General features: G+C 45.8%; 1 protein-coding gene across 3 annotated transcripts; it reads left to right on the top strand.

Moving 5' to 3' along the window:
* Nucleotides 1-76710: 76710 nt before the first annotated feature.
* On the top strand, nucleotides 76711-214447 carry LOC147107082 (potassium voltage-gated channel subfamily A member 4-like). Of its 3 annotated transcripts, none has more exons than XR_015081022.1 (4): nucleotides 76711-77281; nucleotides 85428-85699; nucleotides 181656-181718; nucleotides 207870-214307. XR_015081022.1 is itself a non-coding variant. In XM_086008124.1 (4 exons), the coding sequence occupies exon 1, from the start codon at nucleotides 78775-78777 to the stop codon at nucleotides 80269-80271; it is 1497 nt and encodes a 498-aa protein (XP_085864250.1). In that variant the 5' UTR covers nucleotides 78502-78774; the 3' UTR covers nucleotides 80272-82057; nucleotides 85428-85699; nucleotides 181656-181718; nucleotides 207870-214447. The 3 variants fall into 3 exon arrangements, 2 of the variants coding, with proteins under 2 accessions (XP_085864250.1, XP_085864251.1); XM_086008124.1 differs by lacking the exon at nucleotides 76711-77281 and adding an exon at nucleotides 78502-82057 and having other exon boundaries at nucleotides 207870-214447; XM_086008125.1 differs by lacking the exons at nucleotides 76711-77281; nucleotides 207870-214307 and adding exons at nucleotides 78502-82057; nucleotides 190562-190734.
* Nucleotides 214448-288358: the final 73911 nt, after the last annotated feature.

Here is a 288358-nt window from a genome sequence, read left to right as displayed (position 1 = left end):
CGCTCGTAGGCTGCTGGTGATGCACCTTTAGGATGTCGCAGGCAGCCGGGTACGTGTCAGCGTCTTGGATGAGGGGGTAAACCCGGTGGCTTACCCAATTCCGCAGGATTCCGAGTTTCATACTTTCAGCGTCCGTAGCGTCTGTGATGGCTGCGGAATTGCCCAGGAAGAATTCCATACACTTAAACCAGTGTCCGAATCATGCCGATGCGTCCGAAGCATGCGGGTCCAAATCCAAACGTTTGGGTTTCAAGAGTTGATCCATTGCGTTGAAAATTGAGTTAATAAAATTGATGTGCCTCAATGAATCCGAGACTCAACGTTAACAGAGCAAACCAAGGCTTTTATTAACTCAGAAAGTAATACACAGTGGAGAAGTGTCTCTCATCCAGAGATCTGCTGTACTGCCTGTGAGACACGCTGGGGCCTGCTTAAGTAGGGGCCAGGTATGGGCAGAGCCCTACACACAATACAATACAGGTAAGGAAATGAAACTGAAACTAAACTCCCCTGCTTGTCACAGTCACAGGCACAATCAAACACAGAGAATACAGAGTGCCTGATGAATGGCATATTTCATCACACTGATGTCACGCTAAATGGTCTGTAGTTCCTCGATTTCTCTCACCCCCCTTTCTTAAATAGTGGGCTTACATATGCTACCTTCCAATCCACGGGAACCGTTCCAGAATCAATGGAATTTTGGAAAATTACAACCAATGCATCCATTATCTCTACAGCCACATCTTTCAAAACCCTAGGATGTAGACCATCAGGTCCAGGGGATTTATTGGCTTTCAGCCCCATTCATTTCTCCAGTGAAAAAGGAAGTGTATAAAAGGTTGCACTTCCATTGATGAAAAGGGAGATTAGAGAAATTTGTACTTATAAAGGAAGCATTTAATGTTTTTGTGTTAGCTGCGTTCATTTTGTAACACTTGTCTCTATATTAGAATGCTATGGATTCGAGCTTTACTCTTAGATTAGAGTATATAATCTGGACTGACACTGTAGGATTTGCTGTCATTTAGATAAGCAGTCAAACTGAAGCCCTGCTGACCTCTTTAGGTAAGCATAAAAGACCCAATTGTATTATTTGAAGAGCAGAGTTCTTGAGACCACCCATTAGTTATCCCTGCTGCTTTTTCTCCTTCCTTGCCAACCAAGTTAAACCTCCTACACCAGCCCTGAATTATGCCTTTATCGAATTTTGCCCTAATATCCTTTCCAAGCTCATCTTGTCCATGAGACCCACTTCTGCTCCCTTGACCCCATTCCCACTAAACTGCTGACCAGCCAACTTCCCTTTCTGGACCCCATGCTAGCTGTAATTATAAATGGATCCCTCTCCTTGGGTACTGTTCATCTACCTTTCAAAACTGCCGTAATCACTTCCCTGCAAAAAACCCACACTGGACCCCTTTGTGCTTGCAACCTAACTCCCCATTTCCAACTTTTCTTTCCTCTCCAAAGTCCTTGAATCTGCTGTCACCTCCCAAACCTGTGCCCATCTTTCCCACCATTCCATGTTTTAATCTCTCCATTCAGGTTTCCGCCCCACCACAGCACTGAAACAGCACTAACCAAATTTGCAAATGACATCCTCTGACTGGTGCATTAATTCCCCTGGACCTCTTTGACTTCTCTGTCACCTTTGACACGATCGCCCACACCATATCCTCCTCCAACACTTCTACTACATTATCCAGCGAAGTGGAACTTCCCTTGCTTGGCTTCACTATTACCTATCTAAGTGTAAGTTGTTTATTGTTTATTGTTGTTATATCTGAACATAGCCAGAGCATCTCTAGCAATGGCTTCTCTTCCCATATCCACACACCGTTACCTCCATAGTCCCTCAAGGTCCAAGACCCCCATCTCGTTATCATCTACATACTGCCCCTTGTCATCATCATCAGCAGGCAAAGGGTCACTTTTCACATATACGCTCTACCTCTCCACCAGCTCTCTCAACCGCTCTACTGCCTATGTGTTGTCAGAGTGCTTGTCCGACAGCCAGTCTTGGATGAGCCACAGTTTCCTGCAGTTAAATATTGGGAAGTCCAAAGCCATTGTCCTCATCTCCCATGACAAACTCTGTGCCCTAGCCACCAACTCCAACCCCTTCTCAGGCCATTGTCTCAGGCTGAACCAGACTGGTCAAAAACTCAATGGCCTGTTTAACGCAGTTTCCAACCTCATATTCTCTCCATCACGAAGACTGCTTGCTTCCACCTCTGTACATCGCCCATCTCCAGCCTCTGTCCCATTCCATCTGCTGCTGAATCTCTCATGCATGCCAATTATTCCAATGCTCTCCTGGCGGCTTCCCATCCTACAATCTCCATAAACTTCCGTTTATACAAAATGTTGCTGCCCGTGCCCTACCTGCACCAAAGCCTGCTCACCCACCATGCCTTTCCTTACTGACCTACATTGAAGACTGGTTTCCCTAACACCTCAAATTTAAAAGTTCTCATCCAGCCCTGCACCCACCTGCCACCCCCACCCCCCCGATCCCAAACTCCCCATTCCTCTAACTTTTGTGCAATCTCCCCTTCCTTCACCCAACTTGATGTAAAAAGACTACTGAGCACTTGGTTTGAGTATAAAACAAGGCTTTAATCAACTGTTTCACAACCATAAGATTCTAGTTACATCACTAGTTCCTGGTTACAGAAACATCCTGAGCAAGCTGGGCCCACGCCCGAGTATTTATACTCCTTGGACAGCGCCACCAGCTGGCTGCACAGTGTTATTTCATGAGTCATTTCTCCATGAATGATAAGATTCATGACACAACTATTAATAGGTGTGTCTTCAGCCATCTAGGCCCCACACTTGTGAATTTACTCCCTGAACTCCTCTGCTTCTCCACCCACCACTCCCCTTTAATACTCTCCTTAATAATCACTTAACATTTGACAAGGTGCCACACAAAAGATTATTGCTTAAGATAAAAAATCACGGGATTGGGGGTAATATTCTGGCATGGATAGAGGATTGGCTATCTAACAGAAGGCAGAGAGTTGGGATAAATGGTTTATTCTCAGACTGGCAATCAGTGACTAGTGGTGTTCCGCAGGGGTCAGTGCTGGGTCCCCAACTCTTTACAATCTATATTAACAATTTGGAGGAGGGGACCGAGTGTAACATATCAAAGTTTGCAGATGATACTAAGATGGGAGGGAAAGTAGTGAGTGAGGAGGACATAAAAAACCTGCAAGGGGACATAGACAGGCTAAGTAAGTGGGCAGAGATTTGGCAGATGGAATACAATACTGGAAAGTGTGAGGTTATGCACTTTGGCAGGAAAAATCGTAGAGCAAGTTATTATCTTAATGGCAAGAAACTGGAAAGTACTGAAGTACAAAGGGATCTGGGGGTCCTGGTGCACGAAACTCAAAAGGTTAGTATGCAGGTGCAGCAAGTGATTAAGAATGCCAATGGAATGTTGGCTTTCATTGCTAGGGGGATAGAATATAAAAATAGGGAGGTATTGCTTCAGTTGTACAAGGTATTGGTGAGACCGCACCTGGAATACTGCGTACAATTTTGGTGTCCATACTTAAGAAAGGACATACTTGCTCTCGAGTCAGTACAAAGAAGGTTCACTCGGTTAATCCCGGGGATGAGGGGATGGACATATGAGGAGAGGTTGAGTAGATTGGGACTCTACTCATTGGAGTTCAGAAGAATGAGAGGCGATCTTATTGAAACATATAAGATTGTGAAGGGGCTGGATCGGGTGGATGCGGGGAGGATGTTCCCGATGATGGGTGAAACTAGAACTAGGGGGCATAGTCTTAGAATAAGGGGCTGCTCTTTCAAAACTGAGATGAGGAGGAACTACTTCACTCAGAGGGTGGTAGGTCCATGGAATACGCTGCCCCAAAAAGCTGTAGAAGCTACATCATTACATAAATTTAAAACAGAAATAGACAGTTTCCTAGAAGTAAAGGGAATTAAGGGTTACGGGGAGCGGGCAGGAATTTGGACATGAGTCTAGGTTCGGATCGGTCATGGCCCTGTGGGTAGTGGAGCGGGCCCAGGGGCCGTGTAGCCTGATCCTACTCCTATTTCGTGTGTCTAATTCTGTTAGATTCAGGAGATGGTTCTGTGATAGTGGATTGGCGGTTAGGATCAGATCAGCCATGATCTTATTGAATGGCGGAGCAGGCTCGAGGAGCCGATTGGCCTACTCCTGCTCCTATTTCTTATGTTCTTATGTTCTTAACTTTTGGTCAGCCCTCCTAATATATCCTTCTTTGACTCAGTATCCGTTTTTTTTGACCATGCTTCTGTGAAGCTATTGGGATGTTTTTCTATGATCAAGGTACTATATAAACACAAGTTGTTGTCATTGTTGTTCCTTCAACCAAAAACAGATTAACAATCATTCATGTCATTTATTGTTTGTGGGACCTTGCTGTGTACTGCTTGGCTGCCATGTTAGCCTAAACATAGCAGTGAAACAACTTCAAATGTAATTCAATAGTTTTGAACTGCTTTGGGACATCCCAAGGATGTCATAAGAAGTTATATAAATGTAAGTGTAGATGAACCAGTTGGTCTTTTCCTGTCCATCATTTATTGTATGTTCATAAGTTCTTTCTCTCTTTACAGAGTAAAGAATAAAAATGAATTACAAAGAGTATAAAGAAAATAGGAATGCTACAAAAAGGGAGATTAATGCTGGGATTTTCTATTTCTATGCTTCTCAGCCCATGTTTTCCATCTATTCCTTTGAAGTTGGAACTCCCCTTGAAATTCCAATGGAGATTATGAGAGAAAATTAACCAAAAATATAAAGGGCAATGGAAAAGCTTTTTATGATACATTAGGAGAAATAGTCAAGTACAGATAGCATGTTAAGAAAAGACTGAGGCTTGGTTGTAGTGGAGGGTGAGGGAATGGCAGAGGTACTAAGGCCGCGATTTCCCCCTACCTCGGCGGGTCCGGTGCGGCAGGAGTTGTTGGTAGTTTTTTTTAAATTCATTTATGGGATATGGGCATCATTGGCAAGGCCAGCATTTGTTACACATCCCTAATTGCCCTCGAGAAGCAGTCTGATGACATCACTTGATGACGCACCATCAGCCGGTTTCCTTAAAGGGACCATGTACAAATTGATTTTGACATTTGTGCTGTCAGTGTTCTATAGCATTGAGGTGCTGCAAACACTGACAAGCACAGCACAAAGGTGCATGGCTGCAACCAGGCTCTCCCATGACTCCCTCCATATGCTTATAGAGGGAGTCACAGCACGCAGGGAGGCTCTCTTCCCTTCCAATGGGCAGAAGAGACTTCCCCAGGAGACCAACGCAGCCTGGTTGTACATTGCACAGGAGGACACAAGCAGAGATGTCGTCAGGAGGACCTGGGTGCAGTGGCGCAAACATTTCAATGATCTCAGTAGATCACAAAACGTTAGTACAAAGCCGCACTCAACCTAATCCTGCTGTGCCACTCATCACATCCCCATCACTCTGCCTTCCCTACCCTACTCCTGCACATCCTTACTCACACCAACTCACTTACCTCCTCCCATCCCTTTCTATCTACATTATCACTTCCCCATCTCACTAGCCACCCCTCACACTCACCCTCATCCTAGTCCAATCATATCAACTAACAACACACAAGGGTAGGCACTTGGGTGTTTTTAGCCAATGTTCAAGAGAAGTTTCTGTTAATGTGTTGTCAAACATTGCAATTTTTATTTTCTACACTTTACTTCCTTGGATAGATTTCTCTGCACCTTTGGAAGTGGCTTATTGAGTTAAAGTGAACACTGAGACATAACTGTACCCCGCGCAATGGCGATGCATGTGAAAGGAATGTCTCGGGCATTGTAGGGATGCTTTATGGTGCTGGTGTGGGGTGGTGCCAACCTGGCACATCATGGGGTCAATTTTCCTGGAGCCGTCAGGCGGGGTTTCAGGCGTGTGGGGGGGGGGGGAAATTGCAAAAATAGGGGGTTGCGACCCCCCCACTGCCTGATTTCCCGCCCCGTCCGACTTTCACCCCAGCATTTCAATCCGACCTAAATCAGTCCCACCCGCAGCTGGCGGAACTGGTCGTCGGGAGCCTAATCACCAATAATTGGCATCTATAACGCCATTTTAAGGGGCCCTTGCTATTTTCAGCCTTTTCCCACATTAAACACGCCTGGTGGGAACCCCGCTGATGAAACCTGGCATAAACAATATCGGCTTGCTTACTTTCAGCTACAGGTCAATCAGGAAAGCAGAGATTTAATCAGACAGCATTTGTAGGTTGCAGGACCTTGTTGCTTCAGGCTTGGGGCAACTTGTTCAAGGCTTAGGCACAGCTGTGGAAGGTTGGAGCCTCACACACTTCTCCAGTGTGAGCTCCTGGGAAGCCCCTCTCACCACCCTCACTCAGCACTTCCTCAACTGAGGCACCTGCCAGAAGCATGGGAGGCCTTTTTTTCTTCCCCTCTTGGCATTAGAGGACCTCCAGCCCCATTTGCAAAATGACACACGCCACAACTGCAGAAGTTGCCATCGGAAATTTTATTTACAATAACCAACTGATGGCATTTTAAAAATAAACACAACATTTCACCCAAGTGACTACCCTTGTGATTAGTGGTACTTTATTTTTCTCTTACGTGTGCTCCTACGTAGTGGTTCCCCTGTGGCTTCAGCAGATGTGGAGGCCCCTTGCTCACTTTCCTGCTGCTCCTGTCTTGACATCTTTGGCGGGCGTCCTCTGGGGTGGTGAGCCTGTGAGGGCTCGCCAGCAGTCTGCTGCTCCTGCAGCTGTGCAGGGGTTGAGACCTCTATCTCCGTTGGGTGTGGACTCCAGCAGGGCTCTGGCCGAGGGCTCTGCAGTGGCATGGAAGTGTGAGCGCTTGGAGAGGAGCCCCCACTTCCTTGAAGTCTGCCACCAACCTCCCTCTCATGGGTCAGGTCCCCCTCTTGCTGCACATCAGGGGGGCCATGGGAACCCGTTTCTACAATGGCAGTCCTACTCAGAGGGCCTGCCATGAAGGTCTGGTTTCTCTGCTCAATAGCTCCTCCAGAGATGTCAGTCTATTCTGAACACTCACCATGTTTTCAACACTTTGGCGACTTAGCTCCTCCATGGCCGTAGCCATCCTCTCCTCTACTGTAGCCATCCTTTCCACGAAGGTTGCCATCCTTTCCGTGGTGATGCGTTCATGCGCCAATGACTCCACAAAGGCTCTGCTCATGTTCTCTATGGACTCCTCCATTCGCTCCACACTCGCAGCGACCCTGGAGACAAAACCTGCCAGAGACTCCTGCATCTGTGCATGGAGATCCATCACCTCTTCTCTTGTGGATGGACCCAGAGGCAGAGGGTCGACATGCAGCAGAGCTGAGCTGGCAGGGTCCTGCGCCCTCCAACGAGGACTCTACACTGCTGTCCCTGTCTCCACCATCTGCTGATGCTCACTTGTGAGCTGTGATATACCAGGTGACAACACTACTCTATCTCGTGAAGGTCCCACCAAGGTGTGAGTGTCTGCGCTGGTGCTGGGTGCACTGAATTCTGCTGACGCTGCGCCCTCAGAGGTTGGAGCTTCCTCTGAGGCGTCTGGCTGCTCAGCCTCTTCCTCCTCCGCAGTGGGGACGGGGGCTTCGGATGGTCCTCGGGGGGAGTAAAGGAAAGAGTTAGAGATGTGATGCCAAGGTTACATGCACATTGGATTTTGCAGATGCTCATAAGTCTAAATGATGTTGCTTCAGAATCATAACAGCGACGCATGCTATGCCAATGAGAGAGATGGAAAACTATTCTGTCACCAGCTTGCGGGCCTGCCCCTGTCTCTTCTTCCCCAGCTTCCGCAGCCACATCAGCCCCGACAATTTCCAGCACTCCTTCCTCCCAGGGGGTCAGGTGGGCTATTGAGGGTGGGCCTCCTCCAGCCCTGGCTCGCTCTCTGTTGTTGTGAGCTCTCTTTTCCTGCAATGAGGGAGACAAGTGGAGTTTGAGTGAGAATGAAGGAGTGAGTGTTGAGATTGCATAGCATAGATACTTAGAGGGAGACAAAGATGGTGTGAGGCTGCAAGACCAAGGGCCCTCCCTGTGTGTTATCAGTTGTGCTCAAAGTATCAGAGTGATAGGGAGTGTGAGGGCTGTATGGTGGAATAGTTATGTGAACGTGAGCATAGAGAGAGAGGGAATGGGTAAGGATGCATGGATGTGACTGTGAAGTGGGATGTGGAGGAAGAGAGTGCTAAAGCTGAGTGCTGGTGGGGAAAGGCAATGGGGATCAGTTTGAGGGTGATGGAAACTTCATACTTACTTTTCCTGTACAGTGAAGGTCATGGAATCGCTTCCGACGCTGTTTCCAGGTTCTTCTGGTGACCCCCAGCGAGTTGACATCTGCTGCCACCTGCATCCATGCAGCCTTGGTCTCAGTGGGAGGCCTCTTCCTCCATGACCTAGGGAAGAGGACCTCCCTGTGGGCCCTCACCCCATCCAATAATGCCTGCAGTGAAGCCTCGTCGAATTTGCAGGCAGCTCGGGATCTGGCACTGGCCACAGCTGCTGCAGGTTCCTCTGCCATCCTGTGTGGTTTGTATGGAAGCCTGCAGAGGTTGCAATGCTTGCTATAGACTTTAAAAGCACCACGAATGATGACATCATACTGTGGGGCTTTCTGACTGGAAATAGTCAATTAGCAAGGGTTCCCACACGCTGGAAATGAATTGGCCAATTGAAGAAAAATTGCATCAATCTGGCAGACCCATTTACATTCGTGTGGGAACCCCGACATTCGGGGAACCCGACAATTCCCCACACCTGCGGGAAAATCGGCCCAAATGTGTCAACCAGGGTGTATAGCATCAAGTAAAGTAAATCTGAGTATGGTGAGGCCATCCCTGGCATCCTAGGCAGCAATGTGCTTGGGTGCTGATGCCCTGTGTCCTGTGCAGCATCAGTTGATTGCGGAGAAGATTGGTGTTATTGGTGCTGCTGGTGTGCCTGGTGCTGCTGGTATTGGGGCTGATCTGAGGGTCAAGTTGAGTAGTTTCAAGGGCACCGATGCTGACAGAATAGATGGCATGTGAAGTTGAGATGAAAAAAGTGATCTGTCAATGATGAGAAAGGCTGTTCCAATGAGGTGACACTGGATAGAGAGTTTGTTCCAAACACTTGAAGCTGCATAAAGCTCAATCTGTCTTCCAATTTAGTAAGCAACAGCTTCTGATCTTGGAAAGTGAACAGCTATGAAATGGGAGCTTTTATAGACCATTTGCAGCTGTCAAGTTAAGAAATGATCCCATGCTGACACAACTCCTGACCTGCTTACCTGACGTGATCCCCGAGTAGCGGGGAACCTGTAGGTGAACTCTAAAAATCTAAAGGTGAGCTTATAATAGTTTTTAAGTATCTGTTAACAAGCTCTTAATCATCTAAATTGCTTCCCCCACCACTTGGTCTCGGGTGTGTTCAGCGATGACATACCCGACATCTGGGAAACTATCAAGGCGGCGGGTTAACAGTGGGCTCCCTACCTGCTGTCCAAAACATTTTCCCCACCTGACCCATCACCAAACGTGCCCATTGACCCTCCAAAAATTCCCCCATAGTAAGTACTTTGCCTCAGTTTTCATAGAGGAGCTAAATATTGGGATTCTAGATGCACCAGAGCTGAGTGGAGAACTGTTTGTGGAGATTACTATTCAAAGATAAATGGGAATAAAGTTGTTAAGTCTGTGGGTTGTATTATAAATAATCACAGACTCCACTGTTAACAAAATAAAACACGTCTTTACTATTCAGAGGCTCGGGCGATTCTGCCCTAGTTAACGTATCACAACCCTTATATACTGGTGTGGTCACTATCGGTATTACAGTATACATGAGCCAATAGATAGTGCCACCCTAAAGTAGTGCTCTTAAAGGCGAACGGTTACATTCTATAGTTCCCTTAAAGGTAAACGGTTACATACACAACACTCCTCCCTTCCTAGCTTATTACTTACAGAATCCCGTTAAACATACAATCTTCAACTTTATATAAACAGTTTGCAGATATACTCTCGATGGAGTCAACGTCATATAACAATTTACAAACATACTCTCAGTGGAATCAGTTTACAGGTTCAGTCTCTGTGGGAACAGTTCATAAATTCAGTCTCTGGTATTAATTCGTTCCAGACAGCATCCTCCATAGCCTTTTTTTTTTTTTTTTTAACCGCTTGTACTTTCGTCCTGTTGAACCAGCAGTGCGGACTTATACAACCCACTGGCTGTCTTGATAATGTCCCTGGATTTTTTTTACAAATTTAGCACCTTTCGTAGTGTTCGGACTGAGGTAGTAGAAGTAATAATATTTTAAACAGTTATTATTTTCTGCTTCTTCTTTTTCTTTTCTGCCTTTTTGAAACTCTCCGAGCTCTTTTCCCGGCTGCCATCTGTAGCGCCACCAACTCTCTATGTTCCTTAGACCTTAAGTGCTTCCTCAGGATTTCAGCACTTTGGGAGTTCCCATCACAATTTGGGCAGACCACATCCTCATAACATTTGGTGTCACTCAACAGGTCAAAACCCTTCTTCAAGCAATCATATTCATCCTGCTCTTCCTCGGATGTCTGCCCTTCCTTCCCTCCTGGCCTCATTTGTGCGTTCAATCCTTTCCCTTCCTTCAGGGATTTCGTTATCAGGCTATTTAATCCTTCTACTGAAGTAGCTGTTTCCCCATTCTCCTGTTCCCCTGGACGTAATTCAGCGTACTCCTCCATTTCATCCATCATTTTCTCCAATGCTTTCATCTTCTCTTCCTCTTGTACTTTGGCTTCCAGTGCTTGGAGAAGTTGCGCCTCGATGCTCTCTAGCTCATGTTCAGGGCCCATTCCCAGTTGAAACTGTTCTTCAAGTCGGTCAACCTCGGTAATTGCCGCCTCATATTTGTCTTGGGCTTCCTTCCATATTTTTATGAGTTCTGCCATGTCTTTCACCTCTACATCCTCATCTATGTATGGAACTTCTACCGATGAGTCTGTCTTGGCCCTGAGCTCCTCAAGAATTTCCTGCAGCCTTTGGACTTCTTGCTCATGTTCAACCTTTAGTTGCTCATATACTTCCAACGAAACTAGCTTTTCGGAGGTTGCTGAGTTAACCCCCTCCAGAATTGTAGTCTGGGCCTGTTCATACTGTTTTTTCAACTTCTCACACTCTGCTTGTAAGGAGTCGTAGAGAAGAACTGGAATAAAATCCTGGCTTCCTGAAGATTCCTCTTCATTTGTTTCTTTCGCAATTTCCTGTTGGAGTTCAGCCAAGGCTGCTATGCTATCTGCCTCTCGAAGTCTCACTGCCATCAACTCTTCTTTCTTCTTGCAGTCCATCTCAGCCATTTCCCGTTTACTTTCATTTAACTGAGTGAGTAGTCCCTTATTTTGGGCTGAGAGATATTGCACCTTCTCATGTAGACCCTTGCACTCCTTCTCTGCTTGACATAGCTGATTACCACTGATTTGGTTCTGCGTTTCAAGTTCCAACATCCTTTGCTTAGCTTCTTTCAGTTTCGCCCCTATAAGCTCCTCTTGCAACATGGCCACATTATTCTCATCAGGTAAAGAAGCGTTTCTCTTTTCCATGTCCAAGATTTGTTTCTGCATCTCCTTAAGAGCACCCTGTGATTCAACTTCTCTTAACTTTGCCTGCACTAGCTCCGTCTCTAATTGCAGAACAAAATCCTCAGTGCAGCGTGATTTGCCCTTCTGCTGTATCTCTAGATCATGCAAATATTCTAACCCCTGAACATCATCAGGGAGATGTGATCGGTAATTGGTCACGATGGCTCTATGGTCGCTCTCTGCTTGAGCCAGTAGGTTCTGTTGTCTTTCCAGACTCTCCCATTCGGTGTCATAGAACTTTTTCATTGTTTTCATCTCTTGTACGAGGCGGTAACTTAATTGTTCTAATTGTTGTTGTACTTTGAAATAGCGTTGAGTTCGAGCCCGGTGTTCCTCCGTAATGCATATGTCTGTAGCTTGAACAGACTCAGAATTCTCTGTCTTTATGCACACCATCGATTTTCCAACCTTAGTCTGTGAGTTAATGTTAACCTTGTTTTTCATACATAAGCTGGACTTATCGTCTTCCGGCTCAGAGTCTGAGCTGCTTGTCTGCACCGAGTCCTCACTCGTCATTGCTTGTCGGTAGTGCCATTCCATGTCTATTTTCTTGATCCACTCCCGTCCTAGAAGTGGTGGTCCTCCCTCAGGTAGTACGTACAAATTCATTCTTGGGTGTACTTTACCCCTATCTCTCACCTTGACTCTTATTTTCCCCATGGGGTATACGCGATGCCCCGTGTATGTCTGTAATACGAACTTGGTATTTCTTAAGGGTATGTGAGAGAATAGTCGGTGGTAGTCCTTTTGGTTGATGACTGATACAGCTGATCCCGTGTCCAGCTCCATTCGTACTTGGACTCCAGCTATTTTTAGTGTGACCCAGATCGTCTGTAGATCAGTTACTTTACCCACATTGTGGATTCTCAGACTATCCAACTCCTGGCTGTTTGGGTCTGAGTCTGAATTTTGTTCGTCTGAACTCTTTTCAGCCACCTGATGCACCTTGTTGTACTTTTCTTGTGGTGGTGGCTTCCTTTGTTTGTTGGTCTTCTTTCTGGACCTGCATACCTTCGCGATGTGACCCAGTTTGCCACATTTCCTGCACTCTTGATTCTTACACCAGCACTGATTCTGGTCGTGCGTTGTCTTTCCACAACGGTAGCATTTGGAAATGCTTGCAGTCATTTGGTCCACCCCGAGTGCCGCCGCCTTTAGCTGCATTTCCGCCGTTCCTTTCACTGCGGCTTCGTGCGATGAAGCTATGAGGACAGCCCTGTCCAGTGTGAGGTCGTTTTCCTCCAGAAGTCGCTTCTGCGTTCCTTCTTTGGCCAAGCCGCATACGAACTTGTCCCGCAGCGCCTCTGTCAAATTCCTTCCAAACTGGCAGTATTTCGCTAGCTTACGCAGTTCGACTAAGTATTCCGCATTGCTTTCATCTTGCCTCTGGGTTCTGGCGTAAAATTTAAATCGTTCAGCCAGCATCAACGGTGTGGGGTTCAAGTGATCCTTCAACACTGTTCCGATCTCTTCGAAGGTCTGGTCCACTGGTTTAACTGGTGCTATTAGATGTTTCAAAAGCCCGTATGTTTTTGCTCCCATCGAATTTAACAAAGTTATTGCCTTGTCGTCATCCTCAATGTCGTTGGCTACGCAATATATTTCTATGCGTTCCACATACGTGGCCCAGTCTTCTATTTCCGCATTAAAGTCATTAATATATCCTCGCTTAGGCATCTTCTTCTCTTTTCGAGTACAGTACAAGTATTACTTTACTTATTATTAATTTTCTTCTCTCTTCTTGAGAACACCACAAGTATTGCTGTACTTATACTTATTTTCCCTCTCTTCTTGAGAACACACCAGCCTTTCTGAAAAATCTTATTACTTTCCTGAAATTCTTAATAATTTCCAAGATGGCGGTTTCCCGCTTCTTCCTTCTTCTTCAGCGGTTTTCCCGTGAAAAATGGCGGCTTTCCCGCGCTTCTCGCTCTCCCCGCCCACTTCAATGGTGGTTTTCCCGCGCTTGACGGTCTTCGCCCGTCCCCCGACGCTGTCTTTCAGCCCGAGTGCGGCTCTTATCAGCGGATGCGATCGATGGCCCGGCTGCGCCTCGCACTTGAAAGCGGCCCCCGGCCTCTGGCTCACCCGCTCGCGCGGATCTTGCTCGCTCCCTCCCGGGCTCTGGCTTACCCGCTCGCGCGTTTCACCGCGGCTCTTATCAGGGATTGCGATCGCCCTTATCTCCCGATCGGTGGCACTGTCTTTGCAGCCAACGCTGTGGCTTACCCACGAGGTTATGGAGGCTTCAGGGTCCTAATGCCTGTCGCTTCCAGCCTGTCGGTTCCAGACTGGTGAGGATTGAAACCTCTCTTCAACGTCCTGTCTTCGGACGAAGCCGCCGTGGAACAACTGCCGCAGGGTTCGAATCCTGACTCGTCGCCAATGTTAAGTCTGTGGGTTGTATTATAAATAATCACAGACTCCACTGTTAACAAAATAAAACACGTCTTTACTATTCAGAGGCTCGGGCGATTCTGCCCTAGTTAACGTATCACAACCCTTATATACTGGTGTGGTCACTATCAGTATTACAGTATACATGAGCCAATAGATAGTGCCACCCTAAAGTAGTGCTCTTAAAGGCGAACGGTTACATTCTATAGTTCCCTTAAAGGTAAACGGTTACATACACAACAAAAGTCACTAAACTTTAAGGTAGAGAAATCACCAGGACTAGATGGTTTACATCGAGAATCCTGAGGGAAGCTCGGAAAGAAATAGTGCAGGCTCTGGCTACATTTTCCCCAATTCTGTGGAAAAGAAAACCATGCCAGAGGACTGGATGGTGACAAATATGACTCTCCTCTTCGATAACAGAGACAAGGATATGCCAGGAGATTCTAGGCCAATTAAGGGGGAATTTTAACTCAGGCGGAAAGCCAGTGGGATGCCTACCCAGGATCTGCAATGGAGGCCCAGTCCATTTTAATGGCCGGGCTGATTAACATTCTGCCAGTCAGTTGACTGTCCAAAATGAGAATCCAGCGGCAGCTCGCCGGCTTTGGGCCTGTGAGGATCAGGTGGTCTGCAGGCTGCCAGGCTGGCGGTGGGGTGGGGATTGGGAGAATTTTACAGGTTGGATGTGAGGCTACAGTGGACCAAACTTTCTTTGTGGGCCGGGAGGAGCACGCTTGCTTATCCTAGCCCCACAGAAATAATTATTAAACTTACCTCTGCTGGGTGTCCACCAGACTTTACTAAGTGAAGCGTTGTGGCAAATGCTGCACACCGTAGGCTTCAACCGCCCAAGAAAACAGCGGCGTTAAAATAGCTGTGGGGCAGGAGAAGAGCAGTAAGTCCGCCGCTTGAATTTTAACTCATGTCAAACACTGACAATCTGTACTCCTCTCAGGCTGATTTAGAGATTTCTTCAGAACAGAAAGCTGAATGCTGCAACTTTTGACAGCTTGCGGCCATTCTGCTTTCTGTGCCGGTGAGATGAGGGACTCCTGAGACCTGAAGGAAGGAAGGCTGTAAAGGTAAGTAAAACTTCTTTAAACACTTTGGCCTAGAAATTCAGTCGTTTGCGCCAGCCGCTAGCACCTTAGGAGGAGGAGAAGTAGGGCGCTAAGCGGCTAGCGCCCTGGCGCGGCGCGATCTGCACCTCTCACAAAATTCAGTTAAGATTTAGTGGCGGCGCAAAACCTTTGCACGCGCTCAGCTGCGCGCGCAGATCCTGACGTCATTTCATGGTGCAATGCCCTTTGTGCGCCCCGAACCGGAAATTCAGTGGCGCCGGCCTATTGTGCGCCTGGCGCCCCCCGCGACTGGTAGAGGGGAATGGTTCCCAGTCGCTGCGGGGCACGGGGGGTGCTAATTAAAGGGGACTCCTCCTGCAGTATAAATGACAGCCATTTTGCTCCACTCCTTCTTTGTGAGAGATGGATATTTGGAGAGAGACAAAGGTAGAGAGCTTTCTGGTTTGGCTCAACACTCGCACAGGTACTTGTGGCTTCAGGCCAGAGCTTTGCACTTGTCTTTAACTTCAGTGTCATAGCATTGATTGGAAACATATAATGGGGGCTGCAATAGGTGGAAACATTGGGCTTCTCCATTGCATTCAAAGGGCTCAGAGACGCCGTGAGAGAGTGCCAGTCATGGCCAGACGGAGAAGGGCCAACAGGCATCAGCAAAGGAGGCCTTACCCACCCAGGGTATACTGCCAGCAGTTCTCATATCTGAACATGTCTGAGGAGCAGTGCGTTCGGAGGCTGCGATTCAGAAGGGCGGTGGTCACTGAGATCTGCCACCTGCTTCACGGAGATCTGCAGCCACAGCTGAGGAGCAGGACGTCTCTGTCGGTGGCAGTGAAGGTGACGGTGGCTCTCAACTTCTATGCCACCGGCCCCTTCCAATCCGCTACTGGGGACATTTCCAACATCTCCCAGTTCGCGGTACATTGCTGCATCCGCCAGGTGAACAATGCCCTTTTCAGAAGGAGACGTCAGTTCATCTCCTTCCCCATGACTGTGGACAAGCAGCAAGAGCGTGCAATGTGCTTTGCAGTATTAGCGGGCTTCCCCATGGTGCAGGGCGCCATTGACTGCACGCATGTGGCTTTGCGGGCACCTCTAGAGAATGCTGAGGATTACCGCAACCGGAAGGGCTACCATTCGCTCAACGTGCAGTTGGTGTGTGACCACAGGCAGCTCATCCTAGCTGTCAATGCCCGCTTTCCAGGCAGCAGCCACGATGCCTTCATCCTGCGCCAGACTTCTGTGGCAGACATGTTCGAGGCCCAGCCTCACCCACGAGGATGGCTTCTCGGGGACAAAGGCTATCCTTTGTGCACCTGGCTGATGACCCCGCTCCGTGCGCCCAGCACCCCTGCTGAAGAGCGATACAATGACAGCCATCAAGCAACCAGGAACATCATTGAGCAAACAGTCGGCATGCTCAAGCAACGGTTCCGCTGTCTGGATCGTTCCGGGGCAGCCCTATAGTACTCGCCTGAGCGAGTCTCCCATTTCGTTGTCGTGTGCTGCATGCTGCACAACCTGGCTATCCGCAGGACTCAGCCACTGCCAGCAGACATTGGAGGACCACCAGAGGAGGAGGAGGAGGAGGAGGAGGACCAGCACGGGACGGAGGCAGAAAGTGCAAGGGCCGCCTGTCGGCGGCTTATTGCAACTCGGTTCTAGGCCCCCTCTCAGGGAATGGCTTGTGCCAATGGCAGAAGATGAATGTAGCCACTTCACAAGCCCTCAGCCGACCAGGGCAACCAGGACTTCCAAAAGAAAACATGGACAGTGCGATTTAAGAACATTTTTTACTGTGATACCTCTGTGCCCTTTCCACATGACAAACTAATGGAGAGAACCCCCCCCAAAAACACAAATACACTAGTCTCAGCCTTTTATATATACAAGAAATACACCAGTCTCGGCCTTTATAAATAAAACAGATATACCAGTCTCGGCCTTTAAATATAAAACAAATATACCAGTCTCGGCCTTTAAATATAAAAGAAATATACCAGTCTCGGCCTTTATATCTAAAACAAATACAGCAGTCTCGGCCTTTATAAATAAAACAAAACATTTGGCCACACCTTCTACTTTTTCCCCTGCGAGGGTGATCCGTCTCGTTTCCGTGACTGGCCCCTACCCGCCCTGCAGCACCTCCTCAATGGGACCCCAGTGGCTGCAGCAAGGCTGGGGGAAGGCTGCTGAGGATCAGATGGTGAGACAGCAGATGCCATTGGGGGTCGGCCTGGACCAGCTCTGGGCCTGGAGTGGCCGGCTGCTGACTGCTCCAACTCTGCTTGGGCGGCATCAGTCTGTCCAACGGCTGGTGGCAGCTGCAATGGAGGAGTGACAGTGTTGGCTGCAGGAATGCTGCCAACCTGACAGATCACAGGCACTCCCTGGTCAGCTGATACATTGGCACTCGCACGGGCCAGCACTGCAGCATGCGCAGCAATTTGCTGAAGCATAGACTGCTGGGCTGCTGCGGCGCGGTGAGTGCCTCGGCGATGCCTGGCCGATCCAGTGAGGGTGGCAGCAGTTAGTGCCCGTGTGGCCCTGGTCTGTGTCTGTATGACACCAGCCAGTGAATGCACGGCATGACTGAGCACTTGGTTAGAAGCCGCCTGTGATGCAGCGAAGTCCTGCTGACTCCTAGCCTGTGCTGCCGCGAAGTCCTGTAGACTCATGGCCTATGCTGCACTGAATTGTTGCAGACTCCTGGCCTGTGCTGCCCCCGAATTCCTGCACACTCCTTGCCAGTGACTCTATGGAGTCAGGCATCCTTGCCACTGCAGCCATGAGCTCAGTGTGCCTGCGCTCAGCCTGGGCGCCCATTTCTGCTAGGAGCCGCACCTCCTCTACGCTCACCGTAGCAGGACTGGAGGCCGCACTCACCCTCCAGGGAGAAGGCTGCCGAGCTTCCCCACCCCTCCTGCGTTGCTGCAGCCCACTGGTCCCCGGAGCTTCACTCTCCTCCGACCCTTCCCCCCTGCTCCCCTCCAGGGAAGACGTGTCACCATCATGGCCATGGGCTGCCTCGGCTGAGGGTGTCCCTGATGGGCCGGCTTCCTCTTCCTCCTCCTCTATGTCTGACTCGGACACAGTGCCAGCTTGAGGGGCCGCCTCCTCACCTGGCGAGTCACCATCTGAAAGCAGGGAGGCACAAGAGTTGCTTTAGAGTGAGGACAGGGCGGCAGCGAGGGAGGCATGAGTGCTGCTGTGCACTGCATTGGTTCAATAGTGGCAAAGGATGCTGGTGTGAGACGCAAGTGGAAAGAGAGAGGTCAAAAAGGTGATGACCTTACCATTGGTGCCCAGAACAGGGTCAGCATCTCCAGTGGCGACGGGGCCACTCAGCCGGCCTGCCATGATCCGCTCCACTCGCTGCTTGCGGTCGCTCAGCTGTTTCAGGTCAGGATGGCCTTCCCCGGTCTGTCGCTGCTGTCTTCTGTTATGCGCCAGCTTGCCCTGCAAGAGAAAGGATGGCCTCTAAGTACAGTGCCAAGCCCTGATCTTGCCCGCACTGACTCCCATGGTTGAATAGCCCTGACAGTTTCAAGCCCTGATCTCGCCTGCACTGCCTCCCATGGTTGAATAGCCCTGACAGTGTCAAGCACTGATCTCGCCTGCACTGCCTCCCATGGTCGAATAGCCCTGACAGTGTCAAGCCCTGATCTCGCTTGCACTGCCTCCCATGGTCGAATAGCCCTGAAAGTGTCAAGCCCTGATCTTGCCTGCACTGCCTCCCATGGTCGAATAGCCCTGACAGTGTCAAGCCCTGATCTCGCCTGCACTGCCTCCCATGGTCGAATAGCCCTGACAGTGTCTAAAGTCCTGAATGTGCAAGTGCTTTTCATGACAGTCCCATAGCTGCTGGATGAGGGCTGGCCATTAGGGCTTTCAGGCCCCTTTGGCCATAAAGTGAGGTGCACATGCAGGGATGAGGAGGATACTGGAAAGGGTACTCACCCTGACAACCCAAGTGAGGTCGTTGAATTTTTTCCGGCATTGGGTTGGTGTCCTGCCAACCACGCTGTTGGACGTGACCCTGTTTGCCACCTCCCTCCATGCTTTCCGATATTCGGCGGGCAGCGGCCTCTTGCCACCCTCAGGGAAGAGGATATGGCGCCTGCGGTCCACTGCGCCAACCAGCAGCCTCAGGCCACCCTCGCCGAAGCGCTGCGCTCTCTCCCTGGCCTTCTCCATTCTCTTGGGCGTGGAGCAGTTCCAGAAGCAGTGTTCAGGCCTTGCCTTAGGGCTGCAGTGTGCAGGGCGTGGCAGCCAAACAATTCCATCATCCCCCTTTAAGTGCTGACCGGCGCTTGACTGTCTGCCCTCAATGAGCAACTCGCCGCACCTGCGCTGCGCCCGCCTTGGGTGTTTGCGCCCCGGATCGCCAGCTTAGCGCCTAATGATAGTCGTGCATTGCCTGCTTTAGCGCAGCAGCAACCTCTTGCGGAGATGCAACTGAATATCGGCGAAGGTGGCGCTAAGTTGCGCCGGGCGCAAAAGTTAGCGAACGCCATGCTGTAGCGCCCCAAACGTGGCTATACTGAATTTCTAGGCCTTTACACACACCAAACACACTTACCTCTGCACTCATGCACACATCACTCACCTGAACACCGGACATCTCGAACCCTCCAAGGCAGGTTGGGGGCGGGATGGGTTCTTTCCCCCCGATTTTGAGATTTTAACCCCCCACACACCTCCAATCCCACCTCCACGGCCCAATGAAAATCCTGCCCTAGAGTCTATAATACAGATGAAATTACCAAGTAATTGGAGTTAAAATACCCTGGGCCTCTTTTTGGTTGCAACAGGTAAGTTTTATAATTGCCACCATAACTCACCCTCCCAAAATAGGCCCAATGTTAAAATCAGGGACACACACAAATATATACACACACACGCACACACACATACATACATCACCTACACATACCTTCTTCTTCTTCTTAGGCAGTCCCTCGGAACCAAGGATGACTTACTTCCACATTAAGAATGAGTTCTCAGGTGACTGATGAGTCCAATGTGGGACCGACAGTCTCTGTCACAGGCGGGGCAGACGGTGGTTGAAGGGGCAGATGGGTGGGGTGCTTGGGTTGATGTGCGCTCCTTGCGCAGCCTGCGCTTGGCTTCCGCTTGCTCCCGGCTGTTAAGTCTGTGTGTTATAGTGAGAATTACTACACAGACCACAAGAGTAAATTCAACAGGTCTTTACTGGTTGGAGGTCGGACTATACTGAATACAATATTATTACACTGTGCTTATATACCGGTGTGGTCACCACCGGTATTACGTATACAGCAGCCAAAGAAAGTAGTACCTTTCTTAAGGTGGACCAGGCTTAAGTTCTCTTAAGGTGGAACAGGTTACATACACCACAATCCTCCCTTTTTAGCTTAACAGTCATATCCCCAAATAAACATAACATATATACATATATAACTTCAGGTATAACAGTTCAAAGGTTCAGTCTCTCAGGAGGCTTTCTGATTCGGCTTGGATAACGCCTTTCAGTGGTCTCTGATTCTTGTTGTTGAGGTGCCTCCTCTAGTTGGTTGCCAATGTATTGGGTGTCATCATCATCAAATACATTCTCGGCCGAGGTAGATGCTTTAGGTTCATGAACGTCTTCCACAGCTGTCTCTGTCACAACCATGGGTTCGACCCTTGCTCTCGACTCTACCAGTTGATCCGCATGACGCCTTATCACATTATGACCAATATCTACGGTGTACATCAGAGGTCCTTGTCTGGCCCGGATTGTTCCGGACTGCCATTTGTCATTTCCATAGCCCCTTGCCATTACTGGTTGTCCTACGTCAAAAGTTCGAGTGGTCTTGCTGTTAATATGCCGAAACTGTTTGTTTTCCACTTCCCTCCGCACATTTGGTTTTAACAAGTCCAACTTGGACCGCAACCTCCTGTTATAAAACATCATAGCAGGACTTTGGTTAGTCATGGCATGATCGGCGTTTCTATATGACATCAGGAACTTATCGACCTTGTGTTGCAGCAGAATCTGATCATCATTCATGGCCTTAATAGCCTTTTTGAATGCCTGGACAAATCTTTCAGCCAACCCGTTTGTCGCCGGATGATATGGGGCAGAGGTATAATGTTTAACTCCATTCTTCTTTAAGAATTGTTGGAATTCTTCCGATACAAACTGTGGTCCGTTGTCCAAACAGATCTGTTCTGGCAATCCGTTCCTTGCGAATATTGTTCTTAACACTGCAATTGTCTTTTCTGAAGTAGTGGTATTCATCTTGATGACTTCTGGCCATTTGGAATGTGCGTCCACCGCGATTAGGAACATGGAGTCCATGAATGGACCAGCAAAGTCAATGTGTACGCGTTGCCATGGGGCTGAAGGCCATTCCCATGGGTGTAGCGGTGCTATCGGAGGTGCATTTTGCACTCGTTAACTCCTCAATCTGTTGGTCAATACCCGGCCACCATACGTAAGCCCTAGCAAGACTTTTCATTTTAACTCCCCCCAGATGACCTTCATGTAGTTATTTTAAAACTCTTTCCCTTAACTTGGGAGGAATAATCACTCTTGTCCCGTACATCAAAGTACCATGGCAGACGGACAGCTGGTCTCGCCTTGCCGAGAATGCCGGTAACAGAGGATCACCCCGTGTTGGCCATCCTTTCACTGTCACCTCGTAGACTCTGGACAGTGTCGGGTCGTTCCTGGTTTCTCTTTCAATACTTGCGTTGGTGACAGGTAAACACTCGATAATGGTCGAATGAAATAACTCAACAGGGTCAACTTCCGTCGTGTCTTCATCGTCAGGTAGTGGCAGGCGCGACAGGCCATCAGCATTGCCATGCTGTTTCGTACCTTTGAATTCTATCTGATATTGATGTGCCCCTAAGAAAAGAGACCATCTCTGGAGACGCTGTGCTGTCATCACCGAAACACCCTTCTTAGGGTTAAAAATGGACACCAACGGTTGATGGTCCGTCAGAAGTGTGAATTTTTGGCCCTGTAGGTAATGATTAAACTTCTTCACTCCCCATACAAGGCTAAGGGCCTCCCTATCGATCTGCACATAGTTGCGCTCAGCGGAGGTCAATGATCTGGATGCAAACGCGACTGGCCTTTCCGTGCCATTTGGCAATTTATGTGAGAGTACTGCCCCAATACCATATGGAGAAGCATCACAAGCCAACCGAATAGGCAGTGTCGGGTTGAAGTGAGCCAACACTTCCTCTGAGGTGATCAATTCTTTGCTTTTGCGAAATGCCTTCTTACAGTTTTCGCCCCAGTCCCATGGTACCCCTTTCTGTAAAAGAGTGTTCAACGGATGCAGCACCGTGGATAGATTTGGCAGAAATTTATGGTAGTAGTTAATTAATCCTAGAAACGACCTCAACTGAGAGACATTCTCCGGAGCGGGAGCCTTTACAACTGCCGCTATCTTGTCAGGAGACTTATGAAGCCCCTCCCGGTCAATTACATGACCACAGTACGAGATCCGCTTCTGGAAGAACTCACATTTCTGCCGATTTACCCTAAGTCCATACTCTTTCAGTCTGTTGAGCACCAGTTCCAAGTTAGCGAGATGCTGTTCATCACCATCACCTGTGATCAGAATGTCGTCCAGGTAACATTGTGTGCCTGGAATTCCCTGTAATACCTGCTCCATGGCCCTCTGCCAAATTGCTGGAGCCGATGCCACTCCAAAAGCCAGCCTATTGTACCGGTACAACCCTCGATGCGTGTTGATCGTGAGGTATTGGCGTGACTCTTCTTCAACCTCCATCTGCAAGTACGCCTGCGCCAGGTCTATCTTGGTGAAATGTTTCCCGCCAGACAGTGAAGCGAAAATATCCTCAATCCGTGGAAGCGGATACTGCACCGTGTGAAGCACCGGATTAACGGTGATCTTGAAATCTCCACAGATGCGAACCTTCCCTGGATCTCCTGGCTTATTGTTCGCAGGACGTTTCATAACGGGAACAATGGGAGTAGCCCACTCACTCCAATCTACTTTAGACAGTACCCCTGAACGTTCTAGTGCTTCCAGCTCCGCTTCAACCGCAGGTCGTATTGCATAGGGTACCGGTCTGGCTTTAAAAAATTTTGGTTGTGCATGTTCATCAATCTTGATGTTTGCCGTAATTCCTCTCAGTGTTCCCAGTCCCGGCTGGAACACCTCTTTAGCCTCATCCAATATTCTGGACAACCGTTTAGGTTTGACAGCTGTTTCCCCGGAATCTATCGTTAGTGCTTTCAAGGAGTGCCAGTCCATATTCATTTTCCTAATCCACTCCCGTCCTAGTAGTGGTGGACCTCCTTCAGGTAGCACATATAAGTCCATTACTTGGCTTCCTTCGCCCTTGTGGACCACTTCTACCTCTATTTTTCCGATGGGGTACACTCTTTGCCCCGTGTACGTTTTCAATATAATCTCCGTATCCTGTAAGGGAATATGTTGGAATAACCTTCTGTAATCTTTCTTATTCATGACCATCAATGCCGATCCAGTGTCCAATTCCATTTTTACTTGGACTCCTGCTATCTTAAGAGTGACCCAAATTGTCTGGAGGTCTGTATCCTTACCAACGTTGTGTATTCTTAAGCTATTCAGTTCATTACTGCTAGCGTCTGAATCTGACTTCTGTTCGGTCAAACTGTTCTTTGTCACCTTGTGTACCTTTGCATATTTTCCTTGCGGTGACTTTTTATTGCTGGTCTTCTTTCCTGACCGGCATACTTTAGCTATGTGGCCAAACCTGCCACACGTTCTGCATTCTTGGTTTTTAAACCAACACTGGTTCTGATCGTGCGTTGTCTTTCCACAATGATAACATTTGACAGAACTCAAGCCCAATTTGTTTGTACCGAGTTCCGGTGGCTGTAGCTGCATTACTGCCGTGCCTCTCGCTGCGGCCTTGTGTGCTGCTGCCATAGTGACCGCCTTCTCGAGAGACAGCTCATTCTCCTCGAGCAGTCGCCTTTGTGTATCCTGTTTAAATAAACCACACACAAATCTATCTCGAAGTGCCTCTGTCAGTCCCGTTCCAAACTGACAATATTTTGCTAGCTTACGTAATTCCATCAAATATTCAGCATTGCTTTCATTTTGCCGCTGTCTTCTATCGTAAAATTTAAATCGTTCCGCTAGCATCAGCGGCGTGGGGCTAAGATGATTTTTTAGGACAGTAACAATCTGTTCGAACGTCTTATCCGCCGGTTCATCTGGTGATAACAGGTGTTTCAATTGCCCGTATGTCTTCGCACCCATTAAGTTTAGTAATGTTAGTGCTTTATCTGTCTCAGGAATTTTATTTGCCTTACAATAGTTTTGTATGCGTTCTACATACATAGCCCAGTCATCTATATCACTGTCGACGGCATTAATGTTCCCATGTTTAGGCATCGTAGCAATTTATCGTATTTTTAATGTTATCTAAGATGGTGGCTTCCCGCTCTTGCCGTCGTCCTCCGCCCACAAAATGGCGGTTTTCCCGCGCTTGGCGGTCTTCACCCGTCCCCCGACGCTGTCTCCGCTTCACCGCGTCTCTCGCGCCTTCAGTTTCCCCAGACGCTGCGCCTTTAGCCCGAATGCGGCCCTTATCTCCGGTCGCGATCGATGTCCTGCGCTGCGCCTCTCGCTCGAAAGCGGCCAAGAGTAAATTCAACAGGTCTTTACTGGTTGGAGGTCGGACTATACTGAATACAATATTATTACACTGTGCTTATATAACACCACCGGTATTACGTATACAGCAGCCAAAGAAAGTAGTACCTTTCTTAAGGTGGACCAGGCTTAAGTTCTCTTAAGGTGGAACAGGTTACATACACCACACCGGCGAAGAGACTCAAGGTGTTCGGCGCCTTCCTGGATGCTTCTCCTTTACTTTGTGCAGTCTTGGGCCAGGGATTCCCAGGTGTCGGTGGGGATGTTACACTTTTTCAAGGAGGCTTTGAGGGTGTCTTTGAAGCATTTCCGCTGCCCACCTGGGGCTCTCTTGCCGTGCCGGAGCTCCGAGTAGAGCGCTTGTTTTGGGAGTCTCGTATCGGGCATGCGGACAATGTGACCCATCCATCGGAGTTGATCGAGTGTGGTCAGAGCTTCGATGCTGGGGGTGTTGGCCTGAGCAAGAACACTGACGTTGGTGTGCCTATGGCTGGTGCCAATGGATTTGCAGGATCTTGCGGAGGCAGCATTGGTGGTACCTCTCCAGTGCTTTGAGGTGCCTGCTATACATGGTCCATGTCTCTGAGGCATACAGCAGGGCGGGTATCACTGCTGCTCTGTAGACCATGAGCTTAGTGCCGGGTTTGAGGTCCTGGTCTTCAAACACTCTCTTCCTCAGGCGACCGAAGGCTGCACCACATGTCAATTACAAAAGAAATGCAGGGAACAGCACCAACCGCTGTACATGGCCTTTTTTGATCTCACAAAGGCCTTCGACACTGTCAACCGTGAGGGATTATGCCCTCAAAATTTTGTCACCATCCTCCGCCTGCTTCACGGTGACATGCAAGCCATGATCCTGACCAACGGTTCCACCACAGACCCAATTCACGTACAAACCGCGGTCAAGCAAGGCTGTGTCATCGCACCAACGCTCTTCTCGATCTTCCTTGCTGCAATGCTCCATCTCACTCTCAGTAAGCTCCCCGCTGGAGTGGAGCTAATTTACAGAACAAACGGGAAACTGTTCAACCTCCGTCGCCTCCAGTCCAGATCCAAGGTCGTCCCATCCTCTGTCGTCGAATTACAGTATGCAAAACAGAATTCCAAACCATCACCAACACCTTCACCGAAGCGTACGAGAGCATGGGCCTTACACTAAACATCCGTAAGAAAAAGGTCCTCTACCAACCTGCCCCCGCCACACAGTACTGCCCCCCGATTATCAAAATCCACAACTAGGCCTTGGACAATGTGGACCACTTTCCATAACTCGGGAGCGTACTGTCAACAAGGGCAGACGCTGATGACGAAGTCCAACACTGCCTACACATACCACTTACACATACCACATACACATATTTAGGTATTGGATTTAATGAGGTTAATTGCTCTTTATTCAGGCACAGAGGTGATTCATCAAAGCCAAGACAACACTGCCATCTACAATATCAAAAAAGATTTTCGAAAATGGGTATTTTCTTAAAAAAACAGAAGTAACAGATGCTATTATTATTTTTCTCTCTCTCTCTCTCTCTCTCTCTCTATCTATCTATCTATCTATCTATCTATTACTAACTGGAGTGCCCGGCGGTGCCGAGGCTTTTTCGAGGGCATGTTGTTGTTGGAAGAGAGAGAGAGAGAGTGCGCGACTGGGGGGGAAGAGAGAGCGCGACTGGGGGAAGAGAGAGAGTGACTGGGGGGAAGAGAGACAGCGACTGGGGGGAAGGGGGGAGGGAGGGGGGAAGGGGGGAGGGAGGGGGGAAGGAGGGGGGGAGGGGGGAGGGAGGGGGGAAGGGGGGAAGGGAGGGGGGAGGGAGGGGGGAGGGGTGGAGGGGGAAGGGGGGAGGGGGAAGGGGGGAGGGGGAAGGGGGGGAGGGGGGAAGGGGGATGGAGGGGGGGAGGGAGAGGGGAGGGGGAGGGGGGAGGGGATGGGGGAGGGGAGGGGAGGGGAGGGGGAGGGGGGAGGAGGGGGAGGGGGGAGGGGGAGGGGAGGAAGAGGGGAGGAGGGGGGAGGAAGAGGGGGGAGGGAGGGGGAGGGGGAAGAAGGGGAGGGGGAGGGGGGAGGAAGGGGAGGGGGAGGGGAGGAAGGGGGGGCGGAGGGGGGAGGAAGGGGAGGGGGAGGGGGGAGGAAGGGGAGGGGGAGGGGGGAGGAAGGGGAGGGGGGAGGAAGGGGAGGGGGGAGGGGGAGGGGGGAGGGGGAGGGGGGGAGGAAGGGGAGGGGGGAAGATGGGGAGGGGGAGGGGAGGGGGGAGGAAGGGGAGGAGGAGGGGGGAGGAAGGGGAGGAGGAGGGGGGAGAGGGGGAGTCCCCGAGCCCCGCCCCCGATCTCCCGCCCCCCGATGTCCCGCCCCCCCGATCTCCCGCCCCCCGATGTCCCGCCCCCCGATCTCCCGATGTCCCGCCCCCGATCTCCTGTCCCTGATCTCCCGATGTCCCGCCCCCGATCTCCCGATGTCCCGCCCCCCGATCTCCCGATGTCCCACCCCCCGATCTCCCGATGTCCCGCCCCCCGATCTCCCGATGTCCCGACCCCGATCTCCCGATGTCCCGCCCCCGGATCTCCCGATGTCCCGCCCCCGTGATCTCCCAATGTCCCCGCCCGAGCTGGCTTCAAGACCAGAGAGACGCCGCTGCGCAACCTACCGCGTGAGGCCCGGCCGGACTCAAGTCGCGCTCCGGGCAGAAGATGACGCGGACGCTGACTCCCGCCCCGCCCGCCTTTACTAAGATGGCGGCGGTGGCGACGCTCGGCTCAGGCCCGCCCCCTCCAGCCTTCACCAAGATATATATATAGAGAGAGAGAGAGAGAGCAAGAGAGAGAGAATGCGAGAGAGAAATATAACTATCTATCTGTATATACATATAGTAGAGTTCCTCATTTCTTTATACTCCTGAACCAGGTTGCACTCCCTGCCTTAATCAATATGTTCTTTCAATTCTAAACATGGCTTCAGAAAGAAACAGTCAGTACTAACCTGTAGTTCCCATAAATGTGTTGCCACTTCACACAGCTGCTGCTGAGTCAGGTTCACAGAAGGAGCAGCAGGAATTTGGCAAGTGTACCTGTCATGAGAGCTGAATTGATAATCCTATTCATGAATAAAACAATGCATGAAATGGAACTCTGAAGTGTTATTATATCAAATCATGTAACAATTAGAAGTAACGCTCTTTTATGTTTAGTGAAGTGGAGTTTCAAGTTCCAACTTAAAAAAATCATTTGAACTCCAGTGGGCAAAGTTGACAATATATATTACTTTGTATTGCAGACCAGCACTTAATTTATAGAAAACAAGCCACATTTGGCAATTGTTACTCAAACTCCCTGTAATTTAAGTGTTTTGCACGTGAAAAACTATAATCTATCAATAAACAGAACACTAACCAATTTTGCATTTGGGCATAATTGTTATTATGGATAAGTTAAGAATCTGGTTGCAGTACAGTATTAAGAAATAGTCTGCCTAATCACAATCTGCAGTAAGAAAGCACTTGTATTTTTGCAGCAACCGTCATGTCCTCAAGATATTCCAAAGTGCTTTACAATTAATGAATTATTTTTGATGTGCGGGCAAACATAAAGAAATTTGAAGACATTGCGGTCTCACAAACAGCAAATGAATGAATGATCAAATAATTGGCTAGAAATTTGACAGCACCCATTTTTCAGGCACTAAGTGGCCTCCATATCCTCCAATATAAGAACATAAGAAATAGGAACAGGAGTAGGCCAATCGGCCCCTCGAGCCTGCTCCGCCATTCAATAAGATCATGGCTGATCTGATCCTAACCGCCAATCTACTGTCACAGAACCATCTCCTGAATCTAACAGAATTAGACACACGAAATAGGAGCAGGATCGGGCTACACGGCCCCTGGGCCCACTCCGCTACCCACAGGGCCATGACCGATCCAAACCTAGACTCATGTCCAAATTCCTGCCCGCTCCCCGTAACCCTTAATTCCCTTTACTTCTCGGAAACTGTCTATTTCTGTTTTAAATTTATGTAATGATGTAGCTTCTACAGCTTTTTGGGGCAGCATATTCCATGGACCTACCACCCTCTGAGTGAAGTAGTTCCTCCTCATCTCAGTTTTGAAAGAGCAGCCCCTTATTCTAAGACTATGCCCCCTAGTTCTAGTTTCACCCATCATCGGGAACATCCTCCCCGCATCCACCCGATCCAACCCCTTCACAATCTTATATGTTTCAATAAGATCGCCTCTCATTCTTCTGAACTCCAATGAGTAGAGTCCCAATCTACTCAACCTCTCCTCATATGTCCATCCCCTCATCCCCGGGATTAACCGAGTGAACCTTCTTTGTACTGACTCGAGAGCAAGTATGTCTTTTCTTAAGTATGGACACCAAAACTGTATGCAGTATTCCAGGTGCGGTCTCACCAATACCTTGTACAACTGAAGCAATACCTCCCTATTATTTATATTCTATCCCCCTAGCAATGAAAGCCAACATTCCATTGGCCTTCTTAATCACTTGCTGCACCTGCATACTAACCTTTTGAGTTTCATGCATCAGGACCCCCAGATCCCTTTGTACTTCAGTACTTTCAAGTTTCTTGCCATTAAGATAATAACTTGCTCTACGATTTTTCCTGCCAAAGTGCATAACCTCACACTTTCCAGTATTGTATTCCATCTGCCAAATCTCTGCCCACTTACTTAGCCTGTCTATGTCCCCTTGCAGGTTTTTTATGTCCTCCTCACTCACTACTTTCCCTCCCATCTTAGTATCATCTGCAAACTTTGATATGTTACACTCGGTCCCCTCCTCCAAATCGTTAATATAGATTGTAAAGAGTTGGGGACCCAGCACTGACCCCTGCGGAACACCACTAGTTACTGATTGCCAGTCTGAGAATGAACCATTTATCCCAACTCTCTGCCTTCTGATAGATAGCCAATCCACTATCCATGCCAGAATATTACCCCCAATCCCATGATTTTTTATCTTAAGCAATAATCTTTTGTGTGGCATCTTGTCAAATGCCTTTTGGAAGTCTAAATACACTACGTCCACTGGTTCCCCTTTTTCCACCCTATATGTTACTTCCTCAAAGAACTCCAGCAAATTTGTCAAACATGACTTCCCCTTCATAAAACCATGCTGACTTTGTCCTATTAAATTATGATTATCCAAATGTCCTGTTACTGTCTCCTTAATAATGGACTCCAATATTTTACCTACCACAGATGTTAGGCTAACCGGTCTATAGTTTCCAGCCTTCTGTCTACTCCCCTTTTTAAATAAGGGCGTTACATTAGCAGTTTTCCAGTCTGCCGGGACCTTTGCTGAGTCCACGGAGTTTTGGAAAATTATTACCAATGCATCCACAATCCCTACCGCCACTTCCCTCAAGACCCTAGGATGTAAGCCATCAGGTCCAGGTGATTTATCCGCCTTGAGTCCCATTATTTTACCGAGTACCACTTCCTTAGTGATTTTGATCATGTTTAGCTCCTCCCCCCCTATAGTCCCCTGTTTGTCCAGTGTTGGGATATTCTTAGTGTCCTCTACTGTAAAGACTGATACAAAATATTCATTCAGTGTTTTTGCCATCTCCATATTTCCCACCATTAATTTCCCGGTCTCATCCTCTAAGGGACCAACATTTACTTTAGCCACCCGTTTTCTTTTTATATAACTATAAAAACTCTTACTATCTGTTTTTATATTTGTTGCTAATTTACTTTCATAATCTATCTTCCCTTTCTTAATCAATCTTTTTGTTATTTTTTGCTGTCTTTTAAAGTTTTCCCAATCCTCTATCCTCCCACTAGATTTGGCTACCTTATATGCCCTTGTTTTTAGTTGAATACTATCCTTAATTTCTTTACTTAGCCACGGATGGCTGTCTTTTCTTTTACACCCTTTTCTTCTCAGTGGAATATTTTTTTTTTGGAAGTTGTGAAATAACTCCTTAAATGTACACCACTGATCATGTATCGTCTTACCCTTTAATCTATTTTCCCAATCCACTCTACTCAATTCCGCTCTCATACCTTCATAGTCTCCTTTATTCAAGCTTAGCACGCTTGTTTGAGATCCAACCTTCTCACCCTCTAATTGAATATGGAATTCAACCATGTTATGGTCACTCATTCCAAGGGGATCCTTTACTAGGACATTTTAAATTAATCCTGTCTTGTTACACAGGACCAGATCTAAGGTTTCTTGCCCCCTGGTCGGTTCAGTTACATACTGCTCAAGAAACCCATCCCTAATACACTCAATGAACTCATCCTCAAGGCAGCCCTGCCCAATTTGATTTGTCCAATTAATATGATAGTTAAAATCCCCCATAATTATAGATACTCCCTTATTACTAGCCTCAACTATTTCCTGATTGATACTCCGTCCAACAGAGTTGCAACTGTTCGGAGGCCTATAGACTACGCCCATTAGTGTTTTTTTCCCCTTATTATTCCTTACCTCCACCAAAACTATTTCATTATCCTGATCTTTTGACCCAATATCATTTCTCTGTATTACAGTGATTCCTTCCTTTATTAACATAGCCACCCCACCTCCCCTTCCTTCCTGCCTGTCCTTCCTGATCGTTAAATAACCTGGTATGTTTAATTCCCAGGCATTGTCACCCTGCAGCCATGTTTCTGTAATGGCCACAAGATCATACCCATATGTAGTTATTTGTGCCATTAACTCGTCTATTTTGTTACGAATGCTACGTGCATTCAGATAGAGAACTTTCAAATATGTTTTGTGACACTTAATTCCTGCTTTTGCCCTTTTTATTACTTTACCTTTTACTCCATACCTTCTGCCCCTTCCTGACACGCTCTGGTTTTTAATTTCCCCACTGCTACCTAAGTCTATGACCTTCTCTGTTGTCATTTTTATTATTTGCTCTCTCGGAACCTCCCCCCCACTAGTTAGTTTAAAGCCCTCTCTACAGCCCTAGTTATATGATCCGCCAGGACTCTAGTCCCAGCACTGGCCAAGTGAAGCCCGTCCCAACGGAACAGCTCCCTCCTGCCCCAGTATTGGTGGCAGTGTCCCAGGAAGCAAAACCCATTTCTCCCACACCAGTCTTTGAGCCACGCATTTAACTCTCTAATTTTATTTGTCCTAGCCAAATTCGCTCGTGGCTCAGGTAATAATCCAGAGATTATAACCCTTGAGGTTCTGTTTTTTAATTTGACCCCTAGCTGCTCATACTCCTTTAACAGAACCGGCTTCCTAGTCCTATCTACGTCGTTTGTACCAACATGGACCATGACAACTGGATCCACCCCCTCCCACTGCAAGTTTCTTTCCAGCCCAGAGGAGATGTCCTTAACCCTAGCACCGGGTAGGCAACACAGCCTTCAGGACTCTCGCTCTCGGCTGCAGAGAACTCTATCTATCCCCCTAATAATACTATCCCCTACCACTACAACATTTCTATTTACTCCCCCTCTTGAATGGCCCCCCGTTCCACAGTGCTGTGGCCAGGTTGCTCATCCTCCCTGCAGTCCCTGCTCCTGTCCCCACAGGGAGTAAGAACCTCAAACCTGTTGGTCAAGAGCAAGGGCTGCGGCTCCTCCAGCTCTACCTCCTGGATCCCCGTACGTGCCTCACTCGTAGTCACACCGTCCTGTCCCTGACCATGGGCTACATCTGAATTACTTAACTTCATAGGTGTGACCACCTCCTGATACACAGAGTCCAGGTACTTCTCCCGCTCCCTGATGTGTCGCAGTGTCTGAAGCTCAGACTCCAGCTCATCAACACGGAGCTGGAGTTCCTGTAGCAGCAGACACTTTTCACAGGCGTAATCACCGTGAGCCTCAATGGGGTTCACCGGCTCCCACATCTCGCAACAGTAGCACATCACCTGCTCCATTCTATGTAATTAATTAAATTTTTTATTGTTAGTTATGGACACCCTCTGCCCGATTTTAGATGCTAGTATCCCCTTTAATTAATTGGATTTAAATTAAATCAATCACTCTAGTTACACCAGTTAAATGGTTTACCAACAGTCACTCTGTACCAGAAAGGCCTTATTAACTACAACCCACAGAGTTAAAGTTTGAAAAGAGCACCTAACACCCCACTTACCCTAACGCACAGCACTCTTTGATGACTCGCACTCAGTGCTTGCTTACACTAGGACTGGTCTTTTTATACTGTTTGTTTGTTTACAGCCAAATGAGTCACCCCTGCTGATTGGTTAGAAAACTGGTTTCCACTGCCTGCTGTGCCAATTTACTCCTACTGCAGTGTAACCTTGTTTTACTCTTAAACCAACAGAATCCCAAATATTTAACTTTTTCCCTTTACTTAAACTGCTTAAAGTAATCTTATCAAGAATGATTTAAAGAGAAATAACAATTAAAGAACTCTCACTCTTACCCAAACTCACAGCACTCTTTGATGACTCGCACTTACCCTTTAACTAATTAATTAAAATTAAATGAATCCCACCAATTTCACTGCAGTTAAATGATATATTTAAGGGCCCTGGTTTACAAACTGTCCCTGGTACACCACAGCAACCTTAAAAACTATAAACCACAGACTTAAAATTTTTAAAATGAGAGAAATACTCCAACCAATCACCTACCTGTTTTGTGGTGACGTCACACCTTGAATACTTTTTACCTCTCTCCTTGCCTGAGATTGGAGATTGGTACACCAACCTGAGCCTCTGGGGCCTCTTGTAGTCGCTCTGCCGCGCTGCTCCGCCTCCACCCGCTGCCGATGCCGCACTGAGGCCTACCTGAGCCTCTGGGGCCTCTTGTAGTCGCTCTGCCATGCTGCTCCGCCTCCACCCGCTGCCGATGCCGCACTGAGGCCCACCTGAGCCTCTGGGGCCTCTTGTAGTCGCTCTGCCGCGCTGCTCTGCCTCCACCCGCTGCCGATGCCGCACTGAGGCCCACCTGAGCCTCTGGGGCCTCTTGTAGTCGCTCTGCCGCGCTGCTCCACCTCCACCCGCTGCCGATGCCGCACTGAGGCCCACCTGAGCCTTTGGGGCCTCTTGTAGTCGCTCTGCCGCGCTGCTCCACCTCCACCCGCTGCCGATGCCGCACTGAGGCCCACCTGAGCCTCTGGGGCCTCTTGTAGTCGCTCTGCCACACTGCTCCGCCTCCACCCACTGCCGATGCCGCACTGAGACCCACCTGAGCCTCTGGGGCCTCTTGTAGTCGCTCTGCCGCGCTGCTCCGCCTCCACCCGCTGCCGATGCCACACTGAGGCCCACCTGAGCCTCTGGGGCCTCTTGTAGTCGCTCTGCCGCACTGCTCCACCTCCACCCGCTGCCGATGCCGCACTGAGGCCCACCTGAGCCTCTGGGGCCTCTTGTAGTCGCTCTGCCGCGCTGCTCCGCCTCCACCCGCTGCCGATGCCGCACTGAGGCCCACCTGAGCCTCTGGGGCCTCTTGTAGTCGCTCTGCCGCGCTGCTCCGCCTCCACCTGCTGCCGATGGTGGGCAGGAAGGGAATGCTCATTATGGCCTGGAAGTGTAGTGCCCGCCACATTGGTGGAGGCAAAAACAATCGGTGTCCAGGAGCCAAGCCTGAAACGGGCGTTAGGCCACCTTGTCTACTCAAATAAGAGGCCTAACGCCTGTTTGAAGCCCTCTCTGCAATAATGGGCCAGGAATCCGGGTCCCCACGGGTGAGTATGCACTGGGTACTCATGCGTAGGCCCAACGAAAGTGCCGGTTTCATGCATGCACTGCGCATGCGCGGGAAACCGGAACTTCCGTTCCCTTAAAGGAAGGGGTTCACAGGTCGAACGCATGCACCGGAGAGGCAGCGCGTACGCCTGGAACTTCCAGTTTTTTCTCCGGGAGGGTAAGTCTCCAGCAGTTACACTTTTAAAAAGCAGTCGCAAGGCCTGCTTTTAACAAGGTAAGTGGTGAATTAAGTAAAATTAAAACATCTTTTCCACAGGTTTATTATTTTTAAATACTTTAAAGAAAGCTAACTTTATTTTTAGCCCCGTTAGAAACTGTAATTAATTTTTTCAAACATTTAAATTATTGTTTAAAATAGTTATTTTATGTAATTTATAGTTATTTTAAAAATGTGATCTTTTAAAAAATTTATTTCAAGTTTGATGTGCCTCAATAATTCCGAGACTCGATGTTAGCGAAACAAAACAAGGCTTTTATTAACTTAGAACGTAACACGTAAGAGAGAGAGATATCTTCCTTCTGGAGACTGAGGCCAGACTGAGCTAGCTTACAAAAGGGGCCAGGTATGGGCGGAGCCCTACACACACAACACATTCCAGCACATTCCAATAAACAATACAATGAGGACTGGGGGAAGGGAAATGACAGTGAAACCGACCACAGTCACAGGCAGTGATGAATGGAATATTTCATCACATTCACCCCTTCTATAGATTTAGTCTGTTCGGGGGTTTGATAGTCCTCTGCGACCGACGTGGCTGTTGTGGTGCCGCGGGTGTCGGCTGGGTGTCCCCGGTAGTCTCCTGGGTCTCTGCCGGGGGTGCCGCCAGGGTTGTTGAAGGGGTAGTTGGTGGGGGTGCCGTTGGTCGATGTTCTTCCGGGGGTGATGAAAGAGTAGTGGGTGGGTAAGAGTTGCTGTGATCGTTGTTGCTGCTATTGCCGTGGTTGTTGTCAATGCTGGCTGGGGCGACGTCTTTTATGGACACGGTGTCCTCCCTTCCGTCGGCGTGCCGGACATATGCGTATTGGGGGTTGGCGTGGAGTAGGTGTACTGGCTCCACGAGAGGGTCCGTCTTGTGGCCCCTCACATGCCTTCGCACGAGTACCGGACCTGGGGTGGAGAGCCATGACGGCATGGATACGCCTGAGGTGGATTTCCGGGGAAAGACAAACATTCGTTCATGAGGCGTGGCATTAGTGGCCATACACAATAGCGACCGTATCGAATGGAGCACATCCGAGAGGACTTCCTGCCAGCGGGAGATAGGGAGGCCCTTGGTCCTTAGAGCTAGAGTGACTGCTTTCCATACTGTCCCGCTCTCTCGCTCCACTTGGCCGTTACCCCGGGGGTTGTAGCTGGTGGTACGGCTCGTGGCGATCCCCTTGGACAGCATGTACTGGCGTAGCTCTTCACTCATGAAGGACGCCCCCCTATCCGTATGGATGTAGCTCGGCATACCGAACAGGCAGAACAGGCTGTTGAGGCATTTAATGACCGTGGCGCTGGTCATGTCTGGGCAGGGGAAGGCGAATGGGAACCGGGAGTATTCGTCCACAATGTTCAGGAAGTAAACATTGCGGTCGACGGACGGGAGGGGGCCCTTGAAATCTAAGCTGAGCCGCTCAAAGGGCCGTGTAGCTTTGATTAAGTGGGCTCTATCTGGGCGGTAGAACCGAGGCTTGCACTCAGCGCAAGTGCGGCAGTTCCTGGTCAGAGACCGAACTTCCTCAATCGAGTAGGGTAAGTTACGGGACTTTATGAAGTGGAACAGCCGCGTGACCCCTGGGTGGCAGAGGTCATTGTGGAGGGTCTGTAGCCGATCCCCGGTGGCGCTGGCACACATCCCTCGTGAGGGGGCATCAGGGGATTCGTTAAGGGCCCCTGGCCGGTAAATGATGTCGTACTCGAAGGTGGAGAGCTCGATCCGCCACCTAAGAATCTTATCATTTTTAATCTTCCCCCTCTGTTTATTATTGAACATAAACGCTACCGACCGCTGGTTGGTAAGTAGGGTGAAGCGTTTGCCAGCTAGGTAGTGGCGCCAGTGGCGCACTGCCTCCACGATGGCTTGGGCCTCCTTTTCCACGGAGGAGTGTCTGATCTCGGGCCCTTGGAGGGTCCTCGAGAAGAAAGCTACAGGCCGCCCCGCCTGGTTGAGGGTGGCCGCCAAGGAGAAGTCAGACGCATCACTTTCCACTTGAAATGGAGTGTTCTCGTCCACTGCCTGTAGCGTGGCCCGCTCAATATCCTGCTTAATGCTTTTGAAGGTGGCGTGGGCCTCAGCAGAGAGCGGAAAAGAGGATGCTTTCAAGAGGGGGCGGGCTTTGTCGGAGTAGTTGGGGACCCATTGGGAATACTAAGAAAATAACCCCAGGCACCTTTTCAGGGCTTTGGGAGTGTTGGGCAGGGGCAGCTCCCGTCGGGGGCGCAATCGGTCGGGGTCTGGTCCGATTTCCCCATTCTCCACCACGCTGCCTCGTATGCAGAGGCGCGTGGTGTTGAAAACGCACTTGTCCTCGTTGTAGGTGAGGTTGAGTTTTTGTGCGGTTTCCAGGAACCTCTTGAGGTTTGAGTCGTGATCCTGCTGATTGTGGCCGCAGATGGTGACGTTGTCGAGGTAGGGGAAGGTTGCCTGCAAGTGGTGGTCATCGACCATGCGGTCCATCTCCCTCTGAAAAACCGAGACCCCATTCGTCACCCCAAAGGGGACTCTGAGGAATTGGTAGAGGCGTCCGTTCGCCTCGAAGGCGGTGTACGGGCGGTCCTCTGGTCTGATAGGGAGCTGGTGGTACGCTGACTTGAGGTCGATGGTGGAGAACACCCGGTATTGGGCGATTTGGTTCACCATTTCTGATATGCGGGGTAGCGGGTAGGCGTCTAGTTGGGTGTACCTGTTGATCGTTTGACTATAGTCGATCACCATCCGTTTCTTCTCGCTACCCCTTACCACTACCACTTGGGCGCGCCACGGGCTGTTGCTGCGTTCAATAATGCGCTCTTTCAGGAGCCTGTCTACCTCGGTCGCGATAAACCGCCTGTCCTCCCAGCTGTACCTCCTGCTTTTGGTCGCTATTGGCCGGCAGTTAGGGGTAAGGTTCGCGAATAGCGAAGGCGGCTTTACCTTCAGGGTAGCCAGACCGCACACTGTGAGGGGCTGCTGGGACCCACCGTGCTTGAGCGTGATGCTTTGGTGGTTGCACTGGAAATCCAGGCCCAAGATCACGCTCGCACATAGGTTCTTCATGATTAATACTTTAAAATTATCGTATACAGTTCCGTTAACGCCCAATTGTACCGTGCAGTAACCCAGAATGGTCGATGTCTGGGTTTTATCAGCCATAGAGATGGTACCCTGAGCAGGGACCACCTTTAGGGAGAGTTGCTGTGCCAGTTCAGGGTGGATAAAACTCTCCGTGCTTCCACTGTCAATTAAACATTTAACCCGGCACCCGTTTACCTCGATGTCCACCATTGATTTGGATAGCGGGTGCGGCCTGGTCTGGTCCACTGTGACCGATGCCACTGTAGGGCTCTGATCGATACAAGATGGCGTCCACGCTGTCTGCTCATAAGATGGCGGACCCCACGAGGTCGGGCAAGATGGCGTCCAAGATGGCCGCTCCCACGGCGCACACGCGGCGGTGGCGGGTTTTCCGGCGGTTGGTTTTCCGGCGGGGTTCCCTCTGCACACCTTCCCGAAGTGCCCCTTCTTACCGCACTTAAAGCAGGTGGTGCCTTTCGCCGGGCACAGGTTTCTGGTGTGTTTTGGCTGCCCGCAGAAGTAGCAGTTGGGTCCCTGACGCGTCGCGGCTGTCGTAGGGCTTCTGGGGGGAGAGCGGGGCCCCGCCGGTGTCGGGCTGCCGGGCGGGGAAGATGCCTTCCAAGATGGCGGCGCCCTCGGTGCACACGTGGCGGCGTGGACGGCGCAGGCTGAAGAGTAGGCGTCCGAGTTTCTCTGGGCCACATCCAGGGATCGCGTGGTGTCCGCAGCCTGTTTCAGGTCCAACCCCGTTTTTTCCAGCAGTCTTTGCCGGATGTAAGTGGAGCTGAGGCCTGTGATAAAGGCATCGCGAAGAAGCTCGTCAGTGTACACTGCGGATTTTACATCTCGGCACTTGCAGTCTTTGCCAAGCATTTTCAGGGTGCTTAGGAACTCCTCCACCGATTCCCCAGGTCGCTGTGCGCGAGTAGCGAGCAGATGCCTAGCATACACCTCATTCGTAGGCTGCTGGTAATGCGCCTTTAAGATGTCGCAGGCGGCCAGGTACGTATCGGCGTCTTGGATGAGGGGGTAAACCCGGTGGCTTACCCAATTCCGCAGAATTCCGAGTCTCATCCTCGCAGCGTCCGTAGCGTCTTTGACGGCTGCGGAATTGTCCAGGAAGAATTCCATACACTCAAACCAGTGTCCGAAGTGTGCTGATGCGTCCGGAGCATGTTGATCCAAATCCAAACGTTCGGGTTTCAGGAGTTGATCCATAGTGTTGAAAAATAAGTTAATAAAATTGATGTGCCTCAATAATTCCGAGACTCGATGTTAGCGAAACAAAACAAGGCTTTTATTAACTTAGAACGTAACACGTAAGAGAGAGAGATATCTTCCTTCTGGAGACTGAGGCCAGACTGAGCTAGCTTACAAAAGGGGCCAGGTATGGGCGGAGCCCTACACACACAACACATTCCAGCACATTCCAATAAACAATACAATGAGGACTGGGGGAAGGGAAATGACACTGAAACCGACCACAGTCACAGGCAGTGATGAATGGAATATTTCATCACAAAGTTTTAGTGATGTTTTGGGGCTGAATTATATTCATAGATGAATACAGGTTCCCTGCTACGATTGGCTCTCCATGGCCCATGTGATCCCAGGGGACGCTTCGAACTAACTGCGCCCCGGGATACGCAAGCACTGCGCACCGGCAGTTGGAGGAGGCCCAGGATCGGAATCCCACGCGGGCCCACAGCACAATGGCCGGCGCACTAGGAAAGTGCAGGTCGGAGGCTTGCACCCGCGGGAAGCCCCCGACCCGAATTTCTGGGCCAATGGGTTATCCTGAACGCAGTCGATGCCGGGTCTTACATGCGGCCTAACAGGTGGTCCTTAAAGGGACAGCTACAGGCTGCAGCCAACAGGGTAAGTGTTTAAAATGTACTTATCTAAATGTGGAGCTCCCACCCAACCCCACATTAAAACCACAAGGGATGCTGCCAGCCACTGTGCCCTCCCATCGCAACCTCGACCCCATCCTGATTGCCACCATTACATCCCCACACCCCCCGATCCCGGAATCTGTCCCCGACCTGAAAACAGATTTTGCCCTCCCATCCCCGATCAGCACTACCCCCTGCCCCGCGGACCGCCACCGCTACACCCCCCCTCCCCACCCCCCGATTCCAGCCTCTGCCCATTCCTTCCGATTACCGCTACTCACCCCCCACCCCGATTCCAGCCTCTGCCTTCTCCTTCCTGATTACCGCTACCCCCCCACTCCGATCATTGCTATCCTCCTCCCGGCTACATTCATCCAGCTCAATGATAATGAGGCCCAAAGTCCAACATCATATTGAGGTATGGAGATTGATCCCTGTGCCCCCTCCTCATCTCTTTTTGGGCACAATCAGATTTCTAGGCCAATCTGTTTATAGTGGTGTTGGTTGAGATAGGAATGTTGAGCATGAAGTGCGTCAGCCATGACTCAGTTGGTAGCACTCTCACCTCTGAGTCAGAAGGCCGTGGGTTCAAAGTCCCGCTTCAGAGTCCTGAATCTCTGGGTTTTCTGCCCAAACAGACAGATGGGAACTTGATTTAATGTCTCATTCAAGGTACATCCAGTAATTCTGCAATCACAATTCACAATTCAAATCGCTTTATTGGCATGATAAGTTACATCTTATGTTGCCAAAGCATCAAAATACATTTATGGTTGAACACATAAACGCAGTTCTATTCATACAGTGTATAAACAGGTATATCCCTGAGTGTATAAATATACATTCGCATTGTTTATATATATTCTTTTCTTAGTTTACTGGTTGTCCCTCTGTTCAATCCCTCAGTACTCCATTAGCTTGTCAGCCTAAATAATGTGTTCAAATCCATAGGGAAACTTGACCCACAACCTTCTGACTCAAGGGATGAGATATGCTAACAACTGAGCCAAGGTTGTTGCCATGACTGGAGAATTTTAGTTATGAGTCAAGATTGAATAGGCTGGGGTTGTTTTCTTTGAAACAGAGGAGGCTGAGGGGCAATTTAATTGAGGTGTATGAAATTATGAGGGGGCTAGATAGAGTGGATAGGGGGAACCTATTTCCCCTAGCAAAGAGGTCAATAACCAGGGGACATAGATTTAAAGTAATTGGTAGAAGGATTAAAGGGGAGTTGAGGAAAACTTTTTTCACCCAGAGGGTGGTGGGTGTCTGGAACTCACTGCCTGAAAGGGTGATAGAGGCAGAAATGCTCATTGTATTTTAAAAGTACTTGGATATGCACTTGAAGTGTCATAACCTACAAGTCTACGGACCAAGAGCTGGCAAGTGGAATTAGGCTGGATAGCTGTTTTTCATCTGGCACATATGCGATGGGCTGAATGGCCTTCTTCTGTGCCGTAAATTGCTATGATTCTATGATTCTATAAGGTGAGACTGAATACATAATACAGTAAGACAGTACATGAAACTGAGATCCAACCACAATATTTCACAGTATTCTATTTTAGCACTTTTGACCAGAAATTTCTATCGTAGCACATTTAAGAATATTTAAAGAGTGATTATTAAGGGCTGAACTATTATCCACTGAATTATTCCCACCATATTACGTGGAATATTGATTATAAAGCTAATATATATAATGTGACTCAGTAAAGTTACATGGGTTTTTGAACCATCAGCAAATGCTTACTTCATGTTATGGACATTTTAATATGTTCATAAATCATGGGCATATGTAAACAATTTATAGTGTATTGAAAATATAGAAATTGTGAAGAGAAAGTCGTGAACTGGGAATACTGCCCATAGCTCTTGAACTCCATTTATGATGACACAAACTATTCTCATCAAAAACTTCTGTTCCCAAGCTACTACTGACCAGTAGCTTTAAAGAAATAAAACATAGATAGAAAGCAAGTTTGAGGTTCCTTCGCCCCACTATTGGCAGCCATGCTTTCAGCTGTCTAGGCCCTAAGATCTGGAATACCCTCCCTAAACCTCTCCCTTCTCTCTCCTCTTTTAAGATGCTCCTTAAAACCTACCTCTTTGACTAAGCTGTCAACTTCATTACCTCGCTGTCAGTTTTTGTCAGATTATGCTCCTGTGAAGCACCTTCAGATTTTTACTACGTTTAAGAACATAAGAACATAAGAAATAGGAGTAGGAGTAGGCCATTCAGCCCCTCGAGCCTGCTCCGCCATTCAATGATATCATGGCTGATCTGATCTTTGCCTGAACTTCACTTTCCTGCCTGTTCCCTGTAACCTTTGACTCCCCTGTAGCTCAAATATCTGTTTATCTCCGCCTTGAATATATTCACTGACTCAGCCTCTACAATTCTCTGGGGTAGAGAATTCCAAAGATTCACAACCCTCTGAGAGAAGAAATTCCTCCTCATCTCCATTTTAAATGGGCGACCCCTTATCCTGAATCTATGCCCCCTAGTTCTAGATTCTCCCACGAGGGGAAACATCCGCTCTGCATCTACCCTGTCAAGCCCCCTCAGATTCTTAGATGTTTCAATAAGATCACCTCTCATTCTTCTAAACTCCAATGAGTATAGGCCCGACCTGCTCAACCATTCCTCATAAGACAACCCTTACATCTCAGGAATCAACCTAGTGAACCCTGCCTCCAATGCAAGTATATCCCTCCTTAAATAAGGAGACCAAAACTGTACGCATTACTCCAGGTGTGCTTTCACCAATGCCCTGTACAGTTGTAGCAAGACTTCCCTACTTTTATACTCCATCCCCCTTGCAATAAAGGCTAACATTCCATTTACCTTCCTAATTACTTGCTGTACCTGCATGCTAACTTTTTGTGTTTCATGTATGAGGACACCCAGATCCATCTATACCGCAGCATTTGTAGCCTCTCTCCATTTAAATAATATTTTTCTTTTCTATTCTTCCTACCAAAGTGGATAACCTCACATTTTCCCACATTATGCTCCATTTGCCAAATATTTGCCCAATCATTTAACCTATCTATATCGCTTTACAGACTCCTTGGGCTCAATTTTCCAAGCCCCGAGGAGGCAGGTTTGGAGGCAGGAGTGGTGGGAAAATTGCAGAATCATAGAGTCATAGAGTCATAGAGTTATACAGACCAGAAAGAGGCCCTTCGGCCCATCACGTCCGCGCCGGCCATCAAGCCCTGTCTAATCTAATCCCATTTTCCAGCATTTAGTCCGTAGCCTTGTATGCTATGGCACTCCAAGTGCTCATCCAAATGCTTCTTGAATGTTGTGAGGGTTCCTGCCTCTACTACCCTTTCAGGCAGTGAGTTCCAGATTCCAACCACCGTCTGGGTGAAAAAGTTTTTCCTCAAATCCCCTCTAAACCTCCTGCCCCTTACCTTGAATCTATGCCCCCTTGTTATTGACCCCTCTACTAAGGGGAAATGTTCCTTTCTATCTACCCTATCTATGCCCCTCATAATTTTGTACACCTCAATCAGTGCCCCCTCAGCCTTCTCTGCTCCTAGGAAAGCAACCCAGCCTGTCCAGTCTATCTTCATAGCTGAAGTGCTCCAGCCCAGGTAACATCCTGGTAAATCTCCTCTGCACCCTCTCCAAAGCAATCACATCCTTCCTATAGTGTGGCGACCAGAACTGCACACAGTACTCCAGCTGTGGCCTTACCAGCGTTTTGTACAGCTCCATCATAACCTCCCTGCTCTTATATTCTATGCCTTGGCTAATGAAGGCAAGTATCCCATATGCCTTTTTAACCACCTTATCCACCTGTTCTGCTGCCTTCAGGGATCTATGTACATGCACACCAAGGTCCCTCTGATCCTCTGTCTTTCATAGGGTCTTACCATTCATTGTGTATTCCCTTGCCTTGTTAGTCCGTCCAAAATGCATCACCTCACACTTTTCAGGGTTAAATTCCATTTGCCACTGTTCCGCCCATCTGGCCAACCCATCTATATCGTCCTGTAGCCTAAGGCTTCCCTCCTCACTATTTACCACCCCACCAATTTTCATGTCATCTGCGAACTTACTGATCATACCTTTTACATTCACATCCAAATCATTAATGTAGACCACAAACAGCAAGGGACCCAGCACCGATCCCTGCGGTACCCCACTGGACACAGGCTTCCAGTCACAAAAACAACCTTCCACCATCACCCTCTGCCTCCTGCCGCTAAGCCAGTTTTGGATCCAATGTGCCAAGGCACCCTGGATCCCATGGGCTCTTACCTTCCTGACCAGTCTCCTATGTGGGACTTTATCAAAAGCCTTACTGAAATCCATGTAAACCACATCCACTGCACTACCCTCATCCACACACCTAGTCACCCCCTCGAAAAATTCAATCAAATTGGTCAGACATGATCTTCCCTTGACAAAGCCATGCTGGCTATCCCTAATTAATCCTTGCCTCTCTAAGTGGAGACTAATTCTGTCCCTCAGAATTTTTTCCAATAATTTCCCTACCACTGTTGTTAGGCTCACTGGCCTGTAATTCCCTGGTTTATCCCTACTACCCTGCTTGAATAATGGTACTACTTTAGCTGTTCTCCAGTCCTCTGGCACATCCCCTGTGGTCAGAGAGGTTCTGAAAATTTGTGTCAGAGCCCCTGCAATCTCCTCCTTTGCCTCATATAGTAGCCTGGGATACATCCCGTCCGGGCCTGGGGATTTATCCACTTTTAAGCCTGCTAAAACTGCTAGTACCTCCTCCCTCTCAATGCTAATATGTTCAAGTATATCACAGTCCCCCTGCCCAATTTCTATGTCCACATCGTCCTTCTCCATAGTGAACACAGATGCAAAAAATTCATTTAAAACCCCACCTACACACAGCTTGCCACTTTGGTCCCTAATGGGCCCTACTCTTTCCCTAGTTATCCTCTTGCCCTTAATATACTTATAAAACACCTTAGGATTTTCCTTAATATTGTTCACCAGTGTTATTTCATGGCCCCTCCTCGCTCTCCTAATTTCTTTTTTAAGTATCCCCCTGCACTTTTTATACTCCTCTAGGGCTTCCTCTGTCTTTAGTCCTTTGTATCTGTCAAAAGCCCCCCTTTTTTTCCTAATCCATTCTCGTATATCCCTTGACATCCAAGGTTCCCTGGGCTTGTTGGTCCCACCCTTGACCTTTATGGGAACATGTTGCCATTGTACTCTCTCAATTTCCTTTCTGAAAGACTCCCATTGCTCCGATGTGGATTTTCCTTCAAGTAGCTGATCCCAGTCCACATTGGCCAGATCCTGCCTTATCATATTAAAATCAGCCTTCCCCCAATTTAGAACCTTTATTTCCGGTCCATCCTTGTCCTTTTCCATGACTACCTTAAATCTCACTGAATTATGGTCACTGTCACCAAAGTGCTCACCTACTAACACATCTACCACTTGCCCGGCCACATTCCCTAGAATTAGGTCCAGTACCGCCCCCTCTCTTGTAGGACTTTCTACATGCTGGCTCAAAAAGCTCTCCTGGATGCACTTTAAGAATTCTGCACCCTCTAAGCCTTTCACACTCTGACTAGCCCAGTTAATATTGGGGAAGTTGAAATCCCCCACTATTATTACCCTATTATTTGCACACTTCTCTGAGATTTACCTACATATCTGCTCCTCTATCTCCCCCTGACTGTTTGGGGGCCTATAGTACACTCCCAGCAAAGTGTTTGCCCCCTTTTTGATTTTAAGTTCAACCCATATGGCCTCATTAGAGGAACCTGTTAATATATCATCCCTCCTTACAGCAGTAATTGACTCCTTAATTAATATTGCAACACCCCCTCCTCTTTTACCCCCCCCCCCCTCTGTCTCGCCTGAAGATTCTATACCCCGGAATATTGAGCTGCCAGTCTTGAGAACCCATCCCGCCCCCAACCCGCCTCTGTGCCAATCTCCCAGGAGGTGGGTACCCGACCTGTGCTGGGAGCCACCTCCCCAAGGCGGGAATGGGATTAGTGCCAATTAACTGCCTGTTTACAGGTAGTTAACAGGCAGTTTTTTGCCTAATCCCTATTGTTAGCCCTGAAGTGTGGGCTGTCCGACGGCTCCGAACCACACCAAGTTAGCGAGGCGGACCGTCGGTCTGCAGGGGTTGGAGGGGTCGAGATGTCCGTTGTGCAGGTGAGTGATGGGTGCATGTGTGCAGAGGTAAGTGTGTGAGGTAAGTGTAAAGTGTTTTAATAAGTTTTACTTACCTTTACTTTCTCCTGCAGGCTTCCTTCCTTCAGTTCTCGGGAGTCCCTCAGCTCACCAGCACAGAAAGCAGAATGGTCGCTGAACTGTCAAAAGCTGCAGCCTCTGCTTTCTGGTCTGGAGAGCTCTCTAACTGAGTCTGAGTAGAAGGACTCAAGTTAGAAGACAGATTGTCAGTGATTGACAGCTTCACAGAGCTGTCAAACACTGATTTTTCATCTGTCAAAAGCTCTCGACAGATGAAATGTCAATCGCTGACGTCGCCAGTAACCAGGTGTCCCTTAATTGGCCTGCTAAGTCCACTGGGTGGGCTTAACAAGGTCATTCAAGGGAAAATAGCGTGGGTTGGCCACAAGTCGACTTTCCCACCTATCTTTGTATCCTCAGCAAATTTGGCTACAATACACTCGGTCCCTTCATCCATGTCATTAATATAGATTGTAAATAGTTGAGGCCCCAGCACTGATCCCTGTGGCACCCCACTAGCTACAGTTTGCCAACCTGAAAATGACCCATTTATCCCGACTCTCTGTTTTCTGTTAGTTAGCCAATCCTCTATCTATGCTAATATAATAACCCCAACACTGTGAGCTCTTATCTTTTGCAATAACCTTTTATGTGGCGCCTTATCAAATGCCTTTTGGAAATCCAAATACACGACATCTACTGGTTCCCCTTGATCCATGCTACTCGTTATTTCCTCAAAGAACTCTAATAAATTTGTCAAACACAATTTCCCTTTCATAAAACCATGTTGACTCTGCTTGATTGCATTATGATTTTCTAAATGTCCTGCTACTACTCCCTTAATAATGGATTGCAGCATTTTCCCAATGACAGATGTTAGGCTAATTGGCCTATAGTTTCCTGCTTTCTGTCTCCCTCCTTTCTTGAATAGTAGTGTTACATTTGCAGTTTTCCAATCCGCTGGGACCCTTCCAGAATCTAGGGAATTTTGGAAGATTACAACCAATGCATCCACTATCTCTGCAGCCACTTCTTTTAAGACCCTAGGATGCAGGCCATCAGGTCTAGGGGACTTTTCAGCCTTTAGTCCCATTAGTTTGCCTAGTAATTTTTCTCTAGTGATAGTTATTGTTTTAAGTTGCTCCCTCCCTTTTGCCCCTTGATTATCTACTATTATTGGGATGCTTTTAGTGTCTTCTACCGTGAAGACAGATACAAAATATTTGTTCAAAGTCTCTGTCATTTCCTTGTTTCCCATTATTAATACCCCAGTCTCATCCTCTAAGGGGCCAACGTTTACTTTAGCTACTCTCTTCCTTTTTATATACTTGTAGAAGCTCTTACTATCTGTTTTAATATTTCTTGTTAGCTTACTCTCATAATCTATTTTCTCCCACTTTATTAATTTTTTAGTCATCCTTTGCTGGTTTCTAAAAATTTCCCAATCTTCTGTCCTGCCACTAATCTTTGCAACATTGTATGCCTTTTCTTTCAAGTTGATACCATCCTTAACTTCGTTAGTTAGCCATGGATAGTTCATCCTTCTCTTAGGGGGCAATTTTCTGAGCCCCAAGGAGGTGGGTATGTAGGTGGGAAAGGCGGAAAAATCGGAAACAATGGGGGTGATTTTCTGACGTTGGAGGAGGCGGGTTTGGAGGTGGGAAAGGCGGGAAAATCAGATTCAAAGAGGTCAGGTTCAGAACCCGCCTCCAACCCGCCTCCGTGGGATTTTGCTGGTTCCAGTTTTGGAGGTCGGGAAATGCTCCCGCCTCCAGCTGGTCATTGTGCTATTTAACATCCTTAAATGCTCATTAAGGGCATTTCTAAGCCTATTTTGAGAGGCCCTCATGATTTTTCCAGCTTTTCGGTGTGATCCACGCACCTCCTAAACCACGTCAGGTTAACCTGGTGGGTTGACTCATGGGTGGCCTCCTCACTGCTGCAGGTCTAACAAGACATTGTTTATTGCAGCAAGGATTACTTGCAGGTGCCAGACCTTGGCTTTAAAAGGTCTCTGAGCACTTTTAGAAGGCGGAGGTGCTGCAGCTTGACTCCATCAGCTGTGGGACCTCCTTGGAAGACCCTCTCCTCACTTGCAATGAGCGCTTCCACAAAGGAGGCATCTACAAGCAGCATGGGAACCATTCATTTTCTTTCTACATGGACCTCAGATGAGGATGATGAGAAGGAGGAGGATCTGGAGGAGGAGGGGGAGGTGGTCAGAGCCCGGGATGCAAGGGATGAACTTATCATGGCCAGATTTGCATAGGTTGCCCAAGTTCGCACATGTCCTTTGCTCCATTCTAGGACATCAGTGACAATGGACATGACTCGCTGGCCTCCTTTCACTCAGGCCACCAACCTGACAATGCAAGTGTGGTGGTGCCTGCAATGTGGAGCTGCCGAAGGCAAAAGAACAGATGGCATAACGCCAATATTTTGGCTTCAAATCATTTTAATGCTTTCCAACAGGGATGGTATTTCATCAATACACAGAAACAGGTTTCCAATCTGCTCACAGATCTGGAGGTTATGGCCTAGAAATTCGGTGGGCTGCGCCACCAGTTAACGCCCAAAGAGGGCACTTAGTGGGTTTAGCACCACTGGCCACGCCTCCCGCGAAATTTAGCGGGGTGCTAATGGCGGCGTTAGCCGGTAGCGCTGCGCTGCCACCGATGATGTCATCGGTGTGCGCAGTGCCCTGCTACCACCCCGATCGCCAAATTTGCGACCGATTCAGGGGGGCCTACCTGCAGCAGTAGAGGCGCGGAGGTGCGTGAGGAAATCTACATGATATAAGGGGTTAATTTCGGGTGCTTGCTGGGTAAAAGTTTTCAGACTTGACACAGGTAAAGAGTCGATGTGTAACTAGAGCTATTGCATGTACCTGGATTACAGCCAAGAACAGGTGTCTGCCCACCTAATGAGAATGTAGAAGTGAAACAATGGGTTCCGTTTGAAGTACCCAGTGACCTAATAACTTGTTAGACCTAGTCTCCAGATACATGATTAAGATTAAGGAAGACCTCCGGTTACATGATTCATATCCTGTTATATCTTAACCATTGACTTATGTGTCCAGGATCCTTCTGTCAATATGTCATAAGACCTAATGATTAATCTAAAATGTATCCTGATTGAGGAACAAAGGAATGTCAATTAAACTTGTTTGTTACACTGTATAAATATGGAACGCTTACGCTGTATCATTGGAATAGTAGCCTCACCCTTTGAGTGGAGGTACTGATTCCCCTTGCAAGTGAAATAAAAGGCCTGTCCGTCTGACGAATCCAAGAGTGTATTGAGTCATTACCCAGAGCTAAGAAAAAGGCACTTCAACAATTTGGAGGTTCCACCGAGATGGCTTGCTGTACCAATTGGTGGGTTAACAGACGCCGAGTACGTTGCTCGGTTAGGAAAATCCCATCGGCCGAAGGTGGTGTTTTGCCACATTTTTGGGACTTTCCCTGCCAGAAGCATAGCTGCGCATAGTCTGTTTATTCCATTGGACAGTACTGCCATCGGGTAATTGACTCACAAGGTTCGGAGGCTAAACTGCCGTTGTGACTGCTTCCCTTTCAGAAACGGAACAGAGGATCAGCCATGAGGCGCTGACGCCCTGCGAACAGGATCATGCAGAAAAGGACGGTAGGAAGCGCTGAAATAAAGGTACCAGAGAGAGAAGGTTAAGTCACAAATTTGATTAACTAAGGAGCTAGCGATTTACTGGAAATTGAACTAGCAAGGTTCCAGCTTGCTGAGAGAGAAGGTTAAGTCACGAATTTGATTTAACTAAGGAGCTAGCGATTTATTGGAAATTGAACTAGCAAGGTTCCAGCTTGAAGTTAGTTGGGACAAATTGAAGGCCCTTTTTGCCAACGATTTGGCTAAAGGGAGTAGGGTAGAAGGAGAGAGAGTGGGTGAAGTTAGTTGGGACAAATTGAAGGCCCTTTTTGCTAAAGATTTGGCTAAAGGGAGTAGGGTAGAGGGAGAGAAGAGTGGGTGATTGTCTGAAACACAATGGCCCAGTAATTCCTGTCACAACGCGTGAGTAAGGACGGGGTACTCACGCGTGTGCCAGGAGGAATTGTCGGTTTTCAGCATGCACAGCGCATGCGCTGAAAACCGGCATTTCCTGTCCTCTGACCCAAGGGGTTAAGAGGCTAAACGCATGCGCGGTATCGGGCAGCGCGTGCGTCTTGGATTTCCTGTATTTTTACAGATTTGCGCATGTGTAAAGGCCTCCGGTTTTTACGCATGGAAAAACCAGACGTAAGTACTTAGTTTTACAGGTAAGTGGTCTTTTAGTACAATTTAGAATTTTTTTTTCCACAGGTTTATTATTTTTAAAGAATCTACAGTAAGGTAAGTTTAGTTTTAGACCCTATTTTTTAAAAATGGATTTTTTTCAAAAATTTGATTAATTGTTTAAAATAGTTTTTTAAAGTTATTCATAGTTAATTTAATTATTGGGATGCTTTTTAAAATTTTATTTAAAGTTTAAGTAGTGTTTTGGGGTGCAGTACTTTTCATGAGTTTGACAGTCTTTACTATCAAACTTATGAATGAAGTTTCCCCTCCCCTGATTGGCTGAACAGTGCTCACCTGACCCCAGCCGGCACATCGCACTAACTACACCGCTGGGTCAGGTTAGCACAGCGCGCCGACATCAGAACCTGGCCACTGACAGGAAATCCACTGCGGGCCAGATTTCAGATGTCGGCGCGCAGGGTGAGCGCACATCGGGGGCTTGCACGCGCGGCAAGCCCCCGACAGGAATTACTGGGCCAATGTCAATGTTTAATGTTTATGAGAGTGAGTATTTAACTACTTGTTATTATCAATCAACTTCATCCAGTAAGGCTGCATAGGTTGGGGATTTAGTAACACTTTGGTTGTTGTTTAACAAGTGTATTGTTTATTGTTTATTGTCATATGTATTAATGTTTAGTCATGTCTGATCTGTAGAGGCGTCCCACGCAGATCATAGAGTGTTACGGAATTGTTGTATGTTTTAACTAAAATATTTAAGCTGGAAAAAAAAACTGCAGAAGGGGTTGGAAAAGACCCAAGCCGGGGAAGTGAGTCCCGCGGCGGAAAGTGTTGTTGAGAAAATAGTGATGTCTTTTACATGATCCACTAAGCTATTGTGGATTCAGTATTTTCCCAGTTAGAAATGCCTTCCACGAGGGTTGAGAACCCTCGAGTTTAAAAGCATAAGGATATGTCTTAATGTGTTGTAAATATTTGAAAAAAAAACCTTGTTGCAGTCAGTTGACTAAATTCAGTCGGGAAGTGCTGAGTTTCAGTCGCCTGGCCTCAGGCCGGTTATTAAGAGGGCAAATGCCCCACGTGAAGGCCGGGACCATAAAGTAGGCGCCGAAACTCTAAAGGCACTCGGAGTGACAAATGGTCAAGGACTTTGTGACACTGATTTGAAGTAAAGACCAAGAAGATTGGATGTGACTGTAATTTTGATACATATGTACAGTTTATTAATCTGATCTGTAGGGGCGTACAACGCAGATCACGGATTGTCACAGGAGTTTAGATTGTTTTAAGTGAACCATTTAAGCTGCTAAAATGGGTGCTAGCACCAGTAAGCCACCCGAGAAAGGCACGCCAGCAGCCTTTATGTTAAAGAACTGTGGTCAATCATCCATTGATCACCCAGCAAATTGGTCCAAATGGACTGTAAATAAGACTAGACCCTTTCCCTCAGATGGTTCATTTAACATAGAAAGAATTACTTGTCTCGAGGAATGTTTAATGGACAAGAGAGAAATAGAGAACAGCCAGATAAAAAGACTGCCTCTATGTTTGTTGAGTCAGAAGAAAAAAAAAATTACCCCGAAGAAACACCTTTCTCCTCTATTATGGTAGGATAACAAGGTAACTATAGAAGGATGAATAGAGGGGAATATAGAGGAAGACGTGGTAGAGTAAGAGGGTATGGACGATCTGGTAATTGTTACAATTGCGGACAACCCGGACATTGGGCAATGACCTGCGAAAAATCGTCAGAACCAAACCTCCAATAATGGACCTCCGTTAGAGAATAAAGGTCCTAATTTCACTGTCCATAACCCTTTTTCGGACTAGTCAGGAGGTTACCCTACAAACGGACAGGGATTTAGGAGAAATAGAGATCAGAATTACTGACTGACACCAGCAGCCCCAGGCACCACAGACCACCAAATGCCCGTTGTTTACGAAGGCACTCTACAAGGTAAATGATGCCGATCCTCACTGCACTCTTGCAGTAGCCAAATTTCACCATTCTAAAGATTTAGGACCTATGGTAAAGCGTATGGGCTCTTTGCCCACCTCGAAAACTTGGTGTAGGGGTGGCGCCACACTTACAGAATACGGAGATAAGGGATTTTCCGTTAGATTAAATCAGAAAATAACTTTCAACGGACTCCTGACAAGAGAAGAAAAATTGGAAGCAAGAACGTGGCTATGCCAAGAGGCTGAAACGCTTTTAAAACAATTACCCAATATTTTGTGGGCAAAACACCCAAATGAGGCAGGAAAGATGTATACTGCACAGCCCTATAAAGTTACAATTAATCCAGCTGCACCATTACCCAAAAGGTCACAGTATCCATTGTCAGAGAAAGCAGAAAAAGGAATTGAGCCAGTGATGGAATCATTGTTAAAACAGGGAGTTAACGCCGGATAGAATAAAGGTCGTTTGCAACACATCGTTGCCAAAAACTAAAAGAGAAATGAAGCATTTCCTAGGAATGACTGGCTATTGTAGACAATGGATATTGAACTATTCAGAAATAACCAGACCACTATTGGACATGAGCATGACAAATTTGGAAAATTCGCGGTTACCTGACTTCCTCGGGAACCCAGATTAAAAATGCACAAGAAGTGCAAAATCTTTTACTAGCTATTCAGAGACATAAACAGATTGCAATTATTAAGTGCCAAGCGCACACGGGGCATTTGGACAAGGTTGCGCTTGGAAACGCTGCTGCAGATAGCGCTGCTAAGTCAGTAGCTATATCAAGTACTGAACGATAAGTTTCAGCCTTCCCTGTTAGGGAAAAGCCAGAGATACCGCAGCTCCCATCCTTAGATGATGTGCTGACCCATCAAGATAGGGCCAGTTCTGATGAAGTAAAGGAATGGGTTGTTAATCATTGTTTTAAAAACACTGACGGCTTATGGGTCCATCATGACGGCCGCATGGTGGCACCCAAATCATTACTATCACCAATTGCCCGATGTGTTCATAAATTCACCCATGCGGGCAAAGGGGGGATGGCGGACTATATCCTTAAGACCTGGTATGCACCAGGAATCTCAAAATTGGCAAAACAAATTTGTGAAAATTGTATTATCTGCCAGACCATGAATGCAGGAAAAAAATAAAGAAGGTACAGCCCGCATCCCATCCAAACCCCATGGGTCCTTTTGTACACTTGCAAATGGATTTTATTGAACTACCTGTATGTATGAGCTTTAAATATGTATTAGTTATTATTGATATGTTTTCAAGATGGATTGAAGCTTTTCCTTGCAGAAAGAAGGACGCTACCACTGTTGCTAAATGTTTATTGAAGGACATTGTGCCTCGTTTTGGGATACCAGCAAAACTGTCAAGTGACAGAGGGTCCCATTTTACAGGAACAGTGATTAAGGAACTATGCAAAGCCTTACAGATTAATCAACACCTCCATTGCAGTTATCATCCACAGTCGGCTGGACTAGTGGAAAGATACAACGGGATGCTGAAAAATAAGCTTGCAAAACTGTGTAAAGAAACTGGACTTAAATGGGTTGAATTGTTGCCCATAGCTTTAATGACAATGCGGTCTGCTACCAACAGAACTACAGGATTGTCGCCTCACGAGATCGTCATGGGAAGACCACAAAGATTGCCCTTTTCGGCACCTTTAACAGCTAAACAAATGGGCATTCATAAAATGGAGGAAGATATGTTGAGTTATTGTATTGCACTAACCAAATGCATTTCTAGTTTCCATCAACAGGTAAAAGAAGCCCAGGTCGATCCCGCTGAAGGAAAGTGCCATACTTTTGAGCCAGGAGATAACGTCTACATAAAAATCTTTAAGCGAAAGAATAGCCTTTAACCCAGATTTGAGAGACCCTTCCAGGTACTCCTGACCACAAACACCGCTGTAAAAGTAAAGGAGCGACCAACATGGATACACGCGTCCCATTGTAAGAAGGCATCAGTTGAAGACGATACACTGTCAAGATGAACTGGATTTGGACTCTAATAAGACTGTTCCTTTTGTTAACGATAATTGAAACTGCCATATGGATTTACCCAGATCCCCTGAAAGGCAAACCATGCACAAAAGAATGTGTACTTTTAACCAAAAATCTCTTTTATATTATATGCTATAATGAGACCATGAAAGTTCAGCTTCAGGATAACACTATGCAGGTACCCCCGTATCAACCCCTGAGTCTTAGGATTAGGCAGAATAAGATAGTAGAAGAAGATAGTGGACAGAAGCTTGATAAGCTATGGGTTACATGCCCCGATACTGTGTCACCAAGTGAAAGAATTGCGAATGAAGGAGTTATCTGTAGTGGTAATCCAAAGGGAGGACTGGCCCTGATGGCCAGGCCAATGTTTAGTAACAATCCAGTTACACAGCCCTTTATTTCAACATTAGCCACTCAGAAAAGAAAACTTAATAGGACAGATAAGAAACAGGGAAGAAGAGGAAGAAGGCTGTTAAACAAGCATGGCTATACATGAGTTATTTGTATGCCAAAAGACAGAACCTTACTAAATGCTGGATATGCAGTCACACCCCTATACATGCAGAGGGTGGAATACCCCTATGGCCCATTCCCTTTGGAATGGAGGAGATGGTAGGGTGGTTATTACAATCTAATACTACCTGGAACAATGAGGATGCCCCTGGTACAGTGTCCCAAAATAGTTTGAATCCAGAACAACTAGAAGATGAGTGGAAGGGAGCAGGATATAACCTAACGAAATTCAAAGGATGGTTTCATCCCCAATATGATAATCAAAGGAATCCAGAAAGTTTATTAGTCACCTCAATGGGGACGTTAAACAATACAAAAGGAGAGGTCTGCCTGGTCAAGGGAAGGAGGCACGTGTGCAATCATAGGAACTGAATGTTGCACCTATATTCCAGATAGCTCAGAAAATATCACCAATTTGGTAAACCACATAAAGGAGGCCGTAAAGAAACTACACCAACCTGAACAATGGTCCATTTGGGATTGGATTTCAGGATGGGGAGGAGCACTAGGAAAACAAATACTGGAAGTCCTGATTGCAATAATTACTAATTGGTTGTTTAAAATTATTGTGTACAAAAGTCCTTTCCTCATTAACATCAACTCCTCCAGTACCAATGATGTCTGAATATGAGGATATTAAGGGTGAGACCTTTGATGTGGAATTTTTTAAACTTAGCGAAATAGATTGTCCTTAGAAAGAACAAAAGGGGGGAATGAGGAAATCTACATGATATAAGGGGTTAATTTCAGGTGCTTGCTGGGTAAAAGTTTTCAGACTTGACACAGGTAAAGAGTCGATGTGTAACTAGAGCTATTGCACATACCTGGATTACAGCCAAGGACAGATGTCTGCCCACCTAATGAGAATGTAGAAGTGAAACAATGGGTTCCGTTTGAAGTACCCAGTGACCTAATAACTTGTTAGACCTAGTCTCCAGATACATGATTAAGATTAAGGAGGACCTCCGGTTACACGATTCATATCCTGTTATATCTTAACCGTTGACTTATGTGTCCAGGATCCTTCTGTCAATATGTCATAAGACCTAATGATTAATCTAAAATGTATCCTGATTGAGGAACAAAGGAATGTCAATTAAACTTGTTTGTTACACTGTATAAATATGGAACGCTTACGCTGTATCATTGGAATAGTAGCCTCACCCCTTGAGTGGAGGTACTGATTCCCCTTGCAAGTGAAATAAAAGGCCTGTCCGTCTGACGAATCCAAGAGTGTATTGAGTCATTACCCAGAGCTAAGAAGTAAGGCACTTCAACATGCGGGGCGGCCATTTTTTTTGCTGGCAGCCTGCCTGCACCTCTCCATGCCGCCGTCCCCGGCCTCCTGAGACCCCCACTGCGTTGTGCCGGCTGTCTCCCAAGAGCCCGGCACTTCTCCTCGGTGCTGGGCTCTTTTGCCGGAACTCGCGATTGCCGATCGCGCTGCAGCAGGCCCCTCCCCTTTAAGAAGGGGAGGAAGGCCTGCAGTACCGCAGCGCGCTGTGCCGCAGCGTGTGGTGCTGCGGCACGTTGCGCTGCGATTTTCAGTTGCAGCACCCCAAGAGGGATGCAGGGCGCCTTGAGTAGCGCTGTGCTTCCGCCTGGGGCGCTGAAACTGAATTTCCGGTGGGCATTTGCGACTCCTTCCAGGGCGGTACTTCCAGCGCCCTGGCGAGCCGAATTTCTAGGCCTATATCCCTTGGAAGCTGTACCCACACAGCCTTGGTTTCTTCGGCAGGCCTCTTCCTCCGAGATGAGTGGAAGAGCACCTCCATGCTAGCTGTCACCCCCTCCAACAACATTTGCAGCGCCTCATCCGAGAGCTTCGGGTAGGCCCTTGCCTTGGAATTGGACATAGTTGTTTCTCAAAAGATGTTGGAGGTGGTACAGGAGATGCAGAAATGCTGTGGAGTGAGCCAAGGGAGCAAGAAGCCATAAAATCAGACTGGAAAAGTGCTGTCAACAGAGGCGAGATTCAGTCCCAAAACACTAATTGAGCAAGGGCATCCCACACCTCTGAAATCAAGTGGCCAATCATGGGAAAATTCCAATTTTTGAAACCTATCAGTGGAGGCGAGTTTCAAACCCACCCAAACTGAAACCCGCCTCCATCTCGCCTCCAGTGGGAAAATCGCCCCCAATGAGTGCGGGTTCGGAACCTGCCTCCAACCCGCCTCGGCAGGATTTTGCCGGTGCCGGTTTTGCAGGTGGAAAATGGTCCCGCTGAAGGGATATTTACTAGTCCCGGATCAGGCGTATTTCTCAGATGTTCATTTTCAACTAAAGTTTGAGGTAGCCAAATCCTAAAGACGCTTAGCTGGGTCTAAAGGTCTGGGCTATCTCTCCTTAAAGGAAAGGAACAACCCGGGAATGTTACCGCCCCCCAGATAGCGCTTTTAATAATTTAGCTAGACTGTAACATCCCGGATATTATGAGGGTCTGGAAAACTCCCCTCAGACATGTACCTCTCCACCAAAGAGTGTGCAGAGATTGAGTTTGCGAGTTATTGATACAGAAGACTTATGTGAGACAATTCTAAAAATATATAGAGATTTATTAAAAGAACTGACATGCAATTTACAGTTGGTGAATCAGTCAATCACAAAGAAAAAGAGAAAAAATATGATCTTATTATTAACAGAAAATCTTACTTTTAAATCTTAACTCCGCTACAGTATTGCAATTCTTAAAGTTTTCTATACAGGATATCCATCAATATCAAATACCTTTGATCCCCGAGGTACAAAGGGTGGAAGACCACAGAGCCGCCCCTTTAGTCAAGAATCGCTTTGCCCGATTAAAGCGAGTCTGCTATCTCATTTGAGACTTCAATATTTATACCCTTTTTCAGTTGTATTTCCTTTAAAGTTTCTGCTGATGCAAGTTAATTATCCCTATTCATCTTTCTGCTGACCTCTTCAATTCTTTTACTGATACATCAGCTTGTAATATTCCAGAATCTTGACTCATCTCCAGGCGTTCTGGATTCACCATATAAAACGGTGTGCAGGGCAGGTGTCCCTTATTTTATGTCATCTTTATGAGGGCAGATGTTCCTTATCTTATGTGCCATCTTTACGAAGTTTAAATTAAAACACCTTATCCAGGGTGGACCATTGATTTTGTTCCCAAAAGTCAGCCTCGCGGAGCCATGGCACCTTCTGTTTCAATAAGGTTATTTATTCAGGGTCAACAACTCCTCCTGTTTCAATAAGGTTATTTATTCAGGGTCAACAACTTCTCGGCCTAGAAATTGAGTGGGCTTAGCGCCCATTTTGCGGCGCTAGAGGGCATTGCGCTGGACTTACAGCCGGTTTTGAAATTGACTAGGGCCCAACATCGGCGTTACACCGGTAGCGCTGCGCCGGCACCGATGACGTCATCAGTGTGCGCAGCGTCCCGGTTGCCGTGGTGACGGGCCCCAGTGCCGAAATTCAGTTGCGGCCGCCTCGCCCGTGGCAGCCGCAACTAAGACTCTGGCAACAGAGTCTTACACGACTTTGCGCCGGCGCATAAAGGTGGAGCGGCGGCCGGCCGCTTTCCCGCCGGCCGCCTGCCCGCACCTCCCTCCCCGGACTCCCCCACCCCACCCCCCGCGGAACAGATGCTTCTCGGCTGCGAGCCCGGCACTTCCCCGAGGTGCCGGGCTCAATTTTGTGGCGATTTAACCGGCCAGCGGGCGGGTGCAGGCAGCTCCTCCTTAACTGAAGGAGGAGGCCTGCACTTCCCGAGCCTGCCGCACCGCATCGGGCGCCGCAGCGCCGGAATAGCGCCGCAATGCGGCGCGTAGCACCAGTTTTCAGGCGCAAACAGCCTTCAGTAGCGCCGGCAGCCGTTTGGGCGCGGCGCTACTGAATTTTTGGCGCGCACAGCGCGACTTAGCACCGGCGCTAAATTTCCAGCGTTAAGCCCCGGCGCAGCGCAAACTCAATTTCTAGGCCCTCCTGTTTCAATAAGGCCAGAATTATTTCATAAGATCGTGTATTTTTCAAAATAGGTTATATAGCTTAATCCTTCACACCACCTCCAGCTGGTCAGAGAGCTTGTTAAGAGGCGTGAATGGTCATTAAGGGCCTCTCTAAGCTTATTTTGAGAGGCCCTCGTGATTTTACGACCATTTCGGCATGTTCCATGACCCTCCTGAACCACGGCAGCTAAACCTGGTGGGTTGACAAGTGGGTGGTCTCCTCACAGCTGCAGGTCCAACATTAAATTGTTTATTTCATCAGGGATTAGTTGCAGGTGGCAGAACTTTGCTTTAAAAGGTCTTTGAGCACTTTTAGAAGGCCTTCCAAAGTCGGAAGTGCTGCAGCTTGAATCTATCAACTGTGGGACTTCCTTGGAAGATCCTCTCCCTGCTTGCAATGAGCGCTTCCCCAACAGAGGCATCTGCAAGCAGCATGGGAACCATTCATTTTCTTTCACCATGGACCTCAGATTTGGATGAGGAGCAGGCTGAGGAGGAGGAGGCTGAGGAGGAGGCAGATCTGGAGGAGGAGGAGGAGCAGGAGGAGGAGGAGGAGCAGGAGGAGGAGAAGCAGGAGGAGGTCAGAGCACCGGTGTATCGACAAGGAGCAGCAGCAGCACACGAGTACATGGCTGCCTGGGATGCAAGGGATGAACTTATCCTGGCCAGATTTTTTATAGGTTGCCCAAGTTGGCACATGTCCTTGGCTCCATCCTAAGACATCATTGACAATGGACATGACTCGCTGGTCTCCTTTCACTCAGGCACCAACCTGACAACGCAAGTGTGGTGGTGCCTGCAATGTGGAGCTGCCTAAGGCAAAAGAACAGATGGCATAACGCCAACATTTTGGCATCAAATCATTTTAATGCTTTCTAACAGGGATGGCATTTCATCAATACACAGAAACATTCACCCAATCTGCACACAGATCTGGAGGTTATACCCGTTACCAGCTGTACGCACACAGCCTTGGTTTCTTTGGGAGGCCTCTTCCTCCCAGATGAGTGGAAGAGCACCTCCCTGCTAGCTGTCACCCCCTCAAACAACATTTGCAGCGCCTCATCCGGGAGCTTCGGGTAGGCCCTTGCCTTGGAATTGGACATAATGGTTTCTCAGAAGATGTTGCAGGTAGTGCAGCATAGGCAGAAATCCTGTGGAATGATCCAAGGCAGCAAGAAGCCATAAAATCAGGCTGGAAAAGTGATGTCAGCAGAGGCGGGTTTCAATCCCAAAACAGTAATTGACCAAGGGGATCCCACACCTCTGAAATCAAGTGGCCAATCAGGGGAAAATTGCAATTTTTTGAAAAATTTTAGTGGAGGTGGGGTAACATAGAAACATAGAAGATAGGAGCAGGAGTAGGCCATTCGGCCCCTCGAGACTGCTCCGCCATTTAATGAGATCATGGTTGATCATCCAAATTCAGTACCCTGTCCCTGCTTTCTCCCCATACCCCTTGATGCCTTTAGCCTTAAGAAATATATCTAATTCCTTCTTGAATATATTTAATGAATTGGCCTCAACTGCCTTTTGTGGTAGAGAATTCCACAGGTTCACCAGTCTCTGGGTGAAGAAATTCCTCCTCATCTCAGTCCTAAATGGCTTACCCCTTATCTTTAGACTGTGACCCCTGGTTCTGGAGTCCTCCGCCATCGGGAACATCCTTCCTGCAACTAGTCTGCCTAGTTTCAATGAGATCCCCTCTCATTCTTCTAAACTCCAGCGAATATAAGCCCAATCGATCCAATCTCTCCTCAGACGTCGTTCCTGCCATTCCAGGTATCAGTCTGGTGAATCTTCGCTGCACTCCCTCCATGGCAAGAACATCCATCCTCAGATAAGACAACCAAAACTGCACACAATACTCAAGGTGTGGTCTCACCAAGGCCCTGTACAGCTGCAGCAAGACATCCATGCTCCTGTACTCAAACCCTCTCACTATGAAGGCCAACATACCATTTGCTTTCTTAACCGCCTGCTACACCTGCAGGCTTACCTTCAGCAACTGGTGCACAAGGACACGCAGGTCTCGTTGCACTTTGCCTTCTCCCAATCTATTGCCATTCAGATAATAATCTGCCTTCCTGTTTTTGCCACCAAAGTGGATAACCTCGCATTTATCCACATTATACTGCATCTGCCATGCATCTGCCCAATCACCCAACCTGTCCAAATCATACTGGAGTTTCTCGGCATCCTCCTCACAGCACACACGCCCACCCAGCTTTGTGTCACCTGCAAACTTGGAGATATTACATCTAGTTTCCTCGTCTAGATCATTAATATATATTGTGAATAGCTGGTGTCCTAGGACCGATCCCTGCGGTACCCCATTAGTCACTGCCTGCCACTCGGAAAAAGACCCGTTTATTCCAACTCTTTGCTTCCTGTCTGCCAACCAGTTCTCTTTCCAAGTCAGTACCTTACCCCCAATCCAATGTGCTTTTACTTTACATGCTAATCTCTTATGCGGGACCTTATCGAAAGCTTTCTGAAAGTCCAAATACACCACATCCACTGGTTCTCCCTTATCTAGATTAGTCAAGCACGATTTACCTTTTGTAAATCCATGTTGACTTTGTCGGATCCTGTCACTGTTTTCCAAGTGCTCTGCTATTACATCTTTTATAATGGACTCTAGCATTTTCCCCACTACCGATGTCAGACTTGCCAGTCTATAATTCCACGTTTTCTCTCTACCACCTTTTTTGAATAGTCGGGTTACATTAGCTACCCTCCAATCCATGGGAACTGTTCCAGAGTCTCTAGAATTTTGGAAGATGACCAGCAATGCATCTACTATTTCTAGGGCCACTTCCTTAAGTACCCTAGGATGTAGATTATCAGGCCCTGGGGATTTATTGGCCTTCAATCCCGTCAATTTCCCTAACACCATTTCCCTACAAATATTGATTTCATTCAGTTCCTCCCTCTCATTAGACCCTATGTTCCCCGACATCTCTGGGAGGTTATTTGTGTCCTCCTTTGTGAAGACAGAACCAAAGTATGTATTTAATTGGTCTGCCGTTTCTTTGTTCCCCGTTATAAATTCCCCTGATTCTGACTGCAAGGGACCTACACTTGATTTCACCAATCTTTTTCTCTTCACATATCTATAGAAGCATTTACAGTCAGTTTTTATTTTCCCTGGGAGCTTGCTCTCATACTCTATTTTCCCCCTCTCATTTAATCCTTTGTCCTCCTTTGATGAATTCTAAACTGCTCCCAATCCACAGGTTTGCTGCGTTTTCTGGCCAATTTATATGTCCTCTCCTTGGATCTTATGCTTTCCTAATTTCCCTTGTTAGCCACGGTTGAGTCACCTTTTTTGTTTTATTTTTATGCCAAACAGGGATGAACAAATTCTGTATTTCAACCATGTGATCTTTAAATGTTTGCCATTGCCTATCCACCATCAACCCTTTAAGTAACGTTCCCCAATCCATCCTAGCCAACTCGCGCCTCATACCATCGTAGTTTCCTCTATTTAAATTCAGGACCCTAGTCTCTGAGTCAAAACTTCACTCTCCATCTTAATGAAGAATTCTCTCATATTATGATTGCTCCGCCCCAAGGGGCCTCGCACAACAAGATTGCTAATTAATCCTTTCTCATTACATAATACCCAGTCTAAGATGGCCTGATCTCTAGTTGGTTCCTCGACATATTGGTCCAGGAAACCATCCCGAATACACTCCAGGAATTCCTCCTCCACAGTATTGTTACTAATTTGGTTAGCCCAATCTATATGTAGATTAAAGTCACCCATGATAACTGCTGTGCCCTTATTGCACGCTTCTCTAATTTCCCGTTTATGCCATCCCCAACCTCAGCATTACTGTTTGGGGGTATGTATACAACTCCCACTAATGTTTTCTGGCCCTTGGTATTTCTCAGCTCTACCCATACAGATTCCACATCATCAGAGCTAATATCCTTCCTTACTATTGTGTTAATCCCCTCTTAATCAGCAATGCTACCCTCCTCCTTTTCTTTTTTGCCTGTCTTTCCTGAATATTGAATACCCCTGGATGTTGAATTCCCAGCCTTGGTCACCCTGGAGCCATGTCTCCGTAATCCCAATTATATCATATCCGTTTACATCTATTTGCGCAGCTAATTCATCCACCTTATTACGAATGCTCCTCGCATTAAGACACAAAGCCTTCAGGCTTGTTTTTTTAACACTCTTAGACCTATTAGAATTATTACTTACTGTGGCCATGTTTGCTTTAAACCCTTGATTTCTCTGACTGCCACATTTGCTTTTCTCCTTCTCTTTTGCTTCTATCCTTGCTTCCCTTTCCTCTGTCTCCCTGTACAGGTTCCCAACCCCCTGCCATTTTAGTTTAAACCCTCCCCAACAGCACTAGCAAACACTCCCCCTAGGACATCAGTCCCAGCCCTGCCCAGGTGCAAACCATCCAGTTTGTACTGGTCCCACCTCCCCCTGAACCAGTTCCAATGTCCCAGGAATTTGAATCGCTCCCCCTTGCACCATTCCTCTAGCTACATATTCATCTGAAATATCCTTCTACTTCTACTCTGACTAGCATGTAGCACTGGTAGCAATCCTGAGATTACTACCTTTGAGGTCCTATTTTTTAATTTACCTCCTAACTCCCTATATTCAGCTTTTAGGACCTCATCCTGGTTTTTACCCATATCGTTGGTACCTATATGCATCATGACAACTGGCTGTTCACCCTCCCCCTCCAGAATGCCCTGCAGCCACTCCGAGACATCCTTGACCCTTGCACCAGGGAGGCAACATACCATCCTGGAGTCTCGTTTGCGGCTGCAGAAATGCCTATCTATTCCCCTTACAATAGAACCCCCTATCACTATAGCTCTCCCGCTCTTTTTCCTCCCGTCCTGTTTCAAACCCACCCAAACTGAAACCCGCCTCTATCTTGCCTCCAGTGGGAAAAGCACCCCCATTGAGTCCTTTTTTCTCACTGGAATATATCTTTGTTTTCTGCCACTGCTTACCTACCGTCTTACCTTTTAATCTATTTTCCCAGTCCACTTTAGCTAACTCTGTCTTCATACCTTTGTAATTTCCTTTATTTAAGTTTAAGACACTAGTTTCAGACCTAGATTTCTCACCCTCAAACTGAATGTGAAATTCTACCATGTTATGATCACTGTTCCCTAGAGGATTTGTTACTATGAGATCATTAATTAATCCTGTCTCATTACACATTACCAGATCTAAAATAGTCTGTTCCCTGGTTGGTTCTAAGAAACCGTCCTGAATACACTATGAACTCATTCTCAAGGCTACCTTTGTCAATTTGATTTGTCCAATCTATATGAAGATTAAAATCGCCCGTGATTATTGCAGTACCTTTCTTACAAGCCCCCATTATTACTTGATTTATACTCTGTCCTACAGTGTAGCTACTGTTAGGGGGTCTATAGAATACTTCCACCAGTGACTTCTTTCCCTTACTATTTCTTATCTCCATACAAACTGATTCTACATCTTGATCTTCCGAGCCAAGATCATTTCTCACTACTGCACTGATCTCTTCCTTTATTAACAGAGCTACCCCACCTCTTTTTCCTTGCTGCCTATCCTTCCAAAATGTCAAATACACCTTGTCATGAATCTTATCATTCATGAAGAAATGACTCATGAAATAACACTGGGCGGCCAGCTGGTGGCGCCGTCCAAGGAGTATAAATACTCGGGCGTGGGCCCAGATTGCCCAGGACGTTTTTGTAACCAGGACCTAGTGATGTAACGAGAATCTCATGGTTGTGAAACAGTTGATTAAAGCCTTGTTTTATACTCAACCAAGTGCTTAGTGAGTTTTCTTACGTCACCCCTGACTATTAGTTCCCAGCACTCTTATATTAATACGCTCTGTCCCTTCCTGTCACACTCTGGTTACCATTACCTCTATCACTGCCCTGCACTATTGCCTTATCCTTTCTCTTTAACTTTCTAAATTTCCCCTCACCTGAACCCTCCCGCCCACTATTTAGTTTAAGATGCTATATCAATGCAAGTTGTTGTTGTACGCAGATTGCTCCCATATATAAAATGTAAGATTTTATGGTAAGTTTGATGAATGTAGTTTCCTTTTAAATCTAAGTAAAATTTGAAACATTATAATAGTTGCTCCTGTTTAGTAGTTACCAGATAGGCTATGTATGTATTCAAAGCTGAAATAGACTGTGTAGCAATCATTGAACAATCCTGATAAGCTAAAATAAAACCACATGACAGACTGTGAATAAAAGAAATGCATACAGTTCAAATTAATACGCTTCCCTTTTAAGAAGCAATCATAATAAATGCTTTGTGGTTTTCAGAGTATATAGCTACAGCATTTAACGTGTAAATGTTTTAAAAACCCATGATTAGGATATCATCATACCATTGTTTGCCTTCTGGATGCACTATGTACTTCAGGCTAAATCTTGTCATTCCATCGTCAGTTCTTACATTTCAGAAACAATGCCACTGAACGATTTAGAATGACTCCTGTAATGTGATATTTTCAGTGTAAGGTACTGTTGTGGAGTATTTTAAACCAACACTCGACACAAGGTTTTAGATCGATAGTCAAGTTGTCTTTATTGCACCGGTGGGGAAGCAGTCTGCTCTGTCTTAGCCAGACCTTTCCAAATTGGTACAGCAAACACTACGGCCTCGATTTTAACTGACCCGTGGAGTCGGGATTGAAGGCATGTGGGGGGTTAAAGTCCCGAATTCGGGGGTCCCAACACCATCCCGCTCCAAACCCGCCTCCATGTAAGTTTCAAAGGAGGCGGGTACCCACCCCCCCCCCGCACTGGGACCCGCCTACCCGAGGCGGGAAGAGATTAGTGACAATTAACTGCCTGTTAACAGGTGGTTAACAGGCAGTTTTTAGCCTAATCCCTATTTTAAAACTTGAAGCGTGGGATTCCCGACGGCTCCAAACCACACCAAGTTGGAGGAGTCGGGCCGTCGGGTTGAAGGACTTGGAGGGGTCGAGATGTTGGTGTTCAGGTGAGTGATGGGTGCATGAGTGCAAAGGTAAGTGTGTTTGATGTGTCTAAAGTGTGTGAAGAAGTTTAAATTACCTGTACTTACCTTTTTAGCCTTCCTTCCTCTAGGTTTCGGGAGTCCATCATCTAACCGGCACAGAAAGCAGAACGGCTGTGAACTGTCAAAAGTGACAGCCTGCAGCTTTCTGTGCCAGAGAGATTGCTAGCTGAGTCTGTGTAGAAGGACTCAGGTTAGAAGTAAGACTGTCAGTGTTTGACAGCTTCAAACAGCTGTGAAACACTGATATTTCATCTGTCAAAATGTCTTGACAGATGAAATTTCAGTCTGTGACGTCACCTGTTGCCGGGTGGCCCTTAATTGGCCTGCTGAGCCCGCTGGCCGGGCTCAAGAAGGTCAATCAAGTTAAAATTGCGTGGATTGTTGTAGTCCCGCCTCCTTCCCGACTTCTGAGTGAAAATCACCCCCTACATTTTTATACATTATAATACACATGTCAAAATTAATTCCTGCCATCTTCACTGATTGGTTGCCTATGCTGCGTTACATTAAAGTACCGCCTTTATTATCGGCCATTATCCCCCAAGCTGTTGTTGCACCTATGACCTTTGTTTATGCCAGATGGGATACACATTTCCTCCTTTCCTGCCTCTCTAGGCCTCTTTCATTGTTTTACTTTCCTGCCAGAACAGAACTTACATCCTCTTAGGCCTCTTATGATTCCATGTCCGGCTATGTTATCTCCACTGCCAATTCAGCAACTTGGAAAAAGGCTTACTACTGCAAAAGGCCTATTAGATTATTGTCTTTATTATATTACGCCATTCAGTGAAACTGCCAGCAATGTCAGTTTAACTCTTTCCCCACTGCAGTACTTAGCCAACTAATTTGCTTTATAGTAGCATTAACTTAACTTAAACACACAAGGTAATAAATACCGCAAACATTTTTGTTTTCTTTGGAACAGAGGAGGCTGAGGGGAGATTTCATTGAGGTGCATACAATTATGAGAGGTCGAGATAGAGTGGATAGGAAGGACCTATTTCCCTTAGCAGAGAGGTCAATAACCAGGTGGCCTAGATTGAAAGTAAATGGTGGAAGGATTAGAGGGGATTTGAGGAGAACTTTTTTCACCCAAAGGGTGGTGGAGGTCTGGAACTTACTGCCTAAAAGGGTGGTAGAGGCAGAAACCCTCATCGCATTTAAAAAGTACTTGAATATGCAAGGCTTGTGCATGAAGCATTTATGCACATTCTTTTTATGCACATTCGCAGTCAATGGGAGTTACACAAACATGTTTTCAGACATCGTTTTTTGAGTACATAGCTAGGCCAAAACAAAAAAATCACCTGTAGACCTGGGAATGCTGTATGGCACAGGTGGGAACTAAAGGTGGTTGGAAAAAATAGCCAAATATGAGGAAAATACGCAGGTAAAATAAATTTGCATTGTACCACCAAAGTTGATGTTAGTGTTAGTGCTCATAGTTTAGAAAACAGGGTTTGAGGAAATATGTTATTTACATTTATTAAATAAAACCAACCTTCTGTATATTAAAAGGAATGCAATTTTGAATCTCATCCTGTAAATTTTAGATAAATTATATTCCAGATGCTGTCTGGTCTTGTCCTACTAGTCTGACTATAACAGTTAGATAGGGCTTGAAAATCAGTTTCACTTAAATTAGTGGCTTATTTACAGCCACTTAACAATGCTTTTTTCCCCAGCTTTTTGATTTGACAGGTTGCCCACTGGTTTCCCGTTGTGTCTAGACCTCATCAGTGAAGCTGAGGCGGGAGGTGATTTGCCATTCTTTCAGCTGATGACTTGACAGCTTCAAATGCCAAGTCAAAGCTCCCAGCTGAATCAGATATCTTCCCTTCGCCACTAGCTTCTCTAAACTGCATTTCCACTACAGATTCAGGATGCTGCAAGTCTTTACACAAGTCTCCATCCAGTCTGACCTCATTACCTCTCTCACCATTGACAGATCACTTCAGTCATCTCTACTTCACCTGCCATCTATTCCATCAACATCGGTGCCCTTGAAACTATCTCAGAAACCCACCACGGTCAGCCCCAACACTAGCAGCACCGGGCACACCAGCAGCACCAACAACACCACCAACCTACTCCACAATCAACTGCTGCTGCACAGGACAGAGGGCATCAGCATCTGACCACATTGCTACCCGGGAGGCCAGGGATAGCCTCACCATGGCTAGATTTACTTCGCTTGCCGCTGTACACCCTGGCTGCCACATGATGCTCCAGGTTGACACCACCCCACACCAACACCATAAAGCATCCCTACAATGCCTAAGCCGTTCCTTTCATAAGAACATAAGAACATAAGAAGTAGGAGCAGGAGTAGGCCATACGGCCCCTTGGGCCTGCTCTGCCATTCAATAGGATCATGGCTGATCCGAACCTAGACTCACGTCCACTTCCCTGCCCGCTCCCCGTAACCCCTAATTCCCTTATCAGCTAGGAAATTGTCTATCTCCATTTTAAATTTATTTAATGTTGCTAATCACACTCATCACCATTGCGGGGGGTACTGTTATGTCTCACCATTCACTGTAACTCACTAAGCCACTTCCAAAGGTGCACACAAATTTGTCCCAAGAACGCAAAGTGTTCAAAATAAAGGTTTCAATGTTTGACACCATATTAACAGAAACTTTACATGAACATTGCATAAAATACCCAAGCTTTACAATTACAATTCAATTTTATTTGTCATATATGCAGCAGACGTGTGTACTGCACAATGAAATGTTGATTTTTATGAGTCCTCCCAACATTGGAATAAATATGGCATAACAATGATAAAAATGATAAAATACTAATAGAAGTGCCCACCCTTGTGTGTTGTTAGTTCGTATGATTGCACTAGGATGAGGGTGAGTGTGAGAGGTGTTTAGTGAGATGGGGAAGTGATAATGTAGATAGAGAGGGATGGGTGGAGGTGCAAGGTAAGTTGGTGTGAGTAAGGATGTGCAGGAGTAGGGTAGGAAAGGCAAAGTGATGGGGATGTGATGAGTGGCACAGCAGGATGCGGTTGAGTGTGGCTTTGTACTAACGTTTCGTGATCTACTGAGAACATTGAAACGTTTGTGCCACTACAGTCTGGTCTTCCTGACAACATCCCTGCTTGTGTCCTCCTGTGCAACGTGCAACCAGGCTGCGTTGGTGTCCTGGGGAGGTGTCTTCCACCCATTGGAAGGGAAGAGAACCTCCCTGTGTGCTGTGACTCCCTCCATAAGCATATGGAGGGAGTCATGGGAGAGCCTGGGTGCAGCCGTGCACCTCTGTGCAGTGCTTGCCTCTGTTTGCAGCACCTCAATGCTGCAGAACATTGACAGCATAAATGTTAAGATCAATTTGCGCATGGTCCCTTTAAGGAAACCAGCTGATGACGTGTCAGCAAGTGACGTCATCAGACCTGCTTCCTTCAATTGGCCAGCAAATGCGCTGGGCAGGCTCAACAAGCCCAATCAGGGGAAAACCACTTTGGACAGTGGCCTGGACCCGCCACCGACGTCGCCTGCCATGGACCCGCCAAGGTTGGTAAAATCCAGCCCGATGTATCTGGGCTGCTTTATATTTCATTACATTGAAAGGGACAAACAGAACCATAAGAAATTAAGGGTTGAATTTTAATCCCCAAGAATGGGTGGGTTGGAAGCAGGTGGAGGGTTAAATTTTTTGAATTTTCGATTGAGAGCACAACCCAGCTCCAACACGCCACTTCCGGTTTAATGGTAGCTCATTCGGATGCTGGCGGGAAACCTGCTCACCAAAGTCAAGCATTTAATTATTGCAGGCGGGTGGGTAGTTATTGGCACAATTAACGTCATTAGGAGACACTAATGAGGTCTTTTCAAACTGGTTTTAACTTCACTCCGAATTTAACTTGTGCAGCACGGGTTTCCCGGGGCCAGGAAGCTGACCAGGGAAACGGAGGCAAGTTTGAACAGCAGTTCAGGTGAGTATTTAACTTGTCATTTTCCCATCTGAATAAAAGCTCACTTATTGCAGCTGGTGCTTCAGTTCCCTCTGGCAAATATTTGGCAGAGAGTGATTGTGTGGATACAGCTTTTTCAAACCTTGGAGGCTTTCAGACTCAGAAGATCTGGATGGGAGGCACGTTGGATGTGTTTAACAACACATCAGAAGAGGAAGACCATCCATGGCAACGATGACATGCTGTGGTGGGAGCAGCATGTCCACAGGAGGGAGGTTCGCAGGAGGGAGATTCACAGGAGGGAGGTTCACAGGAGGGAGGTTCACAGGAGGGAGGTTCACAGGAGGGAGGTGCACAGGAGAGAGGTGCACAGGAGGGAGGTGCACAGGAGGGAGGTTCACAGGAGGGAGGTGCACAGGAGGGAGGTGCACAGGAGAGAGGTGTAGAGGAGGGAGATGCACAGGACGGAGGTTCACAGGAAAGAGGTGCACAGGAGGGAGGTGCATAGGAGGGAAGTTCACAGGAGGGAGGTGCACAGGAGAGAGGTGCAGAGGAGGGAGGTGCACAGGAGAGAGGTGCACAGGAGGGAGGTGCATAGGAGGGAAGTTCACAGGAGGGAGGTGCACAGGAGAGAGGTGCACAGGAGGGAGGTGCACAGGAGAGAGGTGCAGAGGAGAGAGGTACACAGGAGAGAGGTGCACAGGAGAGAGGTGCAGAGGAGGGAGGTGCACAGGAGGGAGGTGCACAGGATGGAGGTGCACAGGATGGAGGTGCACAGGAGAGAGGTGCACAGGAGAGAGGTGCAGAGGAGGGAGGTGCACAGCACGGAGGTGCACAGGTGGGAGATGCACAGGCGGGAGGTGCACAGGAAAGGGGCTGAGGTCATACGAGGTACTACCTATGTCACAGGGTTTACAGTCAGAGCCTCAGCTTCATTGACCTCTCAGAACAGCAGTGCTTCCGCAGGCTGTGGTTGTCACATCAGATGATGGCAGATATCTGCAGCCTCCTAGAGGAAGACCTGCTCCCTGCTGGACCTGGTGGTACCTCACGATCCTTCCAGGGCACTACCGGAGATATATCCCGGATCTCACATAAATACATAAGACAGGACATTGATGGATTTTTGCCAGGGCCAACAATTGTGTAAATTTCCTCTGTGACAAAATAGCCAGAATGAGTGGGCAGTCAGATTTGCCACTCTGGCTGGATTCCTGCAGGTACAGGGTGCCATCGACTGCACATACATGGCAATCCGAGCACTGCTGCAGCAACCAGGAGCTTTTAGAAACTGCAAGGGATATTTGTCCATCAATGCACAGCTGGTGTGCAAAGAGAAGAGGTTCATGCAGGTCTGAGCCAGACCCCCTGGGAACTGCTATGGTGCCTTCATACTGTGGCAGTCCAGCATTCCAAACTTTTTTGTTTCCGGAAGCAGACTTAAGGGCTGGCTAGTAGGAGATGGGGGATACCCCCTTCAAGCTTGGCTCATGGCAGCTGTGAGGAATCTCAGCAATAAGGTGCAGGAGCACTACAATGAGAACCATGTGACCACCAGTTGTGTCATCGAGCAAGCCATTGGAATGTTGAAGGTGCGTTTCAGGTCCCTAGATAGGTCTGGAGGCACCCTTCAGTACTCGCCAGCAAGGGTGTCCAGAATAATGGTGGTGTGCTGCGTCCTGCACAGCATTGCGCAGTATAAAGGATTGCAGGTGGAGGAGGCTCAGTTCACTTCCAGCTTTCGCCCACACAATTCTACCCACCCCCTTGGCTCAGAAGCCACCCTCTCTTAATATCGGGGCCTAAATAGCTGGGGAAAAGAATTCACTTGTATTTCTTAAAGTCTGTATACTCATGAAGTTTTGTTTTGATTCTCATTTGATTGCATATTTTAGTGAGTGATCATAATTTTACACAATTGTATACTGCACCTATTCCTTCATTACACCATAGAATCACAGAATAGTACAGCACAGAATGAGACCATATGGCCCATCGAGTCTGCACCGGCTCTTTCGAAGAACAATCTAGTTAGTCCTTCAGCATTAATAGTCCTTGAAGAGTCACCCATCCAACCAGTGGCAGCCCCTGCAAATTTTGGAGTTAGGATGATATGACATTATCAATCCCAAATTCCATTACTTACACCTTCCCATCTTCCCTTGAGAAAGTGAGCCATTATTTAAAAGGTGCAGTTTTCCAGGATGTATTCATCAAGTCAGAAGTACTTGATTAAAGGGACACTGTTTAATTGAGATTTCTTGTGGAGACTTTGGCCTAGACATTCGGTGGGCTGTGCCACCAGTTAGCGCCTAAAGAGGGCACTCAGTGGCTTTAGCGCCACTGGCCACGCCTCCCGCGATATTTAGCTGGGGCGCTAATGGCAGTGTTAGCCTGTTGCGCTGCGCCGCCACCGATGACGTCATCGGTGTGCGCAGTGCCCCGCCTCCGCCCCGATCTCGATATTCGGTAGCGCCCGCCTCTGTTACGCCATTCGCAAATCGCGCCCGGTTCACGGGGCCTTCCTGTGGCGGCAGTGGCGCAAATTAAGGTGGAGGTGCGGGGCGGCCGTTTTTTTTGGCGGCCACCTGCCAGCACCTCTGTCCCCGGCCTCCTGATCTCCCCCCGCGGCAGTGCCGGCTGTTTTCCGAGAGCCCGGCATTTCTCCTCAGTGCCGGGCTCTTTTGCCGGCACTCATGATCTCCGATCGTGCTGGTGCAGGCCCCTCCCCCTTAAGAATGGGAGGAAGGCCTGTAGTACCGCATTGCGCCATGCCGCAGTGTGTGGCGCTGCGGCACGTTGCGCTGCGATATTCAGTTTCAGCACCCTAAGAGGGACGCAGAGCGCCTCGAGCCTCGCCCCGTGTCCCTCTTGGGGCGTTCAAGCTGAATTTCCGGCGGTCGCAACTGCTCCGATCGCTGCGCTAATTCCGGCGCCCAGGCGAGCTTGGCACCTCGTTTGCGGCTCCACCGAATTTCTCCCCCTTTTGGCCATATCTTGGGAGTCACTCCAAGTATTGGCAAAATCTTTTGCACCATTATACTCAAGAAGTCTTCCTCTATATTCTGCATTACCCTTGGAACGCATGTACATCAAGAGGATTAATGAGCTATGATCCAATGGCTGCACAATAGGCTTCCCAATGGAATCCCATTTTGCATGATTTATATGCTGAAGGAAGAGGAAGAAGATGAGCAGCAGGAGACCTTCCATAGGAGCTCTGACTCAGCAGGCTGTCCTTCTTTCACAAAGCTTTGCAGGAGCTCAGTTCATTGCTGCGGCCAGAGGTCTGCAGCATGCCTAGCTCTAACTAATGCAGAGAAAGTGACCACAGCTCTCAACTTTTACCACAGACTCAGTACAAGGAGCCACGGGGGACTTTACCCAATCAGCCAATTTGCTGTACATACCCTGGAAGGCAAGTCACCAATGGCCCCTTTGCCAGTGCAGCTCAATTTGTGCAATTGAATAGTGCTTGTAAGCAGATGATTGAGAGGGTCATCAAATTTTTCAGTAGTACATGCAAAGTTTATTGATTGCACCTGTGGCATTGCATGCCCCAAATGTAAGTCCCCATATTTATATGAGGTGCAAAGGTTTCTATTCGCTAAATGTGCAGCTCATTAGCAATAACAAGCACTGCTTCTTGCACATAAATTCACAACATGCTGGAAGCTGTCAGGATGCTTTTATACTTTGTCAGTCCAGTGTCTCAGTTCTATTTTAAAAACAAGACCACGAGGCTGGATGGTTGCTGGGTGACAAGGGATACTCATTATTCTCATGGCTCATGTCACCTCTTTATGGTCTTTGACAGCCCAGGAGACAGCTCGCTGCAGGACGTGATACTTTCCCAGCTCTACTAAAAAGGACAGAGATGTGGACTTCAGGGACCCAGCAATGAAAAGAAAACTGCATGCATCACACAAGTGACCATATTAGGCCTGCCAAGGAATTTCACCATAATGGCTAAAAGTGTGGAGGGGTCCGCTTCCAGCCTGTATGCTGTCATCTCCATGGGCATCAGCTCTCTGCAGTCTAACATGCAGAGTATAGCCACCTCCGAGGACACTGCAGCCAGGCCCTCATAACAGGAGTCAATGCTGACAGCCTTTCTAGCTTTGCTGGAGGTTCAAACAGCTACCATGCAGATTCTGGGCTCCAACCTTTGCTCTACTTTGAAGAAGCAGACATCCTCCAACGAGAGGCACATGTCTGCTTCGAGAGGCAGATGTCCACCTTGGAGAGATTGATGGAGCAAATAGATAGGAGCTTTTAAGGCATCACTCATCTTCTGCAGTCTGCTGTCCCACAGGTGAGTGCTGATCGCCAACCGCATGGGACTAGCAGTGAGGCAGTGGGAGCGGCAAATGTTGCCCACTCACAGGTTGTCAGCATGTTTGCTTTCTCCCCACTCCCTCAACCAATACCAACTATGGTGCCAGACAGCTAACCGAGCCAGACAGCCCCAGCAGTCTGCAAAGTGGCCGACCGTAAGCATCTCAAGAGTACCCACTTGAGCAGCAGTAGCTTCCCACCAGCTCTACTGAAGCTACTGGAGAGCAGCTCATAGCAATAGTAGAGTTAGTAAACCTTCTTTTAAGAAAAGCACTATGGGTTGATCATTTGGTTGACCTCAGAATTCACTACATTATTGTATTTAGAATTAAAATCAACACCTTTATTACATTTGCAACTTTGGTCTATACTTTCTTTTCAGTACAGCTTCTTAGTCTACATTGTCAGGAAGTCATTGGCATACAGGTTGGCTGGATGGCTTAAATGTTCTTCAATGCAAAATCAACTGAGTAGAATCTATGCTGGGGCACTTCTGCAAAGGCCTAATTGCTGAGTTACACGCTTTGACCTGCAGTCACCCTTCACCATAGAAATGGCACTGCTAGTGGCAGTCGAGGATGACCACAGCCCCTAATATTTATGCGTCCAATGCCTGGCAAGGAAACATCAGCAGAATCAGCAAATTCACTGTCTACATATGTATCTGACGAAAGGTCATCGGCCTGAAAACATTAACTCTGTTTCTCTCTCCACAGATGCTGCCTGACCTGCTGCGTAGTTCCAGCATTTTCTGTTTTTATTTCAGATTTCCAGCATCCACAGTATTTTGCTTTTGTATCAAATAGGTGACTGATGCACTGTTCAGCAGGGGCAACAATTTCATTTAACATCTTTCATTAACATGATAAAAATGATAAATTTGAAATAAGCACTTAATTTTCAAAGAAATCGTTAGCTTTAGTTATGTTAAATTTATAGACCTTCTGATGTGGAAAATCTCTGCAAATGTTGTTAATCTTTAAAGACCATTTTCTTGGCATCATATGGTAATGAACAATGACCGTTTATATTGCATCTTAGCTTTTTGATTGTCAGCAATCTTGATTCCTATCCTTCTCATGTTTGTTTACAGCCTTCCATACCCAGAACATTCCGATCTTGCTCCTGCCTCAAGGTTTTCAGCTTTAAGATAGCCCTCTGCATCTTTCTCCATTTTGAGGTTGAATGAGACTTTTTAATGTTGAAAATAACCTCTTTTCTTTCTGAAACATTATAAACAAAATGACGCTGCCTCCATGATCATGTCATTAAAAGGGTACTTATGCTATTAATTATGAGTCCTAACTTTCTCCCGGTGAGTTTAATGTGCAAATCCGGCAAGTTCTTAAAAATAACGGGGAGGCTAAGGGCAAGATGCCGTTTATGCGCAGCAAATGGCAGAGTGGCGTAAATTGACCAGCAAGTTCTCGAGATTCGCAACACATGGCATTCCTCTTCAACTCCTAAACTTGCTGGATGGTTTATGCACTAACAACACCATGTGTCATTAGGACGCTGTTATTTTTCCAGGAAGATTTGGCCCATTAACTGCCAGAATCTAAACTTCAAATTCTTTCATATCAAATTAGAATATTTATTAATGTGCGGCCTTTATAATAGCTTCACTTATAATAAAAATAAATTTCAAGGGGACAAATGGTAAAGAGCTGAGTTCCTTTCACAAAGTGTTACAGCTTCATGACCCAGTCATGCATATTTATTTTCAGATTCCAACAATGACATCTTCAAAGATGTAAAAAAAAGTCTGTTTAGTTTTAAAAAGATGTGTTTTAAAAGATATTTAATTATTATCAATTTTTTAATGATTTATTTGATTGAACACATACTGGCTATATGTAAGAAAGCTATTATACTACACTACACTGCAGTTATACTACAAATACTGGTTTCAGTGTGATGTTCACCTGACAGATCTAAGTTATACTGCCATCACACTGAATTTTATGACAAGGAGTTCTGTATATTCAAATCTTTGCTTTCCCTATCCTATGTTTTGCTGTAACTTCAAATTCATTAGTGTAGTTCAGGCATTGTGCAGTTGATGAATGCACTGTCTATCTGTTGTTTAACATGTTAACACAAGCTGAGGCAAGCCATCTCTATCCGCGAGAGCAATACATATTAGTGCTGTGTAGGTATAGTTTTGCTTAATATTTCAACCTGATGGGAAATCACGTTATTCTTATTTTTTATTTTATGCCACTCTAAAACTATTATTTTCTTTTTTCGAATCAGTTTAATGATGGTATACTTTAATGTCTTATCCACCACTAAGTGATGGTCATTATATTTATTTCAACTGAATGGGGTAATTAATCGGATATTTTTTTGTGAAGAAGACAGCATTTTGATTTTAAAAATAAAGTTAACTCTCTATATATTAGAATTGATGTTCCTTTAACATTTACGTATTTACACTTCAAATACTATACCGTAAGCACCCCATTTCCTTTTTAGTCCGCTTGACCATTTGATGTTGTGCACTGCATATTAAAAATCTGTTGCTGTAACTTCAATTATTAAAGACGCAAAATTTAGGACACATACGGTTTGGACAAAGTTTGCGCAAACACTACAAAAGCATCAATTGGATTTGTTATTGGGGGAACCGAACGTTATATGTGTATTGTTTGGTTTTACACTTAGAATTACATGTAGACACACACGTATATATGTATTCCCAGAACACTTCGTTATGCAAGTGCTGTGGCTAATTTTAAGTTATACTACCGAGATTTCAAATAACCTGCAATTTCTGTTCCAGCCACTAAGGGAGGATATAAGGCTGTTATGTACGAGGTGACTCGCTAAAAAGCACTTTGTTTTGCCCTTCACAATACACAGCACAATTGGAGTTGAAAGCAGCAACAGTAAGACGTGTATATATATAGATAAATAATAATATATATAGTAATAACTAATGTCTGGTTCTGCGTATTATTAAATATAGGTGTTTCGGCTTAAAACGGATCAATTTAGAAAGAAAATACTTGTTTTGCAGAAAAAGTCAATTTGCTTCCGGAAAGCTTCATCTGAATGATTGTATCAGCAGTTGCAGTTTTACCGCGATTTGAGGGGAATTATCAACAACTGCCACCGTTTTAATAACATATTAGGCTAGAAACGCACGGATTATGTTCCTCCATTTGTTTTCCACGACTGTGTGCACAGAAATACAACTCTTCGCTTCTCTTTACAGAAATCTTCTTGTCTTTTGATATTTCATTGGGGCAGCGCAAAATCGGTTAGGACGCACTTGATCACAGCTGTAACGGCGAGTCCTGGTCCTGTTAATCGTGCTACAGTAATCCTGTCACAAACAAAGCAGACTGACTAACAGAATCTACAAACGCCATGGGATGCAGACACAACTTGAATCTTCATTCTATTTATCAAGGATAAATCGTGAGTATTATTATTGCGTTGGCCTCATTCCTTAAGTTCATTATATATTCGAATGCACCTGCATAAAGGTATTATTTTGGATGAGAAGGTGTTTGTGTTACAACGGTTGGGCTATGTTAATAAAGCAAGCACATCTGCGGCAGAAAGATAATTGAGGTTACGAGACAGTCTCCAATTGCCCAGTTCTTTGCCGTGTAACATACAGACCGATCAATCTCGTTCGTGTCCTCTATTTCACATGCACATCGAATCACATTTGGCCCGTTGGTTTGTTTGAAATAAGTAATTAAAAATGTTTCTAGTGAAAATAAATATTGGTTGATATCCATGTTGTCTGCCTGATGAGGTTGCCGCCCGGGTTAAGTTTTTTTGCATCGCTTTATTGGCAGCGCCCTGGCAGCGTAAATAACGGTGCCCCCTCTTTCCAGCAGACGAGTCCCCACCCAGCATTGCCTCTCGCTTAGACCCTGCAGTGTTAAATGCCTGTTGTGGTCAAAACCCGAGGTGGGTTTCTACAAGAGCAACATTCTACTAGTTGGCGGATGATGGGGACACGAAATTACTTTGTATCAACGCCCTGCAGAAACAGCCGTGGAACAGCTAAATCTGCACTTTAATTCTTCCCCTTAATAACCAGTCCATAGAAAATGAAGTGGGAGCTTCAGAAGGAAAAAATGTTTTTCCAGGCTATAATCAATTTGGAGGTGTTTTGTCTTAGTTGCATTAATGTGTTAATATTATTCATCAATGTATTTCTGTATATATATAGAATTCAATGCAAGGATCATTGATGGTTGCATTTGGATGGCGAGGTTGACGCACGCCTACCCATATGCATATTTGAACCAGTGTAAATATATACTAGACGTGGCAGAATGTAATAATTAGTGGCAACTTTTCTTTTCTTGTTGTTGTTGTTGTTTTTGCAGAGCCGGTGCATATATGGGGCGTCCTAGAAGGTGCCGCGCCAGCGGTAAATGAAGAGCTCGCTCCCAAGAGTGTGAGGCTGGCCTAGGTCCATTGAGAGGGAGAAGATGGAAGCGGCAATGGTGAGCGTGGAAAGCGGCGGCGCCGGCGGCAACAGCCACCCGCCTTACGGCTACGCCCAGCGGAGGGAACGCCTGGCCAACTCGCGCGCGGCGGCGGCCGTCGCCCACAGCAACCAGCAGCACGCGGCGGCGGCGGGCGGCGGGGAGAGGAGGAGGAGGAGGAGCGGTCGCCATGGTAACCCGGCGGCTGCTGGAGAAGGAGGAGGTGGTGGGAGTGGGAGCTCATCGCGCGCCAATGCCAGTCAGGACGGACAGCAGCGGCGGCGGGGCAAAAACGGAGTTGGTCGGAGCCGGCGTGCGCCGGGCGGCAGGCGGGGTCGCCAGGGCAACGGCGGCTCGCACCTCTTCTGGCGCTCTCCCGAGGAGGAGGAGGAGGAAGAGGAGGGAAAGGCGGAGGAGGAGGAGGAGGAAGAGGGCTGCCACCGCTATCAGCAGCGCCGCGACATGGACGGCGAGGACACCCCTTGCCTGGCCGGGCAGCCGCCGCGGGACGGCTGCGAGTCGGTGTACAGCAGCAGCGGCGACAGCAGCAGCAGCAGCAGCGGCGGCGGCTACTACGAGGGCGGCTGCGAGCGGGTGGTCATCAACGTGTCGGGCCTGAGGTTCGAGACGCAGGCCAAGACCCTGGAGCAGTTCCCCGACACGCTGCTGGGCGACGCCGGCAAGAGGATGCGCTACTTCGACCCGCTGAGGAACGAGTACTTCTTCGACCGCAACCGCCCCAGCTTCGACGCCATCCTCTACTATTACCAGTCGGGCGGCCGCCTCAAGCGGCCCGTCAACGTGCCCTTCGACATCTTCGCCGAGGAGATCAAGTTCTACGAGCTGGGCGACGAGGCCATGCTGAAGTTCCGCGAGGAGGAAGGCTTCGTCAAGGAAGAGGACAAGCCCCTGCCCGAGGACGAGTTCAAGCGCCAGGTCTGGCTGCTCTTTGAGTACCCCGAGAGCTCCAGCCCGGCCCGGGGCATCGCCATCGTCTCGGTTTTGGTCATCCTGATCTCCATCGTCATCTTCTGCTTGGAGACCCTGCCCGAGTTCCGCGACGACCACAAGGACCTGTCGCCGGGCTCGGCTAACGGCACCCAGCCCTCGCAGCTGGCCAGCACCTTCGGCGACCCCTTCTTCATCGTGGAGACGGTGTGCATCGTCTGGTTCTCCTTCGAGCTGCTGGTGCGCTTCTTCGCCTGCCCCAGCAAGCCCGGCTTCTTCAAGAACGTCATGAACATGATCGACATCGTCTCCATCCTGCCTTACTTCATCACCCTGGGCACCGACCTGGCCCAGGCGCAGGGCAACGGCCAGCAGGCCATGTCGTTTGCCATCCTGCGGACAATCCGCCTGGTGCGGGTCTTCCGCATCTTCAAGCTGTCGCGCCACTCCAAGGGGCTGCAGATCCTGGGGCACACCCTGCGGGCCAGCATGCGGGAGCTGGGCCTGCTCATGTTCTTCCTCTTCATCGGGGTCATTCTGTTCTCCAGCGCCGTGTACTTCGCCGAGGCGGACGACCCCAAGACTCAGTTCGCCAGCATCCCCGACGCTTTCTGGTGGGCCGTGGTCACCATGACCACGGTGGGCTACGGCGACATGAAGCCCATCACGGTGGGCGGCAAAATCGTCGGCTCCCTCTGCGCCATCGCCGGGGTGCTGACCATCGCCCTGCCCGTTCCCGTCATCGTCTCCAACTTCAACTACTTCTACCACCGGGAGACTGAAAACGAGGAGCAGCCTCAGGTGGCCCAGACCAGCAGCTGCCCTTACCTCCCCACAAACCTCCTGAAAAAGTTCCGCAGCTCTTCGTCCTTGGGCAACAAATCGGACTATTTGGAGATGGAGGAGGGGCTGAAAGAATCCCTGTGCTTGAAGCAGCAATCCAAAGGCAACGGCACCGAAACTCTCAAACACAATTCCGTGAATCTCAAAGCAGTGGAGACCGATGTGTGACGGGGGGCAACTTGTACACTTTCAGGAGTGTTAACACCGCTATTGTGTTCGCCCGTTAAGTGCTCAGCCAGCATTAACCGGCACGCAGAACATACAGTGAACTAAAAAAAATAACGGGAGAAGTTCAGCTCTTAATAAAAAAATAAAAGCAAAACAACAAAGAAAATCACGTATGCGAACGGGAGAGATTCTAAAACGACGGCAGTGCTCGTGAATAGAAAAGTCTTGCACTGTATACACTTTTGAGACAAGGACAGAAAAACTTTTGCAGTTTCTGGTGAACCAAGGGTGCGTGTAGCAGCCAGATTCTTGAACTCAAACGCAGTACACAAACTAATACTTCCTAATTTTTTGGGGAATGTTGCTCATTTTGCACTGTACTTTCTTAGTTAGATATCGAAATTAAATATCATTAGTACTGCCCTTTTTAGATATCCAAGTGGATCTATACATTATGGTGATCCCCGAAATACTGCTTCATAGTTCGAACCAATGGTTTAATCAGGCCTATGCATTTTTTTCATTTGGAATATTTAACCTATGATGTTTTTACTCCAATGTGACTGTTGGTGTTTACCCCCTAAAATGATCATAATACGGAATTTATTTAAAAGCAGCCAAAGCTGAAATATATTTATTATGGCAGGTTTATTTAGGTATTTTGAATTAATCTGGAATCAGCTTTACTAAGTACTCCAAAACAACACATCTGTTAATAAAAGTAACGAGTTTCTACATAAAGACTTTAATAATGAACAGCCAACACCAGTATCTACTGACAACAGGTGGAATCCGTTACACATATTCTTGAAAGCACCACGAAATTGAGTTGACTGCTTCAACAAAGGTGTCGACCTGGAATATTAATAGGGCCTTTAACTGATGCGAGAGCGAATGAAGCTCAGCTTCTGCATAGCACCGTTGACAAGATCATCCGAACTTAGTCTCAAGCTTTCTTGAAATCATACATGTCGAACTCCGATAAAGTTACATTCAGAGCTCCCATGTTAACCCTAGTTTCGTGGAAAAAATCATTTAATCTAGGAATAACATTTACCGATTATAAATGGGAAGATTACTGTTTAAACAAAATACCTAAACAACTAAGCTGTTTGACATGTGGCTGTGGCTTCTAGCGGAAGAACCCTGAATACATACTTGCTTTTGCACTCTATTCTGCCTGTCAAAAACTGCAAACTGTGAACTTTTGGAAACTTTTGCTGCGGTTTGTCCACTTTTTAACTACTGTGAAAGATTGTCAAGGACACGATTGCTCGACAATCATCGGAGACGACTTAACGCCACATTTACAGAATAAATCACAAACTAGTCAGCCGAAGAATGAAGGAAACACAACGAGGTCATAGCTAAACTTGAACTTGCACTTTCTGAAAACGTGTTTTGCGGCATGGAATATCAACCTAAATTCAGCCGGATGTACAGACTTTCCTTCTGTTAAGGAAAGAAAAGGAGTCAAGGGGGAGTAAACAGTGAATTATGGTTACATTTTCGTGTTTAAACGAACTCAATTAATTCAATTGCACTTTGAGAACATAGATAGTAGTCGATGAAATGGAAACGCATGTATGCACATATATTGAACGATGGCTATAAGCGTTTTTTCTTTCCTGGAATGCAAGATATTTAAAGTAACGTGAGCACACGAATACAATCCCTCGTCCTGAAAGGCGTATGTTGTGGAAAATGTACTGTGAATTAACGATCCTCCTCAAAACTAGACGTCCCAACATGATGGAGCAACGCAGTAGTGATGAACTTTAAAAAGGTATGAAAGGGTTTTCTTGTTCATCATAGGTCTGACGAATAGCGGAACGTGGCGGTTCAGTTCCGTGCGAACACGTTACTAGTGGATGATGGACGTGGATTTCAAACTACCAGCTGTTGTGTGGAACATTTCCTGAATGACGTGCACTCACTCGGCATACTGTGCTCATGAGACACCCGCGGTCAGAATCGCAGTCAGCTCCTGTCAGGTAGATATCAGATCAGTCAACTTCAGTGACTCGAGAATAGCTTTCCCTTTCGGACAGACCAGCTTGAAACTCGTATATATGGCCAAAGGACTGTTTGATGTTACAGTTTTCGGCAACTCTATCGATCGATCTGTTTGAACTGACCGCTTTTGAGAATCGGAGAGTTCAAATGAAAATTATACATTTGCAAATAATTTTCCCGTGACCATGTTAACCGATCCACTGACTATCGTACTAATCCGACAGTGTAGTAAGTGAGAATTGCAGGAGATCATTACAGCGAGCATTCGTTGCTGGTCTAAATACGATTCCTAGTTGTGTAGCAGTTAATTTTCAGCTGCAAACGTAACGTATCAAGTCACGAGCTATTACCCACGTGGTAGGGAAATTATTTCCGTTTTCTATTAGACTTTATCCACATCTGGAACATTGCTGAGATGCTGTTTCCCATTGGTCAGATATGACACTGCAATCGGTTAAAAAAACAATCCTGTTGGTCAGAAAGAGCTTGTGGAATGCATTACCTGCTATAGGAAAGCATAAACTCGTCCAGTTTAAGGAGATGGTGCTTCTGTTGTACTTTTTAATCTGTTCTAAACTTCCTGCAAAGTTCAAGCTGTAGTCATGTGAAATTTAAGTGAAAAGAAGACTAAATTGCACAATTCCGAACATAGGTCAGCCCCATAGGAATGTTTTTGGAAAACTATGAATTAACTGCCTTTGAATAGTTTGGTAACTCATCTGTAATTACATTTGATAGGGTATGGCACTATACAGTTCACAAAAAAGTTATCATGGCATGCTACTAGAGATATGTATATGGCTACTTAGTTTTCTCTTAAATCGCTCTCTCTGTGCTGTTGTTATTGCCCACCTCTAACTTTTGTTCAATTAACTTAGGTTCCACAGGACTCTGTTTTTCTTCATATCATACCGATATGTTCATCATTCAATCCTGCCTATGCTTTTGCTGATGATTAAACTCAACAATTATCAACTTCCTTCAGATCATACACCTTCAGTGCTCACCTCCAGTCCCCTCACAAAACAATGGTCGAATTACTACATCATATTTTACATGCTTTTCAGTTCAGCAATGAAAATGTTGGAGCGTAAATTCTGGGGAAGGTTTTTTGGGGAGAACTGGTGGGGCTGAAATTTTGCCTGCCCCACGGATCATCCCAAATCCCAGGATCAAAGAGATTTGCTCGTTGTCGGTAGCTCTTGTAACATTCTCAGCAAAACTGGAATGCCCAGGTTTTTTTTTTAAGATTGCAGTGTTGTATCTGTCCAATAGGAAGCAGCATTTCAGCAATGTTCTGGCTGTGAATAAAGCCGAGTGGGGCAGCGGAATTTCACTGCCATATTTTTCTGCAGCGTAAGTTGGCCCACACGGCTGTGGCAGCACAATAAAAAAAATGTATTAAACTGAGCACTTACTAGTTTTGCCATTTTTGAAATGCAGTCATGGGCATTGCATTGCTGAAATTGACCTTTTAAAGGTTAAACCCTCTCTGATGGCCCAGCAATGCTGGATGCCAGAGATCCTCTGGAGTCCTTTGCACCCATTTCTGCTAGTGCACAAATGGAGGAAAATATGTTGTGTGACTTATTTTGCTCATTTGCATGGTGCTACAATACACCCATGAGCAGGTCACCATAGTCAGAATTTCTGAAGGGAGGAAAAAAGGTCCTGTACCAAATTCCACTTCAGCTCACCTGTTCTATATTTATGGTGCCAGGGTTGTAAATTTTGGGGTCATTGTTTCTTCAAAGGCACAGTTTATTCATGTGGCTCACAAGTGTAACTAATTATGATAGTTCGAATCTTACTCTTCCACTTTCTCCTTTGACCACAAATGGAACTCTTACATCTTTTCCTTTTCTAACACTGCCTCCAAGAAGCTCAGTTTTATTTCTTACGCCAAACATTTCCCCTCAACAAGATTTAACTTTCAATAAAGCCCAAGTCTGTCCAAGACTTACATACTATTCTCATATCAGGGGAAGATATTCAAGAACTTTTCTTGTACTGCTTGGACAATGTACAGGAGGAAAGCCTGTTGTCCGATACATGATGCTTTTCTCATCTTTAGCCTCCAACCTCTCTTTCTCCATTGCAGCCTTTCTTGTCTTTATTTTATCAATACTATTATGTTCAATGACCTCTGAAAATTCCTCTCTTCCTTCTAAACTGTAAATATGCGCTTTTACACACTTTAATATTAAGACTCAACTGAGTTTGAAGATACAGGGCGCGGAATTCGGTAGCACCTGACGCTACCTTTTAACTTTGTGAAAAGTTAGCGCCCGGCGAAATCCATTGAAAAATGTTGCAAAATTGGGCGTTTTCACCCCAGGAGTGAAGCGGGGCAGTAAATGAGGCGCTAATGGTCTCAGTGGAGCGCTGCAGGGCGCTATTGCCAGAGCGCTACCCAATTTCCGCAGACTTGCGTTCAGTAATCGGCCGTCAAGCCTTGACTCTAGCTTATTCCAGCTCTTAAAGGGGAGGTCATTTCAAGCTGCAGCTGCTCATTGTCAGCATTGCTGCACTTGAGTGCGACTTCTCAGCTACTGAGACAGATTTGTGCCATGGCTGCTGCAAAGGAGAAGGAGAGGGCTACTCGATTCAGCGATGTGGAATTGGATATGTTCAGCAGCTTGTCTGACAATGTCTCAGCAGAGTTATGGCCGACAAAAAAGTTTCCCCAAGATGGCGCCTTTAAATAGCGTGCGCGGAGCCGACTCCCGACTGCAACTCGACAGCTGGTGCTGTTGTTGTTAGTGCCAGGCAGTAAGCGAGGGGGTGTGGCCGAATTTTGCATCCGGGGCGCTGCGCACGCCGATGACATCATCGTCGAGTGGGGTGGTACCTACAGGAGCGGGGCACTAACTCTTAGCGCCTCTGCAAAAATCCGGCTCAAATTAACGCGGTGCGCTAATATCGCCGCGCCCGGGCAAAAACCGATTTGCACCCCGTTAGCGCCAAATTTCGTGACCCAAATGTTTTTAGTACTTTACTCCAATATCATTGCCTATCAGTCTTAATTTTGCTGGTCATGCTCCAATACAATAATGTATTTTATTGTGAAAAAGTTGAAGTAACCATACTTCTTTTTAATAACATTTATTTGATTGTGGTCTTTCACTTTTTGTTCACAGTGAACAAGACAATAGGCATTGCGTGTACATATAGTACTCAAACACACCAATGTGACTCAAGAAGGTTCATAGCCATTCCTTGGACTCCACATGACAAGACTTTTGCTGCACCAGTTTGAAAAACAATTTACACAGATTTTTTTTATATATATACTGGATTCTAATCAATGTCTTAATAAGAAAACACAAGGGATAGAAGACAAAATTGCAAGACTAAACATCAGTGAAAATCCAACTGGGTAGTGATACAAATGGATTCTATAGGAACCAAGGTAAGGATGATTGCTTTACACTTCTTACTATGTTTTAATCATGTTATTTTTAGCAGTTGTCTTGTCTGAACTTGGAATTGGCAACCCTGTAATATCTGGCTACAAGTGGAGATTTATATATGCATATTTATTTGATGATACTGTGCTAAACATTTACTGTGTAATTTAGTAAGTTGAAATATATTTGGCAGAGGAGTAAATTACATTTCAAAGCTACACCGTGAAAGATATTTTCATGTTACATGCTTTCTTTTATGTTAGGTCTACTTCAAATGGGAAAAGATTTTTTTTATTATTACACATCAAATATATTTATAAAAGACAATCTAGCTAAGGATACAATTAGCAAGATAACAGAATAATCATGATAGACAAATGCAAACAACAAAGTAGGTCAATTTTATGATACAAATGGATTCTATAGGAACCAAGGTAGGGATGTTTACATGGAAAATGTAATTTTAACATGATTGAACTATCTATGCTTCAAAACTAAATTTCACAAGTGTGGAACGATGAGAAAAAAATAATTTGATGGTAGAGTTTCTGTAATGTGATTTAGTTGATTTTTTCTGTTATAATGTGGTATGTCAATTTATCTAGCATCAATTGATATGTATGTTACAGTTCAAAGTTCTGAGATTCCTTTAGGGTTCCACTGGTCTCCCACTATATTTCTGACAGGAGACAGGTGGAACCCCCAGAGATGTGGTTGAATCATCATTTCCTGGAGTTTCTTCCTTCCCTTGTAAGAGCCTTTACTTCAATTTCCCCATTATAAGGCAAATGATGGCAAGGAGTCTGAGTCAGTTGATGGGCCTCCCTACACTAGGAGTTCCTGCTCCTTAGACTCACTCAGGACCCAGTGTATCAGTGGAGGCTGGTACCCCAAGTGAGCTGAAGCATTCTAGCTTCCATAAATGCACAAGTGGGCCCCACTGGCTGGGGTCTAAGCCATGCAAGCAGATGATTTTTTAAAACATTTATGGACAGGTTGACTCCTTTACCACGGTTGAGAGAGGGGATGGGCACCCTTTCGCTTCCCATGGGCAGACCAACATCAGAGCTTCTGGCAGGCAGGTGCCGGAGACGCACCTGATATGGCACCTACGTCTGCCTGTGCCATGGTAATTAGATCCAAACTCTGGTGGGGGAAGTTTATCATTTATCTTCATAACAACAGCCACTGTACTTTAAAGCAGTTTATTCTACATGGAGAGCTTTGAGTTTTTCTGAGAAATTTATTAAGAGTCTACATATAAGCCATTCTTTATATTTTGACATTGTCTACCACCATATATGTTTTTTTGCTAGAGAGAAAGTATCGATGCAGTTAATGTATCAACACATGAAAATTATTTTACAGAGTTGGGGAATGGGTGGCACAATAGTTGACACACTAGGGATAAATTTTCTTGTTTACTTCTCCCGGTGCAGAACTTTGCACATTCGGAGTATATATTGAGAATTCAAACCCATTCAATTCGCAGATCCTTCATTTTCCACCTATTAAAATTAATGGATAGAAAATTGTGTGTATGTGAATTGGGCATATGATCAAATTCCCAATATGTGGTTCTGACATATGAAGCTCTGCATTGGGAATATTAAAAATGAAAAATGACCCTCAATATTTTTTATCATCTAGAATCTGAGTTCAAATCTAACTAGATTCTGGAATATAAGCCTCCTCGCTTTATGGGCTGTAAAAATACTACATGTAGTGTCAACCCAGCTGCTACAGATACACCGCACAAAACGGCTCACAATTCAGCTCTAAACGGACAATCTGACTGATACCCCACTTAAACTATGGAAGTGCCTCCAATGACACTCTTGCTGTCAAAGGCACTTTCATAGGATAAATAAATGGCAAAGTTTCCTCTGAAGGCACAAAACACCACTTGTGAGGTAACTTAACTCTGTGTCTCCACAGACAAAATGCAGCCAATAACAAATACCATTGGCTACCAGTGTCCATGCAATTCATCACAACTGCCATTTTGTTAAGCCCAGAGGCTGATATCACAACTCATTTGCAAAAATCAGCAATATGAGTTCCAATATTGAGCCAGTGAATTAAACCTGCAAACGCAGCTTGAAAACAACTGCACATGCGCAATCACATGTACGCATAATTATTTCTCAGTTGCCGCAAATGTTCTAAATTTGGGCACATTGTGTAAAGCACTTTGGAGCCAAAGTCCACGGATTGGATTAGGGCAGCTACACCAGGATTGCATCTGCCGCTGCCCTCCCGTCCTGACCCCATGGGAATTTGCATAGTTTGGATCTAATTACTGTGGGACAGACAGACATAAGTGCCACATCAGGTGCATTTCTGGCACCTGCCTGCCTGTGTTTGCCGGAAGCTCCGGTGCCGGTTTAGGGAAGGAGTTCAGCACAGGGGTGATGGGTGAGTGGGACTTGGTGTAGGACAGGATACAGCAGCAGAGCTTTGGATGAGCTGAAGCTTATGGAGGGTGGGGGATGGGAGGCTGACCAGCATTGAAATAATCAAGTCCTCCAGTGACAAAGGCATGGATGAGGATTTCAGCAGCAGATGGGCTGTGGCACGGGCAGGGACGAGTGATGTAATGGAGGTGGAAGCAGCCTTCGTGATGGAAAGGATATGAGATCAAAAGTTCAGATCAGGGTCAAATAGCCCTGAGGTTGCGAATAGTCTGATTCAACCTGAGACAATGTCCAGCGAGGGGGAAAGAATCGGTGACAAGGATACAAAGTTTGTGGTGAAGGTCAAAGACGATGGCTTCAGTCTTCCCAGTGTTTAACTGGGGGAAATTGTGGCTCATCCAAGAGAAGCAATCTGACAACAATGAAGCAGTGGAATTTAGTTATATAACAGAGAAGAGCACTGGTGAAAAAAATTGTTTCTGCCAGTGTTAAAGTACTTTTAGACCCAGTGCTGGAGCAAATTGAGGCGTTTGATCACTAAAGGCCAAATAGGCCTAGATTTTAACTGTGAACAGGATTCCTCCCGAGGCAGAATGAGGCCCGGCCGAGTTTAAACCTTGCCAGCCAACTTCCCACCTGTTCTGGACAGGAAGTCAGCAGGAAGTGGTGGAAAATTGCATGGTCCAAACGGTGACACCAGCTAGGTGGTAGGATTGGCTGCCGGTGGTCTTGTGATCTGGAAGGGCATGGTGAGTTCGCATCAAGGGAGGCATAAGCTTATGGGGCCCGGTAAAGCACTCCTGCTCCTCTTGGGCCCACAAAGAAAGTAAAAAAGCTACCTATTTGGGCCTCATCTGGCCCCAACCCTGTTCCCCACTCTCTTCACCTGGTTGAAAAGCCACTGCAGCTTCCCTCTCAGGCCATCCAGTTAAAATTGTAGCCGGGTCCCAATGCCATAATTGCCAGATGTTAGAAAAGTCCCTGCCAGCTTTGGGTGGGTGTTGTTGTCGCCTGCTCGGTAGAGCAGGTTAAATTGGGAATGGTCAGCTACCAGCGCCTCCAAGGCGGGTAACTAACCTGGATGATTTTAGCTGGTCACACTCTCTCCATTTTCATAAGGTGGGTAGGGTTGACATTGCCCTCATAGTTTTTAATTCCTGATAGCAGAAACACTAGACATCTAGTGGCTGCATTATGCAAGGGGACTTAATCATTCTAGTGCTATAACTGAAAAATGCCAATGAAATAAAACCTTTCTTTACACAAAAACAATCCAGGATTATCTTTTTCCTCTTTAATATTATTTGAAGAAACCATGTATATTTGCAAACATATGAAGCTAGATTTTCTGAGTAAAATACATTTTAAAACTGCAAATGCTGGAAATATGAAATAAAACCAAAAATGACAGAAATATTTAGCAGGTCAGTTAGCATCTGTAAAGATAAAAAGACATGATACGTTGTTTTGGGTTAAAGGTGGATACCCGAAATACCAGAACTTGTCTTTTCTCTCCCTAGATTATCTGAATCTTTGCATGACACGAGGTATCTTGCCTCTCCATTAGGACTTGGAAAATCTACTCTGTATTCTTACCTACTAATGTCTTGTTTTCAACTGGTACTAACTTCAGTGGGGAGACTCTTCCTTTGTGCAGCTGTTATATTAACATATACATTAAACTGCTGCTGAAAGTTTACATTTCAACACCAATCAATTGTTCCCTCCTCTACCATAGCTGCTGTATCTTCATATGCTCCTTCAGCCAAGAGAGCAGTTGCATTTGCTATGGTTGCTGGTTCCTGGTTTTTATTCCAACTGACTAGCAGGAGGTGGGAGGGGGATCTTTTCTGCATTTTGGAATGTTAAATTTAATTGCTAAATTATATTTAATCCGATTTAATTTGGAACTTTTGTAAACCATTTTTCTTGCATTCACAGGAATGTGAATTGACTACCTTAACTTCTCCATTAAACAAAATAACTATACATTATATTTTGGAAAAATGTTGGGGTGTGGATAGTATGAAAGGTACATTTTATTTCTCTTTTTTTCTCACCTTTTATTTTTGTAAACTGTTCTATTTTCTCCTATTTTTTGGGTCTCTTTCACTACATCATAGCCTGTTCAAGAGAGCAAGTTGCTTACAGACCATTGGCAATACTACTTTGTAATCTTTAATTAGAAGGTGAATAAAAGTAGCCCAGTGTGACTTAGTCACTGAATTTCCATTTTTCCTTTTGAGGAGTCCCTTGGAGGTTTTTCAACATGCTGGCCGCCTTCACAAAAACACGCCAGGTGAATCGAGCCGGGTTGAGCTAGGACCTGAATTGTTGCCAGCTGCTCGAACAGCTTAAAAGCGGGCTTGCAATCTCTCATTCTTTCACATGCCACAACTTAGTGGTTTGAGGTTTGGGAGACATTTTGCAGCTCAACTAACCTTGTGAGTGCTGAGTTTGAAATCCATCTGGTGTGTGGCCTCCTTGGAAGACCCTCTGGTCACTTTGTCTGAGCGCACACAACCTCCATTCCTTGACTGAGATATATACCAGCAGTATGGGAACCATTTATATCCTCTTATCCTGGTCATCAGATTTAGAGGAACAGCAGCTGTGGCAGCAATGCAACCAGGCATAGCAGCAGCATCAACAGCAGGAGCGCCAACCTTCTCCCCAGCCTCCTGATGCTGCACAGGGCAGAGGGCATCTTTGCAGGCCTGCACCTCGCCGCAGGAGATACCCCAACACAGGGTTTACAGACAGAGGGTGAACTTCCTCAACATGAGTGAGCAGTATAAAGAAGGCTGAGACTTCTGCGAGAGGTAGTCGCTGACATCTGCGCAATGCTGCAGCAATACCTGGAGCCCACAGGAGCATCTGGACACTCCTCACCAGTGGCTGTCAAAGTCACCACTGCACTCAACTTCTTTGCTTCGGGCTCCTTCCAGGGATCATCTGCAGACATCAGCGGCATCTCTCAGTCAGCTGCAGACGCCTGCATTACGTAGGCCACCGATGCCCTCTTTGCAAAGGCGCCCAATTACATCCACTCTCCACAGATGAAGCAACTGTAACCATGTGTGCGGTTGGCTTTGCAAATGTGGCAGGCTTCCCAAGGGTGCAGGGCGTCATAGACTGCACACATGTGGCCATTAGGGCACCCCATCATAACCCAGCTGATTTTGTAAACCGCAAGGGCTTCCACTCCCTTCACGTCCAGCTGGTGAGTAACCACAGGAACATCATCATGCGTATCTGCACCAAGTACCCTGGCAGTTACCATGACTCCTTCATCTTGCGGCAGTCTACTGTGCCTCAGCTCTTCAATCCGCCAACCTAACTTTCCGGATGGCTACTTGGTGACAAGGGCTATCCCCTGAAAAAGTGGCACATGACACTGATGAGGAGGCCATCAAACGAGGCTGAGGAGCGGTACAATGTGAGCCACATTTCCACCAGAAGCATCATAGAGCAAACTATCAGTTTTCTCAAAAAGCTGTTCCGATGCCTCGACAGATCTGGTGGAGCTCTGCAGTATGCACCAGCCATGGTGTCCAGAATAATCGTCGTCTGTTGTCGCACAGCAGTGTAGCTTAGCGCTCCTTGAGGAACAAGTGGCTCAGCGCAGAGCATCCTTGGAAGAAGAGGAGGAGGATGAGGAGGAGGCGCGCCTTGCGGGTCCGGATGTGACCAATGCAGCAGCCCTCGAGCTCATTGCTGGCCATCATGAAAGGGATGCATTCATCCATGCCAGATTCACGTAAGCTTACTCTTCAACCATAGGTGGCTACCATATGGCTATGAATGTATAGGCGACATTCCTACAACGCCATATATCATCTCTGCAATAAACGGTTGTTTCCTATCACTTTCACCATCATCATTACAAATGCAAGTCGCCCTGAGCCCTCAATGTGCAACTTCCATTTTCCAGAACACATAGGCCAGATCTTCAACAGTTTGTCATCACTTTTGTTTACTACATTCACAAAAGCATGACAATGCAAAATATTAAACAGAACCAAAAACAACAGAACAAAACACCCAAGTGATTCCCCTTCTGACTATTTTTGCTTTATCTTCCTCTTACGCATGCTTCTAAGTGGTGCTTCCCCTGTGGCTTCAGCAGATGTAGCGACACCTTGCTGACTTTGATGCTGCGCCTGCTTCGACGCCTTTGGTGGGCGTCCTCTGGGTTTGGGAATCTGGGAGGGCTCTGCAACAGTCTGCTCTTCCTGCAGCTGTGCAGGGGCTGAAACGGCCATCTCAGTTGGGTGTGCAATGTGGGTCTCTGAGCGAGGGTTCCGCAGTGGCATGGTCGTGTGAGCGCTTGGAGTGGAACCCATTCTTCCGTGTTGCCTGCCACCAACATCCCTCTCATGGGTCAGCTGCACTTCAGTGCTAGCAAATGGCTGGAGAGCACCTTGTTGCACATCAGGGGGGCCATGAGGACCTGTATCTGTACTGGCAGTCCTCATAACAAGGACGTCCATGAAGCTCTGGTGTCTCGCCTCAATAGATGCCCATCTCTCCTCCATAGCTGACAATCTATTTTGAAGAGTCACCATGTTTTCATTAATCTGGCGACTTATGTCCTCCATGGCGGTTGCCACCCTCTCCGTGGCGGAACATTCACGCGTCATTGCCTCCACAAAGGCAGTGCTCATGTTAGAGATGGACTCCTCCATTCTCGCCACACTCGCAGTTACCCTGGATGCAAACCCTGTCAGAGACACCTGCACTTGTTCCTGAAGTTCCAGAACTGCTCTCCTTCTGGATGGCCCCAGAGGCATAGCATCTGCATGCAGCTGAGCAGAGCTAGGAGAGTCCTGCGACCTCCGACGAGGACTCTCCACTGCTGTCGCTGTTTCTACCATCTGCTGATGCTCAGTTGTGAGCTGTAATACACCAGGTGACAACACTAAATGTCGTGAACGCCCCACCGAGGTATGCGTATCTGCGCTGGTGCTGGGTGCGATGACTAATGGTGATGCTGCTCCCTCAGAGGCTACAGGCTCCTCTGAGGAGCCGTCTGGCTCTTCCTCCTGGACAGTGTGGAGGGGGGTGTTCGATGGTCCTGTGGGAGAGTAAAGGCATGATTAGACATCTGATTTTGACGCAGCAGACACATCATTTGTGCAGATGATACAAAGCGAATCTCTATGAACTTCATATGCCATTGCAGTCAATCATTAAATCTAAATGAGAGGGATGAAACTCTATTCTGATAGTCACCAGCTTCGTCTAGTGCCCCCGTCTCTCTGTCCCCCACTTCCAGCTCCTCGCCACCTCTAACGATGTCATGTGCAGCCTCCTCAGCACTTGTCAATGTCGCGAGGGATGGTATGCCTCCTCCTATCTGTGCTCTCCCCCTCTTATTGTGGGCTATCTTTACCTGCAAGGAGGGACACAAGTGGAGTTTCAGCGAGAATGATGGAGTGACTGTGAAGAATCCATAACAGAAGGTTAGAGGGAGAAGAGGATGGAGTGAGGTGCCAAGAGGAAACTAGCTCCCCGTGCGTTGTTAGTTGTTGTCAATGCATAACAGTGAGAGCGAGTCTAAGGGGTGCATAGGCAGGATGGTGAAGTGATTCAGTACAGAGAGAGAGATGGATAGGTAAGGGTGCAAGAGAAGTAAGGGCAAGGTGGGATGTGGAGGAGCAGGCTTACAAAGCAGAGTGCTGGTGATGAGAAGAGAAGGGAAAGGTAAGTGTGATGTGATACTCACTTTTGCTGATCGCAGGAGATCATTAAACCATTTCCGGCACTGGATCCAGGTGCGTGAACAAATGGAGCTTGCGCTGACCTCTTCAGCAATGCGCAGCCAGGCTGCCTTGGTTTGCTGAGGAGGCTTCCTCCGGCCATCGGGAGGGAACAGAATCTCCCTGCTCCCTCCACAAGAGCTTGGAGGGAGTCCTCATTGAAGCTTGGTGAAGCCTTAGGTTTGGAAGCACTCATGGTGGCCTTGCCACATTCACACACCAGCAGAATCAAGAAATGAAAGGCTGTGGCTGCATGGAACCCTTAAAATGATCTGCACCAATGACGTCATCAGAGGTGACAAACAGACCCGATCCCAGTCATTGGACCAGCCAGCACACACCGCTGCACTTAAGGGGCCAATTAAATTAAATTTGCAACTTGGGAGCGGATGCAGCTGGCAGCGGGTCAGGGCCCCGCCCACCAGGCAACCCGACTCCAAGCCGCCTCCTCAATTAAATTCGCGGCCCACATGTGCAACCCATTTTTTGTATTTGAACATTCTCTGAAGTCATCAGCTTAGAGTTCTGGGAAATTGGTTATGTGTTCTCATAAGATTACCTTCTAGTTTGTTCATATGAAATTCCTGTGCTCACTGTTTTAAATAGGTTAACATCTGAATGAAAGGAACAGTCAACTGAGTTTCATACAGATGTGTTAAAATGTTTGCTAGTGTGATTTTAAACAATAGAAGCCGATTTTAACCCTGCCTACCGGGCAGGTGGGTAGTTAAAATCTCCTGTGGGACTTACATGCCGAGGTCCGACTGTCTTCCCGTGGGTTCCAATTTTAACCGGCTCTTCTGAGCAGATGAGAGGGACAACCGCCAGAAGCCAGCGGGATCCTTTTTCGATGATGTTAGCGAGGCTTGACTGCAATTTTAACTGAAGGCTTCCATGGGGAAGCTGCTGTGGCTTTCCCGCCAGGCCAACATAGTGGGAAGAGGAGCCAGGGCCAAAAGAAGCTCAAAAACGCAAGTGGTTTTGTTTTATTTTACTTTCCTTGCGGGAACAGAAGGATCAGGAGTGCTCCTCCAGGCCCCACAAGAAAAATGTAGGCCTTCCCTCCACTGGGCATCACCCCCTCCTCTGACCCAAACCCTCTCCAACCACTTACCTGAGTGCCGGGGACTGTTTCCTTGGTCCCAGGTGGCTTCCACCCGTCGACCAGCTGCTGCTACCTGGGCCTCATGCTGCTGAGATTGGGACTGTTTACCGTCCACCTCACCCCCCATCCTCATATGCTCCTGCCCCAAGTTAAAATCGGGGCTTATGCTTTTAGGCTAATAAAAAAAGTGAATTGTTATGAATATATCATTTAAACCAATGTTTTGTTACAAACTAGCTGGGCAAGGCATTGTCTAATGAGCTTTGTCTGTGTGCCTTTTTCTCCTTGTGTCTCTACAATTTAGTGCTTCTTTGAAACTCTCCCTCTCTTTTTGTTTGTGTCTAGCAAATTCATTTGCTAAACTGTCATTCATCTTGTGTTTTTGTCTTTCTCTGATCAGCCTACCAAGACACAATTTTAACAAAAGTCAATTTGTATAAAATAGTATTAGACAGACAATAAAAAGTTTGCATTCAAAATCTATTTTGATTCCTCTGCTTGAAACACAAAGTGCCAGCTAATGGACATTCACAGAACGCAGTATTAATACTCAAGTCACCCAAAGGAACTGTTTTATAATATGCTAAACAAGGTACAAACATTTGGCAACATTTAAAGAAACTTTAAAACTGCCTACCCACTTTCATTAATCTGATTATATGTATCTCAGTTCTTACATTTCCGTGAAATTGTTTGTTCTTCCAACCATCCATTTATTTTTGCATTTCTGTTTTATAAGAGCTGGTCTATTCACACATTCATACACCCAGCAATCATTTAAGTTAGCTTCACTTATTGGAATCTTATAGAAAATAGGAAGCTTTTGAAAATGGCAGTTTATCTTGCTAAAATTGAAAAATTCAGCTCATTTTTCCCTTTTTGTAGAGGTGCAACAGAGTTTGCATTTATATAGCACTTTAGTGTCTCTAGGAATTATCCCAAAGTGCTTTATATATCACTAGCTGGGGGGGCCCGGCATTGCCAGGGCCATTTTGGGCCGTACGGTTTACGGCCGGGCGCTGCCGCTCCCCCGCTCTGTGTCACTCTTTCTGTCCCTGACCCCCTCTCTCTCCCTCCCCCTCTCTCTCCCTGCCCCTCTCTCTGTCCCCTCTCTCTCTCCCCCCCTCTCTCCCTGCCCCTGTCTGTCCCCTCTCTCTGTCCCTCCCTCTCTCTCCCTCTCCCCCCTCCTCTCCCTCCCTCCCTCCCTCCCTCCCCCTCTCCTCTCCCTCCCTCCCCCTCTCCTCTCCCTCCCTCCCCCTCTCCTCTCCCTCCCTCCCTCCCCTCTCCCTCCCCCTCTCCTCTCCCTCCCTCGCCCTCTCCTCTCCCTCACTCCCCCTCTCTTCCTCTCCGTGTCTCTCCCTCCTTTGATTTCTCTCAGTGCCTCACCTGTTGCTCGCTAGCCTCAGGCCCGGCCGGACTCACCTCGGTAGCAGAACGGAGTCAGTCCGACAACGGGAGGCCGGGTGCCCAGCGCTCCGAAGCGAGCCTGGGGTTGCTGATGGTTAACGCGGTGGGCGGTTGGACCTGGTTGGCCGGGCAGCAGAGGAACGCTTTTCGCTGCAGACTCCAGTGTCCGATTGCGGTCGGGGACGGCTGGTTGGAAAGCCCCGGTTTTGCCGGTCCCGCACTCACGGCAAGAGAGAGAGGGGGAAGGAGAGAGAGGCAGTTTGAGGGGAAAAAATGGTGGCAAAGTTTCGGGAGGCTGGAGGATTAGGTCCCGCCCGTGACGCACCAATTGGTCAGCCATCAGGTCACTGAACTGTAGGATTGGTCAACCAGCACGTCACTCAACGCTAATGAGCGGTAGGATTGGTCAACCGCTAATGAGCGGATTTTTGAGGATTTTTGAACGTTTTTTGTATACTGTCCGAGCAATTTTTGTCTGACCAAAAAGTAAATATGCCTATTAGACTCTCCTAATAAGCTTTCTTTTGATATAACATGCGTGTAGGTACGCTCTCTAACTTTTGAGTGTATAGCGGACAGACAGACAGACAAACAGACAGACAAACCAACTCTTTTATATTATAAAATCATGTTGTGATATAAATCTCTGCACGCAGGTTTTAAGTGAAATGAATGGCCAGTTATTTATTCTTGCAATAATACTTTAAAAAAAAATCACTTTAGGTAGACTCTCATAACTTATATGATCATTTTATGTTTATGCATGTAGGTCCACCAGCTTAGCTAACATAATGTAAAAAGAAAATGATGGATAGAAGAACAAAATGCTTAATAGAGATAAAAGATTCTGGACGTAAATTATCATATTCAATTCAGATAAGCATTTTTGGAGGTTCTGAAGTGTCTTAAAATATTGCCAAATATTTTCCTTTTGGAAAAAGAGGCTCTTGAACTTGGTAAGCTTTAAATAGATAAGAGTATTGTAATCGTCCATTATCTGGTACTTTATATTAAGCAGAGGGAAGAAAGTCAGATCCTATAGTAAACTTTTTAACGTCTAACTGCTAGCTTTTTATTTTGCATTTTACAGACTGATTATGCATACAACAATAAAGACATACATAGGTATTTGGTGGGAGAACATTAAAATCCTAGTTACATTACATTTAACTCAGCACCATTTCAGTAGTTGATTAGACATAAAAGTATGACAGAAGGTGCTGAGTAGCAAGAAATTTATTTCTCATATGTATATGTTGTTCTTTCTTATGCTTGCATTAGCAGAAATAACAAGAATAATGTGCATGATTTTATTAAAGCAGCTATATATAAGTAGCTGTATGATGACTAAGAGTATTTATATTATATGCAATGCTCATTTTAGATGTATGTCATAGTGAATTAAAATGGCAATTGTGCTTGTGACTGTTGGATAGATAATTATCAATGAGCAAAAAACTTTGAAAATCATAAAATAAAAAGGGTGTGGAATGAATAAGTTGTCCGACCAACAGTACTCCCATTGTGCTGTTTTACAGCTTTGGAGTATCTCTCACTCTCTTGTCCCTGTTCACAACCACTAAATCTTGTTCAGCTGGATAAACCAGACTTATTTTTTTTGATGCAATATCTTGGAATGTCAACTAAAGTCAACAAAAATATAAAATGACAGGGAACAATTCAAAGGTGGTTTGTTTTAGATGGCAGTGTTAAGTAGATATTATCCATTAACTTAAACAAATTAATCAAATAGCTGTTATTGCAAAATAATGTTAGTTTTTCTCGTAATAAGTTTTTATATTTAAATGTCTGGCAGTGTAATAATTATTTGGCTTTTTAGAAAAAGCTTAGTTTTTTGAGTCTATAATGAACATTGGTTTTTATGTGCCAAAATAATCAAAACCCCTGTCCAAAGTTTTTTCTAAGAAAATGTGTAACAAATGTTGAAGCAGGATTACATTTCAGCGAAATTGCTATTCTATGTATAAATATTTTGAAACCATTAGGACCTAATGTTTTCTCCATGTTTTTGCCAACTATGACAGGAAAAAGAAAGTACTTGGCAACAATGCTTCTCAAATATTTGGTAGAGTGCAAAAATAGAGCCCTTTTTATGCATGTTGTTGCTGTTAGTAGCAGCAAGAAAAGTTCACTCAGAAGTCACACAAGGTCAGTATATGCCTCTCACTGACAAAAAGGTACAAATACTATTGAACTGAAGAACAAACTGGCAAATTGGTGTCAGAATGGCAATAGAAATATTTCAAACTGCCGCAGGCAATTTTGAAGAAATCGATGCTTGAAGTATGTATATTATGCATTTGGTGATGCACATTATTTTTAGCACCTTGTGTCTTAAGGCAACCAATTTCAACAAGATTGGTACGTTTTACTAGCCATAGTCTGTCTTAGAACTGTTGGTAGTGCCACTCGATTGCAACCAACTTGAAGGCACTTGTTTGGTGATGGGAATAGAAAATGTTGATTCTTCCTCAGTGTTGGGAATTCTATACTGTTGAAAGTAACTGCACAGATTGGACTCCTCCCTGGCAATCAGATTTGAGGAACAGGCAGCACTCATGCTGGAATTGGTTGAGAAGCCAGTATTGTTAGCTCATTGTCACATTTAATTAGGAAGACAAGTGATATACGCTCACTTTAAAAATACGTAATCATGATTATGAAATATGGTTCTATACAGGGCTACATGGAGAGAGCTTAATAGTGCAATTATTTTTGGGGATTGCTCTAGCAAAAAGCTGGCAGAGACATGATGGCCTCCTTCTGTGCAGTAAACCTCTGGATTTGTCCTGTATTGGTAGTTTATTTTTACAATTTTAGTGGGAGCTACTTCAATGTATTTTTAATTCTGTTTTTGAAATGATCCGATCATTTGTTTTAAATGCTTCCAGGTACAGGTATATTACGCTATATATTCTTTGTGCCCAATTGTGACTATTATTTGCAGCTTTCGAAAAGCTACCTCTGCTTCAAGGTCAACTTCAACCCACCCAGCCCAGCGGGGCTGATATAAAATGGACCACTTTGACTTGCCACTCGGTTTCCACTGTAATAACGCTGGCCGCCATTTTTAACTGCTCACTGCATTTAGGTGGTTGAGGCACTTGCCGCAAGCAGGCGGCACCTCTTGAATGCCTGCAAATCGGAATCCTATGAGGTAATTAGGATGCCAATGTGATTTTATTGGATGGGCCAGAAGCTTAGACTGAATAAAACCTCACAGGATTGGCTTCTCATACTGACTGACACATTGGAAACGCTACTTAACCCAACTGCAGGCACCCAGGTCATAGGGATCTGTGTGCTATTGTGCTGGGTTGATTTTCAAAGAATTGGAGATTACTTGTTTCCTTCTTTTTTGCCTTCCTCACCCAGATTAAGCTCTCACATAAGCTCATTAGACATTTTTGCTTCATTGCTTTGGATGGAGGAACAGTTTGAGGAAGGCGAACAACAGTAGCAGTCTCAATAACCAGGACGAGGAGCAGGTGAGCCTGTTAGAAGGGGCTGCTCGCAGAAGGACTTACCCAGCCCACAGTGTCTATATACCGAGTCATTTTCCTTGGTATTACTGAAACACTGGATCAAGAGGCTCCATTTCACCTAGTAGGCCATCGCGGATCTATGCAACCTCCTGCTGCCTGTGGCTGAGGTGGCCATGCTCTGCCAACTTTTTTTTCCTCAGGCTCCGTCCAGGCTGTTACAGGAGTCGTCACCCATATCTACTGGCCTGCAGTACACAGCTGCATCAAAATGGTCACCAATGTCTTATTTGCTAGGGCCAACCAATGCATCAGCTTCCCCATGGATGTCAACATTCAAAATGAGAGAGCTCTGGGATTTACAGCAGGGGCTGGCTTTCCTTGTGTCTAGGTCATTATAAGCTGCGCTCATGTAGCCATCAAGGCATCAGAAGCTGACACAGCAGCTTTCGTCAACAGGAAGGGCTATCATTCAATTAATGTCCAGCTGGTGTGCGTTCACCACAGAAGGATCATGCAAGTCTGTGCCAGTTTCAAAGCAGCAGTCATAATGCCTTCATCCTGTGACACTCATCCATCCTCCTGCAATTCCACCCTTCCAGAAATCTAAGAGGATGGCTGCTTGGGGAAAAGTGATACCCTCTGCACACATGGCTGATGACACTTCTCTGCAACCGCACCACGCCTGAACAGCTCATGTATAATCACAGCCATGGGAGCACCAGGAACATCACTTACCATACTATTGGGCTAATGAAGTAAAGCGTCAGGTGCCTGGATAGATCTAGGGGCTCCCTATAGTATGCTGCACACAACCTCTGTCGCCTCTTTGTAGTATGTAGAATGTAGCAGCCTACTCCTCCTCCTATTTCTTATGTTTTTATGTTCTTATGTTGCACAATATGGCAATACAGAGAGGAATGCATTTGGAGGAGACAGTGCAACAGGAAGAGTCATCATCTGATGAGGAAAAGTTGGATGAAGGAGAAGCAGAAGCATGAGGGTGAGCACCACTCATTATAGCCAGAATCCAGGAATCAGCGAATAGATCGAGTGACCTGCTTATTCCCCTCCTGTGAAAAGTTACACAAATCACCATAGCAATTAGAGTTCTTGTTATCCCCTTCACCATTCCCTCAAAGCTGCATTAAAGAACATTTAAACCCTTCAGCCAACTTTTATATGAATGACATATTGACAATGCAGGCGTAGAAGCTCCTATGAAAAGACACTGCAGACCAAAGTCCCATATGTGATTAATTTAATGCCAAATTCAATAACTGGCTTGAATTCACGGCCTGAATTTGCGGTCAGCAATTGCGACGGCAATTGCTGCTGACCTCGCAGAAAGCTGCCCACAGAGATCTCGCGATTTCTGTGCCGAAAGCGTTAGGTTTCTCGATGTGTAATTGATTGTAGTGCTGTCAAAAGGGGATTCCTAGCGCAATACAGCAGTGATGTCATCAAGCTGTCTAAACAGCCAATCACATTGAAGAATTCTCACAGACAGCAAATCAGGAAATGAAAAGTACTGATTATCTGCACTTTTTAAAAATATTATGGAGGGCGAAACAAAGATTGGGACAAACACATGGGATTAAGGTACAAGATGAAATATCATGAACAAACTTTTAAAAACATATATATTTTTTAAAAATTGTAATTTTTATCATTTGACAGTCCACAAATCTAAAAATTAGTTTTTCAGGGCCAGAACAGTTATTTAGCAGTCAACACGCTGTTAAAACCCAGTTACACCTATTCCAACAAGGATTAACATTTAATGGGGTGTTTAACAGCGCTATTAATGCAGAAAACCTCAAGTTTTCGTCAGTTCCACTGATTTCACTGATTGCAGGCTATGGGGGACCCACAGCGCAGCCTATGTCAGAGCAGTGAATGACTGACCGCAACTTCAAGATTTCCGCATTTAGATGCATGTGCGCTCAATCCTGCGGTTACGATCAGTTTCAGAGGGGTAATGACGACAAACGCTGACAGTTCGCCGATATTACCCACCGCAAAATCCGTGCCAACCTCTCGCCCAAATGCCAACCCATCACGGCTTTCTTAAAAGAAAGTTTACTAACTCGACTACTCCTACATGGTGCTCTCCCACTGGCTTCTGCAAAGCTAGTGGAAAGCTGCTGGAGCTTATGTTGGGACCCTTGAGATGCTCGTGGCTGGTGACTTCTGGGTGCTTGAATCTGTGAGGATCCAGCTGCAGATCTCTGCACTTTGGCTACTACTAGAGCAGTCTGGCCCAGCTAGTTTTCTGGCACCATGGTGGGTACTGGTTGTGTGGGTGGCGAGGCAGCAGACGTGCTGGCATCCTAAGAGATGGCAACACGTGCTGCTTCAATTGCGCCACTGCCACTCCCATGGGCTAAGGCTGATCAGTCCCACTGATGTGCAGGAGAGCAGACTGCAGAAGATGAGTGATGTCTTGAAAATCCTTATGTATTTGCTCCATCAGTCTCTCCAAGGTGGACATCTGCTCCTCTAAACATATGTCTGCCTCTTTAAGACAGATTTGAGCCCAGACTCTCCATGGCAGCTGTTTGATCTTCCACCAAAGCTGCAAAGGTTGTGATTATTGACTCCTGTTAGAAACATAGAAAAATAGGAGCAGGAGTAGGCCATTCGGCCCTTCGAGTCTGCTCCACCATTCAATATGATCATGGCTGATCCTGTATCTCAATACCATATTCCTGCTCTTTCCCCATACCCTTGATGCCTTTTGTGTCTAGAAATCTATCTATCTCCTTCTTAAATATATTCAGTGACTTGGCCTCCACAGCCTTCTGTGGTAGAAAATTCCACAGGTTCACCACCCTCGTGAGTGAAGAAATTTCTCCTCATCTCTGTCCTAAATGTCCTACCACGTATCCTGGGACTGTGACCCCTCGTTCTAGACCCTCCAGCCAGGGGAAACATCCTCCCTGCATCCAGTCTGTCTAGCCCTGTCAGAATTTTATACGTTTCAATGAGATCCCCTCTCATTCTTCTAAACTCTAATGAATACAGGCTCAGTCGACCCAATCTCTCCTCATACGACAGTCCTGCCATCCCAAGAATCAGTCTGGTGAACCTTTGCTGCACTCCCTCGATGGCAAGCATATCCTTTCTTAGGTAAGGAGACCAAAACTGCACACAGTACGCCAGGTGTGGTCTCACCAAGGCCCTGTACAACTGTAGTAAGACATCCTTGCTCCTGTACTCAAATCCTCTTGCAATGAAGGCAAACATACCATTTGCCTTCCTAACTGCTTGCTGCACCTGCATGTTTGCTTTCAGTGACTGGTGTACAAGGACATCCAGGTCCCTTTGTACATCAGCATTTCCCAATCTATCACCATTTAAATAATACTCTACCTTTCTGTTTTTCCTACCGAAGTGGATAATTTCACATTTATCCATGTTATACTGCATCTGCCATGTATTTGCCCACTCACTCAACTTGTCTAAATCTCCTTGAAACCTCTTTGCATCCTCCTCACAACTCACAATCCCACGTAGTTTTGTGTCGTCAGCAAGCTTGGAAATATTACATTTGGTTCCTTCATCCAAATCATTGATATATATTGTGAATAATTGGGGCCCAAATACTGATCCCTGCGGTACCCCACTGCCACCCCGAAAAAGACCCATTTATTCCGACTCTGTTTCCTGTCTGTTAACCAATTTTCAATCCATGCCAGTATATTACCCCCAATCCTATGTGCTTTAATTTTGCACACTAACCTCTTATGTGGGACTTTATCAAAGGCCTTCTGAAAATCCAAATACACCACATCCACTGGTTCTCCCTTATCTATTCTACCAGTTACATCCTCAAAAAACTCCAGTAGGTTTGTCAAACACAATTTCCCTTTCATAAATTCATGTTGACTTTGTGTAATCCCGTTGATATTTTCTAAGTGCCATGTTATCACATCCTTTATAGCATTTTCCCTACTACTGATGTTAGGCTAACCGGTCTGAAGTTCCCTGTTTTCTCTCTCTCTCCTTTTTTAAATAGTGGTCCCGGCTGCAGCGTCCCTGAATGTGGACTGAAGAAGGTATGTGCTTTGGGAATCTACACCACACAGGTTGAAAGCAGATTCCTCCAAACTTTCAGTCATGGTGATGAAACTCCTCGGCAGGCTTTCCAATACCTGATATAGCTGCTCCTGTGAATCAAGTAGTTTTCTTCTGGTTACTAGGTCCCTGAAGTCCACATCCCTGTCCTCCTCTTCAGAGCTAGGAGAGGACCTCGCCCTCTGTTTTTTTTAATTCGTTCTTGGGATGTGGGCATCGCTGGCAAGGCCAGCATTTATTGCCCATCCCTAATTGCCCTTGAGAAGGTCGCGGTGAGCCACCTTCTTGAACCACTACAGTCCGTGTGGTGAAGGTACTCCCACAGTGCTGTTAGGGAGAGAGTTCCAGGATTATTATTGTGTTTCATAGCGGTTTGTTACAACTGAGTGGCTTGCTAGGCCATTTCAGAGGGCAGTTAAGAGTCAACCCCATTGCTGTGGGTCTGGAGTCATATATAGGCCAGACCCGGTAAGGACGGCAGATTTCCTTCCCTAAAGATGAGCTGTCTTTTGGTCTGTCCATGCCACCTGTACTTGCTGCTGTTGCTCACTAGTGTTGGGTGTTCCACCATGTGCAGACTCCTCCACCCCATTCTCTAACACAGCAGGGGTGTCAGTCTCAGTGCTGGTGTTCGGGAGTGATGAATCGCGAGAAGATGCCTCCTCTGATGAATTCTCCTCCTTCTTCCAATCCAGGAGAGTAGACATATGAGTGATGACTTGGAAGGCCCTATCTACTTGGTCCACCAGTCTCTGCAAGGTGGAACCCAGAGTCTGGATAACAGCCGTTTGAGTTTTCAGAAAATATGCAAAGGCTGATAACATTGAAGCCTGTTGTAAGGGTCCGCCTTAGTGCTGGTCACAGGCTCCAAGGTAGACTGCAGAGTGGTAATGCTACATGTGATGACACTGCACAAGCCAGAAGTGCCCTCTCTACTTTCAGCCATGGCGCTGAAGCTCCTTGGCAGGCCTTCCAATACATTGTATAGCTGTTTGTGTGATACAAGCAGGTTTCTTTTCATAGCTGGGCCCCTGAAGCCTACATCTCTGTTGTCCTTAGCTGAACTGGGAGAGTACCTCACCCTCCGGCAAACCGTTTTCTGGGCTGTCGCTCCTGTCACTGCCTGTTCCTGCTCTCTTGTACTGAGCGTATCACCACACGCATACCTTGTAACTCATTACCTAACCCACCCAGGGTACCAATCTCTGTGCTGAGCGTATCACCACACGCATACCTTGTAACTCATTACCTACCCCACCCATGGTACCAATCTCTGGGCTGAGCGCATCACCACACGCATACCTTGTAACTCATTACCTAACCCACCCAGGGTACCAATCTCTGGGCTGAGCGCATCACCACACGCATACCTTGTAACTCATTACCTAACCCACCCAGGGTACCAATCTCTGTGCTGAGCGCATCACCACACGCATACCTTGTAACTCATTACCTAACCCACCCAGGGTACCAATCTCTGGGCTGAGCGCATCACCACACGCATACCTTGTAACTCATTACCTAACCCACCCATGGTACCAATCTCTGGGCTGAGCGCATCACCACACGCATACCTTGTAACTCATTACCTAACCCACCCAGGGTACCAATCTCTGGGCTGAGCGCATCACCACACGCATACCTTGTAACTCATTACCTAACCCACCCAGGGTACCAATCTCTGTGCTGAGCGCATCACCACACGCATACCTTGTAACTCATTACCTAACCCACCCAGGGTACCAATCTCTGGGCTGAGCGCATCACCACACGCATACCTTGTAACTCATTACCTAACCCACCCAGGGTACCAATCTCTGTGCTGAGCGCATCACCACACGCATACCTTGTAACTCATTACCTAACCCACCCAGGGTACCAATCTCTGTGCTGAGCGCATCACCACACGCATACCTTGTAACTCATTACCTAACCCACCCAGGGTACCAATCTCTGTGCTGAGCGCATCACCACACGCATACCTTGTAACTCATTACCTAACCCACCCAGGGTACCAATCTCTGTGCTGAGCGCATCACCACACGCATACCTTGTAACTCATTACCTAACCCACCCAGGGTACCAATCTCTGGGCTGAGCGCATCACCACACGCATACCTTGTAACTCATTGCCTAACCCACCCAGGGTACCAATCTCTGGACTGAGCGCATCACCACACGCATACCTTGTAACTCATTACCTAACCCACCCAGGGTACCAATCTCTGGACTGAGCGCATCACCACACGCATACCTTGTAACTCATTACCTAACCCACCCAGGGTACCAATCTCTGTGCTGAGCGCATCACCACACGCATACCTTGTAACTCATTACCAAACCCACCCAGGGTACCAATCTCTAGGCTGAGCGTATCACCACATGCATACCTTGTAACTCATTACCTAACCCACCCAGGGTATCAATCTCTGGACTGAGTGCATCACCACACGCATACCTTGTAACTCATTACCTAACCCACCCATGGTACCAATCTCTGGGCTGAGCGCATCACCACACGCATACCTTGTAACTCATTACCTAACCCACCCAGGGTACCAATCTCTGGGCTGAGCGCATCACCACACGCATACCTTGTAACTCATTACCTAACCCACCCAGGGTACCAACCTCTGTGCTGAGCGCATCACCACACGCATACCTTGTAACTCATTACCTAACCCACCCAGGGTACCAATCTCTGTGCTGAGCGCATCACCACACGCATACCTTGTAACTCATTACCTAACCCACCCAGGGTACCAATCTCTGTGCTGAGCGTATCACCACACACATACCTTGTAACTCATTACCTAACCCACCCAGGGTACCAATCTCTGGGCTGAGCGCATCACCACACACTTACCTTGTAACTCACTACCCAACCCACCCAGGGTACCAATCTCTGTGCTGAGCGCATCACCACACGCATACCTTGTAGCTCATTACCTAACCCACCCAGGGTACCAATCTCTGGGCTGAGCGTATCACCACACGCATACCTTGTAACTCATTGCCTAACCCACCCAGGGTACCAATCTCTGGGCTGAGCGTATCACCACACGCATATCTTGTAACTCATTGCCTAACCCACCCAGGGTACCAATCTCTGGGCTGAGCGTATCACCACACGCATACCTTGTAACTCATTACCTAACCCACCCAGGGTACCAATCTCTGGGCTGAGCGCATCACCACACGCATACCTTGTAACTCATTACCTAACCCACCCAGGGTACCAATCTCTGGGCTGTGCACATCACCACACGCATACCTTGTAACTCATTACCTAACCCACCCAGGGTACCAATCTCTGGGCTGAGCGCATCGTCACACGCATACCTTGTAACTCATTACCTAACCCACCCAGGGTACCAATCTCTGGGCTGCTGCTTAGACAGATGGAGCACATGATGGTGCCCTCTTTGAAGGATTGTCCTCCTTTGAGTTCTGTTCTTCTGCAGGGCCTTGCTACTGAGAAAGACGTAGGGAAAAGGCACTGACAGGCTACATAGTAGCAGATGACAGGCTTCACAATACAGCTATATGTTGTCCAATCATACTGGAGTTTCTCGGCATCCTCCTCACAGCACACACGCCCACCCAACTTTGTGTCATCTGCAAACTTGCAGATATTATATCCAGTTCCCTCGTCTAGATCATTAATATATATTGTGAATAGCTGGGGTCCCAGCACTGATCCCTGCAGTACCCTACTAGTCACTGACTGCCACTCGGAGGTACATGAAGGGGTACAAGTAATAGTCAGACCCTGCTCAGATAAGCTCCCAGCTTCAAAATCTCCAATGCAGACAGCTCTTGAGGGGCCTTTATGTTGAGAACTTGCTACTCCAGCTTGGAGAGGGCCTGATAATCTACATCCTAGGGTACTTAAGGAAGTGGCCCGAGAAATAGTAGATGCATTGTTGGTCATCTTCCAAAATTCTATAGACTCTGGCACAGTTCCCATGGATTGGAGGGTAGCTAATGTAACCCCACTATTTAAAAAAGGTGGTAGAGAGAAAACGGGGAATTATAGACCGGTAAGCCTGATATCGGTAGAGTCCATTATAAAAGATGTAATAGCAGAGCACTTGGAAAACAATGACAGGATCGGACAAAGTCAACATGGATTTACAAAAGGTAAATCATGCTTGACTAATCTACTGGAATTTTTTGAGGATGTAACTGGTAGAATAGATAAGGGAGAACCAGTGGATGTGGTGTATTTGGACTTTCAGAAGGCTTTTGATAAGGTCCCGCATAAGAGATTAGCGTGTAAAGCTAAAGCACTTGGGTTTGGGGGTAAGGTACTGACTTGGATAGAGAACTGGTTGGCAGACAAGAAGCAAAGAGTTGGAATAAACGGGTCTTTTTCCGAGTGGCAGGCAGTGACTAGTGGGGTACCGCAGAGATTGGTGCTGGGACCCCAGCTATTCACAATATATATTAATGATCTAGACGAGGGAACTAGATGTAATATCTCCAAGTTTGCAGACGACACAAAGCTGGGTGGGCGTGTGTGCTGTGAGGAGGATGCCGAGAAACTCCAGTATGATTTGGACAGGTTGGGTGATTGGGCAGATGCATGGCAGATGCAGTATAATGTGGATAAATGCGAGGTTATCCACTTTGGTGGCAAAAACAGGAAGGCAGATTATTATCTGAACAGCAATAGATTGGGAGAAGGGGAAGTGCAACGAGACCTGGGTGTCCTTGTGCACCAGTCGCTGATGGTAAGCATGCAGGTGCAGCAGGCAATTAAGAAGGCAAATGGTATGTTGGCCTTCATAGCGAGAGGGTTCGAGTACAGGAACAAGGATGTCTTGCTGCAGTTGTACAGGGCCTTGGTGAGACCATACCTTGAGCATTGTGTGCAGTTTTGGTCGCCTTATCTGAGGAAGGATGTTCTTGCCATGGAGTGAGTGCAGCGAAGATTCACCAGACTGATACCTGGGATGGCAGGAATGACATATGAGGAGAGATTGGATCGATTGGGCTTATATTCGCTGGAGTTTAGAAGAATGAGAGGGGATCTCATTGAAACTTATAAAATTCTAACAGGACTAGACGGACTAGATGCAGGAAGGATGAAGGATGATCCCAATGGCGGGGGAGTCCAGAACCAGGGGTCACAGTCTAAAGATAAGGAATAAGCCATTTAGGACAGAGATGAGGAGGAATTTCTTCACCCAGAGAGTGGTGAACCCTTGGAATTCTCTACCACAAAAGGCAGTTGAGGCCAATTCATTAAGTATATTCAAGAAGGAGTTAGATATATTTCTTAAGGCTAAAGGGATCAAGGGATATGGGGAGAAAGCAGGGACAGGGTACTGAATTTAGATGATCAGCCATGATCTCATTAAATGGCCGAGCAGGTTTGAGGGGCCGAATGGCCTACTCCTGCTCCTATCTTCGATGTCTCTATGGTGCTGGATGTTCCTTACCAGTCTTCCTCTTCTTCCTTGTATTGTGAATTATTTTCTCCTGCAGAAAGAGAAGGCAAGACATGAGTGTCCAGTGAAAAGGAGACTGTATATGTGTGGAGCTTCTGCTTGTTGTGCATATGTTGAGAGGAAGAAAAAGCAAGATGGAAGCCGGATGAGGAGGTGTTGAATGGAAAGCAGCTGGCTTGAGTGCAAAGTGAGGAAGGAGTCATGAGAGGAGTTCCTTGTTCCGCAGTAGCTACCATGTGATAAGATAATGTTGTTAGTGGCTACTGTGAAGGCAACGAACAAGAAGTCAGTTTGTGTTTGGACTGAGAATGAGAGGTGGTCTAGTGTGCCCAGGTGATGCGTGGTGAAGAATGAGATGCAGGGGAGGGAATTCTTCAGCGTGCTGGGAGATGGGGGAAGGACAGTTGCCAGGTGGTGCTGAGCAATGTGGATAACTGAACAGATGCACTTTCTCCATTGCCGCTCTTGTCAGGTCATTGAAACATTTCCTACATTGCACTCAAGATCTGGGGATGATGCTCCTGGAGCTGAAAATCTCAGCAACTTCTCTCCAGGCCTGGTGAATACATTTTGGGTTTCTTCCTTCCATTGGTGGGAAAGAAAACTTCCCTCCCCATGCTCATCTCTTCCACCAGTATCTCCAGGAAGGCTTCAGAGAACGTGGGGTCTTGCTTCCGACTCATCTTGCACTTTGCAGCAGCAAAAGACAGCAACGTCAGTAAAGAGAATGTAATCTCCCTTTTAAGAGGTGCATTCCTGCTTTAAATTGGCCTCTACAAGCAAGGCGGAAATTATGCCCAGAAAGTGGGCGGGCTTCCTGTTCCCGACATGATCAGGTGAGAAACCCGCCAGATAAATTTAAACTAAGCCCAGGACCTAAAATACCCTGGAATTAAATGTAGACCCGCAAGTACTTTTTGCATTTGCCTGCATGCTCCGGGTTAAAATCAACCCCACTGTAACATTTTCTCATTTCCATTTGCTTGTCCAGTGATCTTTCAGAGTTCAGTTGATGTTGAATTTAAGCTATTTTGTGCTGTGAATAATGTCAATTATATCTGGACAGAGATCTCCATTTACTGAACTTTTCTGGATATGTAAAATTACATTTCCAGCGAGAGCTGGAATAAATTATTTCAAGAGCCATTGCAGAGATGTTTTACTTGCAAAGTGTTCAAATAATGCAGAAACCAGATATTGCTGCTGACTTTAATTTAAATGGAAACGTACATTTAGAAAGTGTGTTGAATATCAATATTTGCAATGCTTCCATTTCTACCAATATACAAACTCGCCAGGGAAAATTAAGAAAACTGTTACAGGGTTATGATGCAGAGATAGAGAAGGGGTTAGATAGTTGTCTCACCAATAAGTTGCAGTGATTTTAAAGCTGGGACATACAGCATATGAAACATACAGGATATGTGCATGTTCCATAGGGATGTAATTAAGAATCAGAAAATTAAGAGTTTTAACATTGTATTCTACCTGGTGTGCCTATTGTATTTCATTGCAGCTTAGGAATGTACCATTGCGTTTCTTTGCTTTTCATATTGTATTTTCACTCTAGAGAATATGCAGAAAAATCGTCAAAAATGTAGAAAAAATGTGCACAATATGTATATATATATATGTGTGTAGTAAAAGCGTGACCTTGATCTGGGAGCATTGCATTCAGATGGAGAGGGCTTGACCTGGATATTATTCCTACACTATTAGCTAATGCTTGCTTTTTTGAAAGTAACATTTCATAAGGAATCAAACTGCAGCAAATTTATCTTTGTGTTTTTGGCCTAAACATTCTGTAAGAACATAAGAACATAAGAAGTAGGAGCAGGAGTAGGCCATACGGCCCCTCGGGCCTGCTCCGCAATTCAATAGGATCATGGCTGATCCGAACCTAGACTCACGTCCACTTCCCTGCCCGCTCCCCATAACCCTTAATTCCCTTATCAGCTAGGAAACTTTCTATCTCCGTTTTAAATTTATTTAATGTCGCAGCTTCCACAGCTCTCTGAGGTAGCAAATTCCATAGATTTACTACCCTCTGAGTGAAGAAGTTTCTCCTCATCTCAGTTTTGAAACGGCAGCCCCTTATTCTAAGATTATGCCCCCTAGTTCTAGTCTCACCCATCAGTGGAAACATCCCCCCCGCATCCACCCGATCAAGCCCCCTCACAATCTTATATGTTTCGATAAGATCGCCTCTCATTCTTCTGAATTCCAATGAGTAGAGGCCCAACGTACTCAACCTTTCCTCATAAGTCAACCCCCTCATCTCCGGAATCAACCGAGTGAACCTTCTCTGAACTGCCTCGAGAGCAAGTATATCTTTTCTTAAATATGGAAACCAAAACTGTACGCAGTATTCCAGGTGTGGCCTCACCAGTACCCTGTATAACTGAAGCAAGACTTCCCTGCTTTTATACTCCATCCCCCTTGCAATAAAAGCCAAGATTCCATTGGCCTTCCTGATCACCTGCTGTACCTGCATACTAACCTTCTGTGTTTCATGCACCAGGACCCCCAGATCCCTTTGTACTGTAGCACTTTGCAGTTTCTTTCCATTTAGATAATAACTTGCTCTTTGATTTTTTCTGCCAAAGTGCATAACCTCACACTTTCCAACATTATATTCCATCTGCCAAATTTCTGCCCACTCACTTAGCCTGTCTATGTCCTTTTGCAGGTGTTTTATGTCCTCCTCACTCACTGCTTTCCCTCCCATCTTTGTATCGTCGGCAAACTTGGATACGTTGCACTTGGTCCCCTCCTCCAAATCGTTAATATAGATTGTAAAGAGTTGGGGTTCTAGCACTGACCCCTGCGGAACACCACTAGTTACTGATTGCCAACCCGAGAATGAACCATTTATCCCAACTGTTTTCTGTTAGTTAGCCAATCTTCCACCCATGCCAGTATATTACCCCCAATCCCGTGATTTTTTATCTTGTGCAGTAATCTTTTATGTGGCACCTTGTCAAATACCTTTTGGAAGTCCAAATACACCACATCCACTGGTTCCCCTTTATCCACCCTGTTTGTCAAGCATGATTTCCCCTTCATAAAACCATGCTGACTCTGTCCGATTAAATTATGCTTATCCAAATGTCCTGTTACTGCTTCCTTAATAATGGACTCCAACATTTTACCAACCACAGATGTTAGGCTAACTGGTCTATAGTTTCCAGCCTTTTGTCCACCTCCCTTTTTAAATAAGGGCGTTACATTAGCAGTTTTCCAATCTGCTGGGACCTTTCCTGAATCCAAGGAGTTTTAGAAAATTACCACCAATGCATCTGCAATCCCTACCGCTACTTCTCTCAAGACCCTAGGATGTAAGCCATCAGGTCCAGGGGATTTATCCGCCTTACGTCCCATTGTCTTACCGAGTACCATCTCCTTAGTGATTTTAATCGTGTTTAGCTCTTCCCCCCGCCCCCCCCCCCCCATAGCCCCCTGTTTGTCCAGTGTTGGGATATTTTTAGTGTCCTCTACTGTAAAGACTGATACAAAATATTTGTTCAGCGTATTTGCCATCTCCATGTTCCCCACTACTAATTTCCCGGTCTCGTCCTCTAAGGGACCAACATTCACTTTAGCCACCCTTTTTCTTTTTATAGAACTGTGAAAACTCTTGCTATCTGTTTTTATATTTTTGGCTAGTTTACTTTCATAATCTATCTTCCCTTTCTTAATTAATCTTTTAGTTATTCTTTGCTGGCTTTTAAATGCTTCCCAATCTTCTATCCTCCCACTAGATTTGGCTACTTTATATGCCCTTGTTTTCAGTCGGATACTATCCTTTATTACTTTACTTAGCCACGGATGGCTGTCTTTTCTTTTACGCCACTTTTTCCTCAGTGGAATATATTTTTCTTGAAAGTTGTGAAATATCTCCTTGAATGTACACCACTGCTCCTGTACCATCTTACACCTTAATCGATTTTCCCAGTCCACTTCAGTCAACTCTGCTCTCATACCTTCATAGTCTCCTTTATTTAAGCTTAGTACGCTGGTTTGAGATCCAACTCTCTCACCCTCCAACTGAATTTGGAATTCAACCATGTTATGGTCACTCATTCCAAGGGGATCCTTTACTAGGACAATTTTTATTAATCCTGTCTTATTACACAGGACCAGATCTAAGATTGCCTGCCCCCTGGTTGGTTCAGTAACATACTGCTCAAGGAACCCGTCCCTAATGCACTCTATGAACTCTTCCTCAAGGCTGCCCTGCCCAATTTGATTTGTCCAGTCAATATGAAAGTTAAAATCTCCCATGATTATAGCTGTTCCCTTATTACAAGCCCCAACTATTTCCTGATTTATACTCCGACCAATAGAGTTGCAACTGTTAGGAGGCCTATAGACTACGCCCACTAGTGACTTTTTCCCCTTATTATTCCTTATCTCCACCCAAACTGTTTCACTATCCTGATCCTTTGACCCAATATCATTTCTCAATATTGCAGTGATTCCATCCTTTATTAACATAGCCACCCCACCTCCCTTTCCTTCCTGTCTGTCCTTCCTAATTGTCAAATACCCCTGGATGTTTAGTTCCCAGTCATGGTCACCTCGCAGCCATGTTTCTGTAATGGCCACCAGATCATACCCATGTGTAGTTATTTGTACCGTCAACTCGTCTATTCTGTTACGAATGCTGCGTGCATTCAGATAAAGAACTTTAAAATATGTTTTGTGACAATTTATTCCTGCTTTTACCCCCTTTACTACTTTACCTTTATCTTTATATATTCTGTCCCTTCCTGACACGCTCTGGTTTTTAATTTCCCCACTGCTACTTTGCTCTATTGCCTTCTCCACTGACATTTTTATTTTTCGCTCTCTTGAAACCTCCCCCCCACTAATTAAGTTAAAGCCCTCTCTACAGCCCTAGTTATTCGATTTGCCTGGATTCTAGTCCCAGCACTGGCCAAGTGAAGTCCGTCCCAACGGAACAGCTCTCTCCTGTCCCAGTACTGGTGCCAGTGTCCCAAGAAGCAAAACCCATTTCTCCCACACCAGTCTTTGAGCCACACATTTAACTCTCTGATTTTATTTACCCTAGCCAAATTTGGTCGTGGCTCAGGTAGTAATCTAGAGATTATTACCCTTGTGGTTCTGCTTTTTAATTTGGCCCCTAGCTGCTCATACTCCCTCAGCAGAACCTCTTTCCTTGTCCTATCTATGTCATTGGTACCAACATGGACCACGACAGCTGGATCCTCCCCCTCCCACTCCAAGTTTCTCTCCAGCCCAGAGGAGATGTCCTTAACCCTGGCACCGGGCAGGCAACACAACCTTCGGGACTCTCGCTCTCGGCTGCAAAGAACCCTATCTATCCCCCTTATGATACTGTTCCCTACCACTACAACATTTCTTTTTACTCCCCCCACTTGAATGGCCCCCGTTCCACGGTGCTGTGGCCAGGTTGCTCATCCTCCCTGCAGTCCCTGCTCCTGTCCTCACAGGGAGTAAGAGCCTCGAACCTGTTGGACAAGTGCAAGGGCTGCGGCTCCTCCAACACTACCTCCTGGATCCCCGTACCTGCCTCACTCATAGTCACACCCTCCTGTCCCTGACCACGGACTACATCTGAATTAGTTAATCTAATTGGTGTGACTACTTCCTGGAACACAGAGTGCAGGTAACTCTCCCCCTCCCTGATGTGTCACAGTGTTTGAAGCTCGGGCTCCAGCTCATCAACATGGAGCCGGAATTCCTCGAGCAGTAGGAATGCAGTAGAACTGTAAGCACAGTATTATATTGTTACTAATTTTATTTCTTAAAACATGTCTTTATTTTTGTTAATAACCACATGACATGAAGGCAGCAAACAATGTTACACCATTCTTCAAACAGATTGTTCCACCCCTGGCATTTCTCCAGGATCAGTTGAACATCCAAATCTTTAGGAGTTAGAGACTTATTTGAGCATGCTCTGATATTTTGGGTACGTGTGCCAACAATAGCAGCTTAAATACAACTTCTAATAAATAAAAGATTTTCAAAATGTTCTGAATTCAATCAATTATACATATATTTCTTTCATATTTCTGATTATAAAGAGTAAATCTTATGAAAAATGGTGCCATGCCACGAACACAAGTTTTTTTATCCGTTCATGGGATGTGGGCGTCGTTGTCAAGACCAACATTTATTGTCCATCCATAATTGCCCTTGAGAAGGTGGTGGTGAGCCGCCTTCTTGAACCGCTGCAGTCAATGTGGTGAAGGTACTTCCATAATGCTGTTAGGGAGGGAGTTCCAGGATTTTGACCCAGTGACGTTGAAGGAACGGCAATATACAGGAAACTTTGTGCTATCCGGCACCGACGGGACCGAGCTGTTGCCGTTCCCTCAAAACTGCCGGACACACCAGCATTAATGTTGAAGCATACGGAGCTTTTCATCTCCGTATCTGACAACAAACACTGTTGCTTAGCAACAGCTTCTAAACAGTGGGCCCATACCTTGGAAGCGCCTCTCTGAAGCTGTTGCTAAGCTACAGAGACTTTGCAGAGCCTGACTGTTGAAAAAAAAGCCACGAGAAGAAAAAAAACCTAACAAAATGGCTCCTGATTTTTGCCGGTGGCTCGAGCTTGCAGGACATTTAGCTTCCGGATAACACAAAGTTTCCTGTATTTCCAAGTCAGGATGGTGTGTGACTTGGAGGGGAACTTGGAGGTGATGGTGTTCCTATGCACCTGCGGCCCATGTCCTTCAAGGTGGTAGAGGTTGAGGGTTTGGGAGGTGCTGTCAAAGAAGCCTTGGCAAGTTGCTGCAGTGCACCTTGTAGATGGTACACCCTGCAGCCACAGTGCACCAGTGGTGGAGGGAGTGAATGTTTAAGGTGGAGGATGGGGTGCCAATCAAGCGGGCTGTTTTGTCCTAGATGGTGTCGAGCTTCTTGAGTGTTATTGGAGCTGCACTAATCCAGGCAAGTGGAGAGTATTCCATCACGCTCCTGACTTGTGCCTTGTAGATGGTGGAAAGGCTTTGGGGAGTCAGGAGGTGAGACACTCTTCGCAGAATACCCAGCCTCTGACCTGCTCTTGTAGCCACATTATTTATGTGGCTGGTCCAGTTAAGTTTCTGGTCAATGGTGACCCCCAGGATGTTGATGGTGGGGGATTCGGCGATGGTAATGCCGTTGAATGTCAAGGGGCGGTGGTTAGACTCTCTCTTGTTGGAGATAGTCATTACCTTGCACTTCTGTGGCGCGACAGTTACTTGCCACTTATCAGCCCAAGCCTGAATGTCGTCTAGGTCTTGCTACATGCGGGCATGGACTGCTTCATTTTCTGCGAAGTTGTGAATGGAACTGAACACTGTGCAATCATCAGTGTACATCCCCACTTCTGACTTTATGATGGAGGGAAGGTCATTGAAGCAGCTGAAGATGGTTGGGCCTAAGATACTGCCCTGAGGAACTCCTGCAACGATGTCATGGGGCTGAAATGATTGGCCTCCAACAACCACAACCATCTTCCTTTGTGCTATATATGACTCTAGCCAGTGGAGAGTTTTCCTCCTGATTCCCATTGATTTCAATTTTTCTAGGGCTCCTTGATGCCACAGTTGGTCACATGCTGCCTTGATGTCAAGGGCAATCACTCTCACCTCATCTCTGGAATTCAGCTCTTTTGCCCATGATTGGAGCAAGGCTGTAATGAGGTCTGTAGCTGAGTGGTTCTGGCAGAACCCAAACAGTGCATTAGTGAGCAGGTTACTGGAGTGTAAGTGCCACTTAATGGCACTGTCAATTTGATGATTGAGAGTGGACTGATGGGGCAATAATTGGCCAGATTGGATTTGTCCTGCTTTTTGTGGACAGGACATACCTGGGCAGTTTTCCACATTGTCGGGTAGATGCCAGTGTTGTAGCTGTACTGGAGCAGCTTGGCTAGAGACGCGGCAAGTTCTGGAGCACAAGTCTTCAGCACGACAGCTGGGATATTGTCAGGGCCCATAGCCTTTGCTGTACCTAGTGCGCTCAGCTGTTTCTTGATATCACGTGGAGTGAATCGAATTGGCTGAAGATTGGCTTCTGTGGTGGTGGGGACCACAGGAGGAGGCCGAGATGGATCATCCACTCGGCACTTCTGGCTGAAGATGGTTGCAAACACTTCAGCCTTGTCTTTTGCACTCGCGTGCTGGGCTCCGCCATCTTTGAGGATGGGGATATTTATGCACCCTCCTTCTCCCGTTAGTTGTTTAATTGTCCACCACCATTCATGATTGGATATGGCAGGACTGCAGAGCTTTGATCTGATCAGTTGGTTGTAGGATCGCTTAGCTCTGCCTATACCATGCTGCTTCTGCTGTTTAGCATACATGTAGTCCTGTGTTGCAGCTTCCCCAGGTTGGCACCTCATTTTTAGGTACGCCTGGTGCTTCTCCTGGCATGCTCTTCTGCACTCCTCGTTGAATCAGGGTTAGTTCCCTGGATTAATGGTAATGGTAGCGTGAGGGATATGCCAGGCCATGAGGTTACAGATTGTGTTGGAATACAATTCTGCTGCTGCTGATGGTCTACAGTGCCTCATGAATGCCCAGTTTTGAGCCCAGTTCTGAATCTATCCCATTTAGCACGGTAGTAGCGCCACACAATGGAGGGTGTCATCAGTGTGAAGACGGGACTTCATCTCCACAAGGACTGTTCGGTAATCACTGCTACCAATACTGTCATGGAGAGATGCAGCTGCGACAGGTAGACTGGTGAGGCTGAGGTCAAGTAGGTTTTTCCCTTGCGTTGGTTCTCTCACCACCTGCCGCAGGCCCAGTCTGGTAGCTATGTCATTCAGGACTCAGCCAGCTCGGTCAATAGTGATGCTACCGAGCCACTCTTGGCAATGGACATTGAAGTCCCCCACCCAGAGTAGGTTACGAGCCCTTGCTACGCTCAGTGCTCCTTCCAAGTGGTGTTCAACATGGAGAAGTACTGATTCATCAGCTAAGGGAGGGCAGAAGGTAGTAATCAGCAGGAGGTTTCCTCTGGTCCAAAGTGGTCTTTGTTTCCATGGGCCAACATTATTGTTCCAAGCCTATTTTATGAGTTAATATACATGATCTATTGTTGCCTCAGCGTCTGAGAAAATAGCTCTCTAATGATGCAGAACTGTTTACTAACTTTTCCTTTATAAAATACTTCAGTTTGTACCAGATTTGTTTGGTGTTTGTGATGATCATTTTTGGTGTGAGAGCTCACGTTGACTTCTGGATAGATCCACCGTTTAATTTTGTAGCAGTTTCCTGGAGGAGCCATTGCAAAGATGCATGCCAGAGATTTAATACTGGTGACTATTTATAATTTTGATTCTCTTTTATCCCAAAAATTATTAAATACACAAACTCCTTCAGTGGCTAATGGAGAAAGGCATACAAGCTAGAAGATCCCAGGATTGATTCACCCTGGCTATGTTGAGTTAGCTGATCATAACCGGACTGCAGTTGGGGTACTACAGTTATTTTTAGCATAGTAGACAGAGAAAAAATCAACCAGGGTTCCCCTTCTGATTACTGTCCAGTGAACCTGTATTGGAAAGTGAACACTGGTGGATACTGGGCATGGACAGATTCTGACTTTATTGTGTTGGTTTCCACTGTCAATTAACCTGCCAACAGTAATTTTCTTGGGTTTACACATGAAGAGTGCAACAGCTGGATTATGGTGCTGCTCCATATTTTTTGGGGAATAATTTGAATATTTTTCAGGTGCCTAATGAGAGTTATAGGCCCCTTTAAGCCATTCCACCAGTGAGTCTTTCTGGTGGTGTGTGCAGGATAAAATTGCAGGGGCGACTTCACACACCTTATGCACTGTGTGTCAAATGTTGTAGGCACAATTTCAGGGATGGCACAATGAGACTGCCACAGACTGCTTGTCCGACATCCATTAATTCTCCAAATTTCATGACTTGTGGGTAACTCCATCACCAGCATGCACCTCACCCAAGTAAGATTACTAAACAGGCTGGACCTGTTATTTCAGTTGCTGTTGAAGTATAGTTTATTTTGCTGGGAGTATTTTTCTACTTCTGTATTTAATATCATAAATACTTTTATTTGCTTCCACATTTCTGCCTTTCTGCTAAAGCTTTCAGGTTGTAAAGTCTGCCTCTGCCACTATCATAACCACATCTCCTGTTGCAACCTTCATCCATGCATTTGTCACCTCCAGATTCGTATATTCCAATACTCTCCAAGCCCGCCTCCCATCCTTCACTCTCTGTAAACTTCAGCTCATACAAAACTCTGCTGCCTCCAATGTTGCCATTAAACTACGTGGCCTTGCAGCGGTCTGGAGGTCCCGCGCAGGCCGCTCAGCGGCTTTTAAATGGAAAAACCGCGCATGCGTGGAAACTTGAGCAGCCTGTTAAAGGGGCTGTGCACCCAAAAAAAATTAGCAGGAACATTGATGCTCTCCCACACCAAGTCCCGCTCACCTTGTCCTTGCTGACCTATGTTGGCTCCCAGTCACCCAGTGCCTCCATTTGAAATTCTCATCCTCCTGTTTAAATCCCTTCATGGCTTCACCCTTCTCTATCTATGTAACCTTTTCCAACTCTACACCTCCCCAGAACTCTCCGTTTGTCTTACACTGACCTTTTGTGCATCCCCCCTTCCTTCACCCCAACATTGGCAGCCATGCCGTCAGCCGCCTAGGTCACACACTCTGGAATCTCCTGCCTAATCCCATACGGCTCTCCACCTCTATCCTTTCCTTTTAGATCCATCGTAAAACCCATCTCTTTGTCCATGCTTTTGGTCACCCTTGCTAATATTTACTTCTTTGTGCCTCTGTGAAGCGCGTTAGGGTGTTTTTCTATATTAGAGGTACTATAGAAATGCAAGTTGTTATTGTTCGGCTGGCATTGCACTGCCTAGGTGGTGTAATTCCAATGGAAAATCTAGGTCTAAATGTTAAACACACCATCTATCTTAGTTCTTAATAGAGAAGAAGAATTCCATGTACTTTGAGCTAATATGATTATTATACAGAAAAATGAAGAGCGAAAATAATGAATTCAAATGCTGCTACGGAGAGCTATAAAAAGAGACAACAATCAGAAATGAACAGTATACAGAGTGAAAACAATTTTGTTTTGGCCTGCTAAGTGTCTGTCACAAGTGAAAACCTATCATCATGTGCAAAGTCTCCAAACCAATCAATAATTTATATAAATAATGTTTCATGATAAGGAATTCACACTATCCATAGGTCTACCACTTTCACCTAGGTCTGCAGAACTAAGGGCCGACTTCCTGACTCCCTACATTACAACAGTGACTACACTTCAAAAGTACTTCATTGGCTGTAAAGTTCTTTGGGACATCATCAACCCAAGCCTGAGTGTTGTCCAGGTCTTGCTGTGTGCTGGCGCGGACTGCTTCATTATCTGAGGAGTTGCGAATGGAACTGAACACTGTGCAGTCATCAGCAAACATCCTCACTTCTGACCTTATGATGGAGGGAAGGTCATTGATGAAGCAATGGAAGATGGTTGGGCCAGGACACTGCCCTGAGCCATGCTGGTTGGTCAATCATCAACAACATTGTGCAGCACTGCAGAGGTGCCTGACTCAGCTATCAGATTACTGATATTGCCATAGATGACTGACTCAGTTCCAGTCTCCCATTGCCAGGCGTGTCATCTTGAAGCCACTTGAATCCAAAGGGATGCCGCTTAACTCCCTCCCAAGAAGGATAGTCACTAGTTGTTGATCCCTATCTTGAGGAGCACCAAGATAGGAAAAGAGATAAGGAAATAATGACACATTTAGGGAGAGAAATAAAGAAATATGATAATTCAGTGGCCAGAAAAGGCAGAAGAAAGAGGATGAGGAATGAGAGACATGAAGGAGGAATGGGAAGAAAGAATGAATAGGAACTAAAGAGGAAAAAAGAGACTGAAAGAAATGAAGAGAAGATAGAGAAAGAGAAACAAAAACTAAGAAAGAAAGCTCCTCCCCCATGGTTTAGTCCATCTTATACCTTTAAGGACCTGGTTTTCCTGAATGCAGCTGTTGACGGCGCTGGCTGCATTTAGGGAAAACCAATAATGCAGAGGAGGCCTCAAACTGGCGTTAGATCCCTTGTTTCATATGCTGTTTGCATAGGCAACTGTTACCCTGAGCAACAGTTTATTCCCCAATTAAATGGCAAAGTAACTAGAAAGACTTTGTCACCATCTATGAGACACCTCAAGACATACCTTAGTAATTACAATACCAATGACTTGGTTGAACAGCAATACAGTGTACTCTTTTTGTTTGGACCCCCAAAAAACCCAATTGAACTGTAAATAAACAAAAGTTCAACTAAAACTTAACAAATCAAATTAAAATTTGGTTTTCCGGGTTGATAATGCACTCCAGTAGCAATACAGTGTAACAGGAAAGGAATATGCGATGACAAAAATAAAGCGTTATAGTGATCTTGTTAGTGCTACAGAAAAGGAGCTCATTAGTGAGGAATTCAGCTTATTAACTGAGTGATTGATAAGGTATAGGTTTCTTATTAGTTTGTCCTATATGAGTTTTTAATTTTTGCTTAAAAATCATGTAATGTAGAAGAATGCTGATTGTAACAATGATTTGGATTGGAAGGTTCATTCAACCTGAATACTGAGCTCGGAACTGTACTGCCTTCCAATAATCATTCCCCAATCATCATCCCCGGTGTAGTTGAACTTGGGGAATAAACTGTTTCTCAGGGTAAAATCTTTGGAACTTTCAAAAGAAAACCTGTACTGCTTCAGGTAGGATTCATTCTGTGGTATAAATTTTTAGGATAAACAGATTTAGTGAGATATTTTTAGATAATAGCAGTGGATGAGAGCTGGTTGTAGGACTGTTCACTCAACTGAAAATGCTTACTTTGTCAAGTTTTCTTTTACTATTACACTGATTGTTGTGCTCTTATGGACTCTGATGCTTATGAATGTGGGTGGGGAGGGGTGTAAGGGGTCGTTTTAACGAGCTTATGGTGTGCTAAATCGGTTTTGAATTTCGCACTACTCGTGAGCGGTTTCGAAGCGCTCCCCCCTCACGGTTCTAGACACTGGGCTTATTGCCAGACAACCTTTGTGTGTTGGCCCAACTCGTGACTCGGAAGACAAATGGTCAGATGAGACAGATTGAGTTTTAAATCAAAACGATCTTTATTTTTGAAAGAGAATGTACACAGAGAAAAATGGCAAGAATAAATGCAGACGAAAAATAACGTTTCTCACAGAGGACTAAATTATACACTGAGAAAAATAACTTTAAAGCATATAAACAGTTCTAAAATAGCGATAAGCTAAAAGCGGGGGTGAGGGAAGCGCACGGACACATTGAGGGATAAATCACACTCCTGACTTACAAATACCCTTAACGTTACAAACCCTCCCGTTACTGAATATACCTCAATTATGTCAGTTAGGTAGAGTTGGGCCTTTATGCTCACCAGAATTTCAAAACCCTTCTGGACCTTGGTACTTCTTGTTACATCTGGAATTTCCGATCTTCCTTATGGGACCGGCTCCTGGACCCTGTTACTTGGTGTCGTCCGGGACCTCTGACCTTCCTTATGGGACCGGCTCCTGGACTCGCTCTCCTGTACAAACTTTGGAAGTCCTCCGAAATCCTCGAGCCGTTTTCTGTTCCGCACGGTCCTCGAACTCCTGATGGTAACTGAACTTGGACTTCACGGTGTGAACCGTCTCCGGAGGAGTCTTCCTTACTCTGGTCGAATCTTAGGCTGACTTGCTGACGATTTACCTGAACGGTTATACTCTTTTCTGGCCCTAATCTTGGCGCCAAATCAACCGTTTTCCTTTGTTAAGGTTGCTTTAACAAAAGCAAGCACATTAATTTTAACTGCTCGCAAATCGAACTAATGGGAATCCGATTAGTGTCCCTTCGTTTGTGTGTGTGCTCAGCAGTTTCTGAGATCGGTTACCGCTCTGCCAGCGATTAGCGCACCTCCAGGTGCTAATAGTTTTGTTTACTGTTGTAACCACATTACAATATCAAAAACAGTAAGGTTCTGGATTCTTCTAATCGATGATGACTCAGACTGCTGTTAGGTACTGTGTGTGTGTCCTTTTGAACTGGGCCATGAGAACTGCCAACTCCATTCTGTGTTCTCACAATGTGGCCACTTCAGGGGCCCTACCCGTACACTGTATTTCATGGATTTTTGCGAATCCTACAGGGGGGTGGGGAACGATTCCGCTAGTTTTGCATTCGGATTCCAGTGCAATCTGGCCTGACTGCACTGGTTCATGGAAGATTTTATGTTTGTGATTATACAAATTAATTTTAGCGGAAACTTGAAGCGTAACCTAAACAGTGCAATTTCAAGCGCAAAGCAGAACTTCCACCCCTTGATGTTTGATTGTCATTGGATTGCTTGAATGTTGGAAGAAATTAGAAATATACTATTTCTTGCATTGTATCATGAAATTTTCACTGCAGTAGCGTTTATGTCCTTAAACTTTGCTTATAAGTAAATTAACTTCTAATACTTATCTTCATTACTCTTGCTTATTGCTGGCTTTGATGTGGCATTTTACAAAGATGGTGTTCTTTTTGGGGTTCTGAATGTGTTTCAGAATTGAATTTAGTAGGGACCAACAAATAGGTACGATGACTCCTGAGATGCTCTGTCTATGCCATCATTACCTCGGGCCTGTGTTGCCTCTGCTACACAAGATAGACTGACACAGAGTTCTTCTCTCTGTTGCATTATGATCTTCACACAGAACCTAGATCAGAGTCAGCTCATTTCATAGAAGTGAAGTTTTTCATAGTAGTTTTCATAGAAGCTTTCATGGTAACCCATCCTTCCAGGCTACCCCCAGAGGACATCTGCTGCATCTGGCAGTCTGCAGTGTGCACAACTGACAACTGTTAGGTTTGCAAGAGTTACTGCATCCATCACTTTTCCAGCAGAAAGAAAGCATCAGCTTTCACCAGGTGACATGGCTCCCACAGGGCATCAGTGGTCTTCATATGAGTCCCATGGCTTTCACCAAGAGAAAAGGTTTGCACTCAAATATTCAGGTAGTATCTGTCAACCAAAACATCATGCATATTAGTCCCCTTTCTCTAGGAAACAGCCATGATCCTTCATTGTGCAGCATTTCACAGTGCCTGAATTATTTGAAGAAGAAGAAACACTATGTGGATGGCTCTTAGGAGAACACTGATATTCTCTGCATCCACGGATGCTGAACACCCTCAGAAACCCCTCAGCAGGGAAATGCTTTGACATGGCTGCCTCAGAATTTACTTGCTGACCTTTGGCTGCTACTTACACTCTATAAAACTGTGCCTTACCATTAGGCACAATGAAAGAGTAAGTGCAAAAGGACAATGGTTTTGAACAGTGTTTGAAATGGTACATTACAAGACGAGGTGAGAATCCCCAATTTAGGGTGTGCTATGTTAGATGGGCCCCACAAGAAATGGAAACAAATTGTAGAGTACAGTCCATTTACCTTCCTCCCTGATACCAGCAAATTACTTCCTCATTTGCAGCTAGGTGACTGTATTGACTTTGTTGTCAAGCTCTTTCCATGCAGCCAGTACCTGTGCTTTTTATTGGAGCGTTGACCAAATAGGACCATCTTTCTTGGGCGCATTTCCTACAAAAGGGCCTCCAATTCTTCAGCATCAAAGAGGGCAGTGTTAACTACATTTCCCTACTGTGCCATTATTATTAGTCAATCTTTCTGCCACCACCACAATTTCTCCCTTTATGGAGAGCTTCAGCCTTTTAAGAGCTGCTCCCTCGCTGGATTTTTTGATCCTCCCGCCCCCCCCACCCCAGCCAGTGTGCTACACATCAATGTCTCTGAGCATGCTCATCGTACCTGTATGCTATTCAAAATAGGAGTAGACTTGCATTGCAAAATGTGATTAAACCTGCTGCTCTATGCTGCAGACATCAGTATACCTGTGTCAAAATGCAAAATTTTCAAGATTCCAAAATTGGGGCTTTAAGGGGGAAAAATTGGGTGGTGCACATTTTGGCAGCGCTAACGTCACCGGGGCGCTAATTTTACCGCCCAAAAAAAGTTAGCGCCCCTCCCCCGTAAATTCAGTGGTAGCGCCTCAAGAAGGAGGTGGAGCGCTACTGGAAGCGCTCCACCTCCTTGGGGCACTACTACTCAATGTCACAGCGTTATGTGCAGCAGTGCCATGTGCGTCAGTATCTAGCACCACGTCATTGCAGGCCTCCTCCCCTGATTAAAGGGGCGGGGCCTAGCGCTGCGCGCACCGGGGCCCTGCCGGACCACCGGGGAGCGGGGTGCCGTGAAAACAGCCCGGCACCCAAGAGGAGTGCTGGGCTGAGCGATCGCGGCCAGCACCCCACATACAAAGGCGAAAGGGGGCAGGTGCTGGCAGTTGGTCAAGATAAAAATGGCCGCCTGACACTTGCCCTTTAAATTGCGCCGCCGCCGCTGCGAAACCACACCCTGATCCTGTTGCACATATCGTCCAGTGATAGGCCAGGGGGCGCAAGGGAAGTTTGTGGCTGGGGTGCAAGTGGGGCGCTGCGCATGGCGATGAATTTCACGGGAATTTCGCGGGAGGTGTTAGCGGCGCCGCGCCCGGCTCTAGGGGATTTGCGCCCCGTTAGTGCCCCCCGGAGGCGTTAATGAGAGGTGCAAAGCAACCCAATTTCTCCTCCTTAGTCTCCAAGAAGAACTGACCAATTGTCAAAATGTAAATGAATTATTCAGCAAGACTCATCTTGAGGCTATAAATTCAGAACTTGATACTGAGCTAGATGGAAATATGCCACAGTTCTTCCTGAGGTCCCAACCATGCCAGGATTTCCAGGATTGTTTGGAATAAGCCAGCAGTGTACTACTTGATCTGTTGAAAAATGCCTTGAAATTTGCAATGGGAGTAATCTGTATTCCTTACATTCTTTGTGGCAAACCTAGCTAAGTAACATTTTAATTTCTAGGTGCTTTTCTGAAGGAATGTAATTTTCTGTATAAAACTTTCTACTGCAAATTTTGTGGTAGTTATACAGACATGAAATTCTTAAGACAATCTAATCGTTGCCGTTCGATTTGCCAAGATGACCTAGTTTCTACTTCAACATCTGCAAAATTCAGTTATCAGCTCATTTTAAAACTGATTTCTCAGTTTGAAATTTACAGTTCTAATGCACAAAATGTTGTATTCATCACTGAACTCACTTATAAACTATTTATACCACCCACTTTGCCTCGCATCATCGTACAATTTCTCTTATCCCCATTTACATTATATTTCACAGCTGGGCCACATGTATCAGTGAATAAACCATAAAATGAAGTTGCACAATGTCAGCGGGTGTGGGACCATGAAATGTAAGGAATGTGCATACAGTGATAATAGTGATAAATATTGATCATTATTTATTTTTTCTTACCAGAGAGCAGATGTTTCTTCTGAGTAATATATGCAATCAAATTTTGCTTGTGATGAATCCAGGCATAATGTAGGTTTTAACATGAAAGATATAATGTACTACATGGTCTCAAAAGGAAGTTACTTTGAAAATGTTAAATTAATATAAAAATAATGAGTATAATCCTATTGTTTAAACTCTTGTTGAAAGGCAAAGTCACTAGATAATACCAATTTATCTTCTCAACAAAGTACTGTGACATATTTCCAAAAGCTGCTGATTATTGTCAGTTGATTATAAGACTTTTGGGATACCTTGGGATAGAAATTTTTCTTGGGCGATGGCGTAAAACGAGTGGTGTTGGATCGACCGCCTGTTATATGCAGCACCTGATATTCAGTTCTATCGCAGCCAATGGAATTAAATATTCAGTTCTATCGCAGTCAATGGAATTAAGGGGGAGAAATTCGGTTGTTAGCGCCACCGATTAACGCCTAAAGAGGCCGAGAAGTGGGGCGCTAGCCAATTTCCGGGCGGGCGCAGGGCGCCTAGCGCCTCGCCCCATATTGAGCATGCATTTAGCACCGGCACTAAATCTTAGCGCCTGCTCATGGGCGCAGGCTGATTATGATGTCATTTGAGTGTGCAACGCCTTTTGGGCGCCCCGGACCGGAAATTCAGTGGCGCCCCCCTCCGTAGCGCCTGGCGCTAATAGTGACAGCTTACCTGGAACCTTACCAAGTCGCTCTCAGGCTGGAGGAGCGTTATTTAAAGGGGACTGGTGTGGCTTAAAAGCGGCAGCCATTTTTGGAGCACAACTTCCTCAAGAGTTGCTGAGCTGCACACTGAGAGCCATTTGACCACTGAGCCAGCGCAGGCAGACGATCTTCAGCCTTCTGACCATCACCTTGCTGTTGGTGAGCCTTGACAACGGGGAACCTTCCTGTGGGCACTTATTATGGGGGCTGCATTGGAGGGGAACGTCCTGCTGCTGAATCATCTGGAAAGGGCACTGAGACGCTGGGAGAGGGGGGCGGGCATGGCCAGACGGAGGAGGGCCAACAGACGTCGCCACAGCAGACCTTACGCTGGCAGGGTTTTCCGACAGCAGTTTTCCTACATGAACATGCCGGAGGAGCAGTGTGTCAGAAGGCTGCGATTTAGAAAGGAGGTGGTGACTGAGCTGCTTCAGCCAGATCTGCAGCCTCAGATAAGGTGCAGGACATCTCTGTCAGTGGCTGAGAAGATGCCTGCTGGCCTGAACTTCTACGCGAGCGGCTCTTCTCAGGCTGCGCGTCAGAGGCTGATCAGAAGTAGCTTCTAGGCCCCTCTCACGGAATGCTTGCTGCCATTCCAAGAAGAGGAATGGAACCGGTCTGATACCCGAAAGCCTGTGAAGGGCAAGATGCATGTAAATAGCAGGCATGGCCATTGTAAATGAAGAAAGTGTTTCATTACACAAAATGTGGTTCCTTCAAACATGAGAAAGCTATGGCAACAGAAAGCAAAACTAATACACTGACACATAACTGCTTCTCACACCCGGGAGACTGTCCAAAACATAAATCACATTCCGACCATCTTCCTTGGCCTTGATTCCACTGCGCCAACCAAAGCATCCAATGCCCCATCAGTGAGGCGTTCCGCCCTCTGTCTCACCCTTTCCATGTCTTGCTAGGCTGGTGCGCCACAGGTAGGCTCCCACCGCTTTGAAGGCCTACAAGGCAGTGAGTGTGTCTGGTGATGCCAATTGACCTGCCCCTTTAAGAGCTGGCCGGCGCCAGTGTGTCTCAGGGAAAGTGATTATTGACAGCACCTTCGCTGCGCCCCGCCCCCGCGAAATTGGGTTGCGCCGCCGGGTTAGCGCCTTAAGAGTAGCGTGCAGCGCCTGATTTAGCGCCGCAATCACCTTTAGGGACGCTGCAACCCAATATCGTGCTAGGTGGCGCTAAATTGCGCCTGGCGCTAAACTTTGCGCATCGCCAGGACTAGCGCCCCAAACGCGGCTATACCGAATTTCTAGGCCTAAATCTCTGGGATTATTCTGGAGAGCAAAGATAGCACCTGGCTTCTTTTCTCTACTATCAATTTTGAATGGACTGTGCAGCCCCTTAAAGGGGCCGCGCACCCAAAAAAAATTAAAGAGTACATTTCCTTCAACCCCTTTCTCCTGCCCCCTCCACCTTCACCTCCAACAACAAGTGGGAGAAGCTCATGGACTTCTTTATCAGTAAGACTGAGATCCTTTTAGCTGCCTCTTCTGCTCACCCCATCCTTTGCCCAGCAAGGCAGATCTCCCCCCAGATCCCCTCATGCCCTAGCTATGAACCCATCTCTCTCTCTCTAGTTTCTCTCCCATCTCTTAGCATGCCTTCTTCAAGCTCATTTCATCCATGAGATCCACCTCCTGCTTCCTTTACCACATTCCCACTAAACTATTGATTATCCAACGTTCTGTCGCTCTCCCTTTCAAAACTGCTGTCATCAACCGTGTCTTAAAAAAAAACATCGTCGACCCCTCTGCCCTTACCGTTCCATCTCAAGCCTCACATTCTTCTCTAAACTTCTTGAAATGTGGTGTTGTTTCCCAAATCCTTGCCCATCTTTCCCTCAACTCCTATTTGAATCTCTACAATCAGGTTTCTGCCCCAACCACAACACAGAAACAACCCTAACCAAATTCACAAATTATATCCTCTTTGACTGTGACCTTGGTGAATTGTCCCTTCTCATTGTTCTCACCTTCTCTTTTGACATGAAGGGCCACACCATCCTCCTCCAACGCTTCTCCTCTGTTGTCCAGCTCAGTGTAACTATCCTCATCATTCCATTCTTAGCTATCCAATCATAGCCAGAACATCTTCAGCACTGACTTCTCTTCCCACCCCGCACAGTTACCATTGGAGACTCCAATGATCTACCCTTGGCCTCCTTCTCTTTCTCATCTACGTGCTGCCCCGTGAGAACATAATTTGTAGACATGGGCTCAGCTTCCACATGTTCACCGACAACACCCACCTCTACCTCTCTCAACCCTAAAGACCCCTATGTTTTCTGACTGCTTGTCTGACATCCAGTCATGATTGAGCCACAATTAAATAATATTAACAATCAGGAAGGCCAAAGCTACTGTCTTTGGCCCCCACCAAAAACTTCATAACCCTTGCCACTGATTCTGTCATCCTCTCTGGCCACTGCCTCAACCTCAGCATCTTATTGAACCTGAGCTGAACTTCCAACGCCATATCCTTTCTATCACAAATACCACCAACTTCCATCTCTATAATATCGCTCGTTAACCACCCCTGCCTTAGTCCATCTGCAGCCGTAACCGTCATCCATGCCTTTGTCACCTCCAGACTCAACAGCCCTGAATTTAACTCCAGGTGAATTCCTCGCACAGGCCAGAGTTAAAATTACAGTCGGCTCTCAATTATGTCATCAGGCCGCAACATGCACGTGTAAAGAAGGACCCTGTTGGCTCCAGGTGTGTGTCCTTGCTGCCTGCTAAAGAGAGCACGTTAAAATTGCAGATGTTGCGATCATGGCGGCTTTCAGACAGGTAAAAGCCAGGGCGATTTTAACTGCCCACCGCCAGGTTTCTGCTGAACGAGTAGGATTAAAATCCCCCCCCCTCACCCCTCCCTGCTTGTCGACCTGCTATCTTCCGCCCTCTGTAAACTTCAGCTCATGCAAAACTCTGCTGCTAGCATCCTAACCTGCACCAAGTCCTGCTCACTTGCTTCTCCCCTCCCTTTCTCTAACCACCTCCAGTCCTGCACCCCCACCCCCTCTCCAAAACACGGCATTGCTCTGACTCTGGCCTTTTATGCATTACTCCCTGCCCCATCACTGGCAGCTGTGTCTTCAGCCACCTAGGCCCCACGCTCTGGAATTCCATCTGTAAATTCCTCCACCTTACCTTCTCCTTTAACATCCTCCTTAAAAAACACTTCTTTGCCCAAGCTGTTGGTCACTCCTTTTAATATCTCTTTCTTTGGTTCAGCATCCATTTTAAATTACACCTCTATGAAGTGCCTTGGGATGTTTTTCTACATTAAATGCACTATGTAAATTGTTGTACTTGTAGATTGGCCCTATTTCCTAAGGTATCAATCAAAAAAATGGTAACACATTCTTCACTGTCAGCATATTTATCACAAAACCCTTTCCCAATCCAAAGTCTGCTTGCCATCTCTTATCTTTTATGTATAATATTCACTGAGCTTTGGAATTCAAACCATGGTCAGTGAGAAGATTATGCAGGTTGGCGCTATCCGGCCTCATGCAAATAAACAACTTATGCATGTATAAAGTATTGGCCCAGATTTTGCGGTCAGCGGCGAAGTGATGGCGCTCGCCGCTGATCTCAAAGAAAGCTGCACACAAAGATCTAGCGATTTCTGTGGCGTCGATTTCACCTCTCCTGTCATTAATTTGATTCCGGTGCCAAGTCTAAGGGATCTCCAGCACCCAGCAACAGTGATGTCATCAAGCTGGCTAAACAGCCAATCACATTAAAGAATTGGGAGCAGTTTAGGATTCAGCAAAGGAGGACAAAGGGATTAATTAAGAGGGGGAAAATAGAATATGAGAGTAAGCTTTCAGGGAACATAAAAACTGACTGTAAAAGCTTCTATAGATGTGTGAAGAGAAAAAGATTGGTGAAGTCAAGCATAGGTCCCTTGCAGTCAGAATCAGGGGAATTTATAATGGGGAACAAAGAAATGGCTGACCAATTAAATACATACTTTGGTTCTGTCTTCACAAAGGAGGACACAAATAACCTCCCAGAGATGTTGGGGAACATAGGGTCTAATGAGAGGGAGGAACTGAATGAAATCAGTGTTTGTCGGAAAATGGTGTTAGGGAAATTGACGGGATTGAAGGCCGATAAATCCCCAGGGCCTGATAATCTACATCCTAGGGTACTTAAGGAAGTGGCCCTAGAAATAGTAGATGCATTGCTGGTCATCTTCCAAAATTCTATAGACTCGGGCACAGTTCCCATGGATTGGAGGGTAGCTAATGTAACCCCACTATTTAAAAAAGGTGGTAGAGAGAAAATGGGGAATTATAGACCAGTAAGCCTGACATCGGTAGTGGGGAAAATGCGAGAGTCCATTATAAAAAATGTAATAGCAGCGCACTTGGAAATCAGTGACAGGATCGGACAAAGTCAACATGGAATTACAAAAGGTAAATCGTGCTTGACTAATCTACTGGAATTTTTTGAGGATGTAACTGGTAGAATAGATAAGGGAGAACCAGTGGATGTGGTGTATTTGGAATTTCAGAAGGCTTTTGATAAGGCCCCGCATAAGAGATTAACGTGCAAAGTTAAAGCACATGGGATTGGGGGTAAGGCACTGACTTGGATAGAGAACTGGTTGGCAGACAGGAAGCAAAGAGTTGGAATAAACGGGTCTTTTTCCGAGTGGCAGGCAGTGATCGGTGCTAGGACCCCAGCTATTCACAATATATATTAATGATCTAGATGAGGGAACTAGATGCAATATCTCCAAGTTTGCAGACGACACAAAGCTGGGTGGGCGTGTGTGCTGTGAGGAGGATGCAGAGAATCTCCAGTATGATTTGGACAGGTTGGATGATTGGGCAGATGCATGGCAGATGCAGTATAATGTGGATAAATGCGAGGTTATCCACTTTGGTGGTAAAAACAGGAAGGCAGATTATTATCTGAACGGCAATAGATTGGGAGAAGGGGAAATGCAATGAGACCTGGGTGTCCTTGTGCACCAGTCGCTGAAGGTAAGCATGCAGGTGCAACAGGCGGTTAAGAAGGCATATGGTATGTTGGCCTTCATAGCGAGAGGATTCAAGTACAGGAGCAAGGATGTCTTGCTGCAGTTGTACAGGGCCTTGGTGAGACCACACCTTGAGTATTGTGTGCAGTTTTGGTCGCCTCATCTGAGGAACGATGTTTTTGCCATGGAGGGAGTGCAGCAAAGATTCACCAGACTGATACCTGGGATGGCAGGAATGACGTATGAGGAGAGATTGGGTCGATTAGGCTTATATTCACTGGAGTTCCGAAGAATGAGAGGGGATCTCATTGAAACTTATAAAACTCTAACAGGACTAGACAGACTAGATGCAGGACGGATGTTCCCGATGGGAGTTCAGAACCAGGGGGCCACAGTCTAAAGATAAGGGCTAAACCATTTAAGACTGAGATGAGGAGGAATTTCTTCACCCAGAGAGTGGTGAACCTGTGGAATTCTCTACCACAGAAGGCAGATGAGGCCAATTCATTAATTATATTCAAGAAGGAGTTAGATATATTTCTTACGGCTAAAGGGATCAAGGGATATGGGGAGAAAGCAGGGACAGGGTACTGAATTTGGATGATCAGCCATGATCTCATTGAATGGCGGAACAGGCTCGAGGGGCCGAATGGCCTACTCCTGCTCCTATCTTCTATGAAATCTATCTATGAAATTCTCACAGACAGCAAACCAGGAATTAAAGTGTACGGATTATCCTTCACTTTTTAATCATTTGACAGAGAGCGAAATAAAGATTGGGACATACACATGCAATTAAGGTAGAAGCTGAAATATCATAAACAAACTTGAAAAACAAATTATTATATTAAAAACCATGGAATTTTTAATCATTGAAAAATTTGACATTCCACAAATATAAAATTAGTTTTTCAGGGCCAGAATGGTTGTTCAGCAGTAGTTATGACTGAGTACACTGTTAAAAACCCAATTACAGCTCATTGAACAAGGCTTATCTTTACGGAGGTTTTTAACAGCGATATTACAGCGTAAAAGGGGAAGTTCTCGTCAGTTCAATGATTTCAATTGATTGCCGTCTGTGGGGTCTTCAGCAGCGCACCCTGTGGAGGAGCAGGGAATGACTGACAGCAACTTCTGCATTTCCGCATTTAACTGCGCATGTGCGGACGCGAGAAGTCGCAGTCAGTTTTACCATTGTAATGACGGCGCACGCTGACAGTTTCGCCGTCATTACAATCACAAATTTTGGGCCATTAAATTAAGAAAGCTATGTCCATAAAGAACACAATGAACTGTAAGAGGTTAGTTCGGGAAAAAGTTGGGCATATTAAGGACCCAAAGGGAAATCATGTAGAGACAGAGGACATGGCTAAATATTAAATGAGTACTTTGCATGTGCTTTCACAAAGGGAGCAAAGGTTACACCAAAAGAGGAGAGGGAAGTTATTGACAGGATAGTAATAGATAGAGAAGATGCACGAAAGAAGATTAGCATTACTGAAAGTTGGTAAGTTTCCTGGTCCGGATGGAATACAGCCTAGCTTGCTGAAAGTAGCAAAGGTAGAAATAGCAGAGGCATTGGTCACAGTCTTTCAATCCTCATTGGATACTGGAATAGTACAGGAGGACTGGAGGGTTGCTAATGTCCAAGAGGAATAAACCAGGAAACTACAGGCCAATTAACCTAACATCAGTAGTGGAGAAGTTATTGGAAACCATTATCAGGGACAAAATAAACTTTCATTTAGGTTAATCAAAGAGAGCCAGCATGGATTTGTTAAAGGCAAATCGTGTCTGACTAACTTGATTGAATTCTTTGATGAGGTAACAGAGAAGGTTGATCAAGGTAGCGCAATAGATATGGACTTTTGGAAGGCATTCAACACAGGAAGCTTGTTAAGAAGATGCAAATCCATGGAATGAAGGGGAAAGTGGTGGTATGGATATGGAATTGGCTCAGTGACAGGAAGCAGAGGGTGGTGGCGGATGGATGTCTTTCAGACTGGGAGGTGGTTTGCAGTGATGTTTCCCAAGGGCCAGTTTTAGGTACATTACCCTTTTCAATTTTTATAAACAACCTAGACTCGGGTGTAGGGCGCAGCATTATAAAGTTTGCAGATGATACAAAACTTGGCAATGTAGTAGATAGTGATGAGGATAGTTGCAGACTTCAGAATGACATGGACAGGATGGTTAAATGGGCAGAGCATGGCAGATGGAGTTCAATGTGGAGAAATGTGAAGTGATGCACTTTGGGAGGACTAATATGGAAAGACAGTATACATAGAATTACATAGGATATACAGCACAGAAACAGACCATTCAGCCCAACCAGTCCATGCCAGCATTTATGCTTCACTTGAGCCTCCTCCCGTTTTTCCCCTTCTAACTTTATCAGCATAACCCTCTATTCCCTTCTCCCTCAGATGTTTATCTAGCCTCCCCTTAAATGCATCTATACTATTCGCTTCAACCACTCCCTGTGGTAGCGAGTTCCACATTCTCACCACTCTCTGGATAAAGAAGTTTCTTCTGAATTCCCTATTTGATTTCTTGGTGACTATCTTATATTGATGGCCTCAACTTTTGCTCTTCCCCACAAGTGGAAACACTCTCTCTGTATCCACTCTATCAAAACCTTTCATAATTTTAAAGACCTCTATTCGGTCACCCCTTAGCCTTCACTTTCAAGAGAAAAGAGACCCAGCCTGTTTATCTTTTCCTGATAGGTATAACCTCGCATTTCTGGTATCATCCTTGTAAATCTTTTTTGCACCCTCTACAGTGTCTCTATATCCTTTTTATAATATGGCAACCAGAATTGTACGCAATACTCCAAGTGTGGTCTAACGAAGGTTCGATACAGGTTTAGCATAATTTCTCTACATTTCAATTCTATCCCTCTAGAAATATACCCTAGTGCTTGGTTTGCTTTTTTATGGCCTAATTAACCTGCGTCACTACTTTTAGTGATTTGTGTATTTGTACTCCAAGATCCCTATGCACTTCTTACTCCATTGAGATTCTTATTTTCCAAGTAAATGTGACCTCCTTATTTTTCTTACCAAAATGTAATACCTCACATTTATCTGTGTTGAAAATCATTTGCCAATTATATGCCCATTCTGCAAGTTTATTAATGTCTTCTTGTAATTTGTTGCTGTCCTCCTCGGTATTGACTATCCCCCCCAATTTGGTGTCATCCGCCAATTTAGAAACTGTGTTTTTGATTCCGAAGTCTAAATCATTAATATAAATTGTGAACAACAGTGGCCCCAGCACTGACCCTCGTGGAACACCACTTTCCACGTTCTGCCACTCTGAAAAGCTACCCTTCACCCCTACTCTCTGTTTTCTGTCTTGAAGCCAGCTAGATATCCATTCTGCTACTTGTCTGCTGACCTTATTCATTAGCCTATTATGTGGTATCCTATCGAAGGCCTTTTGGAAATCTAGATAAATTACATCTTGTCTATTCTCTCTGTTACCTCGTCAAAGAATTCAATGAGGTTGGTCAAGCAAGTCTTTCCCTTTTCAAATATATGCTGACTTCATTATTATATTTTTGGTTTCTAGATATTCTATACTATAAAAGGCACAATTTTAAAAGTGTAGATGAGCAGAGAGACCTTGGGGTCCATATATACAAATCCTTAAAATTGGCAGAGCAGGTTGATAAGGTGGTTAAAAAAGCATATGGGTTACTTGGGCTTATAAATAGAGGCATAGAATATAAAAGCAAAGAGATCATGCTAGAACTTTATAAATCACTGGTTAGACCTCAGCTGGAGTATTGAGGACAATTCTGGGCATCACACTTCAGGAAAGATGTAAAGGCCTTAGAAAGGGTACAGAGGAAGTTTGCCAGGATGTTACATGGGATGAGGGACTTCAATTATGAAGAGAGGTTAGAAAAGTTAGGACTTTCTCCTTGGAACAGAGAAGGTTAAGAGGTGACCTAATAAAGGTTTTCAAGATGATGAGAGGTTTCGATAGAGTAGAGAGAGAAAAACGATTCCCTCTGGCGAGTGGGTCAATAACCAGAGGTCAGAGATTTAAACTCATTGGCAAAAGATCCAGAGGGGTGATGAGAATTTTTTTCACTCAGAGAGTTGTCGGGATCTGGAATACTGCCTGAAAAGGCGGTGGAAGCTGATTCCATAAATAATTTTAAAAGGGAGTTGCACACATACTTGAGGCTGAGGAACTTGCAGGGTTATGAACAAAAAGCGGGGGGGTGGGGGGGGCAGAGGGGGAAACTAAGCGCGACTGCTCTTTCAAAGAGCCAGCACAGGCATGACAGGCTGAATGGCCTCTTTCTGTGCTATACGTTTCTGTGATTCTATGAATGAGAAAAGATGGAGACCTTGAACTTTTCTGCTGTTAAACAAATGGCATAATTAAATTTTGTGCAATTTAGTAGCAGAATACTGAAGTCTTATTTAAATTAGAGACCTTATTGTGCTCCACTGGTATAATTATATAATTTTTCTATCTCCTGCACAAAATTCATCCTAGTCTGTATCAATTTTCCACTAGTATGTCATGATCTGGAATGAACTGCCTAAAAGGACGGTGGAAACAGATTCAGTAGTAACTTTCAAAACAGATTTGGATATATACTTGAAAAGGAAATATTTGCAGGGCTATGGTGAAAGAGCAGGGGCATGGTACTAATTGGATAGCACAGGCACATGGGATGAATGGCCTCCTTCTGTGCTGTATGATTTAATGATTCTAGTACGTGTGTATGTCTCCGTCCTGGTACAATTTGCCAGAAGTCGCTGGGTCAAAATCCTGGAACTCCCTCCCTAATAGTACTGTGGGAGTACCTTCACCACACGGACTGCAGCAGTTCAAGAAGGGGGATCACCACGACCTTCTCAAGGGCAATTAGGGATGGGCAATAAATGCTGGCCTTGCCAGCGACACCCACATCCCATGAACGAATAAATAAAAGATACTGCTGGGTTTACTTTAGTTGCTGTGTGCTGTAGTATAAAAGAAGATGCTTTAATGCACTCTTTCTAGTATCAGGAGCAATTTAAAATGGAGCACCATAGGTAACAGAATAAATGGGTTGACCAATTGGCCTGGATTTTCCTGGGCCTGCCGGACACATAGCTAAATGGGACTTCTGCCTGTGGTGAATTGCCCCGCAACACGTCGCTAAACGGCTGGATGGACCCCTCACCAGCTATTTAAAGATGTCATGCAGAAATTATAGGTTGGTTGCTGGTTTGTCATTTCAGGCTGCTGGTTAACTTCTGACCATTTCTGGTGTGTTTTATCACACTGTAATGTTCACTTTGGCTAAAGAGAACAAGATTTCGCTGGAGTTGCACTGTTGTTGGCTGCCTGATGGATAGTTTGACTGCACTCATGGGTGGTCTCACAGAGCTGCCTTCAGGCCAGAGGACGAGGGGTAACAGCAATAAAGACAACAGAGAAGCAGGTGCAGCTGTCATAAGAAGGAGGAGGAAGATGGCACTGTGTAGGAGGTGATACCCATAGTGGATATTCAGAGAGCACTTCTCCTACATGACCTTCATTGAGAAGCAATGTATGAGGGGCCTTCGCTTCATAAAGGAGGCTGTCACCGAGCTATGTCACCTGCTGCAGCCATAACTTGAGCCTTGTTCCAGGGCATGGACAGCACTGTCTGTGGCTATCAAAGTCATTATGACCCTTAACTTTTATGTCATGGGCTCATTTCAAGCTCCAGCAGGTGACATCAACAACATCTCACAGTTCGCAGTCCACCGCTGTATCAGAGAGGTCACCGAGGCTCTCTACACCAGGGGAAACACCTAAATATTCTTCTCTATGGAGAGAGCGAAGCAGGAGAAGAGAGCACTAGGCTTTACCCGCATAGTGGAGTTGATATGGATGATCAGCCATGATCTTATTGAATGGCGGAGCAGGCTCGATGGGCCATATGGCCTACTCCTGCTCTTATTTCTTATGTTCTTACATAGAAACATAGAAGATAGGAGCAGGAGTAGACCATTCGACCCCTCGAGCCTGCCCCGCCATTTAATGAGATCATGGCTGATCATCCAAATTCAGTACCCTGTCCCTGTTTTCTCCCCATATCCCTTGATCCCTTTAGCCTTAAGAAATATATCTAACTCTTTCTTGAATATATTTAATGAATTGGCCTCAACTGCCTTCTGTGGCAGAGAATTCCACAGGTTCACCACTCTCTGGGTGAAGAAATTCCTCCTCATCTCTGTCCTAAATGGCTTATCCCTTATCTTTAGACTGTGACCCCTGGTTCTGGACTCCCCCGCCATCGGGAACATCCTTCCTGCATCTAGTCTGTCTAGTCCTGTTAGAATTTTATAAGTTTCAATGAGATCCCCTCTCATTCTTCTAAACTCCAGCGAGTATAAGCCCAATCAACCCAATCTCTCCTCATACATCATTCCTGCCATCCCAGGTATCAGTCTGGTGAATCTTCGCTGCACTCCCTCCATGGCAAGAACATCCTTCCTCAGGTAAGGCGACCAAAACTGCACACAGTACTCAAGGTGTGGTCTCACCAAGGCCCTGTACAACTGCAGCAAGACATCCTTGTTCCTGTACTCGAATCCTCTCGCTACGAAGGCCAACATACCATTTGCCTTCTTAACCGCCTGCTGCACCTGCATGCTTACCTTCAGTGACTGGTGCACAAGGACACCCAGGTCTCGTTGCACTTCCCCTTCTCGCAATCTATTGCCGTTCAGATAATAATCTGCCTTCCTGTTTTTGCCACCAAAGTGGATAACCTCACATTTATCCACATTATACTGCATCTGCCATGCATCTGCCCAATCACCCAACCTGTCCAAATCATACTGGAGTTTCTCTGCATCCTCCTCACAGCACACATGCCCACCCAGCTTTGTGTCGTCTGCAAACTTGGAGATATTGCATCGAGTTCCCTCATCTAGATCATTAATATATATTGTGAATAGCTGGGGTCCTAGCACCGATCACTGCCTGCCACTCGGAAAAAGACCCGTTTATTCCAACTTCTTGCTTCCTGTCTGCCAACCAGTTCTCTATCCAAGTCAGTACCTTGCCCCTAATCCCATGTGCTTTAACTTTACACGCTAATCTCTTATGCGGGACCTTATCGAAAGCCTTCTGAAAGTCCAAATACACCACATCCACTGGTTCTCCCTTATCTATTCTACCAGTTACATCCTCAAAAAATTATGTTCTTATAGTAGGCTTACCCAGGGTGCAAAGTGAAACAGAGTGCACCAATATTGCCTTATATGCTCCCTATTACCGGCTTGGCATCTTTATCAACCTTAAGGAATTCCATTCACAAAAAGTACAGGTGGTTTGTGACCACAGACAGCTCATCATGCAGGTTTGTGCCTAGTATCCTAGCAGAAGACATGACTCTTTCATCCTGCGCCAGTCCTCTAGGCTGCCTGTATTCCAACCAAGCTATCAAGTTACAGTCTGGCTACTGGGTGAGAAGCGATATCTCCTCCAGACATTGCTTACGACTCCTGTCAGGATCTATGGGCGCGATCTTGCCAGCCCTGGGGAGGCGGGTATGGAGGCAGGACTGCTGGAAAAATGGCAGAATTTGGGGGCGGGAGCCCAACCCGCCCCCAACCCGCCTCCATGCATCTTGCCAGGGGGCGGGTAGCCTACCCGCGCCGGGTCCTGTCTCCTTGGAGGCAGGAAGGGATTACAGCCACTTAACTGCCTGTTAACAGGTAGTTAACAGGCAGATAAGAGGATTATCCCTATTTTACCCACAAAAGTGCAGGCTTCCCGAAGGCTGCGAACTCCGCCAGGGTCACCAAGGCAAGTAGTGGGTCTGCGGGGGTCGGAGGGGTGCAAAAGTGCGGTGTGAAGCTAAGTGATGGGTGCAAGTGTGGAGAGGTGAGTATGTGAGGTAAGTGGAAAGTGTTAGAAAAAGTTTACTTACCTTTGTTTCTTCCTGCAGGCTTCAAGGGTTGGGTATGCGGAGAGTCTCGCACCTCTGTGGCAGAGATGACAGATGGCTGTTTCATTCTCAGATGCAACAACCATCTAATTTCTGCAAAAGAAAGAGGTTTGATGAGTCTTGAATTCAAGAACTCATCAAACTACAAAGAATTTCAGTGTTTGACAGCTTTACAGAGCTGTCAAACGATGACAATTCAGACGTTCTCTGTAACCGGCTTTCCCTTAATTGGCTTGCCAAGCCCGCTTAACAAGGTCAATCAAGGGAAAATAACGTGGGTTGGCCACAAATTGATAGAGGCGGGACATCGACCCGACAAGCAGCAGTCCCACCTCCAATGCGCCCCCATTGGCAAGATCGCACCCTATGTCACGTGAAGTAGCAAGGAAACATCCATTGGCATAAAAATTGAGAGCTGTTTTTACCTTTACAGCAATTGACAAGACTGATTTCTGGTAGAAAGAGGCTTCAGATATGGTGTCAACAGCTGGCATAATTCATTGACTGCTTTTGCAGAAAACTACAGCCTTCTCACATACTGTCTTGGGAGAAATCCATATATGATATTCTTGGTCTGTAGAGCCTCTGGTGTGGGTACCTGTGTTTTAGGTGGTATCTATGCAGATAATGCCGGGTTCTCGGAGCTTCTCTCCTCTCCTTCTCACTGTCTTGTTCATAGCATAGAAACAGTGGAATTCTAAGCGGGAAATCCATTATTTGTTTACAAGATTATTCAGACTTTTTCTTTGGAAATGGCAGCAACTACCGGCAAATCCTGATAACTCAGTGTTGTAGTGTAATGTAAATTACATCTAGTCTTCAAAGTTCTGCATGAGCAATGTATTCAGTGACCTATGGCCTTCATAATCCTTTCCCTCCTCTGGGACACCATGTTGTCCCAACACTGCACAAACACAGAGAAATAGTGGGGACTACTAAGGCATGCCTCTCCACCTTCATCTACATGTGGTGTGCCAGGCTTAAAGTGGGCAGCTCTGGCTTCCAACAGGGTGAGTGAAGGAAAATCGGAGCAGCCATTTTGGAGTCATGAATTATGGAAGGCCCCCCCACCCCATTTCCCTTGCCAGGCAGCCTGAATTTGGGCGGGTCTGTCTAGTAAAATCCAGGTCTATGTGTTTCTTTAGCAATACTGATAATTAGTTCCAATATTTGGGTTTTTGCATTTCATAAAATGGTTGTGAACATGTTTAATCAATTATAGAATATGCTAGTAACTTTGAAAATGAATAGTTATTATTAGCAGTGGAAAGGAAAGTACATGTGTATTCTGTTGGGCTGTAATACGATGTTAAGCGCCTTGATCACAGATACTTACTAATCTGTCATCGATACCATTATTAATAAGGCATTAGTTGTAAATTTGATCCAAATCCACTGTAATTTAAATGTGAAGGTAGTTTAGCTTACAACAAGAACCTGAAATGTACAACAACGTAATTTTAGCAAAGGGCAGGTGACGCTGCATGCACTTAATCATGATTAGCGTTAAGCCTTTAGAATCACATTACAAGGCTGCAGATGTTGTCCTTAAACTAATTATACAGTGCAATTCCATTGAATCCCTTCAAAAATATATAAAACTTAGTGAGCATTGTGTGAACTGGATTGAAAATTAGATTAGTTACTGGCTTTTAACATAACTGCATGCATACTGACAAGGAAAAATAGGTCAGAATTTAATTAGCAGTTATTTCTGCATGAATTATATTATGATAGATTTGCATATTATAATAAGTAATTTTATTAAGAATACCTAAAGTTATGGTAAACTAATTTAAAAAAACTATTTTTGGGGAAGGATTCAGGGGGGGGATTTTTACCGAATACTTTATGTGCTAAAGCGGTAAAGAGGTGGCTAAGGTGGGGTCTTAAGCTAAAATGCCGGTTTAGCGCAAGAGGCCATCTTGGTAAAGGAGTTGAAGCCAGCATTAGGAACGGCTGCCCGGAGGCTAATTAAACAGCTGATTGCCACTTAAAATACCTGCTAGCGCTTATTAAAAAGACTTCACGGCATTTTGGTGGCTAGCGCTTTAGCGCTAACACTGGCCAGCTGTTTCGGAGCAAACACGGCCTTGATGTTGATTTCAAGCGCTACTTAAAAGGATATTCACCACTTAAAGAGATACTTACCATTTCATGGTCGTTGCTGCTGGGGCTATGAAGAGGACCTTTGAAACACATCAGGAGACTTTCTGGAACACTTTATCAAGACTTCACCAACACTCGAGCAACATTTATTCTGGAAATTCTCTGAGGACTTCACCTAAAAAGAGTAAGTGCTGTGCTACTCCACCTTATCGGACACATTATATGAGTCACCAGGAGAAAGGGAGTGCTTGGTCATCGGCATCTTGCTAGGGGCTTCCCCCTTGGTATGGACAAGGAATGGAAGGACAACATAAGGCTTGGCAGAGCAACACCAGCTGCTGCAGGACCGAGGGGCAGGAAGGTGAGGTGGCATCCTTCCCCCCTGCAGGTAGAGGACATCCCTCCTCCTCCACCAGGACCTTCAGTGCCACATCCAATAACCTGTGTGCCCTCTCCATCGGTCCCTAAGTCATCCTGCAATGTGCCCTGTGTGCCAGCCAGAGCACTCCACACCCTCAGTGGAAGTGGGTGTGAGGAGCCCACATACACTGATCCACAGAAATTGTATCTAATCAGCACTTGAGTGCTAAACCTGCAGGTTTCTGGTTAGTGCTTGCAGGCACGTTCAAATCATGATAATCATCAATTAGCCCAGAAATTGTGTACAAAATCCAGACTTTCAAGCAGGCGTTTCTTATTAGCACAGCACCCATTTCGCACCTGTTTTATCTCTTTGGCCAAAATAACCCCCCTGAAAATCTTTGTAGAAAATACAGAATTTACTTAGTTCAATAATTTACCCATATTTTTGCAACTATAGGCCATAGCTTACATGAAATTGTTTCCAATCAAAAGCAGCTGGTGTGGGCAGTACCCGTATGGCCAATATTAATGTTTTTCACTGCTTTAGGAAATCCTCAAGATGATTCAGATAGTTCTCTATCATTTCATCAGAGGAGCCTTTGAAACTCCATCAGTTTTCATGATGCTAATGTGCCATTGCTGATTTGTTCAAGATGCACCCAGTTTCTCCCATGTTGTGGGCTGTGCTGAGGAGTTATTTTGCTGCACGTTGTGTATTCTTTAGAAGTAGCTTCCAGCTGCAGTAGAATGTGGAACTTTACTCAGCTTTGCTGTGCCTGCCTTGTTCACTTCCCATCACATAGGAAGAAGAATAAGCCATTTGGCCCATTGAGGCTGCTCTATCATTTTACTGCACTAGCTAAGACAGCTGACTCTTTTTAAATCCAATTTCCTGCTTTCTCTCCCTATCCCTTAGCTATTTATTTTGAAAAGGGAGCATGATTTTTCTTTTAAACACCTCAGTTGACTTTCCACCTGTAGGCTTTCTGGGGTAATGTTTTCCAAAGTCTTGCAAACCTTGCTTTTCCTTCTTCATTCACGTCCTCGATGTTTTGTTCTTTTTTCTGTTATATTTTCATTTTCTCCTTTGCTCCCTTTATTGCTCTTCTTCATACGATCATAGAATATTACAGCACAGTAACAGGCCATTTGGCCCATCAAATCTGTGCTGGTGTTTTTCTCCATATGAGCTGTCTAGCGAGTATCACATCATGTGGTCTGTTTACCAATTGAGCCATCTGGGAGTCCATTTGAATCATCTCTATCTGTACATAACCTATATAACCCTCAATCGTGTTCCTCATCAGATAGCGATCCAGTACTTTTTGGAAGCTGTTAATCAACATAACATTAACTGCATTTCCTGGGAGTTAATTCCACTTACTCACTGCTTTGAAGAAAGTGGGAGAGAGAGATCTTTCTCATCTAAAGCCTCGTTAATTTTATGCTTATGTCTTCATTGTTACGTCGTTTGACAAATCAAAATGAAAGGTAGGATAGTGTAGGATACAATTGAGGTTAAAAAGAGTAAAGGAGAAGACAAATTAAAATAGGATATGGTGATTAGTTGACATCAGTGTTGGATTTTTAAAAAGGTTGATTTTAAGAGAATAAAAAGGCTGTGTAAAGTAAGGAGTTCCACAGGTTTATATTACTTGGAAAGCATGAGTAGCACAGATCAGAGTAAAGATAGAGGGATTGAGGGTGTTTTTTTGAGGAGGGGTTGCTGACGGAGGCTTTGAAAGGAACGGGGACAGTACCTGAGGAGAAAGAACTGTTTGCAATGCCAGTTAGAGTAGGGGCCAGAAAGGCAAGTTGGGTGGTCAGCGGTGTAGTTGAAATGGGATCGAGAGAGCAACAGGTGGGTCTCATGGACAAGGTGAGCTTGGAGAGGGGATGAGAGGAGATAGGAGAGTAACTACAGAAAGCCCCAGGACTAGGGCAGGGGGGAACCTTGGGTCATTTGGCTTTGTGGGTAATGGGAAGTGGTGGAGAAAGCGAGAGGGCAAGTAAGACGGCAAGATCGAGGGAATGGCTGTGATTATGGATAAGAGAGTTTATATGGTGGGAAAGGCTAAGGGAGGACAGGAGGGCAGTGGAATTGGAGAAGAGGTGGCAAGATGAATTGAGCTGGTAATTGAAATGATTGAGTGTGAGGAACCGTTCAGTTCAGAGCCTAAGCAAGAAAAGGAGTGAGGCTTCGGGGGTGGTAGAGAACGAAGATTTTAAAGGAAGGGTGAGAGGCTCAAAAAAATGGGACTCATGAATGAATTAGAGTGTTGGCAACTCTTAAGAATAGTTTATGTAATAATTTGGCACTCTAAAGTAGAAAGTGAAATGAAATGAGTATCTCATGACGTCTGCTGGCTGCAGACAGGCCAACATCTCGTTAGCTGCATGAGACATCATAGTGAGAAAAAGAAAAGGTTTCCTAGTGAAAGAAATAGTTCTCCAATAAATCTGAAAAAAATTATTTTGAAAATTAATTGTTGGGGGGACTATTTAATTTTGATCTTGTCTAATCCAAAAACGATTTAATTATGAGGCCAATTCATTAGTGTGGGATGTGGAACCTTCCCCATAATGTGAGATATTCTTCCTTAATGCTGCTTCACAAAGTAGTTGGGTATTTCCTTAAAATAAGATATAGGGCTGGATTCTCCCGGGTCCCACCTGCATGGTGCGGGGGAACCCGGGAGACAGCGGGAAACCCGGAAGGTCGGATTTACTGGCAAGCTGTGGAGTTTTAAGTTTAACTCCACAGCATGCGTGCGACATCAGGGGCAGGTTCCCCGCCCGGAAGTCAGCCTGATTGACAGACTGGCTTCCAGTCATGCGGGGAACTCGGACAAGGAGGCCACAGCAACAGGTAAGTGCTGGGCCCAGGATAGTGAGGGTTCAAGCCCAGGGGGCAGGGTCCAATCCCCTGGAAGGGGGGAGGAATCCGATCCCTGGGGGGGTGGGGGTCTGATCCTTGTCCCCAGGTTGGGGAGGGAGTTGCGATCCCCAGGGGGGTTGTCTAAATCCTGACCCCTGGGGAGGGCCAGGCTGACAGTGTAGAAGCTTGAGGTCTGGGAGGAAGCACTCCTGCCCCTCCCGGCCCACAAGCATTGCTCCCGAGGCTGAGGCCACCTTGTTGCAGCCACGGGAATCCCAAACCTCAGGATCCCCGGCCGCCTGCAGTTAAACCTGCAAAGCAGGTTAAAGTAGAGGCTTCAGGACTTATATTATAATATGTAAATTGCTAACCCATCACTTGGCAGTGGGTTGGCAGCCCGCACCCCCGTCTCGCCTGAGTAAAAAGTGAAAGTGGGCAGTGTAATGATCAATAACATGTCATTCTATAGTGGACACTAGGTGGAGTCGTAGAGCTGTATATAGCTGTATGTATAAGACTACACTACCCAGCTGTATGTATATTAAGACTACTTTACCCATGAGGCACTAGGCTACCCACAAGGCGGCAGTCAAGATGGAAGCCTCTACAGATACTGTACCTAGTCCACATGTGCTCAATAAAAGTGTCTAGCAAAAGCTAGCTGTGTTCATAATAAGAATGTCTATTTATTAATGAACATAAGATGGTACCAGGATGGTGACGATCTGCTGAAAATTGTGAAAAGCGACACGGAGAATTTGAAGCCACCAGAGCGTTTGAAACTCACAGGAAACATCGACTACAATTGGCAGACTCTTAAACAACAATTCGAACTCTACATTGCAGCCATCGGATTCGGTACGAAGCCAGACGCAAGGAAGATAGCGTTGCTGCTTATGGTTGCAGGCCCACAGGTGATAGAGGTATTTAATACATTTGTATTTAATCCAGAGGAGAACAGAGAAAAATTAGAAGATGTGCTAAAAAATTTGATGCACATTGCTCTCCCAAAAAGAATGAGACCTATGAAAGATACATCTTCTGTTCTCAGACACAGCAGCAAAATGAGACTTTTGATAGCTTTATAACTGATCTGAAACTGAAAGCACAGACATGTAATTTCTCTGAGCTCAAAGCATCCATGATTCATGACCAGATTGTGTTTGGTATTCATGATAAAAAAGTCAGGGAACGTCTCTTGAGAGAATCCGAACTAAATTTGGAAAATGCGGTGAAAATATGCCAAGCCAGCGAGCTAGCTCGAAAGCACGTGAAGACTTTCAGTGAAATCAATAATGATGCGATTGTAATGAGTGATAATGCTGCTGTCGGTGCTGTGTCCTACAAGGGGAAGAAACGTGGGCAGAACAGAAATGCAAAGCAATCAGAGGATGAAATTTTTAATTCTAAACGCTGTGGTTACAAACACCAGTTAAGACAATGCCCAGCGTTTGGAAAAATGTGCACAAAGTGTAATGGAAATAATCACTTTGCCAAACAATGCTTTTCAAAAGTAAAAACTAAGAAAGGGCAACGAGTTAATGTAATTGAGGACACTGATTTAAGTGAGACATTTTTTGTAGGAATGGTGTCGTGACAATATCAAAAAGGATACAGAAAATGTGCAGCCCTCAGAAATGGACAATGCTGAACATAAAGTTAATGCAGTAAAAGAGGACAAATGGATGATCCCACTGCAGGTAAATGGAGCATTAGTTACCTTGAAACTAGACACTGGGGCAAAAGCAAACTTAATCAGTATGAGTGACATTAACAATATGAAAGAAAAGCCCAAAATACAGAAAAAGTCAGTACTACTGAAGGACTATAATGGACAGAAAATAGATAGCTTAGGTGTATGCAGACTTAAAGTGACAGTCAAAGACAAAGTACATCATCTCATGTTTTCTGTTGTGGCTGAAAGACTTGATTCGATACTAGGTGACAAAGCTTGTGAGGACTTAGAACTGGTCAAGAGAGTCTACCGTATAAACTGTGCCATAAGCAGACCAGATGACTCGGTGGATTCTGTAGTGAATAATTTCCAGGATGTGTTCAAAGGATTTGGAGTTCTACCATTCACTTACAAGATCCAGCTAAAGGAGGATGCTCAGCCAGTGGTACATGCTCCACGAAGAGTTCCAGCACCCCTGTGTGACCGGCTCAAGAATGAACTGGACAGAATGACCACACTAGGAGTCATCAGGAAAGTCAAAGAGCCAACAGACTGGGTTAACTCCATGGTATGTGTAAAGAAAAAGAACAATGATCTAAGAATATGCATGGATCCAAAGAACTTAAATGCAAACATAAAACGTGAACACTACCAGATTCCCAAGCGAGAAGAAATCACGAGTGAAATGTCAGGTGCCAGATACTTTACAAAGCTCGATGCCTCACAAGGATTTTGGCAACTAAAACTGGATAAAGAGAGCACCAAATACTGTACCTTCAACACACCATTTGGCAGGTATTGTTTCCTCAGAATGCCTTTCGGGATAATATCTGCATCTGAAATCTTTCATAGAGCGATGGAACACATAATTGAAGGTCTGGAAGGTGTTCGGGTCTATGTTGATGACATCATCATCTGGGGCTCCACACTGAAAGAACACAATGAGAGACTGACTAAAGTGCTACAGAGCATACGCCGGAATGGACTGAAGCTCAACAAAGCCAAGTGTCAGTTTGGCGTCCAGGAAGTCACTTTCCTAGGAGATAATCTATCTGGTAAAGGAATAGAACCAGATATGGAAAAAGTAAACGCCATACTCAAAATGCCCCGACCCACTGACAAAAAAGGAGTGCTACGCATCATGGCGATGATAAACTTCATTGGAAACTTCATTCCTAACTTGTCAGCCAAGACAGCCTGTCTGCGAGACCTGCTACATAAAACAAATGAGTTCGCATGGACAGAAAGACATGAACAAGAGTGGATAAACCTCAAAACAGTGCTGACAACCACACCTGTACTCACCTTCTTTGACCCAACAAAAAGAATCAAAGTGTCAACGGATGCATCAAAAGACGGCCTAGGTGCGGTCTTGCTGCAAGCAGAGGGTGAAGATTGGAAGCCTGTTGCCTATGTCTCCAGGTCTATGACTGATACTGAGTGTTGATACGTCCAGATTGAAAAGGAATGTCTAGGCTTGGTAGTTGGACTAGAAAAGTTTCATGGCTACATATATGGACTTCCCACCTTCACAGTTGAGACAGACCACAGCCCTCTGGTTGCCATCATAAAAAAAAACCTGAATGAGATGTCTCCAAGGATTCAACGACTCATGATGAAGCTGCAAAGATATGACTTTGAACTGATCTACACACCAGGCAAATACATAGTGTTAGCAGATACACTATCCCGAGCACCCACAATGAGTCATGTGAGCTCTACTGAAGAAGACGTGGATGTTCATGTGAGTATGGTCACTGCTGCGCTGCCCATGTCAGACACAAAATCAAAGCAAATAGCAGAAGAAACAGTAAAAGATACAGTATTACAAACAGTAATAGAGAACATTCATCATGGTTGGCCAAAAGGTTCCTGTCCAAAATATTTTCACATAAGGCCAGAATTGAGTGTCGCAAGTGGACTATTACTAAAACAGAACAGAATAGTCATTCCACAGGCTCTACGTCAAGACATGCTCAAAAGGATTCATGAGGGACACCTCGGAATTGAAAAATGCAAAAGGAGGGCAAGAGACACTGTTTATTGGCCTGGCATAAATAAGGACATTGAGAACATGATAGGCAAATGTGAGACATGTCCGAAACACCAAAACAAACAAGCAAAGGAACCAATGATAGTAGCTGACATACCAACAGCACCATGGCAAAAGGTTGGTATGGACCTTTTTCATTTAAATGGTAAAGACTATCTAATAGTGATTGACTACTATTCTAACTATCCTGAGATGGCGCTGCTCTCAAGCACCACAGCAAGCAGTGTCATAATGCATGTGAAATCCATCTTCGCCAGACATGGAATTCCCAGGATTGCCGTTAGCGACAATGGTCCGTGCTTCAACTGTAAGGAGTGGCAACAGTTTGCAGCACATTATGACTTTCAGCACATCATATCCAGTCCTTTGTATGCTCAGTCAAATGGTAAGGCAGAGAAAGGTGTTCAAGTTCTCAAGCAGCTACTGAAGAAAGCGACAGAAAGCAAGTCTGATCCTTATCTCGCCTTGCTGAGCTACCGTGCCTCACCTTTAGACTGTGGTTCTTCACCTGCTGAACTACTAATGGGTCGCAAGTTGCGCACCATGCTACCCTGCTGTGCAAAAGAACAGCAAAGTGAGGAACTGAGACAGAGACTTCAACTGTTAAAGCTGAAACAGAAATCATACTATGACAAGTCATCCAAAACTCTAAAACCATTGACAAGGGATGATGTTGTCAGGATTGAGGATCCAGATGCATGGAACAGGAAAGCTACAGTTCTTGAGGAAGTAGGACCAAGGTCATACACTGTTAGAACTGAGGAAGGACAGATTCTCGGGAGGAACCGCCGTTCCCTCCTAAAAACACAAGAGACTATTCAAGACCAGATTGATGACAATGCCGCAACTGCATCTTGTCATTCACTGCCAGAACAATCTCATGAAGACACATCAGACTTACCCGTGTTGAGAAGATCCACACGTGAAGTAAAAAAGCCTGATAGACTTAACCTTTGAGTACAATGTAAAGCTTTGAAAATGTGTTGACTGTTTTGAAAATGTTTATGTTTATAGAGCACTAACAAAAGTGTTACTGATATTATCTTTATTGTTGTCTTGAAAGTTGATTGATATTGATTTTGTTAAACCTCAAAGAAAGGGGGATGTAATGATCAATAACATGTCATTCTATAGTGGACACTAGGTGGAGCCGTAGAGCTGTGTAGAGCTGTATATAGCTGTATGTATAAGACTACACTACCCAGCTGTATGTATATTAAGACTACATTACCCATGGGGCACTAGGCTACCCACAAAGCGGCAGTCAAGATGGAAGCCTCTACAGATACTGTACCTAGTCCACATGTGCTCAATAAAAGTGTCTAGCAAAAGCTAGCTGTGTTCATAATAAGAATGTCTATTTATTAATAAACATAAAAGGCAGGTTGGGGCCGGGTTTAACATTTTTTCAACTTTCACTTCCTCCCACGCCTCCAACCCACCTGTTCTTGCCTCGGAAAATTCTGGCCATAGTGTAAATTTTGCCATGATAGGTTCTCTCTAGGTAATGGCTCAACCTAAAAAAAAGACAATACTACACAAGCACAGAAGAAACTAAATTAAAGTTCAAGCCTGTTATAGCTTACACCTATGAACACGGATGCATATAACACAAGTAATTCTGTCAGGCTGTTCCTGCATATTATTTTAGGATATGAACTTTAAGCAGCAAAGCATTCTATTTTGCAGGTATTATTTAACTCTGCAAGTATTTTGCACGTTATAATTTAAGAAATAATTAATTGTTGATACAGCAAATTATTGAGAAACATAATATAGGTTTTGAGTGCCATCAATGCAAATCTGATCCTTAATTAAGTGAAAACCAGTCATAAATCATGCTAATTTAATATTCATCTTTAGAAGAACAATTTTCACACACATATTTCAGTGTGGCAGACCATCTAACTGCGTCTGCTGGGAGTGGGTACTTTGCCGCTGGTGCATAAAATATTTTGTAGTTATCCTGCAAACTGTTGTTTATTGGCTTTGTTTAAGGAGCATAACTATTTAGCACTTAAGGAATTTATTAAATCATAAGATGTGCGGGTTAGGTTGATTTGGCTATGATAAATTGACCCTTAGTGTTAGGGGATTAAATACGTGGGGTTACGGGGATAGGGTGGGATATGTGTCGGTGCAGGCTCGATGGGCCGAAATGGCCTCTATCTGCACTGTGGGGGATTCTGATTCTGATTCTGATTCTGATAAATAGGGTAAATTTTCATCTTTAGCAGTCCTGATGCAGAGTTTTGCATGATGGGAGCACATTTTAGGGGCTGGATTTTCTGCCTGGAGATGGGATGGTGGCGGGTCTGCTGTTTGGCGGGTTCCAGTCACGCTGCCAGTTGCAGCCACCCTGCAATAAGGATTTTCCTCAGATTGACCTCATTAAGGACGCCATGCGCGTTACCTGGCCCAATCGGTGGGTGCAGGTCGGGTGATCGCGCTTGATGATGCACTGGAGGCCTCTATATTTAAGGGGGCCATGTCCCCTTTGATTATTACTTTCTTTTTTCTGCACCTGAACGCTGGTTGCTGCAGGCATGGCAGCGCAACAAACCAAGGTTGCTCCCCGGTTTGATGATGACTCCCTCCATGCTCTTGTGGGGGGAGTAAGAGGACGCAAGGAGGTCCTCTTCCCTTCAGGTAAAAGGAGGAAGCCTCCTCAGCACACCAAGGCAGCCTGGCTGCAAGTTGCTGAGGAGGTCAGTGCAAGGTCGGTCTGTACACGCTCCTGGGTGCAGTGTAGGAAAAGGTTTAATGATCTGCTGCGCTCAGCAAAAGTGAGTGGAACATCACGCTTACCTTCAATCTGCTTCCCATCTCTTCTCATTCCCATCACTCTGTATTGGCAACCTACTCCTGCAAATCCCAACTCACCCTTGCAAGCTCACCTATCCCTCTCTCTCTATGTACAGAATCACTTCGCCATCTTACTATGCACCCCTCACACTGGATCTCACTGTTATGCAATGACAACAACTAACAATGCACAGGGAGGGACCTTGGTATTGGCACCTCACTCCATCTTTTTCTCCCTCTAAACATCTATGTTATTCATTCTTTATACTCAGTCCATCAATCTCTCTGAAACTCCACTTGTGTCTCTCATTACAGGAAAAGAGAGCCCACAATAAGAGGGAGAGTGGGAGGACAGGAGGAGGCCCACCATCCATGGTGCATCCAATGCACGCTGAGGAAGCAGCTCTGGAGATCGATGGAGGTGCAGAGGAGCTGGAAGTGGGGGACAGAGAGATGGGGTACAGCAAGCTGGTGACAGAATTAATTTCTAAACCTCTGATTTTGCATTCATGAGTGACTCATATGGGACCTGATGTTCATAGAAATTGAGTTCTGTTCATCTGCACAATGGGATGTGTCTGCAACCTGCATATCACATGTCTAACTCATGCCTTTACTCCCCCACGGAACCACCGAGAGCCCCCCCTCCCCACTGTCCAGGAGGAAGAGCAGGAGGACTCAGAAGAAGAACCTCCAGCCTCTGAGGGAGCAGCGTCAGCAGAAATGAGCGCAGCCAGCACCAGCGCAGAGACGCACACCTCGGTGGGTCATTTGCGAGATAGATTAGTGTTGTCACCTGGTGTATCACAGCTCACAAGTGAGCATGAGCAGATGGTGGAGACAGCGACAGCAGTGGAGAGTCTTCGGCGGAGGCCACAGGGCGCTCCTAGCTCTGCTCAGCTGCATGTGGACCCTGTGCCTCTGGGGCCATCCAGAAAGAAAGCGGTGCTAGAGCTTCAGGAACAAGTGCAGGAGGCTCTGACTGGGTTTGCAACCACGGTAACTGCGAGTGTGCAGAGAATGGAGGAGTCCATGTCAAACATGAGCAATGTTGTGGTGCATGCAATGGCGAATGTATGTGCCGCCATGGAAAGGATGGCAACCTCCATGGAGGACATAAATCGTCAGACACAGGAGAACATGGTGACTCTTCTAGATAGATGGTCAGCTATGGAGGATAGATGGGCATCTATCATGGAGAGGAACCAGAGGTACATGGACATCCCCATTATGAGGACTGTCAGTACAGAGACAGGTCCACATGGCCTCACTGATGTGCAGCAAGGTGCCCTCCAGCTACTTGCTAGCAGTGAAGTGCAGGTGACCCATGAGAGAGATGGTGGTGGTCGACAACAAGGAAGTGGGGGCTCCTCGCCAAGCGCTCACACTCCCATGCCACTGCGGAGCCCTCGGTCAGAGCCCCAGATGCCTCACCCAACAGAGATGGCTGTCTCTGCCCATGCACAGCCGCAGGAGGAGCAGACTTTAGCGGAGCCCTCCAAGGCTCCCAAACCCAGAGGATGACCGCCAAAGGTGTCTAAGCAGGCGCAGCAGGGAAGTGAGCAGGCTGCCTCTACATCTGCTGAAGCCACAGGGGAAGCGCCACGTAGAAGCACAGGTAAGAGAAAGCTAAAACACAAATAGTCACAAGGGTAGTCACTTGGGTGTTTTCATATAATCCAAAGTTATGTTTGTGATCTTTATTTCTTATTGTATTAAAGTAATGTAATGTGAATGATTCAATACGTTGCACTATGTGTGCTCAGAATTGGAAGTGGCACAGTGAGGGGTGAGGGCGCCTTTCATCTGCAGTGATGGTGTGGAGAGTGATAGGAATGCACAGTTCATTGTACAGATGCTGTATGGTGAAGAATGGAGGTCCTGCCAACCTTCATGTGCATGTGCCAGCCACATGTCTGTGCTGCGTAAAGTTACGCAAATCTGGCATGGATAAGTCCATCCCTTGACTCACGGCAGCACTGGGACAGCCGCCTCCGTCAGGTGTTCCTAAACTGCAGCCTCATTCGGTTTTTCCTTCTCCTCTGAGGAGGCTGTGCGCTCTGCCACTTGTTCCTCAGGCAGCGGTAAGCCACGCTGCAGTGCAATGTTGTGCAGGGCACAGCAGATCACAATGATTCTGGGCACCCTGGCTGGTGCATACTGTACGGCTCCACCAGATCTGCCCAGGCATCTGAAGCACATTTTGAGCAAGCCTATGGTTTGCTCTATGATGCTTCTGGTGGCAATGTGGCTCACATTGTAGCGCTCCTCAGCTTTGTTTGATGGCCTCCTCATCTGTGTCATTAGCCACGTCTTCAGGGGATAGCCCTCGTCTCCAAGTAGCCATCCGGAAAGTTGGGTTGGCAGATTGAAGAGCTGAGGCACAGTGGACTGCCGCAGGATGTACGAGTCATGGCAGCTGCCAGGGAACTTTGCGCACACATGCATAATGTTCTTCCTGTGGTTACACACCAGCTGCACGTTAAGGGAGTGGAAGCCCTTGCAGTTCACAAATACAGCTGGGTGATGAGGTGCCCTGATGGCCACATGTATGCAGTCGATGATGCCCTGCACCTTTGGGAAGCCTGCCATATTGGCAAACCCAACCGCCAACGACCTCTGGCTATTCACCCTCCCCCCTCAGCGTGTCCTGCAGCCGCTCAGTGACATCCTTGACCCTGGCACCCGGAAGGCAACATACCATCCTGGAGTCACGTCCGCGGCCGCAGAAACACCTGTTTGCTCCCCTAACTATCGAATCCCTACCACTATTGCTCTTCCACTCTTTTTCCTCCCCACTGTGCAGCTGAGCCACCAGTGGTCCACTTATTTACCCTGATATGCTTTAGTTAATACAATGCTTGAGCTAAAAATAGCCAGACAGATCAGTGACGGAAAGCTCTGCAGTTGTCAGGATCTGGAGCACTCTACCTGAAAAGGTGGTGAAAATTGATCCTTTAAATAATTTTAAAAGGGAGTTGGACAGGCACTTGAGAATGAGGAACTTACAGAGTTATGGACAAAAAGCAGGGGGGTGGGGGGTGCGGACTAAGCATGACTGCTCTTTCAAAGAGCCAGCACAGGCACAACTGGCCGAACAGCCTCCTTCTGTGATGTAAGTTTTTATCATTTCTAGTGACATTTGTCCTATCATCCTTACATAGATACTCCAAAGTTTCTCACAGTATGGTTTGCATGTGGTCAACATGCCGATACAACTGTCTGAAAACAGTCTTGATTGCATCTTTAATCGCTGATAATTGATGATTGTAATTGTTATCTAAGATCAACAAGTCTTTCCCTCTGAATTAACCCTTTGAACATCATGGCTAGTCATTGCTGATTCTTCTATTATTATTCATGATAGTCTACAGTGTACCCATTTTGCATTGCTTTCATAGAGCTTTCTATTATTTGATCATAGTGCTGTGGAATTGTTTCTTAGAGTCCCTTGTAGATATCCTGGGGTAGAGTTTTTGTTTGTGCTGGCTTTTTCAGTACAATTCACCCGAGTTTCCATGATCTTTTGCGCTAGTTTAAAAAACATCGTGCTAGAAGATGGCCCGCCCGCCCACAAAACTGGCCACGCCCCCAGGGTGAATTAATCACCATTGGGAGTTTCCGCTAATTGCGCTCGTTTGCAGCCCTTCGAGGAGGCTCTAAAAATTATGCGTGAACGCTAACAGGCACATTTTAAAAGCTTTTGAATGTAATTTTTTAATTAATTTACTAAGAAACTGATCCCAATATAAAAAGTAAATGGTTCTGTGTATTTTTTACTCATTTTCTGAAATTTAATATCGGGTTACTCACAGGTGGTGGATTAACACTGATCAAAAAATGCTTATATTTTGTGATAAACCCATTTGCCGCTGTATTAATCAAACTGCACCATTACCTGACATGAATCTGTCATTCATGTGGAAATGACTTATGAAGTAATACTGGGCGGCCTGCTGGTGGCGCTGTCCAGGGAGAGTATAAATATTCGGGCATGGCCCCAGCTTGCTCAGGACATTCTTTAACAGGAACTAGTGAAGGACACAACTAGATCTCCATGTTGAAAAACAGTTGATTAAAACCTTGTTTAATACTCAGGCCAAGTGCCTCGTAGTTTTCTTACGTCATTACCACTCTTAATTTTTTTTTTATTCGTTCACGGGATGTGGGCATCATAGGCAAGGCTGGCATTCATTGCCCATCCCTAATTGCTCTCGAAAAGGTGGTGGTGAGCCGCCTTCTTGAACTGCTGGAGTCTGTTACTTCTTTGTAGCAGTTGTTTGGAACACCTGAGTGGTTTGCTAGGCCATTTCAGAGAGCAGTTAAGAGTCAAAACACATTGCTGTGGATCTGGCGTCACTGTAGGCCAGACCGGGTAAGGATGGCAGATTTCCTTCCCTAAAGGACATTAGTGAACCAGATGGGTTTTTACGACAATCCGATAGTTTCATGGTCACCATTACTGACACTAGCTTTTTATTCCAGATTTATTTAATTAACTGAATTTAAATTCCCCAGCTGGGATTTGAACTCATGCCTCCAGATTATTACTCCAGGCCTCGGGATTACTAGTCCAGTAACATTCCTACCGTGCTACCGTTCCCAGAAATATATCAAGGAACATTTTTTAAAGCAAAGTTTTTTTTAAAATTATGTTTACAAATGTTGCCCGATTGTGCTGGTTCATGGCTGATTTTGCGCTCGGCAGGGTCTCCAACTGAAAGTTTAATGGGGTAGTGCTCAGGCAGTTTTTCTCTCAGTCACACAGTGAGGGAAATTTTAATCTGGAGGAGCGCATGGGTTTGGGTGCAGGTGGGGGAAAAAAAACAGTAAAAATATCAGCGCGTCACCGGCTCCGACCCGCCGACTTCCGCATTAAGCTGCTTGCTCACAACCCCCTCAGGAGAAGCGAGTTGCCTATGTTAATCGCTCAATTAGAGCGATATTTCAACTCACATTCAAATTTAGCAGCGCATCCACGGGTTTCCCGGGCTTCCTGAAAGACGCCAGTGAAAGCATGGCGAGAGCACAGCAGCAATTGAGGGGGGCTGAATGAAACTCAATGGAATATTGCAATAAATTCTCAGTACTTACAACTGTTTTCTTATCTGTTCATGGGAAAGTGTTTGTTCACAGTACTTTTGCTGAAAGGTTACCTTCTACACTTTGGAGGTTTTCTTAATCACATCAGGATGGGTGGCACTATGGCTGCCTTAGCTTAAACCTCGGACGAAGACCAATATGACCACCACCAGCACCAGTCTACTGTTCAGAGACCTGTAGCTAGACAGCAGAGAGGGGTGAGCTGCAGAGGGGGGAGCTGCAGAGAGGTGAGCAGCAGAGGGGGGAGCTGCAGAGGGGGGAGCTGCAGAGGGGGGAGCGCAGCAGAGGGGGGAGCTGCAGAGAGGGGAGCTGCAGAGGGGTGAGCAGCAGAGGGGGGAGCTGCAGAGTGGGGTGCTACTCTCAAGAGGCACTACCTGCGAAACAGGCTCTACAGGAAGAGGCTGAGTTTCCTTGACATGTCTGAATAGAGGTGGCTCAGGAGGCTCAGGTTGATGCGTCAGGTGGTGGCAGACATCTGCAGCCTCCTAGAAGAAGACCTGTTTCCTGCTGGATCATCACTCATCAGTACTTCTCTGCCTGTGACTGTGGTTGGTTTCAGTTTCATTACCAGTGGCTGTCAAAGTCACCACCGCCCTCAACTTTCTTTCCTTAGGATCCTTCCAGGGCTCTGCCAGAGACATATCCAGGTTCTCCCAGTTGGCAGCCCACAAATGCATAAGACAGGTAACCGATGGCTTGTTTGCCAGGGCCGGCAATTATGTCAGCTTTGCCTACGATGATGCCAATCAGAATGAGCGGGCACTCAGGTTTGCAGCTCTGACTGGCTTCCCACAGGTGTACGGCATCATCGACTGTACACACGTGGCAATCAGGGCACCCCCAAATCACCTAGGAGTATTCTTCAACCACAAGGGCTTCCTCTCCATCAATGTGCAGCTGGTGTGCAACCATAAAAAGATATTTCTGCAGGTGTGCGCCAGATTCCCTGGGAGCTGCCATGATGCTTTTGTCCTGCGGCAGTCCAAGCTCCCTGACACCTTTGGACCTGCAAGCAAACTTAAGGGGTGGCTGCTAGGAGACAAAGGATATCCACTTCAAACTTGGCTGATGACCCCCATTGGAAACCCGAACAATGAAGCACAACAGTGCTACAGTGAATGCCATATGACCACCAGATGTGTCATCAAACAAGCCATCAGCATGCTGAAGATACGCTTCAGGTGCCTAGACAGATCTGGAGGCACCCTTCAGTACACACCATCCAGGGTGTCCAGAATGGTCGTGGTGTGCTGCGCTCTGCACAACATTGCGCAGCAGCGAGGTTTGGACCTACAGGTGGAACAAGCTGAAGAGCTCAGATCTTCCTTGGACGATTTGGAGAGGAGGAAGAAGAAGACAAGGAGGAGGAAGGTGATGATGGCAATGCACCCCCAGCTGCTCACATTGCTCGGGATTCCAGGCTTGCCTTTATTAAAGCAAGGTTCACTTAGGTTGCACCAGTGGACCCATGTCACAAGCACATGTAACAGCTGTGATGAAATATTCCATTCATCACTCATCAGTACTTCTCTGCCTGTGACTGTGGTTGGTTTCAGTTTCATTTCCATTGTATTGTACTGTGTGTAGGGCTCCGCCCATACCTGGCTCCTATGTAAGCTGGCCCAGCCTGCAGCACATCCAGTACGGCAGACCTCTGGATGGAAGATACATTCTCCTCTGTGTGTTACCTTCTAAGTCAATAAAAGCCTTGTTTTGTTTCGCTAACATCGAGTCTCGGATTTATTGAGGCACATCAATTTTATTGACTTAATTTTCAACACAATGGATCAACTCTTGAAACCCGAACGTTTGGATTTGGACCAGCATGCTTCGGACGCATCGGCACGCTTCGGACACTGGTTTATGTGTATGGAATTCTTCCTGGACAATTCCGCAGCCGTCAAAGACGCTACGGACGCTGCGAGTATGAAACTCGGAATTCTGCGGAATTGGGTAAGCCACCGGGTTTACCCCCTCATCCAAGACGGCGACACGTACCCGGCCGCCTGCGACATCTTAAAGGCGCATTACCAGCAGCCTACGAATGAGGTGTATGCTAGGCATCTGCTCGCTACTCGCGCACAGCGACCTGGGGAATCGGTGGAGGAGTTCCTAGGCACCCTGAAAACGCTTGGCAAAGACTGCAAGTGCCAAGATGTAAAAGCCGCAGTGTACACTGACGAGCTTGTTCGCGATGCCTTTATCACAGGCCTCAGCTCCACTTACATCCGGCAGAGACTGCTGGAAAAAATGGGATTGGACCTGAAACAGGCTGCGGACACAGCACGATCCCTGGATGTGGCCCAGAGAAACTCGGACGCCTACTCTTCAGCCCGCACCGTCCACGCCGCCACGTGCGCACCAAGAGCGCCGCCATCTTGGAAGGCATCTTCCCCGCCCGGCAGCCCGACACCGTCGGGGCCCCGCTCTCCCCCCAGAAGCCCTACGACAGCCGCGACGCGTCGGGGACCCAACTGCTACTTCTGCGGGCAGCCGAAGCACACCAGAAACCTGTGCCCGGCGAAAGGCACCACCTGCTTTAAGTGCGGTAAGAAGGGGCACTTCGGGAAGGTGTGCAGAAGGAACCCCGCCAGAAAACCTGCCACCGCCGCGTGTGCGCCGTGGGAGCGGCCATCTTGGACGCCATCTTGCCCGACCTCGTGGGGTCAGCCATCTTGTGAGCAGACAGCGTGGACGCCATCTTGTCTCGATCAGGGCCCTACAGTGGCATCGGTCACAGTGGACCAGACCAGGCCGCACCCGCTATCCAAATCAATGGTGGACATCGAGGTAAACGGTTGCAGGGTTAAATGTTTAATTGACAGTGGAAGCACGGAGAGTTTTATCCACCCTGAACTGGTACAACAACTCTCCCTAAAGGTGGTCCCTACTCGGGGTACCATCTCTATGGCTGATAAAACCCAGACATCGACCATTATGGGTTACTGCACGGTACAATTGTCCGTTAACGGAACTGTATACGATAATTTTAAAGTATTAATCATGAAGAATCTATGTGCGAGCGTGATCTTGGGCCTGGATTTCCAGTGCTACCACCAAAGCATCACGCTCAATTACGGTGGGTCCCAGCCGCCCCTCACAGTGTGCGGTCTGGCTACCCTGGAGGTAAAGCCGCCTTCGCTATTCGCGAACCTTACCCCTAACTGCCGGCCAATAGCGACCAAAAGCAGGAGGTACAGCTGGGAGGACAGGCGGTTTATCGCGACCGAGGTAGACAGGCTCCTGAAAGAGCGCATTATTGAATGCAGCAATAGCCCGTGGCGCGCCCAAGTGGTGGTGGTAAGGGGTAGCGAGAAGAAACGGATGGTGATCGACTATAGCCAAACGATCAACAGGTACACCCAACTAGACGCCTACCCGCTACCCCGCATATCAGAAATGGTGAACCAAATCGCCCAATACCGGGTGTTCTCCACCATCAACCTCAAGTCAGCATACCACCAGCTCCCTATCAGACCAGAGGACCGCCCGTACACCGCCTTCAAGGCGAACGGACGCCTCTACCAATTCCTCAGAGTCCCCTTTGGGGTGACGAATTGGGTCTCGGTCTTCCAGAGGGAGATGGACCGCATGGTCGATGACTACCACTTGCAGGCAACCTTCCCCTACCTCGACAACGTCACCATCTGTGGTCACAACCAGCAGGATCACGACTCGAACCTCGAGAGGTTCCTGAAAACCGCACAAAAACTTAACCTCACCTACAACGAGGACAAGTGCGTTTACAACACCACGCGCCTCTGCATACTAGGCAGCGTGGTGGAGAATGGGGAAATCGGACCAGACCCCGACCGATTGCGCCCCCTACGGGAGCTGCCCCTGCCCAACACTCCCAAAGCCCTGAAAAGGTGCCTGGGGTTATTTTCTTATTATTCCCAATGGGTCCCCAACTACTCCGACAAAGCCCGCCCCCTCTTGAAAGCATCCTCTTTTCCGCTCTCTGCTGAGGCCCATGCCGCCTTCAAAAGCATTAAGCAGGATATTGAGCGGGCCACGCTACAGGCAGTGGACGAGAACACTCCCTTTCAAGTGGAAAGTGATGCGTCTGACTTTGCCTTGGCGGCCACCCTCAACCAGGCGGGGCGGCCCGTAGCTTTCTTCTCGAGGACCCTCCAAGGGCCCGAGATCAGACACTCCTCCGTAGAAAAGGAGGCCCAAGCCATCGTGGAGGCAGTGCGCCACTGGCGCCACTACCTAGCCGGCAAACGCTTCACCCTACTTACCGACCAGTGGTCGGTAGCGTTTATGTTCAATAATAAACAGAGGGGGAAGATTAAAAATGATAAGATTCTTAGGTGGCAGATCGAGCTCTCCACCTTCGATTATGACATCATTTACCGGCCAGGGGCCCTTAACGAATCCCCCGACGCCCTCTCACGAGGGATGTGTGCCAGCGCCACCGGGGATCGGCCACAGACCCTCCACAATGACCTCTGCCACCCAGGGGTCACGCGGCTGTTCCACTTCATAAAGTCCCGCAACTTACCCTACTCGATTGAGGAAGTTCGGTCCCTGACCAGGAACTGTCGCACTTGCGCTGAGTGCAAGCCTCGGTTCTACCGCCCAGATAGAGCCCACTTAATCAAAGCTACACGGCCCTTTGAGCGGCTCAGCTTAGATTTCAAGGGCCCCCTCCCGTCCGTCGACCGCAATGTTTACTTCCTGAACATTGTGGACGAATACTCTCGTTTCCCATTCGCCTTCCCCTGCCCAGACATGACCAGCGCCACGGTCATTAAATGCCTCAACAGCCTGTTCTGCCTGTTCGGTATGCCGAGCTACATCCATACGGATAGGGGGGCGTCCTTCATGAGTGAAGAGCTACGCCAGTACATGCTGTCCAGGGGGATCGCCACGAGCCGTACCACCAGCTACAACCCCCGGGGTAACGGTCAAGTGGAGCGAGAGAACGGGACAGTATGGAAAGCAGTCACTCTAGCTCTAAGGACCAAAGGCCTCCCTATCTCCCGCTGGCAGGAAGTCCTCCCAGATGTGCTCCATTCGATACGGTCGCTATTGTGTACTGCCACTAATGCCACGCCTCACGAGCGAATGTTTGTCTTTCCCCGGAAATCCACCTCAGGCGTATCCATGCCGTCATGGCTCTCCACCCCAGGTCCGGTATTCGTGCGAAGGCATGTGAGGGGCCACAAGACGGACCCTCCCGTGGAGTCAGTGCACCTACTCCATGCCAACCCCCAATATGCGTATGTCCGGCACGCCGACGGAAGGGAGGACACCGTGTCCGTAAAAGACGTCGCCCCAGCCGGTAACGACAACAACCACGACAACAGCAGCAACAACGACCACAGCAACTCTTACCCACCCACTACTCTTTCATCACCCCCGGAAGAACATTGACCAACGGTACCCCCACCAACTACCCCTTCAACAACCCTGGCGGCACCCCCGGCAGAGACCCAGGAGGCCACCGGGGACACCCAGCCGACACCCGCGGCACCACAACAGCCACGTCGGTCGCAGAGGACTATCAAACCCCCGAACAGACTAAATCTATAGAAGGGGTGAATGTGATGAAATATTCCATTCATCACTCATCAGTACTTCTCTGCCTGTGACTGTGGTTGGTTTCAGTTTCATTTCCATTGTATTGTACTGTGTGTAGGGCTCCGCCCATACCTGGCTCCTATGTAAGCTGGCCCAGCCTGCAGCACATCCAGTACGGCAGACCTCTGGATGGAAGATACATTCTCCTCTGTGTGTTACCTTCTAAGTCAATAAAAGCCTTGTTTTGTTTCGCTAACATCGAGTCTCGGATTTATTGAGGCACATCAACAGCCACTCTCCCTGCTCCCTGTAAGGGGTTTTCAGATTGCAGAGGTTTCTCTCCCGAGAGGCCTCTCTCTCTCTTGCACAGTAAAACCTTGAGTGGTTCGACCCACTCGCCCCTTAGGTTCTATACACTGGACTTTGAGGCAGGAACTACAATGCAGAGAATACTCTATAGACCAAGTTTAATGAAAACGAAATGAAATTTTATTGCACAAAGGAACAAAATTGAATGTAAGCCAATAAGGTACATGGGAGGGAAAAACAAATCATAATACAGTACTAACCAACATATATACAGGCATGTTATACTTTACAAAAGTCATCTCGAAATGGGGAAACACACGGAACATCGAGGGATAACAGCTCATAATTAATTATACCCAAAATGCCCACCCCCTAAGCCTAGCTAGATCAGATTATGAGGGGCCAGAAACATGCTCACCAATCCAATGAGAAAGTATAAGATTTTGAAAGGTCTGCGTTTTGATCCTCTCAGGCGTCCTGTCTCCACGTGGTCAACGCTGCGGGCTGCGACTCTCTCTCTTCTTCCTCGAGGTGAAGGTCACGGACAGGCTGGATTCTGGCAGGCCTGGACGGCGGCGTGGACGGAGACCACCTATTTGATCAAGTTAAAATAGGCTTCTTCGCAGAGCCCAGCTGGTTTACCATTTTCAGATAGGTTTCTTCTGAAGGGCTGCTGTCCTTCATCTCGTCAACGGCCCGGGGTTTGTCGAAGATCTCCCGATGGTTATCCCGGGGCGGGACGCAGACTTGAATCACCTTCTTGGCTGTTCTCCGGATCGACGTTCCTCCACGGCTCTCGAAAAAGCAAGCTAGCTCAAAGGCTACCAGCTACAAGCTCCAGGCTGAAAAAGCTACCGATGGCTACCCCGGGACTCCGGTTATACTTTTCCGTGGAGGCCCTTATCTCCCGCCAAATCAAGGTTAGTCTTTGTTTAACTTTTGGCGGGCTTGCAGCACAGCGGGGTAGTCTTTGTTTTTAAAGTATCTTCAAATGGCCGGTAACGGCCATCTCTGGTCTGGAACGACCCTGTATTGTCTTTAATGTCCTTCTGATGTCTTAAACGGTGCTTGATGTTCCCCCTATGAATATGAAACTGTTTCCCTTTGTCTGGGTAAACATTTTGATGGCCTTTATCTACAGGCTGATCTGATTGGATCTGCATCCAATCTATATGTATGGGGCTCTGTCTGGTTTCGTTTTTCCTGAAACTGCCTTCCAGAACCTACTGTGGGCTGAATGCACAAAAGCTGTCTGAGGACTGCAGGAACCATTTTAAAGTGTCCCAAAAGCTGATCACGGGTCTGGCGGCCATTTTGTGTGTCCCTTTTTCTGGGCTTCTTTTAAAACAGCCTTTAAAAGTTAAGGCCTTTTCTGCCAATAGACCCTTATAGGACAATGTTCAATTTTGCGAATCTTCCCACCGCCGCCAATGCCACTGACAGAAAGCAGTCCTGCAAACAACCAACCACCCATTGAACGTGCCCCCATTGGTCCCCGTCAATTCATGTCTTCCCATTCATCATCAAACAAGTTAAAAAGCGACTTGCCACCCAGCACCCAGGAATGGACAAGATGGGAAAGTGGTGCAAAATAATAATATTTATGTGACCTAACTAAACAACAGAAACTTAACAACACAACATTTTCTCATATAGCCATGTGCATACCCTTGTGCAACTACAAAGCCTTAATCTTCCTTTTCCTACTACTGTACTCTTACGCGGTGCAACCCCTGTGGCTTGAGCAGAGGTAGAGGCAGGCAGCTCAGATCCCTGCTCTTGGCCGATGTCCTCTGGATTTTGGAGCCTGTGAGGGCCTGACCAAAGACTGCTACACCTGCACATTTGCAAAGGCAGACTCGACCATCGGGAGACGAGGCTACATGTGGGCTACAGACTGGGGGTCGGAGAGGGGGGGTGGGGGGGGGTCGGTGGGTGGTGCCACAGGTGAGAAGTGGAAGCGCTTTGAGTGGAGTCCACACACTTCCATATCCCCTGTCACCATCATCCTACTCATGGTCCAGCCGCAATTCACTGCTATCACTGTGGTGGTGAGCACTTTGGTGCAGATCAGGGCAGTATTGTAAGACCAAGGCTAAGGTATCTGCCATCCTTTTTAAGGTGGCAGACATGTTGGCATCCAGAGTTTGCACAGCCCTGGTCAAGGCGTGCATGGCCTCAGTTGATAGCCGCGTTTGATGTTCCACGGAGTTGGTCACTTTATCCATGCAAGAAGACATCATCGCAATGCCCTGCGACATTAACCTACTCATGCTTGAGGCGGACTCGTTCATTCTCTCTGCAATCGTAAGTCAGTGTGCTTGGAAGGCCTGTCACTGCATCGCACGTTGCTGCTGCTCAATGATTCTCCTTTTCATCGACTGCCCCCGAGGTACAGCATCTGTGTCCGGCAGAGTAGAGCTTGGAGAGGGCCGCGCCCTCTGATGAGTACTCTCCACTGCTGTCCCTGTCGCCACCATCTGCTCTTGCTCACTTGTGAAGTGTGAGTCACCAGGTGAAAACCCAACTATCTGCCTGCTTGGTCACACCGAAGTGCGAGCATCTGAGCTGGTGCATGGTATGCATGAGTCCAGTGACGGTGCATCCTCAGCTCCTTTGAGGAATTGTTGGCGGCACCCTCCACCGCCTTCTGTTGCACACGTGAAGGCCCTGTAGGAGATAAAAGATATGAATTAGTCCTGGCAAGGTACGAATATGTTTCAAGTTATCATTATGAAGATGATCATATTTCACTCGCTGCTGAAATCAAATCAACATGACTGCGTGACATGTGGATCTCTAATATTTAATTGTGTCACCAGAGAGCTGGGAGCTCCTCGTCTCCCCATCTGTGATGGCCAGGGATGCCAAAACTCCACTGATTTCCAGTGCCTCCTCCTCTGCGCTTGTCAGGTGCAAGATGTTTGGAGGACCACTTCCTCTCCCTCTTGTTCTGTGCTCTCTTCTCCTGCAATGAGGGAAAGAACAGACCTGAGGGTTAGTGTAATGGCATGTGTTCACCCAATCGATGGAGTGCATTTGGTGAGGGTGAGTAACGAGGACATGCATGACACTGCATAACGATGAGGGTGAGTGGCTGGTGGATGGATAGATGGAGATGTGAGGAAGTGCATAGACAGACATTGATGGGTGCACCTGCAAGTTAAGTGGGTGTGAGGAATGATGTGATGGAGTAGGCTTGGGAAGGCAGAGTGAGGGAGTTGGGGTGATTCGCACAGCAGGATGTAGATGAATGTGCAAATGTACTCACCTTTCCTGACCTGGTTAGGTCATTAAACCACTTCCTGCACTGCATCCAGGAGTGTGGTACAGTGCTCCTGCTGCTCACCTCTTGGGTAACCTCCAACCACGCCTTCTTCGTTTCTGCTGCAGGTTTTCTCCTCCCATTGCCGGGGAATAGTATGTCCCTCCGGCTTCTCACAACCTCCAGCAGCACATCAGTGGAGGCAGCAATGATCGGGGCGCAACCTTTGAATGTTTCGAATCCATTGTTGAAGTTACTCCTCTCTTCTCAACTCTAACTCCTCCAAATTGTATCCTTGGATTAGCCCTTTAAATACTGGAGTTGAGATTGCGTCATATGAGTCCTCTTCACGCCCACTGCCTCGGATTGGATGGTAAATCCAGAAGTAAAATTATAATGAGGTGGCAGAGTTTAAAAGCCACTGACAGACGTGCTGAACATACGTCAAGGTTACCCACGTGATATTGGAAATATTTGCCCCCCCCCCCACCCCCACTCCCAGCGTTTCTCCCAACTAATATCGGGGCCAGTCTCCCTGATTTTCACAGCCCAGCCAACAGAGAAGGGCTGTCTGTATTTTAAGGTTTGAACCAGCTTAGCTTCAAAGGGTTAAGGTAGAGAAAGTCGTTTTTTTTTGTCTGAGAGGCCATGTTTAGAGAGAAAGCAAGTTGGTTCATTGTTGTTTTCATAACCCAAGGGCATCAGAGAATATGTGTTCTCATTCTGTCAATCTGTATACTGTCCGTTCATGTCTTTTATGTAAATAAACCAGCTATTTGTTCAAAACCTTGCTTGGTCTGAGTAGAGTGCTTATTCAGTCCGCCTTCCGCAAAGAGGAGAATTCACGTGGCAGCCTGTATTATATTTCAACAGCTGGTGTATGGAGTAAGGGTTCTCTGTTACAATCCTTGGATCATGCTCTTTTCTAACTAGATATTGGGCAGAAAAACGTGCACAACAGATCATAGGAAAAATTAAGTCCTCTTAGGGGAGTGAATGGTGATGCTGTACGTTAGGAAATATCTAGTATAAAAATGCAAAAAAGGTGACCGTGAGATTACTGTAACTCCTGATGTTGGAGGTGCAGGTTTTCAATTCATAGTTGAAACACTATAAAGTAAATAAATTGTGTTTATGTCTATATATGCATTTTGGCTGTCGCATTGGAAGTAAGCTCCTCTACCAGCAGCCTTTTTGTTCCACTCTGTTCCCTCTTCACCTCCTGTCTCCCTCAGCCTCTGCTACAAACACTCCCATTTCCTATTTTATCTTCTGTTACATGTCCCTCTGGTTCTGGAAATATTTATCTGCAGATCCCTCACTAACATACTTTCTAATTCTCAATTCTCCTTCCTCCAGCCTTCCACCTGTAATGACACTGCTGTCCCTATTGACTAATGTGCTTTTGATGCCCTCAGCTCTGCTAAGTTACTAATAGCCTCCGACCCCTGCCTTTCCAACTGGTACAGTTTCCATTTCCATACCCTCAAATCTGATGGTGCAGACTTTAATGTACCTGCCACATCACTATTTTGGTTGTCCACTGCCAAATCTAACATGACCTTCTCAAGCAATACTGTATCTCTCTCCATCACCATATCCTCCAATTACTCCAGGATCATCCTAGAGGGTAATGAAAATCCCATGCTCCCCATCTCTATGACGGAGCATCTCCTCTGACCCCCTACCCTTGCCTCCTCCAACCTAAGCTGCAACCACAAATACAGGGAGTACATGCACTAATTCAGCTAAAAAATGCTTGAGACTATCCACTCAGCAGCTTCCTCCTCCTCCTCTTCCCACATTTCAAACCTCTAATAACCATTTGCTCATTCCTGTCCTGATTTTGTATCACACTGTGTAGCTTCTTTCTCCCCACCCAGCCCTCACCTGACTCATATACACTATGGAGACCCTGCTCTTGCTTCCTTGATTCCATATCCACCCATCTCCTGACCGCTCAACAGGCACAATTCCCCATTGCTTTTAAACTACCATTGTCACCTCTTCTCAAAAGGCCTACTCTCAGTCCCTCCCTCCTTTGTAACTATTGTCTTGTATTTAATATTTCTTTCCTCCCTAAGATCCTCAAACCATTCAGTTCCATGCTCAACTCTCAAACAATTCCATGCTCAAATACCTTCACTCTGGCTTCTGCCCAGTCCACAACACAGTCTGGTCAAAGTAACCAATGAGGTCCTCTGTGACTGCAACCACTTAATCCTGACTTCTCTGCAGTTTTTGACATGATGAACCATTCCCTCCTCTACCATCACTCCTTTGTGATCCACTGCCACTGGGCCAACCTTGCTTGGTTCCACTCCTACCTGTCTCAGCAAAGCCAACACAGTGCCAGAATTGACATCACCTCCTGCAGCCACATGCCACGTCCAGAATATCCCAATGTTTCATCCTTGGCGCTCCTTTTACCATGTTTACATGTTTCCCCTCATCTGCAGTATCTAGCAGATTGGGGTCAGTTTCCACATGTACATTGCTGACATCTGGCTCTGGCCCTCTAGCATTATCTTGGACTAAGTCTGCAATGTCAAATTATTTTTCTGATATCAAATCGGCGATGAGAAAAAAAGAAAGAACTTGGACTTACATAGCACCTCTAACATAGTAAAACTCCCGAAGGCGCTTCAGGAGCATAATCAGATAAAAATTGACACCGAGCCAAATGAGACATGACAAGTTAGCAAATGCTTGGTCAATGAGGTAGGTTTTAAGGAGTGTCTTGATGGAGGACAGAAAGATGGAGAGGCAAAGAGGCTTAGGGAGGGAATTCTAGAGCTTAGGGCCGAAATGGCTGTTTAGCCAAGCTTTTGGGCATCTCTCCTAATACTGCTGTATGCCTGCTTCTGTTCTATGAAGCACCTTGAAACCTTTTCTATGGTAAAGATAGTGGCAGCAAAATTGGGAGGTTAAGGCCGGTTTTAGAATCATAGAATCATAGAAATTTATGGCACAGAAGGAGGCCATTCAGCCCATTGTGTCTGTGCCTGCCGAAAAAGAGCGATCCTGCCTAATCCCACTTTCCAGCTCTTGGTGCATAGCCTTGTAGCATGCAGCATTTCAAGTGCATATTTAAGTACTTTTTAAAAGTGATTAGGGTTTCTGCATCTACCACCCTTTCAGACAGTGAGTTTCAGACCCCCACCATCCTCTGGGTGAAAAAAATTCTCCTCAACTCCCCTCTGAACCTGCTATCAATTACTTTAAATCTGTGCCCCCTGGTTATTGACCTCTCTGCTAAGGGAAATAGGTCCTTCCTTTCCACTCATCTAGGCCCTCATAATTTTATACACCTCATTGTACCACAAAAAGCAAGGGACCTAGAACTGAGCCCTGCGGGACCCCACTGTAATTGCTCAATCTATCCCTTTCTCCCTTTTTAAACAACGGTACAATGTTAGCAGTCCTCCGGCACCACACCTGTAGCCAGAGAGGATTAGAAAATGATGGTCAGAGCCTCCGCTATTTCCTCCCTTGCTTCTCTTAAAAGCCTGGGATACATTTTATCTGGGCCTGGCGATTTATCTACTTTACTGAAAAAATGTCGGCTGCCTTGCTTATGCCTGCTTCCAGTGTGAAACATGGCAGCTGCCATTTTGGGTAGGTCGGCAGCGCTGCAGTTGCCGGCGCTCACTGCCCACATTTAAATGATGCAGATTGTGATGTCAATCGGTGTGCAATGTCTGAATTGAAGTACAATCTGTGATTTTGAATGTCGCCGCTCTTGATACCGCCCTCTCCAAACCATACAAGAAAGAACATGTGTGCAGCAGTACAACAGAGACGCTGCCAGCGCTTCTTAAAGGGACACACACATCTTTCAGGTAAGTTTAGATTTTTGCTTTTGGACTGTTTTTTTCACATTTTATTGGAGTTGTGGCTTGGTGCAATACATTAAAAAAGTTGTTAAAGGGTGCAGGGAGTGCTGCGGAATGTTTGCAAGGCATTGGCTCTTGAAGAAAGGCCTTTGAGAACACCACTTGCTCCCCTTGGGCTGCAACATCACATGGAGATGGAGCAGAGGCAGCAAAGGGGACAAGCTGCTCACAGAGGGAGGAGAAAGCAGAAGAGGAAAAAGCAGAAGAGGTGGAAGTGGATGGAAGGAGGCAACCCAGACAGCCTCTTTCTGGCCGGGATATCCGGAATCGAATCATCCATCTGCAGTACCAGTGAACACAACCCCAATTCCCCTTTAAACATTTGTCCCACACCGTACCTTCCCTCTGTTACTGACTATCGCAACGTCCTCTTGGCCACAATGCTGAAATAAAAGCCACCACAAAGCAAACTTTCCAATCCAACTTTATCCATATATGCATCCAATATTACATCAAAAAGCAAGTAATCACCCTTGTCATTTCCTTAGTGACTGTCTTGTGTGTGCCTTTGCCTACCATAGTGATGTTATGCAGTGCTATCCCAGTGGCTGCAGTATGGAAAAAGCAGAAGAGGAGGAAGCAGACGGAAGGAGGCAACCCAGACAGCCTCTTTCTGGCCGGGATCTCCGGGATCAAATCATCCACTTGCGGTCTCTCTTCTGCTTTAGGAAAGCAAAGAGAGAGCATGAAAAAATTTGGGCAAGTAAAATCAAGGAAAACCCAAAGATGTTTTATAAATACATTAAGAGCAAGAGGATAACTAAAGAAAGAGTAGGGCCTATTTTTTTTTAATTCGTTTTTATGGGATGTGGTCATCGCTGGCAAGGCCAGCATTTATTGCCCATCCCTAATTGCCCTCGAGAAGGTGGTGGTGAGCCGCCTTCTTGAACCGCTGAAGTCCGTGTGGGGAAGGTACTCCCACAATGCTGTTAAGGAGGGAGTTCTAGGATTTTGACCCAGCAACGATGAAGGATCGGCGATATACTTCTAAGTCAGGATGGTGTGTGACTTGGAGGGGAACATAAAGAGCATAAAGGTAATCTGTGTGTGGAGGCGGAAGACGTGGGTATGGTTCTTAATGAATACTTTGCGTCTGTTTTCACAAAAGAGGGGCGATGCAGACATTGCAATCAGGGAGGAGGAGTGTGAAATATTAGATGAAATAAACATAGTGAGAGAGGAAGTATTAAGGGGCTTAGCAGCTTTGAAAGTGGATAAATCCCCAGGCCTGGATGAAATGTATCCCAGGCTGTTAAGAGAAGCAAAAGAGGAAATAGCAGAGGCTCTGAGCATCATTTTCCAATCCTCTTTGGCTACAGGTGTGGTGCCGGAGGGCTGGAGGATTGCTAACATTGTACCTTCGTTTAAAAAGGGAGAAAAGGATAGACTGAGTAATTACAGGCCAGTCAGCCTAACCTTGGTGGTAGGAAAATTATTGGAAAAAATTCTGAGAGACAGGATAAATCTTCATTTAGAAAGACACGGATTAATCAAGGACAGTCAGCACGGATTTGTTAAGGGAAGGTCATGCTTGACTAACTTAATTGAATTTTTTGAGGAGTTAACAAGGTGGGTTGATGAGGGTAGTGCATTTGATGTAGTGTATATGGATTTTAGCAAGGCTTTTGATAAGGTCCCACATGGCAGACTGGTTACGAAAGTAAAAGCCCATGGGATCCAAGGCAAAGTGGCAAGTTGGATCTAAAATTGGCTCAGAGGCAGGAAGTGTTGTAACCTACAGGACTACGGATCAAAAGCTGGAAAGTGTGATTAGGCTGAATAGCTCTCTGTCGGCCGGCACGGACACGATGGGCCGAAATGGCCTCCTTCCGTGCTGTAAATTTCTATGATTCTATGGCTTGTGGAAGGCTGCTGACTTTCGGTGGGGTACATCGCAGATGGCCTTGCAGGACGAACTGGAAGAGGTGGTGGCTGCGAGTGATGGTGTACCTTCATCTTCATTCTCCTCTCCCTCTTATTGGTCACCCACTGGCTGGGCAGGCTGGATTTCTTGGGTGTCTGAAATGAGGAAGGCACAAGGGTTGGCTTGTGGTGAGGGGAGTGGGGTAAAGCAAGAGGTGCATGCTTACCATGTGCAGCTTGTAAATCAGAAGAGATTGTGGGATGAGGGGATAGCGGGATGTGAGAAGGAGGATAACGTATGAGGATACTGGCAACTTGTATTCTTTCAGCCCCACCACTGGCCAAGGGTCCTGCCATACCCCTGCCAAGAATGGCCAGCACCATCTACTCCAACGGGGTGAGGTGAAGCTAGGAATGTGAGGTGGTAGAGATTGTGTTTGGTAGAGATTGTTGAGTGATGAGGTGGGGGCGTCATGCATTGAGCAGTGTGTGAGGCTAGTGGTGCAGTTGGTAGGAGACGGCTTTTGAAGATGCATTCACTGACCTTGACCACTTGTCTGAGGTCATGAAACTTCTTCACTGGAGCCAGGTTCTGGGGGTGAAACTGCTGGCAGTGACTGCCTCAGCAATCTGGTCCCACATCCTTCTTTCTGGAAGGCCCCCTGGCCCCCTGTGGGTAGAGGACCTGTCCTCCAGTGTTGACCCCCTGCACAAGGCTCGAGTGCTGCATCTGAGATCCTGGGTGCCCTTTCCCTCGCCTGTTAAGCCATTTGTGTTAGTGATGAAGCACTTTAGCATTTTTTATGTGCAGAAGGCAGGTCAACTTTAAGAGCTGCAGACTGCCTAGTTCTGAAGGATTTAAAAATGTTTTTGCAGAAGGCAGTTCAGCTTTAAGTGCTAGAGACTGCTTTGAAAAGGAGCAGGCTAGCTTTAAGTAAAGCCAGCCTTGCTCCAACGACACGAACTTGGGCCCCCTGCTGAGCGCACAGCCTGTCGGCAGTGCGTTAATTGCTGGGCTGTGTGCTACAATCATGTTAATTAGCAGGCAGCACCAAATTGGTGTGCTGTCTTCACTTTCTGAACGTGCGCAGGCATATCTCGCATCACCGTGCCCACCCCCATTTTCGGGCCTTATCGAATTTCACCCCGTATGTAAATGTAAGTTGTTGTTTAAATGACAACTGAAAAAAAGTACATCAGTAATAACTTTGGTAAATGTGAACATGGGGGTTGTGGATCTAATTTTATATTCACCACCATTATATTCATTCATTACTAGTGAATACACTAATAGATCATTCAATACATTAAAGTGCAAAAGTCCTATTTTATAAATGTAAGTCCACATCATTTAAAATGTGATGTAAATATGCATGATGTAAAGAGACACAAGTCAAAAAATTCAAGTAATGCTGGAAACTGGCATGAAATAAATGTTGCGTTCTGAATGCGCCCGATGCCATAAGCAAGAGGCACACGAGAAATAACAGTGCGTGCCTCATTTGTTTAAGATTAGCAAGCTGCTAGCGCTATTCTCACTGTTTATTGGCAGCTCGTCAATTGGGGGGGGGGGGTGGAAAATCGAGTGTCAGTGACACCATTTAAAGGCAGCATGTATATCTTACATGGAATGGTGCACTATAGCTGCTGTCAACTGAATTTCAATTGAACAGTGGAAATGGCAAGCAGAAATGGTGCAGCAAGTGCTCCCGGTTTTCCAAAGCAGTGCTGTAAATCCTTGTGGAAGAGGTCACCAAGAGGCTGGAGCTGCTATTTCCTCCTGATGGCAGAGGGGTTCACAGACAAGTTGCGAGGTACCAGTGGACAGAGGTGGTGGTGAAGGTTAATGTAAGGATCATCACACCCAGGACTCTGGCTGCAATAACAGTAAAAATTTGATCCCACAAGAGCCGCTGAGGTAAGACTCCTATTCAAATCTCTCTTACTGCCTGCTTAGCGCGACACCACTTGTAGCTCCAGTACTCACAGGCCTTCCCACCCCCACTTCTCACCACCCTCCTCCAATCACAACAGTACACTAAACTTAACTTCTTTCTGCTGCTACTGGCACATTCTGTACCTGCTACTGTCCTCATGATAACTCCCTTCGTTGGATGAGACCACCATGGATATTATGGACAGGGGGCATGTCTGGAGTGTTGCAACTGGTGAGGCTAGAGAACCCACTCTGCAGGGTGTTTATCCATCATTCTCTCTTTTTCTCTTCTCACTGAAATAGCTTCCCATACACACTCTGAATGTCAAAGTGGTGCTACTTTGAGTTGACACTCATTTGTCTCTGCTTACCCTTGGCACGAACTGCTAACCCTTGTCCCTCGCTTTCCTTTCCAAGTCCAGCAGAGATGGAGGGCCCTGTTGAAGCTGTGGAAGAGAAGAGAATTCTAGAACACACACTGTTGATCACCCTTACTCACATCCTGCTCCTGATACAGAAGGCGCCGATGCTGACCAAAGGTCCAGAATAAAGATGAAGACTGATGGCTGTGCATGTAAAACTACTTAGTGCACTGTACTGCCTGCCAACAAGCCTGAGCACAATGTCAGACAGCATTGGAGTCCAGATCCTACTTGTGTGGGATATTCCAGAGGGGCATAGAGCCAATACAGTTAACCATGGAGAATGTGGTCAGTTTTATGAATACTGCAGTAAGGCCCACATTGTTGGGGCCTCTGATGCCAGCATCGGTAGAAGCTCAGGTTGCTGCCATCTTTGCTCTTGATTCCAGCATCTCTTTTGGCTTCCAAATAATGAAAGAGACTATGGAATGGGCCTTCCAAAGCATCATCTTACTACTGGAGTCTGTTCTCGTGCAGATCAGTGCGAGTGCCAAGGTGCAGCCACATGATAGTGGCATTGGCACCATAGGAGAGGCAGATGCTGTTCTCTCAGGATGACAGCATGTCTGAACCCCGCCAGTCGCTGAATCAGTACCAGTGTTGGTGCCAGACAGCCAGCTGGGACAGAGTGCCCTGGCCATTGCTGATATGTGGCAGTCTGCAGCCGGGCTTTCTAACACCAAAGCTTCTTGAGGTCAGCCATCACGGCCATTACAAGATGGCGCAGTGGAAGTTCCACAGTCTTCCACCTCCTATGCTGTTGTCACTGGGGAAGCACTTCATAGGAGCACCAAAATAGGCAAACAACCACAGCAGACAGGCACTAGGGGTTTACACAAGAATGACGTTTCAAATTGCCCTGTAAAGAATCATGAAATAAACCATTTTCAAACAGTCTGTTGTGCAGCAGTTTCTTTGCATTGGTGTTGGTGGTCAAGATGAGGACATTAACCAACTGTGTATACGGAGCGGTTGTCAAGATAGGAGGGACTGTTGGTGCATTATGGGGAGGGATGATTCAACAAAGCCTATCATTGACTAATTGCTGATGCAAAGCTGTGGCAGCTGGCAGCATTGCTACCCGTTGCGCTACCTGTTCTCTGCTTCATGGTCATCTTCTTCCTCCTGAGGTGCCTGCAAGGGTTGCTCACTTTGCAGAACAAAGTTGTGGAGAATGCAGCAGACAACAACAATTCTGTACATAGGCCTGCACTGAAGGACCTTTCCAGACCTGTCCAGGCAGTGCAACCTCTGTTTTAGAGCACCAATGGTTTGCCCTATGAGAACTCTGATTGTGGCATGGCTTTGATTGTAGTGTTATTCAGCGTCTGTGCTTGGGCTCCTGTTCATGAGCCAAGTGGTCAGGATATAGCCTTTGTCTCCAATCAGCCAGCCTCTGACCCGATGATCTGGGTGGGAAAAAGGGGGGATTGATGACTGGCTCAGGACAAAGACATAATGACAACTGCCAGGAAACTGAGCACAAACCTGCATGATCTGATGCCTGTGGTCATATACCAGCTGCACATTAAGAGAGTGGAAGCCCTTTCTGTTAAATACTCTGGGGTCTTCTTATGCAGCGCTAATGTACTTCACCTTGACTACAAAAGGTGTCCAAACATTATGGTAACATCTAGCTTTAATGTATAATGGGTAATACGAAAGGAATTAAGTTTAGAAAGTCCACGAAAGAAAAGTGCTTGATTAGAATGAGCATTTATATATTGGTTGATTTGAATAAAATTGTTATCTAGTCATCTGACATCATGCCAGATATCTCACACCATGGTCCATATTATACTCCATAAATTCTGCAAAACGGTTTTTCACAGCTGTGAATTAAAAAATTAACACATAAAAAGGCTAGAATGGAGTTTATTTTAATTGAATAAAATATGGATTCAGCTTATTAATCTTCCAGAACTTATTTATACAGTAAATTTCCCAAATATCATCAATCGGATCAAATTCTAAGGATACGAATGTTCACAAAAACGTTAAAATAAGTGATTTGTGAACTGTATCTTTTTCAAAATTATGTCTTCTTCTAAAGTATTATTAACTTTCTAGTATAGTAATTGCAAAAAGATGACTATTTTTCATTATAGTTACTTAAAAATAAAACTTACTGAAGAATAACAGTACTAATTCAAAATAGGATTTTATGACAGTGCACTCTCTCATTATAACATGGTCCTCAGGAACCAATCATTTTATGTGTTACACTGTGAACTAGAATAAATGTCTTGCATTAATATGGAATATACATTGAAAATCAAATTCCATATGCCTTATATAACAGAAGCATCTTTTTAACTGTGATTGTTTGTATTTCCAAGCAAATATCCAAAAAGAATAAATGAGTAATTGTACAAAATGATCTCTCTAGGTCATAATTCTTAATTGAAGCTTTTCTTTGTAATTAAGTCCATTGAGATTGTTGTACTCAACTGGGCACATACTCCATGCATGAAATGTGACTTCTAATTCTGGTTTTATGATGTCAGACTTTATATCATGAGATTAGAATGTAAACTCTAATTAGTTCAAGCTCCTCATGGGACCAGTACGTGGCTGCTGCACTCAGGGTTCATCTTGCATCTGCTTAATAAGAACATAAGAAATAGGAGCAGGAGTAATCTTACCCATCAGAAGTAACTTTGTAAATTACATATTCTGTTACCAGAAACCGCTTTCCTGTATTTTCATGATAGAAAATCTTAAAATTGAATCAGAAATTGTAGTTTTCAATTCGGATTTGATTGTTCAAATAAATCATTTAAGTAGGAAAATGTATTCCGCCCTGATCCAGTTTCTCCAGGGCTTCTAAGATATTGTAGCTAAATCTCTGTATGTTCACTGGACAGGAAGATCCATCTATCATGTTTCATTTAATTTGCATTTGTTAGAGACTTTATGGAACAGCCATCATCATACATGATTAGTGCAAAATGTAAATATGAATGCATTAAATATGAAAATGAAATGTAAATACATGTCGCGAAACAATAAAACAATATGCTTGGGCAGATAAATAAAGTATTAAAATGTTACTTTTTTGCATAACTGCTGAAATTGAATCATTTAATGAAGAGAATTGTTTTACACTTACTGTTATCCTCATGGAGCAGCATTAATACTGAAACAGCTAGATAGATATTGGACATATCCAATTACTTCAGTAGATATACATATCCAATGACTAGATTAGAAATAAAAATCTGGAGAGATGTAAAATGGGCTACCAATTCACCACCACCCATTTTACGTCTGCCCTTGTTGACAGTAGGCTCCCGAGATATGGAAAGTGGTCCACGTTGTCCAAGGCCTTGTCGTGGATTTTGATAATCGGGGGGCAGCACTCTGTGGTGGGGGCAGGTTGGTAGAGGACCTTTGTCTTACGGATGTTTAGTGTAAGGCCCATGCTCTCGTACGCTTCGGTGAAAGTGTTGACGATGGTTTGGAGTTCGATCTCCGAGTGAGCGCAGACGCAAGCGTCGTCTGCATACTGTAATTCGATGACAGAGGATGGGGCGACCTTGGATCTGGACTGGAGGCGACGGATATTGAACAGTTTCCCGTTTGTTCTGTTTGTTGTCGACGACGAAGTCCAACACCGCCTTCAGTGTGCCAGTGCAGCCTTCGGTCACCTGAGGAAGAGAGTGTTTGAAGACCAGGACCTCAAACCCGGCACTAAGCTCATGGTCTACAGAGCAGTAGTGATACCCGCCCTCCTGTATGCTTCAGAGACATGGACCATGTACAGCAGGCACCTCAAAGCACTGGAGAGGTACCACCAATGCTGCCTCCGCAAGATCCTGCAAATCCATTGGCAGGATAGGCGCACCAACGTCAGTGTTCTTGCTCAGGCCAACATCCCCAGCATCGAAGCTCTGACCACGCTCAATCAGCTCCGATGGATGGGTCACATTGTCCACATGCTCGATACGAGGCTTCCAAAACAAGCGCTCTACTCGGAGCTCCGGCACGGCAAGAGAGCCCCAGGTGGGCAGAGGAAACGCTTCAAGGACACCCTCAAAGCCTCCTTGAAAAAGTGTAACATCCCCATTGACACCTGGGAATCCCTGGCCCAAGACCGCACAAAGCGGAGGAGAAGCATCTGGGAAGGCGCCGAACACCTCGAGTCTCTTCGCCGGGAGCAAGCGGAAGCCAAGTGCAAGCAGCGGAAGGAGCGCACGTCAACCCAAGCACGCCACGCACCCACCCCTTCAACTACCGTCTGCCCAACCTGTGACAGAGTATGTAGGTCCCGCATTGGATTCATCAGTCACCTGCGAACTCATTTTTAATGTGGAAGCAAGTCATCCTCGGTCTCGAGGGACTGCCTAAGAAGAAGAACCCATTTTACGCTATCGCACAAAGTCAAAATGACCCTCATTGAGATTTTGCTACAATACTTTTTAAGCAGTGTACTCTCATACATAAATAGGGGACCTTCCTGGTCCAAATGGTTCAGTGGTGCATCAGACTGCACATTTACCCACATGGTAGGATTGTGACCTAATTGTTTTGAAGCAGAAAGTGCAAGGATGTAGGTGGATCAAGATTTGAGAAAATGGAAAGTTTAAAGATGGGAAATAAATGTTTTTAGTGGTAGTTTTATAGTGGCTATAATACTAAAGGATAGACTACGAAAAATGTTGTTTTACTTGAATAATAATTGACAAATTAACTCAGAGGTTATAATCTGAAATTAACACAACATATATGTAAATTAATGTCCTTGTTTCTCAGTTAACTGATTGACATATCAGTCAGTTGAATTAATTTTCTTGGGAAAGAATTGAATGCCAAGGGATTGAATTTGTTGGAAGGGTCATCAATGTGGGAGATTAATAAGACAACTTTCTAGAAATAAATATTTACAGAGGAAATTTTGTGAATGTTGGAAACAGTAATTATTTGATTGGGTTGCAGGCAGGAAGTGTATAATTTTTTTGTGAAATCCTCAACAAAAATAACAACTTGCATTTATAAGGAGCTTTAACGTAGAAAAATGTCTCAAAATGCAGAGGCATAATTTAAAAATTTACTAGAGAAGGATGGATTAACAAGAGTGACCAAAAACTAGGAGGAGAGGGAGGTGGCGGAGTTTATGGAGGGAATTCCAGAGTGTGGGACATATGTGCCTGAAGGTCATCCATCAATGGTAAGGCAAAGGGACAGATGGGTGCACAAAAATCCCAACAGAAAAATGGAGAGTTCAGGGGACGATGGTTGTGGGGCTTGAAGAGGTTACAAAGTTAGGAATGGGTGAGACCATACAGGATTTCAACGCAAAAATTAGTGGGCGAGCATGATGGTGTAGTACAAGAGGTGCGCATTGAGATTTGAATGAGCTGAAGCTTATAGAATGTGGAGAACGGAAGGCTGGCCAGGAGAGCATTAGAATACTCGAGGTGACAAAAGCACGGATATGCTAAGGTGGGGACAAAGGCAGGCAATGTTATGGAGGTGGAAGTGTGATGGAGAGGATATGGAGTTGGAAATTCAGCTTGTGGGTCTAATCGGAAGCCATGATTGCAAACAGTCTGGTTCAGCCTGAGACAGTGGCTGGGGAGAGAAATGGAAATGGTGGCAAGGGTACAGATTTTGTGGCGGGAGCTGAAGTCGATAGCTTTGGTCTTCCCAATGCTTAGCTGGATATTGGACAAGCAAAATTAATCCCGATAGTGCCAGAAGGCGTTTCACCTCCATTTCAAAAAACTAACGATGACATTGTACTTCCTCCCGGCCCCCCAAGCTACACCACAAGCAGACCCCCCCAACACGGACCATCAGCAGCACCGCCCCCCCGGGGGTCAGGGATCAGATCACCCCCCCCCCCCCGCGGTGTTAGGGATCGGACCGCCGCTGGGGTTGGAGATCGGACCGCCCCTGGTCCTACGGCCTCTTCTAGAGAGTTCCCCTCCCAACTGGATGCCAAACCTGCCAATCAGGCTGACTTACGAGCGGTGAACATGTCAATGACGAAAGACGCATGCTGTAGAGTTAAATCTCCACAGCATGCAGGGAAACACTGACTTCCGGGTTTCCCTCACGCTACCGGACACCACCCCCGTCCCCGCTCCCAGCGCTTCAGGAAGTAAAGATTTCCTCCATTTCTCTGTCCTTAGAAAATGGCTCCCTGCTGGATACTCAGGATCACTGAATTTAGCTTTATATTATAGATAAATATACAGCAAGTATCTAACTTCAGTACTGACAACAAAATGCAAACATGTGAGCAGGTGACCTTTGCTTTGTAACTTGATGTACTCAGACTCTCACATTTTATAGGTGCAACCCCAAACTCATCCAGGTGAATGGAGCTTTTGCAAATTTCCGATCTATGATGAAACCCTCTAGGGTGCAGTTGTATCGGTTGCTTCCATAAGAGGTCTGAGCATTTAACTTTTACACCTTCTGACCTGGACCAGATAATCATAAGAAAGAAAGAAAGACTTGCATTTATATAGTGCCTTTCACGATCTGAGGACGTCCCAAAGTGATTTACAGCCAATGAAGTACTCTTAAAGTGTAGTCACTGTTGTAATGTAGGAAATATCTTTTGTTTCTGTACTTCTTCAATCTCTCCAAAGCTCGACTGAGCAAAAACTGTGACAAGACTTGATATAAATTGTTAAGTTGTTTTATTTCACTAATTGTTCAATTAGTACAACTAGTCTTGACATAAAAATACAAAAATAATGAATATACTATGCCTTCCATGGGTTGTCTAGCTTGACTTCAAAATAATTTCCAGCTGCTCTTCCTGCATTTCAACCTTCTTGCAAACGTTTGTTGTCTGACTATCTGTGCAACATTGTGTTTCAAAACCTGACTGCCTGCCTATGTCTGTCTTGATGTTGTATCTCTCACTATTCACAGCCAGAAAGAGAAGGCCTGCCAGACTTCCTGCCAAGTGCCTGGGACCAGTGACTTCCCACTTCAGTGAGTGTGACATGTTTATCAATTACCAAGACAAGCTAATGAATTGATTGTTGTTACAGTCTGTGCTGAAACAAAATAAAGCTAGCGGTATCAACTCACACAATCAAACGTCGATATAGCAACCCCAGAGATGAAACTCACCATGCCTTTAATTTCTATGTTTTGGGTCCTTCCAGCAGATCACTGGTGATAAATTCAGTGTAAGCCAGTTTTCTGTCACAACTTCATTACTTTTACTGCTGACCAGCATCATTAGCATGAAAGTAAAGCTAAGTTCTACAGTGCTGCATGTATGTTGCCACTTGGACCTTTGTGTACCATGAAGTGCTCTATATGAATCATAAGGGCTGTATTCCTTCATTGTACATGCTGGTATCCAACCCCAATGAAGAATAATGTGGGTGAATGTCTGCTTCCATGGGAGCCTCCATGATGTCTTCATTTTAAGGGGAAGAAAGTGCAGAAGGAAAACTCCTGGGAGATGGTTGGAATTTTCCCCTAAAAAAACTGATGGGTTTGGAGCATGGGGCAGTTAAAGTGTTAAAAATGGGATTCTCGACCTGATCCCACCTCCAACCTGCCCACTTCCAGTTTTATCGGAGGCGGGGCGGGCGACCAACCCACTCCCAGGGGGCCGTACCTCAACTTAAATATTGGAATGAAGCTGGAAGCCTCTTTTTTTCCCCTCCATTTTGTGTTTAACTGCATGTGGACACATTTCACACAATTCGTGAAACCCAGCAGTTAAACTAAGGCGGGGACTGCAGCATCCAGGAGGTAAGTGGCTTTGTACCTACCTCCTGGATCCAGGGTCCTGACCGTACCCACCCCCCATGATCGGAGACCCTCCCACGAGGCCTCCGATCACCTTCCCATGCCCACCCCAGGCCTCCCCACACCCCCCAACTATGATGATGAGGCTGGCCACGATCCTCCCTTCCCTCCCTCCCTCCCCCGCGCGATCTCCGACCGATCCCCCCACCACCCCCGATCCCTAGCCGACCCCACCACCCCGCGATCCCTGGCCGACCCCCTTCCCCCCACCCGCGATCACCAACTCCCCCCGCCCCCCCCCCCCACAGCCGTCCCCTGACGAAGCTCTCTCCCCACTTCCAATCCCCGATGCCTGCCGATTGCCGATCCTCCTCCCGCAATCCCACCCCCGGAGCTTCTCAAGCTAGCTGACCGCAGGCGGGAATCCAAGGCCTCACATTCAAATCAGGCCCTACCTTTAAAGTAGGCAGGGCCTGCGGAAAACCTGGGTTTCCCGCCCGCCTCGGAGGCACCCCCCCCCCACCCATACAACCCGCCTACCCGGGTGAAATTCTGGCCTAAGATACCCTTTGCAGCTATGCCGCATGACAAACAAAATGATTAACAAGCATTCCATTGGGATCTTGAATTAGTGCTTCAGATGTCAACCATCTTTTTACAGTAGAACCGCTCCCCCCCCCTCCCCCAGGGTCTTATGAGTAATCATCGTATTCTGCATAATTGTATTTTGCAAAGAGGTCATGACAGAGCTGGAGGATGAAAGTGAAATGAAAATGAGGAATTAGCTGTCAAATCACCATTGTAGCAAGTAGGAAGGGTGCATTGGACATTAGAGCAACAAATTGCATTTATGTAGCATCTTGCAAGACACTTTACAGAGGGGAAAGAGAGTTACACTAATCCAAGCTACCTTTCAATAAGTGTCAGAGCTGCATCATTTGTCAAACCTGTAATTCACATATGCAAAGTAATCTTTTCAAAATTACCTTCTCCCGCATTTTACTCAACAGTTTAAACATACAATCATAGAATCGTTATAGCACAGAAGGAGGCCATTCGGCCTGTCGAGCCCGTGCCGGCTCTCCGCAAGAGCACTTCAGCTAGTCCCACTCCCCCACCCTTTCCCCGTAGCCCTGCAATTTTTTTTCCTTCAGGTACTTATCCAATTATCCAATTCCCTTTTGAAAGCCATGATTGAACCTACCTCCACCGCCCTCTCAGACAGTGCATTTCAGATCCTAACCACTCGCTGCGTAAAAAAGTTTTTCCTTATATCACCTTTGGTTCTTCTGCTGATTACCTTAAATCTGTGTCCACTGGTTCTCGACTCTTCCGCCAATAGAAACAGTTTCTCTCTATCTACTCTGTCTAGACCCCTCATGATTTTGAACACCTCTATGAAATCTCCTCTCACTCTTTTCTGCCCTAAGGAGAACAACCCCAGCTTCTCCAGTCTATCCACGTAACTGAAGTCCCTCATCCCTGGAAACATTCTTGTAAATCTTTTCTGTACCCTCTCTAAGGTCTTCACAACCTTCCTAAAGTGCGGTGCCCAAAATTGGACACAACACTCCAGTTGAGGGTGAACCAGTGTTTTATAAAGGTTCATCATAACTTCCTTGCTTTTGTACTCTATGGGCTGGATTTTCATTGAGGAGGCGTGTAGGAGACGGGACTACAACTTTCGGGGTTGTAGTCCCGCCTCCATCGAGTTGTGGCCAACCCACGCGATTTTCACTTGATTGACCTTGTTGAGCCCGCCCAGCGGGCTCAGCAGGCCAATTAAGGGCCACCCGGCAACAGGTGACATCACAGATTGACATTTCATCTGTCAAAAGCTTTTGACAGATGAAATATCAGCATTTGACAGCTGTTTGAAGCTGTCAAACACTGACAACCTGTACTCCAAGTTAATTCCTTCCTCTCAGGCTGATTTAGAGATCTCTCCGGAACAGAAAGCTGAATGCTGGAACTTTTGACAGCTCGCGGCCATTCTGCTTTCTGTGCCGGTGAGATGAGGGACTCCCGAGACCTGAAGGAAGGAAGGCTGTAAAGGTAAGTAAATGTAAGTAAAACTTCTTTAAACACTTTACACACACCAAACACACTTACCTCTGCACTCATGCACCCATCACTCACCTGAACACCGGACATCTTGAACCCTCCAAGCCCTTCAGCCCGACAGCCCACCTCGCTAACTTGGCGTGGTTTGGAGCCGTCAGGAATCCCACACTTCAGGGATAAAAATAGGGATTAGGCTAAAAACTGCCTGTTAACTACCTGTTAACAGGCAATTAATTGGCACTAATCCCCTTCCCACCTCGGGGAGGCGGGTCCCAGCACAGGTCGAGTATCCGCCTCCTTTGAAACTGGCATGGAGGCGGGTTGGGGGCGGGATGAGTTCGTGCCCCCCGATTTCGAGATTTTAACCCCCCACACACCTCCAATCTCGCCTTCACGGCCCAATAAAAATCCTGCCCCATGCCTCTATTTATAAAGCCCAGGATCCCACAAGCTTTTTTAATAATTTATATTGCCTCTTTTCGTTCTTCCTATCAAAATGTATCACTTCGCACTTTTCTGCGTTAAATTTCATCTGCCACATGTCCGCCCATTCAACTAGCCTGTCTATGTCCTCTTGAAGTCTATCACTATCCTCCGCATTATTCACTATACGTCCAAGCTTTGTATCATATACAAATTTTGAAATTGTGCCCTGTACGCCTAAGTCCAAGTCATTAATATGATCAAGAAAAGCAATGGTCCTAGTACCGATCCCTGGGGAACACCAGTGTATACCTTCCTCTAGTCCGAAAAATAACCATTTCCCACTACTCTCTGTTTCCTGTCTCTTAGTCAATTCCGTATCCATGCTGCCACTGTCCCTTTTATTCCATGGGCTTCAACTTTGCTGGCAAGCCTATTATGTGGCACTTTATCAAACGCCTTTTGGAATTCCATGTATACCACATCAACCACATTACCTCATCAAAAAACTCAATCACGTGAGTTAAACACGATTTGCCTTCAACAAATCTGTGCTGGCGTTCCTTAATTAATTCACACTTGTCCAAGTGACTGTTAATTTTGTCCCGGATTATCGTTTCTAAAAGCTTCCCCACCACCGAGGTTAAACTGAGTGGCCTGTAGTTGCTGGGTTTATCCTTACACCCTTTTTTCGAACAAGGGTGTAACATTTGCAATTCTCCAGTCCTCTGGCACCACCCCTGTATCTAAGGAGGATTGGAAGATTATGGCGAGTACCTCCGCAATTTCCACCTTTAATCCCCTCAGCATCCTTGGATGCATCCCATCTGGTCCTGGTGACTTATCTACTTTAAGTACAGCTAGTCTTTCTAGTACCTCTTTATCAATTTTTAGCCCATCCAGTATCTCAACTACCTCCTCTTTCACTATGACTTTGACAGCATTTTCTTCCTTAGTAAAGGTAGTTGCAAAGTACTTCAGCCATGCCCTCTGCCTCCATGTGTAGGTCTCCTTTTTGGTCCCTAATCGGCCCCACCCCTCCTCTTACTACCCATTTATTATTTATATGCCTGTAGAAGACTTTTGGATTCCCTTTTATGTTAGCTACCAGTCTATTCTCATACTCTCTCTTTGCCCCTCTTATTTCCTTTATCACTTCCCTTCTGAACGTTTTATATTCAGCCTAGTTCTCACTTGCATTCTCAACCTTTTTCAGCTTCATCTTACTCTCTCTATCCCTTTCATCATCCAGGGAGCTCTGGCTTTGGTTGCCCTACTTTCCCCGTCGTGTGAATGTACCTCGACTGTACCCGAGCCATCTCCTCTTTAAAGGTTGCCCATTGTTTGTTTACAGTTCGTTTACAATTTACCCATGTCAGATCCGTTCTCAACCCACTGAAATTGGCCCTCCTCCCATTAAGTATTTTTACTCTAGATTGCTCCTTGTCCTTTTCCATAGCTAATCTAAACCTTAGGACACTATGATCACTGTTTCCTAAATGTTCCCCTTGACCCACCTCATTCCAGCAATGCCTTCTTTTCTCCTTGTGCCAGAAACATACTGATCAAGAAAGTTCTCCTGAACACACGTATGCTTCCTGCTCTCTGCCATTTACACTATTACTATCCCAGTCTATATTAGGATAATTTAAGTCCCCCATTATCACTACCCTATAGTTCTTGCACCTCTCTGTAATTTCCCTACAAATTTGCTCTTCTATATTCTTCCCACTACTTGGTGGCCTCTAGAATACATCTAGTAGTGTAATGGCACCTCTATTGTTTCTTAACTCTAACCAAATAGATTCTGTCCTTGACCCCTCCAGGACATCTTCTCTCTCCAGCACTGTAACATTCTCCTTAATCAATACTGCCACCCCACCTCCTTTCTTTCCTTCCCTGTCTTTCCTGAACACCTTATATCCAGGAATATTTAGTACCCAATCCTGCGTTTTTTTGAGCCAGGTCTCCGTTATCGCCACGACATCATGTGGCCATTTGCGCCTGCAGCTCACCAATCGTATTTACCACGCTTCGTACATTTACACACATGCACTGTAAACCTATCTTAGACCTTCTTGTATTCTCTCTTAGTCTGACTCCACTTAATACCATGCTCCACTTACTCTAGTGCTATCTGTCTCTCCAAATCCTCTGTGCACCTTGTTTCTCCTTTCTAATGCTACATCCTGGTGCCCATTCCCCAGCCAAATTAGTTTAAACCCTCCCCAACAGCACTAGCAACCCCCCCCGCCCCCCCCGCCACCGCGAGGATATTTGTCCCGCCTCTGTTGAGGTGCAACCCATCCGGCCTGTACAGGTCCCACCTCCCGCAGAATCAGTCCCAATATCCCAGGAATCTAAAGCCCTCCTTCCTGCACCATCTCTCCAGCCACACATTCATCTGCTCTCTCCTCCTATTTCTATACTCACTAGCTCGTGGCACCAGGAGCAATCCTAAGATTATTACCTTTGAGGTCCTGCTTATTAATCTCTTTCCTAGCTCCTCCCTCATTCTACCTATGTCATATGGTTGTTCACCCTCCCCCCTCAGAATGTTCTGCAGCTGCTCAGTGACATCCTTGACCCTGGCACCAGGGAGGCAACATACTATCCTGGAATCATGTCTGCGGCTGCAGAAACGCCTTTCTGTTCCCCATACTATTGAATCTCCTATCACTATTGCTTTCCTGATCTTCCTCCTGCTCCCCCCCCCCTCCCCCGTACAGCTGAGCCATCCGTGGTGCCATGGATTTGGCTCTGGCTATACTCTCTAGAGGAACCATTGCTCTCACCAGGATTTAGAACTGAATACTGGTTAGAGAGTGAGATGCACTCTGGACTTCTGCACTACCTGTCTGGTCCTCCTCGTCTGTCTGGCAGTCACCCACTCTGCCTGCACACTCTTAAGCTGTGGGGTGACCACCTCCTGAAACATGCTATCCACATAGCTCTCAGACTCACGGATGCACCACAGTGACGCCAGCTGCTGCTCAAGCTCTGAAACCCGGAGCGCGAGCTCCTCCAGCTGACGACACTTCCTGCACATGTGGTTGCCCAGGACACAGGAAACGTCCTGAAGTTCCTACATGGCACAAGTTGTGCATTCCACGGGACTGAGGTGCCCTGCCATGCCTCTATTTAATAGACCACCAACAAACTTAACAAAAATAAACTCAAGACTTAAAAAAAATCACCAACTACTCACCAGTCAGCTCCTTCCCTTGTGCAGTCGTCACTTTAGAATTTTTTTTACCTTGCTCCCTGACGCTCGTGCTCCCTCCAGCCGCTCCTCTCGCTTTCCTGCAGGTCTGCTCTCGGGCCTACCTTTAGCTCCGGCCGCTCCTCTCGCTCTCCTGCAGGTCTGCTCTCGGGCCTACCTTTATCTCCGGCCACTCCTCTCGCTCTCCTGCAGGTCTGCTTACAGGCCTACCTTTATCTCCAGCCGCTCCTCTCGCTCTCCTGTCAAATCTATTCCCATGTTTTGCTGTTCTGCTTTAGTCAAACCAAAGACACATAAATACTTATCACAGTATACAAATGAAGTATAGTGCATTTATTCCATCCATTGTGCCTTCTGTGAATGGTGTCAGTGGTATTTGTCAAGTTGCTTCCCCATTCAGCTTGTGCATTGTTTGCCATGTTTGACACCCAACCTACTACTTTTCAGTGAATCAGTATTGGAAGGAGTAACTGCTGGCTGCCTGATCTCGCGATCTCTGTGGCAAAAACTTTAGGTTTCTCAATGTGTAATTCATTGTAGTGCTGTCAATAAGGGATTCCTAGCGAGATTTTGTAGTGACGTCAGCAAGCTGTCTAAGCTGCCAATCACATTGAAGTATTCTCACAGACAGCAAACCAGGAAATGAAAGGCAATGATTATCTGCACTTTTTTAAAAATGTTACAGAGAGCAAAACAAAGATTGGAACATACACATGGGGTTAAGGTAGAAGCTGAAATATCATGAAAAGACTTTTTTTTTTTTTTAATCTAGTAATTTTTATCATAATAGAGAAATTTGACATTTCATAAATTAAAATATTATCTTTTCAGGGCCAGAGCGGTTGTTTAGCGGTCAATACGCTGTTAAAACCACATCTACAACAAGGCTTAACATTTAATGGGGCGTTTAACAGTGATATTAACGTGAAAATGCTTACGTTTTTGTCAGTTCCACTGATTTCACTGATTGCAGGCTATGGGGAGTCCACAGCACAGCCTGTGTCAGAGCAGTGAATGACTAACCACAACTTCAGGATTTCCGTCTTTTGATGCACATGCACTAAATCCTGAAGTTATGGTCAATTTCAAAGGGGTAATGAGGGCAAACGCTGACAGTTCACCGTCATTACCCACTGCAAAATCCAGGCCATTATTACTCCCTAACCCCAGGGAATCTAAGGCCAATTATAGCAGCCTTACCACTACTTGACTGAGATAAGCTAACTCAACACAGACTGGGAATCAAATCTGGGATGTTTCTGGCCTGTATAGCTCAGTCACTTAAACTCATTGGGGTAATTTTCCAACTTCAAGATTCTGGCAGGGAACCTTACCTTTCAGCGGCATGTTATAATTTCACATGCATGCAGATCCAAATTTCCAATGTATACACTTGCTGGTTGAGGTTTTCTATTGGGAGCACAAAGTCAGAAAGTTACCTCTGCCATTATAACCTTTAATTGTAGTTTCAAGCCAATGTGGTATAAGTAAGATATTGGATGGGGCTTGGTGTTTTACAAATATAATAAACTGGAAAGTCTTGACTACCTAATCCCCTCACCTTTTTGGCATGTGAATTATGTAAACCACTGTTACTCTTATTTATTTTTCAATGAATGACCAAGTCCCTATATGTATATAATGTATTGAGATTACTGATGCCAGTGGAAAATATTATGTGCTCGTGCTACTTGATCCATATCAGTTTTCATTGTTGTAATTGTTGTACCTTGTTGTTGAGAGCAGTTATTTTGAAAGGTGTTGTCTGATCAGTTCAGTGCAAAAGGTCATGCTATTTAGGACATATTATACAACACATGTGTAGCACCCATCATTTACCAAATTCTGATTTTGACATGTGCCGAAACCAGAGTCCACAGTATCCTTAGTCTAATCTAGAAAAACAGGGGCAGAAATTAGGTGTCAGCCCATTTTTCCCAGGCTTATAAAGAATAACAAACTATTCTACAAATATATCAGTAAAAAAATAATGTGACATGGGATCCCTGAGAGGAGAGGATAGTGAGTTAGTAGAGGAAAAGTAGAAATTGCCAGGGTACAAGTACTTTGATTCAGTATTTACAAAAGAGATGGATATTGGGAAGGAGGTAACTCCTGAGTTGGTTAAAAGCTAGATGAGAAATATTATAATAGATATAAGGAAAGTATTAGAGAAGTTAATGCAGCTAAAGGAGGATCAATTGCCTAGACCTGACAGGTTACATTCAAGGACCTTGAGGAAAGTGAAGGAAGAAATAGCTGAGGCCTGAGGGTAGATTTTCACCTTCACCACCTGGGCGGTAATCTGGATGTGTTGATTGCATGACCTTTACAGAGTTTCATTCATTTATTTCAACAGCAAAACCATAACACAAACTGCAGTTCCATAATAGTGGTACTCATAATACAGTCGAGGGGCCACTTCATCCACATCTGTGGCTTTCCTACATTACAACAGTGACTACACTTTGGAAAGTACTGAATTGGCTGTAAAGCGCTTTGGGACATCCAGTGGTCGTGAAAGGCGCTATATAAATGCAAGTCTTTCTTTTCTTTTCCTGTGGACCTGTTGCACCATTTGCCTCTGGGCTTCTGCTCACCTGTGGGATATCACTATCACTCTCCTTTTATTGCTCTACAGTGACAGAAAGCAAAGCAACATTGTTTGGAGATGGAGATGGGGTGGGAACTTTTTCAGTATTCAGTTTTCACTGCACACGTAGAAAGACCAGTTGGCAACTCTACATGTAGGAACTCACCATATGATTTGGACACAGACCCATATCCCATTCCTCCATAATATACTAGCAAAATACTGCGGATGCTGGAAATCTGAAATAACAACAGAAAGTGCTGGAAACACTCAGCAGGTCAGGCAGCATCGAGGAGAGAGAAACAGAGTCACATTTCGGGTCGAATCCTTTGTCAGAACTGGAAAAGGTTAGGGAAGAGAGATTTTAAGCAGGGGCAGGGGAGGAAAGAACAAAGGGAAGGTCTGTGACAGGATGGAAGGCAGGAGAGATTGACTGACAAAAGGGATGATGGTGCAAGGCAAAAGGAGAGGTAATGGGACAAGTTAAGAAACTAAAATGGCTCTAGATGAAGTGTGGATGATGAGGGCAGCAACATTGACAGCTACCATGTGAGGGAACAAGAGAGAAAAAAAAGGAAATACAGATGCCAATTTATAGTCTGAAATTGTTGAACTCGATGTTAAGTCCAGAAGGCTGTAAAGTGCCTAATAGAAAGATGAGGTGCTGTTGCTTGAGCTTACGTTGAGCTTCATTGGAACAGTGCAAGAGGCCGAGGATAGAGAGATCAGAGTGGGAGTGGAGGGCAGAATTAAAGTGACAGGTGACCAGAAGCTCAGGGTCACGCTTGCGGACTGAACGGAGGTGTTCCACAAAGTGATCACCCAATCTGCGTTTGGTCTCCCCAATGTAGAGGAGACCGTATCGTAAGCAGCGATTACAGTATACTAAATTGTAAGAAGTACAAGTAAATCGCTGTTTCACCTGGAAGGGGTGTTTGGGGCCCTGGACGATGGGAAGGGAGGAGGTAAAAGGGCAGGTGTTGCATCTCCTGCGCCTGCATGGGAAGGTGCCGGGCGAAGGGGAAGGGGTGTTGGGGGTGATAGAGGAGTGGACCAGGGTGTCGCGGAGGGAGCGGTCCCTTCGGAATGCTGATGGGGGGGGGGAGGGGAAGATGTGTTTGGTGGTGGGATCACGCTGGAGGTGGCAGAAATGGTGTAGCTTATTGGTGTAGCTCTATAATGTAGTTTGCTAGAGCATTGTAGAGATTGGCCCTCATGCAAGACACTACCTGGGACTGTGGCTCTTTGCAAAAAAATTAATGCGCAACATTTTTAGTAATAATGGACTCTATCTGTATGTTATTGGTGAAAAATATTTAGTTGAGTTATTTATTAACCTGGGATGCTTAGTTTTTTTGTTTTTTTGTTTTGTTCCTTTGTTCACACTTTGGGGTGGATTGTAACTCAGAGTAGGTTTCTGGCAGGAAACCGCTCCGGCGAGTTGATTTCCTGCCAGGAAGAGGCAGCAAGAGGCCATGGCGATTTTAACTGCCAGGCCTCAATTAAATTCTACCAGTTCACTTACTGCCCGGAACAGACGTGAAGAGGACGCAGAGCTGCTGCTCACCCTCTGGCTTCCTGGTAAATGGCAGGGAGGGTTTTTCTGGAGGGTCTCGCGGGAGGGAAGGGACGAGGGGGAGAGTCCGGGGCAGGGGAGGCTGTGACATCCTTTTCTTTGTGAGGCCCGTAGGCATCTTCTGTCTCCGGATAAGCTGATTGCATAAATTTATGAGGCTCCCACCTGTTTTAGGCAGGTGCCTCATCCGCCTGCTAACCCTGCACGGGAAATCATCGGGATTTGAGCAGGTAGGTAGCAGGTTTCTTTTTAACTGCCCGCCTGCGTAGTTTCCGTTGGACAGGTAGGGTTAAAATCAACCCATTGCATTAAATTGTTTCCATGGCAAGTTTTATGACATAAATGATATTTAGTGGTATTTTATATATGTTTCTTTGTGCCAGAACCTCGAGGAAGCTGAACTACATAGTAATGATTGCAGAGCTTTTTTGCCCCCCAACTTGCTTTCCTGCACCTTTCCTGGAGGAGTTAGTTCCACAGGAACTAGTTACCCTCAAGAACTAATTGTGATGTGTGAACTTAGACAGTGGGTGTTGGTAGGATATTCAACTCACTAAGAAAAAATGTCTTCATCTTTTTTTAAATGATTTTTAAAAAGTAAAGTTTGATGGCACAGAACTCATTACAACATAAAAATTCTGGTTTTATATGTTTTACTGGAAAAATCATGTCATGATGATAATTCAAAATTTATTAACTTGACCCTGCCCTCACCCGATGTCTACACTTGCACACTTCCCAGCAGATCTCACTGAACAGCATTCAGGAGCAGAAAACTTGACTGCATTTTTCTTCTGCCTAGGCCAAGAGTGCTGAGGCCAATTGTAGCACACCTGATACCCTGCCTAAGAACAGCTAATGCAGCACAGACTGCGAATCAAACTTTCTGGCTTAGGTACACACTTCCTTCACCAGCTGATCAATTGGAAGAAAGACAATCATGGTGCTTTCCAATATATTTAATTCTGATTGTCATGACATGATTCTTCCAGCAAAATATATCAATCTAGTTTTTATTTTGTAGTGAATATCCTAAGCTATCAAACCTCAATTTCTTGAAATCACTTTTAAAAGAAATAAAATAACGCTTGTTTTCAATTAGACAGGTGTCTTAAATAACGAGACCTTTTTAATGTGTATTTAAAAAGTGAGGTACCAGGTGAAAATATGCCAGATTCAACATATATTTCTGCTTGAAACTACAGCAGGATTGAAATTATCAATTAATTTACATTTTCAAAACATCACATCTCATATTGATGTAAAATACATAGGGGGAGAAATTCCCCTCCCTTTAATGGGGCGCAAAGGCCTTTTCGACCGGGTGCGGCACTGGCCACGCCTCCCACCAAATTCCGCAGGAGGTTAACTGCGGCGCTACCAGATTGCACCCGGTCTCAAGCGCCCGGAGATCGTGACATCATCTCCGGGCGCATCGTCCCGGTAGCGCCCCGGCACAAAAATTCCCGTTGGCCCCTGCAGCAACGCCGGGCGATGGCAGCGACTGCTGCAGGGGAGGCGAGCAGGACAGCTGGCCGCTAGCGGGGCGGAAGTTAAAGGTGAAGCGGCCGGCCGCCCTGAAAAAAAGTCAGATTTTTAAAAAACATTTTTTTTGTGCCTCCGGACGCGCGGTCCATGCCGCGATTGGTCAGCCCTGCACTCTGCTTGAGTGCCAGGCTCATCGCACGATACCCCCGCTCCCTGGTGATCCAGGTAAGTTTAATAGAAACTGCAGAGTTCGCAGCGTGGGGGCCTTCCCTTTAATTCAGGGAAGAGCCCCTGCAACACGGCAGTGCCACGCTTGGCCACTCGTGATGCTGCTGAGCACATCGCCCCGGGTCATGAACTTCCCCTCCTCTTGCGCTCCAAGAAGGAAGTGGAGTGCTTGATTTAGCGCTCCACTTCCCTCTTGGAGCAAAAAATGGGAATTTCAGAGAGGCTGGAAAAGGTTAGTGCCTGGCACTAACTTTTCCAGCTTTTCTGATTTAGCGCCCTGAACGGGGCTTGAGGGGAATTTCTCCCCCATAGTTAATCAATTCTTAGTTAACATTGTTAATCTTCATACTAATAAATATGAATTTGGATCTAGAATTTATTAAGACTTTTTATAGACTTTAGAAAGCTGGCAATTTGGCATTACTCCAATCTGTTTATGCTCCCTATTGTAATTTAAACATGACTACAGGAAACTTTGGTTTATCCGGAGGTTAACTGTCCGGAATGCTCGATCCACCGGCAAAAATCAGGAGCCGTTTCGTTAGGTTTTTTTTCTTTTTGTTGCTTTTTTTTCACCAGTCTGGCTCTGCAAGGTCTCGCTGAAGCTGTTGCTAAGCTACAGAGACGCTTGCAAGGTACAGCCGACTGTTTAGAAGCTGTTGCTAAGCAACAGGGTTTGTTGCCAGATACGGAGTATGTTTCAACATTAGCGCTGGTTTGTCCGGCAGTTTTGATGGGACGGCAACAGCTCGGTCCCGTCGGTGTCGGATATCACAAAGTTTCCTGTAGTACTTACTGGTTGCAGTTAATTTATAAATTTGTTTTTTCACTGCCATGAAGGATCATTTCCACAGACAGGGAAAACTGGAACAGGTGTCAATGACCCTGCCTGCGGACAACTAACCAGACCTATCTGGGAAGCAGAACAGCTTGTAGAGAATACACCATTCCTTGGATGCCCCCACCAACAAGAGGCTTTCCATTTTCACTTTTGACAGCTGGGAAACTAGTTTTGCATAACTACTCATACTATCATCACTGATGTGCTGATTTGAAGGTCACAGCCAGTGTCACGTAGGGGTTTAAAAGTACATGACCCCATAACCATTTTTACTCAAAAGATTAACACTAGAACGTTGTTGAACAAAGTTAGCACTTAAATATTTTCCAAAGTGATTGAAAATAAATTATGATCGCAAAATACTGCGGATGCTGGAAATCCGCAGTATTTTGTGTTCAGTTTGGTCATTAGCTCAGCAAGTGTTATTACCCCCTCCCATGCAACCATGTGATTTATTAACCAATTAATATTGGTTCTTGTCCCTAATGTGCAGTCCAATTGCAGTATTATTTTTAGCTGGTATACTGGCAAGTTGTGACTCCTCATTTTAAAAACTAAGGTTCCATTTGATCAGATGCTGCTTGTTCAATACAGTTTCAATTAATTATGAATTCTGTTTATATATATTAGCAGGTGGATTCAGTTTATAGTTCATACACAGTGAAGCCAAATTCAAAACTTTTTTGACCAATAATAACAACCCATCGAAGATTAATCCTAAACTTGTCTGAATGGACGCAGAGCAAATCATACACAGATAAAAAGTAGTACAAGTTTCAATTTTAATATCCCTAAAATAATTGGCTTTAATTACATTTTTTATATAAATGTGCTCCTTTTTGGAAATCATATTTCTGATTTATTCTGCTCAGTGAATTTGTATAACTCTTACTTTGGTTTTTAGATGAAAGAACACTTAGGTTTAACTTCAAAACCAGTCTTAACATCTTGTATCTCTGTATTAGTAATAGCAGGTAAGATTTGTGAGGACTAAGACCTCCTGCACTAGTGCAGTTTGTTCAAAAGAATCTGAATTAACAATCAAGTTCATTTAGGACTGAAGTCAAACTAAAATGCTTACTTATTTTGATAGTCCTTTTATTTTATTTTTGGCTATTCAGTGAATGATGAGATCTAACCAAATCACTGCTAATCTGACACTTTATTAATATAAGTATGCAGACTGTCGTCAAACACAGTACTATTGCAAATTAATCTCCTGGCATTGTGTGATGATGGCTTAAATATCCAAAATACAGCTCAAAATAAGTAATTATATCTTAATATAAACAAGATACTTACTGGCTATAAATGCACAGCCAATTCAATGGGCTAATCAGATATACTTGCTAATGCATGCTGTTCCCTGCTTTGAATGAATAAGGACAATTTTCCTGCTTCCCTTTCTCCCCTCCCCGCCTTGGCAAATGAAACACATTACACCTGTTCAGGCTCAGATGTGGTGGAATTTCCTGTGCCCTCAACCCAGGAAGCCCCAAAAATCCCAGAGCAATGGAAAAGGGGTGGAGACAAGGCAAAATGGGCCTCCTTTTCTTGACCTTAGCGCTTGCAGAATGGACATTCTGGGGAGCAGTTAAAGGTCACGACAATTAAACCTAATGAGTATACCTTAACAGAAATAGTGCATGCAAACAAAATTCTGAATCGCAGACCTCAAGTCAGTTTTTAAAATATTTTAATATGTGGAAAGGATCAATTCTGCAACAAAAATGATGTTAATTTTACACTACAATCTTGGTTTAGGGCATATTAAAATGGGGATGTGCAAACAACCGATTCATTTCCAGGTTGGGTTCTAGAACAATTTTTGAAGATACTGCAACCTAAAAATAAATAAAGCTCTGCAAATAATGGCTCTAAATAAGCCAAAAAGCACCCCAAGTTGTGTACAGTGTCTCCCAATGTATTTATTCATTATTTCACCCGTTAAAGGCGAAGGCATTAATTAGTATTTACTGACTGCTGGCCTAGATGTACAGTTGCTCTGCCTCTGTGACAATACATTGCTGTCTGAAACTTGTTCGTGAAACCTGAAAGAATTCACTGCTATACAGTCCTGCCTGTGTGCTTGTTATTGAGACTGATAACCTATTATAAAAGGAAACAAAAGCATGTCAAAATAACTCATTAACAAATTCCCATTGTTTTAAGATACTCATTAAAGGGTATATTAGTTCAAAATTGCTCTTGTGATGATATGCTCATGCCATGATACATCAATGTATGACCATAATGAAGTGTCAGTGTCAGACTCTAAGGAATTTAAAGAAAATAGCCTGGCCAGAAAGAGTGAAACTTGAACTTCATTCCAGACACATAGCTAATAGTATTAATCATTTAATCAGACTCTGGACTGGATTATAGTGATTGATAATCATTTGGATATGTTAATGTGTGGGTGTGATGGCAGAAATTTTACTCGACTCATTAGACACTAGGCTAGCAATAGACCTACATTGACTCATGGACCCTAGTGCTTCAAATTAAAATTGTCATATTAGTGTTTAAATCCATTCATGGCCTCATCCCTACCTATCTCTGTAAATCGTGCCCAATCTTTCCCAGAGGTTTGCCGGTCGTTATATTAGTCCAGGCAACTTTTAGTTGTTCCGGGCGGTCGCTTGAACATTGTGCTGAGCTGAGGCAATTATAATATGTTAATAAGCGTCCTTCTCCTGTTGAAGGACCCTTTTATGAAATTGGAATGTGAGAATGCTGCATTCACGGGTTCCTAGGCCAGACCCAGTGGCAGGCTGGCTGCACAGGCGATACTTAAAGGGATCCTCAGCAGCACTGAGGTAAGTCTTGAAGGAGTTTTTGGCATCTGTGGCTGAGATATTTTTGTGGAAGTTCTGGAAAGTGACTTTCGCAGCTTTATTGCAGCTGTTTATTGTGGCAAAATCGTGTTTTGCTGGATCTACCTTTGGGGTTGCAGGAGGAGGAGCAGCAGCAAACAAGACAGTGGAGATTTGCAGCTGCTGGCATGAGAGGGTGAAGGAGGACAGGACGCAGGAAGCCTTACACCATGCGTGTCTTCTGCAACAGGATTTCCTGTCAACTTGAATGAGGAGCAGTGTCTCTGGTGCCTCCCCTTCACCAGGGAGGCTGTGACTGAGCTATGTCACCTGATGTAGCAACAACTGGAGCCCAGCTACAGGGCATGCACAGCACTACCTGTGGCTTTTAAGATAACTGGCCCTCAATTTCTATGGCTCAGGGTCATTCCAGGCTGCAGCAGGTGACATTAGTAATATCAGTCAATTTGCCGTGCACCGCTGAATGAGGCAGGTAACAGATGCAATCGTCAACAAGAGGAACAATTTCATCACCTTCCTTTCGGAGGCTGCTAAGAAACAGGACTGAGCTCTGGAATTCACCCAAGTTGCTGACTTTCCAGAAGTCCAGGGAATAATTGACTGCACACAGAGTCCATAGCTGCCTGTCAAGATAGAGCGGGAGGCCTGGGTGGGGTGATGGGGTTGGGGGAGGAAAGAGAGAAAGGTTGGGAACTGCCCTTCCTGGTCCAATAAAAATAAAAATTTCTTTGGCTTTTTTTGAGAGGCCTCCAGAGGTCCCTTTAAGGACCAATGGTTAGGCTGCTCAATACCTGGTATAAATAAGCAGAGTGTGCACAGAGCATGTTCTATCATTTGTACTTGAAATATGGGCCCTACAACCAAAGTAGGATCCTGATTTGCATATTTAAGCAGTCTTCCACTGGAAAGAGGGGAAAGAGGGGAACCTGCTGCTCACCCATTTCCAGGCCTGCCTAAAAATTGGATCAGGCAGACCTTGGGATTCAATGGGACAGCCAAAGTTCCCCCTCAATATTCAACTGCCAACTGTTTTTCAGGTGAGAAACAGGCAGTCGAGAGTGGAAAATTATGCCCCATAATCTCTACAGTGATGCTTTACTGTAAAATAAGAATGTTCTTTGAACCACTTTTTAATGTAAATATTGTGCTGGGATGGCTGCTACTGGCAAATCTTTATTTTACATTACGATTAAATAGCATGCTATTTTCTGTTAAATTTCAGGTCATAGTCCTAAGCCAAACTGACTAGGAATACGCAACGTTCATTCTTTGGTTCGTTGGTTTAAGCAAAGGGAAGCCAATATGGGGTTACAATTTAGCAGTCTTGGGTTAGGAAGGGCGAAAAACCAGTCAGGATTCTCACTCCTGATTGCTCTCCAGTTACTCTTGCTGAAAAGTGAGTTTATATGGATGGTATTAGGTTCAACTGTGATGCATCCCACACTTACTGTTCAGGCTACAGATGAAGAATGACTCCTTGGGCAAGGTCGTCAAGAAGTGCCAGCACACGTGAATTCATACCTAGCATGATTGGGATCCACAAAGAGGAAGGGGAAAAATTAGGGATAGCAGGAGAGAATTGAATATTAAAACACTTAGGTTTAGAAATGTGTTCACACAGCGCCCTTTTTTCGGGCGCTAAACTCCTAAGCCTAAAATATGGCAGGCAGGAAGTGCATGCTCATTACCAGCCAGAATTGCGCTGCCCACTATATTGGTAAAGGCCATAAAATTGGTGTACAGTGCCCATGGCTGAAAAAGGCATTCGGCCTTTTGCATATGCAATTAAGGGGCCTAATGTCTGTTTGAGGCCCACACTATAAGATTAGCTTGTGCTAAGGCATGCGGTCTGTGTATAGTTAACATCTTGGGAGCCTTATTGCTTAAGACCCTTTAAAAGTTCAAATCCCCCCACATTATTCAATTCATCCTTTGCAAGGATGGTGGTGCCATTTTGGTTCAAGTGAAGACCATCCCTTCTGTTTAGCTTCTGTAGCTTTCTTTAGAAATCTGAAACCCTTCTCCGTCATTTTCATCATTTCTTAAGCCATGCATTGATGCCTTTTACCTTCCTCTCTCTAAGTAGCCCAGCATGACACAAAGTAATCCTGAGATTACTACCCATGAGATTTTCCTGTTTAGCTTAGATCCTAAATCCCTCTGTAAGACTTCTATCATACTCTTTCCTATGTAATTCCTTCCAACATGAACCACAGCTTATGGATGATCACCCTCCCTTTTCAAAAGATTTTCAATCCTCGCCATTACCTCCCTTAGCTTGGCACTGAGAGACAACACACCATTTAGGACTCCCAGTTATGGCAACAAAAAGGATAATTCTGATAATTCAAAGTTGTTAATGGCACCAAAAAGATTTGACTTAAGTAACATTAATAACATGGCAAAATGTGAATTTCATGCTAGAAAATCAATTACCAGTTAATTTGAACTTAACAACTAAGAGGAATAGACTGTATCTCTCTCCCCGCAAACCCCCCCCCCCCGCCATTATGGAATACCCACAACTACCACTAATCTCCTCATTAATATTATTCTCTTTGTCCTGGGCAAGCATTTGCTCCACATCGCTGTAGTGTTGCTTAATGCTGCACAGGTACTTTTAATAGAAAAAAAACATTTTTTTCACTTACCACTTCTGGTGCTGTGGGTTTAAGTCATGTGCTGCTTTACTATTGAATTCAAAACTCCCTCCATTAAATAGCTCATGCTTTTTTTCCTTTACCCGATATAATAAGCAGTTGGCTTAGCAAAATGTGTCACTTACCTTCAGCTCACAGTAATCCCTGATAAAAATATGAAAATGAGGTACCTGTGTGTTATAGAAAAAAAAGCACGAATCATCCATTCTTAGCTGCTATTTAAATAGTTTTTTTTAAACATGACTATATTACCTACAGTTTCGTCTAATAATCCTTTAATAGGGGCTGAAATTCAATTGGCTCTGCTCTCCTGACAGAAGTATGGCAGAGTGGGGCATAAGTTTGCTAACCCTCCAAGAATGCCAACCCTATCTCAGTTTGCAGGATAAGGGTCATTAGCATGGTCAAGGCAGACATATCATGCCAATAAGGGCACATCAGCAATGTTTACCCCAAACTGTTGGTAGGAATGTCGGCGTGGCACCATTGCACTCCAACAGGGCAGAGGAGACCGGGAATGAATCCATTGACAATGGGCATCTAGATATCCTTAGCTCCTTGGGATCTAATGCAGCATTGTATACTGATAAGCAATTTCATTTAAGATTGATTACTTGGAGAAACACTGATCAGAGAGAGCCAAAATGGATTTGTAATGGGTAAGTTATGTCTAACTAACCTAGTTGAATTTTTTGATGAGATAACTAAAGTGGTACATAAGGGAGTGTCACTGGACTTCCAGAAAGCATTCGATAAGGTTCCACACAAGAGAATGTTAACAAAAATGAGAGTGTAAGGAATTGGTGGTAACCTGTTGACATGGGTAGGTAATTGGTTAGGTGATTGGAGACAGAGAGCAGGGATAATAGGGGAAAAATTCAGTTGTTTGCGCCTCCCGTTAGCGCCTTAAGAGGGTGCTAATGGGGCGCAAAGCAACTAGCGCCCGGGCGCGGTGATGTTTGCGCCGCTCGCGAAATTAACTAGATATTTTGCGGTGGCGCTAAACACTACCGCCACGATCTTCTGCGCCGGCAGATTGTGACGTCAGTCAAGTGCGCAGCGCCCCGGACCAGATATTGAGTGGCGGCCCCTGCCTTACCGCCTGACGCTAGCAACGACAGGTTGAGGGGAGCATTTTGCAGTCAGGAAGGGACTGGGGGAGCGCTAATTAAAGGCAACCGCTTCCTGCCTTTTTTTGTTGCTGACATTTTTGCACCACGCATTTTGAGAGAGAGAGACTTCTGGAGAGATTCAACGCTGTGTGAAGGAGTTTTGGGTACTGAGCAGCACTTTGCAGGTTCATTTTGATTTGCCCTTCTTTGTATCGATTTAGAAGAGACTGTGGGGGCTGCACTCTGAGCTCTTTTCCTGGGTCTCTCCATTGTTCTTTCCAGCAGATTTGATGTACAGGTCTCTCCAGGCCAAGATTCAAGGCTGCAATGAGCAGGATGTGGATGGAGAGCAAGATCGACCCTCCCCTTTAAGATAAAAACAGAAAATGCTGGAGAAACTCAGCAGGTCAAGCAGCATCTGTGAAGAGAGAAACAGAGTTAACGTTTCAGGTCGATGACCTTTCGTCAGAACTCCCCTTTAAGAATTGGCCGGCGCCAGTGTGTTTGTGTTCCATTGCTGACTGACATCACATGAGCTTCGCCAGCGCTCTGAGGTAGTGCCTTGTTCCTCAGCCTTTGCACCTTAAGACAGGTGTGAAGTGCCTGATTTAGCGCTCCAATCAGCTCCAGGGGCGATAAAAGTCAAGTTTGCCGTCGGAGGCGATAATTAGCGTCAAGCACTAAACTTTGCGCACAGCCGATAATGGCGTCCCGAACGGGGCGATACTGAATTTTTCCCCCATAGGGTATGTACTCAAATTGGCAGGATGTGACCCCCGGGGTGTCCCCCGGGATCTGTTCTGGGGCCTCAGCTTTTCGCTATATTTATAAATGATTTGGATGAAGAGATAGAGAGCCGTATATCGAAGTTTGCTGACGATGCCGTGTATGCCCTCATCAGTATCAGCCGGCGGCCCAGCCAAAGAAGACTCCAATGGTAAGTTCCTTTTTATTTTTGTGGTGCTGGGAGGAGCTGGAGTTGTGGTGGGATGAAGCCAGAGGGCTGCCCTGGGGTGCTCGATCTCCAGCTGCAGCTCCCTGACCTGAGGAGTAGGTTTCCACCCACCCCCCTACCCCGGGCAGTAAACTGGTGGTTGGTGGGTGTTTCAACTACCCAATCATGTGGGAGAAAGTTCCAGCTGATTTTGACAGGTAGTCCTTATATGAATGACATTGGTGGGCTGCCCAGGCATTCAGATTGCTGAGACCTACACCGAGAAGAGTAAGTTCTGCTGTTTTCAACTTGCTTGCAGCATTTGCAGAATGTCGAGGGCTAGAGTTCCAAGCTTCAGTAACGTTGCAGTGGAGCATCTGGTGGAGCTGAGGCAGGTCCTCTTCTCCACAGATTGCACCAAGGTCCCAAAACGCACACAGCAGCGATCCTTGAAAAAAGTTGCTGAGGTGGTCAGCGCCTGCAACATTACCACGAGGATATGGGTTCAGTTTAATGACCTGATCAGGACAGCAAAGGTCTAACTTTCTCCATTCATATGAGTCATACCTTTCCATAGCAATTGTTTGGCACCCCACCCCCACCTATGCAAACTTCGCTCTTCTCTCCCCACATTCTGCATGCTTCTTCTCCACTGACAACAGGTAACGGCAACAGCTCTCCTTGTTACAAACAGACCCTCACCTGCTGTTCACCTTCACAACAGTCACAAATAGCAGTCTGGGTTCAACTGCTCATGACTGGAAGGTTCTTCACTCTTTTAATTGCTTCCACCTTTCTCACTACTGCAATTCTCTTGCACAAGAGCACCTCCCCATCCTTCTCTAAATTTGCTGCATCTTCTTTTTGGCATGCTCTCTAGATGAAGCAGCCTCACACAGCTTAACAGCCATTTACAAAAAGAAAATACTAACTTTCTACAACTCTTTTTGCAGGAGAAGATGACCCACAACAACAGGGAGAGAACCCGAACTGGGGGACGGGGGATGCCTGCCTCCATCCAACGCCTCAGTCAGATGGAGGAGGAAGCCATCAAGATATTGGGACAGGTAACTTGTGGAAGCATTGGCAATGGCTAGGCTGGTGCAAGCTGGGCTGGGCAAGGTATCCACTTTTAGTACTAATATCTCTCTTTCCTCTCACCCTCCTGCATGTAGACTGTGTGGCACCTTGTTGCTGTCTAGTGTTGACAGTTATCCACTGTTAACTGTCACCTCCATAATAACCCTTATCCTTTCACCCCTTCTGTAGGTTCTTCTCATCCTTAAGAACATCAAGCAGAAGATTTGGAGGAGGAGAACCCTCCATAGAAACACCATCACTCACTCTATCTTATCCAAGCAAGACAGAGGCCAGTGCATGGGGTGATTCACACAGCACACATGAGCAAGAGCAGGAGGCAGTGGAAAGGAAAGCCTAGGAGATAGCTTGCTGGAGGGGAAGCCCAGGTCCTAGCTTTGCTACAGAGGATCGAGATGCTCCTTGACATGCACCAGCAATCATTAGGGGTATTGTATCAAAAACAGAAAATGCTGGAGATACTGAGCAGGTCAGGCAGCATCTGTGAAGAGAGAAACAGAGTTAACATTTCAGGTTAGCTCCTCAATGGAAGTGGGATTCCTGCAATGTGCTCGCATGCTGGTGAAATTGGCACATCCGTCTCCGCAAGATGTCTCTCATCTGCCGCCTCCTCCTCTTCCAAGGAGGCTGTGCGCTGAGCCACTTGTTCCTTAAGCAGCGCTAAGCCACGCTGCTGTGTGATGTTGTGCAGGGCACAGCAGACCACGATGATTCTGGAGACCCTGGCTGGTGCATACTGCAGGGCTCCTCCAGATCTGTCAAGGCATCTGAATCGCATTTTGAAGAAGCCGATGGTTTGCTGTATGATGCATCTGGTGGAAATGTGGTTCACATTGTACCACTCCTCAGCTTCGTTTGATGGCCTCCTCATCGGTGTCATTAGGCACGTCTTCAGGGGATAGCCCTTGTCTCCAAGTAGCCATCCAGAAAGTTGGGTTGGCGAATTGAAGAGCTGAGGCACAGTAGACTGCCGCAAGATGAAAGAGCCTTGATGACAACTGCCAGGGAACTTGGCGCAAACATGCATAATGTTCTTCCTGTGGTTACACACCAGCTGCACGTTGCGGTTGACAAATACAGCTGGGTTGTGATGGGGTGCTCTAATGGCCACATGTGTGGAGTCTATGATGCCCCACACCCTTGGGAATCCTGCCATATTTGCAAAGCCAACCGCACGTGCAGTTACACTTGCTTTATCCGTGGAGAAGTGGATGTAATTGTGCGCATTTGCAAAGAGAGCATCGGTAACCTGCGTGATGCAAGTGTGTGCAGCCGACTGGGAGATACCGCTTGATGTCTGCTGATAATCCCTGGAAGAACCCTGAAGCAAAGAAGTTGAGTGCGGTGGTGACTTTAACAGCCATTGGTAAGGAGTGGCCACCCGCTTCTCTGTGCTCCAGGTCTTGGTGCAGCATTGTGCAGATGTCAGCGACTACCTCTTGCGAAAGTCTCAGCCTCGTTTGGCAGTGCTGCTCACTCATGTTGAGGAAACTCATCCTCGGCCTGTAAACCCTGTGTTGGGGGTATCTCCTGCGGCGAGGTGCAGCCCTGCGCTGACGCCCTCTGCCCTGTGTAGCATCAGATGCCTGAGGAGAAGGTTGGCGCTCCTGTTGTTGCTGCTGCTGTTGTGCCTGGTTCTGCTGCTGCCACGGCTGCTCTTCCTTCAATTCTGAGGACCAGGATGAGAGGGTATGAATGGTTCCCATCCCGCTGTTATATATTTCAGTTGAGGAAGAGATGTTATAAGGGCTTACTCAGTGTGGCCAGAGGGTATTCCAAGGAGGTCACAGTGCATAGGGATCTCAGCTTAAACACTCACAAGCTCAATAGACCTGCAAAATGTGTTCAAAAACCTCAAAGCACAAAGTTCTGTCATCTGAAAGTCAGCCATGTCGAACGTCCGCTTTTATGCTGCAGGAGCAGCTGTCAACAATTCAGCTACTTGCTGAATCCGGCACAATCAGCTGGCGTGTTTGTCGCATGACGGGCAATACTTCTTAAAATGGGAAGAGCCAGTTAAAAAGGGATTGTCTAGGCAGTTAACAAGCCTTAAGTGCTTCTCCCGCTGTTTGGTGTCAGGTCTGATTGAGACGCGCAGACCCGACACTTTGCAAAGTTTCGTGGAGGCGGGATGGCAACGGGTTAGCAGACCGTCGTCAATGATTTGGATTTTTTCTCCCGACCCGCCTCCAAACCTGCCCTCTGAGCGCCGGCAAAATCGCGGCCTTGGTATGTCAGAAACTCCCAGAAATGGTGGAGACTAGATTGGCGCCACTTTCTAGCGTTGTAACTGGAGTTACAATGAGAGACTGGTAAATCCCCCGAGGATATTCTGCCGTACTTATATTTAAGACCATCAATAGAATGAAGGAAGAGATTAGAATTTTTTAATGCAGAGGGTTGTTAGGACATGGAGTGCAGTACCAGAAACTAGTAAAAGAAGAATGTATGATAGCCTTTAAAAGAAAAAGATGAATATTTGAAAATGAAACAATTAAAAAGGTTTGGAGAAAGTGAAGGGAAATAAGACGAAGTGGATAGTTCAGAAATGTTATGGAGGCGCGACGGGCTGAATGGCCTCCTTCTATGCTGTAAAATTATAAGATTCTATTTAGTGGATGGCTCTATAGGCTCCAATACAGATCTGCATCTTTTCCATTTTTGGAGTCTTATCTGGAGTTGTCTGAGCCATACAAAATGTCTTTATAGCTGCATATTGTTGTGTATCTGACCGATACTAAAGTTTTCAGGCTTGGCCACTTTTCAGTTGGCATTGAAGACTGAAAAGGATGCCAATCTGTGTTGGAGCCTAAGGAGCCGCTTGCTGAAAGGCTGATGTCAGTTTAGCACTTTCCTGGTAAGTTGTTTCAATATCCAAAATGGTGGATCTCTGTGAACCTCATGAAATAGAATTCAATTTAAAATGTGTCCCATAAAATAGGAATCATTAACCATTGTTCTCCTAATAAAGGAATATTTTGCATTGACATATTAATAAAGAAAATGTATTTATTTGGTTAGAGTATCAGGCAGGACTATCTCCCATTCTAACTTGCAAGTATTTAAAATAAATATACATTCTTATCAGATCACAGAATAAAATGTGAACAACTACAGTATGCAACTCCATCAGAAAATAATGCATCACCATTAATAATGTATTTATGAAATACATTATTGGAGGATAATGTTATAACAGAATATGGCTACAATCACTTTAATAACCATTTGCGGTTAAATACAAATCAGCAGATCTCAAACTTGAATGAAGTGACCTGCTATTTTGGTGGTGTACTTTCTAGCATTACATTGACAGTCACGAAGTTTCTCTGCATTGTAATACATTCAGAAATGTTATATGAACATATCTGCACCTACATTTGAAAATGTGTTATGGAATCAACCTGCAGTTTTAAAACTGTGGTGTCGCTCCCTTGGTTTAAGTAGTGAGTCACTGTCGTACATTGGCTCCCGGTTAAGCAGCGCCTCGATTTCAAAAGTTGTTGTTGTTGAGTAGCTGAGCCATTGAGACAAGAAAGGTCCCAGGTATGATCACCAGTCTGTGATGATTTGGCTGATCTCAGCAGTAGAAGGGCTACAGGTGACCTTGGTGCCCAACTTAGGGAGGTGAAAATTGTTCCTGTTCCAGACTACAATCCAATAACCCCTACTGAATGTGACAATGGGAAGACGCTCAGCTGTAATACCCTTTGTGGTTGATTTTCTAACTGTTACTCGCTGTTTGGTGCATGCAAGGTGAATGGCTGTGGTGGGAGTACGCCAGAAGGGACACAATTTAGGCTAGAACCCAGAACCGGAGCGGGCAGGGAAGCGGAGTTGAGGCCAAGATCAGATCAGCCATGATCTTATTGAATAGCGGAGGGGCCAAATGACCTACTCCTGCTCCTACGTCTTATGTTCTTATACATCGGAGACTCTGTCCTGAACAAGGCGAACAATGCAGGAGAGGCAGGGCCAGGAGTCCCAAAGCAATCTCAAAGGCCCACTGGATCAACAGCACTGATAAACTTGATAAAACCAGGCATATCAGGCCACCAAAAGGCAGTATAGGCCCTACCTGATGTTCCAGGCCTGGATCAAGGCCAGGACCCCTGAAGAGATTTCAATATGCAGTATAAATAAGACTGCTGGGCAACTAACTCAAATGTATACATAGAAAGATATTACAAATGTGTCTATCTTTGACAAAAATCTATTTTAAAAGCTAATATTGCATAAAATATGCAATCTATGCATGTTATCCTGTATCGCTAAGACATTGTATTTTTATCTCCTTTAGGAATCCCATGAACGTCAAAGCGGTGACACAAACCAACTTGGACTGGGAAAATACGCGTCTGTAATCAATACCTGGCACTGCAGACAAATGAAACTCTTACCAAATTACACATCATAAAAAGGACAAAGGAGGAATTTGCACAATACAAAACCTGATTTAATGGACTAGAGAGTGATCAGTGTGGCATAAGTTGTTTTCATAAGAATATACTTCTTGAATAGGTAGTGTAACAAAATATAAATATGTTACTAAAACCAGGGGGTAGATTTTAACTTTGGCCAGCTGGTATAAACAGGCTGGTTGTTGGCCCAAAAAGGGCTTACCGTCCCATTTACACCGGCGCACCATCCACCACCATCCTCTGCTGGGCAGCTGGTCTGCCCACTTGCCTCAGGCGGTAAACCCTTTTAATATGCAAATCATGATTTTATGATGTACCTCGGACTCCAATTGCAATTTTGACAGACAATAACATGCCTCCCAGTTTTATCGGAAGGTACAGCAGAAGAGACACCAAGAGGGTAAGTTATAAATAGTTTTTGCGAGGCCAGGGTGAGCAGGAGTGCTCCTCCACCACAAGAAAATTATTGACCACTGCTAGACCGGCTCCTCCCACTCCGCGATCGGTACCGCCCGGAACCTAACTTCCGGCTGGCCGGATTTAATGCCCGCAACATGTTAATGAGGTCCCTCCTTCAAAATGGAGCAGGCCTCCCAACGGCAGCATCGGCTGGCTGGCACGTTCCACTGGTTAGCCATTTAATCGTTAAAATCTCCCCCAGAGTTGATCAAATCACTCCACTGTGTATTATATTTATGCATGCATTCCATGCCTGAAACAGAAATACATGAATGCAATGATGTAAACATGCCCAAATTTGTAGATAAAGTTCATACTCATGTGTAAATACTGCAGGGAGTGGCAGGTTTCAGCTGTAGATATTGTACTGTAGTTGTACTATATCACTGGCAATTTATTTTATACTTTTTTTAATATAATTTTGGAATCCTTGCCAGTCTTTCTGTAATCTTACAGATGATTTTCCTAATTTTAGTAGACTAGTGATCATTCTAAAGTTAAAAATTATGCTCATGAATTTTTTTGCATCTGCAGCATCATTTCAAAAGTAAATGCTTCTATACTTTCCGGATGACTGTGTATAGAGTGGTCAGTTTGTAATAATCAAAGATTGCAGCAAAAATGAATTCAGTGATTTTTTAAAAAAAAGTAATAAATATATTTATGGATAGCTTCAAAACTGTGATTTTCAGAAAGAAATTAGCTAAATAGAGTGCATAAATTATCTTGCTATTGTAATGTTACATAAACAATTGAGTCCTAATTTTTGAAATGTTTGCAAAATCTTTATGTAGTTATATTGTAGAAGCAAATGAAGCTTAACATAGGCTATTTACTTTAGGGGATTTATAATCCAAGATAGCTTGCATGACCAAGAACAAGCTAGGTCATCAATAATATTTGAGGCAAAAAGGAAAGCATGTAACAGGTGACACATACCATGCAGTCCTATATATATGTACAAAAATAACTGGCACTAAAATAGGCTATCTGTCACATTGTTTCCTAGTTCAAAATTTGATTATCAATACTGTCCGTGCACTTATGTTAAAGAATGCATATTACTAACATTGTATTACATTATATAAATAATATGTCTAAAGCTAATTTATTAAATACATGCTTATTTTTCTAAAATAAATTGAAATTTATCTTACATCAATGTGCAATACAAATACAAAGATTTGTTTCATACATAATTCACCTTTCCCATTATTTTATTTCCCATTTTAATATCTGAGGCAACATTCACTGTTGGTACTCAAATTCATAATTAATTTAAATAGCATGTTAAGTACTAGCCTTGGTTCTGTGAATTTTAAGTGTCAAAAATATCTACTGTCACTCTGGATTTACAATTCCAAAACTTTAAAAGATTCTACAAGCAGAGTTTAACAAACTAGCCAGAAAAATACACACCTGTCACAGTGACAACCAAGATTTTAAATTCAAAACCAAAATAGTGAGGCTAAAGGCACTGGCTTGATAATAGCCCATAATTTGCGGTCAGCGGCAAAGCAAAGACATTTGCCACTGTCTTCGAAGAAAGCAGCCCACAAAGACCTCGCGATCTCTGGCCAGAAGTTTGGGTTTTTCAACGTACATTTGAGATCAGTGCAGTGTTGTGGAAATTCCATAGCTCGAGTTGCTGTGACGTCACAAGCTGTCTAAGCAGCCAATCATAATGCAGAATTCTCACAGACAGGGAACCAGGAAGTGAAGACGTTGCTTTTATTCTGACTTTTATAAAATGTTACAGAGAGCAAAACAAAGGTTAGGGCCCTCACATGGGGAAAAGGTAAACCTGAAATAAATATGAACAAACTTTAAAAAATATAATTTTTTTTACAGTTTCTTAAAAATTTTAATTTTCATCATTATGGAGAAATTTGACACTTACAAAATTAAAATGTGTTTTTCAGGGCCATAATGTTTGATTAGCAGTCACTACGCTGTTAAAACCCCAGTTGCCTCTAATCCAACAAAGTCTAACCTTTAATGAGGAATTTAACAGCGACATTACCATGGAAAAACCCAGGTTTTTGTCAGTTTCACTGATTTCCCTGATTACACTGATTGCCGGCTATGGGTGGGGGGGCGTGGGCCACACCGCAGCCAGTGAATGACTGACCACAACTTCAGGATTTTCGCGTACGCTACATCCTGAAGTTGCGGTCAGTTTCCAAGGAGTAATAATAGCGAACACTGACATTTATTTAAATTAACTAAGCAGATCAGTACTCCTGCCACCAAGTTAGGACATCTATTTCGAATGTATTGGCCTAAGGGAACTGTGGTTGCACATTTCAACTCTATTAAGATCCAAACACAATCGCTCAATTGCTTAGGACTGTGACAAATGATCACAATAAATTTATTACTGCATCTGTCGTTCTATCTGAACTTAAGATGGAGTGGAGAGAATTGGGACTTGACCTCAGATCCAAAATAAAAAACAGTGTTGTCAAGTTGAATAAAACTATTTAAATTGCATTTAAGAATTTATGTATATGATATAACGCTGTTTTAAGTATCCTATGTATGGCATATGAAATAGCTAATAAGGTCTAAATTTTCATAAGTGTATGTAGTCCCTTGTTCATTTGCATATCTGCCATTTCTATATCAGTCTATTCCACTTATAAACATATATTTTTAAAACATAAGTTTGCCCCTTCAGTCCCATAGAACCCTGTTTCCCACAGAAGGAAGAAGGAAGGTCTAGTGAAAATACTCTACTGTTTTCAATTAAAATTGAGACAGTATCTCCTACCTTAAAATCTGTTTAATGACAATTTTCCTTTCCATGGAGACCCATCATTTCAGGTCTCTACTTGCACCATGAACTACTTAAGTGACACAGAAAAAAAGGACAGCCTCCAAGTCCCATAGGGCTCAATTTAACTAGGCAGAAAAGAGTGTTTTAGATTATGCCAGTATGTCAATCCAGAAGCATGCAAGCTAGGAAAAATTGGTACCATCTGGGTATTGGAACAATTTTATTATGAAGTACCTCCTAAACCTTGCTTCTCCTTTTATTGCGCACCAATAACAGTCATTTTCTTTTCAGTTTACACAATTTGCAGTTCACCTGTATATGTTAAATGTAAATTCTAACCTGCTAATTATTATTCACCCATCTCTTAGCGTCTATCACAGATCACAGAAATCACAGAAACCCCACAGTGCAGATAGAGGCCATTTCGGCCCATCGAGCCTGCACCGACACATATCCCACCCGATCCCCGTAACCCCTACACCAACACATATCCCACCCTATCCCTGTAACCCCATGTATTTAATCCCCCTAACACTAAGGGTCAATTTATCATAGCCAATCAACCTAACCCGCATATCTTTGGACTGTGGGAGGAAACCGGAGCACCCGGAGAAAACCCACGCAAACACGGGGAGAATGTGCAAACTCCACACAGACAGTCGCCCGAGGCCGGATTCGAACCCGGGTCTCTGGCGCTGTGAGGCAACAGTGCTAACCACTATGCCACCGTGCTGCCCGTCTAGCCAGTGCAAAATTCATAATCTATGCTATTTAACTCTCCTATTATTATAATTATAACCGTGTGTTTCTGCACTGCAGCATACTCCATAAAAGCATAAACACAATGGTCAATCAATTCCATGTTTATCAAAAGTGCTTTATACTGTTCCAAAATGAATGTTAGACTGCACACAATTTTTTGAATTGAGTCTAGAATCTACTTTCCTATATTTCAACCTTTTAAACATGTAGCTACAATTGCTGAAAATGGTTTTGAACTGTTACTGGATTATAGTCTGTTCAAAATATTGCCTGCTGTTGCTAATATTATAAAATGCACCAAAGGTTAAAAACAAGCTGGATTCATAAAAGACCACAGTAAGTCCGATATGAATCTGCTGGGGTCTCACATACTATGAGTAGAGTTTAAACAAAAAAACTGTGTGCATTTTTCATATGTATAGTTTGCTTTACCTTTAGCTCCAACCACAAGCAATGGCACACATTTAATGCTGCAGTTGTACTCATGGTACTACTTAACAGCAGTGTGCACCAGCAACAACACACTGCCCACTCTTCAATCAGGCAAAAGAAAACTCTTTTCATGAAGTTAAACATACATGAACAGCTTTGATGACAGGTTCCCAAATGCAATTCATTTAAAAAAATATTAGTAAAGATTGAGTTGTCCCACTGAATCTTTATTAACATTTAAAAATGTCTTGGAACATATTAAACTTTAAAAGAGTTGTTTCACACTTCTTGTGGGTACATTGCAACAGTGCAAAGGCAAAGCAGTGTGAGGCTACCTAATCGTGAAGGTCTCACACTCACAGCTCAATCTCAAGCTCACACTGGTTTGACTGTAGTTACACTTCGCATCTTGTGTAAAGGGGCCCTGAAATTATTTTGCAGTTATGTAAAATGTACAATATAAGTAACATCATTTATTATATTTCCTATTTGACCAACATCAGAACAAAATGAATATGCCATTTTTTGTTAAAATCTAACTGTCAATTGTTATTTGTGTAAATGAGATATTACAACTAGTTCAGTAGAAGTTTTAGTTGCATAAACACACACACAACTAGAAAGAGAGAGGCCTTTAAAAGCAGATTGATAATAAGTACTAATGGGAGAGAGAAACAGTCCAGTGCAGTAAATTATTCAAGTAGTTGTTAAAAAGCTTACAGACCACAGGATAATGTAAAGCTTGAATGGTAAATGCCAGCAATTTATCGGAATGCGTGCATTAATATGATACACAAAGCAGGCACTAATTGTTCCAGTTGGGTTTGATTCATAAACTTGTCGATATTTTAGTTTCAGCGGAATTTTTTTAATGCAAGTTGTCTCTTCTGCAGTTTAATTTTACTGCATATAGTTACTGTTCAAGAAATCAGAAATAGTCTGTGTACTATGATACATCACTTTACAGAGCACTTTCTTAATTGGAGGATGTGAGCAGCAGGTTTAAAGAAAGCATTTTTCTATGAAGGTTTTACCATTAAAAGAGGCAAATACCAAAGTCACTATTTTTTTTAAATAAAGTGTATTATAAAAGCTTTACTTATAAAATTTGCCAAGTGCAAAATCACATTATGATATATATGTAAAAACTAATTCAAGAAAAGTAGTGTAGTGAAAAGGTAATATATTTTTTCACAAATGTAGATAAACAGATAATATAATATAACCCTCTTACTGTAATTACCTTGTTAACGTGAGAAATGTAAGACTACATTCAGGGGTTGCCCTGGTTATAAAAAGTCAGAAGTACTTGCAGTGTACATAAAGTGAAATAATGTTTTGGACTTAATTACAGGAAGCAGACTATCATGTTTAAGATATAAACAATAGCATATAATATAGTGATTAATAATTCTGTACATTCATACTTATGTAAATGTTCTGTAGTGTATAATTGTAAGGCAAAATTTGAAGGATGGCTTGGATCATGTTTGATTTGCTGGGAAATTATGAAATTTACTGGACCACCAGTACTATTTCTAAACTCCAAATGTTCATTTTCCAGGTGTGTTTGACAAAACCTGTATATTCTATTATTGCCTAATTCACAAGCCTTTCCTTGGCACCTGTGTTTGACATGATTCCTGAGAGAAAGTCTTGCATTGCATGATGCAGTTTGTTTTACACTTTCCTCGTCTGCAGAGATGTGTAAATATATCAAATGTTTTATTTATTTGGGTGCTACTGTAAGTGGGCATTTGGTACCCTCTTATTTTGTAAAGTAAAATAAATCTCTATGTTCATATGCATTGAAATCAGCAATATTAGAAATGTTGTTAAAAAAGGGAATATGTGCAATGAAAAAATAAAATAAAATTACTAAAAATGAACTGTGTATACTTCAGTGTCAAGAACTGTATATACTAAATCCTTTGTATAAAATGGGAGCACTTGCTTCAAGAGTTGTGCTGTAACTGAGTAATGAATAATATTTTCAGCTTTCGAAATATATAATTTTTCATAGACCTGGAGACCACCTTTATATACATTATTGAGAGTCAGAAAGTACAAGTAAACAGTACCATTAACAATGTATGCATAATATTCTTAAAATCAAGTATTGTAATTTGGTACTGAAATCGTCAGAGGATTAAGGTTAGATTTATGTCTCCTTTACTTATCTTTGTTCAGCCTCTTTCACTTCTTTCTCGCCTCCTTCACTTTTCTCTATTGTCACCTCTCCATTTTTCTATCTCCACTTCTGTCGCACTCTCTCATCTCTTCACTTATTGTCTCGTGCTTCTTTCTCTCCTCACTTTTTTCACTTTTGTCTCCTTCACCTTCATTTCTTTCAATCTCTTGCCTCCTTTATTTCTCTCTTTCTCTACCTCTCACCACTGTCTCTCTCTGCCTCCCTTAGTTCTCTTAGTCTTTTTCTTCACTTCAACTGCTTTCATCATCTTTATGTCTATTTTCACCTTCACTGTCTCTCAAGACCTATATTCCTCTCTCATCTCCTTCACTCCAATCTCTTGCCTACTTCTGTCACCTGCAATTCTCTCTCACCTTCTTCATATTATTTCTCTCCACTCTTTCTACTTTTCTCTCTCTTATTGTTCCTTTAGTTCTCTGTCTTCTTTTCATGTCTCTTTTCTCTTCCTCGTTGGGTGGAGAGGCAGTTGCATTGAGCCTCAGATGAATGAGTGAGTTAGGAAGCAGCCAGAGGCAGTAGCATTGGTGGCCACCATCTCCAGGGTGGAAAGGGTTGCTGGAGATACTGCACCATGCTGGGGGCAGGGGAGTGGTCTGAGAGGTTGGTTCCTAGTTGCTGGTTTTCCATATTCCATTGGGGAGTTAGAGGTGCTGGCATACTCAGGCTCAGCAGCACAGTGTGAACTTATTTTTTATGGGCTATTAAGGTTTGCTCCAAAGTGGGCTGGCCAAGTCCTGAATAGAACAATCTCCTGTATAGGCACAGAGCCACACTGACTGAGATAAGTGTGAATAATGAAAAGCTCTCACCTATTGAAAACCAACCAGTTGAAAAAAATATATCTTCCCCCAGTAAATCCAAACACTATAATCACTGACAAATCCATCCCAGTACACCCCACTCAAAATAAATTGCCCATGCGCACATAAAATCACAGGCTGGCGTGCATAATTAAAAACATAAGAAATAGGAGTGGGCCATTTGGCCCTTTGAGCCTGCTCCACCATTCAATAAGATCATGGCTGATCTTCTACCTCATCTGCACTATCCCCATATCCCTTGATTCCCTTAATATTCAAAAATTTATCGAGCTCTGTCTTGAATATACTCAAAGACTGAGCCTCCGCAGCCCTCTGGGGTAGAGAATTTCAAAGATTCACCACCCTGTGAGTAAAGAAATTTCTCCTCATCTCAGTCCTAAATGGCCAACCCCTTATTCTGAGACTGTGACCCCTGTTTCTAGACTCCCCAGCCGGGGGAAACATCCTCCCTGCATCTACCCTGTCAAGTCCTGTAAGAATTTTGTATGTTTCAATGAGATTACATCTCATTCTTCTAAACTCTACAGAATATAGGCCTAGTCTACTCAATCTCTCCTCATAGGACAATTCCCCCATCCCTGGAACCAGTCTGGTGAACCTTTGTTGCACTCCCTCTATGGCAAGTATATCCTTCCTTAGGTAAGGAGACCAAAACTGTACACAATACCTCAGGTGTGGTCTCACCAGAGTCCTATATAATTGCAGTAAGGCGTCTTTACTCTTATACTCAAATCCTCTTGTAATAAAGGCCAACATACCATTTGCTTTCCTAATTGCTAGCAGTACCTGCATGTTAACTTTCAGTGGTTCATGTACAAGGACACCCAGGTCCCTCTGAACACCAACATTTCCCAATCTCTCACCATTTAAAAAATACTCTGCTTTTCTATTTTTCCTACCAAAATGGATAACTTCTCATTTCTCCACATTATATTCCATTTGCCATGTTTTTGCCCACTCACTTAGCCTGACTATATCCCCATGAAGCCTCCTTGCATCCTCCTCACAACTTACATTCCCACCCAGTTTTGTATCATCAGCAAACGTGGATATATTACATTTGGTCCCTTCATCCAAATCATTGATATAGATTGTGAATAGCTGAGGCCCAGGCACTGATCCTTGCGGTACCCCACTAGTTACAGACTGCCAACCCGAAAATGACCCGTTTATTCCTACTCTCTGTTTTCTGTCCGTTAACCAATCCTCAATCCATGCTAGTATATTACCCCCAATCTCTTGAGCCCTAATTTTATTTAATAACATCTTGTGTGGCACCTTATCGAATGCCTTCTGAAAATCCAAATACACCACATCCACTAGTTCCCCCTTATCTATTCTACTAATTACAAACTCAAAAAACTCGAACAGATTTGTCAAACATGATTTCCCTTTCATAAATCTGTGTTGACTGCCCAATCCTATTATTTTCTAAGTACCCTGTTACCACGTCCTAAATAAAAGATTCTAGCATTTTCGCTACTACTGATGTCAGGCTAACTGGTCTATAGTTCCCCGTTTTCTCTCTCCTTTCTTAAATAGTGGGGTTACATTGTCGCCTTCCAAACCGTGGGAACCGTTCTGGAATCTATGGAATTTTGGAAAATGACAACCAATGCATCCACTATCTCTATAGCCACCTCTTTCAAAACCCTAGTATGTAGGCCATCAGGTCCAGGGGATTTATTAGCTTTCAGTCCCATTAATTTCTCCAGTACTATTTTTTTTTGCTAATTCTAATTTCTTTCAGTTCCTCATTTTCGCTAGAGCCTTGGTTCTCCACTATTTCCAGGAAGTTTTTTATGTCTTCTTCCATAAAGACAGACACAAAGGGGGGAATTTTGCCGGCGCTCAGGGGGCAGGTTTGGAGGTGGGACTGCTGGCAAAATTGCAAAGATTGATAGCGGGTCCCAAACTTCCCAAGGGCCGGGTCCCCGATTTGCGCAGGGGCCCGACACCTCGCAGCAGGAAGAGGATTATAGGCACTTAATTGCATGTTAACAAGTAGTTAACAGGCAGTTAAGAGGTTTTTTTCCAATTTTGACAGGTTGACTGCGGGCTTCCCAATGTCAGGACACCACGCCAGGGTAAGTTTGGCATGCTGTTGGTCTACAGTAAGGTTTGTGCATTAATGACAGCTACAGAAGTGGTGTGAAGGATCCAATGGTACACTGGTGAATTTCAGAGGTAAGAAAATGTTGGTAAAATCATTTTTAATGTATTTAGACTTTTCTGTAGTTAACAAGGTTTGTTAACTACAGAAAAGTTTGTGTAGTTTGTGTAGTCCCACTTCATTGAGAGAACCTCTCTCACCAGTGACAGATCTCTTCTGTAACCTCACCTGCAGCTGCCATCTGTTTTATCCTAAGGAGAGAGTCACTGGAGAGCCTGGGTGCAAGGGCTCACTTTTGTACAGTGATTGGTAGTGTTTGCAGCACCTCAACGCTGTCAAACATTGAAAAATTATCTGTCAAAAAAAAATGCGTGTCCCCTTTAAGAAAACCGTCAGATGACGCGTCATCAACTGACGTCATCTGACACTGGCTTTCCCTTAATTGACCGGCAAGTCCGCAGAGCGGGCTTAACAAGGCCAACTGACGTAAAATTACGTCTGTGCGTCGGGCGTTGTTGGGGGCAGGATAGGACCCCGGAGGGCAGATGACCCGCTCCCAACTCACACCGAAAGGTAAAATCATGTATTTGTTTAATTTCTCTGCCTTTTCCTTATTCCCCATTATAATTTCTCCTGTCTCAGCCTGTAAGGGACCCACATTTACTTTCGCTAATCTTTTCCTTTTTACATACCTATAGATTTTCCAATAGATTCTCTCAATATGCGCTGAGGATGCTGAAGTGGAAAATCTCCCCTACTGTTGCTGTCCCAAATAAAATCAGTCTAAGCTTAACCTGGAGAGATTTTAGTTTGCAATGTGTCCACCTGGGACGGGGTGGGGAGGGAGTTTAAATCTCCACCCTACGCCTGTCTCCCGCCCCCCCACCCCCATTTATTAGCACCCTGCGTTTCTCTCGCTAACATTTGCAAACACCGGGATAGCTACACACAATTGTCCTCAGTTATTACCAGGTAAGCATACCAGGACTTGCATATATGGTTAGTAGTATAATGACAGCAGCAGGCAGTCTGGCTGTAGTGCTAACTGATCCCCTTAGCATGCCTTCTTTCTTCTTGAAACACTTCAATCACTAAATACTGTATTTGAGGAGCTTTAAATATAACCACCATCATTAAGTTTATATTGAGTTACCAATCAGCAAGGAATTTTGTAGCTTATAGTTAAATGCCTGATCACCCCTTGAGCTGCAGTGAAATGTTGTATTTTAGAGCTCTTTCCCATATCTCCTTTAATGATCTTCATGTTCTGCTGAACTCTTGTAAATGCTCAAATTACAATCAGTTATATGATGATTTTGTAATCATTATTAGCTGTTTTTGTTTCAACATTCTCTACATGTTCCAATACTGCAGAAAAACACTAGAAAGCCACTGGGAAAAAAATTAAACAAACGATGTGGCCCCTTACGAGCTCCTTTGCCTGTGGAATTTTCCTTTATGTCAGCTCTAGATGAGTGCACAGTGCCATCCCATCACAAACTATGAAAAATTGCATTAAAAGTTCACTTGACTACATTTTCAATCAGTTTTCATATTACAATGATTCCCTCATACAAATTATGCAGTGTAAATTGAGCAGGAATCCAGTGACGTGGATCCCTGCCCCATTTCCCAGCTCTTGCATGCCTGTTTTGTGTCAGCAGGCCAATCCCGCTGACTAGAAAATCCATCATTTGGCTTCAAATAAATCATTCTGTTGAATCTGCGCTGCCAAGGCCAATATATTCTTTCTGAGGTGCAGTTCCCAAAATTGAATGCAGTACTCCAGATTGGGTCTGACCAATGCTCTATATAACTGAAGTATAACTTCCTCCTCTTTGTATTCCCATCCCTTGAGATAAAGGCCGACATTCCACTAGCCTTTTGATTGCTTTTTCTACCTGTCTAATGGCTTTTAATGATTTCTGGACTTGGACTCCCAAGTGTCTTTGCTCTTCTATAGTTTCTAGTTTCTCCGATTTATCTTTCTTTTGCCCAAAGTGGATGGCTTCACATTTACGCACATTAAACTCCATTTTCCATAGTTTTACCCACTCACTTAATCTGCCTGTGTACCTTTGCAACCTCCTGCTCCTAACTGCAATACTCACTGTCCCTCCTAACTTAGTGTCATCTGCAAACATGGATATACAACGCTCTATTCCTTCATCCAAGTCATTAATAAATATGGTGAAAAGTTGAGGCCCCAGTACAGATCTCTGGAACACCACTTGTCACATTCTGCCAATCTGAGTATGTACCCTTTATCCACACTCTCTGCTTCCTATCCCCTAATCAATTTTTAACCCAAGTAAAGAGGCTGCCTCCAATTGCATACACTCTCATTTTTGCTAATAATCTCTTGTTTGGAACCTTATTGAATGCCTTTTGGAAGTCCATATGGATAACATCCATAGACACTTATCTATCTTATAAGTGACTTGCTCAAAATATTCAACTAGATTAGTAAAACATGGCATGCCCTTAACAAAACCATGCTGTCTCTCTCTGATCAACTCATACTTGTTCAGAGCGCAGTCACTCGATCCCTAATGACAGATTCTAGCATCTTCCCCACAACTGACATTCGTTTTCCGAAGAAATGATTTACAATTAGTATATTATTTGGATTAAAATATTTAGGCAACAGCACTTTAAAAGTTGGAATTGTATATTACAATTGAAATTAATATTTCATAACCCTAGCTATTCAAGACTGAACACAACAATGCTCTATGGTGTTGAATTCTTTCATTTGATACGCTGAGTAAAGTATCTTAAGGAGTGGAGTCAGTTTACCAATCCTTACATCGGGTAACACTTTTGCCTGTCATAATGAATAATTAAGGCATAGCAGTAATAGAGAACAGATTTCCTGCTTATTCCCTTTACACCAGTAAAATAGTTCATGCACATACTTGAATGTATTCACACCTCAAAATGTTAAACTATTTTTGTGTTTTGTCACAAATCAATTTTTACTGTCGCATATAAAAGCATTTTAAATAAGTTAATTGACAAAGGACTTTGTCGAAGTCTATTCTACAAACAAAGGGGAAAAAATTCAGGCTTGCCAATTTTGTATTGGTGTCTCTAGTTCAGTAATTAAAATGCAAGCTAAATAACCTGGTTGCAATTGCATTATCAATGCTACGCAGCATTTTAAAGAACTGAATCATGAGCCACGATTTTAAGTCTGGGCATGAATGTGGCATACGGGAAGCGGCCATGATGGTGCCAGTATGAGGCTCCAGCCATTTTAATTCCCGGGCCTTGTCTAAATGTGCAACGCTGACTCCTGCCTGAACGCGGCGGGGATGACGAGGAGACTGGCGGGTGAGAGTGGGATTTCGGGAGGCAGGAGGGTGCCACTAGGGACCCGAGAGAATGGTTCCCAGCACTAAGGCAGATATTAAGTGGTGGGGGGGGGGGGGAGGTGGCGATGGGAATCACAATTGGGGGATGGAAACCCAGGGCAAAGGAGGCTCAAGGTTTCCTTTAAAAAAAAAATTAAATCGAACTTACCTGGGCCTTTTCTGGCCATGATCCTTCCTGCAGCTGGTTTTCACTGGCGGCTCTAGCACTAAGCGTCGCACACCGCGAAACATAGTTAAAATTGCGTTAGGGTCCAAATGATGACATCAGACCCTGATATTTAAATATTGATGAGGTTCTCGCCTGCCTGTGGTGGGCGCCTTACCCACGACCAGAATTGACGGGGTTAAAATGGAAACAGGCACAAATGCATCAGGAGCGCTGTGGAAAGCCTCCGACCGCTGTTTTAACTACCTGCCCTTCTAGTTCTTGTCAGGCAGGCAGGGTTAAAATCGAGCTTCTCTCTGGATTTTCTTTCCTCCAACAAAACAAGTTCAATTCTGTGAGTCCTTCTTCAGAATTTAGTTAAATCCCTGAATCATGATAGTCGTTCTTCTTCTGAGCCCTCTCCAAGGCATCGATGTTCATTGATGGGAGGTTCCCCAAAACTTCAAATAATATGCTAAATGTAGCATTTAGTTGAGATCAAATGTGCCCAATGCATCCCAGTAATGTATGAATCTTGACAATAGCCTCACATTAACAGTGTATAATTAACAATCTTACACAAAACTTTTGCCAATGTACAATCATTCTAAATGTCGACATGTTTCATGTTTCTCATAACAATGTGTGTCACTTTACATTTAATCAGATTAGATGTCATTTGCCAATTCTTAATTTGCCCTAGATCACTTTGAAGGTATCAATCTTTCCTAGCCAACTTGTTATGTAGTGTGGCATAAAAAGTAGGAAACGGCACGAGAAGAATTTCATTGGCCTGAGACTGGGTGCCAAAAATGTGAAAGACTTGCTCATTTTCTTTTTTTAATGCAATGAAAATGAATTATGTTATTTACATACAATCTGACACTGACTATAATCAGTTTATGCAACATCAACTGCCATGAATAATCTATTAAAGTGAATCAAAATAGTATTGGCATTGCAAACATTCCGGATGACAGGAAGAGATTAACATTCAAGGCTGTAACATTAGGATGCAGGGGAAATATACCTTTGTAATTCCAATGTAATTGATACCTTTAAACGTAGCATTAATATGCAAATGAACTGGAAGGACAGTTGAGTGAAAACCGGATGCTGAGAGGCATTGATAATATAGATGTAAGTACGTTATTTAATTTGGACTGTGAGCGCAGAATTATTGGATGAAGGACCATGAGTAGCAAGGCTCAAGAGAAATGAGTGGTTTAAAGATTTCATCCATCCCAGCCTCAGAATACTGGATATGTAGAACAGTCAGGAAAGTTGTTAATGCTATGCTCACTAACTTATTCAAATAAAACATTAGAAACATGTCTGGTTAACAATGGAATTATAAAGATAATAAGCATTCACACAAATAGTCAAATAGAACCTGCTGGCTCTTGTGCTGCTGGGGGCATGGATCTGTTCTGGGGCTCCTGCTGCTCACTAGGATATGCACAAGGTACTTCTTGTAATATTGTAAATTTCCTAATAATGACAAGGTATTGGTCCGGTGATGAGTATAATTGTAATTGATAGCAATCAAAGGGATTAAGTAGACAAGCAGAGGAATGGCAGATGGATTTTAAAATGTAGATAAATGTACATAAAACAAGAATGCCTAAGGCATGATGCCCCTCTTTGAGGTCAAGTAGTGGTGGGGTGCAACTTTGACCCACCCCTCTGACTCCATCCCAACCCTGAGCCATTTCCCTGGGACAGGAGTCGTTATTAATGCAAGGCAGGTTCCCGCCAAGAAGTTGTCTACTAGTGCCCAGCCGCAAAATCCTGGCAGTCACTGTTGTAATGTAGGGGAACGCGGCAGCCAATTTGTGCATAGCAAGGTCCCACAAACAGCATTATGATAATGACCAGATGATCTGTTTTTATAATCATGTTGGTTGAGAGATAAATATTGGCAGGAGACTGGGAAGAACTATTCTTCAAATAGTGCCATGGGATCTTTTACATCCTGCTGAGTGGGCAGATGAAGCTTTGGTTTATCTCATCTGAAAGATGATACCTATGACAGTGCAGCACTCCCTCGGTACTGCATTGGAGTAATATCCTCCTCCATTGGACAGCATCTCAGGACTTCCCTCATGTGTTTCCACTCCTACATGTTTGAGTGCAGCTACCAGATCTCTATCAATTCTTTCTCTTTCTTTCCCCACACAGTTATCTCTAGAGTCTCCTAAGGATTTTTGTCTCAGACCTCCTCTTCTTCCTCATCATTGCAGGCAAGTGGTCAGAATCCATATGATGATGATAACCAGTTCTACCTCTCCACCAACTCCCTCAGCCCTATCAGTCTGCCTACATTTAATCATGGATGAGTCAACATTTCCTTCAACTGAACATTGGAAGTCTAAAGCCATCACTTTCAGCATCTGTCATAATCTCCATTCCCTTGCCATTGACACCATCCCCCTTTCTGGCCACTCATTCAAGCTGAATCAAACTTTCCAAAACCTTGGTGTCCTTTTCAACCTATATCTGAGCTGTATCCTAACCACCATCAAAACATTTATTTCCACCTCTGTAATATTGCCTGTCTCCACCCCAACCTCAGCCCCACCACTGTTGGAATGTTGACCTTTATTTCAAAGGGGTTGGAATATAAAAGCAGGGAAGTCCTGCTACAACTGTACAGAGTATTGGTGAGACCACACCTTGAGTACTGCGTACAGTTTTGGTCACCTTATTTAAGGAAGGATATACTGTACTTGCATTGGAGGCAGTTCAAAGACGATTCACACGGTTGATTCCTGAGATGAGGGGTTTGACTTATAAAGAAAGGTTGAGCAGGTTGGGCCTATACTCATTGGAATTTAGCAGAATGAGAGGTGATCTTATTGAAACATATAAGATACTGAGGGGGCTTGACAGGGTAGATGCAGAGGATGTTTCCCCTCATGGGGAAATCTTGATCTCGGGGGCATAGTTTCAGAATAAAGGGTCGCCCTTTTAGAACTGAGATGAGGAATTTCTTCTCTCAAGAGGGTCGTGAATCTATGGAATTCTCTGCCCCAGAGAGCTATGGAAGCTGGGTCATTAAATACATTTAAAGTGGAGATTGACAGATTTTTACAAGATAAGGGAGTGAAGGGTTATGGGGAGCGGACAGGGAAGTGGCTTTGAGCCCAAGATCCACCAAATCCGGCCTCGGGTGACTGTCTGTGTGGAGTTTGCACATTCTCCCCGTGTTTGCGTGGGTTTTCTCCGGGTGCTCCGGTTTCCTCCCACAGTCCAAAGCTGTGCGGGTTAGGTTGATTGGCCATGATAAAAATTGGCCCTTAGTGTTAGGGGGGATTAAATACGTGGGGTTACGGGGATAGGGCTTGGGTGGGATGGCTGTCGGTGTAGGGACCGCGTGCTAGGGTTTGGATGATCAGCCATGATCTCGTTGAATGGCGGAGCAGGCTCGAAGGGCCGAATGGCCTACTCCTGCTCCTATCTTCTATGTTTCTATGTTTCTATGATCTTATTGAATGGCGGAGCAGGCTCGAGGGGCCAAGTGGCCTATTCCTGCTCCTATTTCTTAAGTTCTTCTTATGTTCTTATGTTCAAGCTTTTGTCACCTATTGCTGATCTCTCACCCTCCACCCTCCATAAACTCCAGCTTGTCTGAAACTCAGTTGCATGCATCCTGCATTGTACTAGGTCCCCTAATTCCTGTGCTTGCTGACCCCATTGGCTCGCTATCCCTAATTCATTGAACTCAAAATCCTCATCCTCAACTTCAACTCCCTCCATGACTATGCCCACCCTATCCCCACCTCCTCCAGCCTTATTTATCTTCGTACATCCTTCAGTTGTTTGACTAGCCATACTCTCTGGAACTCCCTCCCACTCTCTCTCTCTCTATGGTTTGACATCCGTTCCTTTGTCTAGTTTATTTTTTTTCTCTGTCACCCTCTGTAAAGCACCTGGAAATGGTTTCTACATTAATAGCACAGTATAAAAGCAAGTTGTTGGTGTCCCTTAGTTACAACCGGCTATTTATTATGGATGGGGTTCTGTTGGGTCCCAAACATTGTGTTATAATGAGTGTTTACTGCACTACAACCGTTGATGTTAAAGGGACCTTGCTGTCTGGTTGGGGAGATTCTTTTGGTAAGCTGGAACAGGCACAAATAGCCTGCACTGACAAATGTTTGCAACTCTTATTGGGAATACATGCAATCATGGACTCAATAACATAATTGTGGCATAACACTATCAACATACTATTTATGAGACTATTAAGCTAACTTAAACATCAATTTAACGAGAGGGCAATACAACTTAAAAGGAATTCGCAACACTCATGAAAATCTCAAAACCTACTTGGAGCGGAGCTGAATCGTGGCTTGAATTCAAAATAGAGAGCAAGAACAGGATTATTGAACAGACCTATTGAATAATTCCTGGCCATTCTCATTCTATGGACACGAATGGAAAATATGTGCCTCCAATTGTGTTCAATCTGCTCATCCATTAATCTTTGAGATTGGAACTAATCTCCTGAGCCATACCTCATTGCTTTGATTGCCAAGTTCCTGTCCTCCCACATTCCAGCAAGCACAAATAATTTCGCGTTTTGTAGAACATTTTTATATCCAGGCAATTAAATCACAATTATTCTCATCTGCATGCCGGCTGTCAGCTGCCTGCCCAAAACACAGCTGATTGGCGGGTGGGGGTGGAATTTTGGGTTGCGGGACAATGGTCGCCGATGCTCAGGTTAGTCGTGGGGCGGTGGCTTTGAGAGGGCCTTGTGAGCGAGAAGGAGGTGGGAGCTTGGGGAAGGGGGCGAGGCCTAAACTTTGCTGCTCCACCAGTCCCACAGGGAAATAAAATAAAGTTAAGAAAATGTGCCTGGATACTCTTCACAAGCATCTGAGTACATGTCATTTTTATTGGGCTTAAATATAAAACAAGATACACTGGCTTAGAAATTCGATCGCGCCCAAAAAGCTGTGTGTAGTGGACAGGGCTGGTGCTGCACGTGCCTGTTCATGCAGTCCCAGGGCCCACATGACTTGGTGATGGGATCTCATTATAATGAATCAGGCGCATAGCTCGCCCTATTCATTAGCTGCATACCCATTTGGGGTAGGAAATCCAGCTTCACTGACAATAACATCAACCTGCTTCACAGGAGCATTTATAAAACAAAATTTGAACCCAAGCCACTTAAGGAGATAGAAGGAGTAGTCGGCAAAAGCTTTGTCAAAGAAGTCGGTTTTAAGAAGGACCTTAAAGGAGGAGAGAGAGGTAGAGAGGTGGAGAGGTTTAGGGAAGGGAATTCCAGAAGTCTGGAGCCCAGACAGCTGAAGGCACGGCTGCCAATGGAGCGGCAAAGAAAATCGGGGATGTATAAGATGCCAGAATTGGAGGAGCGCAGATATCTCAAGACTGGAGGAGGTTACAGATTTAGAGAAGGTCAAAGCCATGGAGGGATTTGAACACCAGGATGAGAATTTTAAAAGTGAGGCATTGCTGGACTGGGAGCAAATGTAGGACAACGGGCACAAGGGTGATGTTTGAACGGGACTCTTCATAACAATCCTGCTCTCTTACTCTCTGCTCACATCTCCACCACCTCCAGCCTCACTACTCACAATACTGTCTTCCGTATCCCTTCACTCTCCTACAATCACGACACTTCACTCCACCTCCGTCTCCTGATACTCAAACACTCACCACTCTTGGAACCCTCACTTGCTCACACCTCACATATTACACGCTGCATACCAACTATGCTACCATGACAGGCAGCTCACAAAGATGTCACGGACCCATTCCCTTCTTTCTTGCAGGTGAAGGTTGCACACAACTTGTGCCAGGAGGCTGCCACCAGCGGAGACATACACCTCCACTCCCCCGTGGATGAAAATGTTCTGGTCATCACGGGCAGGAGGAGAGTCATGGCCATGGTGAGTTGCATCGCTGGAGGAGATGTCGCTCAGGCTTTGTTCACACCCTTATCCTCTTTGTCCCTTCTTACTTCTATCTCACCCTACGCAGTCTGCATGAAAACTGCCACTGATTTCACCAGCCAATGCCAAGATGTTGAGTCTGCAGCCGGGCCCTCAAGGCTCAGAACTGCTCAAGGTTGCCCACCACGACCATCTGAAGTGTCCTCAATGGAAGCTCAACAGTTTTCCCTCTTCCAAGCTGTAGCCACTGGTGAAACACTTTGCAAGAGCACTAGGATATGTAATTGGGCATGTAATACAGGCACTAAGGGGTTGGACAAGGGTAAATCTTCATTATTTCTGTGACTATTAGACATGGATGGAATTGAGTTGTTGGATACATTTGTTGTGTTTTTCTGGGTTTGGTGTTGGTGTTAATATTTGTAGTTAAGTGAGAGCCAGAGCCATAAGGCTAGAGTGAAGGAAGGCAATAGGAAGGTGGTAGTAAGGATGTTGGTGATAAGGATTGTGAGACAGTTTATCTAGTGGGGATGGGAGGGATGTTTCATGTGAAGTGTTCTTGGATGTGCTGCTTTATGAGAGTTCTGGCAACTAGGGTTGATGCAGCTTCTGCTCTTCCTCCTCTTCCTGCTGCTGCTCCTCCTCCTCATCTCTCTGCACTTCTTGTTCCTCAGCGGTTGGTCAGCGCTCTTCCCTTATGATTGAAAAGGTATGCAACACGCCGACTGTCTGCTTGATTGGTTTCCTGGTGGCAGTATGGTTCTCATTGCAGGCCAGGTCTGCAGCTTTGCCCAGGTTCCTGATAGGAGTCACGAGCCAAGTGTGAAGGGGATAGCCCTTCTCGCCCAGTAACCAACCTGTAACCTGATGGCCTGGTTGGAATAAATGCAGAACAGCGGACTGATGCAAAATGAATGAATCGTGCCTGCCTCCAGTAATGAATCCTTTTCCATTCATAATGACACCAGGCTGGTGATGGGGAGCAACCAGGGCACTGTGGGTGTAGTCTATGGCACCTTGCACCATTGGGAATCCTGCAATGAGGGCAAAGTTTAGTCCTCTCTCATCCTACTTCACTCTGTCTGAGGGGAAAGAGATGTCAGTGTTCCTCCTGGTCTTGGAGAGGGATTTCCCAGAGTTTTTCCTACATTGACCCAAGATATTTTATATTTTTTGTTTATCTCTCCCAGAGATTGCGTAGATGTGTTGGGAGAGGGTCGGGGTGCTGATGGTGTGCAAACACCATACCTTGCCAGGATGGGACAGGCTCAGTGGATCAGCTGGTCTTTGCTTTCCATTTTTTGTCTATTCATATGCTGCAATATATTTACTGTTACATTTCTCGTGATATGTTGCACAAAATTTGAGAAGACATTATCGAATCCTTTAAAAACATTCATCTTTCCAACCTTGAATTATCTATTTGAACAATTCTTTTGTTGATTAAGGTAAAGACAAATGTGGCCACTTTCTGTCTGCTGTACTGTATTCCTGTATAAATCCATGGTTTTAATTCAAAATGCTTCAATTTCACTTTGATTTTCCTCTAGATGTATTTATTTTTCTTTCGGAGGTGGGTGATAGGCAGTTAGAATCGATTCAAAAAGGTAGAACTATCCTTTCCCTTCGTTGCCGTCCTTCAGAGAGACTTGGCTTCTCTCAGTCCACGATCCCCCACCTTATCATTTGGTTGTTTAAACAAAGCATCAGCAGGAAGTTTTCTTTAATCTTTTCCAGCTTAAAATAGCTAACAGAAAGCGATAATCACTAACTTTTAATCAAGGTTTGTCTTAATTGAGACTTTCAAACTCATCGTTTCATAGAGTCAAATCTAAGTTTTCACAAAAGCAATGACTTTTTCTTCATGCAAGTCGAAAAATATTTACAAACATAAAGAAATGTTTGGAGTTGGTAGCAGCAAGCTGGTGGAGAAATATTTCACTGGTGTTCACAATAGGCTTGGACTACAGTGAGCGCATGGGAAACCTTGAAAGGAAGATGTCGTTCTACTGAGGCAAAGAAAATAACCAATAGTATTAACAGCTTGAGAGATATTTAAACAAATGTGTACATGCATTTAAGCATCACATGTGGCTCACGTATGGTATGTATCTAAGTGACCCACAAAGACATAAGATTTCAGACATTCCTGGTCTTAAGCCATTAAATGACATTGCTGAGCTGAAGTCAACTTTTGGAATGAAGCTTTTTCACGTCACTGAGGGGGGCTGATGTTTATATTGGAGCTGGAAGGGGATGCTTCTGCAGTTCATGATGCTGAATTGAGATATTGTGGTCAGCACCAGGCAGTCAGTCAGGGCTGAAGCATGATGAATGACCACCTGTTTCAAGATTCTAGTCATTGGCACTGGATGGTGGGAAAAAAACTCCCTTCTGCAACGCTGGACCAGAGACAGCCTCACCAAGAGTTGCAAATCCACCATGGAATATTTTTATAATACTGTAAATAACTGAGAAAAAGAGAAAGGTTTCGGGGAGGGAGGAGGGAAGAATAAACAAGTTACTTGGGACTTTGGTAACTTTTCTAATGTGGTAGGTAAATAGTTATATAACATATCCACGGACCGTGTATCTTTCAGATGAGACGTTAAACTGAGGCCCCGTCTGCTCTCTCAGGTGGACGTAAAAGATCCCATGGCACTATTTCGAAGAAGAGCAGGGGAGTTATCCCCGGTGTTCTGGCCAATATTTATCCCTCAATCAACATAACAAAAACAGATCACCTGGTCATTATCACATTGCGGTTTGTGGAAGCTTGCTGTGCGCAAATTGGCTGCCGCGTTTCCTATATTACAGTCGTGCCTAGACCTCAAAAGTACTTCATTGGCTGTAAAACACTTTGGGACGTCCTGAGGTCGTGAAAGGCGCTACATAAATGCAAGTCTCTCTTTCAGTTATGTGGTAAATTGTTTCAGTATAATTTGCTACATTAGAACAACGGGCAAAGTGCTGACGCATTGAAGCCACATCAAAATTGTGGAAAATATCAGAAACCACACTCCAGCTCCCAGACTACCCATGAGCAATGCCACTGGAGACCAGTCTTTCTAACTGTGATACTGCCATATTGTCTATTCCATACTTGAATTGGTAGTCCCAGTCAAGAACCGAATTTCAGTTACATAAACTAATCTTACATTCATCTAAACTTTGTTTTTTTTAAACTTCTACATGATCAAACATGCAGTAGGCCCTTTGCTTATCAAAGTGTCATCCATAATGAATTTACTCAGACTGAATGATTCACAAGTGTTCACCAATGATATGCCTTTTCCCTCCTTGGTGGAGGTATACCTAACAACAACTTGCATTTATATAGTGCCTTTAATGTAGTATAGCGCCGCAAGGTGCTTCACAGAAGCGTTATCAGACAAAATTTGACACTGAGCCACACAAAGAGATATTAGGACAGGTGACCAAAAGTTTGGTCAATGATGTAGGTTTTAAGGAGCGACTTATAGGAGCAGAGAGAGGTAGAGAGGATTATGGATGGAGTTCCAGAGCTTAGAGCCTAGGCAGCTGAAGGCATGGCCGCCAATGGTGGAACGAAGGAAATCGGGGATGTTCAAGAGGCCAGAATTGGAGGGTTGTAGGGCTGGAGGAGGTTACGGAGATAGGGAGGGGCAAGGCCGTGGAGGGATTTGAACACAAGTGCTCACTTAGTGTGCTGAAAACCACTTCTTCATGCTAGATTGACAACTCTGACTGTAAGCGATAGTGATTACTTTCTGGAAAACATCTCTATAATGACATGAGGAAACTTTTTTAACCTGCACCCAAAACTGGCGCAAGACTGCAGTGCTCATCAAAGCCATGGTCGGAAGGCCCGAGCCATTTTCAATCTGCAGGTGCCAAAAGGGGTGCTTCACTGCAGCCCGCCAGTTGGCTTCTTCACAGAGCTGGCCGGTGGTTCGGGCCAATTGGAGTGGGTGGGTGTACCCAATCCTGTTGGGGAAGAGAATGGGCCTGCATTGCAACAGAAGATTTTTGTGGCACCGCAAGGACTTTTTCTTCAGTCGTCCTTTAAGGACCGCTGCTTAGATCACACAGCAACTGATATAACAGGGCCCAGGGTGCACACTCCACCCATTTGTACATGAAAATTGCAATCGGGGTCCTGATTTGCATATTTAAACAACCCCCTGCCTTGAATCAGGCATGCCTTGGGCATCAAAGAGATGGCTGAGGTGCTTGTCACCCATTTTGCAGGTGAGAAATAGACAGTTGTCAGTTGAAAATCAACTCCATAAATCTAAATTTTTTTACAATAGGAATATAGATATAGGCCCGATTTTAACTCCAGCCGGGTTTTGGGCAGATGGATAGAGAGATGCGTTGGAAACTCACCCGCTGCTCTAGAAATGGGCTATTTTAGCTCCCGGGCCTCATTTAAGTCCTGCCAGTCAGAGGTCGCCTGCCGGCACCAGGGAAGTGGCAGGATTGGCTTTGGGGGCCATCTCACAGGTGGCTCGCCTTCGGGATGGGGGCTAGTCCACAGCAAGGGGGGAGCCTAAGTTATCCTTGTGAGGCCAGGAAGAGCACTGCTGCTCCTCCTGACCTCACATGGAAAATAAAGAAAACATTCCCGTTTGAACCTCTTTTGGTCCCGGCTCCTCTTCCCATGGTCTTCACCTAGATTCAAAGCTACCGCAGTTTCCCCACTCAGGCACCAGTTAAAATTGCAGTCGGCCATCATGGGGTTCCAACGTACTTATGTAAAGAAGGACCTTGCCTGCTTTGGGTGAGTGTTCTTGTCACCAGCTCAATAGAGCAGGTTAAAATTCAGAAAGGTGAGCTCCTGGCAGCTTTCCAGCTGGTAAATAAGCTGAGCGATTTTAACTGCTTGCCCGCTCGGTTCCCATCAGAGGAGTAGGGTTAAAATCGCCCCCATAGTATTCAAAATATTGCAAAACGTATTTGCATTTTACTCTGAATAGATTTTGGGAAAACCATTTTACTTTTTAAACTTGCGTAAGCAGCCCAGAAATGCCTGCGATTCTATATTTGGTTAGTTCAGTTGCTCTCAGTTATGCCAGGATATCTTTTGAATAATGTCTCAGTTTATGCTCTTTATAGCAGTGAACTTGGAAGGGAGCCAAATTATCCCTTTGCCATTGTTACTGTGAGAAAATAGCAATTGCAGCTGTTTGCCATTAGTTTTGAATCTGATGCGTTTGGATCAGTTTAGATTAAGCCAAACTGAATCTCTGAACCAAGGTCAGTTTGTTTAAGCATAAACTGAAGCATTTTTAAAAAATTCAGCTCAAGCATTCCAACATCACACAAGATAAGCTTTCTTTATATTTAGGATTTCTTCAAATATTTAGGGACACATTTCAAGAAGAAAATTACTTCTATATCATTTTTTTTTACACCTGTAGGGGTAGAAATTAGTCTGGGTCCGTTTTTGGGTACTAACTCGCCGCTGCTCAGCCGGTGCACGGCCTAACCGAGAGACCCCAGGCTGGCCCAAAATTAGGCCTTGGGCCTCGTTAACATCTTATTCGTGAGCTGCCAGTGCCTGAAGGCAGCACTCGCACTGCTAATGGTGAATGTTAAGCTGCTTGCCTTGCCGGCAGAAGGAGGGTCTTGGAGTGGGCAATGGGGAGGAGCGATAGCTCTGCCTGGCTCCACAGATAGTTTAAAAAAAAATTACAAAAGTATAACTTTTTGTTGCCGGCCGCTGAATAATCCTGAGCGGCACCTGCTCTGCTCATCGGAAACTAATTTTACAGTGCGCTCCTTCAACAGGCGTTCGGCTCTTAAGTTACATATGCAAGGGGCCTAATGCTTGTTTTAGGCAACTGCCCAGGATGCCTAAATAGTGGGCTCGACAAATTTAGCAGTGGCCCAGATGCACGTGCAGATTGACCACTGGCTGTCCAACTGCTAAATTTGTCAGCATTGTGCCTGTTTTATGCCCAAAAGTGCAACACAGACTGACTTCTACCCCTTCCCTCCAGTGTTTAATTTATTTCTTTTTGATTGGTTAAGTGTTTGATTTTTGGCTTCCGAATTGGTTATTTTCTGTTGTGATTATCTCAACGATTACATAGCACAAAAAAGGTGGTTATATTTTTGGGGTTTGAACATTTCTCTTGTGCGCTGTGCCAAAGATTACTTCTGGTGTGGAGATGCCTTCGACTAGTGAGCCCTTGGTTCCTATGAACTGGACTGTTAATTTAAAAGCACGGGGGTCCCAGATGCCCCATTGCCCACGCTACGCCGTTATCAGTTTGCACTTCCAGCAAGTTACGGCGAAAAGATTTTTCGAGCTGAAGGGTGCAGGAAAAAGTCTAACCAACAGCGTACACCACGAGATGCCCCATTCCAGCAAATTCTGGCCCAATGCAGCGCAGCCTGGGCTTTTAACATTGCAATTGAACTTAGCTCAGTGGAATTGACACAAGCCCTCTCATTTCTTCTAGCCTTGGGATAGTAAAAGAATACACACTATTGGACCACGTGATTTAGCCTATAAACTAAAAATCAGATTTATCGAAACCAAAGGTTAAACAAGGCATAAGGCCAATATAGTTACAGAATTTCTAACCTATTTTTTTCAAATACAAACAATAACAAAAGACATAACAAACTCTTAATAGTAATACACTTGGATTGAAATCTGTAACCTAACATTTGTACATGAAATTTCACCTAAAATCCACGGAGTCTCTGTACGCCATTTCCACACAGTATAGTGGTGTAACAAGAACTCATGAACTGTGGCAGGCGGTCCAATTTATCCTTCAGAATCAGAAACATCTAGCTACTGAGCTGTACATATAGAAACATAGAAACATAGAGATAGGAACAGGAGTAGGCCATTCGGCCCTTCGAGCCTGCTCCGCCATTCAATGAGATCATGGCTGATCTTCCTCTGAGATCTTAGCTGATCTTACCAGTTCAGTACCCCGTCCCCGCCTTTTCTCCGTAACCCTTAATCCCCTTAGCCTTCAGAAATATATCCAATTCTCTCTTGAAAATATTTATTGAATTAGCCTTCACAGCCCTCTGTGGCAGGGAATTCCACAGGCTCACCACTCTTTGAGTGAAGAAATTCTTCCTCATCTCTGTTTTAAATGATTTGCCCGCTATTTTTAGACTGTGGCCCCTGGTTCTGTGCTCCCCTGCCATTGGAAACATTCTCTCTGAATTCAGCCTGTCCAGGCCTGCCATAATTTTATATGTTTCGATGAGATCCCCTCTCAATCTTCTAAACTCCAGTGAGTACAAGCCCAAACTATTCAATCTCTCCTCGTAGGTCATTCCCGCCATTCCAGGTATCAGCCTGGTGAATCGCCGCTGCACTCTTTCCATGGCAAGAACATCCTTCCGCAGATGGGGCGACCAAAACTGTACACAATACTCCAGATGCGGTCTCACCAGCACCTTGTACAGCTGTAGTAAGGTATCCCTATTCCTATACTCGAACCCCCTTGATATGAAGGCCAACATACCATTTGCCTTCTTAATCGCCTGTTGCACCTGCATGCTCTCCTTCAGTGACTGGTGCACAAGAACACCCAGGTCCCTCTGCACTTCCCCATCTCCCAATCTATTGCCATTTAGATAATAATCTACCCTCCTGTTTTTACCCCCAAAGTGGATAACCTCGCATTTATCCACATTATAGTGCATCTGCCACGTATCCGCCCATTCTCCCAACCTGTCCAAATCGCACTGTAGCCTCCTGACATCCTCATCAGAGCCCACCCCTCCTCCTAGTTTAGTGTCGTCAGCGAATTTGGAAATATTGCATCCAATTCCCTGATCCAGATCATTTATATATATTGTGAACAGCTGGGGTCCCAGGACAGATCCTTGCGGCACCCCGCTGGTCACTGCCTGCCACTCCGAAAACGAGCCGTTTATTCCAACTCTCTGTTTTCTATCCGCCAGCCAGTTCTCTATCCACGTTAATACTTTGCCCCCAATCCCATGAGCCTTAATTTTGCATGATAATCTTTTGTGTGGAACCTTATCGAAGGCTTTCTGGAAGTCAAGGTACACCACATCCACTGGCTCTCCCCCATCTATTTTACCAGTTACTTCCTCAAAAAATTCCAGCAGATTAGTCAAACACGATTTACCCTTTGTAAATCCATGTTGACTCTGTCCGATCCTTTCCCCATTTGTCAAGTGCTCCGCTATTTTATCCTTAATAATGGACTCTAGCATTTTGCCCACAACCGATGTAAGGCTTACTGGTCTATAATTCCCTGCTTTCTCTCTACCCCCCTTTTTAAATATTGGGGTAACATTAGCTACCCTCCAATCCACGGGTACTGTTCCCGAGTCAATGGAGTTCCGGAAGATGATCCTTAGAGCATCTGCTATCTCCAGGGCCACCTCCTTAAGTACCCTAGGATGTAGTTTATCAGGCCCCGGGGATTTGTCGGCCTTCAGTCCCCTCAACTTACCCAACACCATATCCCTAGAGATACTAATTTCTGTCAGCTCCTCCCTCTCATTAGTCCCTATGTTTGCCGATATTCCTGGGAGGTTATTTGTGTCCTCCTTTGTGAATACAGAACCAAAGTATGAGTTTAATTGGTCTGCCATTTCCTTATTCTCCATTATATATTCTCCCGAATCGGACTGCAAGGGACCGACTTGGGATTTTACCAGTCTTTTCCTCCTGATATACCGATAAAAGCTTTTGCAGTCTGTCTTTATGTTTGCTGCAAGTTTACTTTCGTATTCTATTTTCCCCTTCCTGATTAATCCCTTTGTCCTCTTTTGCTGTATCCTGTACTGCCCCCAATCTTCCGGTCTGGTGCTTTTTTTTGCCAGTTGATATGCCCTTTTTTTTGATTTTATGCTGTCCCTAATTTCCCTCGTTATCCACGGTTGAGCCACCTTTTTAGGTTTATTTTTATGCCAAACCGGTATAAACATGTTCTGGAATTCTTCCATTCTATCTTTGAATGCTTGCCATTGTCTATCCACTGTCAATCCCCCCAGAAACACCACCCAATCAATCTTACCCAATTCCCGTCTCATACCCTCGTAATTCCCTTTATTTAAGTTCTGGACCTTAGTCTCTGATTCAATTTCCTCACTCTCCATCTCGACTGAGAGCTCGATCATATTATGATCGCTCTGACCCAAGGGGCCTCGTACAAGAAGATTGTTGATAAGTCCCTTCTCATTGCACAATACCCAGTCTAAAATGGCCTGATCTCGAGTCGGCTCCTCGACATATTGGTCCAGATAACCGTCCCGAAAACATTCCAGGAATTCCTCCTCCTCAGAATTTTTACTAATTTGGGTAGTCCAATCAATATGTAAATTAAAGTCACCCATGATGACAGCTGTGCTCTTATCGCACGCTTCTCTAATTTCCCTTTTTTTTTTTTTGAACTAGACTTCAAAACAACTGGCCCTCTCCCCTCTGGAACCTGGAACCATCAACCAAGTGGACAAGCTACCAATCAGACCAAGTCAATAGACTCAAGATAGTTAGCGAGATCAACACGAATGTCTTAGCAATTAAAAACCATGACCTTATCAAGGCCAAAGAGTGTCATGGTAGCTATATATAGGCATGTCATCTGTGGACCTGGTTTTCCTCACAATGTAATTTCTAGCCAAAATTATAGAATATGGAATTCACCCAGCGATACAAATGAATCCTACAGTAACGCACATTTAAAGTGACCGGCCACATATCATATAAATAGCAAGAATAAACTTTGTGTGCGGAACTATCAACTTCAGCTGAGGCGTAAAACAAGCAATAGCAGATCGTCCGCCCGTTATACACCCGCCCGATTTTCCTTTGCATTGACTTGAGTAGACGGGGTGTTTAACGGGCGGTCAATCCGCTAACGCCCATTTTACCACCCGCCCGGCTGAAGTTGAAAGCTTCAACCTACGATTTGAATCATGTCAGAACTCCAATTCATTACAAACACGTGTACAAAGAAAAACACCCAATCCCATTCTGCTTAAAACACCCAATCCCATTCTGCTCCGAAAGAATTCCAGCCACCTTGGCAGTCCCCATCCATACTCAGACTCCAAGGAAAGCTTTTTTAAAATTAGGTGTTTTTATTTTGTTCTCACTGCTTTGAATTCTTAGGTGAGTTGATTAATGATTAATGAATGAAGCATTCTGAGGAATGAAATGGTAGAGAAGGTACCTGCATACGTCTGGAGCTCAGATTATGAAGAGGCTGATGTAGAACATGCTGAACCTCCACAAGCCTGCACCACAATTTCTGAGCAAGTCGATAGTAGAGGTTCTGGACATGCAGAAGATTTTAAGATCAATTTATCAGGAGTTCAATTTAGAGACGCATGGCTAAGCTGAGTTAGAGACACCCATTTATTTAGGTACTGGATTAATTTTTTATAAAATCTCTGGAAAATGTGCAACAGCAGAGACACTAATGTTTAGTAATACATTTTATATGTTACTTTTCCATATGTACCAATGCTTCTCACCAGCGTTAAGTATAGGCAGCAGCATAGGGTATAAAAAGATAATAAACTAACTTCACATTTGTACTGTGTATTAGCTATTTGATAAATTGCACCAGCAATTGCTTCTAATATGTCATATCAAGACTGTTGTATGAACCATTCACCAGCTGGGATCCATTTTATTTCATCAAATTTGGAGAGAGGGTGGCACCATTTGCTTTTCTTAATTCATTTTCTGGACGTGGGTGTTGCTTGTAAGGCCAGCATTTATTGCCCATGAGAAGGTGGTGGTGGGCCTTCTTGAACCGCTGCAGCCCATGTGGTGAAGGAGCTCCCACAGTGCTGTTAGGAAGGCAGTTCCAGGATTTTGTCCCAGTGACGATGAAGGAGTGGAAATATATGTCCAAGTCACGATGGTGTGTGACTTGGAGGGGAACTTGTAGGTGATGAAGTTCTCATGCACCTGCTGTCCTTGTCCTTCTAGGTGGTAGAGGCCTTGGGTTTGGGAGGTGCTGTCAAAGAAGCTTTGGTGAGTTGTTGCAGTGCATCTTGTAGATGGTACACACTGGAACCACAGTATGCCAGTGGTGGAGGGAATGGATGTTTAAAGTGGTGGGTGGGCTGCCGATCAAGCGGATGTGGGCATCGCTGGCAAGGCCAGCATTTATTGCCCATTCCTAATTGCCCTTGAGAAGGTGGAGGTGAGCCGCCTTCTTGAACCGCTGCTGTCCATGTGATGAAGCTACTCCCACAGTGCTGTTAGGGAGGGAGTTCCAGGATTTTGACCCAGCGACAATGAAGGATCGGCGATATACTTGGAGGGGAACTTGGAGGTGGTGGTGTTCCCATGCGCCTGCTGCCCTTGTCCTTCTAGGTGGTAAAGTTTGTGAGTTTGGGAGGTGCTGCCGAAGAAGCCTTGACGAGTTGCTGCAGTGCATCTTGTAGATGGTACACAGTGAATGGATAATAACTAGGTTGTTTTTAATAAAAGAGGAAGGTCTGTTTTGAATTGATGGGTTTAGGTAGAATTTAAATAGCTTGAAATCTCTAGTGTTGTTGATGCAAATGTTCTTCTAATTTGCCATTGTAAACAGCCATACAATCAACTTGTCGTCTCTCCTGCTAGCAGATTAACAAAATTTATTCCTGTGGCTGATAAAAAGTCATCACCCTTCTTCAGCAATCTGATTTGAGGTGACTGCACGGTTGCCACCCCATCCAGCTTTTAAACCGACAGTTCAGTTTTTTTGAATGGTCTGCTTGGAGATATTTCAGACAGTGTATCGAAAATAATATGATGTTCCCAAAGTGCAAGAAGTAAAAGTTACGTCACAGTGACTGATGGATTGCCAGCAGGGTAGCCACACCAAATCAAGCGAAAGACCATTCCTATTCCATGACTGGACCATGAACTATGCAAGAAGGAGCATAAAAAGGCCAATGGTTTCCTGTGTTAAACATATGACAGACATCAAGTTGGCAGCTCGTTTAACTTTTTACATCAAGCGTTCAAATATTACTTTGATGACAAGTTGCTTACACCAGTTCAGGCTGACAGGAAATGTTTAATTGATTTTTGATATACTCTCTTGCTGTATTTTTTCGAATTTGAAATATGACAGAAGACATTGTTTGCACCACATGACACCTTTCAAGCCTACAGTGCTAGTTTGTATCAGAAACTCCTGTTCAACCAGCCATAAGTGGAACTTCAAATATCTACCTATAAAGGGGTATGGTCGCTGTCAGCTTCCTGCAACAACTTAACTTAACATCTCCTGTTGTTTCCACAATGGCAGCAGAAGTAACTGAACCGACCAAGGGGCAAGCAACCTTAGATCTGGTCCTGTGTAACGAGACAGGATTAATTAAAAATGTCCTAGTAAAGGATCCCCTTGGAATGAGTAACCATAACATGGTTGAATTCCATATTCAATTAGAGGGTGAGAAGGTTGGATCTCAAACAAGCATGCTAAGCTTGAATAAAGGAGACTATGAAGGTATGAGAGCGGAATTGAGTAGAGTGGATTGGGAAAATAGATTAAAGGGTAAGACGATACATGATCAGTGGTGTACATTTAAGGAGTTACTTTACAACTTCCAAAAAATATATATTCCACTGAGAAGAAAAGGGTGTAAAAGAAAAGACAGCCATCCGTGGCTAAGTAAAGAAATTAAGGATAGTATTCGACTAAAAACAAGGGCATATAAGGTAGCCAAATCTAGTGGGAGGATAGAGGATTGGGAAAACTTTAAAAGACAGCAAAAAATAACAAAAAGATTGATTAAGAAAGGGAAGATAGATTATGAAAGTAAATTAGCAAAAAATATAAAAACAGATAGTAAGAGTTTTTATAGTTATATAAAAAGAAAAAGGGTAGCTAAAGTAAATGTTGGTCCCTTAGAGGATGAGACCAGGAAATTAATGGTGGGAAATATGGAGATGGCAAAAACACTGAATGAATATTTTGTATCAGTCTTTACAGTAGAGGACACTAAGAATATCCCAACACTGGACAAACAGGGGGCTATAGCGGGGGAGGAGCTAAACACGATCAAAATCACTAAGGAAGTGGTACTCGGTAAAATAATGGGACTCAAGGCGGATAAATCACCTGGACCTGATGGCTTACATCCTAGGGTCTTGAGGGAAGTGACGGTAGGGATTGTGGATGCATTGGTAATAATTTTCCAACACTCCCTGGACTCAGCAAAGGTCCCGGCAGACTGGAAAACTGCTAATGTAACACCCTTATTTAAAAAGGGCAGTAGACAGAAGGTTGGAAACTATAGACCGGTTAGCCTAACATCTGTGGTAGGTAAAATTTTGGAGTCCATTATTAAGGAGACAGTAACAGGACATTTGGATAATCATAATTTAATAGGACAAAGTCAGCATGGTTTTATGAAGGGGAAGTCATGTTTGACAAATTTGCTGGAGTTCTTTGAGGAAGTAACATATAGGGTGGATAAAGGGGAACCAGTGGACGTAGTGCATTTAGACTTCCAAAAGGCATTTGACAAGGTGCCACACAAAAGATTACAGGTAGACTATCCTTTATCCGAAAACCTCGGGACCAGCCGAGTTTCGGATAAAGGAGAATTTCGGATTTCGGAAGGTGGGTCAGCGGGGGTCCGCGGGGGGGTCGGCGGGGGATCGTGCGCACGACTTACGCTGACGCTCAGCGTAAGTCAGTCGGGGTCGGTGGGGGTCGGGGCCGGCGGGGTACGCGGGGGGGGGGTCGGCGGTTGTCGGGGCTGGCGGGGTCCGCGGGGGGGTCGGCGGTTGTCGGGGCTGGCGGGGTCGGCGGTTGTCAGGGCCGGCGGGGTCCGCGGGGGGGTCGGCGGCTGTCGGGGCTGGCGGGGTCCGCGGGGGGGGTCGCCGGTTGTCGGGGCCGGCAGGGTCCGCGGGGGGGTCGGCGGTTGTCGGGGCTGGCGGGGTCGGCGGTTGTCGGGGCCGGCGGGGTCCGCGGGGGGGTCGGCGGCTAGCGGGGTCGGCGGTTGTCGGGGCTGGCGGGGTCCGCGGGGGGGGGTCGGCGGTTGTCGGGGCCGGCGGGGTTCGCGGGGGGGGGTCCGCGGTTGTCGGGGCTGGCGGGGTCGGCGGCTGGCGGGGTCGGCGGTTGTCGGGGCTGGCGGGGGGGTCGGCGGGGGGTCGTGCGCACGACTTACCCTTTATCCGAACTTCCGCAACCGGAACCCTCTAAAAACCGAAGGTTTTTTCGTTCAGCGTAAGTCGTACGCACGACTTACGCTGAACGAAAAAACCTTCGGTTTTTAGAGGGTTTCGGTTTTCGGAAGTCCGGATAAAGGGTAGTCTACCTGTATTGCTTAAGCTAAAAAATCACGGGATTGGGGGTAATATTCTGGCATGGATAGAGGATTGGCTATCTAACAGAAGGCAGAGAGTTGGGATAAATGGTTCATTCTCAGACTGGCAATCAGTAACTAGTGGTGTTCCACAGGGGTCAGTGCTGGGTCCCCAACTCTTTACAATCTATATTAACGATTTGGAGGAGGGGACCGAGTGTAACATATCAAAGTTTGCAGATGATACTAAGATGGGAGGGAACGTAGTGAGTGAGGAGGACATAAAAAACCTGCAAGGGGACATAGACAGGCTAAGTAAGTGGGCAGAGATTTGGCAGATGGGATACAATACTGGAAAGTGTGAGGTTATGCACTTTAGCAGGAAAAATCATAGAGCAAGTTATTATCTTAATGGCAAGAAACTGGAAAGTACTGAAGTACAAAGGGATCTGGGGGTCCTGGTGCACGAAACTCAAAAGGTTAGTATGCAGGTGCAGCAAGTGATTAAGAAGGCCAATGGAATGTTGGCTTTCATTGCTAGGGGGATAGAATATAAAAATAGGGAGGTATTGCTTCAGTTGTACAAGGTATTGGTGAGACCGCACCTGGAATACTGCATACAGTTTTGGTGTCCATACTTAAGAAAAGACATACTTGCTCTCGAGTCAGTACAAAGAAGGTTCACTCGGTTAATCCCGGGGGTGAGGGGATGGACATATGAGGAGAGGTTGAGTAGATTGGGACTCTACTCATTGGAGTTCAGAAGAATGAGAGGTGATCTTATTGAAACATATAAGATTGTGAAGGGGTTGGATCGGGTGGATGCGGGGAGGATGTTCCCGATGATGGGTGAAACTAGAACTAGGGGGCATAGTCTTAGAATAAGGGGCTGCTCTTTCAAAACTGAGATGAGGAGGAACTACTTCACTCAGAGGGTGGTAGGTCCATGGAATATGCTGCCCCAAAAAGCTGTAGAAGCTACATCATTACATAAATTTAAAACAGAAATAGACAGTTTCCTAGAAGTAAAGGGAATTAAGGGTTACGGGGAGCGGGCAGGAATTTGGACATGAGTCTAGGTTCGGATCGGACATGGCCCTGTGGGTAGCGGAGCGGGCCCAGGGGCCGTGTAGCCTGATCCTGCTCCTATTTCGTGTGTCTAATTCTGTTAGATTCAGGAGATGGTTCTGTGATAGTGGATTGGCGGTTAGGATCAGATCAGCCATGATCTTATTGAATGGCACAGCAGGCTCGAGGGGCCGATTGGCCTACTCCTGCTCCTATTTCTTATGTTCTTATGTTAAGTTTTACCTGCCGTAGTACAAACCCCAGCGATGCAATTTGCTGTTTGTAATGCAAAGTTAAAAAAGGTAGCAGCCTATTATCCTACTGATTATATCATCGTACACATCTGGTCATTATCACATTGCTGTTTATGGGAGCTTGCTGTATGCAAATTGGCTGCCGTGTTTCCTAAATAACAACAGTGACTACACTTCAAAGAATACTTCATTGGCTGTAAAGCACTTTGGGATGTCTGGTGGTCGTGAAAGGTGCTATATAAATGCAGGTCTTCCTTTCATTTTGAGATTAGAGTTCATTTCTGTTCTGGTTTGATATCTTGCTGGACTGATATAATGGGATAGGCACGCACACAAATATTCAAAGTACAGGAAACTTTGTGTTATCCGGAGGCTAACTGTCCGGAATGCTCGAGCCACCGGCAAAAATCAGGTGCCCTTTTCGTTAGTTTTTTTTTCTTCTCGTTGCTTTTTTCCTCAACAGTCAAGCTCTGCAAGGTCTGCTGAAGCTGTTGCTAAGCTACAGAGACGCTACAGAGACGCTTGGACTGTTTAGAAGCTGTTGCTAAGCAACAGGGTTTGTTGACAGATACGGAGCTCAGAAGCTTCCGTATCTTTCAACATTAGCGTTGGAGTGTCCGGCAGTTTTGAGGGAACGGCAACAGCTCGGTCCCGTCGGTGCCGGATTGCACAAAGTTTCCTGTAGTTCTTGAAGCATTATATGATATCTGTAATAAGACACCAATCTTGTGTTATAAGCCTTTGAAATGTATTGCTCAGTTATTCACAATTATTGGAGTCATGCAGTGGGTGTAATCCTGTAGCTATGTCTACCGCAGCTCAGCTATAAGTACCAGACCCTCCAGACAGATAATAATTAATAACATTCAAAAAGAATGGCTTCATTAGTGCTTGTTCATTGCAACTTCAAAGGCTAAAGCAACATTACCAGATATTGCTGGAAAATTGGGTATCGCCCATTTTGGGGCGCTAATGTATCGCCTCCGACTGCAAAATTCACCTCTATCACCCCCTGGAGATGATTTGAGCACTAAATCAGGCGCTACACACCTCTCTTAAGGCGCAAATGTTGGGGAGCGAGGCGCTACCTCAGAACGCTACTGAAGCTCAGGCGATGTCAGTTACCATGGAAGCCAGACAGACCAACGCCGTCCAGTTCTTGAAGGGGAGGGGCCATCTTGCTGGCCAGTCACACCCTGCTCGTTGCAGCCTTGAATCTCGGCCTGGAGAGATCTCTAAAACAATTGTGTTGGAAGCACTAATGGATAGGGCCAGGGGAAGAGCTCGGCGCTTAGGAACCTCAAAAGTGGTGCTGAGGACCAAAACACCTTAGGACAGCGTTAAAACCAAACATTTTGCCGACAAGAAAAGGCAGGAAGTGCCCGCCTTTAAATAGCGCTCCCCCAGCCCCTTCCCGACTTGAAAATGTTCCCCTCTACCTGTCATTCCTAGCGGCAGGTGCTAAGGCAGGGAGCGCGACTCAATATCCGGTCCGGGGCACTACCGGGGCGTTGCACGCTCGACTGACGTCACGATCTGTGGGTGCAGGAGATGGTGGCGGTAGTGTTACGCGCCGCCGCAATATGACTGGTCAATTTCGCGAGCGGCGCTAAACTCACCGCGCTCGGGCGCTAAGTTCCTAGAGCCCCATTAGCTCCCCCTGTAGGCGCTAACGGGAGGTGCTAACCAACTGAATTTTTCCCCCATTTTGTTTAACTTAAACCATATTTATGCATTATAGCAACTACTTTCCAGCATACGTTCCCCCTGTTAAACCCCAGGACTTTCTCCTACAGTGTTTGTTAGTGTGCTTGTAATAAAAATAAGCTTTGAATTTCCAAAACAGTCAAATGGTGTCTTCATTGTAGTAAAATGACTTTATTATGAGGCATTAATGATAAAAGGTCAAAGTGTAGTCTAATATTTTAGTGTGGTAGCAACTCTAACCAGTGCTCCAACCACTGATCCTTCCTCTAATACAATAGCAAAATACTGCGGATGCTGGAAATCCGAAATAACAACAGAAAACGCTGGAAAAACTCAGCAGGCCAGGCAGCATCCGTGGAGAGAGAAACAGAGTTAACGTTTCAGGTCGAAGACCTTTCATCAGGTCTCTTCACGCCTATTATTAGCTGAAAGCCTGTGAAACTATTACATTAAAGGGATGAAACACGGCATGGAAAATTCCACTTGTCACTTGGCTTGAGTTTTTTTTTCCCTTGGTGAGCTGAAGTGTGAAGCAACTCACCAGCCTCGTGAGGAACTGCCAGTGCATTCCTTCCCCTGCTTCCGTCCCTTCATTACTTTCCCCTTCACCCTTTATTGCAGCTCTTTCGTCCTTCCTGCTCAACTCGTCACTAATACTGATGACTTAGTCTGTTCTTCCTTAGGTGTTTTTCTCTCTCTCCGATTGAAGCTGAATTGCTACACTTGAACAAGCAAAATGTTATGGCAGGTGAGTTTCTCTTTATTTGCTGAATAATGAGTTTAGAATTAGTTCCAGTTTTGGGGGGGTAGGTGGGGGACAAGCCTTGACATGATTGTGTAATGACCCCTGCTAGAAAGTCCACGTGTATGGAGAGGAACGTGTATGGTTGCGATGCCTTCCATGATGGAATAGCTGATAGAATAGCCGACTTTTACTCACTGCCTAGACTCGTGCATGAACAATGGCTACATAAAAAATGCTTCAAAAACATCAAAATGCAAAAGATAAATCTTTTCACATTGGAAATTTACTGACAGAGTTAATTATATTACAGTTGTATTGTAGTTATTGGCAGCCGTGCCTTCAGCTGCCTAGGCCCTAAGCTCTGTGTTTCCCTCCCTAAACCTCTTGGCCTCTCTTCCTCTCTCTCCTCCTTTAAGACGCTCCTTAAGACCTACCTCTTTCACCAAGCTTCTGGTCACCAGTCCTAATATCTCCTTACGTGGCTCGGTGTCAAAGTTTGTTCGTTAGCACTCCTGTGAAGCACCTTGGGATGTTTTACTATGTTGTAAGGTGTTATATAAAGGCAAGTCATTGTTGTTATGTAGAGCTCCTAAGTGATGAGCTGACAATGCAATGTAAGCCAGCCTCATGGCACCTTTCATTAGAGCACAGAACGCTTACATCTTTAGTTACAGTCCGAACCCCTGCGCCAATATTCTGAATGATTATTCACTGTGGAATATGTGCTGGAAAGAACTCACATTTTGCCGATTTATCAGTAGTCTACAGAAAATGACTGAATTGGTGGTGGGGCGGGATGAAGACCATTCTACTCAATTCTACCAGCAATTAAATACAAAGTTTATCCACATACAGTTATAAACAAATGAGCAACCTTTCAATCATGGAGGTGTAGGAAGCCATTTTACACATCCCCAGTCTAAAGCATTAGAGATTGCAGAGGGTCTGGCTCACAAACACAAAACAGCTGGACTTGAGCAAGGCCAAAATGCATAAAATAATATCAAATATCCTTCGAACATAGTTTTAGAAAGGAGGTGGCTCCTGATGGTTGGATGATGGGAAGCACATAAATTTAGTATCCAAGAGTTGGCTGGCAAGTATTTTTCTGAAAATGCACAGCAACAAATTTTCACCACAGCTTGTTGATAGCAAAGATTATTAATAAAGTGTCAGAATTAAAGAGCAAAGGCCTGTTTTCAGTCTTTCAATTTGCAAAGGCACACTTAACTGCAGTGCCAGGTTTCTATTTATGTGCCTTGTGTCATGTGGATTAATGACATCTGAAATAATTTGGTATTGTGGCTTCAAGTTCACTTAGTGCTGAGATCAGCAATTCCAGCAGTTGTTTTGGGAACAAATTACAGTAACAACAACTTGCATTCTTATAGCGCCTTTAATGTAGCAGAACCTCCCAAGGTGCTTCACTAGAGCTTTACCAAACAAAATTTGACAATCGAGCCACATAAGAGGATATTAGGGCAGGTGACCAAAAGCTTAGTCAACGAGGTAGGTTTTAAGGAGCGTCTTAAAGGAGGAGGTAGAGCGGCGGAGAGGATTAGTGAGGGAATTCCAGAGCTTAGGGCCCAGGCAGCTGAAGGCACGGCCACCAATGGCAGAGCAATGAAAATCGGGGATGCACAAGCGGCCAGAATTAGAGGAGCGCAGATATCTCAGAGGGTTGTAGGGCTGGAGGTGATTACAAAGATGGCCGGGGGGTGGGGGGGTGGGGGGTGGTGGGGGGGGCAGCACGGCCATGGAGGGATTTGAAAATAAGGATGAGAATTTTAAAGTTGAGGCATTGCCGGACCGTTAGCCAGCAAACACAGGGCTGATGGGTGAAGGGGATTTGGTGCAAATTAGGATCCAGGCAGCAGAGTGTTGGATGAGCTCAAGTTTACAGAGGGTGCAAGGTGGGAGGCACTTCAGGAGAGCATTGGAATAGTCGAGTCTGGAGGTAAAAAAGGCATGGATGAAGGTTTCAGAAGCGAATGAGTTGAGGCAGGGGATGGAGACAGGCGATGTTCTTCTATGTATCTATATTTCTTAAGACTAAAGGGATCAAGGGATACGGGGAGAAAGCAGGGACAGGGTACTGAATTTGGATGATCAGCCATGATCTCATTAAATGGCGGAGCAGGCTCGAGGGGCCGAATGGCCTGCTCCTGCTCCTATCTTCTACAGAGGTGGAAGTAGGCGGTCTTGGTGATGGAGAGGATATGGGGTTAGAAGCTCAGCTCAGGGTCAAATAGGACACCACGTGTAGAGCAGGTATGTTTGGTAATCTCTCCCCCATCTCCCTCATCTTAAATACTCTTTTAAAAAAATATCAATATTTCAAGAAGAATCTGAAACGGATTCATTATTTTGAGACTGATGTTTACTGTCTTGGCCAATGGGGTATGGTCACCCTAGTGTAAAAGGGAGTTTATTTTGTCAGGGGTTTGAAAACAGAGAATGTAAGTACATAATGCATAGAATCTACAACACAGAAACACAACATTCGGCCCAACGGGTCTATGTTGGTGTTTATGCTCCACACATACAAACACATGTTTTGGCTGCACTGCCTGAACCAATATGGCATTGGGTGTGGAAAATTAGACGGGAAATTTTCACATCCAGGGAGTTCCACATTCTCACTACTCTTTGTGTAATAAAAAATCCTTCTAAATTATTTGTTTGATCTGTTAGAGACTTTCTTATACGTATGCCCCATTGTTCTGGACTCACAGACAAGTGGAAACAGTTTCTTCATGTCTACTCGATCAAACCCCTTCATAATTTTAAACACTTCCAGCGGCTCACTTGATGGCATGATGACTTACTACCCTACAGCTCTATCTGGCCTTTCGGGCATAAAATGGAAAGAACATTAGCAGAACTGTTTCCATTTTGTACCAAATCTCTTGCCACAAACTGGTATACTGCAAATAATGAAGCACAAGAATGTGGCACTCAACTGGAACTGCACATCAATCCATGGATGACACCTCTCACCAACATAAAAAATATGAATCTAAAGAATGAATTACTTATTACTTTATATTTAAGTCTGACATTGGATCTATGAAATGTAACATGGGCATACAAAAAGACGGATGAGAAAGGACCCTTAAAGAAAGAAAGACTTGCATTTATATAGCACCTTTCACGACCACCGGACATCCCAAAGCACTTTACAGCCAATTAAGTACTATTTGATTTGTAGTCACTGTTGTAAAGTAGAAAACACAGCAGCCAATTTGCACACACTAAGCTCCCACAAACAGCAATGTGATAATGACCAGATAATCTGTTTTAGTGATGTTAGTTGAGGGATAAATATTGGCCAGGACACCAGGGAAAACTCCCCTGCTCTTCTTCAAAATAGTGCCGTGGGATCTTTTACATCCACCTGAGAGAGCAGACGGGGGCTCGGTTTAACATCTCCTCTGAAAGACGGCACCTCTGAAAGTGCAACACTCCCTCAAGACTGCACTGGAATGTCAGCCTAGATTTTTGTGCTCAAGTCTCTGAAGTGGGTCTTTAACCCGTAACCTTCTGATCTCAGAGGCATGAGTGCTTTTTAAAAACATATATACAGGAAACTCTTTCGTATCTGGCACCGATGGGACCGAGATGGTGCCGGTTGATTAAAAATTCCGGATAACGGAGAGGTATATCTACCGAGGCTATCTTTAACAAACAAAAATTTAAAAAATCAAGAAATGTGCAGTATAATTGGGTACTCACCTACAGAATGTTGTGTTAAATGGATGGTGGAAGATGCTTGATTAAGTACAGTAATGCCAGTTGAGGGTAATCCATAACTCTTTAATTACTTAACAGTAAAACAAAACTTATAAATGACTGTATACTGTAGTTTTCAGAGTGAGAATTTTGCCGGTTATTAGAGAATTCCGGATATTTAGGTGCCGTTTAAACGAGAGTTTCCTGTATTAATTATTGAACGTTAAAAACATTTACAACATCGTGATTCCTCCACCACATATTAACATCAAAATCTGAAATTTAATTTGTCTCCCATAACACATACTAATCTATTGTACTTTAAAAACTGATCAGTAATCATGGCTCCGAATAAGGGAAGTGTGCCTGATAATCCCCCCATCATTTAGTCTCTGGCCCTTCCCTCCTCTCATGCTCCTTCCCAACTTTCGGGCAGCTGTTGCTTTCTCCTGCAGCCTCCGGCTCTTTTTCACCTCCTGTTTGAACCTTCCCTGCAGTTTCAGCCTTTTCCTTACATTAGGTTTGGACCGAGGAGCTGCCCTTTCTCCCTCACTAACTTTTCCCTTTCCACACGATGGAACCCCATCCCCCACTTCCATGTCTCTGTCCCCCCCGACTCCTTACTTTCAAGCTCTTCTGTAACCTCCCGTCCCTGCTCTCCGTTGGATACATAGTGCTCGATTTTGCCAGGCCTGAGGAGGCGGGATTGGAGGCGTGTGAGTTGTAAAAATCGCAAAAAATGGCGGGTGGCTCCGATCCAGCCTCCATGCTGCCTCCGAGCAATTTTCCCACATTCGTGGTTTCAGACCCCGTTTCCATCCCGACTCCAAGAGGCGGGTGTAGTGTATGTACTTTGAAGAAGGAACTATATTCTGCAGCCCCTGTATACTGCAGTACCAGTAGTGACCACCCCTGTATATAAGCCTGTGTAGTAACTTTGTATAGTAGTTCCAGTTTTGTCTCCACTCAGTAAACACCTGTTATAACCAACTCCTGCAGTCCGTGCCTCAATTACACACGGACGTAACATTGGCGACGAACAGATCCTAACTTACCTACAGTTCTGCACCACCTCATGGGGATCCATCCCTGAAGCGAAGTTGTTAGAGGTCGAGGCCAGAAGGAAGAAAAGAAAAAAAACAAACAAACAGAAGAAACGGGCGTCGACCGTGGACAACCGCCTCTGATTCATCGAATTCGAAGATTTGCAGGAGAGCCTGTCGAGAGCGGGGCTTGGTTATCCTGTCTATGGTGTTCCAGCTAATCGGGCTGGTGGCAGGTAGTACACTGATCCTTCCTGGGCTGCGGCGGGCTAGAGCTCGATCGGGTGGCTTTTCAACGGGGCCGAGCAGCGTTGTCGGGAAGAGGAGAGAGAGAGAGGGTGGAGCACACAGGGCGCGGCCGGTGCTACGAAGCCGGGTAGCGTACAGACCCGAGAAGAGGGAGGAAAGTGTCCCGTAGGGTTTGCTCTGACGACGGGTACAGTAATTGAAATAAAAGAAATTAGAAGCGCAGAAAGCCGTGAGGAGCTGCAGTTTGCCACGGGGACCGCGGAGAGCGGTGTTAGCAGCAGCGCGGGGGGGAAGTGCGCGAAGACCATAGGGCATCGCCATCAAGGCATAAAAACGCCAGCAACAGCGCTAGCAGCAGCGGAGAAGACAGAAAGCGCGGGAGGCACCATCTTAATCCAGCGGGGAAGAAGGCAAAGCGCGGGAGGCGCATTTTTGTTCAATCGGGGAAGAAGGCAAAGCGCGGGAGGCGCCATCTTAGATCTCCAAGATGCCGAAGATTGGCAATATCACTGCCTTCGATAATACAATAGAAGACTGGACCACGGATGTGGAAAGAGTCGAAGTATATTGCAAGGCAAATGAAGTAGCCGATGAGAAAAAGGCATCGGTGCTACTAAACGTAATGGGCGCAAGAACGTACGGCCTATTGCGGAACCTGATCACTCCAGCCAAACCGATGGTGAAGAGTTTTAACGAAATTGTTGATATCCTACAGGAACACCTAAATCCTACACCGCTGCTGATAGCAGAAAGATTTAAATTCCACAAGAGAAATCAGCATAAAGATGAGAGCAATGCTGATTACCTTACAGAACTACGCAAGCTATCAAAGCACTGCCAGTTCGGAGCAGGACTGGCAGATACCCTACGGGACAAATTTGTCTGTGGACTCCTGAGTGAATGAACCCAGAAGAGGTTACTCTCAGAGAAAGAGCTGACGCTAGATAAGGCTTTCAGCGTGGCATTATCGTACGAAGCAGCAGCAAGGGGAGCTGCGGAAGTACAGCAAAAGCCACAGGAATATGGCACCCATGAAATGACACGGGGATTTGAAAAATGTTATCGCTGCGGCAGAACAACCCATGACCAGAAGGTTCAAGGACAAAATATGCAGGCAATGCGGAAAGATGGGACACATTGCACGAGTTTGCAGGTCAGGGAAAAAGACTAACGACAGCAAAAAGGCTACTAAGGAACAGTACAGGAAAGTACAAAAGATGACGGACAGTAGTTCCGAAGACCAGAAGAGCGCTAGTGAATCCGGGAACAAGAGACTAAGCTGTCTCAAACTTCACAACGTAATCGCAAAAGAGGATTACCGAACCATTTGGGTCACCCTCACGATAGCAGGGTCCCAAGTCAAAATGGAATTGGATACAGGATCAGCCTTGACCGTCATGAATCGACGAGACTACGAGCGGCTATTCTCACACATACCCTTGAAAGACACATCCATTGTCTTGAAGACGGATATGGGGCAGAAAGTATACCCCAGAGGGAAAATAAGGGTGCCTGTCGAATACAACGGCAAGGATATACAGAAATTGTATCTGTACATACTGCAAGATGGTGGACCACCGTTATTGGGACGTGAATGGATCAGAAAGATAAGTTTAGACTGGCACTCCATTCAGGCACTGACGGTGGCTGGTAAAAAGGATGACGACGTCACACCTGGACGATTGTCAAAAATCTTAGCTAACGCTAAAGAGGTATTTCAACAAGAACTGGGAACTCTTAAAGGCGTAACCGCCTCGATAAAAATAGAAGAGAAAGCAATTCCCAAGTTTTTCAAAGCAAGACCGGTACCGTATGCAATTTGCCCAGCCGTCGAGGCAGAGCTGGAGAATCTGGAGAATGCAGGCGTGTTATCTAAGGTAGACTGGAGCGAGTGGGCGACACCCATCGTTCCTGTCATGAAGAAAACGTTAAACAATAAGTCTGAGGAGCCAAGGAAGGTTCGCATCTGTGGGGACTTCAAGGTGACGGTGAACCCAGTCCTTCACACAGTACAGTATCCTCTCCCGAGGATAGAAGATATTTTCGCCTCACTATCTGGAGGGAAGCGTTTAACAAAAATTGACCTAGCACAAGCATATTTGCAGATGGAGGTTGAAGAATCCTCTAGGAAGTATCTCACGATAAACACTCAGAAAGGTCTTTACCAGTATAATCGACTGGTATTCGGAGTAGCATCAGCTCCGGCGATATGGCAAAGAGCGATGGAACAAGTCCTGCAAGGGATTCCGGGGACTCAGTGTTACTTGGACGACATCCTAGTGACAGGTGAAAATGACAGTGAACACCTTGCCAACATAGAGCAGGTGCTCACTAGACTAAGAGAACATGGGCTATGAGCCAATCGCCCCAAGTGCGAGTTTTTAAAGAAACAGATATCGTATTGTGGCCACATGATTGATGAAGAGGGGTTACATAAGTCCCCTGACAAAATTGAAGTGGTAGTTAAGGCTCCAGCGCCTGAAAATGTGTCGCAACTGAGGTCATTCCTCGGATTGGTGAATTACTAACATAAGTTTTTGCCGAATTTGTCCACAATTCTGCACCCACTGAATGCCGTACTACAAACTGGAGTAGCATGGAAATGGAGCGATGAATGTAAGCGGGCCTTTCAGAAGAGTAAAGACCTAATCACTTCAAGAGAAGTATTGGCTCACTACAACCCATCACTACCGATAAGACTGGCGTGTGATGCGTCTCCCTACGGCATTGGAGCGGTACTGTCACATAAATTCCTTGATGGTTTAGAGAGGCCGATAGCTTTTGCGTCACGCTCGTTAACTTCAGCCGAGCGTAACTATGCCCAGATTGACAGAGAGGCCCTCAGCCTGGTGTGGGGGGTGAAGAAGTTCAATCACTACCTGCACGGTCAGAAATTTACTCTACTAACTGATCATCAACCTCTTGTCTCCATTTTCAATCCTCAGAAGGGCGTCCCGAAAATGACAGCACAACGGCTACAGAGGTGGTCCCTTTTCCTAGGGGCACACCAATATGACATCGAGTACAAAGGGAATGCTGATGGATTGTCGCGCCTACCGTTGCCGACGGTGGAAGAAGCACCTGCAGTGGATCCTGTGGAGATATTCCACTCGACCATAGTCGAATGTCTACCTGTGACGAATGCAAACATAGAAAAGGAAACACGAAATGACCCGACACTCTCCAGGGTCTATGATTTAACGGTGAAGGGATGGCCAGCACTTGGCGAACCACTGTTGCCAGCATTCTCACCGAGAAGAGAACAGCTGTCAGTGTGCCGAGGAACCTTGATGTGTGGATCCAGAGTAGTAATTCCACCCAAATTGAAGGATAGAGTGCTCAATGAGCTTCATGAGGGTCATCTGGGAGGGGTAAAAATGAAGAACTTAGCCAGAGCGTTTGTGTGGTGGCCAGGAATCGATAGAGAAATCGAAGAGATGACCAAGAGCTGTCCAGGATGCCAGAAGGTCCAAAACGCCCCACCACAAGCCCCTCTACATCCATGGGAGTGGCCCTCATCTCCATGGCAAAGGGTGCACATTGATTTTGCTGGTCCATTTATGGACTCGATGTTTTTAATTGCGGTGGATGCACATTCAAAGTGGCCAGAGGTAATAAAAATATCCTCAACCACCACAGAAAAAACTATCACAATCTTACGAACCATATTCGCCAGAAATGGGCTGCCTGAGCAGATTTGCTCCGACAATGGACCACAGTTTGTGTCTGAAGAGTTCCGGAGGTTCTTAAAGAACAATGGTGTTAAGCATTACACATCCGCCCCATATCATCCAGCCACCAATGGATTGGCTGAGAGGTTCGTTCAAACATTCAAGAAGGCTACCAAGGCAATGGGTAATGAAGACATACCCCTACAGCACAAGGTGGATAACTTCTTGTTTGCCTACCGGAATGCGACACATGCGGTTACCAACCAAACTCCAGCCATGATGTTCTTCAATCGAAGACTACGATGCCGCTTGGATTTGGTTAAGCCAAACATCAGAAGAGATGTGGAGAACAGGCAGTTTCAGAATATGAATGAAAGGCCGACCAGGAGTTTTAAGATAGGTCAACCAGTTTTGGCCCGGGACTACCGCACAGAGAAATGGCAGCCAGGAACGATCTGTACACGGCAAGGACCTCTAATGTATACCGTGGACGTTGGAGAGAGCATTGTAAGACGCCATGCTGACCAGATTCTAGAGTCACTGGAAAACGTCAAATCCACACCACGATCCGATACACCTGGTGATGAAACCGAAGTACCAATTGCAGCTACCTCAGAATCGGTGATATTGGAAGCAGACGAACCAAACAACGACGTTGATTCCGAATCAACTTTGCCAGAAGAACCTGATACCCCAAAGAGGCGTTATCCAGACAGAATCAGGAAGCCTCCTCAAAGACTGAATTTATAATTGCTTAACTTCAGCTAATGTGTATAGCAACTGTAATTGTAAATATGTTATTTAATTATTAATCGAATGTTATGTACTGTTTAGCTAAAAGGGGAGGAATTGTAGTGTATGTACTTTGAAGAAGGAACTATATTCTGCAGCCCCTGTATACTGCAGTACCAGTAGTGACCACCTCTGTATATAAGCCTGTGAAGTAACTTTGTATAGTAGTTCCAGTTTTGTCTCCACTCAGTAAACACCTGTTATAACCAACTCCTGCAGTCCGTGTCTCAATTACACACGGACGTAACAGCGGGATAGGCCCTTAAGGCCCTTAACAACCAGTTAATTGCCTCTATAATCTCATTTTGAGAGGCCTTTCTGATTTTAACACTTTTCCCACATGCTGCATGTCTCCTCTGGAACACGCCAGTTAATCCTGGCGGCCTCACAATTGGACGGTTTACTAACAGCTGCAGCTCCACCATTAAAAAGGAGTTTTCACCAATGATCATTTGCAGGTGGCAGAACTTTGTTGTCTCACGCCTGGGGGAACTTTTAGCAGGCCTACTCATTGTTGTGGCACTTTTGGAGCCTGACACCCATCTCCAGTGCGACCTCCTGGGAAATCCCTCTCCCCAAATTGACTGAGCACCTCCTCAACTGAGGTATATACCAGAAGCATGGGAATTATTTATTTCCTTTCCTCCTGGACATCAGATTTGGACGAAGACCAGCCGCGGCAGCAGCAGAACCCGGAACAACAGCAGCACCAACAGCAGGAGCAACAACAGGAGCTCCAAGCTGCTGCTCGCCCGCCTGAAGCCGCACAGGCCAGAAGGCACCAGCGCATGGAAGCACGTCGGCGCAGGAGATACCCCCAAAACAGGGTTTACAGACAGAGGATGAGCTACCTCAACATGACTGAGCAGCAGTGCCAAAGGAGGCTCAGACTTTCGCAAGAGGTAGCGGGTGACATCTGCGCAATGCTGCAGCAAGACCTGGAGCCCAGAGGATCTGGTGGACACCCCTTACCAGTGGCCGCCAAAGTCACCACTGCACTCAACTTTTTTGCTTCAGGCTCATTCCAGGGATCAGCAGCAGACATCAGCGGCGTCTCCCAGGCGGCCGCACACACTTGCATCATGCAGGTAACCGATGCCCTCTTTGCCATCGCGCACAATTACATCAATGTCTCCAAGGATCAAGCAAGCGTAACCACGCGTGCGGTTGGGTTTGCCAATCTGGCAGGCTTTCCAAGGGTGCAGGGCGTCGTTGACTGCACACATGTGGCCCTTAAGGCACCCCATCACAATCCAAGTATTTTTGTCAACTGCAAGGGCTTCCACTCCCTCAAAGTACAGCTGGTGTGTGACCACAAGAAGGAAATTTTGCATGTTTGCACCAAGTACCGTGGCAGTTACCATGACTCCTTCATCCTGCGCCAGTCTAGTGTGCCTCCACTCTTCAGTCCGCCCAACCAACTTTTCGGATGGCTACTTGGAGACAAGGGCTATCCCCTGAAGACGTGGCTAATGACGCTGTTGAGGAGCCCATCCAATGAAGCTGAGGAGAGCTACAACTCCAGCCACATGTCCACCAGAGCCATAATCGAGCAAACCATCGGCTTGATGAAGATGCAATTCAGATGCCTTGATAGATCAGGTGGAGCCCTGCAATACTCAGCAGCCAGGGTCTCCAGAATCGTCGTGGTTTGCTGTGTATTTCACAACATGGCAGAGCATCATGGCTTGCAGCTGTCTGAGGTACAAGTGGCTGATCGCATAGCCTCCTCCTCCTCCGATAATGAACAGCTTGCGGAGGCGCATCAACCACGGCACCAGCACGCGAGCACATTGCTGTCTGGGGACGCACTCATCTGGGCCAGATTTGCTTAGCCTGCACAATCAAACACTTTTGCCTCGCACCTTCTTAACAGAGCATCAACAATGGGCAAGAACCTGTGGATTCCTATCACTCTGACCAACTTACTGACAATTGCAAGTCGCCCTAAGGCCTCAATGTGGAAGTCCCATTTGCGAAATGACACAGGCCACAACTTCAACTGTTTGCCATCAAATTTGTTTATCATCACAATTCACAGATGGCTTTTCAAAAATAAACACAACAGAACACCCAAGTGACTACCCTTGTGACTACTTGTGCTTTATATTCTTCTTGACGTGCTCCTACGTTGTGCTTCCCCTGTGGCTTCAGCAGATGTTAGGCCCCTTGCTCACTTTCTTGCTGCTCCTGTCTTGACACCTTTGGCGGGCGTCCTCTGGGGTTGCGAGCCTGTGAGGGCTCAGCAACAGTCTGCTGCTCCTGCGGCTGTGCAGTGGTTGAGACGCCGATCTCAGTTGGGTGGGGACTCTGGTGGGGCTCTGACCGAGGGCTCTGCAGTGGCATGGTCGTGTGAGCGCTTGGAGAGGAGCCCCCACTTCCTTATTCTCTGCTACCAACATCCCTCTCATGGGTCAGCCCCACTTCAGAGCTAGCAAGTGGCTTGACAGCACCTTACTGCACTTCAGGGAAGCCATGAGGACCCGTTTCTGCACTGGAAGTCCTACTCCAGAGGACTTCCATGAAGGTCTGGTTTCTCTGCTCAATAGCTGACCATCGCTCCTTAAGAGATGTCAGTCTATTCTGAACAATGACCATGTTTTCAAGACCCTGGCGACTAAGCTCCTCCATGGCCGTAGCCATCCTCTCCTCTACAGTAGCCAGCCTTACCATGGAGGTAGCCATCCTTTCCACAGGAGATGCGTTCATTCACCAATGCCTCCACAAAGGCTCTGCTCATGTTCGCAATGGACTCCTCCATTCGCTCCACACTCGCAGCGACCCTGGAGACAAAACCTGCCAGAGGCTCCTGCACCTGTTCCTGGAGTTCCAGCACCGCTCTCCTTCTGGATGGACCCGAAGGCACAGGGTCGACATGCAGCTGAGCCGTGCTGGGAGAGTCCTGCGCCCTCCGACAAGGACTCTCTACTGCTGTCCCTGTCTCCACCATCTGCTGATGCTCACTTGTGAGCTGTGATACACCAAGTGACAACACTACTCCATCTCGCGAACGTCCCACCGAGGTGTGAGTGTCTGCGCTGGTGCTGGGTGCGCTGAATTCTGCTGACGCTGCACCCTCCGAGGTTGCAGCTTCCTCTGAGGAGTCTTCAGGCTCAGGCTGTTCCTCCTGGACAGTGGGGGTGGGGGCTTTTGATGGTCCTGTGGGGGAGTAAAGGAAAGAGTTGGAGATGTGAGACAAAGGTTGCATGCACATTGAATTGTGCAGTTGATCATAAGTCAATCTGTTCAAGCATCAGAATCATTATCAGTCACTCATGTAATGTCAATGATAGAGATGCAAAACTATTTTGTCACCAGCTTGCTGTGATGCGCCCGTCTGTCTGTCCCTCACTTACGCATCGTCCCCCACTCCCATGATCTCCAGGGCTTCCTCTTCTGCATTGGTGAGCTGGGCTATTGAGGGTGGCCCTCCTCCTGTCCTCGCCCTTTCCCTCTTATTGTGGGCTCTCTTTTCCTGCAATGAGGGAGACAAGTGGAGTTTGAGTGAGATTGAAGGAGTGAGTGTAGAGAATCCATAGCATAGATGCTTAGAAGGAAACAAAGATGGAGTGAGGTGCCAAGGCCAAGGGCCCTCCCTGTGTGTTGTAAATTGTTGGCATTGCATCACAGTGATAGGGAGTGTGAGGGCTGCATAGTCGAATAGTTCAGTGAATGTGAACATAGAGAAAGAGGGAAATAACAACAGAAAATGCTGGAAAAACTCAGCAGGCCAGGCAACATCCGTGGAGAGAAAATAGAGTCAACGTTTCTGGTCGAACCCTTTTTCAAAACTGGGAAGGAAATGAAATAGATCGAAAGGCAGGGCTGGGAGAGAACAAAAGAAGTGAAGAGACATTAAGAGGTATTCAAAACGAGACGAGATGGTGATAGGACTAGTGGAGACAAAAGACGGCTCTAGATGAGGCGTGAAATGTTCTGGCAGAATGAGAAACCGAGTCTTGGCAGATACCTGATCAAACACGAGGAGGGAAACTGAAAGTAATGAAGATGAACAAGGTTGAAGAGCCAAATGGAGATCCCGTCGAAGAGAAGAGCAGAACTTCTTCAAGGTAGGCATTCCTAGAAGAGGTGTGGCAGTGAACGAGGAATGGGTAAGGGTGCAGGGATGTAAGGGTGAAGTGAGATGTGCAGGAGGAGGTTGACAAATCAGAGTGCTGGTGAGGAGAGGCGATGGGGATCAGATTGAGGTTGATGGGAATGTCATACTCACTTTTCCTGTGCAGAGAAGGTCATGAAACCTCTTCCTGCACTGCAGCCAGGTTCTGCTGCACATAGAAATAACATTGACCTCTTGTGCCACTTGCAGCCACACAGCTTTAGTCTGTTATGGAGGCTTTTTCCTGCCTGAGGAAGGAAAGAGCACTTCCTTGTTTGCTCTTGCTCCCTCCACCAGAGCTTGGAGGGAGGCCTCATCGAATCTAGGTGCACACTTTGGTCTAGAGCTGGACATACTTGTAGAAGGAATCACTCAGAACAATGGTCACAAAGTTGAAAGGCTGAAAAAGAAGCGAGGCTGCTTGCAGGCCTTAAATCCAGCAGCATTGATCACGACATCGGAGGCGTGTTTCTGTATGAAAAGGCTCATTGGGCCAGGGGTTCCCACACACTGGAAATCAAGTGCCCAATTAGGGCAAAATTGTACTTTTTTCCCACTTTACATCGGAGTCGGGATCCTGACACGACGACCATCTGACATGCCCCCAACCCGCCCCTACTGACAAAATCCAGCCCCCCGTCTTTCTTTGGAGTACTTACACTTACTCCGCACCCCGCTCCAGCCTCCTCTCCCCCCGCGGACACCAGATTCTTTAGGGAGAGCCGAGCCGTATTATGGCTCGACTCTGATCTCAACCCGTGCTGCCCGCTGCTGTCTTTGTACTTCCACCATCTCCATCTTGTTCTCTGCTCTGCAATTTTCTGCCTCTTCCTGCGCTCTTTCCTCCTTCCATTCACCAGCGGTGTCCACCGCCTGCTCCGCTCCTCCAGCTGCTCTACTTACCCCTCCTGCTCCTTCTCCCATCTCCTCATCACCCAAGGAGCTTCCTTCTGCCTCACACTCACAGCAGGTGGGGCCTTTGTGACACACCCCACAGCTCTCCGCCTTGCAGCTCCGAGCGATGTGTCCAGACTCGCCGCAGTTAGAACAGTACAGGTCTGGACAGCTTCTTACAAGATGGTCATGTCCAAGACAATAATAACAAACCTTCACCTAGTTGCCATGCAGTACCCGGAAGTACTGCACTCCTTCCATTGTCTCGAATTTCATGCTATATGGCAATGACTTCACCCCCTCTGGAAATCGCACCTTTACATAATGGGTTCCATCTGCTACCTGCGTTCTTGGATAGTATCTCCTCTTTATTGCTGAGCAAATTTTAATGTCCCACGACTCCAACTTTTGTATTAGCACATCGTCTTCAATATAAACCGGCAGGTTTAAGAATGAGACCACCACCTCTTCAGAATAAAGCAGAGATACCTCCAAGAACTTGTCTCCAACCTTCAAACTTAGTAAAAGTCTTTCCACCTCCTCTCGGCCACTGACCGTCACCTCGAACCCAACATTCGGCTTTGTTCGGCAGGCAAATCAGCTTCCCTCGCCACAGTCCTCATGTACCACCTGGATAATATCCCAAGCTCAATCTCCTTATCCTCGCACTGAGCCACCACTGTGTTTTCTTTTCCAAACCTCCTGGGGTCCAGGCCCAAATCTTTAGGCCATTTTTGTTCCCTTCCCCCAACATTTTCTTCCCTGGTTAAATTCATCCTGGGAGCATCGCCCTCTGAGGGGCCCGGCACTCCAAGCCCCTCAGCATCAACCTGGCTGCTGTTTAAGGACCAAATGGGCCCTAAAACCTGAAAAAAAAACACCAACAATTTTGTACAAACTCACTCCAACTCCCTGCAGTAATCAAGCACCCAGCAGCGCCTGCTCCCACCTCGCCCCTCCCACCTAGAGAGTGCTACCTACTGAGCCACAGCTGACACTGTAGTCATGACTGGGCACCCTATCTGCTTGACAGTGAATGCACCAACTTCCCCAATCACTGGCAATGCTAACTGCCAAGGGAAGCAATCAGTTGCATTGAAATTACTTTGAAATACATTTAAAGTTTATTTTTATTTTTGCATTGGATTCAAGTGCCAAAGAGAAGTGTGACAGAAATAACAGTGTATAATGAGAAGAGAAGATAGAAATTTACCCAGGAGAGTGAAGATTAATACCCTATCTGTGGATTACTTGGATAGAGTCCAGACAGCTAGTGGGAATAAACTGACAAATTAAATCTGGAGAAGATCTCACAATGTAAAACTTTGAGGTAATCATTTATTCTAAACATTGGTCTATATTAACAAGCAGACCCTTTCATGGTTGGCTCCCACAAGAACTTCAGATATGAAATATGAATGAAATATCCATTTCCTATTTAATATAAATTATTCTTTTGCACATTTCATGTCTGGTAATAATTTATAAAATAATTAAATACAACTATAAATTACATATCTGTACTGGTCTCACTAGACATGCTCCTATCTAGTTATCCAGCCAGCTAAACACTCATTCAAATAATTCCTCGAGAAGCGGGTTTGCTGTTTTGAAGCTTTACTTGAACAAATTTGTGAAACTGTAAACAAAGACAAAGTATGTTTTGTACATAGAACTGAGTACTATACATTAGATGTTACATAAGATATAAACATGTTTATGACAATAGAATAGACTAATTGTATAACTAAATAGCACTGAAGCTAAACTTCGGTAACTAACACTAATAACTTCTTATAAACAAAGTATTGTCAAATACTACACTGACAAGGTTGCTATCCTGTTATTAAACAAAGATACTCACAGACATTGTGTCTTGCCTAGCATATAAGATGAGATGGCACAAGATTGAGAATCCCTCATGTGAGATTCTCCATAACGCTGCCAGGTTCTTCCTGGAATACTACTTCCGGGTCAAAACAGGAAGGTCAAATAACCTATTGCAGTATACTAACACTGCTATACACTAACTACCACTACAGGGTGCTATCTGCATGTAATAAGTCCAGAACACTCCCCGTCTGGGGTCGTTAGCGACTCCACATAATCCTAACTCTACTTGTCACTGGAGTCCTCTGGCGACAAAAGAAGAACCACCTCAGAGACAGGCCGAGAGAAGACATTTGCTGTTCCTTCTTTGACAACTCTCAAGTCCACCTTTCTCACTCTCCTGTCCTGGCTGGGATGGGACTTCATGATGATAGCCATAGGCCATTCATTCCTTTTTGCCTGACTGTCCTTCATCAAGACAACATCTCCTTCTTTGAGATCTGGCCTCTTGTCCTGCCACTTGCGTCAGCTCTGCAGTGTGTTGAGGTACTCCCATCGCCACCTGCCCCAAAACGTGTCTGCAAGACTCTGAACTCGTTTCCATTCTTCCTTGAAGAGTTCTCTTTCCCCAAACTCTCCTGGAGGACAAGGGGAAACACCTATCTTCTGGGTCAAAAGCATGGCCGGAGTGAGGATGAGGGGTGATTCCGGGTCTGAAGATACGGGGATGAGGGGCCTTGCATTCATCACGGCGGTGACCTCAGCCATCAGTGTGGTCAAGACTTCATGTGTGAGGCACAACGATCTACCTTGGAGAAGCATGCAGTCGAGGATGTGGCGGGCAATGCCGATCATGCACTCCCATGCGCCACCCATGTGGGATGAGTGAGGTGGGTTGAATACCCAGGTACATTTCTGCTCTTGGAGATACTTCTCCACACTCTCTGAGCTGGAACTTGATCCATCCATCTTCAGCTCTCTGCAAGTGCCAACAAAGTTTGTGCCGCAATCCGAGCGTATCTGCTTTGCCGGGCCTCTGATTGAGAAAAACCTTCTCAGAGCATTTATGAAACTGGAGACGCTCATTGTTTCTATAACTTCGATGTGTACAGCTCTTGTGGACATACATGGGAACATCACCACCCACCTTTTGCTATTGGCGTGTCCTCCTCTGATGCAGCGTGAGACCACGTCCCATGGTCCGAAGACGTCTACACCTACATAGGTGAAAGGTGGTACTACTTGTAGTCGCTCGGCTGGCAGATCTGCCATCTGCTAGTGTTCCATCTTCCCACGGAGTTTCTTGCAGGTGACACATTTGAAAAGCGTGCCGCTGATACATCTCTTAGCTCCAACCAACCAGAGGCCGTCTGCTCTGATGGCACCTTCGGTGAAATGTCTACCCTGGTGCTTCACAGCCTCATGATGATGACGCACAAGCAGAGTGGCCAGGTGATGACGACCTGGAATGAGGATGGGGTTTGTTGCATTTGTTCCTAGTTGAGACTGTTATATGCGTCCCCCAACTCTGAGAAGTCCGTCGGTGTCGACGATAGGATGCAGCTTCCGTAGACTGCTGTGAGGGGGTAGGTTGCGTTCTGCTGCTATGCACTTCATAGTAACACTCGTGTTGGACGCTCTTCATCACAAGGATTTTGGCTCTCTTGAGCTCCTCTTCAGAGGGACTCTTATGACAGATGTGCCACCCATGGCAGCTACTCTCTTGTGTAGGCTGGGAGAAGGTATGAGCTATGTGGGTTAGGTGTGCTACTGTCTTTATGAGAGTGTTCTATTTGGAGAAACGCTCGAAGCGTTTGGTGCTCATCAGGCCCTTAGAGATTTGAGTAACGTTCGCTGTGACTTGTGGGCGTATCTCAGAGTCAGAAACAGGGTTGAGGAGGTCGAATGACTCATTGAGTTCGGAGGAGTGCAGGGACTGATCCTGAAGAAAAGCAGGTCCTGACAGCCAAGTCGTGCTGCTGAGAAGGGACGCTGTTACAGATTTAGACCCATGATCAGCTGGGTTCAGGTCTGTGGGGATGTACCTCCACTGGTCGGGGGATGTGGACCGTCGAATACGTTGGACCCTGTTGTTCACATATACGTAGAACCGTCTACTTTGGTTATGGATGTATCCTAGCACCACTTTGCTGTCTATATAATACGTGATGCTGTCGAACTTCAGATCAATCTCCTCTACTATGAACTCTGCAATCTCAACTGCTAATACTGCTGCGCACAGTTCCAATCTGGGTATGGTGAGGTCTGGCTGGGGTGCCAACTTGGCCTTACCAAAGATGAAGCCGACTTTGCTTTGTCCATCTTGAGTGGTGACCTTCAGATAAGCCACACCTGCAGTGGCCTTAGCGGATGCGTCTGCAAAGACACAAAGCTCTTTGAATTGGGCATTTGAGGGAGAGAAGGACGTATAGGAGCGAGGTATTCAGATCTCCTGTAAGCCTTAAAGTGAGTCTCTCCATCTGTCCCACTCTGCTTCCATCTCTTCAGGGAGGGGTGAATCCCACTCTTCAGTGCGTGTGGAGAGTTCCCTGAGGAGCAGCCTGTCTTGTATGGTGACAGGGGCTAAGAAGCCGAGAGGGTCGTATAGGCTATTGACTGTAGAGAGCACTCCTCTACCTGTGAAGGGTTTCTTGGCACCTAAGGCTTGGAATGTGAACGTGTCTGTTGCTATGTTCCAAGACACTCCTAGGCTACGCTGTAGGGGGAGGTCATCAGTGAAGAGGTCTAGACCTTTGACGTCCTTAGCACGATCTTCAGGGGGGAATGCCTCCATCACTGCTGGTCTGTTAGAGGCTATCTTGTGTAGCCTGAGGTTGGATAGTGCAAGTAGTTCCTGAGCTCGTCCAAGGGTACTGATGGCCTCTGCTTCAGTCGGGAATGACTTCAGTGCATCGTCGACGTAGAACTCTCGTTCGATGAACCCTCTCACATCACTGCCAAAGTCGTCTTCTTCTTCCTTGGCAGCCCTCCTTAGTCCGTATATAGTGACAGCAGGGGATGGGCTATTCCCGAAGACATGGACGCGCATTCTGTAGTCCACAATGTCTCTGTTGGGGTCATTGTTGTGATACCACAGGAAGCGGAGGAAGTCTCTATGGTCTTCTCTCACCACAAAGCAGTGAAACATGTGCTGGATATCGGCAGTGATGGTGACGGTCTCTTTCCTGAATCTCATGAGTACCCCCAAGAGGCTGTTGTTGAGGTCGGGCCCTGTGAGGAGTACATTGTTGAGAGAGACTCCCTGATATGGTGCACTGGAGTCAAACACCACGTGGATCTGTTCCAGCTCTTTGGGGTGATAGACTCCGAAGGAAGGGAGGTACCAACACTCTTGGCCTTCCTGGAGTGGAGGAGCTATCTCTGCATGATCGTTGACAAGCATTTTCTTGACAAATTCTAGGAAGTGTGCTTTCATCTTCGGCTTCTTCTCTAGTGTGCGACGGAGTGAGTTAAGACGATTATAGGCATACTCCCTGTTGTTCGGCAGCCGTCGTCTGGGGTTCTGGAAGGGTAAGGGTGCAACTCAGCTGTTAGAGCTGTCACGAGAGACCTCATTGTCCATAATCTGGAGGAAGCTCATGTCGTCGATCGATGGAGCAAGTTTGTGGTCATTGATGGTGCGACAGAAGACTGACTGACCCGGGTTCTCTCCAGTGAGTATCATCTGTGTGCTGTTTGTGGAGATCAGCGCTGGGGGGTTCTGAGGCTGGGCCGTATGACTGAAGCGCTGGGGGGTTCTGAGGCTGGGCCGTATGACTGAACTTCTCTGTCACTCGGATCTGACTACTGCATGGGGTAAGGTAACTTGGACGACCATTCTCCAAGATGGAAGTCTTGAGTGTGCTCACCTGAGATGGCTTGTGAGCACCCCTGAGGCACACGTCTCCAACAATGACCCAGCCGAGGTCTAGCCTTTGGGTGAAAGGGGCGTCATGTGGACCGTTGATCTGTTTCCTTATCTTATGTACCCTCAGGATGTCCCTGCCCAACAACAGGAGTATGTCTGCATCTGGATCAAGAGGTGGGATCTCGTCTCAGATGACAGTGGTGATGAGCTGCATTCTGATTGGGAATCTCACAACGGTTGTCGGGAACTTGATTACATTCGATCAGTGTAGGAAGGGGGAGACTAATCTTCCCGTCGGCTGACTCAACAACATAACCACAGGCCCTCCTGCTGGCTGTCTCTGAAAATTCAGCACACGTCTTCAGCGTGTAAGGCAACGGACTTCCTTTGACCTTGAAGATGTCAAAGAACTCGGATCTTGCTAGAGAACGATTGCTTTGTTCGTCTAGTATGGCATACATCTTTTCAGATTCCTGGTGACGTCCTACAGGGTACACATTAATGAGGCATATCTTGGAGCATGCTCTTGCGCTCACTCCTTCTCTACACACCTCGGTGCACTTGGATGTAATCTCCGGACCGGCAGCTCCCTCTCTCTCCCCGCCGTGCTCTGAGGCGGGAGGAGGTGACTCTGACTTCCAAGGAGCTGGGCCTGGGTGGAGTGCTGAAATGTGCCGATCACTTTCACATTCTGTGCATTTTGCATCTACCTTGCAGTTCTTGGCGAGATGGTTCGTGGAAGAGCAGCACTTGAAACATATAGGCCTAGAAATTGGGTTTTGGCTTAGCCAGGGCTTTAGCGCCGGAAGTTAGTGCCGGCGCTAAGTCCCCTGCGCGCGCCAAAAATTCAGTGGCGCCGCGCCCAAACGGCTGCCGGCGCTACTGAAGGGTCTTTGCGGCGGTACATCGGCGCTAACTGCCGTTTCGCGCCGCAATTCCGGCGCTGCGGCACCCGATGCGGTGCGGCAGGCTGGGGACGTGCAGGCCTCCTCCTCCCGTTAAGGAGGAGCTGCCTGCACCCGGCCGCGGCCCGCGCAAATCTCTTCAAAAATGAGCCCGGCACCTCGGACAAGTGCCGGGCTTGCATCTGTTCCGGGGGGGGGGGGGGAGAAGTCCGGGGAGGGAGCTGCGGGCAGGCGGCCGGTGGGAAAGCGGCCGGCCGCCGCGCCTCCTTAAAGCGCCGGCGCAGACTCCGGCAACACTCATTTGCCGGAGTCTTAGTTGCGGCTGCCACTGGCGAGGCGGCCGCAACTGAATTTCGGCTTGGGGCCGGGTTACCACGGCAACCGGGACGCTGCGCACACCGATGACGTCATCGGTGCCGACGCAGCGCTACCGGTCTACCGCCGCGGAAGGGCCCCAGGCAATTTCGGAACCGGCGCCAATTGCAGCGCTAGGCCCTCTAGCGCCGCAAAATCGGTGCTAAGGGCAATGAATTTCTAGGCCAGAGAGTTGTCTTTGAGATATTGTTTCCGAACTTCCAGGGACATCTCTCTGAAGCCTCTGCACTTCTTTAATGGATGGGGCATTGTTGTGGATGGGGCATTGTTTGCTCATATCCTCAGATTTCTTCTGATCCTTCGTGTTCTCGGTTGAAGACACTTGCATTTTGTGGACAGATATTGGTGTCTTTCCATGTCTGTCAAACTTGTCTCTTCTGGCAAGTGCTGTGTGGGAGGAGAAGAGGTTGAAGCTGGGGTCGGTCCTGGCTTTGGCTTCTTTACGGATAAAGTTGGCAAACACAGAGAATGGAGGGAAGGTAACGTTGTGCTTTAGCTTGAACTCTGACCCGAACGATATCCACTTCTCCTGCAGATTGAATGGAAGCTTCTCAATGATGGGACTTACCCCTCTGGAAGTGTCTAAGTACGATAGGCCGGGTAGGTAGCTGTCCTGCTTTGCGGCTTCGAGTTCCGACAGCAGATCTCCAAGGTCACGGAGCTTCTGGGGTTCCCTATTTGTCAAGCTCGGAAAGTTCTCCAACCTGTCAAAGAGAGCCCTTTCAATGGCTTCAGGCGAGCCGTAGCTTTCTTCCAGCCTCGCCCAAGCCATCTTCAACCCCTCTGGCAGCTGCCCCACGTTGGCCGCTTTTATCCTGCAGGCCTGTCCGGCGGACTCTGGGCCGAGCCATTTGATAAGGAGGTCAAGCTCTTCTCCTGCCGACAGGTCTAAGCCCGATATGGCACCGTGGAAGGAGGACTTCCACGCCCAATAATTCTCTGGCCTGTCATCGAACGTGGTTAACCCTGTAGTCACCAGCTGGCTGCGTGCAAGGTATTTGGCAAGGTCGTAGGTGCTGGGACCTGTGCCAGGGTTGCCTTGAGTAGGGGCTCTGTTGGGGGTCTCAAGGAAACGAGAGGGGGTTTCCTGTTGACTTTCTCTCTTCAGCGCTCCATTCCTTTGCACCGTGTCCTCTGTTTTGCAGGGGAGGATCCTGTGACTTGAGGCACGCTGTCCATTTTGACCTTGATTGGTGCCATGGGGCATGTAATATGAAGTGCTTGAGTCTGTAGAGATGTGCGGGTCTTCATCCCTCTCTCTCGTAAACTGTATGTCGGCTTGGTCGCTCACGTAATCTCTGGTGCGCTGTTGTCGACTCTGCCGTGGAACGGGAATTAAAGGTTTGTTAGCTGTCTCAGGATCAGCTTCCACCAAAACTGCCTCCAATACTTGTGCCTCAGCTAATGCAGCATCTATCTCTTTTTCTTCCTGTAGAGCGTCTAATGTGGCTTGGAGACGGGCCTGTTCAGCCTGCCGTCCAACTTGGAGACGGGCCTGGTCAGCTTTAATTTCAGCTTTGAGACGGGCCTGGTCAGCTTTAATTTCAGCTTTGAGACGGGCCTGATCAGCTTTTATTTCAGCTTTGAGACGGGCCTAGTCAGCTTGGAGACGGGCCTGGTCAGCTTGGAGACGGGCCTGTTCAACTTTTATTTCTATTTCTTTGTCGGCATGCGCAGCTCTGGCTTGGGCTGCTCCTAGCCTAGCCCGTGCTTTGGCGATGGCCATGGTTACCCTAGAACCAGCTGACGACCGTGAGCCGGCTGATGACCGTGAGCCGGCTGATGACCATGAACCAGCTGATGACCGTGAACCAGCTGACGATCTAGAACCAGCTGACGATCTGTAGCAACGAGAGCTTATAGACCGATTGTCATATTCTACAGTTTCATCTAACTGTTTAAGGTCTTCTACTCGCTGAGTAGCGTTTTCGGTATTATCTTCTGATATGTTGATGTGAGGTAAGTGTGGTGTACAAGGTGAAGACTTAAGCTGGCTCTGTCGTGATGGCCTACTCTGACCTTGCTGCTCCACGTGGAGGATCTCCTCTCTTCACAGCTAGCCGTATTGCTGTCTTTTCACTGTACTGGTCTCGCTAGACATGCTCCTATCTTAGTTATCCAGCCAGCTAAACACTCATTCAAATAATTCCTCGAGAAGCGGGTTTGCTGTTTTGAAGCTTTACTTGAACAAATTTGTGAAACTTTAAACAAAGACAAAGTATGTTTTGTACATAGAACTGAGTACTATACATTAGATGTTACATAAGATATAAACATGTTTATGACAATAGAATAGACTAATTGTATAACTAAATAGCACTGGAGCTAAACTTCGGTAACTAACACTAATAACTTCTTATAGACAAAGTATTGTCAAATACTACACTGACAAGGTTGCTATCCTGTTATTAAACAAATATACTCACAGACATTGCGTCTTGCCTAGCATATAAGATGAGATGGCACAGGATTTGGAGGAGGGGATCGAGTGTAACATATCAAAGTTTGCAGATGATACTAAGATGGGAGGGAAAGTAGTGAGTGAGGAGGACATAAAAAACCTGCAAGGGGACATCGACAGGCTAAGTAAGTGGGCAGAGATTTGGCAGATGGAATACAATACTGGAAAGTGTGAGGTTATGCACTTTGGCAGGAAAAATCGTAGAGCAAGTTATTATCTTAATGGCAAGAAACTGGAAAGTACTGAAGTACAAAGGGATCTGGGGGTCCTGGTGCACGAAACTCAAAAGGTTAGTATGCAGGTGCAGCAAGTGATTAAGAAGGCCAATGGAATGCTGGCTTTCATTGCTAGGGGGATAGAATATAAAAATAGGGAGATATTGCTTCAGTTGTACAAGGTATTGGTGAGACCGCACCTGGAATACTGCGTACAGTTTTGGTGTCCATACTTAAGAAAGGACATACTTGCTCTCGAGTCAGTACAAAGAAGGTTCACTCGGTTAATCCCGGGGATGAGGGGATCGACATATGAGGAGAGGTTGAGTAGATTGGGACTCTACTCATTGGAGTTCAGAAGAATGAGAGGCGATCTTATTGAAACATATAAGATTGTGAAGGGGTTGGATCGGGTGGATGCGGGAAAGATGTTCCCGATGATGGGTGAAACTAGAACTAGGGGGCATAGTCTTAGAATAAGGGGCTGCTCTTTCAAAACTGAGATGAGGAGGAACTACTTCACTCAGAGGGTGGTAGGTCCATGGAATATGCTGCCCCAAAAAGCTGTAGAAGCTACATCATTACATAAATTTAAAACAGAAATAGACAGTTTCCTAGAAGTAAAGGGAATTAAGGGTTACGGGGAGTGGGCAGGAATTTGGACATGAGTCTAGGTTCGGATCGGACATGGCCCTGTGGGTAGCGGAGCGGGCCCAGGGGCCGTGTAGCCTGATCCTGCTCCTATTTCGTGTGTCTAATTCTGTTAGATTCAGGAGATGGTTCTGTGATAGTGGATTGGCGGTTAGGATCAGATCAGCCATGATCTTATTGAATGGCGGAGCAGGCTCGAGGGGCCGATTGGCCTACTCCTGCTCCTATTTCTTATGTTCTTATGTTCTTATGATTGAGAATCCCTCATGTGAGATTCTGCATAACTCTGCCAGGTTCTTCCTGGAATACTACTTCCGGGTCAAAACAGGAAGGTCAAATAACCTATTGCAGTATACTAACACTGCTATACACTAACTACCACTAGAGGGTGCTATCTGCATGTAGTAAGTGCAGGACAATATCACTAAATGCAGTGATGTACAACTGATAAATAGTGAGAGAAAATGCTGGAAGCACTCAGCGGGCCAGGCAGCATCCATGGAGAGAGAAACTGAGTTAACGTTCATCAGAACTGGAAAAGGTTAGAGATGTAATAGATTTTAAGCAGGTGCAGAGACAGGGAAAGGGGGGTGGGTGGAAGGGAGGAAGAAATTGAAGGAACAGTCTGTGCTAGGGTAGGAGGCAGGAGTGGTTAAATGTTGCAAATGGGGATGGCAGAATCATCAACAGCCGCCTGAGAAATGGTGGCTGGGGTTATAGTCTGAAATTGTTGAATTCAATGTTGAGTCCAGAAGGCTGTAATAAAGTGCCTAATCGAAAGATGAGGTGCTGCTCCTCGAGCTTACGTTGAGCTTCTTGGGAACAATGTAAGAGGCCGAGGACAGAGAGATCAAAGTGGGAGTGAAGCGGAGAATTAAAGTGACAGGCGCCCGGAAGATCGGGGTCACCCTTACGGACTGAACGGAGGTGTTCCGCAAAGCGGTCGCCCAATCTGTGTTTGGTCTCCCCAATGTAGAGGAGACCGCATCGTGAGCAGCGAATACAGCATATTAAATTGCAAGAAGTACAAGTAAATCGCTGTTTCACCTGGAAGGGGTGTTTGGGGCCCTGAACAGTGGGAGGGAGGAGGTAAAAGGACAGGTGTTGCATCTCCTGCGCTTGCACGGGAAGGTGCCGGGCGAAGGGGAAGGGGTGTTGGGGGTGATAGAGGAATGGACCAGGGTGTTGCGGAGAGAGCGGTCCCTTCGGAATGCTGAAAGGGGAGGTGAGGGGAAGGTACGTTTGGTGGTGGGATCACGTTGGAGGTGGAGGAAATGGTGGATGATGATCCGTTGAGTGTGGAGGCTGGTGAAAGGTGAGGACAAGGGGAACTTTATCATGGTTCTGGGAGGGAGGGGAATGGGTGAGAGCAGAAGTGTGGGAAATGGAACGGACATGGTCAAGGGCCGTGTCAACCATAGTAATGGGGAATCCTCGGTTGAGGAAAAAAGAAGACATATCGGAAGCACTGGTATGGAAGGTAGCATCGTCAGAACAGATGCGGCAGAGACGGAGAAACTGGGAGAATGGAATAGAGTCCTTACAGGAAGCGGGATGGGAGAAAGTGTAGTTTGGGTAGCTGTGGGAGTCAGTGGGCTTTTAGTGGATGTTTGTCGATAGCCTATCGCCAGAAATGGAGACAGAGAAGTCAAGGAAGGGAAGGGAAGAGTCGAAGATGGACCATGTGAAAGTGAGGGAAGGGTGGAAATTGGAAGCAAAGTGGATGAAATTTTCTAGTTCAGGGTGAGAACAGGAAACGGCACTGATACAGTCATTGATGTACCGGAAAAAGAGGTGAGGGAGGGGACCTGAGTAGGACTGGAACAAAGAATGTTCCACATATCCCACGAAAAGGCAGGCATAGCTAGGGCCCATGCAGGTTCCCATAGCAACGCCTTTCATTTGGAGGAAGTGAGTGGAGTCAAAGGAGAAGTTGTTCAATGTGAGAACAAGTTCAGCCAGGCAGAGGAGTGTGGTGGTGGATGGGGACTGGTTGGGCCTCTGATCAAGAAAGAAGCGGAGCACCCTCAGGCCATCCTGGTGGGGGATGGAGGTGTAGAGGGATTGTAGGTCCATGGAGAAGAGGAGACGGTTGGGGCCAGGAAACTGGAAACTGTTAAAGTGGCGGGGGCCGTTGGATGAGTCGTGAATGTAGGTGGGAAGAGACTGGACAAGGGGAGAAAAAATAGAGTTGAGATAGGATGATATAAGTTCCGTGGGGCAAGAACAGGCTGAAACGATGGGTCTACCAGGGCAGTCCTGTTAGTGGATCTTGGGAAGGAGGTAGAAGCGGGCTGTGCGGGGTTGGGGGACTATGAGGTTGGCGGCCGTGGGGGCAAGATCTCCAGAGGAAATTAGGTCAGTGACAGTCCCACGGATGCTGCCTGGCCTGCTGAGTGCTTCCAGCATTTCCTGTTGTTATTTCAGATTTCCAGCATCCACTATTATGATAAATAATGAGGTTTCCTTTCAAAAAAGAGAAAGAATCCAACATTTAAAAGTTATGATCCATGTACGGTTCATTAAAGGACATTTGTAATATCCATGAATGAACCTATATCATTCTCGAGCAGCTTCAGGTGATTTAAGAACAGAACCTATCACCCAATAGTGGCATTTAAAGACCATGGTCCACATTATAATCCAATAACTCCTCAATCTAATACTCTCCAGTGTACTACAGTCTCTAGTTTAGCTCAGTTGGTAGCATTCTCACTTCTGACTCCAAAGGCTGTGAGTACAAGCCCCCTTCTAGACATAATCTTGGCTGATACACCACTGAGGAAGAGCTGCACTATTGGAATTGCTGTCCTTCAGATCAGACATTAAACCAAGTGCCTGTTCTGGTGGTTCAGCTAAATATAAAATATCCCATAATGCTGTTAGAAGAAGAGCAGCCAGGTCTCCTGGTGTTTGGATCCTCCTTAAAACCCTTCCCTTTGACAAAGCTTTGGCTCGATGTCCATTTTTGTCTGATTATGCTTCTTTGAAGAACCTTGGGATATTTTTCTATGTTAAAGGCGCTATATGAATGTAAGTTGTTGTTGTTGTCCTGGCCAATGTTCTTCCCTCAGCCAGCACCACCATAAATAGATTAACTGGTCCAACTGCTGTTTGTGTGACCCTGTAGTGGGTAAATTAGCTACTGTGTATACTCATAGCAACAGTCAGCTGTAAAAATGCAAAATCTTTGTAGCATCTAATATAACAGGCATAATACATACTGACTAAGAGAGACTTTGTGTAAGGAACCATCACCCAAGTAGCTCAGCAGGTAAATGTGGGTGCTCATGTGTAGTACTGAGCCATACACATCAGGAAGATCCCATATCCATTCCCTGGTCGGTGCTGAGTTAGCTGATATTAGCTGGCACGACAGTTTAGGTCCTACTATTTGGCACATTCTATTTTTTGCCAATATTTGCCCCTTCATCCCTGAAGATATTTAGGTAGATTTCCGTCTCTACCGCCTGGCCATAAAGCATCAACTGGATAGACTGCAATGAGGAAAATCAGGCAGGGAAGATCACACGCACGTAACAGACCCTGTCTGATTGTCCTTCCGTTAACTTAAATGGAATGACAATCGGACGGGCTCCGTTAAAGGCATGCAATCCTTCCAGCCGGATTTTCCTCATTGCGGTCTACCCAGGTGATGCCCAGTCAGTAATGGTGAAAACCTACCCTACATTGACTCCTGCTATGATAAGGCCTCACAGGCAACAGCTGGTGTCCTGGGCATGTAGCCATTGTTCATGCACGAGTTTGGGCAGTCAGTGACGATCGGGTATTCTATCAACTATTCCCACATGGAAGGCATCACAACCAAGCACATTCCTCTCCCTACACATGGACGTTCCAACAAAGCTCATTACACAATCATCAGGGAGTGGGGACCTTGGCTAATTTCCCTCCCAATTCAGCACCCCTACTGCTTCCCCTGTTGAAGTCCCCTGACTCAGGACAGACTGAAGCTTCATGGTGGAACATTCTGGTTTAAGTATATGCCGACTTTACCAGGAGTTTATGGGTTAAACTGTAAAATGTGAAATGAGAAAGTGAACCTGCTTCATAAGTACATGCAATGAGTTGGTGAATGTGCTCTTGAAATAGAACATCGATGTGACTTTTCTATGCCTTTATATATCAGTCATGTGGACAGTGCATCAAAAAGTCAGTTGACACTGGTTTATTACATCATAACATTGTTTGTGGTACTATTTCAGCACACAGTCTCTTTAACTGACAAACCTACTGTGAGGTTATTGAAACAACATGTGCTACGACTGAAATGTTATCTGGGCAGAACAAACTCCAAATGGCCCAAATCCACAACACAATAAAGTCCATAATTATAACTTTCAATAAACCAATGATGGGCCTAAACATGCAGAACTTAAAATACCACTAAACATCAAAGCAAAGTACTGTAACACATAACAAATTTAGTCCAATCATTAAGCAATTACAAGTGAACCCATAACATTAGAAAACATTTTTAACTCTATTTCATTTGTTTTATATGAAAAAGATGTCGCAGTCAATCATTTTCAGCCCTCCGAAAGCTTCAAGCGTGGAATAATGCTTCTTTCCGCATTCATGAACTCAATTATCCTAATCCAGACTGGAAATCTTCAGCCCATCAACAGCCCACATCTGTCGCATAATTTATCATCCAGTCCCACTGAACAGCCGTTGCCAACTTGGACCATCAAAGTGGAAATGGTAGCTTTTCATTCCAGCTTCAGGTTCCTTGGGGAAGAATTTTAACCCCAAAAAACGGGTGGGTTTGGGTCGGGGGAGAGTCAAAGGGGGCGATTTTGCCAGACCTGGGGAGGTGGGTTTGGAGGCGGGACTGCCAGGAAAATGGCAGAATCTGGGGGTGGGTAGCCATCCCCCCCCCCAACCCGCCTCCATGCCATCTTCCCAGGAGGCGGGTACCCGACCCGCACCAGGTCCTGTCTCCTGGAGGCGGCAAGAGGATTACAGCCACTTAACTGCCTGTTAACAGGTAGTTAAGAGGATTAACCCCATTTTTCCATCAGAGGTGCGGACTTCCCGACGTCAGGAAGCCCCGCCAGGATCAGCAAGGCGAGCAGTGGGTCTACGGGAGTCGGAGGTGAGTGATGGGTGCAAGTGTGGAGAGGTAAGTATGTGAGGTGAGTGAAAGGTGATAGAAAAAGTTTCCTTACCTTTGTTTCTTCCTGCAGGCTTCAATCGTTGGGGATGCAGAGGCTCCGGCATCTCAATGGCAGAGATGACAGAATGGTTGCTACATTCTCCAATGCAACAGCCATCTGCTTTCTGCTCACACAATAGGTTTGGTGAGTCTTGAGTATAAGAACTCGCCAAACAACAGAGAATGTCAGTGTTTGGCAGCTTCTCAAAGCTGTCAAACGATGACAATTCATCTGTCAAAAATTTTTGACAGATGAAACGTCATACGCTGACAGTCTCTGTAACCGGCTTCCCCTTAATTGGCCTGCTAAGCTTGCTGGGTGGGCTTAACAAGGTCAATCAAGGGAAAATAGCGTGGGTTGGCCACAAGTCGATGGAGGCAGGACTAAAACCTGACAAGCAGCAGTCCCGCCTCCAACACGCCCCCATTGGTAACATCACCCCCAAAATGTTAAAAATCTGAATCCCGATCCCAACCCACATCCAACCCGCCCATATCTAGTTTTAACAGAGTCAGGTCAGACGGCGGGTAGCCAACCCACTCCCAGGAGGCGGGTTGGCATTTAAAATATGATAATGAGGCTGGAAGCCTCGGATTTAACCTGCTTTGCATGTTTAACTGTGGTCGGCCGGGGTTCCAGGGCCTCGGCAATCCCGGCAGCTGCAGCGAGGCGAGGACAGCCTCACGGAACACTCCTTGTAGGCCGGGAGGAACAGGACTGCTTCCCCTCAGCTCCCCAATCTCATCCACTGTTGTGTATGTACCTTTAAGAGAATAACTGGTCTCAGACTGCAGTACCGGCAGTGACCACCCCTGTATAAAAGGCGCTAGAGAGCCTCGGTTGTTTAGATTCGTTATGGACTTCCACCAGTAAACATCTGTTTGTTTCTCTCCTGCTAGTCCGTGTCTAAATCATTCACAGACTTAACACTGGCGATGAGTAAAGAAACAAACTTACCTGCAACTCAGCAGCAGCTCCGACGACGTTGTTGAAGGTCGGAGCCAGAAGAAAGAAAAAAAAATAGAGGCCATTGAAACTCGAGAAACGGGCGTCGACCGTCAATCATCGGGTTCAAGGCTTTGCAGGAGCGACTTTCCAGAGCCAGGCTGGGTTCCTCGGTCCGTGGTTTCCCAGCTAATCGGGCTGGTGGCAGGTAGTGCTCTGATCCTTCCTGGGCTGCGGCGGGCTGAAGCTCGATCGGGTGGCCTTTCAACGGGGCCGGGCAGCGAGTCGGGAAGCACGGAGAGAGAGAGAGAGGGTGGAGCACACAGGGCGCGGCCGGTGTTTCGAAGCTGGGCAGCGTTCGGACCTCAGAAGAGGGAGGGAAGTGTCCCAGAGGGTCCGCTCCACGACGGGAAGATAATAAAAGAAAACGAATTAATATTTAACGTGCAGGAAACCGTGGAAAGCAGCGCTAACAACAGCGGGGAAGAAGACAAAGCGCGGGAGGCGCCATTTTGTTAAATCGGAGAAGAAGGCAAAGCGCGGGAGGCGCCATTTTAGATTTGCAAGATGCCGAAGACTGGCTGTATCACTGCTTTTGATAATACATTAGAGGACTGGACCACGTATGTGGAAAGAGTCGAGGTATATTTCGAGGCAAATGAAATAGCGGAGGGGAAAAAGGCATCAATATTGCTAAACGTAATGGGCGCTATAACATACGGCCTATTGCGGGATCTGATTACTCCAGCCAAACTGAAGGCGAAGAGTTTTAATGAAATTGTTGCTGTTCTACAGGAGCACTTAAACCCTGCACCGCTGTTGATAGTAGAAAGATTTAAATTCCACAGGAGAACTCAGCACAAAGATGAGAGCAATGCTGAGTATCTTACGGAACTACGCAAGCTATCAAAGCACTGCCAGTTTGGAGCAGGACTGGCAGATACCCTACGGGACAAATTTGTCTGTGGACTCCTGAGTGAAGGAACACAGAAGAAGTTACTCGCAGAAAAAGAGCTGACGCTAGATAAGGCTTTCAGCGTGGCAGTATCGTATGAAGCAGCAGCCAGGGGAGCTGCAGAAATTCAACAAAAACCACAGGAATACGGCACCCACAAAATGACACGGGGATTTGCAAAATGTTATCGCTGCGGCAGAACTAACCATGACCAGAAGGACTGCTGGTCCAAAGACAAAATATGCAGACAATGCGGGAAGATTGGACACATTGCACGAGTTTGTAGGTCTGGGAAGAAGACCAGCGACAACAAAAAGGCTACTAAGGAACCGTACAAGAAAGTACAAAAGATGACGGACAGTAGTTCCGAAGACCAGAAGAGCGATAGTGAATCCGAGAACAGGAGATTAAGCTGTCTCAAACTTCACAATGTAATCGCAAAAGAGGATCACCGAACCATTTGGATCACCCTCACGATAGCAGGGTCCCAAGTTAAAATGGAATTGGATACAGGATCAGCGCTAACCGTCATGAATCGACGAGACTATGAGCGGCTATTTTCACACATACCCTTGAGAGAGACATCCATCGTCTTGACGACGTATACGGGGCAAAAAGTATACCCCAGAGGAAAAATAAGGGTGCCTGTCGAATACAATGGCAAGAAAATACGGAAATTGTATCTCTACATACAGCCAAATGGTGGACCACCGTTATTGGGACGGGAATGGATCAGGAAGATAAACTTAGATTGGCATTCCATTCATGCAATGACGGTGGACGGTAAAAAAGATGAAGACGTCACTCCTGGACGATTGTCAACAATCTTAGCTAACGCCAAAGAGGTATTTCAACAAGAACTGGGCACGCTTAAAGGCGTAACCGCCTCGTTAAAAATAGAAGAGAATGCAGTTCCCAAGTTTTTCAAAGTGAGACCGGTACCATATGCAATTCGTCCAGCCGTCGAGGCAGAGCTGGAGAATCTGGAAAAGGCGGGCGTGTTGTCTAAGGTCGACTGGAGCGAGTGGGCGACACCCATCGTTCCTGTCATGAAGAAAACGTTAAGCAATAAGTCCGGAGAGCCAAGGAAGATTCGCATCTGTGGGGATTTCAAGGTGACGGTGAACCCTGTCCTTCACACAGTACAATATCCTCTTCCAAGGATAGAAGACATCTTCGCCTCACTGTCTGGAGGGAAGCGTTTTACAAAAATTGACCTAGCACAAGCATATTTGCAGATGGAGGTTGAAGAGTCCTCTAGGAAGTATCTCATGATAAACACTCACAAGGGTCTTTACCAGTATCATCGATTAGTATTCGGAGTAGCATCGGCTCCAGTGATATGGCAAAGAGCGATGGAACAAGTCCTGCAAGGGATTCCGGGGACTCAGTGTTACTTGGACGACATCCTTGTGACAGGTGAAGATGACAGTGAACACCTTAACAACCTAGAACAGGTGCTCACTAGACTACGGGAACATGGGCTGCGAGCCAACCGCCCCAAGTGCGAATTTTTTAAGAAACAGATATTGTATTGTGGCCACGTGATTGATGAAGAGGGGTTACATAAGTCCCCTGACAAAATTGAAGCGGTTGTTAAGGCCCCAGCGCCTGAAAATGTGTCGCAACTGAGGTCATTCCTCGGGCTGGTGAATTACTATCATAAGTTTTTGCCGAATTTGTCGACAATTCTGCACCCACTGAATGCCCTGCTACGAACGTGGGTAGCATGGAAATGGAGCGATGATTGTAAACGTGCTTTTCAGAAGAGTAAGGACTTAATCACTTCGAAGGAAGTATTGGCTCACTACAACCCAGCACTGCCAATCAGGCTGGCGTGTGATGCGTCTCCCTACGGCATTGGGGCGGTACTGTCACATAAATTCCTTGATGGTTTGGAGAGGCCGATAGCTTTTGCGTCACGCTCGTTAACTTCTGCCGAGCGTAACTACGCCCAGATTGACAGAGAGGCCCTCAGCCTAGTGTGGGGGGTGAAGAAGTTCAATCACTATCTGCACGGTCAAAAATTTACTCTACTAACCGATCATCAACCTCTTGTCTCCATTTTCAACCCTCAGAAGGGCGTTCCGATAATGACAGCACAACGGCTGCAGAGATGGTCCCTTTTCCTAGCGGCACACCAATATGACATCGAGTACAAAGGAACTAAACAGCATGGAAATGCTGATGGATTGTCACGTCTACCGTTGCCGACGGTGGAAGAAGAAGACCTTGCAGTGGATCCAATGGAGTTATTCCACTCGACCATAGTCGAATGTCTCCCTGTGACGAATGCAAACATAGAAAAGGAAACACGGAATGACCCGACACTATCACGGGTCAATGATTTAACGGTGAAGGGATGGCCAGCACATGGCGAACCACTGCTGCCAGCATTCTCGCCGAGAAGAGAACAGCTGTCAGTGTGCAGAGGAACCTTGATGTGTGGATCCAGAGTAGTAATTCCACCTAAGTTGACGGATAGAGTGCTCAATGAGCTTCATGAGGGTCATCTGGGTGGGGTAAAAATGAAGAGCTTAGCCAGAGCGTTTGTGTGGTGGCCGGGAATCGATAGAGAAATCGAAGAGATGACCAAGAGCTGTGCAGGATGCCAGAAGGTCCAAAACGCCCCACCACCAGCTCCTCTGCATCCATGGGAGTGGCCCTCATCTCCATGGCAAAGGGTGCACATTGATTTTGCTGGTCCCTTCATGGACTCGATGTTTTTAATTGCGGTGGATGCACATTCAAAGTGGCCAGAGGTAATAAAAATGTCCTCAACCACCACGGAAAAAACTATCACAGTTTTACGAACCATATTCGCCAGGAATGGGCTGCCTGAACAGATTTGCTCTGACAATGGACCACAGTTTGTGTCTGAAGAGTTCCGGAGGTTCTTAAAGAACAATGGTGTTAAGCATTACACATCTGACCCATATCATCCAGCCACTAATGGATTGGCCGAGAGGTTTGTCCAAACATTCAAGAAGGCTATCAAGGCAATGTGTAATGAAGATATACCCCTACAACATAAGGTGGACAACTTCTTGTTTGCCTACCGGAATGCGACACATGCGGTTACCAACCAAACTCCAGCCATGATGTTCTTCAATCGAAGACTACGATGCCGCTTGGATTTGGTTAAGCCAAACGTCCGAAGAGATGTGGAGAACAGGCAGTTTCAGAATATGAGTGAAAGGCCGACCAGGAGTTTTAAGATAGGTCAACCAGTTTTGGCCCAGGACTACTGCACTGAGAAATGGCAGCCAGGAACGATTTGTACACGACAAGGACCTCTCATGTATACCGTGGACGTTGGGGAGAGCATTGTAAGATGCCATGCTGACCAGATTCTAGAGTCACTGGAAAACGTCAACTCCACACCACGATCTGATACACCTGGTAATGAAATCGACGTTCCAATTGCAGCTACCGCAGAACCGGTAATATTGGAAGCAGATGAACCAAACAACGACATTGATTCTGACTCAACATTGCCAGAAGAACCTGTTACCCCAAAGAGGCGTTATCCAGACAGAATCAGGAAGCCTCCTCAAAGACTGAACTTATAATTGCTTAAACTTAACCACTGTATCTAGTAACAGTAATTGTGATTGTAATTCGTTATCATTTAGTTGTTAAATGAATGTTATGTACTGTTTATCTAAAAGGGGAGGAATTGTTGTGTATGTACCTTTAAGAGAATAACTGGTCTCAGACTGCAGTACTGGTAGTGACCACCCCTGTATAAAAGGCGCTAGAGAGCCTCGGTTGTTTAGATTCATTATGGACTTCCACCAGTAAACATCTGTTTGTTTCTCTCCTGCTAGTCCGTGTCTAAATCATTCACGGACTTAACACCCACCATCAGCCCCTCCCCCACACAAACCCCCCGGGGTCGGGGCTTGGATCTATCTGGCCATGGGGTTTCTTTTCCAGCATTCCCCGCCGACTGTCCATCAGGCTGACATCTGGGCGGGGAACCTGCCAGTGACATCACATCACGCCGTGGAGATTTGAGGGGAGACCCGGACTTCCGGGTTTCCCATGCGCTACCGGAATCCCCCGCCCCCAGTGGGTCCAAAAGTTAAAATTCCTCCCCTTGTAGTGATGGCTTGTTCCAAATCTTTGCTGCTCGTTGAGCTGCCTTCATGCAGGAGCCATTCTTGCTCAGCCCCTATAGGATGTGGTTCTTCCTCAGTCCCGGCCAGTCTTACTCCCCACAGAATGGAGAAGACAGAAATAGCCAGCTAACCCAATCCTCTCCAGGCCATCAACTGGAAATTATTTATCTCACGCCACACAAAGGACACTGAGGGAAGATTTTCTCTGTGTCTCAGGGATAACAAGGTCGTAAACACCCTCTTGATAAATGTGTTTATGACTTCACTACACTGAGAAAAATCTTTACGCCTCCCAATACTCCTGCAGGAAAAGGCAACAGGAACAATTGATCAATCAACTTTAACAAAAAATATGAACATACAGGATCATTTGTATTATAAGTCAGTAACACATTGAGGAAGTCAGGTGACATCCTAAACCCTAAAAGCAAATCTCAAACAGATTAATGATACTATTGGAATCCTGAAATGTGTTCGATCATTGAACTGCAGTCTGTATTCCTCTAACTGGCTGCTGGTTTGTGTGCCGGGGGAGGGGTGGGGGGGTGAGGCGCAGAAGGAAATTGTATTCCATTTCTGACAAGTCTCATTGTCGCTACAGGCAGGTATGACGGTGGATAGCAACAGACTGAATGCTGACAAGGTTGAATCACGTGACTTAAAGGGAAATGCCAGTGGACTGTGTGTTTTAAACTGTAGTGGTACCAGTTTTTATTGCATTGCATGCTACATGGAAATATCATTAGCTGTGCACACTATGAGCTGAATATTGAAGGGAAACTGTATACTCTGATTTTTATCACAGTCAAAGAGAACAATCTCTATAATTGGGGTGAAAATAATATTTTTTCCTGGAGTTCATCGATTGACTTCAAATTGGATGTGGTATTAAAGCTGGTACAAATAGTATGTTTTCTATTATCATCCATTCGGACAGTGAATAGGGATGTGTGAACTTGCTGATTTTATATATGAGTGCCACCAATGTCATCAATTTATTTGAACTGGTACGTTCCAAAGCAGCTACTAGGTTGTGAGGTTAGAGGTGGAGTATTAAAAAAGTTACAATACTTTCAGGAGGAGCTTGTCTTACTGCCATTTTCACTGTGTCAGTTATAGCTCAGTGGATAGCACTCTCACCTCTGAGTCAGAAGGTTGTGAGTTCAAGTTCCCACTCCAGAGATGTGAGCACAAAATCTAGGCTGACACTCCAGTGCAGTACTGAGGGAGTGCTGCACTGTCGGAGGTGCCGTCTTTTGGACATTACGCCGAGGCTGCATCTGCCCTCTTGGTTGGACGTAAAATATCCCATGGCACTATTTCAAAGAAAAGCAGGGGAGTTCTCCCCGGTGCCCTGGTCAAAATGTATCCCTCAACCAAGATCACTAAATAAACAGATTATCTGATCATTATCACGCTGCTGTTTGGGTGCAAATTGGCTGCCACATTTCCTACATTACAACAGTGAAGGACACTTCAAATGTACTTCATTGGCTGTAAGACGATTTGGGATATGCTGAGGTCATGAAAGGTACTATATTAATGCAAGCCTTTCTTTCTTTTATCGATTTTAATCGCTCCACCATTGGCAGCCATGCCTTCAGCTGCCTAGGCACTAAGCTCTGGAATTCCCTCCCTAAACCTCTCCGCCTCTCTACCTCTCTTGAGATGCTCCTTAAAACCTACCTCTTTGACCACGCATCCGTCCGGATATCTGCTTATGCAGCTCGGTGTCAAATTCTGTTCGATAAAGCTCTTGTGAAGCACCTTGGGACGTTTTACAACATTAGAGGCGCTATATAAGTGGCAGCTGTTGCTGTTATTGTTGCTATTTAGAAGTCCTGTGCTATAGAAAGAAAAGATCAGGCATTTAAGGGTTATCCCAGTCGTCTGTTAACCTATTCCCTTTGAGACTGGCTTAGTGTCCTTTGGGCACTCAGCGCTGCTAGCCTTCTTTAAGTCATACAAACCCTCGTTCATTAAGGCTCTTTTTGGAAGGAGTACATGATTGGTTAAACTGAACATCTGGTGATCAGAACAGTTTGTTTTTCTCTGATAATCTAACAGTTTCTATAATAACTGTTCTGGATAATCTGAATGTCTTTCACTCCAAATCTGAATTTGATAATGCTCATCAATCCCCATTCTTTCTCTTCTCGTTAAACTGAAATAGCTGTTCATTATAGAAAATCAGGTAGGGTGTAGCACGCGTTGCCGATTTGCTAGCACCCATTTTGTGTTGCCGCCAAACCCGTCGATGGTGCGATAATGTTATGCACTTAGAATCATAGAAATGATACAGCACAGAAGGAGGCCATTCAGCCCACAGTGCTCTTTGGTAGAGCTATCCAATTAATCCCAGTCCCCTGCTTGTTCCCTATAGCCCTGTAAATATTTTCACTTCAAATATTTATCCAATTCTCTTTTGAAAGTTACTATTGAATCTGCTTCCACTGCCCTTTCAGGCAGTGCATTCCAGATCACAACAACTTGCTGTGTGAAAAAATGTTTGCTCATGTCGCCTCTGGTTCTTTTGCCAATCACTTTAAATCTGTGTCCTCTGGTCACTGACTCTTCTGCCAGTGGAAACAGTTTCTCCTTATTTACTCTATCAAAACCCTTCATGATTTTGAACACCTCTATCAAATCTCCTTTTAACCTTCTCTGCTCTAAGGAGAACAACCCTAGCTTCCCTAGTCTATCCACGTAACTGAAGTCCCTCATCCCTGGTACCACTCTAGTAAATCTCCGCGGCAACCTCTAAAAGGCATTGGCCCAGAATTTCGGGTCTCCACGGGTGAGTATGCGCTGGGTACTCACCCGTAGGCCCAACGAAAGTGCCGGTTTCGTGCATGCACTGCGCATGCGCGGGAAACCGGAACTTCCATTCCCTTAAAGGAAGGGGTTCACAGGTCGAACGCGTGCGCCGGAGAGGCAGTGCGTACGCCTGGAACTTAAGTTTATTTTCCACGTTTCTCCGGGAGGGTAAGTCTCCAGCAGTTACACTTTTAAAAAGCAGGCACAAGGCCTGCTTTTAACAAGGTAAGTGGTGAATTAATTAAAATTAAAACATTTTTTCCACAGGTTTATTATTTTTAAATACTTTAAAGAAAGGTAAGTTTATTTTTAGCCCTGTTAGAAAATGTAATTAATTTTTTCAAAAATTTAAATTATTGTTTAAAATAGTTGTTTTATGTAATTTATAGTTATTTTAAAAATGTGATGTTTTTTTAAAATTTATTTGAAGTTTTAGTTATTTATAGTTTTGACAGCTCTTCCTGTCAATTTTACCATTGGCTCTCCATGGCCCACGTGATCCCAGGGGACGCTTCAAACTAACTGCGCCCCTGGGATACGCAAGCACTGCGCACCGGCAGTTGGAGGAGGCCCAGGATCGGAATCCCACACAGGCCCACAGCACAACGGCTGGCGCGCAAGGTAAGTGCAGGTCAGAGGCTTGCACCCGCGGGAAGCCTCCAACCCGAATTTCTTCCGAAAGTGTGGTGCCCAGAATTGAATACAATACCCCAGCTGAGGCTTAACCAGTGTTTTATAAAGGTTTAGCATAACATCCTTACTTCGTACTCCATTCCTCTATTAATAAAGCCAGGAATCCATATGATTTTTTTAATGGCCTTCTCAGCTTGTCCTGCCAGCTTCAAAGGTTTGTTACATACACCCCCAGGTCTCTCTGTTCCTGCACCCGCTTTCAAATTGTACTTGTATCTAGTTCTACACTAATCCACTTTAAATTAATGATGGTTATCTGTTCTTGAGCACATTTGCAATTTGTTTTTGAATAAACACAAATAAATACACTGCAATCAATACACTTGCTTTCATATGTGCATTTTTAATTGGCGTCTGATCATCCAGTCATTTGCAGTTCACAATAAAAGCAGGTATTCTGAACATTTGTGCTAAACCAGGTCTGATGCAATTAACTGTTTCCTTCTGTATTTATTGATGTTCTTGGAAGTTACTTAAAAAAGTAAGTAAGATGTGCCAAATACCAACCAATTTTGAAATTGCTCAGTAAGATCCCACTAGGCTTAGATGTAGTTGATGTAGGATCTCTAATATCTTCCAGTTCTGACGAAAGGCCATCGACCTGAAACGTTAACTCTGTTTCTCTCTCCATAGATGCTGCCTGACCTGCTGAGTGTCACAAACATTTTCTGTTTGTATTATGGATGTAGTAAATCTGCCTTCAGATATTGATATCAAAAATTGTGCTGAGAATAAAGAGAACAGCCTTAAATCTGTGTCTGTTCGAGGTCCTATTGTCTTACAGAGAAAACTAGACGAGGATTCCTGCAGACAGCACCATTTCAGAATATTGTCTCGATGTGAAATGAATACTGATTTATGAGTAGAAATTAAATTCTTTACAACATTTGTCAGGTCACAGTAATAACCAATTTGTACAATATGAACGTGATCCTAGTGTGAATCTACAGTCCTGATAATTGGTAGAGCTGTTTAAAAAGGATCTAGAGGCACTGGAGAGTGTGCAAGAAAGATTTACAAGGATGATACCAGAACTGAGAGTGTATACCTATCAGGAAAGAATGAACAGACTGGAGCACTTCTCTCCAGAAAAGGGAAGGCTAAGGGGTGACCTAATAGAGGTCTTTAAAATTATGAAGGGATTTAATAGGGTAGACGTTGGGAGTCAAAAGTGGAAGAGAGAGGTCCTCTACCCACAGGGGGGCCAGGAGGCCCTCCAGAAAGAAGGATGTGGGACCAGCAGTGTTGCCCCAGGACCTGGTTCTAGTGCCCAAAGAGGTCTCATGACCTCAGATGAGTGGTCAAGGTCAGTGAATGCATCTTCAAAAACCGTCTCCTACCAACTGCACCACTAGTCTCCCACACTGCTCAATGCACGACCCCCACCCCCACCCCTGCCATCACTCATCGTCACTCGATTTGATGCTCCCAGCCACCAGCTCCTCGAGGTCATCCAGCAAGGCCATCTGCAGTGTGTCCCACTGAAAGTCAGCAGCCTTCCACCAGCCATGCTGCAGCCACTGGGGTAGCACTGCGTGACATCACTAGGATAGGCAAAGGCACATGCAAGACAGTCATTAAGGGAATGCACAGGGAGTTTAACTGATTTTTTAATGTGATATTGGTAGCATCTATGGGTAAAGTTAGATTGGAAAGTTTGCTTTTATTTCAGCATTGTGGCCAAGAGGACGCTGTGATGGTCAGTAACAGAGGGAAGGTAAGGTGTGGGACAAATGTTGAAAGGGGAATTGGGGTTGTGGTCACTGGTAATGCAGGAGGATGATTCGATCCCAGATATCCCGGCCAGAAAGGGGCTGCCCGGGTTGCCAACTTCCTTCTGCTTCCTCCTCTTCTGCTTCTTCCTCTTCCCCCTGCAAGCAGCTTGTCCCCTTTGCTGCCTCTGCTTCATCTCCATGTGGTCCCCAAGACTGTGAGCAAATGGTCTTCTTAGAGGCCTTCCTTTAACATCCAAAGCCTTGCAAACGTCCAGCAGCACCTCCTGCACTCCCTGCCCACTTGAACAACTTTTTAAATGTATTGCACCAAGCCACTGCTTCAATAAAATATTTAAAAAACAGTCCAAAAGCTGAAATCCAAAACTTACCTGAAAGATTTGTGTGTCCACTTAAGAAGTGCTGACAGCATCTCTGCAGTGCTGCTGCACGCACATTATTCCGTGCGTGGTTAGGAGAGGGCATTATGGCATGCGGCGATGCCCAAAATCACAGTTGTGCATCAAATCAGGTGCTGCACGCCGGTTGACGTTACGATCTGCACATTTGCATTGCAGAGGGGAGTGCTGGCAACAGCAGCGCTATCGTTCTCTCTAAAATGGCAGCCGCTGTGTCCCACGCTGGATGCGGGTGGAAGTGAGGCGGCCGTCATTTCTTCAAAAAACCTGGTGTTAATGGTCGGCACTAAGGTAGGGAATTTTGCGGCCAAAGAGTTGCCCTCTTGCTATACACGCATCGGTATACATTGCACACGCTTAAACTATCAATAAGATATACGTGAAATAGGAATGGTCCAACAAATCATCACGTTTTAAAAAAAATCCTGGGCTTGGAGTTTCTGCTAAATTGCGCTGGAGCCCAATTTGCCCAAAATCGCCCAAACCAGTGCAAAAGATCAAGGAATTTCAAGCACAATTTATGTCCAGCGCAAATCGAGTTTCCACAATCTTTTACGTTGGTTTAAAAAAACATCACACTGGAAGCCAGCCCCGCCCACAAAACTGGCCACCCACCCAGATCGAATTAATTAGCACAGCCAGTTTCCACTAATAGCAACCGTTTGTGGGCCTTCGAAGAGGCTGTTAAAATTAAGCTGTTTTTATTAAGCGCAAGAGCACTAATAGGCACCTTTTAAAAGCTTTAAAATATTATTTCTTTCTTAATTTACTAATAAACTGACTACTGTACTTCAATGAAACTAGGAAATGGTTCTGTATAGATTTTTGACAGGTGAAACATCATTCGCTGATGTTCTCTGTAACCGGCTTCCCCTCAATTGGCCTGCTAAGCCCGCTGGGCGTGTCAATCAAGGGAAAATAGCGTGGGTTGACCAGAAGTCGATGAAGGCGGGACTAAAACCCAACAAGCAGCAGTCCCGCCTCCAACGCCCCCCCGCCATTGACAAAATCGCCTCCCAGATTTCTGATTACTCCCCTTGGAGGACAAGACCAGATTTCTGATTGGTCCCCTTGGAGGACAAGACACACCCAACAGTTTGTCTGAAATGTGTAATTTGGTCCTGCCTGCTGTAGACAACCCTGTACTGTATAATTTGATCCAGTCTTGCCAGACGACAGAATGTGGAAGTATAGTTAGCTTTGTGAAGATCCTCTGTTAATAGTATTCTGTAATTGCAATTATAGTTGTCCTTCGCTGGTAAAATAAAAGACTATGGGCGAGAAATTCGTTATAGCCCAGGAATGAGCGCTAACTTTGGAAAGTTTGAGATTTAGCGTCAGGCGCTAATGAATCTCGTTGCATGCAAAATTGATTGACGTCGTTCAGAGAAAGGATGAGAGCGCTAAATCAAGCACTAATGGCCTAGCGCAGTGGCGCTACACTCAAAGCGCTAACCAATATCAGGTGCAGTCTAATCGCAATCCATCATTACCACAGGCTCTTCCTAGTTCTTAAAGCGGAGGTTCCTTCATGCTGCAGAACCTCATTCTCAGCATTGCTGCCTATGAACCTGTGTCAGCAAGCAGCAAGTCCAAGGAGCCGAACGACTCAACCAGCTGTACTCATGGCAGATCCAGGCCTCAGGGAGAGAGCCCGCAG

Source organism: Somniosus microcephalus, chromosome 15 (assembly GCF_052327205.1).
Source record: "Somniosus microcephalus isolate GS21.2 chromosome 15, FLI_Smic_1.0, whole genome shotgun sequence".
In the NCBI taxonomy this organism is placed as follows: Eukaryota; Metazoa; Chordata; class Chondrichthyes; order Squaliformes; family Somniosidae; genus Somniosus; species Somniosus microcephalus.
Note: the sequence above shows the minus strand (reverse complement) of the source record. Positions and strands in the feature narration are given on the sequence as shown.

What these genes read in the sequence shown, in the direction of transcription:
- LOC147107082 (XM_086008124.1), top strand. Translation starts at nt 78,775, where the DNA reads ATGGACGGCGAGGACACCCCTTGCCTGGCCGGGCAGCCGCCGCGGGAC.